The 232,587-nt window shown below is 53.6% G+C and overlaps 2 protein-coding genes across 7 annotated transcripts; both read right to left on the bottom strand.

Moving 5' to 3' along the window:
* Positions 1 to 21,802: 21,802 nt before the first annotated feature.
* On the bottom strand, positions 21,803 to 72,391 carry UCKL1 (uridine-cytidine kinase 1 like 1). 3 transcript variants are annotated; one of them, XM_075901003.1, is made up of 15 exons: positions 72,248 to 72,391; positions 51,716 to 51,909; positions 50,266 to 50,372; positions 48,894 to 49,064; positions 47,927 to 47,998; positions 43,317 to 43,506; positions 42,438 to 42,499; positions 33,225 to 33,244; positions 28,779 to 28,877; positions 28,138 to 28,231; positions 27,017 to 27,079; positions 26,348 to 26,470; positions 24,859 to 24,966; positions 23,484 to 23,640; positions 21,803 to 22,204 (listed from the first exon to the last, which is right to left on the bottom strand). In XM_075901003.1, the coding sequence occupies exons 1-15, from the start codon at positions 72,316 to 72,318 to the stop codon at positions 22,134 to 22,136; spliced, it is 1,602 nt and encodes a 533-aa protein (XP_075757118.1). In that variant the 5' UTR covers positions 72,319 to 72,391; the 3' UTR covers positions 21,803 to 22,133. The 3 variants fall into 3 exon arrangements, with proteins under 3 accessions (XP_075757118.1, XP_075757120.1, XP_075757119.1); XM_075901005.1 differs by lacking the exon at positions 33,225 to 33,244 and adding an exon at positions 40,002 to 40,018; XM_075901004.1 differs by lacking the exon at positions 72,248 to 72,391 and adding an exon at positions 62,492 to 62,976.
* A 21,751-nt stretch (positions 72,392 to 94,142) lies between these two features.
* On the bottom strand, positions 94,143 to 193,517 carry ZNF512B (zinc finger protein 512B). Of its 4 annotated transcripts, XM_075901006.1 has the most exons (18): positions 193,334 to 193,516; positions 178,282 to 178,407; positions 163,796 to 163,875; positions 162,189 to 162,317; positions 154,728 to 154,900; positions 154,286 to 154,533; positions 153,481 to 153,552; positions 149,170 to 149,304; positions 143,329 to 143,453; positions 139,605 to 139,697; positions 138,401 to 138,499; positions 136,978 to 137,148; positions 136,221 to 136,412; positions 125,545 to 125,646; positions 123,354 to 123,416; positions 115,912 to 116,010; positions 104,811 to 113,791; positions 94,143 to 104,461 (listed from the first exon to the last, which is right to left on the bottom strand). In XM_075901006.1, exons 2-17 carry the CDS (start codon positions 178,403 to 178,405, stop codon positions 113,501 to 113,503), a joined length of 2,196 nt encoding a protein of 731 aa, XP_075757121.1. In that variant the 5' UTR covers positions 178,406 to 178,407; positions 193,334 to 193,516; the 3' UTR covers positions 94,143 to 104,461; positions 104,811 to 113,500. The 4 variants fall into 4 exon arrangements, with proteins under 4 accessions (XP_075757121.1, XP_075757122.1, XP_075757124.1 ...); XM_075901007.1 differs by lacking the exon at positions 138,401 to 138,499 and having other exon boundaries at positions 193,334 to 193,517; XM_075901009.1 differs by lacking the exon at positions 162,189 to 162,317 and having other exon boundaries at positions 163,814 to 163,875.
* Positions 193,518 to 232,587: the final 39,070 nt, after the last annotated feature.

The raw sequence follows: 232,587 nt of genomic DNA on the forward strand, positions 1-232,587 counted from the left end.
GTGGCGCTGGGATTGTCCTGCTGTCTTTGTGCCTGGCCAGTGCCTCGCTCTACCATGCTTAGCCCAGGGGGAATGTGGCCATCACAAAGACCCAGCTCAGGCCAGGGTGACAGGATCCTGCATAGTGACCATATAAGGGCAAATCTGGCTTGGAGGCTGGAGCGGGTTCATTGGGTGGCATTCCTGAGTCAGCTTTTCCATGCGCGTCATTGCTCTGAGAGGCGGAGCCATGACTGAGTCAAGAGCGGGGATGCTTCCTCCTCTGTGGAGGTGGCGATGGCGGGCTCCACGTGGCCCCAGCCTGGGCAGCAAGCGCTCGCCGGAGCCCAAGGGCTGCCCCAATGCCTAGCAGGGTGGCATGCGCCAGTCTGGCAAGCGACCGTGCTTTTGCATGGCTCCCTAATATGTCTGTATGTCGCTGGAAAGTACCCCCTGGGCTGTGCTGTCCATGCAGTATTAGTACCCCGGGCATTAGAGGCTATTACCACAGGCTCCTTTACTTCCTGTCTTAATGGGGGCAGCCCCATGGCTGGGTAGCGGCACAGCAACACGGCCTCCCTCTCCTTCATTCCAGCCCAGCACGGATGCTCTGGATCCCAGGGTCTGCCGGAGAGTCGGCTCAGCCGCTCTCAGGGCTGGCGTGCAAGGCCGAGTACTGGAGAGTGGTACTGGAGTGGCGTGAGCTCCAGCAGGGTGTTTGTATGATCACAACTGCAGGCCGGCCAGCACTCTGCCTGCCCGGACACTGGGGATTTTGCTGAACATGTCTGGCTTGGGCCCTCCCCTCTCTGGATGCAAGTGCACCCATGTCCGTACTGGGCAACCTCCCACAGGGGGGACACGGTAACTGCTGAACGTCGAGTGCTTTTGAAAGTGACTTAGGCCAGAGTAAACCTCTTGACTCTTACTCCAGTTTAAGAGTGATTTACTGCGGCTGAGCCTGTTCCCCACGGACTAAAGCTAATCGGAGGAAAGTGGCTTTTAAGCCCAACTCAGTCTCCCCAGAGAGCTGTTGCGCTCAAATGGGTTTAATTTCTGAGCGGAAGTTAAGCCAGATGCAACGGTTCACTATGGCCAATCCCACGCATGGTGCACCCGCCGGCTCCTCTGGGCCTATTGTGCCGACGAGAAACGTGCACAGCCTATGTGCTTGTGTTTGCATCTGCAAAGCTCGGGTCCAGTTAGGGATGACCCACCCGCCTGTGGAGGCTGGGAAGAGGAAGTCTTTGTGACATCCTGCTAACAGCTCCTGCGGATGGGGCATGTGGTTCTGGAACCTTCCCATTAGACGGGCAACAGTGATTCTTGGTGACCGGTGACTTTTAAAGGTATAGCTACGTATATAAGGCGTGCCAATATACCTGTCTTAATGCCATAAACATGCCTTACAGATTTCCAGGGCAAGGTACCGGATTAGAAGTGAGAAACCCGGTGAAGTTTAGGCTAGCAAGCCAGCCCAGGTCGTTCGGGTACATTGGTGTGGCTCGTACATGGCACTCCAAGGCAGGCCACAGAGAGAACAAGCCAGACTTTCCCACCATGTCACAGGAGATGGAGGAATGTGGTTTTTAAAATCCAAAAGGAGGCCAGCAAGGGCTCTGTCCCATTGCCAGATTGACTTGCTGGGCCAGATCTTTCTCGCTACGGCAGGCAGGGCTGGAGGGTAATATGGCGCTATTTGAAGGCAATGGGAGGTTTGCCAACACCATCCGTGGGTGTACGACAGAGCCCCGGTCCCACTGTGGTGGTGGCGTGTGCCTGACTCTTTGAAACTCTGGCCCACGATGTCTCCAGTGTGGTTTTTACTATATATTCACGCCGTGCTTTGTCATGTGGTACGGCTCACATCACAGCGGGAGGATTCCGGCTTACCCTGTTCTCCTGTGCGTGTGTGAGTGACATAGATAGCTATGGCTTGCACTCACGGCTATCTGGCCTAGATATAAGTAGACGCTTCCTTCTATTTCTGGGCCTATCTCTGAATCCACATCGTGAAACCAGGATGCTTATTTCTGCAGATGCAATGTGACGGACAGGGCTGGAGAGCAGCCGTTTACGCGACTGAGTTTTCCCGCCAGCTAGCGTGCACGGGCCCACCAAAGTCAAACAGGACTGTTTACACTCTCATGCTTAAAGTGAAGCAAGGTCTTTGGTAGATCACAGCTGGAGAGCCTCCTCTGCCCCCCCTCCCACACACATACACATACACTTTGCAGGGCTGAGCCAGTAATTGCAGCCTTTGGTTTGTTGCTCAAGCGTGTGCAGCATTGAGCATGGATAAAGGAGCAGAATTTGGGGGGTTCCTTATCACATATTTACCAGCATAGCAGTGGTCAAAAGCACCACAGTATCCCTTCTGTAACTCATAGGCTTTGGGGGTGCTTCTGCTGTGGGTTTCCTTCCAAAAGGGTTCCCTGGATTTCAGAATTCAACCGCACAAAAGCTCCTGTTTATTTAGGAAGAGAGTCACTCATCCCTTCCCCGACGTGCTTTCAAAAAGGCTCTTTTAATTTCTTACTTATGTAGAGCCCTGAGTTATACCCAGACTGGTACATAGATATGCTCACGTTGCTTAGGGTTTTTTTATAGTCTAATTGAAGGGAGCTTTTTCAGAATTGGGGGTCATACTTAGTTAAGCAGCATACTTAAGTTAAGCGGCATATTTACAAATGCATTATTTGAAACATTTGAGAAGAAACCTTTTTTCTTTTGCTTGGCTGATCATGCTTCATCATGAACCCCCCCCCCCCCCATACGTCCAGTAACTCATTAGAAGAACGCAGCATGGCAGCCTGTCTAGACTCAATTGCTTAATTTGATTGACCCGTAAGCTTCCTAGCTCCTCTTTGGAACCAAATTCTCCTCTCCGCTAACCCCATGTGAATCCCCAACCACAAGTCTGATTTCAGGGGAGTTACTCAGGATTCATACCAACATACATGAAAGCCAAACGTGGCTCTCTGGGGTGAGGAGAACTATGACATTGTCAGATGCTTATCTCGATGGGTGCCCCTACTTTTTATTTCAAATCGGTGATCAGCTGTTTTTTAAGCACCTGCCCCACCATCAACGGAGGGAGCTCCCATGCCCTGGTTTGCGAAGGGAAAACTGGCACATGAGTTCGACTGGGTCCTGTGCCTTTCTCTCCCATAGCTCTGCAGCAGCGCTTTGAGGCGTTCCTGTCGTTCTAAAGCATGGATGAAACACTTGCACATCCCTAACTGCCTTCCCGCTCAGCAATACATATGGTTTGACATTTAAATACATTGTAAGACTTCAAAGGATACCTAGAAATTACCCCTGCAAAAGGGGGTGGGGAGGATAGAAAATGCAGAGCAGCCGTTGCCTTACCTGTGAAATTGTGGCTTCTTCTGCGAGGAGAGTTGATGGTGTCTAGTCTCTCTTCCCTGGCCCCAGACTCAGTCCCCCGCCTCTCACAGTCACTCCTCCACAGCCTCACCCACTCCTGCTTTTATGGCCCCACCTCGGCACTAGGCTGCCTTGAGCCAGCTAGTAGCAAATTGCCACACATTCACCGGGTTTCCTGTTTGTTCACTGCGTACGTCTGTGGTAAAATTTCCATTACACCACTGGACAGATGAGGCGGCAAAAGAACTAGAAGAAGAAGAAGAAAAAAAGGCTTCCAATGAAGAGGCTCTTTAAACGTACTATGAAATAGGGAAATGACTATTTTCAAGCTTTTCAACTCGACTTAAAAGAGGGTTTCCTTAGTGACAAGGTCATAGGTCGAGTCCCCCCGGGGGGACAGGGCAAAACCGGGTTCGCCTCCTGGGTTCATTGCAGCATGGCGTGGCGTCCCTGGGACGCGCGTTAGAATGGAAACTGCCGCCCTTAGAAGAGACTCTGAAAACGGCACGAGGCGGTTCTCTGTACCTCACCACTCAAAGAGCCCGGGTAAAGTTGGCTCGGTTTCAAAAAGCATTTTTCTACTCGCCAGCTCTGCACACACAGTCTGAAAGTCAAGGTTGCTCCGGCATCTGCTCCCCGTTGGGGTTTGGTTCCAATGGATTTGGGAGGGACCAACTCGCTCGCTTGCAAGGGCCCAAGACTCGGCACATGGGACGTAGCTAATTATCCGCCTGACAATGTACGAGCTCGATGAGACCCCCGTGCCTTCTGCCAGGGCTGTCTGGACTCTGCGGGGCAGAGAAGAACCCCAGGGTTGCACGTGCTTAGCTTCGTGACTAAGGGCCGTCGCTCTGACCAGGCCATGCCCCAAGAACAGGCTGTGCGAGGATTTGTACACCACCGCTAACTCAGAAGAGCCTCTGCCGGGTGGAAGAAGCAAATACATTTGGGCAGTGGAAAGGCAGGCCTTTCAAAGCAAAGGCAGACAGGCGGAGGTGAAAAACGGGCCGTAGCAGGAAATGCTGCAAATCGAGAGGGTTCTGTACATATCAGTCATGAGCTCCCATGGCGCACTGTACAACAGCAGGTGTGAAAGCCTGCTACCAAGTTGCCTATCGTTAGCCCCAGAGAAAAGACGAGGACGCCGTGGACCAGAGACGCTCCATGGCGTGCCCGTGGGCGGAGAGATGGCTTGATGTCGCCCTGCACACGTTTGATCACGTTGCTTCCCGGAGCACATTGGCTCCCAGACCATCCCTCTGGTTGCCCCTTGGCTAACGTGTGTTTTCATGCCTGTGCCATGTTCTGGTGGGTGGGATGCATAGCTGTGTGCGGGCAAACATGGGTGGGACGGTTGGGTGGAGGGGAGGTTCCGGCTCCTGTGAAACCTGATGGAAATGCTGCTTTGCAAATTCTCTGTGGTAGATGCTGGAGAAGGACACAGGGTGGCCCAGGAGTAGGGATGTGAGGGACACGTGTTAATGGGCAAGAGAAGTGACCTTGTGAGTCAAGGTAACTGGTGTGCTCTTCCTGAATCTACCCCAGACACCCTGGAGAAGGCACCTCTCCCTGCCTCAACTTCCCTGTCTTTAGAATGGGGATAATACTCACCAGGCAGGGAGAAAGCTGCTGGAGCCTTAACCCTTGTCTGCACTGGTGCCAGGAGCGGCCCTAGACGAGCTGCTGGCAACTTGCGCCCTAGGCGAAAGGCTCAATCGGCGCACAATCAGCGCCCCTGCCTCCAAAGCCCTCAACGGCCGTTTATCTTGGCACCCTAGGTGACCACCTAGATCACCTATATTGACGGGCCACCACTGACTGGTGCTCTTACTACAGGCTGAACCTCTCTAGTCCAGAACTCTCTGGACCGGAAACATCAGCCTGGCTCTCAGGGGTCTGTGCTGTTATTTAGCTCTAATTTATCACTAAATATCCTTTAACAGCCCAGGAAGCAGTGGAAGTGTTGGTCATGCTGCTAGAAAATATTGACCTCCCATGGTCCAGAAAATTCTCTGGTTTGGAACCGGTCAGGCCCTGAGGATTCCGGACTAGAGAGGTCCAAGCTGTACCTCAATTGCATGCACCTTTCAAAGTGGAGTTGGCAGCATCAATGCAACCTGCACACTGAGGGTTTGCAAATATCGCAGAATGGACAGGCCCTGTTTGCTAAAACCCTTTGCAACGGGCTTTGAGACCTTGGATTCCAGGTACAAGGGCTGCAGGCCTCATGCTTTTTCTTTCCGAGCCCCCCCCTTATAAAAATGTCCACAGCCCACCTGCACCACAAGCCCTGCTTTTCTGCCTATAAAAGCCAGAGCCAGTGTGAGGGGGTCGCAAGCAGGGCAATTACCTGGGGTCCCATGTCACACGGGGCCCCCCCAAATCTAAGTTGCCCCAAAATCAGCATCAGCCCCAGGTGGCAGGACTTGGGGATCCCAGTCTTCAGCACCACACGTGGCTTTAGACTTTCTGCCTGGGACCCCGTGTCTAACACACTCTGAAACCTGCTTGTGTCCCCTCCCTCCCCCCCCCCACTGGGGGCCCCGACCCTCTGATTGTGAGTCATTGCACTAGAGAAGTGCACAGTGCTATCCGCGAGGAATGCTCACAGTGCGGGCTGGGGGAGGGGACCTGCTTTGCACACCAGGTGATTTTTGCAACTTGCTGAGAGAGGGTGTGTGTGTGTGTGTGTGTGTATCGGGGTGAGGGGGGCTCCTCACAACAGGGACACAGGTGCACTGCGCCACTCATTTTGTAGGGTACAGTCACACCGTTTCCCACCCCCAACATAAGCTAAAAGCTGGCCCAGAATATTCAGGATTGTGTCAATGTCTAACGTGCCTCCTGCCAGCGCTTTACCTACTTAGCGCATGCCGAAGAGGAGCGCTTCCAAACCGTCCTTTGGCTCGGGGGTGCACAAGACTGTGTAAGCATTCCGGGTGAAGTGCCTTGCAGACGTTAAATTAATAAGAACCCCCCCGCCCCTTAAACCTGTAACCCCCCTGCGAGAGGCCTAGCGCTGTCACCGCCAACGTCCCAGGTCTGCAAACGACAGCATGCCATTTTTCTTTCATGCCAGATTGCTTGCCACTCGCTCCAGGGGTATTTGTGGGGGCCGCAGAAATGAAGCATTAGTTATACTCAAGGCCAGCTTAGAGTGGGCTGTTTGTTTTTGCAAAAGCATCTGTATGTATGTTCTTGTCTATTAGTGACACCGGCACGGCTGGCTTCACGGGGCTGTTTGGTAATCTTAGGTGTTCAGTGTTTCCACCTTCCATTTCATGCTAAATTCCCGGTTTGGAGCAGTAATTACAGAGGTAAGGAGCTGAAGAAAGGGCTGGGAAATAATATATTGGGTGCCTTTTTTCCTTCAAAGACAGAAAAAATATAGTAATTTAGTAGTTAGTAGTCACAGATTTACCCGGAGCTGCCTGGTAGTGCCAACACAGAGCACACCTCCAAATTTCTGTGTTGTCTGTAAGGTGTATTGGGAAGCAATCCTATTGCAGGGTCATCCCGTTCTTTTGGCTCATCTTAGTTCGGTCTCTTTCCACGTTTGCTCAGTTAGGTCAGTTGTGAGGACTGTACTTGCGTTGGTGAGTCTGTCTTGTTTCTTTTTGGGTGTATGAGAAACAATCCCATTCCGGGCACAACCCATTTGCCTGGCACAACCAAACCTTTACGCTGCTTTTTAAGTGATGATCAGAGGAAGCCACATGCGAGATCTGGTGCTCCGAGCTCTTACTGTTTAGGAGGAGTTCTTGAACAGACAGGCAGGCAGGCAGACAAATAGTAGATTTGTAGCTTTCTCCTGCCAGTTTGAACTCACCTGATTTTGCCTCTGGATCCTTCTTTACATTACAGTATATAAAATTCAAAGCACTATTATTTCTATCTCAAAGCCATTACGATCTCCACTCCTACAGCAGACAGATCATGGACACAACATGCCATAAAGACCCATATTGTTTTCACGGGCTAGCATGTACTAAGAGTATGTCTTACACTCCAGTGGGAGGTGTTATTGCAGCTGGGGAAGGCATATCTGATCTAGTTTGACTCTAGCTAGCTCACGGAGCAATAGTAAAGGTGCGGCAGCCTAGGATGTTTGAACCTACCTGAAACCCTGGATAATTATGCAGATGGGCCTATCTAATAACATTAACCAACTTATTTCTCTCTCTGTGTGTGTATGTGTGTGTGTGTGTGTTTCAAGACACTGTATGGACTAAGACTCGGCAGATAGGCCTATCTAATAACGTTAGCCAACTTATTTCTGTGTGTGTGTGTGTGTGTGTGTGTGTTTCAAGACACTGTATGGACTAAGACTCGGCAAAATGGGCCTATTAAAATAATTTTATATTGTGAAGTTTTTTTAAAAAAAATCCTAACTTAGAATTTGGACTGGACAGTCTCTACAGGAAAGAATTAATGGACACAAATCAGCTCTCCAAAAAGGCAACACACAGAAACCTGTTAGAGAACACTTTAACCTGTCCGGGGAACTCATTAATGGATCTCCAAGTCACCGTGTTGTTTCAGGCCAATTCCACAAGCCAAGTACACAGGGAAGGGTTGGAATTTAACTTTGTTTAAAAATGTGATTCTTATTAGAGAGGAATGAATAAGGATATCAGTTGGCTGGCACGTTACCTTCCACATCCTAATGACTTAACCAACCAACCTAACAATGGGTATTTATAGAGGTGCAAATTGTTCTTATTGGCCTCTTGTAACTTTAACAATCCAATTCACTATTTTTTCTCTTCTTCTTCTCTTTTTTTCTCTCCCCCTCCCCTCCTCTTATTTATTCTTGGATCTGGAGGTCTAATACTCCAGTCATCTGAAGAAGTGGGTGGTACCCATGAAAGCTCATGCTACCATCTACATGTTTTGTTAGTCTTTAAGGTGCTGCTAGACTATTCATTGTTTTTTAGAATTTGAAAACTGCTTTTATTTGCCAGCTATCTTTTTATTGTTGTTACTGAAGCAAACAAAACCCAGCACTCGGAAGAGGGTGGAGGGGAGGGGAAAATGTGGTAAAATCTTAATATGCATCAACATGTCATGGGTTAATGAGCTTTACAAACCGCTAAACAATAAAGTCCAGCAAGGAACCTTCTTGAGTGTGAGCTGGCTGTACAATTAGTAAATATATTAAATGGGGCATATACTAATATAGGTAATTGCGTTAACTAAATTCCTGCACTTCCCATAATGTAAATGTCTCTTTGACCCTTCATCCTGTGTGGACCAATAGGGGATTGTTTTAATAGAATAATTCTAACACAGAATTGGAACTATGCAGTTTGATGGTAAAAATGTGTGATCTTCACCGACACAAAGAATTCATTAACATTTAGACACTTTAAAGGGTTTTTTTCCAATCCAGCCCAAGTATTGAGAAGATTGCCTTATATCCTGAAAGATCCCAAAGCAACCGTCTTACAAAGTGACAGCCTGAAACAGTTCTTTGCTGATTGTAGTCCTCTCTGGGGCGACACATGACAACTGTTGGTTCTTTTATTGAATTCTTTTACACTCGCTTTAGTCTTCTAATTGTAAATGTCTTTCAGGTCTCCTGGGATAATAATGCCACAGCAAGAACAAACTTTTGCAACTTTCTTTGGCTTATGTAGACGTCTCCCAGGTGAGCGATCCCGACCCAGGGAATAGTCTAAGTGACAGACCGAATGGATTTATTTCATTTTAGGTATCGGCCAATCATAGTTTCCAGTAGTTCTGTATCTTGGGGCTTGTCTAACCTTGCTGTATATGTAAACATATCACACACAAATCGCTAACCTCCTCCCCCCACCTCCTGCCTAAGACAACATTTTAAAAATACCCCCGCATTTTCCACAACAAATTTATAGCGACGTCTAAAGACCCGTCACTGCTTGGTGACGGTTTTTACTGCAGATCAGTTCGGTGGCTGCTTCAGGCACATTTCACCGTGGATGGTAAGCAGGACAGGGGTGGTCATTTTAATTGGCCAAGCTGGCAACCGGTGAAATGGTGGGCCAGCCGATTCCAGGGTCAGGTCACCTTTGCCATGTCATACTGTGTCAAATCCAGGCATCCAAGGGGCTCAAACTGAAGGATTTGGTCTGGTTCCGCCGAATCACCCCGTTTTGCAGAGAATTGTCTAAGTTCTCAGAGGAATACACGATAGAATCGTCATGTTTTCGGCTGGACGTGCCTCTTTCTCTAGAAAAGGGGTGGGGAACGTCAGCCCCGGGGGCCGGATGCAGCATTGGGGAACCCACACTGGTGCTTCAGTCCCCCCCCCACCCCCCCCCCCCCCGCGAGGCTGGAGCAAACAAAATCTACTAGGCTGGGCCCCTCTAGGCTCTGGTGTGTGAGGAGAATGTGGGGAGGGGGCCTTGCTCCTCAGGCAGGGGCCACATCCGTGAGACTTTAGTTTTGGCCAAAAAAGCTTCTCGCTTGTGTGTGGCCCCCACCCGAAAAAGGCTCCCGCCCCTGCTCTGGAAGGAAACACACAGTCTGCAAAATGAATGGACTGCTCTGAGCTTATTAAAAAAATCCCTGTGCCCCAGCTGAGCCTCTAGCCACGTCCACGTGCAGAGCCTGGCAGATGCCTCTGCATGGCTCCAACCGTACGCGCCCAAAGGAGCACTGCCCATGTATAAGCGGGTCCCGTCTCCGGCTCTGCAGCCCGAGACAGGAGCAGCTGAAAGCCCTGCTCTCCAACGTGCGGGGCTCGAAATGAGTGAGCCGCTTTGTCTTTCAGATGCAACCCGATATTGTTCTCAGATTCAATGAACTGCTCTCGTCTATTTTTAGGTGCGAGGGGCCCAGGTTCTCAGCTCCCTGTGTTGCTGGTCAGGCTACTTGTGGTTTGGTTGGGTCCTAGTGTCAGGCAGGAAGCCAGACAAAAAGTTCCAGGCTAAGTTTGCAGAAGCTACTGAGGAGAGTTTCATACTCAGGACCATTCGGCCCAGAGCAGAAGCATTATCCTGAACCCTGCTGGATGGGTTTTTTATAGTAGATACTGGGAATATATCAAGGATTTTGAAGGTGCCTTGGATTAATTTATTTAATGTGTGGAAGGTAAAAAACGGGTTGGCGGAGAACTAAAAGCAATAGTGTAAGATTTCCTCAGTGCTTAAGAAGAGTAATAGCTGGAGTTTGGCAAATTCTTTTCTCATTACCTGGAACATCCCAGTTTTTTATTGGGATTATTTTTGCAGCCCCTTTATTTAATATAATAAATAGCAGAATGGGAGTGATGTCTTGGCCTGCAGTAATCACAGACCAAGTAGTTGCTGGGCCACTGGAGACTACTGCCTGACAATCATTTTCATTGTCATATTTTATTTACCTGCAGCGTGCGTGTCAGCCACTAGATGTCTCTGTGTGCTTTTTCAGTCCCGAATGGGCGGGGTCCCTGGTAAACAAGGAAAACAAAGCTGGAACAGGAGCCATGTGGAAGCCTATTTGACACTGCACCTGGTTTCTTAAATAATGACTTTTCAGATTTAGGTGGAATGCTGATTCAGCATATCTTGATATCTTTCATCACCAGTTCAGGCAATGCCCACTACTCCAAAAAAGTGCCAGCCCCAGCTTTTCAAATTCCATCCCTCCATCTCAACATGGCAGCTTTCATCCTGCAGCCGTGGGGCAGAGCAGCCTTCCCCTCCCAAATAAGGACAGGTTGCACTGTACAGTCATAGGTGCAAGGGCTTTGTCTTTCGGGTTGGCTGCAGCTTGCCTAGCACACTTTGCGGCACTGTCATTCTAGTTATTTCCGATTCCTTATGCCCAATTGTGCCATAGCCAGTGCTGACCATCGAGGGTTAGGGAAAGACAATGCAGAGCTTTTTCCTTGGCAGAGTGCATCATGCATTAAATGGGAACCCCAGCCTCAACCAGCTGCTGCTTCCATGAGAAGAGGGAGGGGGATATTTACTCCCTTCAGACTATTGGCTTTAAGCGTATTTGCCCAGGGTGCGGTTTTGCATGACTCAAGAAGGGGCAGCAAGAGTTAAACGCAATTATCACCGGCGTTTTCTAGGGGACCAATGGGCTGTGGGCAAATTGACCACCGAGGCGACTAGGTTTCAGGTCAGAAAGGGGCCATTTCTCCCCACGCTCTCAAGGTTGTGGGAGAAATCTTTCTGGGGCTGGCAGGCAAAGGTCAGCGAGAACATTCAAATCTTCAGCGCCTAAAAGAATGGCCCGGCACCCGCCCCAACTGTCTTGCAACATGCTCCCCCGCTGTTAAAATACGTTCATTTGACACAGCGCTTTCTCAAAGGCTATTTAAGGAAGCAACGGGTCCGTGGGGCTCTCTCAGATCGGTATCTCAGCACAGCCGTGTTGCTGTTGGGTGTTGTTTTTTGCTGCTTTAGCCTGACAGTGTCTCAGCCTTTCTGGTCACTGCTCTGTGTGTGTGTGTGTGTGTGTGCGTGTGTATGCACGCGCCTTGCTGTCTGGCCAGCACACACAGAGAGAGGGTTAAAACAGCCTCCCACGCAGTTTTTCCGATGTGGTGGCTTTGCCGCCCAAAGTTTGCTGTAAACAATAGAAAGTTGCTGGCGACACGCTGAAGAAAGGAAGGGTGGGGAGGTGCACAATGAAAAGGCTCTTGGCAGCAATGGGTGGAGGGAGGTCTGGCCACCCTGCCAGCACCGGGCCTGCACATGAACCGAACCGCGTGGCCGGCCCTTTGCCTGGAGACACTGGGCTGGCGTGTGGCCGGCGGGCAACGAGAGGGAAACAGGCCAGCGTGCCCTGAAGGTCTCTGCCTAGCTGAGGGGCCGTAGGGCGGCCATGCTCTGGGCTGCTGGACGGAAGGGGGAAGGTCGTCACCGGCTGACGGGGGAGGGCCCCCCTCAGTGGCCGTGGCCGATGAAGTAACCCAGACTCCTCATGGCGATCGCCTCAGGCTGGGGGATGGGAGGGGACTATTGGCAGACGCTCCCCTTGAGCTCAGTTTCCTGCGGGTGACAGGCCGCTTCGGGTTGGGACGGCGCAGCGCGTTCTGCACGAGGGAGAGGGTATGGGCGGGGGAGGGGTGTCTCTGCGGGGGACTATGATGCTCTGCCGCTGCAAGGGGGGGCTGTTAGCCAGGCTGGGTGGGGATGGGGTCCTTAGCCTGTTTGTGGCAGCCTGGGAATGGGCGACAGGGGAATGAGCACGTGAGGATTCCCTGTTGTGTTCCCTCCTTCTGGGGCACCTGGCGTTGGCCACTGTGGGCAGACAGGATACTGGGCTGGTCGGACCTTGGGTTGGACCCAGTCTGGCCATTCGTCTGTGCTTGTGCTCGGTGGCTCGGTGTCCTTTGCTGCCTCATCCCTGCTCCTCGCCCCGGGTTGGACGCTTCCGTTTGCGTTGCTAAGAGGCAGTCGGCCATAGGGGCACCAGTTTAACAGTACAGCATAGCACCTAGGGAGGGACCTGGGTAAAGGGTTTTCCATGGAGCTTAAGGGAGTGAGGTGCCTCTACCCAGTAGGAGACAGGCAGCTGCCTCCCTGCATCACCTTTGGAAACGCCAGTCTAAAACTCAGCAAGCCACCTCCTCGTGAAATGCCCCCAGCCCTGCCAAGCCGTCCCTTCCTCCCCTGGAATCACTGGCGCCCTATCCATATTGGTCCAGGAGCCATTCCCCTTGGTAAGGCCATGAGGAAGGGAGGGTACGTTTACATTGCAAGGCACGCCCAGGGGTAGTGGATGCGAGTCAGCTGACCTATGTTAGGCACATAAGAACGGCCATACTGGGTCAGACCAATGGTCCATCCAGCCCAGTATCCTGTCTGCCGACAGTGGCCAATATCAGATGCCCCAGAGGGAGGGAACGCAACAAGTAATCCTCACGTGATCCTGCCCCTGGCACCCATCTCCCGACAAACATCATTCCTAACCTCCATGAATCTAGCTCTTTTTTGAACCCTGTTAAAGTCCTAGCATTCACCACCTCCTCTGGCGAGGAGTTCCACAGGTTGGCTATGCGCTGAATGAAGAAAAACTTCCTTTTGTTTGTTTTGAACCTGCTGCCTATTAATTTCATTTGGTGACCCCTAGTTCTTATATTATGGGAACAAGTAAATAACGTATTCACGTTTTCCACACCAGTCATGATTGTATAGACCTCTCTCATATCCCCCTCTTACTCTCCTCGTTTCTAAGCATCCTGGGCTTGAGTGGCCACACGGTTCAGACTTTTCTAACCTGTGCTCAGACCCAGGACTCTGGTGTCCACACTGTGGTGCCAGATCAGATCCTGGAGTCCCTGGTGGCTCTCATTGGAAATGTGGCCAGTGTAGACCCACTCCTGTGGTGCACCACGGGCTAACAGTGCTGCCTTCCCTGCATGTTACCAGGAAGCAGTTGGCTTTGGAACAAAGGCTGGATGGGTTGCAAACCCAGGATGCTCTCTGACGGCCATCAGAAGAGAATGGGTTTATGCGGACGCGAGCGGCTGCCGTTTGGAAAAGGGCTGGCTGGCTTCCTTTTCCAGCAGCGTGGATTGCAGCTGGTTGGGACAGAGAGGACTAAATGAATTGTCCCCATGAAATCATGGGATGCTTCTGGCTCAAGCCCTGCCCCCAAGACAAGCTGGGCCGTGTCTACACTGCAAAGCAACAGGGCTTGGACACCAGCTTCTAGTTTAACTGCCATTGAGATCCTCCAGACCTGGAGCGTCCTGAGACCCTAACGTCGAGCACTGCACAGTTGCAGTGTAGACACAAGAAGGGGTTAGGCTCAAGCCTGGGGTTACATCGCAGTGTAGACTTACCGAGCCAGTCACACAGCTGCAGAAGCCAGAATCATAGCATCCTAGAACTAGACAGGACCTTGCGAGGTCAGCAGGGCCAGTCCCCTGCCTTCATGGCAGGACCAAGCACCGTCTAGATCATCCCCGATAGATGTCTGCCTAACCTGCTCTTCAATATCTCCAGAGATGAGGTTTCCACAACCTCCCTGGGCAATTTATCCCAGTGTTTGACCACCCTGACAGTTTGGAACTTTTTCCTAATGTCCAACCTAACCCTCCCTTGCTGCAATTTAAGCCCATTGCTTCTTGTCCTGTCCCGAGGCCAAGGAGAACAATTTTTCTCCCTCCTCCTTGTAACACCTTTTTAGGTACTTGAAAACTGTCATGATGTCCCCTTTCATGCGGCTCTTCTCCAAACTAAACAAATCCAATTGAATCTTCCCTCCTAGCTCATTTTTCCTAGACTTTTCATCATCGTTGTTCTTCTCCACATCTTTCCTGAAATGCGGTGCCCAGAACTGGACACAATACTCCAGTTGAGGCCCAATCAGCGCAGAGCAAAGCAGAGCAGAAGAATGACTCCTCGGCTATGTCTACACTGGCGGGTTCTTGTACAACAACGGCCGTTCTGCAGAGCGTCCACACTGCCTGCCCACTCTTGCGCAAGAAGATTTACAGTATGGCGTAGTAAGAGAGGGCTTCTTAGAATCATAGAATCATAGAATAATAGGACTGGAAGGGACCTCAAGAGGTCATCGAGTCCAGCCTCCCGCCCTCAAGGCAGGACCAAGCTCCGTCTACACCATCCCTGACAGATGTCTATCTAACCTGTTCTTAAATATCTCCAGAGCGGGAGATTCCACCACCTCCCTTGGCAATTTATTCCAATATTTGACCACCCTGACAGTTAGGAATTTTTTCCTAATGTCCAAGCTAAACCTCCCCTGCTGCACTTTAAGCCCATTACTCCTTGTCCTGTCCTCAGAAACCAAGAGGAACAAATTTTCTCCTTCCTCCTTGTGACACCCTTTTAGATATTTGAAAACCGCTATCATGTCCCCCCCTTAATCTTCTTTTTTCCAAACTAAACAAGCCCAGTTCATGAAGCCTGGCTTCATAGGTCATGTTCTCTAGACCTTTAATCATTCTTGTCGCTCTTCTCTGTACCCTTTCCAATTTCTCCACATCTTTCTTGAAATGTGGCGCCCAGAACTGGACACAGTACTCCAGCTGAGGCCTAACTAGTGCAGAGTAGAGCGGCAGAATGACTTCACGAGTTTTGCTTACAACACACCTGTTGATACAACCTAGAATCATATTTGCTTTTTTTGCAACAGCATCACACTGTTGACTCATATTCAACTTGTGGTCCCCTATGACTCCTAGATCCCTTTCCGCCATGCTCCTTCCTACGCTCTTTTCTAACAGGTGTAAGCGCTCTTGCACAGGAGCTCTTGCGCACGAGGGTAGTGTGGACGTGGGGTAGGGGTTTCTTGCACAAGAAAACCCTCTGGCTAAAATGGCCATCAGAGCTTTCTTGCACAAGAGAGCGTCCACACTGCCATGGATGCTCTGGCGCAAAAACACATCTCGCACCCGGCAGTGTGGACGCTCTCTTGCGCAAGACTTCTTGCACAAGAACCGTTGCACAAGATATTCTTGTGCAAGAAGCTGCCAGTGTAGACAGAGCCCTCGTGTCTTGCTCACAACACTCCAATTAAGGCCTCCCAGACTCGTGTTTGCTTTTTTTGCACCAGTGTCACGCTGTTGACGCATTCAGACCCCTAGATCCGTGGTACTGACCCCTGGTCACAAAAAAAAAGTGGTTCCAGCACCGAGGGGCCACCTCACATAACGTATAAAGGAAGCCAAGGTAGCTCCCGCTTTGGCTCTGTGTTTTCTGGAGTGTGGTATATTCACGCTCACGTGCACCCTCCTAAGGGCGGGTCTTCCCTGGGGTGCAGCCCTGCTTTTTGGCCGGCCTCGCGGGATTGCTGTTATATTGGGCTCAAGGCACTTTACGCCAGAGCGCTACCTCTGCCGCCAAACAGCAGCATAACGCCCTTGCGCCCAGCTCCAGCTATGGGCACGCAAGGGGCTGTACCAGGGCACCCGTTCGGCCTGTGAAACGTTTTGAGGGAAGAGCAGGCTGGTCTCGAGACTGTGTCAGCCCTCTGTTACGTGCAGCGCGCCACATGCAGGCCACGTGACTGGCTTCTCTGGTAACTAAATGTGCGATTCCCCTATAAACGTGGGAAGAAGGGGGAATGGTAAACTGAGCAAAGGCTGTCACAAAACCTGCAGCCAGCCCCATCGCACCAGCTCCTTAATGGCAGGCAGGTGCCAAGTTCCCATGGCTTTCACTGAGTGTTAGGAGCCCTGAATAGCTTCGAGAGGCCAGGCGCTGACGCTCTGGAGAAGGGTGGCCCACCTTGCCCGGGGAAATTGGAACAGCTCCTGGGCCCAACGCCGGCAAAGGAGACAATGCCAAAAGACTGCCTAGAAGATGAACGTTTCTGGTCCTTTCCCACCTTGGCAGCTCTGGTGGTCTGGTTAACACTTCACGATGCAGCAGCGTTTCCTGGGCGTGCCCTGCCTGGGTTCAGCTGGCCTGGCGGCTGTTCTCACGGGACAAATTCCTTTTGCCCATCAATGCTGTGGCAGGGTGAGTCAGAGACCTGCGCAATGATGCAGTCAAGGGGTCTGCTAGGGCAGGTCGCTCTGTACCGGACAGCCAGCAACAATCTGGGGCCAGAAATATGGTGATTAAAAATGCCTTCCCCTTGAATTTGGGAAGATGCAGTGGGGGAGATTGAGGTTGGATATTAGGAAAAACTATTTCCCTAAGAGCAGGGTAAAGCGCTGGGATGGGCTTTCTAGGGAGGGGGTGGAATCTCCAGCCCTAGAGGTTTTTTTTAAGTCCCGGCTTGATGAAGCCCTGGCTGGGATTTAGTTGAGGTTGGTCCTGCTTTTGGTAGGGGGTTGGCCCCAGTGGCTACGTCTAGACAGGCATGATTTTCCGGAAATGCTTTTAACGGAAAAGTTTTCCGTTAAAAGCATTTTCAGAACAGAGCGTCTAGATTGGCACGGATGCTTTTCCGCAAAAGCACTTTTTGAAGAAAAGCGTCCGTGCCACTCTAGATGCGCTTTTGCGTAAAAAAGCTCCGATCGCTATTTTCGCGATCGGGGCTTTTTTGCGCAAAACAAATCTGAGCTGTCTACACTGGCCCTTTTGCGCAAAAGAGACTTTTGTCCGAATGGGAGCAGCATAGTATTTCCGCAAGAAGCACTGATTTCTTACAGTAGGAAGTCCTTGCTTTTGCGGAAATTCAAGCAGCCAGTGTAGACAGCTGGCAAGTTTTTCCGGAAAAGCGGCTGATTTTCTGGAAAAACTGGCCAGTTTAGACGCAGCCAATGACTCCTGAGGTCTCGTGCAGCCTGAGGAGTCTATGATGCTGTGGCTAGGCCATCAGGAACCTGTAATGTTTGGCCTTCCTAGATCTCCACACCATTTCCAAGCACAATTCCAGCCACTTCCCTGAGTAGCTCTGGCAAACACATGCCAAACTCCTATGCCATAAAAGCTTGCTCCTGCTGTACTTCTGTTTATCCTCCCTGCTTTTGGTGGGTCCCTCATCCTGCCTTCCTCATGTGCGCGCCAGCTCCATCCCCGGGTGTCTGTGTTGGCTGTCTGGCCGCTCCCAGGGTGGGCAGGCCTTGAGCCCACCAACCTATTCTCCCCAGAAACACCCTCATGTGAGTTGTTTTATCCATCATATCTATCTGCCCCAGCTGAGTTCAGTTCCTGCCCGTGTGATCGTGGGCAGGTTGGATAAATGCACGGTAGCATTTTTGCCACGTCCAGCAACTTTGTCGCCTGTATGATGAACTTCCAGGCAACACTGTGGAGTCTGACGTGCCAGCAGAGGGTGGGCTGTGTAGTGACGCCCCAGCGACAAACCCTTGCAGCACACTTGCGTGACTGGAGCTCCAGCTGTGAGAGCCTGCACTGCGCTGAGCCCCAGGCAGCACTGGCTATGCAAGGATGTGGGTGCATTGCAGCTGGGGGTCGCTAAGCATCCTACCTGCTCAATTGCAGGAGCCGCAACCAGGCCTGTCAGCTGCATACTCAGCCTCCTGCCCCTTTTATTTTAAATGCACAACTGGCCAGGGAACAGCTGCCAGCTGGAGTGCTGGGGGTAGGTCCGCCTAAGCCAGAACACTCCAAACTTGGGGCCCCTTGGGCTGAGGCTGACATCTCTTACTAAGGAAGGGCATGGCTGCCGAGCACCTGTGAGCTGCCTCCATCCCGGTCCCAAAAGCACCCCAGGGTACGACTCTGCAAGGAAAACCCCCATGGCGCCGCGTCTCAGCGCCTGGTACCACTGACTCGGGCTCCCAGCGCAGGGCTAAAAAGGCAGCAACGTTCCTGCATGGGTGAGAGACGAGGCTCCTGGCTCCACGCTGGTGTCCGGAGCCCAGCTGGAAACATCTGTGTGGCGATCTTATAAGCCCGAGTCACCTGAGCTGCTGGGCTATGGGAGTCTTTGTGCAGTGCAGGCCTATCCTTCAAGGCCGTCGTCTCGCGGAAAGGTCAACGTGTCTGTGGCGTGCGTGGTGCTTGCCCCAAGTCGCTGTGGCTAAGTAGCTGGAAAGTGGGGAAACTGAGGCACAGCGGTGCACCGTGGGTGGCGAAGTACCTGCTAGAGCAGGGCATGGAGCCCAGCTTGCCTTGTGCCCGAGTGCAGTTCAACATCCAGTGGACCACCCCTAACTGTTGTTAGCTCCATTCACCCTCCTCCGCGGCGCCCGCTGCGCTGCTCATTGGTATAATGCCAAGGCTGCTGCTGCCTCGGGGCTGGAGGCCCCGGCGGACGTGCCAGGGAACAGGATGGAGTTTTGTAAAACGTGCCCCGAGCGGCTGCTGGCTGCTGCGTCCCCCAGGAGAGCAACCCAGGCCCGCCCGACGCGGCCCACCACGCTGCACTTGGCTGCCAGGCAACCTGGGGGTAACGAGGCAGGAGACGAGCTGCTTTCCAGCTTCCTAATCTGGGGAAGGTGCAGCCGGCGGGCTCCTAGGGCGGGTTGGTTGGGGTGACTCTGTCAGCGAACCCCCAGCCTACCCACCCGTGTCCTCCTCCACCACCGCCACTGCCGGCCTTGTAGGCTATGGGCCGCCATCTTGTTCGGGGGGGGGGGGGGGGGGCAGGGTGCCAGTGCTCTTGAGCCAGCCCTTTGTCAGGGACTCCAGGCGCACAGGGCCGCGTCGTGGGCCGCAGGGGCAGAGGCGGCTGCTCCCAGCCCGTGGGGGAAGGCGGCTGCTGGTTCCATCACACCTGCTGCACGGGGCTGGGCCGGGCACCCCAGCAGCCGAGGGGCCTCGGGTTCCCTGTCGAAGGGGAGCCCGGCTTGCCTACGGATGGAGCCAGCCCTGCAGGGGCATCACAGGCGTGGGAGGGCTCTGCCCTTCACTGCTGTCGGGGGCACGGGGGGCAAGGGGCACTTCCCCCCCACCCCTGGGGCCTGCAGCGCGGCAGGGACGTGCCTACACCCCCACCCATCCCTGGAGTTAAGCCACCGACCCGCAGCCCTGGGGGTCAGCTGCGCCCCCTAGACCTCCCCCCATCGGCCGTTCCACAGGCACCGACTTCCTCCGGAGCCAGGGGGGGCCCGACCCCTGACTCCACCCCTAGCCCCTCCCCCACATCTCCACCCCCATCCTGCCTCTCCCCCACCTCCCTCCAACACACCCTGTCCCTGATCTTTCCCCTCCCCCCACCTCAAAACAGCTGAGTGCAGTGAGGGGGTGGAGGTGCTAGGAGGGGGGAGGGGGGGGAGAAGACGATCCGGTGGGCCAGCCAGCAAACAGGAGGCCCTGGGGGTGGGTGGAAGGTGCTGGCCGCTGGTGGGTACTAAGCACCCATGAATTATTTCCCATGGGTGCTCCTGCCCTAGCGTGGGTGCCCATAAGCTTGCTCAGCAGCACGCAGGAGGCCCGGGGGGCAGAGCAGGGGCTGGGAAGAGGCAGCATGGGGCTCGGGGAGAACGGGGTGGCCTATGGCAGAGCTGGGGTCGAGCCCCCTCTCCTTCCCCTGGGAACCCAGCACCTTCGCGAGGCTGCCCTGCATTTTAGGTGTCGGCCAGGCTCTGGCTGGGGTGGGGGCAGAGCCTCGCTGTTTGGCCTTGCTGCTGCCCAGGCACCATGGCTGAGCCTTTGTGCTTGCAGCTCTCCGGCCACCTACGCCCGAGATATTTTTAGTGCGAGCTTATCAGGTGTCAGCCCTGCCTCTCAGCACAGCTTTCAAGGGTGGGGATCCTGCCCTCACCGCCCGCCCGAGGTGCTTTTAACCAGTGCAGTGTTAGCGCAAGCAGGTGTCATTATTTTGAACCCAAAGCCCGGCCTGATTTCCCCTGGGGTGCCTGCTTCCGCTGTCTCCCTGCCTTCCGCTGCCTGCAGCCCTTTGCCAAGCCCGTCCCATGAGTTTATTCCAGCCTCAGCTCCACCCCACATCCCTGCCAGCCGGGGAACTGGCCCGACTGAATCGCCAGTGACACGAACGTGGCCAGGAAATATCAGAGACTGCTCTGAAATCTTACAGGACGGTGGCACCGGAGGCTCAGCAAGGTAGGTTTTCCGTCACAACCCATGGAACTGGGCATGAACCCCTGCCTGGGAGGAGGACGAACCACAAACCGCTTCCTGCAGACAGACCCCGACCCCTGAGTCAGCAGGACAAGCCCGAGGAAGGGAACCAGAGGGCAGGCCCTGTCCAGGAGCCGTCATCCCAGTGCAGTGGTTGTATATCCTAGCACAAACAATCCCCCAAAGCAGTAATGGGACAAGACACCTCCTGCTCTGGAGAAGTTTCCAAGTTCTGTAGAGGGGAAGGATGGTCCAATAGTTAGAGTAACACTCTAGGATTTGGATGCGGGGGAAATCAAGTCACTTCTCTGCCACAGGCTTTCTACAAGACCATGGGCATGTCATTTAGCCTGTCTGTGCCTCAGGCCCCCATCTATACACTGGGGATAACAGCATAGCTCTGTCTCACAGGGTATTCTGAAGATAAATACATGAATGGCTGATGGTGATGGGCTGAAAGATCAAAAGATCAAAAGCCAGAGGAGCCGGCGTGTCTGCACTCGGCTGCTCTCAGCCTGGCTGTAAGACGCACCAAGTTCTCCTTCGTGCGCCGGGCTCCGTGTTCCCACGGTGAGGTTGTGCCTTGAGCCCTCCTGCTCTTGTCTGCACCGATGGAAAGAGGCAGCCCCCGGAGTCAGGAGTCCGGAAGAGCGAGCCCTTCAGCAGACAGACGTCCCCACCTTTGAGCCATGCCACAGCGAGCTCCCGCCTTCCCCCAGTTCTGCCTCTCCCTGCCACCAGGTCTCCCCCAAAGAGGTACAATCGTTCGGCTGCCAGCGAACTCGGCCCTCGCCTTTCAGCGTGCAGCAGGATGGCCGCTTTCTCCCCCGCCCTCCAGAAGGGTTGTTCCCACCAGGCGGCCGTATCGTGCATCCCAGGACAGAGAGGGGAGAAAGGATTGGACCGTTTCCCGCCTGGGTGCCAGGTTCACGGAGATAAACCTCATATTCCCAGCTCCTCAAGGGCTTACTACACCGGGATCAGACCCTGTCCCTTGATCTGCAGCCAGGCCCGGGGCTAATCACCCACAGCACCGCCGCAAGAAACCTGGCGAAAAAAACCCTTTATTTTGTTCTTTATAAAATCTCTGACATAAGTTACATAGGCAAATCTTTAAATTAAAATAAATTAACTCCGCTCTCAAGCAGGACACGCGCCTGTGCACATCCAGGCAGCTCGGATTGACGTCTCTTCCTTTTGAAAAAATAGGCCCTCGCCTCCAAACGCAAGAGCTGAAAAAATATCTATGCCCGGGGGAAATCTCTCTGGAAATATACAATAGAAGAATAAGGTGCGATGCGAAAGCTGCCTCGTCTCCGGGGAGGGGAGGGGGGGGAGGGATCTCGTCTTCTGACCCAAGGCAGGTGGGGGTGTCTGCTAAGTGTCCAGGGTGTCCTCGCTCCAGTCAGGGGGGGCGTCGGTCCCGAAGTAGCGATCTCCAAAATTCCCTGTGGCAGGGGAGCGAGGGGCGGGGAGAGACACAGGCAGACGGCATCAGTGCGACGGGACACACGGAGATCGGTGCTGCAGGGATGCCCTTACGCCACCCGGGGGGGGACTACACCCGCTTCCCAAAGAGCACGGATGCCGGCTCTGGTTTCCCGTGGGAGAGCCCCTGGGACTAGCGAGTCAGAACAGGGATGCTGCGGGGCTGCTCACACACTCAGCTCGCCCACGTGGCCACGGGCAGGGGGCATCAGCTTCCCCGACTTGCGCACTGAAGGTGGAGAAATGCTGAATGAGGTGGCAAGGGTGGGAGCGATGTGGGTGGGCCCTGCGCTTTCCGGCGGATGGCTTGCCTCAAATTAGGCACCGCACTGAGGGCATCGGCTTGCTGTGTGTTGAGCTAACTCGTCACTGGCCAGCATAAGGTATAAAGGGCAACGAAACTCCACAGTCTTGGTGGATCCCCCAATGATACCAGGCTGGGTGACCCCCTCCCCCGTCTTTTCCCTCTAATGGAGATGGGAAGTGGGTGTTTTGGGACCTCAGACCCACCCGCTGCTCCGGGTTCCCGCCCACGCCTTGTAATAGCAGCTTCCTACAAGCGTCTCCAACACTTGCTGCAAGACAGCTACGAAACTCCTGGGTTACTTCCCCAGCACCTTCTCCCATGTCAGGCTCTTCCTCCTAGTATCCACGGGGCTTGCTCCTCCTAACCTCCCAGCAGAGCTCCCTCCGTCCTCTCAGCTCCTCGCCGGCTAGCTGCAGGGAAGCTCTTTTTATAACCAGCCTCAGCTGGCTCTTTAATTGGCGTTCCCATTAGCTTCGGCTCAGGGGACGCGACAAGCCCACTTCATCAGTGCCAAGTGCTTAATGGCTCTGAGCGATTCTGGCAAGTTGTCGCTGGTTCTGGATGAGCCCCTGCCAGTTTATCCCGGGAACGGAGATTTGCTCAGGCGGGACCAGGGATCAGCCACTCCCTGTTTCGGCTCGGCAGCAGCATCCCTGTGTTCCCCTCCTTACCCCCAAGGCTACGCAAACGGGACCGACTCACACTATCCCTGCTGTCTCTTCCTAGCAGCCTTTGCCCACGTTGGGCTGTGGAGGGCTGCTGCTCCCACGGGCTGTCTGGGGAAGGAGGAGCGCTTGCTTTTGATTGAAGGCTACATGCCTCTGTAGCAAGGTGGTGGAGAGCAGGGCGAGGTCCCCAAGGCCGGCCAGGCCCTCTCGTCCAGCCAAGCCACCCCCGCCGGCACCACAGCCTTCTCCCCGACAGGGACTCACCGATGCCGGGGATGATGCGGAAAAGGTTGTTCACCTTCTTGTCCACGGCCGTTGTGATGATCTTCACCTGGGGGAAGGCGTAGGCCACCGAGTGGACGCCCATCTCTGCCATCAGCAGAGAGAGGAGGAAGATTTTGTCTTCGGGGACGTCGTGATCCTATGAGAGAGGGAGGGAGGGAAGGTAGGAGAGGAGCCATGTCCCTGCTCTGGAGACTCGATCCTCGTTATCCACAGACCAAGGGTCTATGTTCCCTGCCTCCCCCGGCCCCAGTGTGCCTCAGCCCTGAATTTAAGAGAGGCTACCTCAGCTTCCAGGCCAGCTCAGACTCATGGATTCCCACCCCAAAGTGCCAATCTGGAGATCCAGCTTCTGCCCTCGGATCAGCCGCCTTCTTCATTTCCTCCTCCGAACCTCGCCTCCCTACACCCTGAGTCGATCTCAGCTGGGCTGGGGGTACGGGGAACCCTGTCTCGCACTGGATGCTAATTCAATTCCTGCTGGGCTCAGCCCCCATGCTGCCCTGGGGGAAGACAACCCTGGCATCATGGGATAAGAGGGAAGGGTCTTGTTTTAAGATGTGGTCGCCTCATCTCACAAAAGAAATCCCGGCAAGATTCCGAAAAGGGCAACAAAAACGAGGAGGGGTTTGGAATGGCTGAGAGATTAAAAAGACTGGGACGTTTCAGCTTAGAAAGGAGGAGACTAAGAGGGGATAGGATAGAGGTCTATAAAATGATGACAGGTGTGGAGAAAGTGAATAAGGAAAAGTTATTTACCCTTAAGAACTAAGGGTCACCAAATGAAATTAACAGGTAGCAGGTTTAAAACAAACAAAAGGGAGTTTTTCTTCACGCAGCGCAGTGTCAACCTGTGGAACTCCTCGCCAGAGGATGTTGTGAAGACCAGGACTTTAACAGGGTTCAAGAAAGAATTGGATACATTCATGGAGGTTAGGTCCATCAGTACTTAGCCAGGGTGGGCAGGAAAGGTGTCCCTGGCCTCTGTTTGTCAGAGGCTGGGAATGGGTGACGGGAGGGATCATGTGATGGATTCCCTGTTCAGTTCACTCCCTCTGGGGCACCTGGCATTGGCCACTGTCGGCAGACAGGATCCTGGGCTAGATGGAGCTTTGGTCTGACCTGGTCTGTCCGTTCTCACAACACTGTACTTTGCACCCTGCCAGCCGGCCTCCTTCCTCTTCTCAGCGCAGGGCCCTGCCTTAGGGTACGGCCGTTAGCTTAGCTGCATTGGACTCTGGGATCCTGCATCAGAGACCTGAGCTGGACCTGTCCCTCTCCACAACCCCAGCATCCCCCAGGCAGCTCCTGAGTTTTCCTTTCTGAACGCCCCGGCCCCATGCCCCTCCTTCCTTACCAGCAGCACTCTCACTGCCATCATGGCCGCCGCGCCCGTGGAGACGGTGCAGTCCATCAGGATCACGTGATCCTCACTAATGTCCTTCGGCAACCGCAGGTAGTGGAGCTGGGCAAGGGACAGGCCAGAGAGAGATTTGGGAAAGTGCCCTCAGGAAAAGCTCTGCTCACTTCTCCCTGAGTTGGGCAGGGGTTGGGCCCGCTGGACTCACAGGCGGGGCACCATTACCTTCCTGCCACGCCCAGCTGTGGCCAGCGTGCACGTGCAAGGGACGCGGCATCTAGCCAGTTGTGCACATGCACGTTTGCACCGATGCATTCAAAGCCTTCCAGACGACAGGACATGCCCTATGGCTTTGTTCGTAGCCAGCCCCTTTGGGCCGCAGGGACTGGGGCCCTACCAAATTCACAGTCTGTTTGGGGCAATTTCACGGTTTTTAAAAAAACGGTAAATGTCACGATGTCCGCTCTTGAAATCTGAAATGTCACGGTGCTGTAATTGGAAGCGTCCTGACCCAAAAAGGAAGAGAGTGTGTGTGTGTGTGTGTGTAGCACAAGGGGTGTGTGTGTGTGTGTGTGTAGCACAAGGTGTGTGTGTGTGTAGCACAAGGGGTGTGTGTGTGTGTGTAGCACAAGGTGACTACTGTATGTAGCACAAGGGGTGTGTGTGTGTGTGTGTGTAGCACAAGGTGTGTGTGTGTAGCACATGGGGTGTGTGTGTGTGTGTGTGTGTGTGTAGCACAAGGTGTGTGTGTGTGTAGCACAAGGGGTGTGTGTGTGTGTGTGTGTGTGTGTGTGTGTAGAGCACAAGGTGACTACTGTATGGGAGTTGCAGTGCTACTACCCTTACTTCTGCACAGCTGCTAGCAGCAATGTTGTCTTCAGAGCTGGGCACCTGGAGAGCAGCAGCTGCTGACCAGGAATCCATCTCTGAAGGCAGCGCTGCCAACACCAGCAGCAGCACAGAAGTCAGGATGACATGGGTATGGTATTGCCACCCTGACTTCTGCCCTGCTTCTGGCCGGTGCTGCCTTCAGAGCTGAGCACCCAACTAACATTACAACCACCGTTCTCCAGCTGCCCAGCTCCGAAGGGAGCACAGAAGTCAGGGTGACAATACTGTGACCCTCCTCAAATAACCTTCTAAGCTCCCTGAAACTCCCTTTTGGGTCAGGACCCCCAATTTGAGAAACACTGGTCTCCCCTGCGAAATCTGCACAGTACAGGGTAAAAGCCCCCAAAGGCCAGCTGTCACGGGAGCACCCCAGATCCCATGGTCCGTGACATGTCTCACGGCAGTGAATTTGGAAGGGCCCTACCAATGACTGACGAAGGCCCCTTCAATACAAAAGCCAGCGCCAGCCAGTCACCTCCTGACGATTCCAGGTATGAACGAACTGATGGCAGCCACTGTGCCCGCGGCCACGCTAGGGATCCGTGTGATCCCGTCAGCTGCTGCGAATGCTCCCGGGTCACCAGGGGCCCGTTACCTCTGGCTCTCCGGTGTTGCTGTTGGTCTGGATGAGGATGGTGCCGATTCGGACGTCTTTGCACACAGCCCGGAGGGCCGGCTCCATGGTCTCTCCCGCTCTCAGGATGGACACGCCGGTGATCTGCAAGAGAGCGCGGGGATGAAGCGGCCATATGGGAGCCCTCCCGTGGCCCTGGGCCACCATTCTCTGGTCCCCAAAGTCACTAGACCTAGCTTGGACCTAGAGCCACTTTGGATCCAGGGGCCTCCAGGCATTTCACAGCCACAGGCAAGATCATTGGGGTCCTGGGCCCTCCTGAGGTCAGCTGAGGAATCCAGCCTCCAGGCCTTGTGTGATCCAATCTCCTCCAGCAGTGACAGGGTTAAGCAGTGAGCTCCACCCAGATGCTCAATGGAAGGATGAGCAGAGGAGAGATTCTTCACCTGCCATTTGGAGCACCCTCAGGCACCCCCCCCCAATTAGTGCCACTAAAGCTAATGAGTCACTGCTGTTAATTAAGCTGCAGGATGCCCGGTCTCTACAGCCCAGCCATCCCCAGGGAGCAGCCCGAGCTATTCCAGACGCTGAGGAGGGGCCAGATCCAAAGCCCATGAAGTCAGGGGAGTTCCCCGTTGACTTCAATGGACCCGGGCTCTGATTGCAGTTGGTGCGATTGAATCCCCTTACCTGCTTGCCGCTGTAGGATCTCCCTTCGTAGTCCTCTCCCTGCGGGGTCTGGACAGTGCAGCTCTGCAAAGAGCACAGCGTAAGCGTTACCACGGGCTCAGGCCAGACTGTCAAGCACACCGGAGCCATGGTACAAAAGCGACAGGCTGCTGCAGCATAGCCACTGTCCCGGAGCCAGATCTGGGCTCCGAGCAGGGCAAGCCCAAGAAGGCCCCTTACTCAAGCACACAGGGTTTACCACCTTAGGCCACGCCTCTACTTGCAGCAATTTCGATATTGTGGTGATCGATCTTCCGGCGTTCGATTTAGCAGGTCTAGTAAAGACCTGCTAAATCGAATGCTGAGGGTGCCCCCCATCGATTACTCCTCGGAGTTGTGAGGAGTAAGGGAAGTCAATGGGAGCGTTTCTCCTGTTGACCTCCTTTTGTGGGAACGGTGCCAAAGGTACATCGACTCCCGCGATGTTATTCACGTTGTTGAAACTGCGTATTTTACACCGACCTTCCCCTGTTGTATAGGCCTGGCCTTAGAAACACGGCTGCGTCTGCCGCCCTGCGATCTCTGCTCCCAAAACCGAACCAGGGGCGCTCCACTGTGCTGTACAATTACCCGCCCCACGGCAGCAGGAATGTGGAGATGCAGCTTTGGGGCGGGGGTGGGGAAGGCAGCTCAAGGTGCAGAATGAACCCCCAGAAACAAAGGACCATCTTCCCCCTGCCCACCTTTTGCTCCAAAGGCCAGCCACGTTTCTTTGATCTGCCTTCTGTACCTGCGTGTGCATGTGTATGTAAATCACACACGCATTGCCAAGACATACCAGGCCCTTGCCTACCCTTCCCCTCCAGAAGAGGAGCTGAGAATAGGTGACAGACGTTAGTCACACTGCACCCTGCCCTGGGAGATGTGCAGAACCCGTGGGGATGTTATAAGAACAGACGAGGGGACCTCTGCTGTGTGATGTAGGAAAATATATATATATTTTTTTTGGCTGTTTCCACCAGAGGGCAAGTCACCGAGCATTCGGGGAGGCTCCAGAGGTCAACGCAAACCTGCCCCCCGACCCCGCCCAACGTGGATCTCTCTCCCCTCCGTCCCGACAGGCCCCAGTCCCCGGTACGCACCCGGAACGGCAGCAGCGACAGCGCGTGCTCAATCAGCAGCCGCATCAGCCTCTTGGAGTAGAAAATGAACTCGTCTCGGCTGGTCTCCTTGTCTCTGATGGGGAGGGGAGAAAGGCAGGCCCATCAACAGGACCCTCGCCAGCAGAGGCTGCCTGGCGGGGAGAGGCTGCCTGAGAGGCGGGATGGAGCCGTGTGGACAGGAAAAGGAGGGCCCAGTATGAGGGGTATGTGGGGCACAGGCAGGTTGCCCGGCAGCCGATACCATCACAAGCCTTCCACCGGAGAGAGGAAATCCCGTCCAGGATCCTGAACCTCACTGGGTCCAGGCCCCTTTCCAGGCACTGTGCTCAATTGTGTCATCCTGTCCCGCCCCAGGATTTTTGGTGGGATCTGGGCCCTTTGGCGCAGTCGCAGTGGCCCTGGGTTCTAATCCTAACTCTGCCGCCGTCTTGCCGCGGGGCTTTGGGTAGGCGCCTCCCTCTCCGAGTCGGTAGCTGGCTCCCGGGGTGGGGGTAGGCACAGCCGGGCATGGCTGTCCAGGGCACCGTGCAGCGCTAGGGACTGGCACGATCCTGTTTAAACGGCGGACCCTAGGATCTACGCCCGCTTTGCCTTTCCCAAATGGGAGGCGGCGCGCTTACCGGATGATGGTGTGCATGCCGCGCACTTGAGGGGTGTTCTTCAGCACGCTGAGGGTCCGAGGAAGGGGATGGCACTGGTGCGCAGAAGCCAGCGCTGCCCTGGAGACCAACCCAAAACCACAGCGAGGTGAGCGCTCGCTCCTGCACCTAAACACTCAACCCCCAGGGCTCACGGCAGCACCAAGAGCTGCAGCCCGGGTGGAGGACGGCACCTCAAGGCAACAAGGGGTTAACAACACTAATGAGCAGCCATGTCCAGAATCAGGGGAGCCTTCACATCCCACCGGCCCCCAAGACAGCTGGCAGGTGAAGGCTCCATCCAGCTTGGACCAGTGACTGTCGCGAAGCCAGGAGAGAGACAGCTTCTCCATCAAACAGGTCCCACTACTGCTGCTTGGAGCTCTCCTTTGCTTTCTTTGCTCTAAGGCCCTGGATGGATCCTTTGGTCAATGAATGAGGAAGGGACAGCTTTGGCTACCACCCAGGAGTGAAATACAGGTTGAACCTCTCTAATGGGGCACCCTCAGGACCTGACTGGTGCAGAACCACAGAATTTGCCGGACCACAGGAGGTCAATATTGTCTAGCAGCATCATCAACACTGCCACGGCTGACTGGGCTCCGAGAAGACGCAGAGGGGTCAATTAGAGCTAATTAACAGCACAGAACACCGAGAGCCAGGACTGGTGGCTGTAAACAAACTTCATGGGACTGCGGGAAACTTGGCCACACCCATGATAAGTGGACAACTAAAATCATGCCGGATCACGGATGTTGCCGGATCACGGAAGTTGCTGGATCACGGAGGTTCAACCTGTATCTCAAGTCTGATCCCTCTCAAAACAAATATTTGCTGGTCCTGGACTTCATCAGAGACAGGGTCTTTGGTCAGGGCGTCATGGCTTTGATGAGATTAAGTTCACTTCTTAGGAAGGGGTTAGCATGAGTGTTCTGGTCCATTCAGGGACAGCTGCGTCATTCCCAAACTAGGAATAGGCTCAAGAGCCTTTGTAGCTGGACCGGGCTGGTGGCTGGAATGACTCATCTCTGGATGACAAATCAGTTAACGAGGCCTATTCCTGGATCAAGGCACTACCATTTATAATGGGTTCCCAAGAGCCCATCTCTCTCGGTTTGAAAGACGTCAACGGCTGGAACAGACCAACCAGTCAGCCTTGCACGGGAGGAAGGCTGGACGCAGAGACAGCTCGGAGAGCCCACCCCAAAATGCTCGCAACTGGTTGGGGAATATATTGGAAGAAGGAAAGAAAAGAGAAAAGCACCAGCCAGGTAAAGGTTTAGTAGAGAACCACCCTGGTTAATTAAGGACACACACACAAGCAAGCCAGGGGGAGGAAGATGACGAGGCAGGCACCGAGGAAGGGGTAGATGGTGATCAGAAGCCTCTACCTGCCCAGTCATCCTCTCGCCGCGGCTGAACGAAAGCAAATCCAGACGCAGGCAAAGCCCGCCGAGCGTTTGAGGGGTTCGGGCTTATTCCGCCAGCTCCCGTTCTGACGGTGAAAAGCCAGAGGGAGGCTTCCTTACGGGAGTAGGAGCATAATTTATGTTCCTACGTACTCCCCAGAGCAGGTGGAAATTTCCGTGGCAGGCGCCAAGCGGAGAAAGGGCATTTGAGAAATACTTTCAAGGGGAAATAGGACCCCCCCCACCAGGGGCGCTACTGTCTCCATGCTGAAGGGCAGCAAGACCAGCACACAGGAAACCCCAGTTTGTGTCCGCTGGAGGGGGGGGCTTTGTAAAAAGCGTTAGCCAAAGGGCTGCCCCGGTATCGCCTGTGCTTTGAAATAAGACGAACCCCTCAAAGGCTCAAGGGTGAGCAGCGAGCAAAACAAGCTGCACTTGGTGAGTGAGGAAGGACCCCTCGTTAGTCTCCCTAGCCCCCCCCCCCCCCCCATGGCACCGCTTTGCTAGTGCTCCTGCAGGTCCCCTCCTGCTGCCGCTGCTCCAGGCTTTGGCAGGGTGATCGGGGGAGGGGTGTGTGTGTGTGGGGGGGGGGGGTCACGTCCCAGCCTGCGCTCTTCATAAGGGCCTGATCCTGCACCCACTTTACATGCGAATGGCTACAGGATCAGGCCCACAAACAGGTTTGGCTTTGGCCCACACCGGCCTGAAAGAAGAAGTGTGTGTGTGTGTGTGTGTGTGTGTGTGTGTGTGTGTGTGTGTGTGTGCGTGCGCGTGCGGTTGGGGAGAGGGGGGAATTTAAAACAAAAGAAAAAAAAAAGAATGTAAGAACAGCCAGACTGGGTCAGACCAAAGGTCCATCTCGCCCTGTGTCCTGTCTGCTGACCATGGCCAGTGCCAGGTGCCCCAGAGGGGTGAGCAGAGCAGGGAATCAACACGTGATCCCTCCCGTCACCCATTTCCAAACAAACAGAGGCCAGGGACACCATTCCTACCCATCCTGGCTAATAGCTATTGATGGACCTAACCTCCATGAATCTATCTAGCTCTTCTTTGAACTCTGTTAAAGTCCTACTCTTCACAACATCCTCTGGCGAGGAGTTCCACAGGTTGACAGTGCGCTGCACGAAGAACAACTTCCTTTTGTTTTAAACCTGCTACCTATTCATTTCCTTGGGTGACCCCTAGTTCTTGTGTTATGGGACCAAGTAAATAACTGTTTCTTATTCACTTCCTCCACACCTGTCATGATTTTATAGACCTCTATCATCTCCCCCCTTATAATCATAGTAGGTAGAGCCAACCTTCTGGGTCACAAAACAAGAGTAATGGGGTGGGGGCATCTCCAGCATGCCCCTGTCCTGGGAGAGCAGTACTGTGGGGGCAGGGAAAACAGTGTCCTGCCTTTACACAGCCCCTGGATCCGAACGTGCTTCATAGCCTGACCCGAAACACAGGATCAATGCCCCCAAAGAGCTGTCGGGTGCTGGTGGGACTCTGCAGCAGCAGAGAAGGGTGGAAGATCTAATTGCAGGGCACCTTCATAGATGGAAAGTTCCTAGAGGTGGGATTTGAACACGCCACTAGGAGAAGCGGCCCCGATACTTGAGGAAAGTGCCACGGGCCCTTCTGAGAACTGCCCCGGGGTCGGGACCTCAGCGTTACCCCTGCGCTGAAAGACCCGTGCTGGCAACGGCTGGCCAACCCGCTGGACATGAGCAAGCGGTACCTGCTCCTAGGCAGAGCAGCTCACTTTGCTGGGTAAGCCTGGCAGAGGGGTTGCCAAGACGCCTGCCGCTTAGAGGGCCTTTTGCTCCCACGAGCCAGGGGGCTCAGGCGCTGTCCCCCGAGGCTGGCCTCAACTCCTCAACTCGGGCAGACTGGTTGGTGCCCACGCTGGAGGGCGCTTTTCTTAGTGATGTTGCTGACAGGGCCGAGTGTGGCCAGCACCCTGAGAAGCCACAAACTGAACAGCCCTGTGGTTTGCAAACCCCTCCGGTCATGGCTCTCTCGCCTTCCTCAGCCCTTGTAGCCGATCCAAGTCAACACAGCTCTCCTGCTTCCCCCCGTCCCCGCAACGTTCTCTGTGGTACATCGCTGTGCGCCACACCAGAGAGCATCGGCCCATGTCTTCTCCAGCACCTACACAAAATACCAAGACACGGGCCTCCGATGCCACAACGAGGCATAATGCAACCCGGAGCACCACTCCTACACCACCGAGCTGTGAACGGGCCCAGAGGAAGTGCTGCTATTTCAGGTTTCCATGGGTTCCTGAAAGGCTTGCACTTTGCTTTCCAGGCTGTGACAGCAGAGGAACACCGGGGGCGGGGGCTACACCTCTCTGTGGACTGATGGACCAAAGATTAGTAGCTGTAGAGCCCATGTACCTCCTGCACTGGAGAATTCTTCAGATTCAGCAGAGGGGTAGGATGGTTCAGTGGTTAGAGCAGAACTCTAGGACGGGTGTGTATGTGTGAAAAATCCTTGCTCTGTCGCAGGCTTTCTACAAGACCATGGGATGGTCCAGTTGTTAGCGCAAAATCCTAGGATTTGGATGGAGAGAGGTGTGTGTGTGTGTGTGTGTGTGTGTATATATATATATATATATATATAAGCCCTGCTCTGCCACAGGCTTTCTACAAAACCATAGGCACATCACTTAGCCTCTCTGTGCCTCAGGACTCCATCTGTACAATGGAGAGAACAGCACCACCCTGTCTCACAGGGGTGTCCTGAAGATAAATTCATTAATGGCTATGAGGAGCCCAGATACTATGGTGATGGGCCCATATAGGCATCCAAGCCAGATCGCTCCATTCCCTAATTCTTGGGAGGATTGGCTCCGGGGATGAGGTACTGGAGAGTTTTCCCCTTTAGGTTTGGCTGAAAGCCATGTAGGAATCCGCAGGTGCTTCCTCCCTGTGCGCCCCATGTTCAGCATGCAGCCCCGGCTAATCACCCATCACCCCGCAGCTCCCACGATTAGTATCAAAATCCAAACACCGCAAGCGCTCCTCACATATCCCAACGCAGCTTCCTCTGTTCACCCGATGAGAGGGACGTTCAGGGAGAGACAAAGCCGGAAATACAACAAAGGATTCAAAGGGGAGGGAGAAAAACAAACAAACAGGAGAAAGCACTTTAATTAGTCAAAGGATGGGGGAGGAGGGAGGCCATGATCAATATCAGCTCTAAACAGTAACAGGTGGGTTTGATCAACACCCGAGAGGTCCCTCGCAGTGGTGTTGCTTTCTGAACCTGTGTTTGCTTAAAGGAGCGTCCGAGACCTGCCTCCCTCTGCTGGGTGGTCTGTAAGGATATGTCTAGACTGCGGTGCTATTTTGGGATATGTCTGGTTTCCCAAAATAGCGTTTTTTCACGTCTTTACAGCATGCCCATTATTTAGAAATGCAATCGAAATAACGGGCGTGCTATTCCGACGTCCCGATAAACCTCGTTCCACGAGGATGAAGGGACATGTCGGAAGAGCGGTCGATTTTGGAATTTGGTGTTGTCTACCCAGCGCCAACTTTCGAAATAGACTCTCTGGAAATAAGCTCAAAATACGCCCCGCGACTTGCGCAGTTCCAACGGTGTTGCTTATTTCGAGCTAACGCCGCAGTGCAGATGCACCCTAAGGGTTCCACATTGCACGCCTGCTAACCTCGTGCTGGGGACAGCCTTATGTCCTCGTGCATTCCCCGAAGTCCCAGGCCAGAGAAGCATGACACTGCAAATGCCGGAGCGGCAGGAGTCTTTCTGCCTGTGGGAATTGGCAGGGCTCCGTTCCCTGACTCCTCCACACGGAGGGGAGACCAGGGTCCTCAAACAGGGCTCAGCACCTTCCCACACTGAGGGTATGTCTACACTACCCCGCTAGTTCGAACTAGCGGGGTAATGTATGCATACCGCACTTGCTAATGAAGCCCGGGATTTGAATTTCCCGGGCTTCATTAGCATAAGCGGGGAGCCGCCATTTTTAAATCCCCACTGCTTCGAACCCCGTGCAGCGCGGCTACACGGGGCTCGAACTAGGTAGTTCGGACTAGGTGCCTATTCCGAACTACCGTTACTCCTCGTAGTGTAGACATACCCTGAGAGAGGAGTCTTCACTTACTCCAAGCGCCCAGGAACCAGGAAAACAGGGGAAGGATACGGACCGAAGGCCACGCCTGCAGGTGGGCCTCAAAAATTGCCCGTTGGCACGTACCAACAGGCACCAGATGCGCTTGGCACGCACAAGGCCCAGATGGGGACACGAGCACATGCATTAGCCAGGCAGGCGCCACTTGATAATGGCCCAGTTACAGATGTGGCCTGGAACGGACAAGAACATCTTGTGCAGAAATGGCCCAGAAGCGGCTGCCTGACTTCATAGAATCCCAGGGCTGGAAGAGAGGGCCAGACGGGGTCAGACCAAAGGTCCATCTAGCCCAGTGTCCTGTCTGCCAACAGTGGCCAGTGCCAGGCACCCCAGAGGGGGTGGACCAAAGACACGATCATCTCCAGCCTTTGACAAACAGAGGCCAGGGACACCGTTCCTTACTCCCTAGCTAATAGCCTTTTATGGACCTAACCTCCATGAACTTATCTAGCTCTTTTTTAAACTCTGTTATAGTCCTAGCCTTCACAGCCTCCTTTGGCAAGGAGTTCCACAGGTTGACTGTGCACTGTGTGAAGAAGAACTTTCTTTTAAAAGTTAAAACCTCTAGGGATGGAGATTCCACCTCCCTCCCTAGGGAACCTCCCAGTCCTTCCCCCCTCCTATGGAAATAGTTTTTCCTAATATCTACCCTAGACCTCCCCCGCTGCAACTTTGGGAGAGTCCGAGCTCTGAATGCAAATCCACAGCCCAGGCGCCTCGCTCAGCGGAACGGGAGCTCAGGCAGGTCCTCCCCCCCCACACACACGCACACAGCGAGCTCCCTTCCCATTCCCCTGCAAGGCCTGCATGCTCGGAGCAGACCTTGGCGTAGGCGAGACGAGGCGATGGCCCAGGGGGCCGTGAGAACAGCCTGAACCCGAGCACTTACGTGCTCTCTCGAGACCCTGCGCTCGAGACCGTTGGCCGGGCTGGGCGGCATGCAGGAGTTTATCCCGCCTTGCAGCCTCGGCGCTCAGCCATCCTGTGGGTTAGGCAGGTGAGCTACGCTTCCTCCCCCCTCCTGCGCTGTGGCCGGCCGGCGATGGAACATTCAGCCAGGCAGCCGCGAGCAGGTTGCGAAAAGGTCTCACTTTGGAAACTTATTTTCCCCCCACGAAACAAAAGCTTCAAAGGCGGGGGAGGGGGAAGAAATGAAAGCAAAAGAAATATGGGGGTGACCGTCTCTCCGACAGGCAGAGTGAACACCACCCGCGCTTTGTTGTACATGCAATCAGACAGGAAGCAGACAAGAGGCAGCCAGCTACAAAGAGGCTAATTCAGTCAAGGCGTTTCAAACACATACGGCAGCCGGCTTTTAACGGCTGACATTTCACGCCAGGGCAACTGCCCCGTGCCACAGTCGGATATTTAAAGACACAATTAGCAGAGGGCACAGGGAGGTGAGCTAGACCTCGGGGCAGGAAGCATCAACGGGCTATGGGGAATTCATCTTCTAGAGACCCGTTTGTGGAAGCAAGTCCAGTTCGCAACCAGCATGGCAGAAGGGGGGGGGGAGGAAGGTACGAAGGAGAGCATCACACGTTGACACACACACGCAGGCTCCGGGTTCTGCTCGGCCAACGAAACATACGTGTCTCTTCCTGCTGCTGCTAATGGGCCCACCGCGTGGGTGTGCAGCGCCTGCACACGGACGGCTCAGCGCGTTGCAGTTTCAGACTGGAAACGACTCAAAAGTCGCATGTCCAGCGATTGTTACAATTCTTTAAACAAAAGAATTTGGAAGCCTCCCCAACAGACCCTGTTAGCATCCAGTTCCATGCACCATTCATCTTGATAACTGACTCGGTCATTACACGCTGGGCTTAGAATTAGCTCGTCTCCAAACTACTTACAAAGTTCCACTGACGAAGGGCTAGGGAGGGACCAAAGTGATGGAGTTTGGATCCGGGCTCCAACCTGAATTTACCCAGAGTTTGCGGGGAAGGTAGGTTAGCCAGGGCACAGATATGACACCTGGGTTTTTCCCCATCACTTACAGATTATGCATTGCTTCAACAACACTGCACTTGAAAGGCACCAACCTCAGAATGGGCGATTCATTTGCCATTCATTATAAATCATTAAGAAATGAGGCTGGGGAGTTCGGTTAGTCAAAAAGCCCAATTTTTTTCAGGCATGTTTCATTTTTCCACATCCCCATCTAACATCCCTGAACCGCTGCCTAATATGGAGCTGCCCCTGGGTGAATCATAGAATGCTAGGACTGGAAGGGACCTCGAGAGGTCATCGAGTCAAGTCCCCTGCCCTCATGGCAGGACCATCTAAACCAGGGGTTCCCAACCTGGGGTACACGTACCCTGAGGGGGTACGAGAAGCTTGTCAAGGGGGCACGGAGAATATTTGGTAAATAACTAGATTATCCTAATTGAAATATTCCAAAAGTAGTAGTGTTAGTGAAAAAAGTTGTGGATTCTAGAGTCTAGAATTTATTTCCTTTCATATGGAATAGGGGGTACAGGAAGGTTTACTAAAAGCCAAGGGGGTACAGGGACCGAAAAAGGTTGGGAACCTTTGGTCTAGACCATCCCTGATAGACATTTATCTAACCTACTCTTAAATATCTCCAGAGATGCGGATTCCACAACCTCCCTGGGCAATTTATTCCAGTGTTTGACTCCCCTGACAGTTAGAAAGTTTTTCCTAGTGTCCAACCTAAACCTCCCTTGCTGCAGTTTAAGCCCATTGCTTCTTGTTCTATCCTCAGAGGCCACCAAGATGAACAAGTTTTCTCCCTCCTCCTTCTGACACCCTTTTAGACACTTGAGTGCTGGTGACATCTGATGTGGTAAAAACCTTTGGGCTCCATGATTTTAACCCAAGATTTGCAGGCATGGTCCAGCGCCTCACCTTCATTTTTCAGACTTTTACCAGAAAGGAAGCCTTGATCAAAATGCACGATAAGAATGCTGAGGTTACCCAAGCGTTGTGGTTGTCGTTATTTGTGCAATTAAAGGGATACAGCACTAAACTCGCTGTTACAAAAAATCAACACCATTTTATTAAGTGGTTGATTTTCAAGATGCATGAAAAAAAAAAAATCAAAATCCAGACCATGAGGGGTCCTTTTTGGATTGCAGAAAAATATCAGCGTGGGGAGGGAGGGGAGGGACATCAACTTGTTACAAATGTTATGTTTGTAACAGAAAAATTGTCATGAAATGCCACCCTCCACCCCGAACCTCCAAATGCTTACGTACATGAGTACAGTTACCCGTAGGAGTAAAGTTACTCACATGTATAGATGTTTGCCACATTAAGCTGAAATAGTTAAAGGTGAAGAGATTTTAACTATCCAACTTACTTTCTTGAAAATAACTAGCTGCAGGGGGAGAGGGGGGGAATGAGACCAGAAGCTCTTCTATTCATCTGAGGGTTTGTAAAAGCTTTTTATTCCAAATGTAAACTTCAGGCCTACCTGAATTACGTGTCTCTTTAGATAAAGCTATACATCTAAGTGGAAATGCATTTTTAGAAATACATCTTTTTGCCTCCCACAAAAATCTTAGCTGTATGCCTAATGGAAGTGAAAAAGCATAAGCACCATCTATCACGGATATTGTAATACGTGTCTAATCCGCATATATACTTGCAACTACTTGGCAATCGTATCGCTACATTGTTTAGTGAGTTCCAGAATTGTTTCCATAGAACTTGTCTCCTGGAACAAAGTGGCTGTGTCTACACTGGGCCACTTATTCCGGAAAATCAGCCGCTTTTCCGGAATAAGCTGCGAGCTGTCTACACTGGCCCTTGAATTTCCGGAAAAGCAACGACGCTCTACTGTACAAAATCAGCCGCTATTCCGGAAAAACTATTCTGCTCCCGCTCGGGCATAAGTCCTTATTCCAGAACACTGTTCCGGAAAAGGGCCAGTGTAGACAGCCCAGTAGTCTTTTCCGGAAAAAAGCCCCGATCGTGAAAATGGCAATCGGGGCTCTTTTCCAGAAAAGCGCGTCTACATTGGCCACAGACGCTTTTCCGGAAAAAGGGCTTTTCCGGAAAAGCAGCCTGCCAATGTAGACGCTCCTTTTCTGGAAAAACTGAAAACGGAATAGTATTCCGTTTTAAGCCTTTCTGGAAATTCATGCCAGTGTAGACGTAGCTAGTATGTATGTTACCCTTCTGAATCAGTCAAGATCCCCTTGGATGCTGTTCTGGGCTGTGTGAATTCTCAAGAACAGTCCTGTGGCATCTGACGGTGTGTCTACACTGCACCTGTAGCTTGAAATAAGCTGCATAGCTTATTTCGAGGTAATTTCGAAATTGCTTTATTTTGAAATTTGGCGCTGTGTAGACTGGGCCAAATTTTGAAATAAAGCACTAATCCGAAACGTCCCTTAACTCTCATGCAATAAAGTTTACAGGGACATCAGAATAGCGAGCCTGTTATTTCGATATAACGGGCTTGCTCTTAAGACACAGAATAGCTATTTCGGGATACCAGAGGTAACCCAAGATAGCTCTGCAGTGCAGAGGTAGCCGTAGAGACTAACAAAACTATATATAGTATCATGAGCCTTCGTGGTCAAAGCCCACTTCCTCAGATGGGCTGAAGGCTGGAGTGGAAGTGACAGGAACCCAGAATTTATAATTTGAATTCTCAAGGGACTTGCTTCTGGTCGAGGCTTAGGAACACAAGGCCTCGGTTCTCCTATGTGTTTTCCAGCAGCCACTGCTCAGATGAAGCGCTTTCCAAATCACCAAGTTCTGGTGAAAAATACCAAACTCTCTTACATTCTGCAAGTCAGTAGCCTCGTGAATCTCTCCGATTCACCAAAGAACAAGCCTCGGGGGGAGGGGAGGGGGGGGAAGAGGGGGGAGGTCGTCGTGTTCGTCTGTAGCTACAAAAAACAATGAAGAGTCCCATGGTACCTTAAAGATTAACAGATTTCTACAGGCACAAGCTTTCGTGGGTATAACCCACTTCATCAGATGCCAGGAATCTGACACAGTGTTTTTTACCCAGGAAAGCTTGTGCCCAAATACAAGTACAGTAAAACTCCAAAAGTCCAGCATCCAATAGTCCGGCACTCCTGATAGTCCGGCATCAAAATGGCAAGAGCCTAGTGAGCGAGCTTTGGCAAAAAATGAGTCACAAGGTAACAGAGGCAGCAGCTGAACTGAGCGAAAATGGTAAAAAAGGGTTAAAAAAACCTAAAACATTACAGTATACTGTATACAGTATGTACAATAAAATGGGTTAAGAACACTTTATATCCAGTATATACATAACCATCTTATAGTTCCTCCTGATACTCCGGCATAGCCGATAATCCGGCACCACCTAGGTCCCATAGGTTCCGGATTATCGGAAGTCTACTGTATTCATCTTGAAGGTGCCACAGGACAACCAAAGAACCGGTTAAGCTTGGAGCCAACGTCAATAGGAGTTGGATTGAGTAGGTAGTCAGGTAGATGCTGGCCATATAAACTGCAGGTACCTTCACTTACTATAGTGTAAAGTATCGGCCTCCTGGCAGTCCGTGAGTATAAAGGGCGAGATGAGCTTTACTGGTAGGAACTCTGTGAGGGGGTCACTAAATTCTAATCAGAGACCAAGCAGCCCAAGCCAGGCCTGGCCCTGGAAATGCCTCAGGTTACACAGACAGGACAGAGTTATGAGGGTCTTACCTGACACTGAGTTCACGCTGCAGCAGTAACACAAAGACACAACGCAACCGGCATTAAGCATTGTCAAGCCCACGGGTGTTTAGAGACAAAAAAAGGGAAAAATAGGAATATTTTCCTGCATTCATTTAGACTTTCTCCCTCATACCCGCCCCCCCCCCCCCATAAACCCCTCCCGGTCTTCAAAATTCAGCATCTCCAGGGTCTCTCGAGACAGCAGTCTGGGAAGGACCCCCATTTCTCAGCCCCCGGGAGGTTTATCTGAAAGCAAGTTGGGCTTTCATTGGCTTTTCCTGAGGCCCGTTCCTGGAAACGGTGGCCTTCTCATCTCCATGGAAACCGGCCAGGTCTCGGACCCCAGCAATGAGTCAGTTCAGAGACTGCAAAACCAATTTCCAGCTTGCTTGAGGTAGCAGCTATTCTTCTGAAATTACATCAGCATTTCACACTTGCACAAGAAAACAGCTCCTCTGGCCAGACAGCAAGGTGAAACCTGGATTGTGCAACCTCTGGACCTGCCATTTTCCAACTCTAGAAATTGGACTGTTTGCAGGAAAATAGAGGAACCCATATTTTAGCTAGGAGAGGAGAGGGTTTTGGAGAGGCACACGCTAAGCAAGGGTTAACATGTAGGAACAGCGCCTCTTTTACGGACTTGCTGGCCGGTGTAGCATTGCACGCAGATTCATGCATTGGGCTTTCAGGCAGCTGTAGCTGGGTAGGAGCTTAGAAAAGCCACTTGGAGCGGCAAATTTAATTTCCAAGCGCATCTGATTTCTGGGCCCATGCGCCCTTCCACAACTCTGCCTTGAGCAGAAGGGGAGTGGCGCTATCTTGGAGAGCAGATTCCAGGGCCAAAATCAAAGTACAAAGACTGAACCCCTCCCCCACACCCCCAGCATATGCATGAGTTAACATACAAAAGTTATAAGAACCTAAGTGTGGTGGCACGGAAATCACCAGGCTGCCCGTCATCTTCCCCGGGCAGCTAGGAATTGCGGCACACAGCACGGGGTGCGCAACCTCATCCACAGCTCTGGCACCCCCTGAGCCCCCCGGCACAACCCGCCATCCACAGCGTTCCCGGGGATGTGAAAGCTAGAGGTGGCCGAGGGTGTGGAGGTCGGAGTCTGGATTTGAACTGGCCCGTTCTGAGAGTTGTTCAGAGCGGCTGCCGGTGGCTGGAGGGTAGGAACTGGAGAGGGAAGTCAGGGCACTGTTTGCCCCCTTTGCCCTCCCCCTTGGTGGGCCTGCAATTTCCCCAAAGGACCTGGGGCCCTGGCCACTGTTACTATAGCAGCAGCCAACGCCCCGGGCCCTTTAAATTCCTGCTGGAGCATTGCGGCCGCGTGCTCCAGGCAGATGTGAGGGCTGTTGAGGGGAGGGGCAGCACTGCACTGAGGCCCCGCCCCTTCTTTCTGAGGCCCCACCCCTTCCAGGAGCATGGAATCTGCCCTCCCCGACACTTTACCCTGGGCCCGGCGAGGCTGTCAGCCCCATGGCCTGTGTGCAATGAACTCCCCGGGGCTGCGGCGTTTCCCGGGCCTGCGGCGTGGAATTCTGCACCTGGGAGGAGGCAGGGACAGCTGATCTCGCCCACCAGCAAACCCGGGGCTCCCAGCAAGAAGCTGCTGTTATCCAAGAGCCCCCCCAGTAAGGGTCAGGCAGGTTCTTAGGGCTGCAAGCGAGGAAGGGAGCCCCGAGTCCTGTACCAGGGCAGGTGCAGCCCAGAGAACGCAGGAAGAAGGGCCAGGCTGCAGCTCTCAGCCTTCCGCCTCCCCTCCCTCCCAGCCTGCGGCGCTGGGACTCCAGCAGGGGCTCCCCACTCCGCTTCCCCTGGTGCGGGCAGCGGGTTCCCCTGGTGCGGGAAGACAGGTCCCAGCACTTCCTCCCCTGGCCGCAGCCCAGCAAACCTGGACTTTTCTGCAAGTGCCAGCGGTTCCCAGGCGGCCTGCCGGCTGCCAGATCCCACCAGCCTCCGAGCTAACGGGATCAGCTGCGGCGCACGGCCACTCCTCAGCCAAAGGCATTAATATCGGGGGGATTCGTGAGTGGCAGCCCCAGTGCAGGCGGGCGGGGGTGCATTGGAGAGGTGGCTTGGAGTGGGGGGGGGGTGTTCATTCATCCCCAGCCTAACTCTGCCTGCCAGAGACCCCCACCTGCCTCGCTCCCTGGCTGGGGAAGACACATGCCACTCTAGAGAGGCGGGCCTGGGGGCAGGGGGCACGTGGGGGCGTGGCTTGCCTTGCCCAGTGGCAGTGCTACGGGTGGGGCGTGCAGGGGGACACGCCCGGCTGAGAAGAGGGAGACTGGAGTTGACTTGGGAGGCCAGGAATCTGCCCATCAATCCCCGCGACAGGCCCCTCTCCATGCAGGCCATAAGCGCCCGCATCGCCTGCGGCCAGGCTCCGCCCTGACGCTTCCCAGCACAACCCTTACCTCTTCCAGCTGGCTGTGGACGTGCTGGACAATTAGATCAATGGCCACGGTGTTCCCGCTACCTGCAGGGTGCCGGAGCACGAGAGAGACCACGTGAGCCACGGGGACTCTGCGCCACGCCGGCACCACGCTCTCCACCGCCCGCAATCCAAACCACGATCCACAGAATGGTGACGGCTCCCTGCCGGAGCCAGGGTGAGGAACCTTAATAAGGCCTGGGGGCCGGACGTGGCCCCTGGCTTGCCTGGATCCAGTCCCCAAGGTTCAGGGTTCTCCCCTCCCCCAGCACTGGGGAGTCCACGCTGGTGCTGCAGCCCCACCCGGCCTTCCCTGTGGGGCTGGAGCACAAGAAATCTAGCCTGGGCCTCCCAGGCTCCGGTGTGTGAGTGGCATGTGGGGGACGGCCCTTCTCCTCGGCCAGGGGCCTCGTCAGTGAGAGATTTTTGTTTTGCATCTCACTTGTCTGCCGCCCGACTGATTTTTCTGTGGGTCAGCAGCCCCCGACCCCAAAATGCCCCCCCCCCGCTCTAGAAGCGGGGCCAGGGAGCCATGAACGGAGGCAGACCCTGAGGTAACCCCAAACCACCCAACCCAAGGACAGCCCTGGCAATGGCTGGGGAGCCAGAAAGGGCAGGGGGCTGTAAGGCCGGGCATGGCAGGGCCATTCAGCGCCCTAGCGGTCTGCCGCCCAGCAGTGCGCGGTTGGCCTCGATGCCAGCCGCAGGGCAGAAGGGAACAGGCGAAGGCTAGAGCAGAGGGGAGGAGCGGAGGGAGCTGGGATCCGTTCTGTGCCGCCGCGAGACAAGCAGCCCCAGGATCTCTCAGCAAGCCCACGTGACAAGCCAGGAAGGGTTGGCCGAGAGCGAGCCGGGCAGGTACCTCGGGGCACGACGATGTCGGCCAGCCGCATGGTGGGCTGGATGTACTGGTCGAAGGCGGGCTTGACAAATTTGTTGTACTGCTTGATGACCCCCTCGATGTCCCGGCCGCGCTCGCCGATGTCCCTGCGCAGGCGGCGCACCAGCCGGATGTCCGAGTCCGTGTCGACAAATATCTTCATGTCAAGGAGCTGAAACGAGGCAGAAGGGGGACGTGTGGGTGGAGCTTCGCTCAAGCCACGCCCCTCCCGCCGCAGTGCCTGGACGGAAGCAGGAGGGGGCGCTCTCACTGCACCTGCGATCAGGGAGGGGAAGCCGTGGGCGGAGCCCTGCCCAGCCAAAGGTGGGTGGTTTGGGGTTCTCTCTCTGCGGTCGGCAGCTCCCCGTACCCCACTGGGGTTCGCCAGGGCAGCGTGCCTGGAGTCCTGCTGCGTGGACCTGCACCATCGTGACGGGGAACAGTCCCGACTCCAACCACCCCTGACAGGAGGGAATCCCTCCTGATCTCCAACTGTAGTGTGCATTTCCCCACAGCTCAACGGGACCCTCAACGGGAGATTGTAATTTACCTGGAAACGAGGTTCTGCCCCTAGTAAGGGGACCATACAGCCAGTGCCGGTAACAGACACAGGCACAAGAAGTTTGGTTCAAAGATGCATCAGTGAGGAAGAGAAATTTTACACCTATTGTCGTCCTTCTTTTGAGACCTGCGCCACCCCTTTGTTGAGCAATAGCAGAGGTCAGGGTGTTGCAGGTCACCTTCCCACTGGAGGCAAAGACTGAGTATGTGCTATCCATAATTTACACGCACAGATCAGTTCTGGAACAGAGGTGGTCAACTAGCATGCAGGGAGCAACTCTGCCTCAAGAGCTGATCTCATCTCCCTCTCCAAGGATCGCTTCCCCTGTGTAACAAAACCAACACCACAATCGATCTCTCCAAGGCTGAACAGTTGCTTGCACACCAAGAAAATATCTTGGAAGACCATGTGTCACCTGGGGACACCTGCTCTACTAGCATTAAAAATATTTAGGCTTGGTAGAATTTGATTTTGTTTATATAATTTTGACAGATAGTATTGTGCTTACTTTTAATTTTTTAAATTTTTTTAATCTATTTAAACTTTCACAGTTGTGGGAACATAAGGAGGGGTCAGATTAAGTATTTAAAGACAACAGATGTCGAGATTCAAAACATTAAAGCTTTGTAACTATTAAACACAAACTGTCAGCGTCACGTGTCAACACATACGAGGTAAATATCCTTCAATCAAACTCTCGTATGTTCTCAGGCAGCATTTTTCTTACTTTGCCTAGCTGTGAATGTCAAATGATTGTCGCTGGGAATATTTATTCATTGGCTTGTGGGTGTGTATGGTGAAATTAACATTTATTGATAAAAATCTAATCCTTCCAGGCCTCGATCTAGCCCTAACCCAATGGAATAAAAGAGCAACATCCTCTACATTGTGAAATCTGCATATAGCCCTCACATCCATGCATCTTCAGAGACACCCATGAGGCAACCAGAAATCCGGATCAACTGGGACACTGGAGTTCCCAAGCCTGGAGGCCAATTATGAGGGGTCAACTTTTCATTCTCCAGGCAAAGTCCAGTCCACAGTGTACTGGTGGAACTCACTGCCACAAGAAGTCAGTGTTCAATATAGCAGCTGATTCTTTTTAAAAGGGCTGAATACACTTGTGCCCAATATCAGGATCAATAAGGTGGGGGGAAGGGGCAATCCAAGCTAAATTTCAGGCATCTACTGTTTGTCATGGGTTAAGAGGGAATTTTGTCTATCTAGATTCTTATTGGATCCTATCAACATAACCAGTGAGTGTCTCCCCCATCTCCTCCGCACACAGCACTGCACGACTCCCTAGGGCTCCTTCACCGTCCTGTCCAGGGTCAGGGATTGGCCATTTCCAGAGACAGGATCCCAGGGCTTTATGGGCCTTTGTTCTGAACTGTTGCATCAAATCCAACAGAGCTTTAATTAGCCACCTCCTGTACTTCAGCAGGTGCAATTCAACAATCCATTCTCATACCCATGCGACCCATTCTGTTCTAAAACTTACGCTAATCGATCCCGTAAGGCCTTCCTCTGCAGCCAGACTGAGACCTTGTCTCCACATACCAGAGGAGCGACACCTTGGTGATCAATCTTCCAGGGTTCAATTAATGGGGTCTAGTAAAGACCCACTAAATCAAATGCTGAGGGTACCCCCATCGATTGTGGTAAAGCCTTGCTGTCGTGAGGAGTAATGGAAGTTGAAGGGAAGTTGAATCTCCCGCTGTGGGGCTGCCCCAGAAAATTGATGCAAAGTTACGTTGACTCCAGCTACACCATTCACGTAGCTGGAGTTGCTTATCTTGCATCAATTTTCTCTGCCAGTGGCCTGAAAGAGTAGCAGCCATTAGCTGAAAAGCAGGGAATCACATACATGCCATCTAAATTGCATTAAATTAGTGTCGCACCAGGCGGTTCAGAAGGAGATCCGGACCTAATGGCAACCAATTTCACTAGATAAAAAGATAGCTCTGGAGAAGATTAAAGACAACGTAGTTGGAGAGCATTTCGTCTGGCAAGAAACTCCTCATCAATAGTTGGGGTTGCAAAATCCTTATTCTAGGATTATAGTCCTCCCTTTCTGATTGTTGGTCTGTGTGATCTCAGTCTGGTTTTTAATTGGTTCGGTCTGCTGAATAATTAATTTTGCGAGATGTAAACCAATTAAGGAATGGGATATAATTGGTTAGGGAATTATGTTACAATATGTTAGGGTTGGTTAGTAAATAATTGGTTATGGTCTAGATATGCAATTTCACTATATACACTGGGGTCCACGAAGGAGACCCGCAAGGAAGGAAAAAAAGGGAACAGAAAGGAGAAGAAAGTGCCTGGAAAAAGAACTCACCTCCAAGACCCACCTAATATCAGAGCTGCCAAGATTCCTCTGCATGACCATGAGGTGCAGCAACCTGAGTCCAGATGAAACTGACCTTGCCTGGCCAAGAGGGGAAGTTTGCCTGCTTCCATCAGGATGGGTGAGCATGGCCCTGTGTGCTTAGCATACGTGTTCTGCTTACTTGGTACTTGTTAATCAATAGAGGGCAAGGATATTACTCGGTAAGGCTCTTTCACTGGTAAATGGTCCTGCAAACCTGCAGGAAGTTACACCCTGAGCCCCGAGCATTGCATAAGGGGGAGAGGATGGAACTTAAATTAGCAGGGTTACTAGGAACAGGGCAAAGGTGTGTGCCCCTAGAGGGTGGGAGTGATAGAGAATTTGGTGCAGGTAACGCTCCCCCTCTTTCGGCTGGGCCCTATTTCCCAAGCTAAAATGTAACAGGGCGGGGAAGAGATGTGCCGTGGCTAGCTCCTGTGCTAAAAACAGTAGCATAACCACGTGCATGAGCAGTGTCATGGACTTGCCACGTGAGGCACGACGCTGCCCATACACCGCTCTCCAGGGCTTGTTCTGCTCCAGCGACACGATCTGCAGCCCGTGAACTTGCTGAGCGCTAGTGCAAGTATGACTCGGTAAGCGGGGCGTTGCCTCCCTAGCTCCAAGTGAAATTCACCCAGCTGACCACTGGATGTCATGATTGCTCCAGACGAGCAGAACATGGAAGTGCACGTAGCAATAAAGCAAAGCTCCTCCGGACGTTTGGGTTTGTACATTGCTTGGTCTCTCGCGGTGCATTTTTCCTGTCTTGCGTTAATGCTCATAAAAAGTAAGGAACTCACAGTGCGGGCAAGGCTCAGATAAGCTTGCAGTAGCCGGGCCAGCTCATCCTAGCAATGTTACAATGTGTACGTCCAGCACCCTTTGCTCTTCGAGACCAGCAGAGACTCTGAGTGCGGAATTGTGCCACCATAGGGGTGATTCTGGGCCATGGGGAATCGCCAGCAGGAATTAGATTGTAACGACTAACCGAAGTCATTACACCTGCGACCACATCACCAGGCTCAACAGATGAGGGCAAGCATTAGCCCGTGTGTCTCCCAACATCCTTCAACTTGGCTTTGGAATCGTTAGCAGCTGACACCTCCTGAGACTGCAGATAAATTACCACAGCAACCAACAATGCAGGTTGAACCTCTCTAGTCCGGCACTTTCTGGTCCAGCAACCTCCGTGGTCCGGCATGATTTTCGTTAGCTGGATGTCCACGTATCATGAGAGTGGCCAAGTTTCCGGGGGGTCCCACGAAGTTAGTTTATAGCCACCAGTCCTGGCTCGCGGTGTTCTGTGCTGTTATTTAGCTCTAATTTACCCCTAAAAGTCCTCTCAGAGCTCAGTAAGCGTGGCAGCCTTGGTAATGCCGCTAGACAATATTGACTTCCTGTGGTCCAGCAAATTCCTTGGTTCAGCACCAGTCAGATCCCAAGGGTACTGGACTATAGAGGTCCCACCTGGACATCAAAGACCATTAGGGGAAAGATTCCACTTTCCCTTTCTCCCCATGCTGTACATGTGGATGGACAGCAGGCATAGGACAAGGAATACTCTTCTGCAATGCTTACTTCCCCAGTGAGGACGTGAGAGGAAGCAGCGAGACCCCCCCCTTCATTTTGCCTCTGTAGCCCATCCCCCGTCCTCACCTTCAGGAGCTCCTTGTCCGCAAAAGCCATGATGCCTTCAAAGATAATCACGTTGGCGCCGTACAGAGTTTTCTGGGAGGAAACAGAAGGAAACCGGTCAAACCCAATGCCGGTCGAAAGAGAACGAGAGGAGAAAAACGCTCTAGAGGAGGGAGCGACATTAAAGGTGCATGAAGCTCAGTGAAACAGGAAGGAACTGGGAACATCTCTCACAGCCGCAGAGCCTGTCCATGCAAAATCTGCCCCCCCCCCCCCCCCAGGACCGTATGTTGCAATGCCATCCTCTCTGCAAGGAGGCCTGGCTCGAACTGCCTTCAGACCTTCTCCATGCTATTCCTTACAGCAACAGCCGGACTCGGCACTGCATGATCAGCGGCTCTCCCTGCTGCAGCGGTTCTCAAACTTTTTGGCCCACAGCCCACCCCGCTCAACATAAACCTTCCTGCGGCCCACCAGGGAACCACTCATCAGGACAAAATGGGTGCAGGAGGAGGTGAGGGTGAGGCTGGGAGGTTGGGTGCAGGGTCTGCTGATCTGGGCACAAACCCCTGCTCCTAACCCGGGACGAGAGACCTGGTCAGCTCCAGAGCCACTGGCTTCTTCCACTTGAGCTAGAGGGGAACTCCCTTTGCGGGCAGCAGTAGTAGAGCCTTTATCTTGGGTTTGCCAGCCACTGGATGACAGCATCACTCCCTCCCTTATGCACACCAAGCCAGCCCATTATGCTGCCCCTGCTGGGTTCCTGCCACGCCAGGGAGTAACACAATCCGCACCAGAAATATACATCCAATTCCCCTGAACGTGAGCTCCTAGGCTGGGCTCTTGGGTTTTCCATCTGTGGAGTCTGACGGGCATGGGACTTTTGGTCGGAAGAGGCAGGTGCATTACCCCTTCTTCGCATCCCAGCATCGCCTCATCCCCACGTGTCACACCCCCCCCCCCCCCGGCAGTCCCTGTGCCCCCCTACCCATTCCTTCTTCCGGCTGTGGGTGGTGAAGTCGTAGATGGGGACCTTCACGCTCTTGCCTTGCTTGAGCTTCTTCAGGGTGGCGATGATCAAGTCGAAGTCAAAGGCATCGGGGTGGTCAAAGTTGAAGTCGTTGCTGGCTGCCTGCTCCTGCTGCTGTTTGGTCAACACCTGCCGGAGACAGAAGGGGGCGCTGCAGGGCTCAGTGCCGCCCCCTTCAGCAGACAGCAGGGCGGTGCGAGGGACCGTGGGAATGCACCCCCCATCCCGTACACTGTGGAGCAGCGCCAGGGGGCAGATCTGCCCTACCGGGCGGGATTCCAGGAATCTCCTACCCCTGCAGGCAGAAGCAGCCGTGCTCCCTGGCCCGTGTCCTGGAGAAGGGGCTGCTACTGGTGACACCGTAGCAAGAGGAAGGAGGGACAGTGGTGAGGACAGCGCCCCAGGGCCGGCCGAAGGGAACCTGGGCCAACGTGTGTTTTGGTGCCCTTTCTTTGAGTCGGGTGGACAGGTGTGGGGGCAGCTCCCTGTACAGTGACCCCCCCATCTGCAGATAGGAATCAATGGCAGCAGGAAGGGGGGGGGGCGAGTGGAGCTTCCCTGCAGCGGAGGGTAGGTCTGATCTGGCCCAGGCAGGGGAAAAGGAAGTCCTATTTCCTCTCCAGCCCAGCTGAGACTAGCGGCTGGAGGCCTCACCTGGGGCATCCCCAGCCCTGCCCCTCTCCGGCTCTGGGCCCAGTGCTCGGAGGCTAAAGGGGCCTTGGGCAGGTTGCACGTATGGAGAGGATTGACCCACCTGTCAGGCCGGTCCTGGGTTCAAATCCTTGCTCCGCCACAGCCCTCTGTGATGGAGGAGAGAGGCACAGACAGAGAGAGTGCCTGACGCACTCCTCAGCCAAGGGCACATTTCTCCGTGCCTCAGTTTCCCAACGGGGGTGACCGCATTTCCCTGCCTCATGGGGCTTTATGAATCTTTACTGCGTGAAGGATGGAGAGAGGCTTGGGTCCTACAGTCATGGGGAGGGCGTCAAGAGAAACTAGACATTTAATTGATGGTGGAGCATGTGTGTGTCCCTCAGCTAATACAGCTCAGTCCCGACCGGGCTATTCCAGACCTGGTCCTCTGGTCCCCGAGACTGAGGCCGAACACTGGCAGGATTTGAGCAAGCGCCATGGCAGAGCTCTGCCAGTCCTGACCAAGGCCATGGACACACACTCGAAAGAGATGCTGGTCTTTCCCTGGCCAGCTTGTGCTGTTCTGCTTCGGCAGGCCGAGAGAGGACCCGGGAGGGCAGAGGGTGGAGGGGGATAAATGCACCTGAGCCATCAGTAATGGGGAGGAGCAGCCTGCTAAGATCCGGCAGCAGCTCACCTTGTAGAACGAGTCCATGGAGAGCAGAACCACCCAGGGGACATCTAAGGCTTCGATGATCATCCTGGCCACCGTGGTCTTCCCAGAGGCGCTGCCGCCTCCCAGCCCTGCCGGGGGAGAGAGAGACTAGCTCGCGGCAGCCTCGCCGGCAGCCCGCCCTTCTGGCCTCCCCGGAGCCGGCAGATCCCGCCTGGCTGCCCCGAAGGCGGGAGGGACCTTTGGAAACAGCGAGCACGTTCCTTGCAGTTCCTGTGATTGAACGTGCTGCGACGCCGAACGAATGGCGCTGTAATTTGCGAGGGACGGCCCAGGCTCTTCAGCCTTTCCTAGGAGAATCCTCAGGCTAGGAGGGGAGCCGGCGTTCGAACCAGCCCAGGGCCAATGCTGGTGCTGGACACACCCAGTACAATGAAACTGCTCTGTAACTGTGACCCTTATGTGGAGCGAAGGGAGAGGGGGGATCGCTCACCCTGGATTAGAGGGAAAGGCCACCCCACTCCTCCTCTGTCCCGGCTCCGCGGAGCGTCAGCTCACTGGGGCCGGGGCACGGCTCGCTACATGCCCACAGAGCAGCTGGTGGCATGGGACCCTGGTCACAGTGAGGTCTCTGGGTGCCACCTCAATGCCAACACAGCCAATGCACCCGCCTCGGTCACTCTGTAATGGACCGCGGGGGGGGGGGGGGGGGCGCATGCTGGGGGCTCCCTCTGTGACCATGGCCAGTGGTGGGACAGCAGACACGCCCCACTCCCTTGTGGGCTTCTCTGGGTGGATCCCCAGGCCAAAAGGGACATTGTGTGACCTAGCGCAGGGATTTCAAACTTCTTTTCTCGTGGCCTCGTTGGAGAAAATGACCCAACATCATGTGACTGGAGTGTGGGCTCCGGGGAGGGGCTGAGGAGGAGCTTTGGAGTGTAGGAGGGGGGGCTGGCTTTGGGGGGGGGCAGGGCTGGGGCAGGAGGGGCTCACCTTGAGCAGCTCCTGGTCAGTGGCGCAGTGGGGGGGCTAAGGCAGCTTCCTGCCTCTCCTGGCACCGCAGACCAGGCTGCGCACAGAAGCAGCCGGCAGCATGTTCCCAGCTAATGGGAGTGCAGGGCTAGTGCTCGGGGCAGTGCGTGGAGTCCAGTGCGTGCCCCCCTCCCCTCACCTTGGAGCTGGGCCTATTGCCGGCCACTTCTGGGGCCCAGCACAGTCTGCAGTACCGGGACAGGCAGGGAAGCCACCTCACCCCCCTGCAGCACCGAGACCCAGCGCCCGACATTAGTGCTGGGCCGTGACCCGGTGTTTGAAAAATCGCTGGCCTTAGTCTAACGCCCCGTAGACCACGGGCCAGAGAATAATTCTTCGGCACCGCAGCGCTCGGCGGCCCAAGGAGAAGGAGGCCGTCCCCAGGGAGCAGCCGTTTACACTACACTGACCAGAGGGGCGCACGCCCCAGACACTCCCATACCGATGACAAAGGCCTCTTTGGACTGTGTCCCGTGCTCGTTGTACCAGGGCGGCCGCCCGGCCGTGTAGATCGTCCTTTTGCTCGTGCGCAGCAGGGGCGGCTCTGATTTGCACTGGCTGGTGGTCCGTTTCCGGGGCGGCCTCGGAGCTCCCACTGCGGGGTACAGCCGGTCCAAGGATTCCGCACCGCTGGCGCTAGGAGACGGGAGGAGGAAGAAACCCGGTCACCAGGGCAACCTCCGTCCCTCCCCCCTCACCTGTGGGGACTTCCTCCCCTCCCCGAGAGCTGTCCAGAGAGGTGGAAACAGACACACTGATCAGAAAAGAGACCAGAAGGATTAACAATAAACCGTGTTCTCCTGAACTCGCCCAGGGGGACGACAAAACCTCCTCCTGCATAAGAACGGCCATATTGATCAGACCAAAGGTCCATCTAGCCCTGTGGCCAATGCCAGGTGCCCCAGAGGGAGTGAACAGAACAGGGAATCAACAAGTGATCCCTCCCCTGTCAGCCACTCTCAGCTTCTGGCAATCAGAGGCCAGGGTCACCATTCCTGCCCATCCCGACTAATAAGTATTGAAGGACCTAACCTCCATGAATCTATCTAGCTCTTTTTTGAACTCCATTAAAATCCTGGCCTTCACAACATCCTCTGGCGAGGAGTTCCACAGGTTGACTCTGCGCTGCATGAAGAAAAAACTTCCTTTTGTTTTGGGAAAAACTTTCCACTTCATGTGGTGACCCTTAGTTCCCAGCCACTGTGAGATCTCCACAGCGGATCTGCAGGAGTGTGTTTCAGCACCAGTGGGAGAGAACAGACCCCAGGGAGGAGGCCAGAGGAGGGTCCTGCCCAAACCACTGCTTTAACCCTGGGTTGGACAGGCCTGGAAACAGTTGCTTTAAGTTCCGGCTCTAAGTTGCTGTTCAGCGCAAGGGTCTCTAGTGGACAGAGAGGCCTGGGGCGCAAGATCCCGGGCTCTCTTCCTGGCTGAGCCAGGCTTCTTGTGGGGCCTCCGGCCAATCACGCAACCATTCCGTGCCTCAGTTTACCCATGTGTAAAATAACTTGCCTGCTAGTACCTCGCCCAGAGTGCAGGGAGAGGGGCACGTTTGCTGGTGAACACTTCTGAGACTCACCCCAGGGAGGGGGGTTTCCAGGCACACAGCACAGGTAAGGGCTGGGACGGAGACATTCCCCCACAGAAAGCTCTCAGCAAACAGGGAATTCTGGGCTCTCCACGGGCCAGGGTGAGAGCATCTGTTCTCGAGGGTCCTGGCCGGAAGCAGCCCAGCCATGTTTGCACGACGGTAGAGAACACACAAGTGTGTATTAGGCCACACGCCCCCACTTCCTAACCCTCACCTCCTCAGGCAATCTCGCCCTCCCCCCCGGCCCTGTGCCCACGTCCCCTCTGAGCCTCCTCTCACTTGGGAACAAAGACAAATCACCTCTATGACGGGATCTAAACCAGCCAGGAGAGCCCCTGCCCTGTCCCTCCATAGCAGGGCACGAGACAGGTTGTATTTTTAACCCCCCCCCCCCCCCCGCCACTGTGTTCCCAGCCCTTCTGGTGCCCCAGCATGCGGGGGATGTGGGCCTCTGTGGTCCAACCACATGGGCAGCGTCCTCGTTATCTCACCAGCTGTTACAGCACAAGGGGGGGGAAGCCCTTTCGTGCTTGGCAGCCACGTGGGAGGGGCTCGGCGTGGCGCACGGTGGCCCCAAGCCAGGAGCGAAGCTGCAGCCGGCGCTGCCAGGGACAGAGCCGATTATTTATATCTGAGCCTTCCGACTGCGGCCTCCCTGCTCCTCCCACCCTCAACACACGGGGGGGGGGGGGGGATTTTTCCTCCGTCTTAAGGGGATAACAACAATCCCAGGCGCTGCCTGGGCGGGGAAGCCGGCTTAGCATCACCTGCCCCATCTCCTGGGAGCCAGGGGAGGAAGACCAGAGCTGGTGTGGGAGCCGTAGGAAGGGGGGCCGCTTCTCTCTGCTCTCCGACCTAGGGTCCAAGCTCCTCCCGAGACCCCTGGGACTGGAATAATCCGGGGGACGTCCCATGGCCAGTGTTATCCAGAGGGCCAGGCAGGATGGTCACAACGATAAGGGAGGCATCCATGGATGGACGTTTACAGGGGCCACACCGCTTCCTTTTGATCTCAGAACACGGCCCCGTGCAGAGCAAGCCCGCCATGGGGCCGCCCACGTGTCTTAGCAGGTCACAGGAGGAACCGAAGACAACAAGGTGCCTTGGACATCACCCCTACTTGCCTACCAATGTTCCCTCATTCCCCCCACCCCCACCCGTGTGCGGAATACATTTTGTTCTGTGCACCAACGTGCACGCAGAAGTGCACTCCCGTAGAAACACATGCTGCCGACGGTGGAAGGCTACGGGCGCTCTGCTAATCAGCTGGGCAGCATTTGAATTTCTCTTGGGCCGCTGCCCCTGGTGTGGCGCCGTCCCGCTCTCCCCTGCCCTCCGTTGGAATGCCCCGACCCCCGCTGAAGCCTTTAGCAACAACCAACACCACCGGGAGAAAACAGTCCTGCCACCAAAGGCAGGCGGAAGAAACCACCCTGCGCAGGCCAGGAAATCTGGGTTCCCCCCCACGTTACATTCACTGTGCGGGGGGAACCACCCGCCACATGATTTCAACACCATCCCCTTTCTGTGCTGCTCCTCCTGCAGCCAGGAGCCGGCGGTGGCGGACAAGAGGATCTGTGAGTGTGTTCGGAGAGGCAGTGGGGAGTCACGCAGGCCGATTGGAGCCCAGGCTCGGACAGCTCCCAGCCATCTCCAGACTCCCTCCAAATCTTTCTGGACTCTGACCAGCTCCTCCCGTAACCTTTTCCAGCCCTGCCGGAGAGGCTCAGCTGCAGCAGAGACAGGCAACCGGCCAAGGGATTAGTGAGATGTACCCGGGGTTGGCATGTAACACCACCCCCGCCTCCACCTCCCAGCGACACACTCCTGGCTGCAGAGGAGAGGCGCACACAGTGTCCGTCGGCATTCACCAGTCCCACAGCGGGCAAGCGCCCACTGCCCACACAGCGACAGCTAGGGCAAGGTTTTCCTTCCCTATCGGCTGGGCCTGTTGGGTTCAGGCGGACAGGACACAGTAGCCCCTGCAGATCTAACATGAGGAACACGAGCCTTTGAGTCTAACACCCTGGGTCTGGCCTGGGTTGTTTTTTTTATCTTGCTGGGACACCCAATGGTAAGATTATGGGGGAGTTAAAGTTTTCTCTCTCATCCTGCTTATTTTAAATCTGGTCTGAGAATCCCTCAGCAAAACTCCATGTGAACGTTTAAATGCTAAAAGCACCAGCTGCAGCGATGCCTAGTAAACGGTAAAGAGGCATAAATCTTAGCGTCTTAGCTTGCAGGAGAACGGACTGGTGGGTAAGGCAAAGGGCTGGGAATCACGTCTCAGCTCTGACACAGATTCCCCGCATAACCTTGGGTGACTCACTTAACCTTCCTGGGCCCCTGATAACCGTTGTGCTTCTTTTTCTCTGTTTCCTCTATTTAGGCCTACCAGGGAAGGACATAGACAGCCCGTCTCTCCTTTACTTTCTGTGGAGTTCCATCCAGGAGCAGGGGGTTGCGGGCACGGTTCTCTTTGCCGGGTGATGGCCGTAGGCTCTGGCAGAGGGACTGTCTGCTACAGTGCATACACTGCGCCTAGCACAGCGGCACCCCCAGAAATGCAGAATTAAAACTCCTGAGCACAAACAGCTGAGGCCAACAGGGAAAGCCCCCGGCCTGTATCCACTAACCCCGAGCAAAAGGACTCCTTCCAGCACAGAAAACATGGGAAAAGCACTGCCTGCCAGCTGGGGGGTTTTGTTTTGCTCCCCCCAGAGGGCTTGGCGGTAGCAATTAACTAACACCTGCAATTCCCAAGCGGGGCAGAGGCCCAGGGAGGATGCTGGTGTGTACACAAAGACGCTCCAGCTCGATACAAGCAAAGATGCGATTGTTATTTAGCAGGGAGAGAATGTGCGTTTCAACCACCTTCCAAACTCAGCTCTCTGCGTAGGGGGCTGATATTACGCTAAAGCCTCCAAGTGAGTTTTACCAATGGAGCACAAAGGAGACCTGCCTACTTGAGCCTCTCTCGGGGGGAGTTTTCTTTGCTGTGTTGGCGATACCACTGAGAGCCATGGACAGGCTCACAGTTGGGCTCTGGGCAGGGGTGGGGCTCTACTCTTGGGCTGTCTTTGCAGGAAGGGATTTTTAGGCAGTAAGCTCAGCAGGGCAGGAATTGTCTCACCTGTGGAACTCCTTGCCGGAGGAGGCTGTGAAGGCTAGAACTATAACAGACTTTGAAGAGAAGCTAGATAAATTCATGGAGGTTAGGTCCATAAAGGGCTATTAGCCAGGGGGTAGGAATGGTGTCCCTGGCCTCTGTTTGTCAGAAGCTGGAGATGGATGGCACGAGACAAATCGCTTGATCATTGTCTTCGGTCCACCTCCTGCAGGGCACCTGGTGTTGGCCACTGTCGGCAGACAGGCTACTGGGCTAGATGGACCTTTGGTGTGACCCAGTGACCACGCGTGTACAGCGTGGGTGAGATCACGCTGAGCTGAGGACCCCGTTCTTAGCCCCGGCCGGCACCGTGGATAACAGAGCAGCTGATACCCCCCCACACACAGGTCAGATCTAGCTTTCAGGGGGCCTTTCGCTGCCTTGGGACCCCTGTAATTGCGTAACACCACAACTGCTCCTCCTCTTTGGAACCCCCGAGAGCCCCGCACCACGGTTCCCCTCGCCTGGACTGGAATCTCTCAGCACCCCCCTCTGACAAACATGAATCTGCACCCAGGGCTGGACTGAGCCATTCCGGCGCCCCGGGCAGACAGTTGAATTGAGCCGTGGGTTGGGGGAGGGCGCACGCACAGCCCCGCCCCCACCCAGCGCATGGGGGAGGGTGTGCGGAGCTGACGGCGGCAGGATGCACATGCCCGGCCCGGCCCAACCCAGCTATGGCTGCTGGTGCACAGCCCAGGGCCGGCCGAGCCTGGCCGTGCAGGGCCCCGTGGCTGCAGTGGGAAGGGCACTGCTGGCCGGCGCTGCAGGGGTTAACGCGTCCCCCGCCCCGGGCGGTTGCTGCAGGGTGGCCGCTGGAAGCTGCTGCAGCCCACGATCCGATCCGTGCAGAGCCCCTTACAGCCGCCATCAGGCGCCCTGGGCAGCTGCCCGGCTAGCCCATGCCTTAATCCGGCCCTGCCTGGACCAGGAGCCAGGATCTCTCGCCTTCTACTTCGCCTTTGGATCAGCCAGCTGCAGCGGGGCCAGATGTTTCAGAGTGGCCTCTAATTTTGAACATCCAACACCAGACACCAAGTCCTGCCCATTTCAGGTGGTGTTGCCTGTACTTGGCTCCTCTGAAAATCGGACCCCACGTGTCTGCCCAGAATTAGAGGCTTCCCTTGAAAACCTCAACCTGTTTGCTTGTGTTTCTTGCTCCTCACGTACAACACACTCGGCCACGTCCTAGGGATGTTAAATATCGGTTCATTGAATAGTCGATTAACCGCATGAAGTCTTATTGGTTACTCGACTATTCTATAGTCCCCAGGGGCGGGGCCAGCAGCCAGTGTGCTCCAGCCCCAGTCCCAAGGAGTCTCCTGCCACTCCACGCTGCTGCCTCTGATACAGAGGCAGCAGCATGGGGTGCCAGGCAGGAGCTGGTCCACAAGGGGAGGCAGTTTAAAAACCAGCTCCCCTTCTGGACCGGCTGCCTGTCTCCCCACGCAGCTGCCTGATACAGAGGCAACAGCGCGGGTTGGCAGCAGCCCCTGTCCAGGATGGGGACTGAGCTCCTGGACCTGGCGTGAGCAGGAATTGAATTGGGCTGCCTGCTTTAAATGCTTTAAATGCAGAGCCGCAGCGGGGGTAGGTCCCAGACCTGGTGTGAACCAGAACTGAGCTGAGCTGCTGGCCAGCCTGCTAAAAAATGTACCGGCAATGTCTATAGCATTAATCAAGATGCTTTTGCATATTGGTTAATCGACTACACGGTTACATCCCTACCACGCACCCAGCTTCCAGCACGTTGTGCCGATGAACATTGGTATGGCCCTAGAGCTTGTGAAGCAGGTAGCAATCCCATTGGTTGCTTAGCTGTGGTGTTTCACCATCCACGGACCGCCGGGACCTTTCCTAACTGCCGTCACCATGGGATGCATAAAAGTGTGCAAGGGAAACCGATGACTCAGACATTTCCGATCACGAGAAGCTGAAACCTCCTTGTGGAGGGCCCTGTGGGAGAACCCTTCTTCGATCCAGCAGAGAATTTTCATCCAAGAGTTCATTTGTTATTCGCTAGATAGTTTTGCCTCTTGTAGTTTAACACAAACCCATAATCCATGCATTACGTGAACATTTGCTTATTTGTTTCAGCTAGTTTGGAGACCAATAAAGATTACAGACCAGAAACTAATGTCATGCTTCATTTTTTTTTTTTATACTGCTCAATTGTATTGTTGAACTTTCCGACTGCACCAGAATTCAACCAGCATATTGGCAATTCCAAGATACACTTTCTGGAAAGATTTTTTTTTTTTTTGGCTCCAATTTCTTTTTTAGTTCATGATCTCAACAATCCCCTCTTACAATGCAATCTTGCCACCTTCGATTGCAAGGGCTTTGCAAAAGGGTCAGTCTGACTATGCGTGTATTGCCTTTAAACAGAAACACAATTCTTTGTTCTGCGGCCGCGGCTAGGACCCTATGCCTGGAACAGAGCCACACCGTGCTAGGTGCTATCCAAACACTGAGCAAAAGATGGCTCCCTGCCTCAAAGAGGAATAATCTAAGCGGAGCCCTGATCTCAGCCGGCTGCAACAGCAACAAGCATGAGCAGTTAGCACATACAACCCTGCTCTCTTAAGCAAGGGGGCTCAAGTCAGTTCTGCAGCAGGGATGTAAAAAAATGAATTCAAATATTAACCGGGTAACTGGTCAGAATTCTATTGGTTACGTGGTTACCCGCAGGGCTGCTGGGCCATGCAGGGCGTAACCGTTAACGGTAACCGATAAGCATGAGCGAACCGGTTAAACCCTTACATGCCTATTCTGTAGTAATGGCCCAAGGCTGTATGGCTAGGTCGTTTTAAAAAGGAATTCTGTATTTTGTACTAGGAGCCGGGAGGCACTGGGCCTTGAGGTGCCTGGAGAGATTGCAAAGAATTGGACTCAGAAAGTTTGGCCCTGCTGGCCTCACACTGCTTGGAGTTGGAATCACAAGGAGGCCATGCTGAGGGATGGCTGGGTCAGCGGGTTTCAAGGGCGCACGCTAGCCTGGCCCCGGGGGCTTTGTGGTCTTCAGATTAGACCCCAAAGAAGAGCCCCGATGCATGAAGGAGACCCCCCTTCCGTGGCTCCCCAGCGTGGCCTTCTCACTACTCCTCCCAAAGGAGGGGGGTGGAGACACACCAGGAGCAAGTAACCCCTCCTCTTCCCCAGCTGGTCCCTAAGGTACAGCCATGGTGGGGTACGCCCCCTCTGCCGGAGCTAATTTCCAGTGATGTCGAGCCCAGGGTGGCCAGGTGTTCGGTTTTGAACCGGACCGTCCAGTATTTGAGCTTTCTGTTCGGGAAACAAATTGAGGAACTAGAAATGTCCGGTATTCTCTAAATCAGATGGAATGTCGACTGGGAGGTGATGTCAAGTGTGTCTGGTATTTTTGTCGAAACCATCTGATAACCCTAGTCAGGTAGGGTCGCCAGGTGTCTGGTATTCTACCGGACAGTCCGGTATTTGCGCTCTTTGTCCAGTAAAAAAAAAAATCAGGGAATACCGGACACGTGCAATGTCCAGTATTCTCTGATTTTTCCGGCTGCGCACCGGATGGAAGCCTGGCGTGGGCGGGGGGAGCAGCTGGAAGGCAGGGCCACGATCGGTGCTGGGAGCCTGTAATTGCGCAGAAGTCTTGTGGGGACGGATTCCCAGCCACTCCCCCTGCCAGGCTTCTGCGCAATCACAGGCTTCCAGAGCCGATGGCGGCCCCGCCTCCCAGTCGGGGAGTCCCAGCCGGTAGGCGGGGCCACGATCGCTGCTCTGGGTGCTTCAGAAGCCTAGCCGGGGTGGGGGGCGTGGCTGGGAGTCCCAACTGCGATCGCCTGTGTTCCTTTCTTTTTTTTTTTGCTTGACCAAAAAATACCGGGCGTCTGGTATTTTTTGGGAGACCATCTGGCAACCCTATAGTCAGGCCAGGAAGCCCTAGGGGAACGACATATCCACCCATGCTATGTTGGACTGGGTGGGGCAGGCAGACCGAATTTCCAGTTCAGAACAGGGATATTAGCGTGGAGTTAACACGAGTAACCAATATGCCTGGGCTTATCGGTTCAGCCTAACGATTACACACACCTCACCCCCTGCTGCCTCTGTATCAGGTGGCTCTGTGGGAGCTGGTGCTTGTGGCTCCCACCTGCCCCCTGCGCTGCTGCTTCTGTGGGAGCAGCGGGGTGGCGGGGGGAGGTGGCTCGAGTTTGATGGGAAGGAGGCAGCCGGGCGCCTCCCATATGGATTTTGGTACGGCGCCGTGTGGACGTGCGGCTCATTGCTGAACAGGGACCTAAGGGATCCGTGTTCTCTTCCCAGCTTACACGCCCCCCCTCACACTGCCCATCTGTAAAATGGGGAGAACCATTCTCGCCCCACCCCCGCCGCCAAATGCTTTACAACCTGTTACGAGAAGAGCTGGGTATTAAAAGTGTGACATTAGGTGTTGCTGGGAAGCCAGAAGTTACCTCTCCTTTCTTGCTGCTCTCTGCCCCAACCTCTCCCACTCCGAGACAAAGTGATTCTGGATATGCCGCAGGCGTATTATTTCAGCTATTCTCATTAAACTGGGCCATAAGAACACAAGAATGGCCAGACTGGGTCAGACCAAAGCTCCATGTAGCCCAGTGTCCTGTCTGCCCACAGGGGCCAATGCCAGATGTCCCAGAGGGAGTGAACAGAACAGGGAATCATTACATGATCTTTCCCCTGTCACCCATTCCCAGCCTCTGACAAACAGAGGCTAGAGACACCATTCGACAAATTATACAATCTACTTGCCCATGGCGAGTAGATTGTAACCTGGAAGAGCCGGGTTCTGGCGATCTGCGTATGCGTAGATCGCCGGACAGCGTGGCTGGCGAGCGGGGCTCGCCACAGTTCAGCGAGCTCTGCTAATAAGTATTGATGAACCCATCCTCCATGAATGTATCTAGTTCTTTTTTGAATCCTGTTAAAGTGCTGGTCTTCACAACATCCTGTGGCAAGGAGTTCCACAGGTTGACTGTGCGCTGCATGAAGAAAAAACGTCCTTTTGTTTGTTTGTTTTAAACCTGCTACCTAGTCATTTCATTTGGTGACCCCTAGTTCTTGTGTTCTGGGAGCAAGCAAATAACTTTTCCTCATTCACTTTCTCCACACCAGTCATGATTTTATAGACCTATATCCTATCCCCTCCCTTAGTCTCCTCTTTTCTAAGCTGAAAGTCACAGTCTTTTTCATCTCGCTTCGTATCTGGAGGGATAGACACACACTCTGGCTACACAGTCCTCGAGGCTCATCACAACACTCCTGCCTCTGCAGATTCCTCCTGATTCTCAGTCACATCCCCTGCTCCAAAAAGGACTGCAGAGTAAACCCTGCCCACATAATACCACTGGCCTTGACTGGGTGAGTGTGGGGGGTCAAGCCCCAGTGATAATGCCAGTGCCTTTCCTAGTGTGAACCACCACAGTGCACCACCACAGTGCAATCCGTTCAGCAGCGTCCCACAAAGCCGTCTGCTAATCTCTGCGAGTAAATCAACCACGCTCCTACTGGCGATTGACGTGTGAGCCCCAGTCTCTGCTGCAAGACAGGAAGGGGTTGTACAGATTCGTTCTGGCGCAAATTACTGCAGCTTTTCTTCATCACCCAATTGACCCATCATGCAGGGAGAGAGGAGAAGGATGCTTCTCATTTTAGTTCAGACTTTGTCCCTCGTGCAGTTCCCTCTAATTTTTCCCATCCATGTGCGGAATAATTGTAGGTGCACCGAGGTACGTGCACCACAATTAATCAAAAAGCCCAACCATGAGCACTCTCCTAATCACCTGGGCGGCATTTGAATTTCTCCTGAGTGGCCACACAAGCGCCCAGCTTACAGGGAACACTGCTGGGGCTGTCCCCTTTAAAAGTTTAGTTCCTTCTATCTCAATGCATTCTGTGTTCCCAACGGCCATCAAGTAGCTTCACGACCAAAGGGTGTTGTGGACAGGACCAGATGGGTTGAGAGGCTAAAGAGAAGACCCTCCCCAACAGTCATTTAAAGAGGCAGCAGGTTTCAGTAGGAAAAGAAGTTCACACACTCCCAACCCTGAGGAAAAAAACTAATCAAAACTCTGAAAGAGCCAGGAACGGGAAAGCACCTGATCTTGGATCCCAGGCCAGTAAATTAAAGGGCATCCCACCCCTCCCAGACCCAGTCTCCGTTTGCAATACTCCAGCCCTAACTATTGAGCCAGACTCTCTGCCCCGCGACTCCCCTCCCTCCACCCACAGCCACCCCCACTCCTGCTGCAAGAGGAGCTGTTTGGCACAGGCTTCCTCCCGGGTCCTGGACAAAGCTGATCCGTCTCCCAGCTGCCGCCTCCAATTCCCCAACCCTCTGACAAACAGCCCCGGTGCTGTCGGGTCCGGTGGCGCGACGAATCCGTTCCCAGGCAAACAGGGATTAAAACCAAACCAAACCCAAGCAAGCTATTGACAAGACTCACCTGCCGTCTGCCCCGAGGGCCCAGCAGCCAGAGATCCCGACGTCCACATACATAGGGGGGCTGCTCATTCCACCCAGTTGCAGCAGGATCAGGCTGGGGGGGGGGGGGTGTGGGGGGGGGGCAGGAGTTTAGAGAGTGTGTATGGGGGTGGATTTGGATTTTGGGGCTTCCTGTCACATCCCCGCCTGGACGGCTCTACCACGGTAACCGGGCTGCCGTGGGAACGAAGCGCTCCGGAGACACCATGCCGACGTGGGGCCGTTCCCCTGCCACCAGGGCGCCCCGCGGGGCGGGAGGAAGGGGTTCAGACCCCCGGCCGGGCTGCCAGGGGGCTGGCGTGCGGGTGAAGGGCTGGGCAAGGCAGCCGGAGCGAGGCAAGAACAAGCAAGCGGCGGCGCCCTGGCGTGACCAAGGCGCCCAGGAAGAGGAGAGCTTATCCCAGAGATTATGTTCATTACCTGATATTAATAGCACTGACTTTGTTAAAAAAAAAAAAAAAAAAGGAGGCGGGAACAGCCGCGCCCCCCCCCCCCCCCGTGTCCTCCCCAGCCAGGGCTTGCTCCCCGGCTGCTGCCATACAGAGCTGCAGGGGGCACAGAGGGGGCCAGTCTCACTGCCCCCCCCCCCTTCCAAGCACTCATCTGGAGAAAGAGACCTGAGGCTGGGGGGGCGCCGGAGTCCTTAGGACTGGACCAGAGGGAGCCGATTAGCAGGCCCAGCCCCCCGGTGAGGGCAGACAGTCTGCCCCGGGGGGGTCGTATCTGTCCGATACCCACACAAGAGCCAGTGGGGGCAGAAGAGACTCTCTCGGTCCTAAGCAGCCCATTGGCAGAAGCTGAGGCAGGGTATTAATATTGCCCTGGTGTTCCTGGGCAGCCCCTCTGCAGGGGAGGGAGCCTACTCCCCCTCCCCCGGCTCCCGGCTCCCAGCTTTGGGCAATAAACTCAAATTCCCTCCAAGCAGGGCAGTTCTGAGGAGCTCCCGTGCAGGCTGCAGCTGCGCCCGCCTCGTATCCCCGGAGCTGCCTCCAGCCTCGGCATAAACAAGCCTGTGAAACCCAACACCCCCGGCCCTGCGCTGCCACGCAAATCGCTCCGGCACGAGGCCTCTGCTTTCTGCCCGCTCAGCCGTCCGGCTGCCAGGTGCTTTCCGCCCGCCCTGCCACTTCGACAGCAATTTTCCACCCGCTGCTCCTCGCCCTGCCTCCCAGAGAGAAGGACAAGGGAGGGAGCGTGGCCCGGCTGCGTGGCTCGGTCCGGGGAAATCCCCGACTGCCGGCTGGTGCCGAGGGGCAGCCGAGGCCTGAAGGAGCGGCAGAGGTAGAGGAAGCCGGGGAACTGGCAAAGTGAACGCAGGGAAGGAGGGAAAAGCCTGAAGAGGGCAGGACCGCGGATGGGCGGGCACAGCAGAGCTGAACAGAGACTAGGGAGCATCAGGATATGAGGTACGGCCATTAAGCAGTAGGTGTGTGAGGCAGCACGTGGGCCGATTAAAACCCAGCTGTATGTCACGTCCCATGGCTCACGAGGGCCTGCCAGGCTGGGCCCCACACCACCGGCCACACGCTGTGGTCCCCACTGTCTGTAAGGCTGATGTGCCCCCAAAGCACAAGGGGTGTTACTCCAACACAGAGAAAAAAAGACAAGAACGGGGTAACCCCTCACCAGTGGCTCCCACCCCGTACGTGGGCAGGGATTACGATCCAGAGGACGACTATTAAATAAGCTGCCCCACAGCCCACGTTGATCAGAACGGGGTCCCTGCACCTCCTGCTTTGCTCCCTGGAGCGAGGGGCCCCGCTCCCCAGCACAGAATTTCCGGTGAATTTTTTCCGTTTGTTTTGCCTGTGTCGGCAGCCTTCAGCCAGCCCTTTCGAGGAACCGTGCGTTTCACTTTTGGCAACCGACCTGCTTTGGAAATGGAGCTGCCAGGCTTGGGGCGGGGGAAGGAGAAACAGGCCAAGAGGTGTGTTTGGAGGGGGATTTAGATAATGGCAGAGAGAGTTCATGTATTAAGTTTGCAGATGATACCAAGCTGGGAGGGGTGGCAACTGCTTTGGAGGAGGGGGTCCTAATTCAAACTCATCTGGGCAAACGGGAGGAATGGTCTGAAGTACATAGGATGAAGTTTAATAAGGACAAATGCAAAGTGCTCCACTTAGGGAGGAACAAACTGTTTCACACACACAGAATGGGAAGCGACTGTCTAGGAAGGATACTGCAGAAAGAGATCAAGGGATCATAGTGGACCACAAGATAAATATGAGCCAACAGTGTGACGCTGTTGCAAAAAAAGCAAACACGATTCTGGGATGCATTAATAGTGAACAAGACACGAGAAGTCATTCTTCCGCTCTACTCTGTGCTGATTACACCTCAGTTGGAGTATTGTGTCCAGTTCTGGGCACCACATTTCAGGAAAGAAGTGGAGAAACTGGAGAAGGTCCAGAGAAGAGCAACAAAAATGATGAAAGGTCTAGAGAACATGAGCTATGAGGGAAGACTGAAAGAACTGAGGTTTTTTAGTTTGGAAAAGAGAAGACCGAGAGGGGACATGAGAGCAGCTTTCAAGTACCTAAAAGGGTGTTACAAGGAGGAGGGAGAAAAATTGTTCTCCTTAAGTTCTGGTGATAGGTCTAGAAGCAATGGGCTTAAACTGCAGCAAGGGAGGTTTAGGTTGGACATTAGGAAAAAACTTCCTACCTGTCAGGGGGGTTAAACACTGGAATAAATTGCCTAAGGGGCTTCTGGAATCTCCATCACAGGAGATATTTAAGAGCAGGTTGGACAGACACCTGGCAGGGATGATCTGGCGCTGAGTCCTGCCATGAGGGCAGGGGACTGGACTTGATGATCTCCAAGTCCAAGTGTGCTATGGTGCGGGGTAAGCCAAAAAAAGGCCTAGCAGAGGGGCTATTCGGTACATCTGTGGGACAGGCATTCTTGCTGCAAGCATGCCAGGAATGTGGACTTTAAAGACACGGCAGCCCTGTCCAGCACAAAGGGGTCTGAATGGTGTCTGTGACCCTCCCGAGACCAGGGCAGTACCGACAAATTCAGCGAGTGACCTTTGCCGGCAGCAACCCCCTGCGCTGGGTTGGTTTCCTTTCCCGAGACAGGCCTGACACCGGAGGGATCTGATTTTCTCAAATCAACGCCAACCGTCTCTGTTATTTAGACACGATGCAGCCGACCGCACGGCCCAGGTCTGAAATAAAGAGGGTTGCTCTCGTGAGGAGGCGACTGGAAGTTCAGGGCACAGGATTCCTGGGCTACGAGGCGCACGCAGAACATCCGCCCGGATGCCCCACAGCAAGATGACCACAGAAGAGCGTCACAGTGACGCACGCCGCCAACGCTCGGACCCCGGCGCCGCGCAATGAGGACGTGTAAAGAAACAGAGGAAAGGACACTGCCCCCCACGCCCGGGCGAAACAGCAGCACGACTGCGACACGCGGCCGCGGGGACGGGAATTCAAAGGGAACGTGGACAATGCGGCCTCGAGAAAAGCCATTCAGCCGAGCCCCGCCCCCTCAGTAACGAGGCCAATTGCACGGCGGAGTGGGTGAGCTTCAAAGGGAGAGCTTTTTCCACGCTGCAGTTTGATTTCAGACTCCCCCGGTGTCTGGCAAGCCCTTTCAGAAGTTTAAAAATAAAAATCTTTCCCCAGCGCGTTCGCGTCCTGCCTCGTGAAAGAAGACGTCAGTCGTCGGAGCCCTCCCCGCCGATGCTCCATTGTTCTGTACCGCGCTCGGCCGGAGAGCCCTTGGCCCATCTTGGTTTCCATGTCTGAACGTCGGGGCTTTCACCTATTCGCCTGACCGAGCCTAATCTAGCAAGGGGCCGGTTAAACCTCCTTTCTTTGCAGGGATGTGAACGGTTCACTGGTTACCCTCACCCTTCAGGGGTGAAGCTAACTGGTTCTGGTTAACCAGAGGGACTTCTGCAGCTCCCTACCTGCCCTGGGAAGGGGGCCGCTCCAGCCCCATGGGGCCCACCGCAGGCAGGGGTTGCTTCAACCGGAGCAGCCCTTGTCCGCAGTGTGGGGCCCAGCTCCCCCCCTTTAATCGGTTAACCAATTAAACAGGATTTTACCTCCCTATTTTTTTGTTCTACGTCGGTTGTTGTTTTTTTTTTTTAATTGTGACATTAACAACATTTTCCATCTTTGCCCGTCGGCCCGGAGGCTGAGCAAAGGCGCCGAGGCTGTACCCGGGAGTCCCTCAGCTCCAATCCAATCCAGTCCGAAGGCGGCTCTGAGGACGGCCCTTTCCGGAAGCACCGGCTGCCTTGCAAAGAGCACGCTCACATTCAAGCAAGAGAGTCTGAAACGAACAAGCAACAGCGCTGGCCGCCCTCCTGCACCCCTCCCAGGAGACTTTGCCTGCAGCCCGTACTGATATCCCCGGCGACAAAGAGCTCCTAGTGTTGACATGACCCAGGCTGGGTCAGGCCAAAGGCTTATCTAGCCCAGTGTCCTGTCTTCCGACAGTGGCCCCAGAGGGAGCGAACAGAGCAGGGAATCATCATCAAGCGATCCCTCTCTCGTCATCCATTCCAAGCCTGTGACAAACAGAGGCTAGGGACACCATTCCTACCCATCCTGGCTAATAGCCACTGATGGACCTAACCTCCTTCCGTTTTCCAAAGCAACGCAAGCTGAGATTCTCAAGGACCAAGACCCTGGACTTGGAATCCCCCCTCCCCCCAAATATAGTGACACAATAAAATCATCCGAGCTGGAACCTGCACCCGAAGCCCCTTCCTTCCCTCCAGCTGATCCACCCAGCGTGAGCCACGGGTTAGTTGTGCAAATCAAAGCAGGTAGATTTTAAAAGTGTTCTTGACACTGGCCCTCTTGTTAATTTCACCGCCCCCCCCCCCGCCCCTTTCCCCCCCCCACACACACTGCGCCTGAGTCCTCTTTAAACAATCCCCTGGCCTCTGCAGCAGACGTCTCTTTCAGCTGCTGGCGAACGACCCATCCGGACCCCTGCCCCTTCCCTTGTCAGTGGCTTAGAGGGAGGGGAGCGCGGGATCTCTGCTCTTCGCCGGCCTCCCAAGCAGGGTCCGAGTGTAGGATACCGGCCATCATTTCTATGTGACATCAGTTCTATGACCGGGACCCCTAGCCCCCGTGTGACCCTTACTGGCCCTTGGGCGAAAGGCCGGTGAGGAGGAAGGTGCTTGGTGCTGCACACGAATGATTAAAATGGCCCAGAGAGCGTTATAATAGGACATGGTCTAAATATAAAGGATAGAGCCTCAGCTTCCCGCTTTGCTGTCATTCCATGCAGATTTGGGGGAAAAGCTGATGATTTAATCTTTCCTTTAGTGTTAGGGTGACTCTGATATTAACTGGGGTGCACCCTGTGTGGGTCACGGTGACGCCCCCTTACAACTGGATCCACAAGGACCCTCGCATCCACCCCCCGAGTTCCAATGTTGGGTCCGGGGGGGAGACCTGTTTTATTGGGCCCTGCCAGGAACCTAGCGTTGGCTCACGCTGCCGGAGGGGCAGGACACATGAACAAACCCCGCCTGCTCGCTTATTTCTTTCACCGAGCCTCTGTGCCAGGGAGGTGGATTTCCCACTGCACAGGGAGAGAGAGGTGGGATCGGCAGGTGCTGATCTAGGGCTTGCTTCCAAAAGAGCCGCTGAAATGAGACGGATGGAAGGGCCAGGACGGGAGCCACCAGACATCTCGCGGCCCGGCCACCTGCTCGGACTCCTGGGCTGTGTCACCATTAAGGAAGGAGCCACCTTGCACCCTGCCTGTCCCACCCAGCGCTCTCTGGGACAGGCTGCAACAATCTTGCTGCTGGACAGGCCTGCACAAGGCACCATGGGCTTCCCGCCCTTAGCGGGGGGCACCCCTTTTTGTCTCTGCACACAAGGGCCTCCGCCCCAGGGGCGTGCAGAGGAGAGGCAATAAGGCACCGAATGCAGGGGCAAGGAACCATTTTTCGGGTGGGGGGGTCGCTGATCCACAGAAAAAAATCAGTCGGGAGCCACACACAACTTTGAGAAGCAAAAACAAACACCCCCCCCCCAAAAAAGAACCATGGCCCCCGACTGAGAAAATCACTCCCCACATTCCCCCCGCACACCAGAGTCTGGGGAGGGCCCAGCCTGGGAGATTCTGTGTGCTGCAGACCCGCGGGAAAGCAGTGGGGGCAGGGCTGGAGCGCCAGAGCAGGGAATCATCATCAAGCGATCCCTCTCTCGTCATCCATGCTGCGGGGGGGCGCCTGGAGCCTCGGGGACCAGATCCAAGGAAGCCGGGGGCTCCAGGTTCCCCACCCCTGATGTACAGGATGCATGGGAGGCCTTGACTTCTCTCAGGCAGGTGCTCGATAAGGCTCAGGCCTTATCTACAGCAGAGAAATGTTGCCCGTGTTGGCGGCGGGGTGCAAACGCCTCACACAGAGGCAGGGAGCGAGTACAAAGCAGGGTTTATCCCCGCACGTGTCACTGCCCAAAGTAAATCCCAAAGTAAACGTGAGACAGACAAGGCCCAAGCCCTAAGCCCCGCAGCCCTGCCCTGCTCAGTTGCGGGGGAAAGGCAGGAGCCACGTGTGCCCGGCTCAGGGACAGAGGCCGCTTTCCCCTCCTCATCGATCCTTGAGCCCTGGGCTGCACTGAGCTTGTACCCAGACTTGCTGTTGTCTGTGGCAGCAGCAACGCTGGGTGTTTCGGGGGCGTCCTCAGCTCTGTTTAGTCCCACCCAGACCGCAGCATGTTCAGCAGGTCAGGGGAACCAGCTTCTCCAGGGGAACACAGGCCTGGCCCAGGGCCTGTCGAGCTGCCGGTCGGGTCTCGTCCTCACGAGGATTCAGGGACTCAGAACAGCTCTTTGCAGAGCCTGGCCATAAGCTGAGCCCTGGCAGTGGCGTGACAGGGACAGATGCTCCTCGCTTCACTGTGTCTCCTCTAACAAGGAACGGGTAGCGGTGAGGCTTCTCCCAGCCCTAGCGGGGCCCCCATCAGCTCATCAGATCAGCCGCTTCAGAGCAGCCCCCTTTGCACCCTCCCACCGTCCCGACTGCCAGGACGGGATCCAGGGCTTGGTGCATGGGATATGGTCCCATTGACCTAGGGAGAGGCAGGACCCACCTCTGGACACAGGCAGAGCTGCTAAGGCAGCCAGTCCAGATCCCCAGCCGCACAGGATAAAAACACTCTAGAGTGTGAAGAGTTAAAAAGTTTCCACTCTGGGATAGAACAACCAGCAGCACCTTAAACTGCAGCCAGGGACAAGTTTAAAGGGATGATAGTGGCACCCCCTAGTGGCGAATGCCCAATTATTCAACTCTCACTCGAGAGATTAAGAAACTTCATGGGGTAGCCGAGTTAGTCATTACAGGATAAATTTAAAAAAACAACCAATAGTCTGGTAGCACTTTAAGGACTAACAAAACATGTAGATTAACACGGCCACTGCTTCCTTCTATGGCAACACCAGTCTACAAGGATTAAGCATCTTGAATGCAAAATTCAGGCCATGTGTGTGAATGCAGAGTCACTCCAGCGAGCTGAGAAGCAAGCTCACGCCTGGGCTGAAAGGAGCGTTTATAGATGGCAAATCACTTAAAAATCACTTAAAAATCACGGGCCTGCCTCTCCCTAAACATACACCTAGTTGACACTGGAGTGACTCTCTTGAGCGTGATGGAATTATTGTTCCCCTTAGACCTGTCATGAGGGCAGGGGACTGGACTAGATGACCTCTCAAGTAAGTACATTTTCCTTCCTTCCTTCCACACTTTTTTATCTTCTGTTAACAACGTTGATTATTAAAGCTAAAGGAAGTTTTAAGAGAATGCACCAATTCTCACCACTGTTCCTGATTTGTTCACTTTTGCATTTCTGACAGCTTGGACAGAGAAAGCATGAGGGCAGTGTGACTCCTCGTCCACTACCTGCTTAAAACTGCCACTGTTACACAACCCAGCGACTCCTCAGCCACTCTAGCTATTACTCAGTAATGCTCTTCCTTCCTCTGGTAAGCTCATTGTTTTCAAAGGCCCGGTTTGACAGTTGATGACATTGAAGCACTGAAAGGTCGAGGACAACATATTCAAATGCAGTTGCCTGACTCTTTTCCCCCCCTGCAAGTGGTCAGTTTGTCGCTGACTCAATTGGAAATCAGCATGTTAAGCATTTCTGGAAAACCTAAGAACCCAAGTTTAAAAGGTCTGGCCTTAGTGATTTTCCCACGGTCTCATGTCATGTCACATCTATTTTGGAACAGACCACATGGGGACTCTGGACTTCCAGCTGTTTGCTCCAGCCACTAGACTGTGCTGTCACAGGCCCACAGCATTTGAGAAAGTACTACTTTGCAGTATTTATTATAAATATCTTTGAAGACACTCAGAGCTCTGAACAGTTCACCTCTTGAGCCGATATATTCCATGCATGGTGTCAACCCACATCAATTTTTGTTTACATTTTTTTGAGGGAAATCCCCACCCATTTTTTGGTTATGTGAGTGGAGAAAAAAATATTTAAGTTTCTTCCAACATGACAGATTTTAAGACCCCTTTTTCTTTTTGCAGTGCACAATATCAGGAAGGGGTAAGTGCACATATGCAAAAGCACAAGTGATGCACAAACGTTCATATTTTCAAACCTTAATACTTTCCAGACGGCTAATCCTCACTGCTGTTCAATCTGGTGACCATTTTAGAAAGCAACAAGTGACTAATTCCTTGGTTTTGGGTAATCACGCTACTATCCTCTGCTAATGTTGAGATGTGTGAAACTAACACCCCCACCTAGACTCTTTCCCCACTGAAGGAGTCCAGCCCAGAGCTGGTTTTTGCAGTTTTAAAGATAGTAAGAGATAAAGATTTCACAAGTGCAGAAAGGTTCCTGTTGTGTTTCTAAATATTAGGTGAACTCATGACCGCTCGGAAGTCAATGGGCACTTTGCCATTGACTTCAAAGTGGGGCCAGAATTCACCCCAGAAGAACAATTGGCACATGTTATAAGCCTTGCGAGAGCACTTTGAGATGCTTACACTGGTCACCCCTAAATATTTAGGGTTGAGCGTTGCAAAAGTAATTAAGGGCACCTTGCTATTCCCTAATGAGCACAGGGCATCTCATGCTACCATTTACAATGGGAATCTGCACAGCGATGACCTCTGCACACAGCACGAGGCCCATCTAGGACCCCAGAGTTACTGCTGGGCTCCGTAGGGTCCTTTGGAGCTTCATGCGGAGAGCAGGGTTGGCTCTCACATCTCCTGTGCTGGCCCCCGATACTTGAGTTTAAGAAGAATGGCTGAATGCTGGGCAAGTCTGAGTCAACCCCCTCCAGGGAAGAGGAAACAGAAACACTTCCTGTCTCTCCATACCGCCCCAGTGAAATGCAGCCAGCTCTGGGGAGGAGGGTGCCTATCAGGTGCACAGATCCTTGCAAGACAGAGAAGCAAGAGAAAGTTTGGACAAGCACCCTGGGCCAAAGCCTGCCCCTGGGGAGATGCATGCAGGAGAGAGCGATCCACTGCAGCCAGTCCCTCAGAGAGCTCCCCCCACCCCCCAAACTGCAGGGGGGGAGGGGATGCATCTTGAAGGCAGCCCCTTGGAGAGCCTAGGAGAGCTTGCCCTGCTCTGCCTGCGGGCTCCCGTCCTACCCCCCTGCCCTGGCAACCGATCCAGGCACAAAGATTCCCAGAAACACCCCCCTCCTGCACCCCCAAAAGCCCCCCAGGGCAGCTCCCTAGCTCCCCAGTGCGCCCTGTTACCTGCCATCTCCAGGCGCCCCCGTCTCCTCATTTACTCCCTCTCCCCCACCATCACCAGCGGCTGCAGCCATTGCATCTCTCGATCAGCTGTTGGGAGAGCGGCCGGGAGGGACGCCCTCTGCGCCCGGGGCTTCATGGGAGTTGTAGTTCAGAACATGTGGAACGCCCTAGACCCCAAGGCGAGGAAACCCCCTGGGTGAACTACAACGGGGCGGAAGGCTGGGGAGCCCTTTGCATCATGGGTGTTGTAGTTTTTTTTTCCCCTGCAGGAGAGGCACGACGGTGCAAGGAAATGAAAGTGAAAGGGCGGGTTGGAGGTCCCAAGGTGGGGGTGCAGAGCAAGGATGTGGGTGCATGGGCCACGGATCATAAGCTCGGCTGGTCACACACGCCTCCTGGTTGGTTTAAACATAACAAGAGCTTGCAAAAGACCAGTGCCAGGCACTAGCCCGCTTGCAAAATGCCAGAGCCCCATGCCTGCACAGTGTTAGAGCGAAAGCACAGGACTACATTGTCCTGCATTTTGCAAAATACCACTGCATTTTAAAGTGCTACATTGTCCTGCATTTTGCAAAATACCAGAGCAACTTCACAGCCAGGCCTGCAATGTGGTGGGCCTGCGAAACACCAAAGCTAGAGAACTTTACGCCACGTTCTAAACCCACGGGCAGGCCCTGATGGACGTGGGGAGGGGAGAGCTTGGGAACAGGGAGCTCTCCCAAGAGTTGGGTTGGCGGCAGGCTGCACATTCCTTCTCTGCTGAGAGAGCCTTTAAAAACAGCTCCAACTGGGATCAGCAATAGACTTGGCAGGTCGGAGCAGCCTGTCCTAAAAGGAAGTTAAGTCATGTGAGCTGGGTATATTCTTAGACTATTGTGTGTGACAGGGTGGGGTAACAGCCAAGGGTTACTGGATTAATAAGCCTCGGAACCGGGGTTCTGTTCTGAATCACCGTAGCCTTTTTTTGAAAAAAAAAAAAAAAAAAAAAAAGCCAGAAGGGCCCATTGTGATGATCTTGTCTGAGCTCAAGTCATAGCATTGCACCCAGGAATTCCTCCTTCAAGCCTGCGTCCGATCTCAGCACCCTTCAGGCATAATTTATTGATTAGCCCCGGGAGAAATGATGCCCGCACTAGTGATTGTAACATGAAATAGCAGATAATGTGGCTGATGATTGTCTGGAAGCTTTGATCCAGGGCCTAACAGTTCCTTAACAGTCTACCCTTGAAGACACAGCGGTGTAGCACTAAGCATGGGCCTTTGTGGGATCAGAGCATTAGATTTCTCTGTCCGAGTCCAGAGGTTGTAACTTACAGGAATGCTCCCCCCCTCACTCCCCAAACTGTTATAAAACTGAATGAACACGACTCGATACTCGAGCCAGGAGAAAACACTGCAAGAGGGGAGAATGCAAAAGGGTAAAATGTCTCTTTGACAGCAACATGGCTGTGTCACGCAGGGCCTCCTTATGGGGGGGAAGGGAATAGGGATGTAATAGTGTAGTCGATTAACTGATTAACCGATAAGCAAAAGCTCATAGGTTAATACTGTAGACTACACAAATTTTCCCCCCTCCCAACCAGTACATTTTTTAGCAGGGTGGCCAACAGCCTGGATCAGTCCTGGCAAGCCACACCCTTCCCCCACCCAGACAGGAGCTACTGCCACCCCACACTTCTACCTCTTTACAGGGGCGGACTGGCAATCAAAATAGGCCTGGGAAATGGGTTGAGAACGGCTCTTCCCATGATGTCACCCCTGCGTGCCCCTCCCCCTTTTTGACATCACCTCTGCGTGCCCCTCCCCCTTTCCCTGTGTCCAGGACCACTAGGATTTTTGCCACCCCAAGCAAAAAATTTTTTGCCCCCCCCGCCTCCTTTTTGTCCGGGGAGGGTGCATGCACAAATGCTGCTTGTGCAGCTTCCTGGGGTGTGGGGTGCCCACTCCCAGGGTAGCCCAAACCCTGGGGCATTTTCATCTCCTAGCACAAGCCCCTTCCTCTCCCACCGCTTCCCCCTATTTTTCCCCCTTCCCCTCCCCTACCTGGCTTCTGCCTTCTTATTTGCGGGACTAGAGTCTGTGATGAGGCCCCAGCTGCTTCCGGGGCTGCAGACCAGACCACATGCTGGACCTGGAGCTGGGCTGCGCGGTGCAACGCTGGGCCGTGCGGTTTTAAAATTCCAGACCGTGACGTCACACCACGCCCGGGCGTCTCCCCTCTCACCTGTTGTTTGGGCACGCCGCGCATGTGTTCCCTCAGCCCCACAGTGCTCTGTACATGGCTGGCACACGGCGCCGGGGAATTTAAAGTGCGGGGCTGCAGCGCCCCATCACAAATCCCCCTCCTCCTCCAGCAGCCGCCAGCCGGCCCTTAGGACGACGACCCACTGGGAAATTCCCGGTATCCCGCCGGGCCAGTCCACCCCTGCCTCTGTATCAGAGGCAGCAGCACAGGGCGACAGGCAGCTGGTCCATGAGAGGAGCTGGTTTTTAAACTGGCCCCCCTCACAGACCAGCTCCCGCCTACAACCCTGAGGCAGGAGCAGCAGCGCAGAGTGGCAGGAGGTTCCTGGGGGGGTGAGGCCAGAGCGCACTGGCTGACGGCCCCCTGCCCTCCCATCGACTAACTGATAATTAATGAGGTTACTCGACTCTTCAATTAACATCCCTAGATGGTCCACTGTATTGGGGCCCAGAGGCCTGCGGGGCTTGGCCCAGGCTGCAAAATTTGGAGGGAGCTCGGGTTAGAAGTTTGTACTGGGCCCGAAAAAATTACACTTAGGCTTTGGTGCCACCCACACGGCAAAGATCACTTTTTCCTCTGGGACTGGGCAGATCCTACCAAAAGCCACTCGCCTGCTGGCCTAATGCAGGAGCCCGAAAACCCTTAAAGAGCAAACAGGGATTAGAACATCCCCAGCCCCCGAAACACCAACACCCTTGGCCAAGGCTGAGAGGACAGAGAAGGGCACTTGCTCCCCCCACCCCACCCCACACACACACTTCTCAACAGCAGGTGGAGCAGCTGTTGGCTGAGTCATTAATAGCTTCAGTCCCAGAGAGGGTGGAGGGGAGGCGTGTGCAAACAATGCCAAGTTCAGACAGGAAGGGGCTCCAGTAATGCAAACTTCCCTGGCAGGTGGGGGGATAGGGAAGATGGCGGATCCGGACCCAGGGTCACAGCCTCATGCACATCCTTGGCATTCTTGTGCTGCCTCAGCCCCTCCAGCTGGAAGTGAACGATGGATCCTGCCCAGGTAGGGCTGCCAGATACTTTCACAAACAATCCCGAACACGGTGGGGAAAAAAATTGGTTGTGGAAAAAAAAAAAAAAAAAAAAGAGTTGCTGCACCTTTAAATTCCCACGCTCCCTGCTCCCTTTGCTCCTCCTGCCCCCACGGCAGGGGAAAAATGTCCCCGCTGGCCCTCCGTCCGAGAAAACCAGAAAATACCAGACATGTTGCTTTTTTAACCAGACAGAAGATGCAAATACCGGACTGTCCAGGCAAAAACCAGACACCTGGCAACCTATCCTCAGGGTGCGCTGGAACCTGGCACAATGTCCATCTTCTTAGCACCAAATCCACCCCAGGGACATCCCCGTTGAATCAGGGGGTGGGGGGGTAGGGTTGCACCCGATGTGATTCAGTTTGGCTTACATTTTGGAGGGGGCAGCGGGTGTGGAAAATCCCCCAGCTCTCCCAAGAGTTGGGTTGGCGGCAGGCTGCACATTCCTTCTCGTGACATGTTCCTAATCTCCCAGTCCCAAGAGCCTTTGCCTCATTTTGGTAGGATCTGACGAACTTGCAGATGTGTCGGCAGACGGCTGCGCTCAGGGAGAGGGGGCTAGATCTGCCGCGTGTCTGGTGAGCTGCCCAACGAGGCGTTAGAAAATGGACGTGACCTTTCTCATCCCGCTGAACCTGATCCTACAGGCCGGTTTTGTTCTTGCCAGGTGCCCTGGACCATAGTTGACCCCTGGTAGTACTCAGGACGTGCCTCAATCACCCCATACCCCCACCAAAACTGTAATTGCTCAATGGGGTCCCCCCATGTGCCCTCTCCTTGTCCCTCTGCATGGCCCTCCCTTGCTTCTCCCGCAGGCACCAGGAGCCTGTGCCCCCGACTGCTGTGCACACTTCAGCAAGGACGTTGCCAGGGCCAGGTAACGCCAGGCACCTGGAACTGAAATAGGAGTGGTGGAAATTGCTTTAGACCTGGGTGGGCAATAATTTTTGCAGGGGGGCCACTTAATGAATTTTGGTGGTCACAGGCCGGCTCCACCCCAGAAGGGGCGGGGCCTAAGGCAGAAGGGGCGGGGCCTGGGGACTAGCCTCCCCACTTCCAGAGTTGTCTGGGGCTGGAGGCTTTGAATTAAAAAACACAGCAAAGGGCGCGTAGCTCCTGGCCCCACGACGGCGTTGGTTGGCAGCCGCCCGGAATTGCTGCTGCTATTTAAAGGGCTCCGGGTTCCGCTCCCTTCCTGTTCATTTACATAAGAAATTCGGTGGCATGGGCAGCGGGACATAAATAGAAAGAGGCCAGACGCCGTCTGTGGGCCAGTTCAAAGTGGTAGGTGGCCGGATCCTGCTCAGTTCTGCTTTCGACTGGCAAATTAACAGGGCAGGTCGGAGATGGGCCCTCGTCACAAGATTCCAAAGCAGCCAGCTGTCTCAGCCTTGCCCTGGCCTGTCATCTCTGGAGATCTGAGCTCAGCTCCTGGCACAGGGGACGAGTCCAAATGCCTTTGAGTCTCCTTGTGGCTCCCAGAGGTGCCCATCACACCACATGGGTGAGCCCAGCTGGCTGCTTCTGCTCTACAGAGGCTGGGACCGGACAGGGTAAAGCCAGTGGTGCTGCAAGCCAGAGTTAGGGGGCAGGGGCAAAGCTACATGGAGGGAGCTTGCCCAGAGCCTGCCACAGCTGGGCCTGCTGCTAAATAAGCTCATGCCAATGTCGGTCCATCTCCTGCAATGGGTCCTTGCAATGGACTCTTGCAAACTCACAGCTGACGTTACAAGTGGAGTGATCATTAAATGGTGGCAAACCAACGCAAATCAGGAGTCACAACCATCTAGCCAGGCAACCAGCCCTGAATTTTACTCAGGAGTGAGCTGAAGCTTGGGGGAAAAGAGGGAGGACAGGGGGTTCACTATTCGAGAGTTCATCTGATTTTGCGGAAAAACTTGCCAGCTGTCTACACTGGCCGCTTGAATTTCTGCAAGAGCTCTGACGATCTCATGTAAGATTGTCAGTGTTGCGGAAATACTATGCTGCTCCCGTTCGGGCAAAAGTCTTTTTCTGAAAGACTTTTGCGCAAAAGGGCCAGTGTAGACAGCACAGTACTGTTTTCCGCAAAAAAGCCCCGATGGCGAAAATGGCGATCGGGGCTTTTTTGCAGAAAACCGCGTCTAGATTGGCCACGGACGCTTTTCCACAAAAAGTGCTTTTGCGGAAAAGCATCCTGCCAATCTAGACGTGCTTTTCCGAAAATGCTTTTAACGGAAAACTTTTCCGTTAAAAGCATTTTCGGAAAACCATGCCAGTGTAGCCGTAGCCTAGAACTGGAAGAGACTTAGGGAGATCGGGTCCAATTCCCTGCCCTCACATCAGGACCAAGCACCAGCCAGACCATCCCTGATAGATGCCTGTCTAACCTGCTCTTCAATATCTCCAGTGATGGAGATTCTAAAGCCACCCTAGGCAATTTATTCCAGTGTTTAACCACCCTGACAGGCAGGAAGTTTTTCCTAATGTGCAACCTAAACCTCCCTTGCTGCAATTTCAGCCCATTGCTTCTTGTTCTGTCCTCAGAGGCCAAGAACAATTTTTCTCCCACCTCCTTGTAACACCCTTTTACCCTTTCAGGTACGTGCCATGTGACTGCCTTTCCTCTTGCTGTTGGCTCGTCGCTCTGGCCCAACCACAAGGGACTACAGGAAAGCTGCCTGGCTCTGGAAACCATCCACTGTTCTGCCTGGGCTGCTGGCTCACAGGGAGGTGGGCATCGTCCATGAAACATGATGCCACCATATTTGGCTCCAGCCTGAATCACTCCCACGTTTTTATTTGAATGATTCCCATGTCCCCTGAGCGGGGAGGGGGCATTTCCCAAGCTCTGAATGGTCCATTTGTATGTTGCATCGGAGCAGCCGAGGTAGCATCACGCCGTGCCCGAGGGGTGAAGGAATGAGGAGAGGTTTTTTAGAACAGCCCCATGCAGTGCAGGCAAGGATCTGCCTGTTCCCTGGAGATTTGCAGCAAAGACCCTCCCCACCCTTCTAGGAGTGTGACGAAACAGGCCAGGAGCCCACTGGGTGAAGATTAGATGCATCTCCCCCAGACTGGACCTCAAGCAGCTAAAAGCCATGGATGGGGTAGAGGCAGGAGGTTTGGGCTGTGAGCTAGGGCAGGAGGGGGTTGCGACTTGGGGCCTGAGGGGGTGCAGGGATTTGGGTTGTGACCTGGTTCAGGGGGCTGGGGGGCAGAGGGTTTGGGTTACATGGGATAGAAGGCAGGAGTGGGGGGGCAGAGGGTGGGGGTGGGTGGGACAGGAGGGCCAGAGGCAGGCTCTGGCTGGGAGACTTACCTGGCAACTGCTGGGCTGCAGGGTTTATCAGGCAGGCTACCCTGTCCCACCCCAACACCAGCTGCAGGGGCAATATGGGTCTGTGACTAGCTGTGAGCCTGAGGGGAGGGGAGAGGGAGCTTGGCAGCTTCAAACAGGCAGCTCCCATTGGCTGGGAACTGGCCAATGGGATTGTGCTGGGGGCGGGGGCAGCGTGCGAAGCCTCTCCCTCCTCCATTGGGCTTGCAGCTGTTCAAAGGCAAACAATGCCCCCAATGGCGCTTTTCTGAGCAGCCTGCAGGGGGCGGGGCAGGAGGGAGTCTGCCTGAGGCGCTCCGCTATGTCCGCAGGCATATTTTGTCCAGCCCCGTTCCAGATATTTGAGGAAAGGGGCCTCTAGTCTTACGCAGAGGCCGGCCCCTGCTCTTAGGCCCAGGGCAGCTGCTGCTGGACCAATCTCTCCTGCAGCCAGGACCCCTGCTGCACCTTCTCCAGCATCTCCCCGGCCAGTCTCTGGTTCTGTCTCACCCCCTTCAGAGCTGTCTGGCTCTGGGAGCTGGTACATCCCCTGGACACACAAATCCCGGGGAGGTGGGAGGAGCAGGGGCGGGGGTGGTGTTGGCCCCAGCTCACTCCGCTCAGTGGGGCTGTCAGTTCACGCCTCGTGCCCAGGAATCTGGGAATCCACTGTGTGCTCAGGCCCGTCAGGCCAGGGAGAGACAGCCAGGGACCAGCCCCACCGCAAGGGGCAGCCTGCTGATTTGAGTTCCTTTCTCCTGCCGGCTCACTCCTTTTTGGCAGCCCCGCCAGTCTGCTTCCCAGCCCTTTGGGCCTCCCTGCTGCCCTGCCTGGATTAACCCTTTGGTTTCTGAGCTAGCGGGTGGCCATGTACGCCCCAGGGCAGGCTCCCTTTGAAACTCTTCCCCCAGCTAGAGCAGGTTCTGCAAGGGCAGGATCCCAGTGGCACAGGCCTGCTTCCTAACCCCTCCTGGCTCAGTGGGGGGCTCCACAGCCTACCAGAGGCACCCTAAAATGGGCAGCCCCTGCAGAGCCTCGGGCACCTGCTGACAGGATGAGATGGAGCAGAGCTGGCACATCACTGGGGCCCTGACGTCCTCCTGTCTCACGAGAACAAGGGCGGGTCAGAGACTTGGATGCCCCCAGGAACCAGGGAGGATTAAAGGAAACTGGTACCTTGGGGTGGATTCGTCTTCCTCTCTAGTAACCTCCAGTGCCAGACCCCCCCCCACCTCACTGTAGGAGGAGCCCCTGCCTCCATCTCCCTATGACACCTGTTCCTTACCAGCTTCTCACTGTCCAATTGCTCGGTCCGGTGTTGGTGGCCGTGTTCTTCCACTCCCATTGGGGTGCATCCCTGGCCCCACAGAGTAGCAGGGCTCCCTAGGGTGGGTGGAGTGTCCTTGGTGCCTGGGGAGGGGGGTTGATCCTAAATGGAGCAGGGGGAGAAGGAGAGAGACAGACTCATCTTCCAGCTGGGGCCAATCTCAGAGGATTTGGTGAGTCTCAAGAGGGCTCCCATCACCCAATGGGGGACAGTCTCAGAGGGGAGGTGGATCGTCCCATTGCCTGGTTTCTGTCAGTGTCACTTTTCTACTGGGGCCCATGTCCCTGGGGGTTTCCTTACCTCTGGCAGAGCAGCTGTTTGTAGAGCCGGTAGATCCCCTCCCTGCCGGCCGGTGTCCATGGCTGGGTCGCTGATGGACAGTCGCAGTGAAGCCACCGAGCTCCCTAGTTTGGGGAACGGTGCTGAGCTCTAATGGAAGGGAAGGAGAGCCCCCTCCTCCATCAGCATCCTACTGTCAGACTCCTGGTCCAGGGGAGATTGGGAGCTTTCTCCCCCAAGTCCATCTGCTGGAGACACTGAGGGGAGAGGAGCTAGAACTAGACCCCAAGCTCCTTCTGCCCCCAGGGATCCTGGAGCACAGGGATGTGAGCAGGGCCCTCCAGGAGGACTTGCTCCCCCAGCTGCCCCAGGAGAGACCCAAGGCAAGGCAGGAACCTGGCTGGAGCAGGGTTGGAACATGGTCCCCTGAAAGTCTCAGGATCTCCACCAAACCAGAAGATGAACTTGGCTCACATCCGTCTCCTGCCCTGCTCCGACTCTGCCTGCCCAAGGCGACCCTCCACCTACGGCCCCTGCAGCTGCAGGTCCCACAGCCTGTCGGAGCCACCTGCCTCTGCAGAGGTCAGGGGTCACTTCCGTCTAATTCAGGGCGGGGGACGGTGAATCCGAACAGGGCTCTGCTGCTCCCTCCGGCCTGGGCTCTCTCCTGGGACACTGGCCCTGCTGCAGGAGTTGACGCTGCGGGGGAAGGAGGCAGGTCAGGATCAATAGGCTGGTGCCCAAGTTGTGCGAACGAGTCCACCCCCATCCCCGGGGCTGAGCCAGGGGCTCAGGGTGGAATGTCCAATTCATGGAGCTTGAGAAGGGGATTGTCACAATGTGTCTGTGTCTCCCCAGATGGGGGCACTGCTCAGTGTCTGGGCTGGTCCCGTCCTTTCTGGACTCCTGGTTAATGGACAGATCACAAGATGGACACAGACCATTGCTCCTCACTTGCTCGAAAGCCCTTCGTATAAGGACAATCCCGCCCCTGCTGACTCTCATTACCAGTAGGAGAGAAGCGTGATTCTCTTTGGACCCACCTGGTTCTCTAGTCTGTCTCCCGGATGGCATGGCAGGAGAAGGGGAGGTTGGGCTGGGGACGAGGGATTTGAGGTTCTCACTCCCAAAGCCCAGCCAGGGCCCTGACTTGAAGTTCCATCTCCTTCCCCTGTCCCAGAAGGAGGAAGAGCCCAGCATGGTCTGCCGGACCACGGCTGGCCCACTGGGGAGCAGTCTAGGATGACAGAGTGGAAAATGGATTTCCAGTCTCCCCAGCATTAAGGTAAAACTGCCCCCTGCCTCTCCTGACCATGCTTACTTCCAAGATGTAGCAGCGCCTGTGTCTGGGGACTCTGCCAACAGGTGCCCCAGCCTGGCCTGCTTGAGGTCAGACAAGGCCTTGTGCAGAGCCCACAAAGGCAGGAACAGCCATGACTCTCAGTTGGGAAACTGGGAAAAAACTTTTCCTCCCTGTCAATAGCCCCCTGATCTGCCCATCAGCATCAACACTCTCAGAAGTGGGAACAGACGTCCCAAAGGATGGCCCAGGTCACCACCTGAGGGGATCAGTCTCAGAGCAGTTCCAGCCCCATCTCTTTGGGGCCGCCTCCCACGAAGCCTTAAGGGGGGGTGTCTCTGAAGTTGCCCACACCTGGCACCTCTGTCCTGCCTGACGTCGGGGTCTCTGTGAGGTCACCACCTCCCCGCCACTGTCCTCCAATTGGCTGAGGTCCCGCAACAGGCCTTTGTGATGTCACTGCCACACCCACCCCTCCCCAGCAAGGCTGATGTCCTGCCCCTAGCCAGCCCCTTGGGACTCACTGACCCATCAGAATACAGGAGAACCCCTCCATGGGTGTGTAGCGCCCCCTCTCCACCTGGTTACCTTCTTTTAAAGCCAATCTCCTTTCAGGTTCGGATGGATAAGTCTGGGTTCTTCTGGATCCCGCCACCTACTCAATTTTATTCTTTCTGATTGATGTACTTGGCGGTGCCTCCACCCCCCTCACTCCTTCCTAGCAGGGTCACCAGGGCAGCTTGGAAAATTCTAGCCCAGGATAATCCCCACGTATTTGCCAGATAGTTGGAGACTCCCAGAAAATAACACAAACACAAACACAATTATATTAAACAGGAGACAATTATAACAGAACAGGGTAAAACACTATTTTTAGGGTCACCGGTACCCAGCAACTGTGAGGTTAGTGTCCCGTTGGTACGCGGACTTTGTTGGGGCCTTTGATGACTGTTGACCACACAATCCTTCTCTGCAGTGGTTTAGCAGTGGAGCTGACTAGGCCCAGTACAGCCCAAAGGACTCACAAATGGGAGAAGGCAGTACATCCCTCCACAGTTTAATATGCTGCAGGTAATAAAATCCCCCAACAAATTCCCTGACTTACTGACTCACACACTCCACGACTGAGCCTCAGGTTGAGAGATGACTCAGTCTCTGCAAAGGGCTGCTCTCTTCTCACAGGGGTCCTCTTCAAGCAGGAATCAGGCTGCTTCGGTCCCAGAATTTCCCCTCCCCGCGAAGGGGTGCAGGGCTCAAGATGCAGACCACACAACTGCACCAAAATTCAAAACTACAGCCTCCCAGCCCAGCATTCAGACCCACAGAGCAGGCAGCAGCCCTGAACTTGCTGCTAGACCCGAGCTGACCATGCGGTGACTCTCTCACCCAGGGAGCTGGAGACAACTCAGCCTGGCTGGGGAAGCCTCCCAGCAAACTCCACAACTGGGAATCAACAGTGGAGACATAAACCCAGCTGAGGGATCCTGCCTTCAGGTCCCTAGAGGCTAGTTCTCAGGGGGAACCTGCATGCAGGCCTGGGGCTTACTAGCTCCCACACAGCCAGTCCTCCCCTTGCCCTGGCTGGCTCCAGACTCCTCAAACGATCCCCCTGGGAGGGGCATCTCACTCCCCATGGGTTGCTGGGCAGTCTCTGGCCCTGGTAGGGAGGGGGAGCCAAGGCAAACTCAGAGCCTCTCCCTGAGCTGCCAGCAGACAAGGCCCCGGGAATCCAAGCAATCTCCTTGGGGGTTACAGGTGGAATCGCTTTTCGCGATGTTGTGTATTCAGAGCCCCTGTCTGCCACTGCCCTGCTTTCTCCCCGCCATGGCACCCCAAGCCCTAGCCTGGCGGGGAGGGGCCCAGCCACGGGGGCCCTGTCGTGGGGCAGCAGCGGTGAGCACTCCTCCCACCCCCCACTTGCTGCAGGAACCACAGGGAACACGCCGCGGGGGCCAGGAGCCACAGGGAAATGGAGCACTCACTCTGCTCCCCCCGCCCCTAGTATTCGTGGGTTTCGCCATCCGCGGTGGAGTCAGGACCGTAGCCACCGTGAATGGGGGGTTTCTGATACAGTGCTCTCACACGGGCTTCAGATCAACAACTGCTCCGAGGGGATATTCAGCACGCCTTGGAGAAGAACTGGCAACATAGGGAGAATCAGGAACTGCACAGAGACAATAATGGCAGAGAAGCAGCCCGATCAATCAAGCTCGTGATCGCTTGCGGCTTATTCGTTTGGTCTTAAAGAGACTGGAGTCTTCCCTGTCAGTAGCCACCTGCCCGGCCAATCAGCATCAATGCTCTCAGAAGCGGGAGCAGAGGTCCAAATGGATGGCCCAGGTCACCACCGGAGGAGATCAGTCTCCGAGCACTTCCAGCCCCACCTCTCAGTGACGGCCTCCCACACAGCAAACCCCCGACACACACACCAGTCCTCAGTGGAGGTAGGGAGGAATGGAGGGGGGGGGGGGAAGCAGCAAGAGAAGAGGAGAAAGGGAGGGAAGGAGGAAAAGGGAAACCTAAACAAACCCCCCATGTCCCCAGTGATTCTCCTGGATAAAGTCCTTAGGAAATCAAATCACCTTAATGGATTTCTATGCCTAGAGTTCAGCTGGCAGCAGGTGGATCAGACTGAACAGGTTCCAACCCCCTGAGGCTCTGATCTTCTACACAGGGGCCACAAAATCAGCATCAGGAAAGGAGCAAACTCCCACGCGGTTCCTCCTCATGCTCACGTACATGGGCTCTAATTCTCTCTCCGTGCCCAAGGCTGGACCTTGAGAAGAAGCCTTCTTGCTGCAAAGCCGCACGAGTCTGAGGTTGCCCCTGCCTGGCGCCTCTCTCCTGCCTGGCTGGTGTCATGGTCTCTCTATGAGGTCACCACCGCTGTCCCCCAATCAGCTGAGGGCCTGCAACAGGCCTTTGTGATGTCACTGCCACACCCATCCCTCCCTTGGAAGGCTGGTGTCCCAGTCTCGTCAGCCTATCTGGATGTTTGAGCGGCTTCCCCTGGATCATCCCACTTCACGACAGCTGAGTCTGGGTGTCAAGGGCCACCTTGTTCGCCTGCCAGAGAGGGCAGCAAAAGGCTGCTGCAGCCCCTCAGACTCCTGTTCGAGATAGGGTGGCCTATCAGCCACCAAACCTATGTACTGCACCCTGCATCCAGGGCAGTACCGCCTAGTGGCCATGGAGTTACTATGCAATCCCCCGGTGTTCAGGGTAGTACAGCCCAGCAGCCCCAGAGCATGTCTACACTGCAGCGTTATTTCAAAATAACTCATGTTATTGCAAAACCATAAAATGAGCATCCACACGGCAAGCCCGTTACTTCAAAATACCAGGCTTCTTATTCCAGAATAATAAACCCTCATTTCACGAGGAACGACGCCTGTTTCAAAATAGCCGTCATGCAGACGCTCCACTGCTGCTATTTCAAAATAGCGCCTCCCCGGGGCCATTCAAAGTAATGACTCCACAGTGCCCCCTGGGGCTCTAGATCGAGGAAGCGGGTCTGCATTAGGGGAGCCTGCCTCAGACTCATTTCAAGGCTTCCCTGTAGCATGGAGGTGCTATTTCTAAATAGTTATTATTCCAAAATAACTTATTTCAAAACACCCTTGTAGTGTAGACAGACCCTCAGTCTACACACAGTCCCCTCTGGGGTCAGGGTAATATGGCCCAGCAGCCACCATGTCCATATGCCACATGGAGCTGAGGGGGACTGATCCAGGCCCTCCCTCTCCACCACATCCCAGCCCAGGGCCCTGGTAGGCTATGTCTAGACAACGCTCTATTTTTGAAAGAGGATATTCAAATTCAGCGGGAATTTGCATATCTTCTGCCAATCTCACTTTCGAAAGTGGATCTTTTGAAAGTGAAAGTAGTTCGGACACATTTTTTTTTTTTTTTTTTTTAGAAAAAAAAAACTTTTTTGAAACCCCCCTCCAAAAAAAACCCCACTCTTCCTTAAAGGAGGCTTATGGCTGTTTTTTTTCTTTCAAAAAAGGGTTTTTTACCAAAAAAACACATCCAGATGACTTTCACTTTCAAAATATCCGCTTTCAAAAGTGAGATCGGAAGAAGATATGCAATTCCCACAGAATTTGCATATCCTCTTTCAAAGATAGAACCTAGTTTAGACGTACGTAGAGTGGCACAGGCCACTGCTAGCTCAGCAGGGAATCCCATTGCAGCACACCAAGCTCTCAGGGAGCAACTCCCGCCCTGGGCTACTTCCTACCCAGTTCTTGTAACCATCTTCACCGGGCCCAGAGGCATCTCCTGCAGTCCCTATAGCCCGGCTGCCACTGTTGGGTCCAGCTGTGCATCCAACCCTGGAGCTCCTACAGCACCTCCTTCCCCTTCAGCAGCTAACCCTGTCTGAGCAGCTCCAGAGGCCTTTATAGCTAGCCTCTGGCTGGAGCATGCCCAGTAGCACTGTGGGGGTGGGGCTTGCTCATCCAGCTGGGCCAGGTTAACCCCTTCGGCCCCAGTGCGGGGTTGACACACCCCAGCACACTAGGGGATCAAGCTGGCTGCACAGGAATGCCCCAGAGGCTACATTAATTAGCAGACTTTAGAATCGTAGAATCCCAGGGCTGGAAGAGACCTCAGGAGTCATCAAGTCCGGCCCCCTGCTCAAAGCAGGACCAACCCCAACTCAATTATCCCAGCCAGGGCTTTGACAAAATGGGACTTAAAAACCACTAGGGATGGCGATTCCACCCCCTCCCTAGGGATCCTATTCCAGTACTTCCCCACCCTGCTAAGGAAATAGTTTTTCCTAATATCCAGCCTAGACCTCCCCCACTGTAACCTAAAACCATCGCTCCTTGTTCTGCCATCTGTCACCACTGAGAACAGCCTCTCTGGAACGCCCCTGCAAGGAGCTGAAGGCTGCTATGAAATCCCCCTTCTCTCTGTTCTTCTGCAGACTAAATAAGCCCAAATCGCTCAGCCTCTCTTCATAGGTCATGTGCTCCAACCCCCTCATCATTTTGGTTTTCCTCCGCGGGACTTTCTCCAATGCGTCCACTTTAAGGCCAGAAGGGACCATTAGAGCATCAAATCTGACTCCTGCATATCCCAGCCCTCCTGTAGATCAAAGTAGCGGAATTTTGATCCAAGCACACTCCAGAAAGGCATCTCGTCTTCATTAGGAGACACCAAGAAAAGGAGAATCCGTCAGTTGCTTTGGTCGTTTGTTCCAATGGGAATCATCTTTCCAGGGAAATATTTCTGCCTTATTTCTAATATCAATGTGTCTGTTTTCACCTTCCTGCCACTAAGCTTGTGCGGCCCTTTTCTGCAACATTACACAGCCCGTTAGTACCTGACATTTTCTCTCCGGGGAGGCACTTACACATGTCAATGAAGTCACCTCTCAGCCTTCCGAGGTAGAAGCTAAACGGACGGGGCTCCTCTCGACAGCTCACAAGAAGGCGTTTTTCCTCAGACCTCACCCCACTGGGCTCTTTGCTGCCCCATCTCCAATTTTTAAAATGTGGCCCCTAGAGCAGGCTGCAGGGTCCAGTCTCAGTCTCCCGGATGCTGTGTCACCTGCCTGCCCTGCTCCCTCCTCTGCTCATGTGACTAGTGATGGCTGTAGTCGTATTCACCACAGCATCACCCTAGGGCCGTTGAGCGGCTTGTCCAGCATGACCCTAAATCCTTCTCAGAGTCCCTGCTTGCCTGGGGACAGTTCCCCCTCCCAGGGGTGTGGCCTGCAGGCTTTGGGGCTAGGATAGGACCCTGCATTTGGCTCTGGGAAAACCTATTTTGTTCGCATGGGCCCAGCTTCCCAAGGGACCCAGCTCGCTCCACGTCACTGCCCTGGCCTCAGCCTTGTTTCCTACTCGGCTGGAAGTTTGTCACCCACACGGGTAACCAACAGGGATTCCGTATTTTCTTCCTGTTCATTGATAAGGCTTTAAACAATTAGGCCCTCAGAGCCTCTTTAGACCCCAAGTTGCAAGTCTCCCTGCCTTGCTCTGAATCTTTTCCAGTTCCACTGTCTGCTCTTTGAGACGTGTCACCCACAGCAGGACAGAGCATTGCGGGTGCAGGCGTTCTGTGGATTCAGATAGTGGCACGATGGGATTTTCCATCTTATTTTCGATCCCTTTCCTAACGGTCCCTAACGCAGCGATAGCCTTTGGGATTGCTGCTGCGCAGGGAGTAGACGCGTTCAGAGAATTACCCCCAGTGACTCCGAGGTTGCTGGCTGGCGCGGTAACAGCTAATGTAGAGCCCAGCATTGTCTATGCACAGCGGGAATCGCTTTTCCAATGAGCATGGCTTTGCACTTCTCAATGGTGAATTTCATCAGCCATTTTGGTGCCCAGTTACCCAGGTTTGTGAGATCCCAGTCGCAGTCGGCTTTGGACTTACCATTCTTGAGTGTCCTTCTATCAGCTGCAAACTGGGCCACGTCCCTGTTCACCTCCCTTTCTAGATTATACGCTGCAGAGTGCATGTCCCAGCACCAGAGCTGTCCCGTCCATAGGATGGGTCAGGGTAGCTACTCTAGGCCCCGGGCTTTGAGGGCTCCATAGCGGCCACCCCAAACGTCCTTTGGTCCTGCATATGGCGGTGAGGCCGCAGGGGCCAGAGTGATCTGGGGGATTGCCTGGGAGGCCTGGGGCCAGCAGCAGGGGTCACGTTCCCGGGCACTCGCTGCTACAGTGGAAGCCATGGGAAGTGGGGGGGTTCATGCCACCGCCATCCCCCAGCTGGGTCGCTCCACTTCACCGTGGCAGTGGGAAGCGGGGGGACCCGGCCCCAGCCAACACGGGCTCCGAGGAGCAGATTGCAACTGGCTTCTGGGTCACTCTGGCTCCGCCACCCAAGGGAGTGCAGGAGCCCAACCCCTGCAATACCCCTGTACCAGGGCCCTGCTAATTCCTTGGGTCATGTCATTTTGGGCAGGGGGCTTTGGGGAAGGAGTGCAATGGGGGTGGGAGAGGGCAGAACAGGGATGGAAACAGGGTGGGGGAGGAGCGGGTCTTGGGGAAGGGTAGCGTGGGGTGCAGGAGGGGACTGCCAGGGAGTGGGATAGGGATGTGGGTGCATGAGGGGGTGAGTGTGTGTGTGTGGGGGGGTCTGGGTGGGAGGTAGAGTGCTGGACTGGGTTAGAAGTGTGGGGGGTCTAGCTGGGAGTTTGGGTGCAGGAGGGAGTGAGGGTACGAGGTCCTGGCCGGGGGGAGGTGCAGGAGCAGACGGGGGACAGGGTGTCTGGCCGGGGGGAGGTGCAGGAGCAGACTGGGGACAGGGTGTCTGGCCGGGGGGAGGTGCAGGAGCAGACGGGGGACAGGGTGTCTGGCCGGGGGGAGGTGCAGGAGCAGACTGGGGACAGGGTGTCTGGCCGGGGGGAGGTGCAGGAGCAGACGGGGGACAGGGTGTCTGGCTGGGGGGGAGGTGCAAGAGCAGACGGGGGACAGGGTGTCTGGCCGGGGGGGAGGTGCAGGAGCAGACGGGGGACAGGGTGTCTAGCCGGGGGAGGGGGTGCAGGAGCAGACGGGGGACAGGGTGTCTGGCCGGGGGGAGGTGCAGGAGCAGACGGGGGACAGGGTGTCTGGCCGGGGGGAGGTGCAGGAGCAGACGGGGGACAGGGTGTCTGGCCGGGGGGAGGTGCAGGAGCAGACGGGGGACAGGGTGTCTGGCCGGGGGGAGGTGCAGGAGCAGACGGGGGACAGGGTGTCTGGCCGGGGGGAGGTGCAGGAGTAGACGGGGGACAGGGTGTCTGGCCAGGGGGAGGTGCAGGAGCAGACGGGGGACAGGGTGTCTAGTGGGGGGGGGGAGGTGCAGGAGCAGACGGGGGACAGGGTGTCTGGCCAGGGGGAGGTGCAGGAGCAGACGGGGGACAGGGTGTCTGGCCGGGGGGGAGGTGCAGGAGCAGACTGGGGACAGGGTGTCTGGCCAGGGGGGAGGTGCAGGAGCAGACTGGGGACAGGGTGTCTGGCCAGGGGGGGAGGTGCAGGAGCAGACGGGGGACAGGGTGTCTGGCCGGGGGGAGGTGCAGGAGCAGACGGGGGACAGGGTGTCTGGCCGGGGGGAGGTGCAGGAGCAGACGGGGGACAGGGTGTCTGGCCGGGGGGGGGGGTGCAGGAGCAGACGGGGGACAGGGTGTCTGGCCGGGGGGAGGTGCAGGAGCAGACGGGGGACAGGGTGTCTGTCTGGGGGGGTGCAGGAGCAAGGGAAGGGGCAGGAGTAGGCTGCGGTTGTGGGGTTTGGGCAGGAGAGGGATGGGGGGTGCTTACCTGGCTTCACATCCCCTTGGCTCCCAGACACCACTCCCAGGCCCTGTGTCCTGCTGCTCCCATTGGCCAGAACCGTGGTCAATGGGAGCAGTGGGGGGAAATGCAGCGGGGAAAGCCTCCAGGCAGCACGGCCATGCGCTGCCATTGCCCCAGCCAGGGGGAGGGGAAGTGGCAGCACACGGAGCCGCTTGCTCCCCCACTGAGCCAGATCCAGCAGGGAGGCTCAGGGCTCCCCCCCCAGGTGGGAAGCCGGCACGGGCACTCCAACCTCGCGGGAGGGAGCAGTGGGCTTGGAGCGCCAGCGTGGGCTCCCTGCGGCAGGGGAAACCGGGACGGGAGGGAGGGGCTGAGCCTCGCGCTGCAGCCCACTAGTGGGCTGTGGAGCGGATTTGAGAATCGCTGGGTTAGAGGGGCCAGTGGCGCAGCCCAGACCTCAGCGTTCAGGAGACCACCCTCCCAGAGGCACCCGTCATGCTTAGCACCCTCGGCACACCTGCCCTAGGTCCTGCCCCAGGGCGAGGGGGGATGCTGTGGGCCCTAGGCCCCTGCCCCGGCTGAGCCTCATCTCTGGCTGTGTTGGCTGAAGCCCCTGCAGTCAGGTTCTCTGGGCCCTGGTGCGCAAGGCACCCTTAGGCCTTAACCCCTTCCTGCCCGCACTGTAGCTGGAGGCAGCTGGGTTATGTCGGTGGCCAGCAGCAGCTTGGAGGTGGTAGCTGCCTTTTGCCTCTGTGCAGGTGGGAAGGGGCAAGTTGCTGCCAGCCACAGAGCAGTGGGATGGGAGGGAAGAGCTGACCTCTGGAAAACCACAGGCCAGGTCACCCCTCATTCCCCTGGAAGCAGCTTCCTTCCCCTCCCTCCCGCTGAGAGGCTGCTGCTGGCCGTGCTCTGCTGTGAACCCCGGCAGCAATCTGGGGAGGGGTCATGTGACCCTGCATGCCCCCCACATGTTGCCTTCAGAAGATGCAGGACCGGGTACCAGGAGAGGCAGGGCCCACCCCATGGGGGGCAGAGAGCACTGGGCAGGGAAGGCTGGGTCAGGTCGGTCAGTCACCCCCATTCCTGGGGGAGAGAGGTATATGGGGCTGGGGGTGTCACCTAGAAGATAAGATGGTAAATGGAATGACTCCAGCGAGGCAGCATTTCTTTCTAGCGGACTCAGTCAGCATGGTGTTAATCTGAACGTGTGTATTGCCTAGCTCCGACTGACTGTACCGCACTCACGTGAATACGGGTAGCGGACCAGGTGTCCCGTATCCAGCATAGGAAGATCGATAGAGCCCTGCATGGATACACAATTTTGCATCTGCATCTGCCTTTGCCAAAAATGAGCAGCTGCCTTCCGGCTCCATAGCCGCCGGTGCGGGTACCAAAGCAGTTCTCCGTGGATTTGCAGGGCTCTTCCAACACAGCCATTTGCTGCATGATGCTCATTGGCTCAGGACAGCTTTTGGGTTGGACAGTGGAGGCACGGGGACAGCTGTCAAGCCAGGCGTGGAACAGCCGGAAAACGCGCGTCACGTCGTCTCTCAAGGGCTGTTCATTATTCTGCCCACACTGCGCACACACAGAGGGGGCTAAAAAAAAAGCGTTTTCAAAACGGGAGACGAAGCCAGCAGGTTGGGCCAGCTGCCACCCACTGTGTTGCTGAGGGGCTGCATCTCTGGGTGGGAAACTACCCAGTATGCAGTGCGCCACAAGCAGGCTTAGCTCTCTAGGCGTACGGGGTCTCGGCCCAGTTGTGTAAGTGCAGAGAAGACTGCATGTGGCAAGCTGCTATCTCCAAAGCAGGGTCGGGAACCTAAGGCTGGGGGGCCGGATGCAGCCCGTGGCACGCCAGGATCCTGTCCCTGAGGCTCAGGACTCCCCCCAGCATTGGGGAGCCTGCACTGGTGATCCAGCCCTAAACCCACAAAATCTACCAGCCTGGGCTCTCTAGGGTCTGGTGTGAGAGGGGAATGCGGGGGAGGGTCTTTCTGCTTCTCAGTCCGGGTTGGGTTTTCCTTCTTTTGCTTCTCACTTGTGTGCGGCCCACGACTGATTTTCCTGTGGGTCAGCAGCCCCTGACCCCAAAAAGGTTCCCTGCCCCAGGACTCCCCTTTAACCGCTCAGGCAGGAAACCTGGGGCTGCCTTGTGAATGTCTCCCTCGGGGCTTGCTGCCTGGAGGAGCACAGGAACACCTCCGAAGTCTCCAGCCCCTGCCCGTGGACTTTCCTAGTCTCTTCCGAAGACGTGGGTCCTAGGAAGAGCTAGGCAGGGGTGCAGTGTAGCCTGTGGGTTCCATCCATGTGGAGGCTGGACTGTTGAGAGGCTCCGTCTGAAAACTTGCTTTGCCCTTAACACACCAGGCCGCAGAGACCCAACTCCGGCAGGAGGCGGCTGATGGAGGAGACATGGGACCATTTGGACTCAGAACAGACAGGGGAGGGGGCTCGCTCAGTGGGCATCTCCAGTTGATCGGGCAAGGGGAAGCGCTCATCCCTCTGCTGGACATGCAGGGGGAGGTGGGAGTTAGCGCCTCCCGCTAGCCAAGTGAATGCATCACCCCCCTTCCCCCCCGCCCTACCTCTTGGCTTGCTTGGAACCCTCCTCCTGGGGCGGTGAGAGTCCCTGGTGCTGCGAGCGCTGGGCTGGGAGGAGAGGCCGTGCCGCCAGCACGACTGGACATTCAAAGAGAAAGCTAGTCCCTGCTAACGCAAGGACTGAAGCTGAGTGCCTGCCAGATGGAGCCACGGGTGCTCAAGAATCAGCTGCTTAATAATCACCTCGCACACGGCCTCAGCAGAGCTCCATGCATGTGACACAGGTCAACAGCAACACCCACATTTTACAGATGGGGAAACTGAGGCACAGCCTGGTGCAGTGACTGGCCTCACCCACCAGCGGCAGAGCAGGTACCTGAAGTGGGGTCTCGTGAGTCCCTGTCCAGTGTCCTACACCCACGGCCAGACGTCATAGAATCATAGAATACTAGGACTGGAAGGGACCTCGATAGGTCATCGAGTCCAGTCCCCTGCCCTCATGGCAGGACCAAGTACTGTCTAGACCATCTCTGATAGACATTTATCTAACCTACCCTTAAGTATCTCCAGAGATGGGGATTCCACAACCTCCCTGGGCAATTTATTCCAGTGTTTGACCACCCTGACAGTTAGGAACTTTTTCCTAATGTCCAATCTAAACCTCCCTTGCTGCAGTTTAAGCCCATTGCTTCTTGCCCTATCCTCAGAGGCCAGGATGAACAAGTTTTCTCCCTCCTCCTTATGACTCCCTTTTAGATACCTGAAAACGGCTCTCATGTCCCCCCTCAATCTTCTCTTTTCTAAACTAAACAAACCCAATTCCTTCAGCCTTCCCTCATAGGTCATGTTCTCTAGACCTTTAATCATTCTCGTTGCTCTTCTCTGGACCCTCTCCAATTTCTCCACATCTTTCTTGAAATGTGGTGCCCAGAACTGGACACAATACTCCAACTGAGGCCTAACCAGCACAGAGTAGAGCGGAAGAATGACTCCTCGTGTCTTGCTCACAACACACCTGTTAATACATCCCAGAATCATGTTTGCTTTCTTTGCAACAGCATCACACTGCTGACTCATATTTAACTTGTGGTCCACTATAACCCCTAGATCCCTTTCTGCCGTACTCCTTCCCAGACTGTTGCTTCCCATTCTGTATGTGTGAACCTGATTGTTCCTTCCTAAGTGGAGCACTTTGCATTTGTCTTTATTAAACTTCATCCTGTTGACCTCAGACCATTTCTCAAATTTGTCCAGGTCATTTTGAATTATGTCCCTATCTTCCAGATTAGTCGCAACCCCTCCCAGCTTGGTATCATCTGCAAACTTAATAAGCGTACTTTCTATACCAATATCTAAATCGTTGATGAAGATATTGAACAGAGCCGGTCCCAGAACAGATACATGTTCACTTAAGAAGTCTTAAGTGAAGTGGTTCAGTCTCAACCCCAGCCAGACGGCCTCAGCCCGGTGACGCTAATTTTCTTTGCTGGGGGAAAAAGTTCCTTTTCACCACCTAAGGACCATTCCTGCAAGGACCTGACGGCAAAGGAGAGAGGACACAAGATGCTGATTGGAGGATAACCCTTATCTTTCCGTGAACAAACTCACACGCAACAAACTACCAAAAAAAAAAAATCAATAAACATTTATTTGATACAGCTTTTTTTTTAAATATATACAGTACACAGATATAACCCTTCTAGGTGTTCAGTGGTGCCGTTGTTAATAATTATGTCTTACAGTACTCTCAAGCGGAGGCTTTGTCTATGATTAACAAAAGAACAGATCGTCACAAATTGGGATTTTAGTATAAGATAGTTGACCTTTAAAACTTTTTTTTATTATTTTTTGCAAATAAACACTTTTTAATATATATATATTTATATTTATATTTATATTTATATATATGGTTACACGTGATAAATTGAAAATCTTTCCCCCCCCCCAAAATGCACTTATGCACTAATAACTGGCACTGACAAGAAACATTCGGACGTGTCATGGGATGGGGGCTACAAAGAGAAAGAAAAGAAAAAAAATAGATATCCCGAATGGTCTGTGTTGATGGGCACCAGTCTATTGGGATGAAAGCAATTCCTGCACCCATTTCGGCTGGATCGTCCTCAGAGGGGACTCCAACCGTGTACAACTACAATAACCAGAATCTGACCAGAGATGGATTTTGTCCACATACGGAACCATGATATTTGCTGTCACTGCGCGGAAAGGTTTCCCTGACTCTTTACACTCTCATTTTCACTTCACGGCTCCTTGCAAGGAAGAGGAGATTTGAGATCAAGGCTGGAGTTGATGTTTCAGGTAGCAGTTTGGGCTTGATCCTTCCCCGCAGGCTGTGACATGTGCGGCTGTGGAACTCGAGTGCACAGCCCACTGTGTGGGGGGACTGAATTGTGGTTTCGAAATGTTAGCCCTTTAATCTGTGATTTGCAGACACATGTAGAGCCAGATTTTCACCCACGCGAGATGCACTCCTGCCTGTGCAAAATGGGCGCGTAATTTGCGGGTGCAGCGGCCGTGACGGCGCGCAAAAGAATCTGCGGCATTACCTGATTTGTGGGCGCACTTGGGGTCACTGCAGCTCTGAAAGTCTGGCTCTTCATTTGGATTTAAGACGACAAAGTCTGCAACAGACTTTCCTCCATGACACAGTGATTAAACCCTGAAACGTTTCTGGGATTTACTTACCATGTGATACCTGCCTTATTAAATCTAAGTTAGATGGGTGTTTAGAAGCCTTCATTTAAACCATTCTGGCGTTATGCAAGGAAAGCAATAACCCAAAGAGTGTGTGGATGTCTTCAGTCCCTCCTGAAACACGGGACCACAGCATGGCTGCCCCGTTGCAATACTTTTTATAAACTAGCTCGACTCATCTGATGAAGTGGGTTTGACCCACAAAAGCTCACGATCTAAAATATTTGATAGTCTCTAAGTCCTGTCCACACTAGGGAGTTATTTTGAAATAACCCCCTTATTTCAAAAATAATAAACGCTTATTTCGAAAATTATTTTGAAATAGCGGTTGCGTGGACGCTCTGGTGCGGTTTTTTCAAAAAAACTACTGCCCAGAGTCATTCAAAGTAATTACTCCCCAGTGCTTCCTGGGGCTCTAGGTCAAGGTAGGGCGGCCACAAAAACGGAGCCTACCTCGGACTAATTTCGAGGCTGCCCTGTAGTGGGGACACGTGATTTCGATTTTGTTATTTTGGGAATTATTATTTTGAATGTAGTCATTTCGAAATAATTTCCTAGTGTGGATCTGCCCTACGGTGCCACAGGACTGCTCATGGTTTTTAAAGTTACACACTAACACGGCTCCCCCTCTGAGACAATCAGTTTGGTTTTTCAGAGCATGTCTTCGGACCCCTTTCCTTGCTTGTCACGGGCCTTTGTCAACTAAAGCTGAATGGAGCGGGTCGAGTGAGCCCCGCAGCACAAATGGGCCCACCCACACGGCTGAATGGAGGTCGTGTGAACTCCACGGCTTGGGTCGAGCCCTTTTAGAAGCGTTTGGGAAGGGCTCGCTGCGAAGAGTCCGAACTCCGGGTTTGTCAGTTTCATTCAAGGAGGGTTGGCTTCGAGAATGGAGCCAAAAGGCTTTGCGGCGTCTCCTTGGGGGGGACACCCTATGGCTTAGGTGCTGAGGGCATAGTTATTGCACAGACCAGAATAAGAGGTGCCACAGAGGACGCCGGATTTGACCCTAGTCATCTGCCGCGCTCCTGGCGCTGATTCGGAGTCAGCCTTTCCCATGGAGACAAGGGAGTTCCCCACATTCCATCCCCGACGGGAGAAATTCCTTAAGTCAAAAATACAGAAGAGGCAGGTGGTCGCTGCACGAAGTAGCAGTGGGTCTGCACCTGGATTCGTTTCCTTCAGCAGCCCAAGCGAGGCCAAAGCCTCGTAAGGAGGGAGGTACTCTGGGTAAGGACTCAGAGAATTCAGTAAGACCAGCATGTGAGTAAGTGACAGAGGTATCAAATACCAGTCAAATCCAGTGTCCTCTGTAGCCTGATGAGCATGGGCCCAGTCACAAATTCCTTCCCCCTATCGGCTTTACACCTGTGAGGAGTGAAGGACTGGTCCGTAAACTATTCAATTCCTATGCCTGTGCGATCGTCAATAAAACCAGCATCCGAGGTACGTAGACTAGGAGGAGATCCCAAACCAGCAAGCTCTGGGACCTTCAGAACCACAGAGCAACCCTGACACCAGCTCAGCTAGACCGGAAGCCGATACAGTCAGAGAAACAAGTTTGGCTCCTGGCTCTCCGCTTCCTTGTAAACCCAACGGAAACGGCTGTATGCTCATGTCGCGTGCATATCCGGGTACACGGGTGGAATGAAAATGGAAACATCAAATTAGCCGCCGTCTAGTAGTGATAAAGGCGTCTGACACTTGCGTGGCGGGATCGCATCCTGTCCACAGGGGTCAATGCATGGTTCCCCAGGCCAGCCTGATCGCTGGCAAATGTTTTCTCTTGGAATGGCAGGTTTCCTATAAAGTGCAGCCATCCCCTGCCCAAAATTGCCGCCAAGCTTCCTTTTACGATGGACAACCCACAACACGAGCAAGCCAGCGATGGCCAAAGATAGTGGGACAGTCTCCCGCCGAACCCCTCTTAGAACCCTGTGTTCAGAACAATGTATGGATGGGATGGACCAGAAGTGATGTCCAGGGTATTTCTAGCATGGCTTTTGAGATCGACTTCCAGGATGGCCTCCGCTTTCTTTGGGGAATAAGAGGAATAAAGAGGTCAAGGGTTTGACTTGCATCCAAGATCAACTTAATTCTCTCAGTCTGGGGGAAAAGAGCCCTGCTCATCTTCAACCTTCCCATCGATTGAATTTTTAAAAGGTCTCCACAATCCCTACTGAAATGGGTCCATTGCTCTAGCTCACACCCTGGGTTTCTTGCCTCTCCCTGTACAGAGCACTTCTTTGTGGGAAAACACAACAAAACGTGTCAAAACATCTGAGCACGGAGGCCGGGAAGAGAACTCCAAGGCAAGAGAGTGCCTTGGTTACCTCGCAACTGCGCTGTGTGGGCCGTGCATTGCTGGGAAGGAAAACTTCCTCAAGCCTACAAAGAAGTGTCAGTTTTATTGTGGATTCAAACGGGCTCTGTTGTGTTTCTGCAATGAAGTTCCCTAAGGTGATACAACATGGATCCATCTTGCCGACAGCTAGTGAAATGTCTGAATTTTGAAAAGCAGCCGGCACTCATCTCACCTGGCTCCTGGTGACGTTCGTGGTTAAAAAAGGCTGCAAAACCCCCCACAGAATCCTTCAGTCTCTCCCTAAATGGATCTGGGATCAGCTCTGGAGAGGCCTTCGCTGTGGTGCACTTTGCAAGGTTGGCCATGGTTTCCTATGCCCGGCTGAGCATCCAGAACGCAGCCTGTTAGCCATTCAGCATCGTGTCTAGGACTCAACTCGTGCAGGTTGGCATTTGAGGTCCCACTCCCGCAACCTCTGTACGCAAAGACTCCCTTTCACATTGGTGGGAGTCACGTTTGTATAGGTAGAGCCCTGTCAATCCACCAATATCCACGGGTATCTGCATCTGCAGATGTCGGTATCCCCAGCTCATTTTGGCAGATACGGATACGGGTACAAATTTTGTATCTAGATCCCGCAAATCGGATGACATCCTCTTTATATCTGCGGGTATCTGCACCTCGGGAAGCGGAGATCTGTGCCTCATTTTTGCGCATATGGACATGGATACAAATGTTGTATCCACGCAGGACCCTGTGTGTAAAAACAGAGTCTAGTGACAACTGTTCCTGCTATAGGCCAACGTTCCCTTTGGATCTGCTCTGAAGTCGGTGATACAAAAAGCCCAAATGGAGGGTACGGTGAATGATCAGAGTCTTCTGTCCGGTATCCTGTTGTATCTGGTTGGCCAGGAGCCCGAGGACAGAGCTAACAGATCACATGCTTCGGAGTTGAAAAAGACCCATTAATTTATCCTCAGGACCAGTGCTGGAAGGAGAATGCAAAGGAGGTGGAGAAGTATAGAGGCTATCCACCACCTTTGTGCTCCCCCGATCCTTGGGGCTGATTTGGCTCCAGCACAATTTAGAGCAGCCACAAGGTTGCTCTAACTTGCACCAGCTTCTAAGTGCCATCACAGACTGATATACCAGCAGGAACACAGCCATGCCACCCTCCCTTAGCTGAGGACGAGAGGGGACAATTAAGGACTGACATAGAGATGGGTCTGCCAGCCAGGAATTTTCCCCATGCCAGGGGAAATCCTCAGCTGCCGTATTATGGAAGCTTGGCAGACCCTTTGCAACACTAGTACAGCACAAAGAAGCCAGAGTAGGGCCCGTCCTCAGTGAAAGTGAACTGGAGTTAATTCAGATTTGCGCCAATGTAAACAAGACCAGGATTTGGCTCACGCTCTCCAGCTAAAAGAGCTATTATAGAGTGAACTGATACTGTATTTTACCTTGGCCATGCCTCAGAAATAATTGCAGGCTCTTTTCTATTGAAACTCTCGCTCTACATCTAAGCCCTGATCTTCACAGTAGGGTGCATTTTATGGTATTTTAATATCCTCCCACCTATGTCAAGCTGACTCCCTCGGCCGGGAAGCGCTAGCTGATCTGAGCAGATCTTCCTCCTGGAGCAGAGTAAAGCCCCAAAATAACAACCCCAGCTTTCCATGGACCCGGAAGCAAAAACCACCAGTTAGTGGAACTGGCGTATCCGGCACTGCCACTGGGGACACACTTTTAGCCGTGGCCTATAAAACTGTGGCCTTGAGCTGTGATGGCATTTGGAGTTCAGAGCCTGTAAAGAGCCAACGTTTCGGGCAGGAGTTGGGCACAGCCCGGGGAAATGGAGGGCCTTGAGACAGACGTGGGAGGATGCAGAGGTTGGAGCTACCCCCCGCCCCTGCAGCAGGGGATGTACTGGGAGCCCGTCCGTGCCGCCCCGCCCCGCTGAAGAACGAGGCAGCCAGAGTGCTGCAGCTGAGCACAGGGATAGAGGCCCTGCTGGCATGGAACGGCCTATCAGTGCCTGCCGGAAGGGGTGGAGGGATCACTCCTAGGCCTGCATGGAGGCCAGAGCTGCAGGGAGCTATGAGCGCAATGCCTGCTGCTTTAGCCCACTTCAATCAACTTCCCATGGCCATTCTGCCTCCCTCGAAAGTCCCCCCAGGCTGGCACCGGGCCTCCAGCTACAGCTTCCCCGCCCTGTCCTGGGAGACCTACAGCTAACAGGCAGCCTGTCCTGAGGGGCACCAAGACCCCCTTGGCCTTCATGAGCACGCTCTCTGCACCCAGGGCAGGGCTGCCTGGGAAAGGCTGGTTATTTGCCACTAAAGGAGTCTGAAAAAAACCCAACACTTTTTTCAATCCGTTTCATTTTTTTGTGTGTGACTCTTAAAAAAACCCAAACCAAAACAACCCCCCCCCCAAACACGTGTGCCCCCTGATTTATGACAACTGAACACCAATCCCCTCGCAGGTTTTTTTTATAAAAACACACAACGCCCCGCTGAAACCAGACATTCGCTCACACAGATTTTCCCTTCCTTTAAAAAGCCGTTTAAAAAAAAAAAGTGTTGATGACACATTAGGAATCAGCTGAGCTAGATGGAGAACCTCAAACAGGGCTCCCGCAGACGAGGGCTTCTGGGGCCGGAAGTATTACAACTCTGACCTCCTGGTTACACCTTCCCCCGGGCCCTGCTGGTAGGATTATTTCTCCGCCACTCTGCAGCCTACCAGTTCTATGCCTGTATCTACAAGTTGAACCTCTCTAGTCCGGCAACATCCATGGCTCAGTAGGATTTTAATTCGCCAGATGTCCGCTTATCATGGGTGTGGCCAAGTTTCCCACAGTCCTATAAAGCCTGTTTACAGTCACCAGTCCTGGCTCCCAGTGTTCTGTGCTTTATTTAGTTTTAATTAACCCCAAAATGTCTTCTCAGAGCCCAGCAAGCCGTGCAAGTGTTGGTGATGCTGCTAGACCATACTGACCTCCTGTGGTCCGGCAATTCCTCTGGTTCCCAAGGGTGCCGGACTAGAGAGGTTCAACCTGGACATGCTCACGTTGCACAGACAGACGCAGGCTCAGCGTGTCTCCCTGCAGGAGGGATTCAGACTTTAGATTAGGTATTAGGATTTTAGGATGTGAATGCGATGGGGCAGCTCAAAGAACCCCAGCTCCTTCCACTCTAAAGCACCAGCAACCCCTGGGCTGGTATAAATCGGCACCATCAGGCTGTGTCTACACCCCCAGGTTATTTCGAAATACTAACTCCCGCAATAACTATTTTGAAATCAGCTTAGTCCTCTTCACAAGCAGGAGTTAGGATTTCGAAATAATGGGCTTGGGAGCGTGGGCGCTCGTCTTGTTATTTTGAAAGGGGGGTTGTTTTGAAATAACTCCCCTGTGGAGACATGCCCTTAGAGAGTACAGATTGGGGGGCAGGCCCGCTGGCCCAGACCCTCAAAGATATTTAGGCACTTAGCTGCCAGTGAAAGCAAAGTTCCTAAGAAGTAAGTTTGTTTCCCAGTTTCCATGCTGGCTGAGCACCCGGTCTGACATCTGTAAACTTCAATGGTGTTGGATTAGACCTTACCATAGCAGGGTCGCAAAGGCAGAACATGCACTTGCACTGCTCTGTGTGTCCAGCACAGATACAGCCATCCTGAAGGCTGGCTCCAGCCCAGGAAACAGCAAACCCACGCAGAAAAGCAATCTGCACCCTGACGAGTGCAGGAATGATTGGTTCTGCCGACAGCCGGACAGCCGTGGCTGGCTGAAAGAGGCCCACAATGGTCCAGTGTCACGACTAACCCTGCGCCACTCCGTGAACGACCCTCCCTTTGAACTCCGTGAAGCCTCCCTCGCTGCGGAATGAGCCCCCGTCTGCTTCCTTTTTCACGAGAATGGACTTTTAATGAGGGGAACCTGGATGTGATTTCCCGCCTGGCAGGAAAGCCAAAGGCAGCGTTCCCCCTGGCTTCACCAGAAGCAGGCTGGGGCCCAGCGTCATGGACTCGCGCCACCTTTACGGGATGTTCTTCCATCTACTTTCTGAATGTCTTCCAGCAAAAACACAGTGCCCCGCAGCGAGTGGAGGGACCCACGCAGACTTCCGCCCCGGGGGAAAAAGCTCAACACCGCCGATAAACCGAGATCTCGCAACCAACAGTAAAACCTTTCTGCTCCGTTAAAGGCACAGAGAGAATTAAATCCCAGGATGGAAAGCCTTAGTGCCAAAGAGTCCAGTATTTACGAGAATCAAGAGGATCACGAGGCTATGAAATAGGGTAGAGTTAGTCACAAGTATTGGAAAGATCAGCTAGCAAAGACACGGGCATCAGGATGGTGCAGAGCAAAACGCCCATGATCTGGTGCAGTTTGTGAAGCGCTGAAAAAACAGCCGTGATAAACGCTCTGGAGGAAACCCTATTACAACGTGTGCTTCTCCGCTGTAGATCTCAAAGCGCTTTAGAAATGGAGGTATTACCATCACCCCCCAGATAGAAAGGGGGCATACATTTAAAGCTATGCTTAGACTGCAGGCTTCTTGCGCAAGAAGCTTTTTTTTTTTTTTTTTTAAGAGAACTTCCGCAAAAACTTCTTGTGCAAGAGCACGTCCACACTGCAAAAGCACATTGAAAAAGTAATCTGCTATTTCGAAAGAGAGCGTCCACACTGAGGGTGTGTCTAGACTACAGGGTCTATACCTGCGTCCACACTACCACTGAGTTCTGTCGCCATAACGTTGACAGAACTCAGCAGTTTTGTCGACGCTGGTAAACCTCATTTTACGAGGCATAACGCCTTCTGTCGACAGAGTTTCTGTCGACAGAAGGTGTTATTGCATGTAAACTGTCCTTTGCGTCTACACTACCATGTCGACAAAGCAGCTTGCTTTGTCGACAGAACTCAATGTAGTCTAGACGCTCTTTGTCGACAGAAGTTTTGTTGACAGTATCTGTCGACAAAACTTCTGTCAACAGAAGCCTGTAGTCTAGACGTACCCTGAATGGATCATATCTCACACTTAAGCAGGGATTGCTATGGACGGAGTGGCCTCCGGGTCACCTGTGCTTTCTCTTTCACTTTTTCTTTCTTTTGCTCTTTCACAAAAAGGCTTCTTCCTTGTAGAATGAGGATTTCCAATGCCGGAGAAACCCCTCTGTTCTTTCGATTTACTGTCGAAAAAACGCGCTTGCAGTGTGGATACAACTCAAGTTTTGATGGAAAAACAACTGTTTTTCCAGCAAAACTCTGTAGTCTAGACATAGACTAACTGGGAAAAGCCCCCCCCCCCCCAGCAAAATTTGCAAGTGTCAGCTGAACCCCATCAGAGGAGAGTAGTTAGGGAAGGCTCCAGGAGCGGCAAGGCGGCGGGAGGAGGGCTGGAGGTGGCACGAGGGAGCAACAACCCACCAAACAGCCACATAGAACGGCAGCTCCGCTCTTCAGCCAGCCGATACTGGCATAGCTGCATTGGCGTCAACGGAGCTCTAGGGATAGACACTAGGGCTGTGTCCAGACTCAGGGGTTTTTTTCGAAAAAAGTAGCCTTTTTTCGAAAAAACTTCACCTGCGTCTAGACTGCAGCCGCGTTCTTTCAAAATTAAATCGAAAGAATGCGGCTTTTCTTTCTACGGTGGTAAACCTAATTCCACGAGGAAGAACGCCTTCTTTCGAAAGTGCTCTTTCGAAAGAAGGCGTTCTTGAAAGCAAACAGGCTTTTTAGAAAGAGAGCATCCAGACTCACTGGGTGCTTTCTTTCGAAAAAGCGGCTTGCTTTTTCGAAATTCTGCGTGCAGTCTAGACGCTCTCTTTCGAAAGAGGCTCTTTCGAAAGTATCTTTCGAAAGAGCCTCTTTCGAAAGAGGCTTGCAGTCTAGACATAGCCTAGGTGAGGATCTAACCCTTTGTTTGGGCCATTTCCAGTTCCTGCTCCTACCCTCTTTCTCTAACTCTTTCCATTAGCTCATCGTCGCTCCAGAACAGGTACGAGCTGCCACACTCCCTAGCTCGTGAAGATAAGTCACAATGACACCCTGCCACCTTGTGCTCTTCACAGAAATGGCACATGAAACGTAGAAATGAATGGTCAACAGAAAGGACGCAGCCTGCTCCCTCCAGCTCTGTAGCGTATCAGCCTTTGATTGCGACCATCGGCGGCGGGTCTCAGAGGCAGGGGAAGGCGTTGCCTTCCCAAACTGTCCAGTGTGGCCCCGCCCACACTCCGCCCCCTGCTTCAGCATGACTCCTGGGCTGCCCCCGGGCTTCAGCCACGCTGCGTGCCACCTGCCCTCCCTGTGCTGAGGGACTGGAGACTGGCCCCTGCAATGGGGGGGGGGGGGGAAGGTGGGGAGGAGGAGAGCTGGAGGCCTGTGGTGGGAGGGGCTTGTCTCCCAAAGGGGGCGGGGCCTCAGGTGGAAGAGGCGGGACTGGGGACTTGCCTCCCTCAGCTCTAGGTTCACCCACCGCCCAAGCAGTGAGGTAAAGGGAATATTTCAAAACCGGCTTTTGCAGTTAACACCAGGGGTGCAGTGGAAGTAGCGAAGGAGCCAAGCCCGATCTCCAATCAAATGGCATGTCACGAAGGGCAAGTCGCCATGAGGAGGAGATGCCTGCCTAGCTCAGAGGGCAGAATCGGGCCCAAATGCCAGTTCCCAAAGCTGCCTGGTATTCAGTAGATGTGCTGCCAAGCTGTTGTAGCTGGAGCAATGGCCAGCACGCTGCTGGCTTTGCTACCCCGCTGGAGTCCAGTTGAAGACAGCATCTGGGACCACGGGGGTGCTGATCTCAAAAAGTCTGATTATCATTTGCACGGAAGCTCCCGTGTACAAGGACCGAGTGGGAGAAAGGGGCCCTCGTGGTCATCAGCATCAGGGCCAAAACGTTTCACCCCCAGGGTATGTCTACACTACCCCCCTAGTTCGAACTAGGGGGGTAATGTATGCATACCGAACTTGCTAATGAAGCCCAGGATTTGAATTTCCCGGGCTTCATTAGCATAAAGCCGGCTCCGCCATTTTTAAAAGCCGGCTTGTTCGAACCCCGTGCCGCGCGGCTACACGTGGCACGGGCTAGATAGTTCGAACTATGTAGTTATTCCGAACTATCTGTACGCCTCGTGGAACAAGCCGGCTTTTAAAAATGGTGGAGCCGGCTTTATGCTAATGAAGCCCGGGAAATTCAAATCCCGGGCTTCATTAGCAAGTTCGGTATGCATACATTACCCCCCTAGTTCGAACTAGGGGGGTAGTGTAGACATACCCTCACAGGGAGACAATGTGGCCTTCGAGGCAACATTTTTTCAAACAACGCGGCCCAGGTCACGTAGGTCCTGGCGCCGGCCCTCACAACCCACCGCTGGGAAAAACACGCGTTCCTACGCACGCACACTGCCTGTGCGCACAGTTACTCAGTTTGGGGGGGTGAATGCACGGACCAGCCGCTCAGTTGGTGTGTCCAAGGGCCGTGCCACCAGAAAACGCAAACCAATGTGATCGGAGCCACCCTGCACACTGCACGCACCTCACCCACGCGTTCCACACACGCGGGAACGAACTGCGCAATCACGGAAACTGCATGCACAAGTGACCGATCTGGTGAATTTGCACGGACAGTGATCCAACATGTGCACCCAGCTGCGGTACCAGTGCATGCAAATTAGACATGCCCTTGCACACGCCTAACTCATTTGAAAGGCTGGCTCCAAATCTGTAGCTCACATTCATTTTACTGATGTGCATTTTCATAGGCTTTGTCCGGGGCTCGGTCCTTTGTTCGGCAGCTGCGGGTGCTGTGAAAACAGAAAGGCAATGAAAAGCTATTTTTAAGGAAAGTCTCAGCACGGCTGAGAAGAATAGAGCTGCAGCTGCTTAGGCACTCTGATAACTGGAGCGGGGCCTGGGAAATTATTCCGAAACCAGAGCAATTACAGCCACATTCCTCGTGGGAAGCAGGACTTACAAAGAAAGGGAACTGAGTCCTGCCTTCAACAAGCTCTGTTGGAGGAAGGAGCTACTCTGCGCCTTCCCTTCTGCTGGGCTCAGGACACTCAGATAATTTGTAGCCTTTCCATCCTCTACAGCCGCAGCCTGAACGCGAGCTACACTGATTCAGAGCCCATTTCGAATGTGTTTGGCGTGTGCAAGTGCACGTCTAATTTGCATGCCCGGTTACCACAATTGTGCACACACATTGGATCACTGCCCGTGCAAATTCCCCAGATCGGCCCCTTGTGCATACAGTTTCCATGACTGCACATGCAGCAGCAGGGACAGGTTATATTTGGGACTTGCCTTTCCTTTCCCATTACTGGTGGCGAGACTGCGGCATAACAAAGAGAAGGGCAAAGTGACGTGGCCTGGCTCAGGAAGGCAGCGTCACAAGACTTTGTATTAAAGGTGGACAGAGGAGGCTTCAAGCGGTCCGATTGGGCAGCCTGAATGTAACCCGTGGGATTGTGGATGGAGATGAGGGAGGTCAAACGCCACCGACTGGAATCACAGGACTGGAAGGGACCTCGAGAGGTCATCGAGTCCACCCCCCCGCCCTCAAGGCAGGACCAAGCTCCGTCTACACCATCCCTGACAGATGTCTATCTAACCTGTTCTTAAATATCTCCAGAGAGGGAGATTCCACCACCTCCCTTGGCAATTTATTCCAATATTTGACCACCCTGACAGTTAGGAATTTTTTCCTAATGTCCAATCTAAACCTCCCCTGCTGCACTTTAAGCCCATTACTCCTTGTCCTGTCCTCAGAAACCAAGAGGAACAAATTTTCTCCTTCCTCCTTGTGACACCCTTTTAGATATTTGAAAACTGACGCAGCTGTGACCAGGATGGAAATGAACGGGAGGTTGACTTGCTCTTCTTACATACACAGGTGACCCCAGAACTCCCCCCTTGCTTGTCCCCACTGTGAACAAACATACACCAGCATCAGCACCATCAGCAGGACGTGCAACGTTGCAAAGTGCTCAGAACTGGGATCGGACCACAGCAGCTCACGGAGTAGGAGCACCAAGTCCTTCAGAGCCCAGCCTCGGGGAGGGCACTCTTAGCCACGTCCCGTTTTACGCCTCGCCTGCCGGCTCACAAGGAAGCCAATGCTTAAGGGTGCACCGTGGATTTGGGCTTCACGCACAGCTAGCTCTTCAGAGCAGGGTCCTCTGTGTTTTGGACATGATAAGTGCAGGGCACGGGGCCAGGCCTTCTTTATCCTGTGCCTGCCGAATAGGGCCCCGATCCTGGGCCCCCGATCCTGACCAAGGCATCTGGTGGCTATTGTAACATAAATCGTATTTAACAGCCCCGTGGAAACTATCTGTGTGACTCGCGGCCCAGTCCCGGCGCGTGGGTACAAACCGACCGGGGCACCGTTCCGCTCTGCGTTACGGATTGATTTTCTAGCGCCGAGCCGATTTTCAGAGGTGCTGGGCAGCTGTAGGTCCTGAAAGCTTCCATGCAATCAGCACCTGTGGCACCCAGACCGCTTGTGGGGCAGATCTGTGGGAAAGGTGACTCTCCCAGCAGGGATCCCGAGTGTACCGTATTCCCTCCCGAGGGGGCTGGTACGGCCTGGCCAGCACACAGCTGTGCGGGAAGATGGCGTAGGGAGCGTTTCTTACCCCCCAGAACTTCAGGCCCTGAGCGGATAAGTTCAGGCTGTTCTTTCCCACCCTGCCCTGGGTAGAGAGAGCTGAGCCGTACAGACAAACGTCGCCTCCTACAGGCCCATTCAGCTTCCAGATGTTCTCCCGCTCGGCCCTTACAGAGGTGCTACCAACCATCACTCCGCATGCCTGCGCTCTCAAACCCCAGCCCGTGTGCTCACCCCGGGCGAGGCAACCGGAGAGCTGAACTGGAGAAACGCAGCACCCAGGGCTGCGGCTCAACCATTCAGTGAAGGGAGAAGCACAGACGTGTGTCACTTCACCGGCTCCCGGCCATAGAAGAGAAGAGCCTTGAGTGCCCGTGAGCTAGCACAAAGAACACTAGAACTGGCGAGGCCTCGAGACATCATCGAGTCCAGTCCCCTGCCCTCACGGCAGGACCAAGCACCGTCTAGATCCTCCCTGACAGGCGTCTGTCCAACCTGCTCTTCAATATCTCCAGAGATGGAGATTCCACAACCTCTCTAAGCAACTTATTCCAGTGCGTAGCCACCCTGAGAGTTAGGAAGTTTTTCCTGATGTCCAACCTAAACCTCTTTGGCTGCAGTTTAAGCCCATTGCTTCTTGTCCTATCCCCAGAGGCCAAGGAGAACGATTTTTCTCCCTCCGCCTTGTCACACCCTTTTAGGTCCTTAAAAACCGCTCTCAGTCTGACTGAGAGGGGGACATGAGAGCAGCTTTCAAGCACCTAAACACACAGCTACCCCCCCACAGCATGAACCTGGCCCACTGTGCTCTAGCAGGCTCACACACGCCGGCATCAGACAACACGCCACATGCTGCGCTGAACCACAGAGTAGTTGCCGGTGAGTGGAATCCCTTTTGGGATTTGAGCCGAGTGAGGAATGAGAGCTCTAAAGGCAGCAGCTGCTGCTGCTTTCACATTTGAGCTTAAGACTCCCCCCCTCCACCCTCCCCATCAGCTGCCACCAAGAGCATTTTCTGGCCTTGGCCGGGGGAGGCTTACACAGCTGGGGCGAATGTACGTCAGCAATCATAGACCGTGCCATCCAACACAGGCCAGAAGCCAAAACGTTGAGCCCAACAGCCTCCAAACTTTTGGAAAGTTCCAAATTGGAACTACATTTCCACGCCGTGTCTCAGACCAGATGGGAAGCCCGACTCCCAAGTATCCCCCAGCTACAGAAGTCTCGGAGACCTGGCTTCAGATCCAGATGGTGTGGCTCAGGCCCATGTCATACCTGCCCGTGTAATAGACACACAGACAACTGCAATGCCCCGTCTATTCCCCGCCCGTTTTGAAGGGCGCGGAGCTGGGGGAGATTCCCGAGGGATTTTCTGCTGGATTTTCTGCTCGTCGTGCGAGTCTCTGACAAAGCGGCTTTCAATTGGGGATCTGGGAAGTCGCAAAACCAGGGGGTGGCCTCCTGCGAGTCTAAGAAAGAGTGTGCAACTACCCTTGAAGATTGAGGTCCACATGTTTCCAGTAGTGAGCAGCCAGTCCTGCCGCCACTTCCACGGAGGAAGAAGGGATCCACCATGGGAACCCCTGCGTGCTGCAGAGCCTGGATCTGCGAGGTCTCCTTGGAGAGCAGGAGACAGTGGATTGGGCACCAGGATTCATTAGCCTGGGGGAGCTGCGCTGGGACGAGGACTCTTCCTTGCAGAGTCTCCTGTGCCTGGTCTGTTTACTGGGCGGGGAAGGGGGGAGGGGAAGATTTGGGGCCTATGGGCTCAGGTTTTAAAGGAGGTAGCTGTGGGTGTCCCTGCAAAAGGCCGTGGACCGCTGCAGTCCAAAGTGCACACTCACACCTGCGGGGCTTGAGGGGGCAGTAGGTGTGTCCTGGGGCTCACGCTTTCCAAGGCCTGGCCCTAAACAATACCTACGGCATCTCCGTGCCTTCTTGCTATTTGCACTGTACATGCCGCCTCCTCCCTTGCCTCTGCTCCTTTGAGCCCTGCTTGCTGCTTGTCAGGATCCTTATCTGAACAGCTAGCCCTTGACCAGCTGGTGTTTCATGCGGAGCTATTCGCACAGCTCTCACTGAGATCATGAACATAAGAACGGCCAGACTGGGTGAGACCAAAGGCCCATCTAGCCCAGTGGCCTGTCTACCAACAGAGGCCAATGCCAGGTGCCCCAGAGGGAATGAACAGAACAGGTGATCGCCAAGTGATCCCTCCCCTGTCGCCCATTCCCTGCTTCTGACAAACAGAGGCTAGGGACACCATTCCTACCCACCCTGGTTAAGAGCCACTGATGGATCTATCCTCCAAGAATTTATCTAGCTGTTTTTGGAACCCTGATAAAGTCTTGGCCTTCACAACATCCTCCGGCAAGGAGTTCCACAGGTTGACGGTGCCCTGAAGTCGAGCTTCTAACATCCAGATTTAGGCTCCTAAATAAAACTGACTTGGTTTCTTAAAAGTGCTGAGCACCCAGTAGTAACCCCTGGTGTTAATGGGAGTTGGGGGCTCAGCTCTTTTGCTTAGAAGTCCACCTATGGATTTAGGAGCATTCCTGCAAGGGCCCAGCAGAACGCTGCCGCCAACCTGGGGGCTTTTAGCAAGTGGCAACAATAGCACGGAACAATGGCAGGATAGCACCTCTCTAGAGCATCGGCGGGGTATCTCTTAGCAGCGCTTTCCCACCCTGGGAATAACAACCCTCTGTGCAAATGGCTTCCCAGTAATGATTGCTTTGACGACGCCGTTTGAAAAAGGCAGCCCCACTGTTGAGCTCTGCCCGGCTAGAATATCGCCAAGACGCTCACACCGTTGCAGCTGCAACCCACCGCTTCTGCAATGCCCTGGCACGGTGCGAGGAAAGCTAGCCTTAGCAGCATTCCCTTCCCCTGTGGGATGAGATCTGGGTTTTGCACTGCCGACAACCAGACACACAACTGAGCAGATGACACCCAAAAGGCAAACAGGACCAGATGTGCCGGCTAATTAAATTTGTTCACTAACTGCTTTGAAACACGGCCTGGCTAAGTGTTCCGGAAACAATGGCCAAACGGAAGGCGGGGGTTCAGTCCCAATCAAACCTGAGGCCATGGTGTTCAGAAGCAAGTGGTGGAGGTTTTAGCCACACTTTCTTAGCTGTGCTACCAGGGGAAATGCACACGTTTTAATTCAGCTGTCAAGATATATGGCGGGCGCTTAAGCAATGACTCCCTAGAGGAGTTGACTTGACATCAGGAGGAGACGGCTCTATCTCAGAGGCAGTAATAACGTGTCACCGGAGACGGACGTTAATTATTACTGAATGGTTCCTCGGAGCATGAAAAAACACCAAGAATCGAGGGGATCGAGGACAGGCTGTGCAACGCAATGAAGCAAAGAGAAGGTCAAGGTTTTCGTTGACTAAACAAACACAATTTCTCCCTCCTGAATGTAACCCTCCGAAATCGCTAATTGAAAGTGAACGAGGGGAAAAACTCCTTGGGTTTTGTTTCACTGGCAAGCGAAAAATGTGCCACAAAAATGCGCCACGAAGCCCCCTTGTGATGTTTGAACTGCAGCAAGCTCCAGGGAACGAGGTAGCCTGGTTTTTATCTAGAAGCAGATCAGCTTTAGTCTGGACTCTGGAGAAGTTTCTCTTCCAGCCCAGGGGTTCTGAGAATTCCAGCTCAGGGACACATGAACGCAAGACAAGCGTGTTTGTTAACAAGGAAGCGTCCCTTTAAGGGATGCCTGGTAAAAGCGAAATTGGGAATATGAATGAGGTCAGTAAGAGTTTCAAAGGATCAGCGTTTGCTTCCCTGGGCTGCAGCATGTTCCTCCGAAAGGGAAGGAGGCGAGAAGTCAAGAGAAGAGTACATCCAACAAGCCACAGGGGTGTGACTATGAAACATGGCCCATGATTGTCGCTTGGTGCCAATCCAGTGCACCAAATTCAAGCTGGAGAGATCTCCCGGGCGTAGAGAACAGAACTGGGTGACTAATTCACACACCACTGGGTTGAATTTTGCCTCTCTCTGCCCAGGAACAGCTTGCAATGTTCCCAAATGGATTCTTTGTCAGAAGTTCTTCACTCTCTTGGGTCTGTAGCAGCTTTTTGTGCATCTTCACTATGCAAAAGTGGAGTTCATTTGACTGGGCACGGAGCCTTATTCTTAGACTCAGCTGCCTAGGGTGAAGGCTCTCGGTCGTGGCTTTGAACGTCTTTTTCCACCAATGCTCCACAGCGTTTGCTCTTGTAGCGAACTTTCCTGCCAGCAGAAAGTGAGCAAAGAAACGTCCATGCTTATTTTCTGCCGCATTCACCCAGCTCTATTGCTAAGGGGCGACGTGTACCGATAGCTCAGTATCAATTTGATACAAGTATTTTATACTGACATCCATTAAAAAAAAAGCCTGGAAAAGTTCTCTCAAACTTCAGAGTGATTTTTTTCTCCCCTACAATCTGGCAAGTGAGCTCCAAGGAGCTCCAATCATTTTACAACTGCCCGGCCTTTAGTTACAAATAAAAACCATCCTGCTCCCGCCCACAGAACAATCCCTTCCCCGGGACTGGTCTCATTGAGCCAGCTTGCCAGAGGCGCTAAGCACCTGCAGCTCCAGTGGCCTTTCGCTGGAGTCATGCGCGCTCAGCACCTCTGAGGAGGGATGTTAAATTTAGATTAAATTAGCTAATCGAAAAGTCGATGCAATTTGCACTGACTATTCGATTAGTCAATAGGGCACCTCTGCCTTTGAAGTGTAGCAACAGCCCCAGGGCTGCAGGGAGCACGGGGCCAACGGGGGATTCTGAGTCCCCAGCTGACCCCCGGCTCCCTGTGGCATTGCCACTTTGAAACACTGTAGGGAGACTGGCATCAGGCTGCACATGGCATTTCAAAGCAGCACTGCCGCATGGAGTCCAGGGTCAGTGGGGGACTCCCCTGCTGGCCCTGGGCTGCACGTGGCATTTCAAAGCGGCAGTGTCGCATGGAGCCCAGGGTCAGTGGGGGACTCCCCTGGAGGCCCCGGGCTGCACGGAGCATTTCAAAGCGGCAGTGTTGAATGGAACCCAGGGTCAGTGGGGGACTCCCCTGCTGGCCCTGGGCTGCACGTGGCATTTCAAAGTGGCAGTGCGGCGTGGAGCCCAGGGTGTGATCCCGGGTTCCATGCGGCACTGCCACTTTGAAGCACCCGCTCCTCCCCCTTCCCGCCTCTTTCTGATAAGAGGCAGCAAAGGGAGGGGGGGAAATGACTCATTGACTCGTCTAGTTGTTCACATCCCTACCTCTGACGGTCATGATCTTTTTCTCATGCCCCACCAGCATGCGCCTTGCCTCACTGAGCAGTCTTTGCTGCTTGTGAACGACCCCAGCAAAACTGACAACGATATCCTCCTAACTCCTTGTGCTACGGCGAACGCGTCGCTACCCGCGGTCCCCACACCTGAGGGGGGGAAGAAACCACTGGCTGGGCCACAAAACCAACGGAACACGGCTACACGCTGGGACCCCCACCATCTTTCGAAATCGACAGGTGGCTTCCGAGGGACAGCTCTTCCTTAGGGAGCCCAGCACAAGCGCCATTGACAGAATCACACTGCCCCTTGCCGTGGCTCTCCCAGGCGAGTGCCACGAGGTGCCGACTTGCCGTACACACCTGAAATCTCTCTTACCGGCGTTATGCTTTGGATCCCCATGCTCTGCGTCCGACTTTGGGGCTGGCATTTCTACCTCACCAGCTTGCAACAGGTAGGCAAAGCCTATTCCTTGGGAACTCCTCTTCATCACCACGCCTTGTTCTTCTCGGCAAGCAAGCCCCCAGCTGTAGGACCCACTGTGGGGTGAGGTACCGACAGCCTCATTTTCCTCCCTCCCCTACTCCACCCCCAAAAGAAACCCATCCGGTTCCTGGGCTGGCACTGCAATCCGACAAGCAAGCCTGCGTTTTTACGCCTCCCGTCTCTATTGCACGTTCCTTTTGCTCAAGCATCGCCCGTGCTGCGCACAGAATTCGAAGGAAACGGTCCGTGCGGGGCGGCGGTGGGGGGAGGGTCCCTGCTTCGCAGGCGGTTGGCTGCCTTACCTGACACAGCAGCGGAAGAGCCGTGCAGCCCGTGTGTGCGCACAAGCGCGTGCGTGTGTCGGGGAGGCGAGGGGCCCGGGCGTGGGCACGGGGGTGGCGGATGGACAATCGCACGGTCTTTTTCTTTTTTTTCTTCCAGTGTGAAACAAGGTCCATGATTTTCTTAAAGTGGTTTTTTGTTTAAAAAAGAAAAACTGGGTGAGCAGGCAGCGGGGGAGAGGAAACCAGGAGGGGCCCCACCCTGTTACCCTGGGCTGTAAACTAATCCTCAGTAAGTCTCTGGCCCCCTTATTTCTCAGGCATCTTACTGGCACCACCTTTCCTGTTGGTGGGCAGCTTGGCGCCTTTCTCTCTCCCTTCGGGACTGCCGTTGGATCCTTCCCAGTGCTCCGGGGCCTTCTTATGATTAGTCTTTGCTGTGCTCTCTCTGTCTTTCGGAGACGTTTCCGGGGGCCTTTCCTTGGGTTTCCTCCCTCTTTTCTTCCCATTTGTGCTTTTCTTTTTCTCCTCCTGGCTGGAGGAAATCTGGTCCCTGCTTTTTTTTTTCCGGGCTGCCTCTGAAGAGGTTCGGAACCAGTTCTGTGTCCAAAGGGGGAAAAGAACGAGACAGGCGGTTAGTGATCCTCTCAGGCCAGCGAGCGCTGCCCCACCTCCCCCCACCTCCTTGTATAAACCCCCCCGTTTTCCCTCCTAGCCTCACTCTCACTGGGAAAAACTCCAGTGTCCCCCACACACCTGGGAAAGCCTCTTGAGTTCCCTCCCTCACTTCTCACTGGCAAATCCCCTGTTCCCCCCATTGACATCCTCTGCCGCAGCCTGAATGCTTCCCTGAGCCTCTGCCCACGGAGGCGCTGACAGATAAGTGGAAGCGGGAGGGGGGCATCTTTGTGGACGCTTACGTTTCGCAAATCCCACAAACTCGTTTTGAATTCTGACGCCCAGCCTAGTGCCTGCCCACTAGACCACACTGCCTCCTAACAGAGCCCTCAGCACCAAACCTTTTTCTCCTATTTTCTATATAAAAGACGGGGAGATCTGTGCGGTGTATGAAGGACAGAGGCAAAGGTGCACTCTGTGGGTACGTCTAGACTACAGGCTTTTGTCGACAGAGGCTTTGTTGACAGATACTGTTGACAAAGCCTCTGTCGACAACGAGGGTGTGTCTAGACTACATGCCTCCGTCGACGGAGGCATGTAGTCTAGACAGATCGGCAGAGGGAAATGAAGCCGCGATTTAAATAATCGCGGCTTCATTTAAATTTAAATGGCTGCCCCGCTCTGCCGATCAGCTGTTTGTCGGTAGATCGGGGCAGTCTGGACGCGCCGCTGTCGACAAGGAAGGCTTTGTCGATCGGCGCAGGTAAACCTGGTTTCACGAGGCATATCTGCACCGATCGACAAAGGCTTCCTTGTCGACAGCGGCACGTCCAGACTGCCCCGATCTGCCGACAAACAGCTGATCGGCAGAGCGGGGCAGCCATTTAAATTTAAATGAAGCCGCGATTATTTAAATCGCGGCTTCATTTCCCTCTGCCGATCTGTCTAATCTACATGTTTCCGTCGACGGAGGCATGTAGTCTAGACACACCCTGAGTGTCTAGACTGCATCCAGTTCTGTCGACAAAGCAAGCCGTTTTGTCGACATGAGAGTGTGGACGCAAAGGACAGTGTGGATGCAGTAACACCTTCTGTCAACAGAACTCTGTCAACAAAAGGCGCTATTCCTTGTAGAATGAGGTTTACCGCCGTCGACAAAACTGCCAAGTTCTGTTGATGTTATATCGACAGAACTCAGAGGTAGTGTAGACGCAGGTATAGTTTTGTCAACAAAAGTGAACTTTTGTCGACAAAACCCTGTAGTCTAGACACACCCTGTATGTGCTACACAGGTGTGGACTGTATCTCTCTTCACTTTACAATGTCTCTCTCCTCTTCACCACTCCCCCAGTTTCTCTTTATTTCCCCTCACCTCCCAGGCTCTGCTCCACTTTTCACCCTGTGTTTTCATTTCTCTCTCTTCCCTTTCTGTCTCCCCTCACCAGAACAGGAACCCAACAACCTCCAAAGCAGAGTCAAGCTTTTCAGCCTGTGGGTGGGGTAGGAAATTGGGCTGAATGAGTTTGCCCATCCTTAATGCAAAGTGTGCAAAATAAGCCCAAGGCAACATCATGTCTCTGGATGTTCCACAGGCTAAACCAGGTGCTCCGGGGCCTCTGATGAAAGTCAATCAGGTGAGACAATGAGAGACAGCCAGAAAAACCAAGGGACATGTGTGGTGGGTGAAGATAGGATTGGGGGAGACAAGCCCCCAGCCCATCAGCCCAGGCCCTGCCCCTCACGGGAGCCAAGCTGCCCCCCCAGCACCACAGAGAGGTGAGGTGGTGCGCTGCCCCAGCCTCCCCGGCCCCAGAGCATGGGGAGGGTGGACGCCGGGGGGCAGCAACACTCTGCCCCCAGTTCGCATACAGTAGTTGTTTGGGGGGGCGGAGTCTGGGTGGGGTCAATCTAGCGGGTTGGGAAGGCAACACCTTCCCCTGCCTATGATACTGACCACGCATGACGTAAGCTCCCCCCTGCCTCCGTCCCAAGGGAAAGAAACTCTGCTAGTTCCCGGAGGGCTTCTAGAGGACTCAAATGAACCCGAGCAGGAAACAACCTCAACTAGGCCCCACCCCCTTGTGCCCCGCCCACTTCCTTACCTCAGCGTGAGTCTTGAGGATGTGGTACTTGACTCCGCTTTCTGAGCTGAACTCCTTCTGGCAGAGAAGGCACCGGTACTTCCCAACCGAGTGGTCCCCCTGAAAGGCAGAGAGCAGCCTCCTGTTTTCTAAAGCAGGTTCAAACGTGAGCCTCTCCCTCCCACCTTGCAACCCAGAAGCCCATGGGAAGTCTCTAGTTGTCTACACTACAGAGAAGATCGACCTCTGGAGATCGATCTTCTAGCATTTGATTTAGAGGGTCTAGTGCAGACCCCTAAATCGAACGCTGAGGGCAGCCCCTGCTGGCGTCCGGTACTCCTCCTCCTGCCAGCAGTAAGGGAAGCCGGCGGGAGCATGTGCTCCCATCAGCCTCTCGCAGCATGGACAGGGATGTTAGGTACGTTGACTCCAGATACACAATTAACGTAGCTGGATTTGCATATCGTACACTCACCTTCCCCTCTGGTGTAGACCAGGCCTCAGCTTGTTGCTTGGGCCCACGATGATGGATCCAGGGACATTCAAAGACCACAAATGGCCCCTTGTCATCAAGAGCTCAAAGACTTTGTCTTCAAGGTAAGAGTGTCGATGTATTCCTGAAATACTGCATCTGTGACGACAGGGACACGGCGGTGCCCCGGGAGCCATAGGCCAGGAACTTTCTCTGTAATCTCTTATCTGCTACAGTGAGAGGGCTACTTCTCCTCAGAAAAATCCGACAGGAAGAGAAACGTCCTGTGACAGAAGGTGGGTACGTGCGCATTCGCCTATCGGACTTGCATGAGCAACGACTGCAAGAGGGCACGTCACACGGTAATTCTGCACATGGTGTCCTGCTCACTGAGGCCTCCGTGCTTGCACCTTCTCAGACAACACGTGCCAGGCAGGTGCCCGGCTGCCCGCGCGCACCTGAAAACCTGGGCCTCGTTCCCTAGAACACGCATGAAAAACACCAGGGAACGGGATGCCTCAGACTTAATCCCCGGGGATGCAAAGGAGAGAGAGGCGCTCTCACGCAGCAACAGAGAGAGCCCCATTTTCCTCCACAATGGTGTGAATTTTAATTGCCTCGAATGCTTCCGGGAAAGGCAAAGCTCCGGTTCCCACGGCAACTGTAATTGCATCTGTGTATCAAGGCATAAAAGTAGCTCCTTGTCCAATAACACAAAAATACCACATATGCATCCCAAGGGGAATGAGGGATGGTTTCTGTGGGAGCAAAAATGTGAACTTCCTGGTGTTTGTGCATTTAAAAATCTCGACTGTAATATTACACGAACAGACTTTCTTCTCCATTTAATATGGCTAGCTGCACACCGCCCTTACTCTCAGCAAATTCAGTGATCGTTAAGAACACCTACCGGGAGTGCAACTTCTAATTTATGATCAATGGGTCTTTCCTAATTTTGCCTTTATACTCTCGAACAGGCCATTACATTGTTGGATTTTCATTATTAGAGGCCTCATGAAAATGAATGATTTCTCGACTCGGCCTCGGTCCACCGCCACCGAGGAGGTAATGCGTTCTCTATTGACCAGGGAATTATATATTAGGTTCTCTGGGCGATGTATGGGCTCTGTGGGAATTTCTTCATAATTGGGTTCATGCTGTAAATTTTATGGCAGCTGAGTCTTTCATTTCCTAGCTGTGTCGGCAGGCAGGCAGGCCTGGCCAGCCCAGAGTCCCACTTAACGCCTAATCCAGAAATGATCGTGCAAAATCACGTGATCATTGATCCATATTGACCCCAGTGCAGGGAGCAGCTGGGATTGGTGCTGCTTTTAGCCGGGGGTTGGACACGATGCCTTGCTGAGGTCTCTTCCAGCCTGAAGATTCTAGGATTCTGCATCAGTTCTCCCCTTCTGGATGAATACACGTATTCGGGACACTCCATTGGGATTTCATGAAAAAACAGAATTCAGTCCAGCTCCTGAGGTTTCTTAGGAATTACCGGATGGTGCTCCTCAACTCCCCCGCTTAGTGGAGAGGGTTATTGTAGGTTTAAATCCTTCAATCTTTGTTCCAGCAAAACTCCCTCTGAAGTAAGAGATGAGGCACAGTTCCCCTTGTAGCTCCGACAGGCGGAACTGAACCTGAGACCTCGAGAGCGGAGTGCATGAGCCTCCGCATGAGCTAAAAGCCTGCTGGCTCTCAGCTCAGGCTGTAGAGCAGACTCATGATTGTCTCTGTAAGGGTCTTGGTACCAGGTGGAGGGACAGTACCACACCCAGGAGGTTGTGGGTGACTTTCTCACTAGCATGATCTGTGCTAAGGGCCCTACAGCAGCCACGGAGCATAGTATCCTCCAACAAGGCTCCTCCATGATATCCACGATAGCAGGGGTGGGCAATAAATGGCCCGCAGGCTGGACACGGTTTGCGAGGGTTCGCCTCTGCCAGGCCGTTGGTGCTTTATTTACAGTGTGCCCACAGGCACCGGCGATCGCAGCTCCCATTGGCCAGGGATCACCATTTCCAGCCAATGGGAGCTGCAGGAAGCGGCGCGGACTGGGACACCATTCCCTGCAGTTCCCATTGGCTGAGAATGGCGATCCGTGGCCAATGGGAGCTGCAAGTGGCCGTACCTGCGGAGGCACAGGTAAATAAAGTGCCAGCAGCCCGCCAGGGGCTAACCCCGGTGAGTTGTGTGTGGCCCATGAACTGCTTATTACCCATCCCTGCTCCAGAGTGTCCTCCAACTACCCTCCAAAGCCCTCCTATGGCCACTAGTCTGTGTGTGGGCTCTACACACCCAGAGTCACGGATTCTCCTGTCCCCCTGCCTATCCCACATCGGGCTCCTGAACGACAGCTCCACACAACGGTAGGCGACACCGGCAGGCGGCCTGTGTGGGAATTTGGCTCTCCCCACGCCGCACAACTGCACCGAGTCCACACGAGATCTGCACAAGCGGGAGAGCAGGGGTGGCTCCCGTGTCAGGACTCCAGGATCGGTGCCATGGATGCTGGAGGCAAGCCCGGAGCTTGCTGGGGAGCCTAGTCTCCATTTGGCAGAACAAGGGCCATGAATTTGTGCATTCCAAAAAATGCCTTGGCGGTTGATTTGAGGTGCAGTTGCCCCAGCTGTGCACACAAACGACTAGTGAGGGACACAATGGCTCATGTGTGCCCTGGTTTCTGGGCACTGCCCTGCTAAGTCCATCTCCAAGTAAGGGTGCAACCACATGCATATTTTTTGTAAGCACAGGCCTGCTTGGTCTTGATAGGCTGTGCTATGGAGGGGCCTCTTTTTGCTGGCAAACAGAGTGAGTTTGCAACCCACCCGAATAACCAGTCAAATCTCCTGCAGACACTATTTTATTAGATGAAAATTCTGTGGTCTGGGCAGGATTTCTGCCTCTGATTTTCTCCATCCTCTCATTCGGGGTCAATGTTCTAGTTAAGGCTGGAGGAGAAAGAGCTGCGTATGTTTCCAATAACCAGAGGGCATGCACTTGGCCCACAAGGACTGAGGAGGTGCTGTCGGGAAGCGGCAGCCAAGGTGATTTCGAGCTGGGAGTATTTCAAGCGACAGAGTTTTACAAGTTCTTTCTCTGTTCCGATCCAACGGTGCTGCACTGAGGGGGCCCTTTCTTGCCGCGGGCCAATGTTCCTGGAGTTAATTTCAACTGGAAGCTCCGTTACTGTATCGATCCCGGCACGGCGGTGGAGGTCATGTACGTACCTAGATAGATAGCATGACTATGTGGCTGTGTCCAGGCCTGTGGTTCTACTCTTTCTAGGACACAGCATATTGATACAGGCTGAGATTTCCAAAGGAGAGGAGTGGAGTTAAATGCCTGAGTCAATAGGAGTTAGGCGCCTAATTCCTTTAGGCACCTTCCTCTTTGGCACCGAACTGTGGGTTGTTTTGTATTTACTCTACGGTGTGCGAAATCATCCTGCAAGATCATCAGGATGGGAATCACTCCGTGTAAGGAGGAGTCTAAGCAAGGATGCCAGAGGCATTTATGCCCATTGCTGGACAACTGCTGGGTAGGCTAACGGCCTAGGCATTTCTCACTGGTCTGGTTATTAAGCCACGTAAGTGCCAGGCTGCTCCCATCGAGCAGTGTCTAACATCAGACTGCAACCGGCTCGGTATTAACCGGTGCGGACGGTACATCAAGCGAATGGAGGCTCTCAGACGCTTGAGCGGCATCGTAGGATGCTCCAAAGATGCGGCTATGCTTCCGGCAGCAGCTCCTGCCAAGTTTCTGGTCTTTGAGCAGCCTCCGTGGGGACCTCGTGAGGTCCCGTCAGCTGCGGGACTGCAGTTCTACAGGCCACGGAGATAGCAGCTCAGTTGCAGGGGCGTGAAACATGGGTGCGGAGGGAAGCGGAACACAGCGTTTGATTTCAAGTGGAGCGCCCCAAGGATCGGCTCTAGGGCTGGTTTTGTTCAACATCTATATTAATGACCTGGATGAGAGGATAGATTGCACCCTCAGCAAGTTTGCAGACGACACTGAGCTAGGGAGAGAGGTAGATACGTTGGAGGGCAGGGATAGGGTCCAGAGTGACCTAGACAAATTGGAGGATTGAGCCAAAAGAAATCTGATGAGATTAAAGAAGGACAAGTGCAGAGTCCTGCACTTGCGATGGAAGAATCCCAAGCATTGTCACAGACTGGGGACACAGTGGCTAAGCAGCTGTTTGGCAGAAAAGGGCCTGGGGATGACAATGGATGAGAAACTTGCTAGGAGTCAACAAGGTGCCCTTGTAGCCAAGAAAGCTGTGCATATTAGGGTGCATTAGGAGGAGCATTGCCAGCACATCTAGAGAAGTGATTATTCCCCTTTAGTCATCAGTGGTGAGACCACAGCTGGAGTATTGCATCTAGGTCTGGGCCCCCCTCTACAGAAAGGTTGTGGACACATTGGAGAGACTCCAGCAGAGGGCAACCAAAATGATGAGGGGGCTGGAGCACATGACCTAGGAGGAGAGGCTGAGGGAGTTGGGCTTATTTAGTCTGTAGAAGAGAAGAGTGAGGGGGGATTTGAGAGCAGCCTTCAACTGCCTGAAGGGAGGTTTCAAAGAGGATGGAGCGAGGCTGTTCACAGTAGTGACGGATGGCAGAACGAGGAGCAATACAGCCTGTCTCCGACTTACGAACCGGTTACGGACCAAGCAATTGGTCAGAACTCGGTTTGTTCGTAAGTCAGGCCCCATCAACTTACACGTAACCGCGCTGTTTGTAAGTGCGGATCGCGTTTGTAACTCGGGGTCCAGCATTTACGACATTTTTGGTCGTTACTGCGAACAGTCCTAAGTCGACTGTTTGCAACTCGGGGACCGGCTGTAGTCTCAAATTACAATGGGGGAGGTCTAGGTTGGCTATTAGGAAAAACTATTTCCCTAGGAGGGTGGGGAAGCACTGGGATGGGTTCCCTAGGCAGGGGGTGGACTCTCCATCCCTAGATGTTTTGGGGGTCCCAGCTTGACAAAGTCCTGGCTGGGTTGATTATGTGGGGTTGGTCCTGCTTTGGGCAGGGGGCTGGACTCGGTGACTCCTGAGGTCTCTTCCAGTCCTGGGATTCTAGGATTCTCTGATTCTTGGCCTCTTGGTCGGCGGCTGCACATCAAATGGCAGGACCAGGCCAGGCAGCTCTATTGGAAGGCGAACCCAGCAACTGCCTCCCTCAGCAGGGCTGGGTTTTGGCAGCTTGCCTGGTAGGGATGAATTCTTCCAATGGAAGACCGATGAATTCCAAGGGGCGCCCAACCAGCAATCACAGGGGCCACCAAAGCTTTGGTGGCACGACAGGACTGCCAGGGAGGGGCACAAACTGAAGAGACGACCAGACCGCTGAACGCCCTGGGCCAAAGCTTGAGCGAGGCAATGCTCCCTCTGCACGGAGGCCACGTCTCTTTGGGACTGGCCATGATGTTGATGACATCGTATCAGGCTAGAGGAAGGATCGTGGCTGCATGACTTCAGTGGCCAGGCAGGAATACCTGGAGCAGTGGTGAGGCACCTGTGGCCCACTGGGGTTCTCTGTGCGGCCCACGAGACATTTTGTTCACTGTTGCCCATGCCAGAGTCTGCTGGTTTTCATCCACATAGTTGTGTTCCCGCCGGTCTTACTACTGTGGCACCCACGTAAAGCCAGGACACATGCCATGAGGTGGGCGCTGCCTGCACACAGTGTTGGGAGAGCCGGGTGCTCCCTCTGCGGCCCGTCACGGCGCTACCACAGTTCAATCGGCACAGCCCACAAATCCTAGGTACGCAAGTGCACTTAGCAAAACTGCCTTGTCCCGGGATCTTGGTTACGACCATCTTGCAGCCCACTGAGGGTACGTCTAGACTACAGGCTTTGTCGACAGATACTGTTGAAAAGGAGCGTCTAGACTACAGCCAGTTATGTCGACAAAGCAAGCCGCTTTTTCGACGGAGAGTGTAGATGCTCTCTTATGAAAAAGCACAGTGTGAATGCAATAGCGCCTTTTTTCAAATGAGGTTTACCCCCGTCGACAAAAATGCTGCGTTCTGTCGACTTACTGTCGGTGGAATGCGGCGGTAGCGTAGACGCAGGGATAGTTTTCTCAACAAGAGTCCACTTTTGTCGACAAAACCCTGTAGACTAGACACGCCCTGAGATGAAGAAGGGCCACTCGCGCGACCCACTCACTCGCCTAGGTTGCCCCTCGCTACCTGAAGCAAGCAGCCAGCCAGGTCTTGCGTGCGAGTACATCCCTGAGGCGGGAGGCGGGCCACGCCGGTCCCAACTCCGGGGGTGGACTTTGGCTCCCCATCCCCAGCACACTGGCGTGAAAGGGTTAATGAGTCGGCTGCCACCATCCCCGGTTCAGGGGACTTGGTCTAAGTGAGATGTGGAGACTTTTACTTCCCGTTCCAACCTGGCGGCGGGGGCCAAGAGTGCTAGCACCACAAGGCGGCCTGTGAGAAGGGCTGGTGCGCTCCCTCCAGCTCACAGAGGTCAGGTGACAACGTAGGAACTAGCTGCGAGGAATGGGTACAATTCCCCCTGCGCTGGTCCTGTACAAGGACCGTGGGCTCCTTCGGGGTTCGGGGAGCGCCTGGCCTCCTGCCGGATCACTTTGTGGGATGGTTTTCATCCATCCGGCTCTACCAGGTATCACGTCTCTGGTTTCAGTCAGCGTGAGGCGGGCACCCCTCTCCTCACCTCCACGGGGGCCCTCGGGGGCTGTGCTAAAGCGAGCGAGCGGGGCGGTGCTGGAAAGCGTTCGTCAGCATGGCTGGCATGGTAGAGGAGCAGAGGATTTGGCTCCCCGTGGCATCAGCCTGTCCCAAGGACCTAACGCAAGAAATAGCTCAAAAAAACCCTCTGAATTACTTCTTATCGTGGGCCATTTCCCCCTAACGTGCGGGAGAACGAGAGAAAAGACCCCCCCCACCCCAAACAGATATACTAGCCAAAGGGCAGAGATCCTAGACCCTTTTTCAGGCAAACCTACCTTGTTGCAGTTAGCCAGGTGGGCTTTCAGGCCAGAAACGCTGGAATAGATGGCTTCACAGCTCTGCCGAGAGAAAGAAAGAGGCAGAGAGGGTAGCAACTTGCTCCCGGGCTTTTTAGATTTCATGGACTGCCGCCCACCATCCCCAGGAGGTCGCTTTTGATTGCCGGCCCTGGATAATCAACGGGAGGTTAATTTTCTGGGTGATACATGGGGATGAAGCCGCACGTTTCCTATTAGTGCTAATGGGAGTCATGTGGTTCAGTCCTTCTGCCCCAGGGCTGAAAAACGTATCCCTAAACGTCTCCGTGAAAAATGTACGTTCTCTAGGGCTTGGGAGGCCCGGCTGAGCTCCCGGAGTTCTGGCTGCAGCCGCAGAAGCTCCAAGCAGAGAGGCTAATTATCCAGGCAGTTGCATAATCAGCTTCTGAGCAACATCTCTTCTAAGTGCATGTCTCTGACACTAATTAGCTAACATGTCTCACCCTGCTGACGCCCTAGTTTTAAGAGCCCCATTAGCAAGCCTTCGTTCCGGGTGATAAATCAATGGCTCAGGAAGAAGGGCGCAGTTTCTCATCCAGAGGAAAGTTAGGCAAATCCTGAGTTTCAAAAGAGGTTAGTGCATGCCCAGAATGCACGCCCCTCATCTGCGGGGCTTTTCCTGTGCGCCCAACTGGGCATCTGTGCGTGCCAACGGCTAACCTTTGTTAGCTGCACACTCTGTTATCGGAGCTGCAAAATCAGTGACTGTAGTCACCGCCAGCTAAGAGATTTAAAACTCAAGACCTGACTTCCTCTAATAAGAGACAGTCTGGGAAACATGGGCCCTGGCTGAAAAGAGACTTTCTAGTAGGGATGTTAACAAGCAGTTAATTAGCTAACTGTGTTACCTGTCACCAATTTTGTGGTTCCACGCTGCGGGCTCTGCAGTATAAAGCTTATACCGAAGGGCCCACAACGCAGGGAGGCAGCCAGCTCCCTGGGAGCTGGTGCATGCTGGAAACTGGCTTTTAAGCTGGCTCCCGACATGCACCGGCTCCTGCCTGCTCTCCACTCCCAGGGAGCTGGCTGCTGCCCCACGCTGCTGCCTTTCTATCAAAGGCAGCAGCATGGGGTGGCAGCCGGCTTTCCTGGGAGCCAGTGTGTGCCGGGAGCTGGCTTTTAAGCTCCCATCTGCTGCCCAGCTGCTGAGGAGCTGGCTGTTTCCTCATGCTGCTGTCTCTGATACAGAGGCAGCAGTGCGGGGTGGCAGCCCGCTCCCAGGGAGCTGGCTGCTGCTCTGAGCCACAGGAGTGGGGCTGGGAGCTGGTGTGTAACCGTTACAGTAACCGATAAGCATGCGCTTAACTGCTTACACGGTGACACTCTTACATCCCTGCAGCCTTTATTCAGGCAAAACTCCCCAGGACTTCAAAAAGCAGCTCCCAGAACCCAAACCCTGAAATCCTTAGGAAGCTCCCTCTGCACCGCGGCTTTAGCTTATTCACAGATCTCTCCCCTTGGAACAACGAGCCAGCGAGTCCCAGTTCCACTCTCTAGCCCAGGGCCGGGGAACCTTTTTTGGGTTGGGGGCTACTGACCCCCAGAAAAATCAGTCGGGGGCCGCACACAAGTGAGAAGCAAAAAAAACCAAACAAAAAACCCCAGACGTGGCCCTGGACTAAGAAGGAGAACGACACTCCCCACATTCCCCTTGCACACCAGCCTTGGGGGGCCAGGCTAGTAGATTTTGTGTGCTCCAGCCCTGTGGGTGGGCGGGCGGCTGAGCATTGGAGTTTCCCAATGCTGACCCTCAGGGGATGGATCCAGGCAAGCTGGGGGCCGGATGTGGCCCCCTGGCCTGCGCTTTCCCACCCCTGCACTAGCCTCTCCCTAGCCATTATGTCCAGCAGTATGATCACATCATCGAACGGCACAGTGACTGGGCGCGCTTCAAACAGTCATCAAGGCAACTAAAAAGAAAACTAGAAAAAATCTCTCTGCAGGCCAGACCCTGAGGCCTTTACTCGGGCTGCACGTCAATCCCGTCCCCGGGAGTTTTGCCTAAGTACAGACTGAACAGAAACAAGAGCCAAACGGCAGCATTCAGTTCAGAGGTTTCCCCATGGAGAAGTCCCTCCGCCCGAACGTTCCAGCTGGGGGGGTATCCTTGGAAAATCCCGCCCGTTATATGCAGAGAGAACGTCCTTACGTTATTGGGGCAGCTGATGTGTCCTTTCTCCTTCACCTCATTCTTCCAGGTTTCCAAGAGCCCCGGATTCAAGTTCGGAAGCCCCGGCCGGGTGTAATTGAGCTGCCAAACAATAGAACGTGATTAGCACCAGCCCTCCGTGCCTTTGAACGGGTTCCACCCCCTGCAGAGGTGAATCAGGGCTGAAAAACTAGTTTGGAGGTTTCAGCCAAGTCCTTACTACACACGTCACCCACCCCACGGAGCATGCTGACCGCAATCCACCGGGAGAGGGGGTCTCTGCTCTGGCGTGGCCAGGGATTAGGAATGAAAGGGAGGCTAGCAAAGGAATATGACAGACTAGTGTGGGAGAAATTGACAATGCTACAGCCAGTGCCAACCAGCCCGATTGGAAACAGCTGTTTTCCAAAGACAAAGTTAGCTGGCCTGGAGTCGGATCTCCCATTGACTTTGGTGGGGGCTGTCCTGGGACCAACATTTCCACTGTGTGGTGCCAGAGATGCCCCTATGGCATTGCTGCACTTCCCAACCAATGAATAAACAACCCTCTATCCTTGGGACGGGCTGTGAGGTCGAACTTTCAACAGCCTCCATGGCTTCCATCCACTGATCAACAGGACTATTCCACTAAACAATGAAAGACTTTGTCTCGGTCTGCTTTTTCTGGCGTGGCCTCTTGTTCCAAGTGCTTTTCATTACAGCTTTATTAGTAACTTTGGGGCCTAACATAATGGGCCAGCTCTTCACTGCAGACCCAATCACGGCCACGGGCAGTTTCTGTGCTGTGCTCTCGCGTGTGCATATGTTGGCTTCCGTTTGCAGGGAAATGGCCACACTACGGCATGCTTCCTTAGCGCGCTGTGCTGTGGCCGTGGCTTGCAGCCACGAGCCTGTGCATACCGTAACGGGCTAGCCACACGTGCAGTCGCTGCGACTGTTGCAATTGTGCACGCACTTTTGTGTGAGGAACTGCAGTCCGGTTCATGAAACCGTGGACCGGTGGATTCCGGCTCTGTGAATTCTGCCAGCTGAGCTCGCAAGCGCTAATGCACAAATAAACTGAGGCTGCATAAGAACAGGCCAAGTTTGGAAAGTGTTCCCCAAAGGAATTCCGGCTCACGCTTTCTAACAGAATTGGGAGTTGACCGTCCACATTTCTTTCCCGTCTGGGAATTGTCGGAACATGCTGAGTTTGCTTTCTTCCACCTGGGACGAGTGGCTCTGAAACACGGGATGCTGAGAAAAGGGATGCCCGTCTACTACCCAAGTTCTGTCCTCAAACTCAGGCCTTTCCCTGCCAATCAAAGCTAATTGAAAAACAAAACGAGTCGCCCTGTGGCGCCCGAGAGACTAACAAATCTATACAGAGGAGCGTGAGCTTTCGTGGGCAAAACCCACTTCTTCGGTTGCGTGCGAAGCAGGTTCTGCCCACGAAAGCTCACAATGCTGGAGATATATTTGTGTTCATCTCTAAGGTGCCACAGGACCACCCCTTGTTTTGAAAGTTACAGACCCACACGGCTCCCCCGCTGAGACTGAAAAATGAAGCCACATCTCAGAGCAGACCATTTAAAGGCCACCGAGAGAAACGTGGGGCTCTGTAAAAGGCCACAACCAGGCCTGCTGACAGCAGGACAGAGAGGGAAATTGCCCTGGGGTCGGGCAATTCAAAGGGCCCGAGGCTCCTGGCCACCGTTGCTACTTGCTGCTGGAGCACTGCATGATCGGGACGGCGCTCAGGGCTGGGAGGGGGGAGCACCGTGCTCTGTGCAGCTCTGAAGATGGCGGGGGGCCAGTGCGGCGCGCTCCAGGCAGAGGGCTGGCTGCCCCGCCCCAAGGCCCCTCCCTCAATAAACAGCACACACGAACCCTAATAGCAACTGGGTATGGAGCCAGCGGCTGCCTGTCCCCACAGCCTCACAAGGGGGGCTGAGAGTCAGACCTCTCTCCCCTATTGCTCCAGCTTCTCAGCTCTTGAGAGAATTCAGCGCTACACCAACTTGCAAAGCCCACGTTTCCCTTCCCCCCGCCCTCCCCAGAGCACTGCGGTTCCAGAAACATCAGAATCATCTTTATGTCTCTATTAAAAAGCAGCCTCGGGCCTGGAATATTTTATGTCCCCCCCCCCCATTTCTTTTCTCAAACGGCCTGTACGTAAAAATCGTCCTGGCCAAATCATTAAACAGTTACAACTGTATTTGGCTAAAGCCCATCATCATTTCAGGGAGTGGGGTGGGAAGGCTTTTTGACGGACGGTTGTATTTAATTAGCTTTCCTACTTCAGCCCTCTGCCTCTAGACAGCTCTCCTTCCCTGAAATACACCAGAACAAATCAAACCCACGCTGACTACCCAAGCCAGCACCAGCAAACTGCAAATCCATTGAGCTTTATGAGTCAGAGAGGTAAGACACGGTTCTTTAATCACATACTGTCTTTGTAGAGCAAAACCTCAGAGAAAGACAGAGTGACGAGGTAATTCGCCTTTGGAGATGTAGGTCCAGAGCTAGTTTGAGTTACAAGCATAAGAAGTTTGAGTCTCAGCTTAATTCCTTAAATCGGCTTTTGTGCACAACCCCTGTTATTTGGGAGAGGCTGGTACCAGCATAAGAATGGCCAGACTGGGTCAGACCAAAAGTCCATCTAGCCCAGTGTCCTGTCTGCTGACCGCGGCCAATGCCAGATGTCCCAGAGGGAGTGAACAGAACAGGGAATCATCCAGTGATCCCTCCCGTCAGCCATTCCAAGCCTCTGACAAACAGAGGCTAGGGACACCATTCCTGCCTATCCTAGCTCATACGTATTGATGGGCCTAACCTCCATTAATTTATCTAATTCTTTTTTGAACCCTGTTAAAATCCTGGTTTCACAACATCCTCTGGCAAGGAGTTCCACAGGTTGACTGTGCACTGCATGAAGAAAAACTTCCTTCCGTTTGTTCTAAACCTGCTACCTATTAAGGACACTTGCATCCTGTGTCCTAAACTCATTCCTGGGTTTGTTGGAAAATCCAAACCCAGATTTGAATTTTGTCCCTTGGCTTTATAATAGGCCAAGGCAAATGGCCGTTTCTACACAGGCCTGGATTTCAGAGTAAGTCCAGGTCTGAACTTGTCATAATGCTTCTTTCAGTCAAAGGCGAGAAGTAGAAGTTTGTTGCTACCTATCAACGGATGCACTGAGGGGGCCTGAGGCGTTTCCTCCTTGCTGATGCATTTCAGCCTTGATTGGTGCAAGAACATCACCCCTCCGTCCTCCAAAGAGATAGCCACTGGTCAGTGGTGCGCACAGATACTCACAAGAGGCTAGGGGAAGACCAACCAATTCACTGTAACTAGGATTTGAACCTCTAGTTCCAGGGGTGAACGGGGCTTGTTCACTAAATCCAGCATTGCCAATGCTCCAGGATTGTCCAGGAGTCTCTAGCACTTAAAGACTAAACTTTAATTAAAGATGATGTCATGTGAGGAAACGGCCAGGAAAACCCTAATATGGGCAACCCGAGGTAGGCCACCCTCCCCAGCCGAAAAGCCGCAATGTTTACAGCAAGTTTTCATCACGGCGTTGAGGAAGCCAGGGAACACGGTGCAAGAACAGGTCAGAAGCATTCTTGGCAGGCGCATCCAGCAACGCCACATAAGTGAGTCCCAGTTTAGCTCCCTAAAGACCAGAACTGACACCAGAGAGGAACAGAGCTAGGGTGGCGGAGTCCCTGGCTGAGGTAAGGTGCATTAAATCTACAGGTTGGACCTCCCTGGTCTGGAACCGTTGGGACCTGAGTGGTCCTAAATGAGAGATTTTGCTGGACCAGGGAAGGTCCTTTCTGGCTCCCTTGTTATTGGCTCCCCAGCCCGGCCTGGCCTCCCAGCTGGCTCTCCACCTGCTACCAGCCCCACTGCCCTGCCATGGCAGCCTGTGGTTCCGCCACTGGGGCTCCTAGAAGCACCCACATTGGCCCCACTAGCCTGTGGTCCCACCACCAGGACTCCTGGTCCTGCCACGACAGACCACTGCTCAGCCACTGGGGCTCTCGGCCCTTCCCACCCTGCTGTGGCTGCCCGTGGCCCTGCCACAGGGGCTCCTGGCTCCACAAAAGCAGACCACTGCCTTACCTGGGCCCATTGGTGTTCCAGCCACCCTGCCACTGGCTTAGCCGGACTCCTGCTGTAGGGCTTCTGGTCACTGACCCCGCTGCAGTCTGGATGGCCGGGTTCCCAGCCCCTGCCTCTGGTCTTCCACCAGGATTCTCTGGTCCAGTAACATCCGTGGCCTGCATGTTGCCAGACCAGAGAGTCCTGGTTGAGGGAGGTTCAACTTGTACAACAGGGGAGTTGCTTTGGGCTGGCTGTACGGGGAACTGCTCTTCTGAGTAACACCGGTCCACTGAGGGGAGGCACCAAACCATGAAACAGATCCGCTATCACCTTGCCTCTTGTTCCTTCTGCTCCAGAGAGGCAGCCTGGCGCGATTTCGTCCCTCCCCAGCACGAAGGCAAGGGCAAGCCTCACTCCGGAGCCTGGAGCGGGAGCGAATGAAGTCCACGTCTGCACAGTAGTGAAGTGATGTGTGACGGCGCATTGGGGTTTTCCCGTCTCCTGCACCCCCGTAATGGCACGAACAGACTCCACCAGCCAGTAGAATGGAGGGAGTTTATTGCTTCTCCAGGATACAGCACAGCACAGGTGTAATCTGGTTACAGGGCAGGACTAGGATGCCTCAGCCCCCTTTGAGATGGGGGAGACTAGGCCCCTAAATTCCAGCCCCTTCCCCTAGGCTGTCTCCTCCATGCTCCCAGACAGAAAGTAACCCACTCACTTCCAGCCCTGCCCCCATCCAGGGCTCCACTCCCCTTCTTCCCATTGTTCCGCTCCCTCAGAGATAACTGGTCAGACAAGTTCGAAGCCCCCTTGCATAATGACTCATCCCTTGCCCGGCTGGGCCGTGCTGCAGCCAGCAGCCAGTGGAGGTCACTCACAACCCACTGCCTAGCATAGCAACCAGCAAGGTACCCCCACTACGTCACATGATGCCCCTTCCTGGCTGCGTTAGGCTTCTTACGGCCCACCAGTGTCGGAGGAAGGTTCAAGGAGAAATCTGTACAACGTCTTCCTAGAGCTTCCCGAGAACGGCCTTCCAAGCGTGAGGTATCCGGCAGCCGCCTTGTGCGGAACACGGCGTCTCGTGCAGCTTATCAAGACTGTGGGTGAGAAAACAGGGCTCCGGTCGATATTGAGGGCTTGCTTCACGTTGAAGTGCGGCATGGGATCCTTGGCGGGATGGTTTTTCTTTAGTGCCATCGCTTTGGTTAGAAGGAGCTTGTTAAATTGCCTCAGAGCCATTATAACCAGCCCCACCTGCAGGATTTGAACGTAGGTTCTCAGCTCTAGAGCAGCCCGTTACTACAGGCGCTACGGGGGAACGTCAGTCAGCCGGGAGCGGTAGATGTTTGTTACCTCCTGGGTGGGCTCGCCCCAAGAAGGGAACGTGACTCATACTGAGCACGCAATACACCTGGGTTACAAATACGTCCACTTCCACTGGGGCTTGAAGCTTGTGGAGCATCAGGCAGGGGACCTGAGAGACCTGAACGGTTCTTCTAAGAGATAAAAGGTTGGCGGTGAGTCATTCTGCAACTGGGACACATCCACCTTCTCTTGGGATTTAAACTTGGCTCCCAACACTGTCAGACGCCGCCCTCAAAGGGGGAGAGGTGGGAGATGTTGCCTTTTTCAAGGGCACTTTCCCTCCCAATGCTGCGGAAGTGGTGGGTAACATCCTGGGAATTCTGAAGGGGCAGGGATGGAGGGGGACAAGTTCTCCAGAAAAGGGCAAAGATCTGGCACTGACCTTTATGAAGGGGCATAAGGCCTTAGACGCCCAAAACCGGGGGCATCTAATGCCCTTATGACCCTTGAAAATGGCAGCCCGTCTAGACTAGAGAGCATTTATTGCTATGGCTGTGCTGCAATTTTCCCGCCAGTGGAAATGCAGCTGATCCGCAGTACGGCCCAGACCGCTGCACCAAACAAAATAAGCGACGTACAAAAGGGCTTTTTTGCCATACGAATGTGTCTACCTACACTTGGGCTTTAGCCGGCAGTGCTGTCAGTTACAGGAGGGATTCCTTCACCCTCCTGACTTAACAATGCCAACAAAACTTAAGGGTAGACCGGGCCTGCGTGAAGTGAGCCAGTTTGGTGGGGGAAAAGGTAATTAAGAACATAAGAACGGCCATACTGGGTCAGACCAAAGGTCCTTCCAGCCCAGTACCCTGTCTGCCCACAGTGGCCAATGCCAGGTGTCCCAGAGGGAGTGAATCGAACAGATAATGATCAAGCGATCTCTCTCCTGCTATCCGTCTCCACCCTCTGACAAACAGAGGCTAGGGACACTATTCCTTACCCATCCTGGCTAATAGCCATTAATGGACTTAACCTCCAGGAATTTATCTAGTTCTCTTTTAAACCCTGTTATAGTCCTAGCCTTCACAACCTCCTTAGGCAAGGAGTTCCACAGATTGACTATGCGCTGTGTGAAGAAGAATTTCCTTTTATTTGTTTTAAACCTGCTGCCCATTAGTTTCATTTGGTGGCCCCTAGTTCTTATATTATGGGAACAAATAAATAACGTTTCCTTATTCACTTTCTCCTCACCACTCATGATTTTATAGACCTCTATCATATCCCCCCTCAGTCTCCTCTTTTTCAAGCTAAAAAGTCCTAGTCTCTTTAATCTCTCCTTATATGGGACCTGTTCCAAACCCCTAATCATTTTAGTTGCCCTTCTCTAAACTTTTCTAATGCCAGTATATCTTTTTAGTGATGAGGCGACCACATCTGTACGCAGTATTCAAGATGTGGGTGTACCATGGATTTATATAAGGGCAATAAGATATTCTCTGTGGGTATGTCTACACTACCCTCCTAATTCGAACTAGGAGGGTAATGTAGGCATACCGCACTTGCAAATGAAGCCCGGGATTTGAATTTCCCGGGCTTCATTTGCATAAGCCGGGAGCCGCCATTTTTAAATCCCGGCTGGTTCGAACCCTGTGCCGCGCGGCTACCCGTGGCACGAACTAGGTAGTTCGGACTCGGCTTCCTAGTTCGAACTACCGTTAATCCTCATTCCACGAGGAGTAACGGTAGTTCAAACTAGGAAGCCGAGTCCGAACTACCTAGTTCATGCCGCGTGTAGCCGCGCGGCACGGGGTTTGTACCAGCCGGGATTTAAAAATGGCGGCGCCCGTCTTATGCAAATGAAGCCCGGGAAATTCAAATCCCGGGCTTCATTTGCAAGTGTGGTATGCCTACATTACCCCGCTAGTTCGAACTAGCGGGGTAGTGTAGACATACCCTGTCTTATTCTCTAAGGGTATGTCTACACTACCCCGCTAGTTCGAACTAGCGGGGGTAATGTAGTCATCCGCAGTTGCAAATGAAGCCCGGGATTTGAATTTCTCGTGCTTCATTTGCATGAAGACGGCCGGCGCCATTTTTAAATGCCGGCTAGTTCGAACCCTGTGCCGCGTGGCTACACGCGGCACCGAGTAGCTAGTTCGGATTAGGCTTCTAATCCAAACTAGCTGTACTCCTCGTGGAAGCCTAATCCGAACTAGCTACTCCGTGCCGCGTGTAGCCGCATGGCACGGGGTTCGAACTAGCCGGCATTTAAAAATGGCGCCGGCCGGCTTCATGCAAATGAAGCCCGGGAAATTCAAATCCCAGGCTTCATTTGCAACTGCGAATGACTACATTACCCCCGCTAGTTTGAACTAGCGGGGTAGTGTAGACTTACCCTCTCCCTTTTTTAATGATTCCTAACATCCTGTTCGTTTTTTTGACTGCCGCTGTGCACTGAGTGGATGTCTTCAGAGAACTATCCACGATGACTCTGGAAGGAAAAATAAAAAGCGAAACCAGGTAGAGCCTTGCGGGGTATTTTAAAGTCAGTCAAACTCTATCGGCAGCCTGATGAGGAACCTCCTGCCTCTTTTGCAGCTCTTCATTTTGCCAGCGGATAGGGCGTATGAATTTACTTTTGTGAAAAGACGAGTTGTTGAGGCAACAGGGCCCTTTTGGCAACACACTCCGGGCTTTCTGAGGAAAAAAATTCATCTTTTGTCATCTTGACCCTACCTCAAAGTCAAGGAGTGAGTTGCCCATAATAACAACCGCCTGGATACGTCAGCTTGCAGTCAGACCTCTCGAGTTCACTGACCCTTCTTTGGAGCCTTGAATCTGGATTAAAACCTATGTTCAGGCAAAGGATTAACGAGAAGTGACTTTCCCACAAGGGGCTGACATCAGGGTTTTGGCTAAGAACATGGGGGAGGATGTTATGACTCTTTATGCAGTGTACTCAGCGTTCGTACAGTCCTGCGAATGACCTTTATTTCAGAAATCATAGCACTTGGGGACCGAGTTCAGAGCAATCAGAAAAGAATTTCACAGCCCTGTAGCCTGGTTAAAGGCCCGGGTACCCCCCCTCCCCCCTCCTGCCCCGCCATGCCCCAAACAAAAAATGCCAAAGCAGGAACTAGACTCTGGTGGAGAGGGGCCAATGGAGCACCTTAAGAACTCAAATGCAGATCTGAATTCTACAGCTGGCCTCCGGACTCTATGGTGAACTGCCCTCAAACCCTGCTCCCCAAACCCTGGGAAAGCCTGGATCCAGATTCAAACCCAGTTCTAGTGGAACAGGGATCTGACCATCCCAGTAGCTGAGCACCGCCTGTGTGGCAGGAGGCACCGTTGCTTCCCCCGGACGTCGAAGGGAGGTGGGGCGCTCAGCATTTCACAGGAGGGGGTGCCAGCTGCAGCTTGAAATGTCCCCATAAATGCCCGCTCCCCTTCAAGGCCCCTTGAAAAATTCGTTTTGTCCCTTAATAGAGGGCTGTAGCTCCTGTCCCTGTTATTCAGATGTGGGAAAGTATTAATCTCTCTCGGTATAAAAAAATGTTTTCCCTGTGGGACGACAGAGTGATGTCATCACGTCAATCTGTGTCCTGCCTGCCCCCTCCCTCCCCCTTTCCCCCTCCCCTTTCCCCAGCGCTCAGCAACCGGGTCCTGCCCGATGGCTGGGAGGAAGGGCGGAGGAGAGCAAGGGCTGGGCTGACATCGGCCCAGCGCCTGGGGGACGAGGGGGCAGGCCAGGGCTGCTACACTTGGCCTGGCCCTCCTGGTAGCTGGAGGGAAAGCCAGGGCTGTCTACCCCCAGAGAGAGGGGGGTTGGTGGGTGTAGGAAGCAGGGGCACAGCCCCCTAGGAAACTCTAAAAATGAAAATGCCTTAAATAAAAAAGGAACATTATTTCTAGGGGTATGTCTACACTACCACCCTAGTTCGAACTAGGGTGGTAATGTAGGCAACCGGAGTTGCAAATGAAGCCCGGGATTTGAATTTCCCGGGCTTCATTTGCATAAAGCCGGGCGCCGCCATTTGTAAATGTCCGCTAGTGCCGACTCCGTGCCGTGCGGCTACACGCGGCACGGACTAGGTAGTTCGGACTAGGAAGCCTTGACCCTACCTCATGAACCTAGGAAGCCTAGTCCGAACTACCTAGTCCGTGCCGCGTGTAGCCGCGTGGCACGGAGTCCGCACTAGCGGACATTTAAAAATGGCGGCACCCGGATTTATGCAAATGAAGCCCGGGAAATTCAAATCCCGGGCTTCATTTGCAACTCCGGTTGCCTACATTACCACCCTAGTTCGAACTAGGGTGGTAGTGTAGACATACCCTAGGGGAAGTTACTCCCCTTCTTAATATGGGTTTGTACAGCACCTAGCACCCTGAGGTTTCGGTTCATGATTGGGCCCTTCCGAGGTGATATGCCAACACAAATCACCATCACCAGCGTACCCCGTAAGCTGAGAGCTTAGGTGGCCGCTCAGGAGAGACTTAAATGCCTCCCAGCTGATTGGCAGCACGGCCACAGTCTCCCACAGCTGGCAGCATCCGCATATGCCTTGGTGCACAAAACAAAATGTATTCCACACATGGATGGAAAAAATTTGAGAGAATATTAAGAGTTCAAGCAGAGAAATACAGGGAGAGAAGGGAAACTTGGCTGGGTGGCAGGAACAAGAAAGCCTAAGACAGAGTAGTGAAAGACAGTGAGCTGAATGCTTCTCGCACCCGCTCGCTCAGCAACAGTCTGAAAAGCATCTGGCAAAAAAAAAAAAATCCACTTTCAAGGTCAGCGAAAAAGTTCAATTGTTCAGTAAAAATATTCAAACCCAAACAAAACTTTTATTCCAATTGTTTTTGCCTTTTGCTGAAAAATCTAATGGATGCTGGCAAAACTAAACGTTTCAACCACACAAGATTTCAGCCGCCTCTCGCAATCAAACTTCCAGGCTTACGGCTCAGCTCAAACACCGAGTATAAAACCGAATGGCCCAGGGTGCCTTCCAGCGAATCCCAGTTGGCCTCTACAGGAATCCTAGAACACTAGATCTGGAAGGGACTTAGAGAAATCATCAAGTCCAGGCCCCTGCCCTCACGGCAGGACCAAGCACCCTACATCCCTGACAGGTGTCTGTCCAACCTGCTCTCAAATATCTCCAGTGGCCACCCCAGCTATCAGGCCGGTTCCCTGACACATCCAGGTGTGTACAACACCCCAGTGTCTCCCCTCCCCCCTCGCATAACGACAGGAAAAAATCCGGAGTTCTTACGCGCTTCGTTTCAGGTACCAGGTCGTCCTTCATCCGTCGTTTGGTCCAGTCTTTGGCCAGCTCATCCTCAGCGATCTCCTGCAGGTGGAAGACGGCTACTTGGGCTGACGTGCGCCGGATTCTGCCACTAGGAGTCCTTTCAAAATCTTCTACGGGGCTGGCCTCCGGCTTGACCTCTGGCTCTTCCAGCGGCTGAAATATAGAAATGGCGAAGAAAGAGAATGGCTAACGGCTGGAGCGCAGCTAGAGCGCACTCCCTCCCACTAGAGCGCAGCTCCCTCCGCAACAGTGCTCGCAGTCTTAACTTCCGGGGGAGCTGGTCTTTTAACCCAAGCCCTGTCCCCACATATGTCAGCGTCTCAGGCTGTGTTTAGACTACATCCTTCCTTCGAAAGAGGGATGTATACGAGCCCGATCGAAAGTGCAAATGAAGCACAGATTTAAATATCCTGCACTTCATTTGCATATTCACGTCCAATCTCCGTTTCAAAAAGGGTATTTCAAAAGTGAAACCGTGGTCTAGACATGCTTCTTTCAACTCGGGAACTTTTCCCACCTCTCCAGCCTAAGTTTCAAGAAGTCAGGGATGGTTTGGGCTTCAATGAGACAACAGTTTCCTGCTGCCCTCTGAACATAACACAGGTGAGGGAGAGTGTGCGTGGGGGTGTGTGCGCGCATGCGTGCACACTGATCATGTTGTCTGTGAATGTGATCAAAGATGCAGGCTTTCACCCTCAGCCTCGTGCGTGGGTCTCACCGTAGACGTGTGCTCCGACCGCACGTGGTAGTCATGTCCCGCCTTGGATTTGTACTTCTTCCCGCAGTGTGGGCAGCTGAATATGGGCTTCTCCACTTCAGAGGGCTGCTTCCCACACCGTTTCTGGTGGTACTGGTACCCCATCAGGCTGGAGAAGTTGGCCGTGCAGCCCTTTGGTGGTGGGAACAAGAGGGTTAAGGTGAGGCGTTCACTGCCCACGGATGCGCACAGGTTGAAAGGGTCATAGGATCATCACACCAACATTTCAAGGAGGCATCATCCACCGGGCTGTTCTGCACCTCCATGGCATGGACCCTGAACATCCTCCTTTAACTCACAGGGGAGATGAGAACCACAGGGCAGCTGCACCAGGCCCACAACCTCTCCCCAGAGAGTCTAGGAGGTTTCTTACCATGCCCTTCATTTTGCACAAGGATTCTGTGCCCCAAACGCATTCTGCTCACGGCCCTGGAATGGAGCAGACATTCCTCGCTTTCTGGGGAATCCATCCTAGTTTCTGGGGGCACTGGTACCCCATCCGGCTGGATATGTTGGCCATGCAGCCAACTTCCCCAAGACCTCAGCTCTGCTAGCTGGCGCGCTCTCCCTCCCACGCCATTTGGTACCATGTGCCAAACCTGCCCAGGAATAATTCTGAGACTGGGGTTCAGAGAAACCGGGGTTCTCCAGTTGTTTACTGCACACACAATTAACGGTGCCTGCCCAATGGACGCCTTCACTCCAGAACATCCTCCAGACATCACATTTAACCTCAGACAAGCAGAAATAGAGGGGAGGAGGCTAGTTTGGGCTTGACTGGGCCACCTGTAGCACTTTGGCACTCAAAGGCGAGGACTCTCAGAACCAAGTATGACAGACCAAGTGAAACGTGTCCTCTGGGGGTGGAGAGAACAGCTGCTCATGGGAGCCAACCAGCAGAATTGGGCAAACCATTCATGGCCCGTTACTTTGGCCCTTTACCTGCTCCCAACGTGCTTGTAAATGGCTCCCTGTCCCTGTCACTTGCAGCAAGTCACTGAAGAACTTCAGGGACTCGTCACTCTTGCCCTGGAGTTTGCTCCAGCTTCCCCCGGGACTGATTAGATACGACTGGGCGCGTCGGCCCACGTGCGTTACATTTCTGGTCCCCGATGGGAGGAGACTCCTCCCTCTGGGCAGATACTTGAGTATTCCAGCTGGGATTTCTCTTTCTGTGAATATTCCTCCACCTCCCCCGCTTCCATGGTCATTCTGCCAGGAACCGTCTCGGAGGGCTCACGCTCCAAGGGGGAGCTGAGCGGAGCTGCAGCAAATTCATTTTAAACTCAGAGATGCTGCGCTACAGTCTCTGTCCATCTCCAGATCTGGGCTCTTTATTCCTTTCATCCCTTTGCAGAGCCATAGACAGGAATTGTGCTTGTACCTCATTGGGGCATTTCAGCTTCCCCATCTGCTTTAGCACTTTCCTCAGCCTTTCCCGCTCTTCCGGCTCCCCAACTCCAGCGGCTTCCTCAGGACTGGGCTGGAAACAAGGGAGGAACGGAAGCGACAGAGTCAGCCATTCACTCGTGTCCTCTGTGCCCTGAGAATGGCCACAAACTTCGGCCCCCAGGGAGTTCCCTCCCCGTCAACTCCTAGAGGAGCGTCTCGGGTTGGAAATTGTGAGCTGGCTTTTCCATCGTTTCAAGGCACACAAATGCCCTGGGAGTCCCTTGCCTAAGTTGTCTATACAGTGTTTGCAAGCCAACGGCGAATCTGAAAATCCACACGCAACTCGTAAGTGAAAACACCCTGCTCCGAAAACAGAGCACAGGAGACTCATTCACCACAAAAAGGCAAGTTGGACTTGATAAACTCGGGCTATGAAGAAAATACGATGAGGCCTTGTCCTGGCCTCTCAGACATGTACACGACCAGATTTTTAAGATGGTATCATGAGCTTTCGTGGGCACAGACCACTTCTTCAGATGACTCTGGTCATCTGAAGTGGGCTGTGCCCACGAAAGCTCATGATCCCATCTACATGTTTTGTTCGTCTAGACCGTGCTACCAGCCAGACTAACTCGGCTACCTGCTGAGGTTTCCAGATTTTTAAGAATGGCCTAAAAAAGGGGGCACCCGCCAGCTTTGGGGTGCACACATACGTTCAACGGCAAACCGCCTCGCTGCATGCACTGGCTAGACTTTGTGGGAGGTTAAACGTGATTCCTGAAACTGCAAGCCCAATTTTGGAGTCAGAGTTTAGGCGCTTTGGAAAATTTGGCTCATTGAGTGTTCCTCCATTGTGTAATGTTAGTCTTTGCTGGCCATGCCCTGACTCACTGAGTCCAGTGGGTGTCCTTCCTGTGCACGTGGATAGAGGCTGTGTGTTAAGGACTGGTAGTCTTTGCCCAGGGGAGGGCCAGGGCAGGAGAAGGAGGGTGCATTGCCAGTCTGGATTGAGGTACATGGTAGGTGCTGTATGTGGGATGCTGGAAAGCCAAAGCTTCGGGTCCCTTGTTTTCATCCGCATCAAATGTCCCATTTCCAAAAAACCCCAAACTGTTTATCCATCTTCTTCCCTGCCTCTCCCGGCGCAAGCCGCCGAGCAGAAGCTGGAGACCGGCGCGCACTCTGGGAACTCTTACCTTGTTGACGTGCTCAGCCATGGTGTGGTAGTTGAGCCCAGCTTTGGACTTGAACTGCTTTTTGCAGCGCTGACATTTCAAGGCATCCTGCAGCTGAACAAAGTAAAGGGGAGTCACCACGCCGGCCTGTTCATGTTCCTTTTCCCAGGGTGCCTTCTGTCTCAACCAGCACTCGTCGGGCCCACGGAAGTGTAGGTGCGGGGAGAGGGTTTGGGAAGCTGCAGCACCCCTGGGTTTTGCACCTGGCTTCTCCACACCTTGGGCCCGGCCCTGCTGCCAGCAACTCCCGCCCTGAGTCTCAGCCTTTGAGCAGCCCCTGCAGGGTCCTGCCAGCCCCACACACTTTGCTGGCCTCTTGGGGTCCTGCCAGCCCTGACGGCACTCCGGGTCTCGCTACTCATTGGCTCTGTCATGGACAATCACCCTTGGACCCCGTGGGCTCTACCGATCCCACCAGCCCCAGGGTTCTGCTGCTGGCCCAGCTGTGGGTTGCAGCCACGGAGTCTGGTCTGCCTAGTCCAGGAGAGTTGGCAACTTGATTTCAACAGGGCTAAGCAGGGGAGGGAGGATGATGAAGCTCAACATCCCCATCCCAAAAATAGTTCCAGCTACCACTGCTGTGAAAGCTGATGAATGGACCTGAACCAGAACCTCAGATCAGAACCCATGGGATGAGGTTTACCGGGGAGGTCAACAAATGCCTTTGATGTCGACTGCGGAGTGTCCAGACTACCACGCTGTTCCGCCAAACAGCTGATCAGCACAGCGCAGCAGCCATTTTAATTTAAATGTACCGGCGATTATTTAAATCTCCACTTCATTTCCCTTTGCCGAGTAAACAAATCTACATGGCTCTGTCGACGGAGCCATGTAGTCTAGACATGCCCTCTCTGAATTAGATTTAGTGGGTCTTCACTAGACCTGCTAAATCAAACCCCGGAAGATCAACAGCGGCGATCTTCTGTCTGGTGTAGACATAATCTTAGAGCTTGTACGCGGCAAATATCTGTAATCAGGAATGTGGAATGCAGATATCTGTAATCAGTTACAGAAATGTCACGGAGATTTCATCACCAGACCAGCTTCCTGCAACAGGGCCTGTTTAAAAAGGCATTGAAAAGGAGCTATGCGCATTGTAACAGCTAACCTGCAGATGGACAAGCAGAATTTGCAAGTGATCAAGCACATATTGATGGCCACTGAGGTGAATATCGAGATGCATTGACCCCAGAGGCAAATATGCACCGCAGTGAACCCTGAGACAACAAATCCAGATAGCCACCAAAACAAGAAGTCAATGCATGTCGTCGTTCCAGTCATTCCAACAGCTAACCCAGTGGTTCTCAAACTTTTTGGCCCGTGGCCCATCTCTCTCAATGCAAACCTTTTCATGGACCACGAGTCAACCATCCATGATGCCAAAATGGGTGCAGAAGGGGATTGGGGTGTGAGGTGTGGGAGGGAGGGTGCAGAAGCAGGCTGAGAGCGGGGGTCTTGGTGGGACGGAGGGTGCAGGAGTGGGTTGGGGGTGTGAGAGGAAGGGAGGGGTGCAGGAGCTGGGTGGGGGTGTGGCGTCTCGGTGGGATGGTGTGTGTGAGGGGTATAGGGGTAGAATCTAGGCATGAGAGAGATGGGAGGTGGTTACCTGGCTAGGTGCCCCCTGCTGCTCCCATTGGCCATGATTCTGGCCAATGGGAGCAGTGGGGAAAGCCCTTGTGGCTACAGGAAATGGGTTTGACTCAGAGCAGGCCCAGTCTCCACCAGGGACTAGCGAGCTAGGGTTAGGGGAGCAGAAAGCAGCTTTTGCCCCTCTATCGTGAGCTGAGCTCCTCGGCCACGGCTGAAGATCTGGGTCTATAATCCCAGTGGGGCAGGTTTTGCTCACAGTGGAAATAGGGTTGCCAACTCTCCCAGACTGCACACCATTGCCACGAAGGGCGTCCGGTCCGTCGCTGGGCAACCCTGCGTGGAAAGCATGGAGAAGCTTTGTAAGCTCCAAGCTGATCTCTTCCACCAAAAGAAGCTGGTCTAATAAAAGATATTGCCCCGTGATATTACTCCCCTCACCCGTGTCTCTAAAATATCCTGGGACAATGCGTAAGGTCTCCTATGGCAGCAATATCTCATATAAAAAGAGTCCTATCAGTGAGGTACAGGGGAGGGATATTTAAAACGGTTGATAATGTAACCGTGTAACCGTTAAAAACCCGTCTCAGTGGTTTCACTTTGCAGGCTCTGCAGAATAAGGCTCATACTGCAGAGCCCGCAGCAGAGCTGGCTCCCCGGGAGCAGGGCCAGTAGTCAGTGAGTGCTGAGAGCTGGCTCCTTGCTGCCGGCCCCACTCCCAGGGAGCTGGCTGCACGGGGAACAGCCAGCTTCCCAGGAGCAGGGTTGGCCACCGGAGCCAGTGCATGGGTGGAGTCAGCTTAGTAGTGCATCAGCTGCCAGCCCCACTCCTGGGGAGTTGGCTGCCACTCTGCTCTGTAGACTCTGCTACAGAGCCAGCAGCATGGGGCGGCAGCCAGCTTCCCAGGAACCGGCTTATAAGATGGCTCCCAGTGCACACTGGCTCCTGGTGAGCCAGCTGCTGCCCCAGGCTGCAGGCTTGGATACAAAGCCAGCAGCACGGGATGGCAGCTGGCTCCCCGGAAGTGGGCCCGGGAATTGGCGTGTAACCGTTTTGGAAACCTGTAAGCTCATGCTTATCCATTAACTGTTTAAACAGAATGGGTGCGTCTACACTGCGCCCTTAGCTGGAAATAAGTTAAGCAAACTGAGCTATGCAAACTGCATAGCTTATTTTGCATTAATTTCGAAATAGAGCATTATTCCGAAACATCCTTTAATCCTTGTGGAATGAGGTTTACAGGACGTCGGAATAGCACGCTATTTCAAAAGCTATTTCTAAATAACTGGTGCGCTGTCAAGACACGGAAAATGCTATTTAGGGATTCTGGAAGTATCCCGAAATAGAGCCACTGTCTAGATGCTCCCTTAAACTCCGACATCCCTTGTCCAGAGTGTATGTTTACCTATTTTTTAAAATACAATTTCAGTCGAGACGGGATATTTTCTGAGTGATGTGCGTGACCACAACCACAATTTCTTGGGCTCAGTGCATGAATGTTCCACTGAGAAACGCTCCGGGCGGGCGGTATTATGGGCAGGCAGTCAGATCTGATGATCACATTGGGCACGTATGGCTTTACAAATCTATAAATTTAGCCTCTGGAAATAAAAGACGGAGAAGCCAGCCTGAAGCACCTTGCCACCTCTGTGGAGACAACCAGCAGGGGCTCCCCATCCCACAGCTTGAGTTTTTGCAAGCACCAATATCAGTTAGGGAAGACTCATTATTAATTAAGACATGGGAGGAAGGATGGTCCAGTGGCTAAGCACCAGCCTAAGACTGGAGAGCCTCATATTCAATTCACGCCCTGCCACAGACTGCGTATGTGAGACCACCGGCAAGTCCCTAGGCCTCTCTGTGCCTCAGTTTCCCCATCCCCGTGCAATGGGGACAATGCCATCGCTCTGTCTCATAGGGGTATTGTGAGGGTTAATCCATTAATGACCGTGAAGCGCTCTGATGGCTACGGATGGAAAGAGCTGCAAAAAAGCTTGGTAATCATTATTATGGTTAATAATAATTTAATTCTAGGATGTGCACATTTCTTCTCCGGCAGAATAAATCAGCTACACTTGAACAGTGCGAAGTGCCTACTTTTTGACAGACGTCCATGTGCTTTCTGAGCCCAACAATGGTTTTCCGGGTTATAACGCCACATGTAGGACAGGCAATTTCTCCTTTCTCGTTGATCTCCCGCTGCCACTGATCCTCTGGGTTTGCTAGAGGCGGAAGAAAGGCAAAACAAGGAAAGGGTTGGTACTAGAGGGACAAATATTGTTTTCCCCCCGAGGAAAGCCCTTTCCAGGATTCAGGAGCAGGAGAAATATCGAGGTTCAACAGGTTGGAAATCACTGACATTGCCAAATGCAACAAATCATTCAGAGAAAAAAAAACCATCCAAATTGCAAACCACATTTCCCAAATTATAGGTTCAAAAATCCATGTGCAGTCGGGTGACTAATTTGCACAAATCATGATTGCAATGCCTCAGGCCAAGTGGGCGCTTGCACACCGTCATTTGATGACTATTTTTGTGCTCTGGGAGGTGGTGGCAGGGGGTGGGGGTGGGGTGGGGAACGCATTTCCAATAGCCAGCTCTGTTGGGACATTTCTGCACTTGGAAAGTTCACGTGCCAGAATGTCCCTGTGTCATGCGTGGAGTCAGGTTGCCAAGCAGGGGGGCCCACAGACTTCCCAGGCCCCTGGACAAGGTGTGTGTGTGGTCTGGCTCTGTGCTCCTAAAAGAGGAGGAGCTTTGGCCAGCCCATAGCCCCGCCCAGCCAATAGCCCCGCCCAGCCCCTCCCCACAGGCAGCCTTCAGAACTGCCCAGAACACCCTGCTCCAGAGGGAATTTCAGAAGGGCCCGGGGCCTCTGGCCACCACTGCGCCAGGCTCCGGGGCAACCACCCTCTTTGCCCCCCACTCCCATGATTGCAATGGGGTTTACACCCTGCATGCGGAGCATGGGCAGAAGGGGGAAGAGATCAGATGCCAGACTTGCCAATCATGGAGACCCATAAGGAAAACAAGCCCAGCTCTACAGGAAGCAGAATAGGAAGATGAGGATCGGAGGGGGCGGGGGAGGTCACAAAAAGCCTGGGAAAGCACCATGAAAAGCCTGGGATAGCTCCAGGCTGCCTCTAAGAACCGGAGAGGGAGACAAATTAAAACTGTAAGCCCTGGAATTTAAGAGCTGACTTGTTTTGGGTTACATTGGGAGACTACTATCATGTCCCCCAGAGGCAGACCAGCTACAGAGCTTGTGTAACTGCCACAAGGTGGATATGAACCTAGGCCCTCTGGAGCTTAGTGTAGGAGCCTCTACAGCTTGCGCTATAAAGCCAGCTGCTTCTCAGCTTAGGCTGTAGCGCTCCCTTGTTCTTCTCTCTCGCTGTGAGCGGTCTAAGTGCTTGGTGTGTGGGTTACACTTGCTCAGGTGTACCAGGCGTGATCCTCACCAGACCCTTGTCATGCGCTGCCAGGAATGGCTGAGGCTTGGTTAAATGAGGTATTTTCCACCCAGCCCTACTCTGGGTATGTCTAGACTGCACTCTAAAATCGAAATAAGATATGCAATTTGTGCTATGCAAATTGGTTACCTCATTTTGATTTTACTGCGAAATAGGCTATTTTTAAAGGTGGTGAGTCTACATGGCACCAAATTTCAAAATAAAGCACTGTTTCGAGACATTGCTTATTCCTCGTGGAACGAGGTTTACAGGGATGCTGAAATAGTGCATCCTTTATTTTTAAAATTATTTTGAAACAGTGGACGCATTCTTGGATGCGGGGTAGCTATTTTGAGATACCAGAGGTATCCCGAAATAGACTTGCAGTCTAGACGTGTCCCTAATGGCTGAACAGTATAATACAGGGTAGCATTTCACTACCTCTACCCCGTCTGTCCTACCATTTCCCATTGTGATCCTAGCCTGCTGCCTTTGAAGTTCAGTATGGCTCAGTCCATTGCATGTTGCAGAATCATCCTGGTTTTCGAATTACATGACCCAAAAGGGTAAGCACTTGTTCATCTGGCTGTCCATTCTTCTGGTTCTGCATCTGCCGTCTCTCCGTCTGCATTGCTGCTCTGCGCTGTTCTTTCCAAGGAGCAAACCACAGACATCAATGGTTTCTGTCAACTCTTCACTGCTGGTCTTCATCCCATATGATCGAAGGTTTTCTTGGAGACCTCCAGAGTTGCCCAACCTTTTCCAACATCCAATTCAACACGAACCCAGCTATCGGGTTCTAGATGTGCCATTCACTGAGTGACATCCACTGTAGAAGTGGTCATAAGCTTTTATCCGATTTGGTTACTTTCTTCGGCTGTGTCTACACTGGGCCACTTATTCCGGAAAAGCAGCCGCTTTTCCGGAATAACTTGCCAGCTGTTTACACTGCCCGCTTGCTTTTCTGGAAAAGCAATGACAATCTACTGTAAAATTGTCAGTGTTTTTCCGGAAAAACTATCCTGCTCCCATTCGGGCAAAAGTCCTTTTCCGGAAAAACTGTTCCGGAAAAGGGCCAGTGTAGACAGCACAGTAGTCTTTTCCGCAAAAAAGCCCCGATCGCGAAAATGACGATCCAGGCTTTTTTCCGGAAAAGCGCGTCTACATTGGCCACGGACGCTTTTCCGGAAAAAATGCTTTTCCGGAAAAGCATCTTGCCAATGTAGACGCGCTTTTCCCGGAAATACTTATAACGGAAAACTGTTCCGTTTTAAGCATTTCCAGAAAAGGTTACCAGTGTAGACGTAGCCTTCATGTCTGGCCACTTTGGAGATAGGTTCCCCACCCCAAAGTTGGAAGACTACTTCTGTGAAGCCTTCCTGTTGTATGGACTAGATCCAGTAGCTGCTAGCCGCATTGATCTAGGACTCAGAAGAGCAAGAATGCGTCTTCCTGTACAGCTCTCACACATCTCCACTTGGGGGTTATATCAGCTGCCACTAATAGTATCAAAATCATATGTTGTTTGGGATGTCTTAAATTCTGCTGCTGTGCACTGTGATCCACTGTCTGTCATTGGTTACTCTGGAATTCGGACGTGAACAAAAGGGCACTCCTGTTTCTCGATGACAGAGTAACATTATGTCTTTCCAGTACATTATTTCGTTAGATCTGAGAAAAAAGCCCACAAGCACCAGCTAAATATGTCCTCTGAATCCACATAAATCTGCAGCGAGGTCTCTCAGGTAAAGGAGTCTGTTCACAGTACGGCTCAGGATCGTCTCATGTTCATTTTGTACTGGATCTCCTTTCAGAAGGCCAGGACCAACACACGCTCCGTAGAGTCCTTCCCTGAGGCTCATCATGGCCGCTACGCTTCGGCTGAGGCGGTTGTTGGCCTTTGACCCCCCACACACTCTGAAGGCAAAGTGTTTGTAAATGATTTCTCTGATGAACTTGCCTCTGCAGGTCAGAATCCCCGCAGGGCTAGCTGGAGCTGAGCCAGGCCATTTCAGGCTGAAGGTGATTGTAGCTCCTTTCTGAGGAGACTGTAACATCAGCTCCCGAGTTCATGTGAATGTCGATTGTTCTGCTGTGACTATTCTGACCGTTTTGTTATCTGAATAGCTGAGGTGAAGTTTAACTCTCTCTTCAACTGTAGCTGCTGTGAAAGGTTTTTCCCCGTTAACCCAATAATCGGTTAGTGAGTGAGTGGCTGCCCCATTCTGGCTAGAAAGGGTTAAAAGAGGTCGGAGGGAGCCCATGCAGAGTTCCAGCCTATCAGGCAGGGGCTTATAAGAAGCCAATCAGAGAGTGGCTTGCTAGAGCAGCCCTGTTTATAAGGAGCTGCTCAGCAGAGCAGTGAGGAGTTGGGTCCTGACCAGGGAGGGGGCAGGTTTGGTTCCCCTGAGAGAAAGCTCCTTGCACAGAGCAGTGCTGGGCAGGCTCAGGGGATAAGGAACAGCTCCGGCCTGATACCCGTGGTTTTGATACAAGGGCTGAGAAGGTGCAAGGGGTCCTGGGCAAGTGGGAGGCAGTAAAGGGAGGAGGAGGGCAGGACAAGGCTGCCACCAGATGGTCCTTGGGACAGAGTAGTGGGCAGGCCTGGGTCCCCCTTCCCTTTTTGCACTGCACCTAGCCACCCTGAAGAGTGGCCTTTATGGACTGTGGCTGCCCTGGAGGTGAGGGGCAAGACTGAGGCTGCAGCTGACCACCGTGGCTGGCATGAGACTGAGGATGCTGATACCCCCGGAAGGGGGACGAGAGACCAGTGTGGTGGACGCGGCTGGAGGGCAGAGTCCTGAAGAGGACGCTGTGATCCTGGGAGTCACGTGGGTCCAGAAGCAGAGGGTGGAGAGAGCATAGAGCAATGACAGGTGAGAATGGGGCACCCTGCTGAGGACTGAGCTAATTCCCAGAGCAACCAGCAGGAGGTGCCATGGTGGCAAGTCTTGACTCCGTTACAGCCTCTTTCTGGGTATGTCTACACTGCCACCCTAGTGGAATGAGTAGTACAGCTAGTTCGGATTAGGAAGCCTAATCCGAACTAGCTACTCCGTGCTGCGTGTAGCCGCGTGGCACGGGGTTCGAACTAGTCGGGATTTAAAAATGGCGGCTCCCGGTTTATGCAAATGAAGCCCGGGAAATTCAAATCCCGGGCTTCATTTGCAAGTGCGGTATGCCTGCATTACCCTCCTACTTCGAAATAGGAGGGTAGTGTAGACATCCCCCGACTGCCTCCCTCTGGGTGTGAGGGGGAGCAGGAACTGGTGCTGGGAGGGAGGTGGCTTAAAGGCCAGTTCCCTCCCAGCACCATCTCTGTGGGAGGGCGGGCAGGGGAGGCAAAGGCGTAGCAGCGGACAGAGCACAAGTCAGGAATCAGCAGATTCCCGGCTCACGCCCAGTCTCCCCTGCTGCGCTTCAGCCTTTTAAATGTATTAAGAGCCTAGTGGAGTGCAGCCCCTGGCTGGGGGGCAGGGCTGGAAGTTGGGCAGTTTCTGTCTGGTATCATGGAGGAAGCAGCCTAAGCAAGGGGCTGGGATTTAGGGGCCCAGTCTCCCTCATCTCAAGGGGGGCTGAGGCATCCTAGGCCTGCCCTGTAACCAGATTACATCTGTGCTGTATCCTGGAGAAGCAAACTCCCTCTATTCTACTGGCTGGTGGAGTCTGCCATTACAGGGGTGCAGGAGTCGGGGGAACCCCGATGCGCCGTCATAAACATCCCTAGTGGGTGACCCCCACCACTGATTTTTCCGTGGGTCCGTGGCCCCTGCTCTAGGGCCACATGCGGCCGGGGTAACCAAATCGTCATGGGGAACGGAAAGAGCAGCATAACCTTCTCAGCCCCCCAGTGCTGAGCTCTGCCCCCCACTTCTCAGCTGGGGCTTGCCACCTGGGGCTTCATGTCACTAAGCCACACTGAGAACTGAGCCTGTAGTAGGGATGTGAAAGTGTAACCGGGCACACGCTTAACCAAAGAGCCTGGGCTCATCCATTAGCCTTCATGGTTACACGTTGGTCCCCAAGGAGCTGCCTGCCCCCAACACCCCCCTCCCCGCTGCTTCTGTATCAGAGACAGCAGGGCAGTGGGGGCAGACAGGACCCGGTATATGTGGGAGCTGGCTTAAAAACCGGCTCCCTGTGCACACCGGCTCCCGGGGAGCCGACCGGCTCCAGCATGTAACCACTGACATTTTCAGCCCTTACACGATTACTTAATGAAACGCATTTCAACATCCCGAGTCAATCCTGAATTGGACGGCTCAGAAATAAGCTACTGCTGAGTGCTCCGAGCACCGGGACGAGTGGAGAAACATTTCCTTAAGCACGCCGCATTCCTCACTCCGGCAGAACGACTCCTGGGAGAATCCGGTCTGAGTCGAGCCAGGCCTACTATTACCCATGCTCCATTATCCTCCCGTCCTCCCTGGAGGTCACCACCCAGGGACTCAATTCTCAGCCGGCAGAGGAATCTCGAGGCCTCACCTGATGATAGATGCGTGATGGCCTCCCTTTTCCCACCAGCTCCCGGAGGCTTCTTTTTTAGCTCATCCTTGCTGCTGGAGCCCTCGAGTTTCTTGGCTCGATGGGCCTTTGCTTTGTCCTCCGCTTTTGCCAGGCCTGTAGAAGGAGAGGGGCCTTTATTAAAGACGCACCCTATAAACAGAGGCCTTAGAACATAAGATCAGCCAGACTGGGTCAGACCAAAGCCCCATGTCCTCTCTGCCCACAGTGGCCAATGCCAGGTGCACCAGAGGGAGTGAACACAACAGGGAATCCTCACATACTCCCTCCCGTCGCCCATTCCCAGCCGCTGACAAACAGAGTCTAGGGACACCATCCCTGCCCACCCTTAAGACAATGATTTGATGGATGCTCTTCCGGTGAGTGTTAACTAACTGATAACCAGCGACTAGGCAAAACTCCTGCAGTTCTTCGGCACGATGGCTCCTGAAATCAACAGCCGACTTGCCGAAGCCACAACCGCAGGGTTTGACCCAGGACGATGCTACGCAGAATCCCAGATGCACCCAGGGGTTTGCCAACAGAAAGACCGACCCTTTTTCCTGCCCTGCGCTGTTTACAGCTTGAGAAATTCCACGCCAAGCCAGAGCTCAGGACAACACTCCAGCTAAGGGAAGCAGAAGATTTCCGCGGGATGCCTGATGGTGGAATTTCAGAGAGGTTTTGCTCCTGAGACCTGGGCAGGGCTGTTTCCGCTAAGAGACGCGTGCAGTTCACAGCTTTTGGGAGCGGCTCGAATGAGAATCCAGGGTTCCTACTATTAAATAGCGGTTCTGGGATCTCATGCGGGACCTTTCCTTCCCGTAGCCTTAAAACACTTGCCGCTGTGAATCCCGAGACTCCACTGAACACGCGGTGGTGTCAGATTGCACATCACTGCCTGGGGACAGGAGAGCAGAGGGGAGGGCTCTGTCAGCATGAGTGCCAGGCACACACGGGGAGAGAAACCCCTGGGGAAAGCAGGCTGCTGCCGCCTGCACTGCCAAGCGCGCTGCCACGTTGCTAAGTCTGACTGCAACGGCAAACCAATTAGTTCTTGGTGGAAAAGGGATTAGCAGGGAGAATTATACACACGCAGCATGACCGGCACGCCGTCTGGCTTCCCTCCCAAGTAGGGCTTTGCGTCTGCTCTCCCACCTAGAATCACAGAACTGGAAGAGACCTCAGAAGGTCATCAAGTCCAGCCCCCTGCCTAAGGTAGGACCAATCCCAACTAAATCAACCCGGCCAGGGCTTTGTTAAGCTGGGACTTAAACACCTCTAGGGATGGAGACTCCACTACTTCCCTAGGGAACCCATCCCAGTGTTTCACCACCCTCCTAGTGAAACAGTTTTCCCTACTATCCAACCTGGACCTCTCCCACCACAACTCGAGACCATTGTTCCTTGTTCTGCTATCTGTCACTACCGAAAACAGCCTCTCTCCATCCTCTTTGGAACCTCCCTTCAGGAAGTTGAAGGCTGTTCTCAAATCCCCCCTCACTCTTCTCTTCTGCAGACTAAATAGACCCAACTCCCTCAGCCTCTCCTCGTAGGTCATATGCTCCAGTCCCTTCATCATTTTGGTTGCCCTCCGCTGGACCCTCTCCAATGCATCCACATCATTCCTGTAATTGGGGGCCCAGAACTGGACACAATCCTCCAGATGTGGCCTCACCAGAGCTGAGTAAAGAAGAATAATCACATCTCTGGATCAACTAGCAATGCTCCTCTTAATGCGACCTAGTATGCCATTAGCTTTCTTGGCTACAGGGGCACACTGTTGACTCATATCCAGCTTCTCATCCACTGTAACCCCGAGGTCCTTTTCTGCAGAACTGCTACTTAACCGGTTGGTCCCCAGCCTGTAACAATGCTTGGGATTCTTCCGTCCCAAGTGCAGGACTCTACACTTGTCCTTGTTGAACCTCATCAGATTTCTTGTGGTCCAATCCTCCAATTTGTCTAAGTCATTCTGGACTCTATCCCTTCTCTACAGTGTGTCTACCTCTCCCCCTAGCTTAGTGTCAGCTGCAAACTTGCTGAAGGGTGCAATTCATCCCTTCATCCAGGTCATTAATAAAGATGTTGAACAAAACTGGTCCCAGAACCGAACCTTGGGGCGCTCCTCATCTGTGCATCTTGCTCCATGCTTGGAACACGCGGTTACTCGCACTTCACTCTGGATCCCCAAGACATCCTTTTTATGGGATTCTTTTTTACCATGATCAACCAAGGAAAGGGGCCAGGATCACAGCTCCCCCTATGTACCGTACAGTGCCAGAGGAACACGCAGAAGGCCAGCAAATAAATTGTAAGAGTAGCAGCCCTGAGGCCTCTCTGCTCTGCACAGGCAAAAACCCCACACTGGGTACGGGCAGTTAACAAGCAGGCTACCCACCGGTTCAGGTGAGAGATGGAAGCTACAGTTTTAAAGACCAACAAAGAGTCCAGTGGCACCTTAAACACCAAGGGTATGTCCACACTACCACCCTAGTTTGAACTAGGGTGGCTAATGTAGGCATTCGAAGTTGCAAATGAAGCCCAGGATTTAAATATCCCGGGCTTCATTTGCATCTTGCCGGGCGCCGCCGTTTTTAAATCCTCTTTAGTGCGGACTCCGTGCCCACGGCTACACGCGGCACGGAGTTGGTAGTTCAAATTAGGCTTTCTAATTCCATGAGGAGTAACGGTAGTTCGAATTAGAAAGCCTAATTCGAACTACCTACTCCGTGCCGCGTGTAGCTGCAGGCACAGAGTCCGCACTAACGGGGCTTTAAAAATGGCGGCGCCCGGCAAGATGCAAATGAAGCCCGGGATATTTAAATCCTGGGCTTCATTTGCAACTTCGATTGACTACATTAACCACCCTAGTTCGAACTAGGGTGGCAGTGTAGACATACCCCAACAGATTTATGTGGGCATCAGCTTTCGGGGGTCAAAACCACTTGGTCAGATGCATCTGAAAGAGTGGGTTTTCCCCATGAACGCGGATGCCCCCAGAAATCTGTTGGTCTTTAAGGCGCCGCAGGGGTGTGCGGATACAGACTCACACAGCGACCCCATCTGCAGTCAGATGTGACTCTCAGCCGGCGGGGAGAACAGAGGTTTAGGAATCGACAGGGACACAACATAGAACAGTCGTGTCAGTGCAAAAACGAGAAGCAGGCAGCACCATCCCTCTCTGGGACACACGAGCTCAGATCTAGGGCACTAGCCCTTCCCCTGCATCTCCAGCCAGCTGAGACTAACCCACGTGCCTAGCAGCCTGGTCCTCGCCTGACAGCCAGCTCCCTCCTCTGGCCTGCTTCCCAGGCAAAAGGTGCCCCCGGCCGCACCTTCTCCTGGGCTCAGCTTACAAAGGGCATCAGCCATTATGTTCATGCAGGCAGCTGGGGGAGCCACCATCTGTGGGAGCTGCACCTGAAATTCCCATCACTGCCTGGGCTTAGAAAAGAGGAGACTAAGAGGGGACAGGACAGAGGTCTATAAAATAATGACTGTTGTGGAAAAGGTGAATAAGGAAAAGTTATGTACTTATTTCCATAATATAAGAACTAGGGATCACCCAATGAAATGAATAGGCAGGAGGTTTAAAACAAACAAAAGCAAGTTTTCCTTCATGCAGCGCACAGTCAACCTGTGGAACTCCTTGCCAGAGGATGTGGCCAAGGCTAGGACTTTAACAGGGTTCAAAAAAGAGCTAGATAGATTCATGGAGGTTAGGTCCAGCAATACTTATTGTCCAGGATGGGTAGGAATGGAGTTCCTGGCCTCTGTTTGTCTAGAAATGGGTGACAGGGGAGGGATCACGTGAGGATTCCCTGTTGTGTTCCCTCCCTCTGGGGCACCTGGCACTGGCCACTGTCAGCACACAGGATATTGGGCTGGATGGACCTTTGGGCTGACCCAGTCGGGCTGCTTTTATGTTCTTTCTGTAGTCAGCCATCTCCCCTTACTTTTCTGCCCCACTTTTATGGCCCTGTGGGTTGCTAGGCAGTTGCTGTCTGACCCAGTCTGGCTGTTCTTATGAAACTGAGGCTCACACATTAGGTTACTATAGGACAGTAGAACTCCCATGCAACATAACAAGGGGAATAAAATCCCCACTTCATCGCAGTGCCACGCGTACACAAATGATGCCTCTGGACAAATGGTGCCCCAGGTAAAGGAAGGCGCCCAGAGATCTGCTTTCATAGGACCCTGCTGCGAGATGAACCACAGGAGCAGGCAGGTGGGCAGAGCAGGAAGCTTTAGGCTCTGGAATTGCAACTGGGCTGCCCCGCACGTTACCTTTCAGTCCAAAGGTCCCCGAGATGGATGGCTGCTCCCCAGTAAATTTCTTAGGCGTTTTCTGTTTCCTTCCTGACTCGAGAGAGAGAAAACAAGAGATAAAAACGTGGTCAAATAACTGCGCTGCGAGTGAGGATTTCAGTACGCAGGGGGCAAAAGGAACCTGGGTGAACTCCGGCTCGGGAGCTGAGCAGTAAGGGAACCGACCTCCTTTTACCCTGCAAAACACCCCTTCGGGGCCGTGAGGGCCCTGAAATGAAGCCCTTACGGATGGGCCCCTCAAGGTGCCCGCCGCCTCGTCTAGCACTAGCACTGCGTCAGAGATACTGTCCTTTCCAGATTCCACAGCAGCCAAAACGCCTGCCACGCCACCCTGGTGTTACGCCTCATCCGCGGGGGGCAGAGCCGAGTGCTGAAGGCGGTGGAACAATCTAGCACCCACCCACAGTTTCTTGGCAGGGATGGTCTCTTTGTCCCATGGCTCAGGAATGACTCCACAGAGCAGGAACGGGTCTCCACTTTCCACCCCCCCTGCGGTCACTACCCAGATCAGCCTCACGCACTCTCCCTCGGACCGCCCGCTCTGTGGGCATGGCTTGGATTTCTGACCGTGGCGGAGGCCGGCAGGGGGCTGTGCAACGTGGCTGTGTCCTGCAGGCCACAGGCGCGAGTGTGAATGGAGAGCGATGCATTTGCATTTAATGGCACCTCGCGGTACTGGAAACCAAGGGTTGCTCTACTCTCTGTTCTGCGACACCCCTGCTCCAGCCTCTGGAGCCAACCCAGCCCCGGGCTCTACGCTTACTGTGCTTCATCCTCTCTGGGTCCTCCTCCTGGTGGGGAGCCTGCGTGCCCCCTTGCGGCTTGGGAACCTTGCCGCTCGAAGACTTGGCCGGCGGGGTAGCTGCTGCCACCGCCGCCGCGAGCTGGAACCCTTTGTTCTCCCGGCTCCTCGCCAGGCACTCTCCGTTCTCGGGGAGCTCCCGGCCAGCTGTCTTCTCCACCTTTGCCTGTTTGGGATGGATGGTGTGGGAGTCTGAACTCTCAGCAACTCTAGGGCAAAGCATAGAGGACTCGTTGAACGCAGAGTCAAGAACCCAACGCCGTGACGCCTCTTCCAACCCGGGGCCCCACAAGGGCGGCCCAAGAGTGGCCGCTGGGAAGGGAATTGGGGGGGGGGGTCCCCTCCTTTCTTCCCGGCCTTCCCCGGCCCGCTGGCGAGCAGCGAAACCACGCGCTGCTGGTACCTTTTCTTGCCGCTGGCCTTGCCAATGCGTTTCTGCCCTTTGTGTTCTGCTTTGCTGGTGGGCAGCGGCCTGTCCAAGTGGTTCCAGAGCCGGTGCTTTTCCAGTTGGGTTTTGGATGTGAAGGCCGCTTCGCAGTAGGGGCAAGGGTAAGTCAGCTTCTCCGAGATGGCCCCCTGCAAGAGAGCAGAGACATGGGAGGGGGAAAAGACCTGCTCTTCCCCTGCACGTGCAGGGTCCTGCCTGCAAATCCGCATGGCCAAGACTGGTCAGGAGAAAGATCCCTCTCCACGTGCGAACGCCACCAGCCACACGCCACGGCAGCGGCGCTTTTCTAAAGCGCAGAAGGGCGGCAGGTTGCTCCCCGTGGATTTTCAATGGGAACTGAAGGCTTATTAGGAAATTCCAGCCGGCATTTTCAGCTGAGCGGCCCCTCCCCCGGTGCGTCCAAAGGGAAATCGAGCCGATCCAGCGTGGGGAGGAAAACGGAACCACGCCTTTCATTTAAGAACGGCGCGACCGAGAGCCGACTGCTGCAAGCACAGATCCGGCATCTGCCCATGCACGGGCTACTGCACAGCTGGAGTTCTGCGCCCAATCCAGAGGGCAGCTTTTTGAGGGGCGGGGGATGGGGGAGGAGCTTATTTTGAGTTGCAGCTTTGAAGGGGAGGCGAATCCTGCTGGGTGATTTCCTTCCCCGTTCGGTTTTCCCTCCCTCGGTACATGCAATCCGGGCTCCCCGTCGATGGACTATTTAGGCAAAGCCCTGCCGAGGAGCCGGCGCGCTCTGCCTTGCTTTGGCGTTTGGATGGGGACCAGGAGATGTGGGGCGTGGATGGTTTTCCGAGGGAAAAGCCTGAAGTTCTCAGTCAGTCCTTCCCGGGGCGATGGGAATCCAGAGGACGAGGGGCAGGGCTGCCGGAGGAAGGATTTGGCTGGGCTAAGGACAGAGCTGCCCACAGCTCTGGGATGACACAGAGCTGTCAAGGGGCAACTGCCCTAGGGCCTGTCTAGTCAAAGCAGCTTGGGGCTCCTGGCTACCATTGCTGTTACTACGACAACAGGCACCCCGGGCCTTTTAAATCGCCACCGGAGCCCTGCACCGTGTGCTCTGGGCAGCTCTGGAGGCTGGGGGAGGGGTGCTGCAGCCTCCGAGCGCGGAGGGCTGGCTGCCTCTGGCCCCACCCCTTCCACCTGAGGCCCCACCCCTTGCAGGGGTACAGAACTGCCCCCCTCCCCTTTGCCCTGGAGCCCGCGGAAGCTGTCAGCAGTCCTGGCTGCCCCTCTGCACTGCGAGACCTAGGCGGACAAGGGGCATGTCAGCGGATGCAGCATGAATCCGGCCTGCAGGATAGGAGGGGTTGGAGTTTCCATTAAAGAGACTGTGGGGCGAACCCCCCAGGCCCTGTTGAAAGCACTGACAAAACTCCCAGTGATCCCAGCAGAGGCAGGATTTCACCCCCCAGATCCACCAGGCAGTGCCAAGACACGCAGACTTAGATCTGCCTCTTTATACACAAAGGTCCGTCCTAGTCCAGAGCAGTCAGAACCCAGGGCACTGCCTCCCGATTCCTCAGTCGGACAGTCACACAGGGCAGCAGAGGGCTCCGGCCTGGCCCCTGCATCCCATCTCCCACCTCCATGAGCCACAGAGGGCCTCAGGTTGAGCAGAACCTGGGCACAGGTGGGGGAAGGCAGCACGCCAGGGCTCCTTGTGCCCCAGCAGAGATGCACTGAGGGCTCAGGCGCGAATGCACAGCACCCCAGATCCACAGGCCAGCAGTGCAGCGGCCTAAGGAGTTTCTGGAGCCCTCGGGCAGGAATACCAGCCACAGAGCGGCTGCCTTCCCTCACACGGCCCCAGCACACGGTCCAGTCACTGGGGCTAAGTTCCCTGCCGACGGGCACTTATCCAAAGCCTTGCACATGATCACGCAAAATTCCTCCACTCGCACAATCTGACCTGAAGAGAGCTGGAGGGGCCAATACATTCAACAACCCCATTTCAGGGAGTGTGTATCCCCTACTTCAAAAAGCTCTCGGCACGTCTTTGGAGCTACCCACGCCGTGGCAGGAAAAACAAACCTACCCCCCCACGTACGGCCCACGCCACCTCTTAATGAACGACAGACCAGCAGCTATTAGAGACTGAAATAAACAGCAACTGCCTAGCAACCCACAGGGCCATAGAAGGGGGGCAGAAAAGTAAGGGGAGATGGCTGACTACAGAAAGAACATAAAAGCAGCCCGACTGGGTCAGCCCAAAGGGCCATCAAGCCCAGTGTCCTGTCTGCCCACAGTGGCCAGTGACAGGTGCCCCAGAGGGAGAGAACACAGCAGAAAATCATCGAGTGATCCCTCCCCTGTGACCCATTCCCAGCCCCTGACAAGCAGAGGCTAGGGACACCATCCCTGCCCTTCCTGGTTAAAAGCCATTGATGGACCTATCCGGTAGTTCTTTTTTGAATCCTGTTAAAGTCCTGACCTTCACAACAGCCTCTGGCGAGGAGTTCCACAGATCGACTGTGCGCTGCATGAAGAAAAACTTCTTTTTGGTTGTTTTAAACCTGCTGCCTATTAATTTCATTTGGTGAGCTCTACTTCTTATGTTATGGGACAATAACTTTTCGTTATTCACTTTCTCCAGACCTGTCATGATTTTATAGACCTCTATCCTATCCCCCCTTAAACTCCTCTTTTCTAAGCTGAAAAGTCACAAGTCTTTTTAATCTCTCTTCATATGAGACCCGTTCCAAACCCCTCATCATTTTTGTTGCCTTTTCCTGACTCTTCTCCAATGCCAAGATATCTTTTTGGAGATGAAGCGACCACACCTGTACAGAGTATTCAAGATGCGGGTGTACCATGAATTTATACAAAGGCATACGAACATAAGAACAGCCAGACTGGGTCAGACCAAAGGTCCATCCAGCCCAGTACCCTGTCTGCCGACAGTGGCCAGCACCAGGTGCCCCAGAGGGAGTGAATCGAACAGGTAATGATCAAACGATCTCTCTCCTGCTATCCGTCTCCACCCTCTGACAAACAGAGGCTAGGGACACCATTCCTTATCAATTCTGGCTAATAGCCATTAATGGACATAACCTCCAGGAATTTATTTAGTTCTCTTTTAAACCCTGTTATAGTCCAACTCTTCACAACCTCCTCAGGCAAGGAGTTCCACAGATTGACTATGCGCTGTATGAAGAAGAATTTCCTTTTATTTGTTTTAAACCTGTTGCCCACTGGTTTCATTTGGTGGCCCCTAATTCTTATATTATGGGACCAAGTAAATAACTTTTCCTTATTCACTTTCTCCACACCACTCATTATCTTATAGACCTCTATCATATCCCCCCTCAGTCTCCTCTTTTCTAAACTGAAAGTCCCCGTTGCTTTAGCCTCTCTTCATATGGGACCCATTCCAAACCCCTAATCATTTTAGTTGCCCTTCTCTGAACCTTTTCTAATGCCAGTATATCTTTTTTGAGATGAGGAGACCACATGCAGTATTCCAGATGTGGGTGTACCATGGATTTATATAAGGGCAATAAGATATTCTCCATCTTATTTTCTATCCCTTTTTAAATTATCCCTAACATTCTGTTCGCTTTTTTGACTGCTGCTGCACACTGCGTGGACGTCTTCAGAGAACTATCCATGATGGCTCCAAGATCTCTTTCCTGATTAGTTGTAGCTAAATTAGCCCCCATCATATTATATATATAGTTGGGGTTATTTTTTCCAATGTGCATTACTTTACATTTATCCACATTAAATTTCATTTGCCATTTTGTTGCCCTATCACTTAGTTTGGTGAGATCTTTTTGAAGTTCTTCACAGTCTGCTTTGGTCTTAACTACCTTGAGCAGTTTAGTATCATCTGCAAACCACCTCCCTGTTTACCCCGTTCTCCAGATCATTTATGAATAAGTTAAATAGGATTGGTCCTAGGACTGACCCTTGGGGAATACCACTAGTTATCCCCTCTCCATTCTGAAAATTTACCTTACCCTTTGTTTCCTCTATTTTAACCAGTTCTCAGTCCATGAAAGGATCTTCCCTCTTATCCCATGACAACTTAATTTACCTAAGAGCCTTTGGTGAGGGACCTTATCAAAGGCTTTCTGGAAACCTAAGTACACTATATCTACTGGATCCCCCATCTCCACGTTTGTTGACCCTTTCAAAGAACTCTAATCGATTAGTAAGACATGATTTCCCTTTACAGAAACCATGTTGACTTTTGCCTAAAAAATTATGTTCTTCTATGTGTCTGACAATTTTATTCTTTACTATTGTTTCAGCTAATGTGCCCGGTACTGATGTTAGACTTACCGGTCTGTAATTGCTGGAATCACCTCTAGAGCACCACGCAGGGAGGGGAAGGGGGCGGGGCTGGCTGGAAGCGGGGTGGAAAGCAGAGCCTGGGGGAGATTGGGGGCTGTGGGCCTAGAGGGGAGGATGGGGGGTGGAGAAAGGGGAGAGGGAAGCCGTGCTGGTGGGCGGGGGGCGTCCGGGGGCCCTGCAGCCGCTTGCCACCACGGAGCGAGGGGAAGGAGGGCGGGGCGCTGACGTACACGGCCAGGGAGCATGGCCATGTACATCAGCATTACAGACGCACAGACACTAGGCTACTATATATATGATTTTTACACTTTTTTTTTTTACACTTAATTTGTAAAATTAAGGCAATAAGAGAGTCTCCGTCCCTTTTTTTCTGCAGAGACATCACGGCTCAGTTTTTGCTGCCTTTGAATCTCAATAAATTAGCCTGTTTGGGGCCAGCCCACAAATTCCGCACAATCCCAAGTGCTTAGAAAAAAATGCGGAGAGGGGAGGAACACTCTGGCAAAGGTGGGGTTTGAATAATTAACAAAGGAAAAGACACAACCATGTTTCCTCCTCTAGCCTTTTTCAGGTGGTGAGGCTGCCCAGGGCAGGGGAATTTGCCTCCTTGTTTGCAAAGTGCCTGGAACAAACGGAGTTCTACTGTCACATACTGATCCAGAGATGTCATTATTCCCCTTTATTTGGCTTTGGTGAGGCCACATCTGGAGTTTTGTGTCCAGTTCTGGGCCCCCCACTACAAAAAGGATGTGGACACATTGGAGAGGGTCCAGCAGAGGGCAACCAAAATGATTAGGGGGCTGGAGCATATGACCTATGAGGAGAGGCAGAGGGACTTGGGTCTGTTTAGTTTGCAGAAGCGAAGAGTGAGGGGGGATTTGATAGCAGCCTTCAACTTCCTGAAGGGGGGTTCCAAAGAGGATGGAGAGAGGCTGTTCTCAGTAGTGACAGATGGCAGAACAAGGAGCAATGGGCTCAAGTTGTGGTGGGAGAGGTCCAGGTTGGATAGTAGGAAAAACTATTTCACTAGGAGGGTGGTGAAGCACTGGAATGGGTTACCTAGGGGAGTAGTGGAGTCTCCATCCCTAGAGGTGTTTAAGTCTTGGCTTGACAAAGCCCTGGACGGATTGATTTAGTTGGGATTGGTCCTGCCTAGAGCAGGGGGCTGGACTTCTGAGGTCTCTTCCGGTTCTATGATTCTATGATAAACAACTAATAACCCCCCATCTATCATCTGCAAGGAACCACCTTCATATCGCACAGGTGCTATCCATACTCAGGAGATTCCCTCTCACACACTGCCCCAAAAGCACATTCACTTTGCCCTCTGTCCCCCCTCCCTCCTGGGGTGCCTGTGGGTAACCTGATTTTCTTTTTAGGGGGGAGGTCGCATAAGCCGGGTGAGCCATTTCCTTTTGCAATATGGTAACTCAACCTGGAGTTCTGTACAGGCACAACCGTATGGGGTGTCCCGGAGAGTCGCACACAGACAGCCTGCACAAAAAGACAACTGCAGACAAAATTAGCACCTTCCTGGATAAGGAAGAGCCAAATTAAATGGAGTTTGTGTTTCCTTTTTAAACAGCTTAGTCGCTTGAACGAAGTAGAAGTGGGTGTTGATATCTCCCCTCCCTCCCCCAAGCTCACCCAGTGGTTCCACTGGGACGTTTTGCTTTTTGTAATTGTTTAAAAGCTCCAGCCTGTTTCGACTGTCAATGCTGGATGGTCATGTCACTGCCTGCCTTGAGCGCAGGGGACTGGAGTAGATAAACAGCTAAGGTCCCATCCAGTTCTGCATGTCTATGATGGACACGAACCCCACTAGGCATTTTGTGACCTCTCCATTGATTCTCCAGGAATATTCAAAGGAGTCAATATTGTGAGGTGCAAGGGAGGAAGGGAAAGGGGTTGAGTGTGGGTCAGGCTTAGCCAACATGTGCTAACCTTGCCAGAATGGGAGGGTTTTTTCTAGTGACGATGCAAGGGCAGAGGTGCTAGAACAATTCACATAGTGGGGCTGCTGAAAGCCACTAAACTAAACTATAAACCAGGGGTCTCAAACTCTCGGCCGGAGCAATTGTGCAACCTAGCTCAGGAATCCATCGGGGGGAGGGGCTTTCTGTTCCCGTCCCCCAAGCCCCGCCCCTTCCCATTACCACTTTCTCCCTCCCATGGCACCCTGTCCCCTGAAGACAAGGCTTTGGGAATTTCCGGGCGGGGAGGCAGCAACGCTCAGTCCCTCCCCCCTTCCCCTCCCCATTCCCTGCAGCAGTGGGAGCCGTGGGGAAGCAGAATGAAGTGAAGCGAGTGCGGTACGGGGGAGGGGAGAGCTGATTGCTGCTGCTGTCCCGTACCTCAGCGCTGGCGGGCAGTAGGGAGGGGAAGAGGCGTTTCAAAATGGAACCGCGTCACCGCTAACGATCCTGGCGGCGACATGGTTCCACGCACTGCGGGCTCTGCAGCATGAAACTGAAATAAGCACCTGGGGAGGAGGCTTTGCAGCGGGCTCTGTAGCCAGCTCCCTGGGAGCGGGGCTGGCAGCCCCTGTCAGCCTTACTCCCAGGGAGCCAACATGTAACCTGTGGGGGGAGCAGCCCCTACCTATGGTGGGCCCTGCAGGGATAGAGCAGCCCCCTGCCCAGGGCGGACAGGGACGATGCTCCAGCCCCTACCAGTTAGCCAATTAACCGGTTAACCATTATCATCGCTAGTGGGCATGAAAGCACCAGCATATGGGACGTCATGTCACCACATGGAAAGCAACTGGGGGAAATCCATTGCCAGAGCTGAGGGAGCCTGTGTTGGCGGGGGGAGGGGAGAGGTGCAGTAGGTCCACAGAAGTATTGAGAGATGGGGCCGGCAGGGCAGCTCCACACCCTTGCAGCCAGCGGCCCGATGTCAGGATGGCACTGCCCACGAGGGGGCGGTGATAGAAATGATGCGGATAAGACACTGACTCAGTGGGAAGGTGCCTGCAGTACCCAGGAAGAGCCAGGCGGTTTAGCTCTCGTGCTGAGAAATCCTCCATACGCAGGGAGCGAAGGGGCGCCCCGACCATTCGACACACACACGACCCGACCACTGCAACGAACCACAACCCGCAGTTCTCCTTACCCCTCGGCAGCGCTGAAAATGGTACTTCAGGCCATAAATACTGGGGAACTCCAGCCAGCAGCCTGAGTTGGGGCACTTCACCCTGGAGTGGGCCTTGAATTCATCTTTCCACCGGTTCATCAGGGGAAGCTGAGAAAGGGAGACACGGTGGCAAGCGGCTGAACAAACACCTTCCCGCAGCCCGCGAACGCGACGCACTGGGGCAAGGATTTCAGAAGGGCCGGGACAACGTTTGCAGTCTCAGAGTGGAGTCAACATGCGTGCGCCTGCAAAATGAACTACAGGAGCCGACGCTCGCAACTAGCTCTGTCACAACATGCTTTCTACCCTCCGTCGGGCACACCTCCTCAGACGGGTGCACCTGCTTTCACAGGGAAGCCATCCTGCAGTCCCAAACTGCACCCGCACGAGGGAATCAGCCCCGCTCACACTGGGGTTCCCTGGTGACTAACATGCACGCTAACTCAGCCCCATCAATCATAACAAAAGTCACCGCCGTGATTTAACTACCCCATATTGCACAGGCTGCTCCATGTACCATCCAGGCCAGAAAGCTGAAGTTCAACAGTACAATTCCCCAGGGAAGAACTCCCACCTTCCTAGGTGCCGTCCGATAATTAAACCCGCCCCGACACACCCACGGTGAATAAACCACATCTCTCATCCACCTCATGGAAAACACTAGCTTGACACGTAAAAGTGACTTGTGAGGCTGAGCGTCCAGCTGGAGGCACCACGCAGAAGCCACAGAGAAAGCGCAGAGTACCTGCCCGCTGAAAAGCAGGGGTCTCAACCCGCCCATCACGTCTGGGAGTCTGGGCTACATTTATTTTTCATGTTATGCCAATGGACAATTCCAGCCCCATCCAACCAAGGCCTGTCCCCATTGGCCGCTCGAGTGAAGAAACTTCATGATGGACCATGCCAGTTAGCCATACTTTATACATAATGCCCATACCCAATCCACAGCCCACATCATCCAATAGCCCATGGCGCTCTCCTAAGCGCATCACGCTTTGCCTCCCAGACGTGCATGCAGTCCCAGCTTCATTAGCACAAGCAACAGCAGGTCGAGCCTGAGCAAAACCACTTCCATGAGGGCAGCTTGAGGGCTGACCTCTGTGTGCGTCTATATCCCTTTTGCCCAGGCAATTGCACGCACAGACACAGGCGTTTTTGAAGTCAGCATCCCGGGGACCTGCTCCAGAGGGGTGCTGAGCCCAAAGGGCACTTGGACTCACCGGGCACTGTCCACGGTCAAAGCGCGTTAGCGACTTCCCACCTAGCTCGGCGGGTTGCTGGAAGGACTTGGCCTGGTGCTAACCCAGGCAGCAAAGCAGCCATTGGAAGGGAGTGCTGTTTGGGATGCGGCTGGTTGTAGTAGCTCCCTGTCTCTCCGGCAGACGCCCACTGGCTGGTACAGCAGCGCCCTCAAATTCCATCACATTAACGGAATTAACACCCACCGGGGCCTACCCCATCTCAGAGCACGGGGGGTTGGGTTTTTTTACTAGCTCCTTAGCAGAGGAGCTGAGCGGCATGAGGAAGGAGAGAATTGCAGAGAGAGACGGGGAGAAGTCAAGGCACAGATGGATTTGGATTCTTACAGGAATGTCTTTCAGCACCTGGTTTTCCGCCTTGGGCCGCCCTTTCTTCTTGCCTTCTGCTTTGTCGCTGGTTGCGTTTCCTGCAAACAAACACAGAACATAAGGCCTGCAGCTCTCCAGCTAGCACTCGGAAACCTTGATTTCTGACCTTGCACTGCAGTCCTCCTGCCTATTATCCAGCAGGGATAGCCCAGCCTCTCCCAAACCTCCTCCCACCCTGTGCCGTGACTGTCCCAAATTCTTGCCACCACAATTCAGCAGGGTTAGAGTCAAACTCCGAGCAGGCCAGCAGCCAATCCCCAGGGAACTTCAAAATGCTTAGCTGGGCTAGATCTGCTCCGATTTAACCCAGAGGTGGGGAACCTTATTTAGGTCAGGGGCCACTGACGCACAGAAAATCAGTGGGGGAGGCCGCACAAAAATGAGAAAAAGAAAAAAAAAAGCCAAATAACCCTCACTGACATTGCCTCTGGGCTAGTAGATTTTGTGGGTCCCGCTACCCTCTGGGATGGGGGCAAAAATGAGGGTTCAGTGCATGGGAGAGGGCTGCCGGGAAGCAGGCTTGGGGTGCAGGATGTGGGAGGGAGGGTGCAGGATCAGGTTGGGGGGCTCTGGTTCCCTGATGCTGGGGAGGAAGCCCCATGCCTCAGGGGCCAGATCCAGGCAAGCTGGGGCCACATCTGGTCCCCCGGCCACAGATTCCCTACCCCTGTGTTTAACCCATCGGCTTCCGCAGGAGCAGAACGCGGCCAAAGCCGGGCGCTCCAGACATCCAGGCCCAACTCGTCCTTTTCTCTTTGTCTTCAACAACAAACAGGCGTGGGCTGGAAAAAGGAAACAAACCCTGATGCCCAGTGAAGGCAACCATGAGCAAAGATCCCGCCACAATGGTCTCCTAGCAACGGGCAGCCATGGGCCCATGGCGGATGTGCTTAAAATGGAAGCGTTGCGGCCGAGAGCTAGGCGTCGATGGCATGGTTGGAGGAGATTGAGGACTTATGGCCATGGAGCTGGTCGTGAGGGGCTGCAGCGACTGGAGGGGAGCCAGGAAGGAAGAAGAGATGGTGGAGAAAAAGGGTGGGGCCTAATGAGAGGTCTTCATCCATCTTTGTGAAGTGGCTTGTGGGAGAAGTTCACCCCTGTGCCGAGGGGCCAATGTGCCCTGCGAGGGCCTTGGCCTGGCTGACCCTCGGCCTACGCTCAAGCCGTAGCAGTTTTGAGCCTCGTGCCCCTGGGTTCTCCCCATGCCTGGGCCATTGCTCGAACCACACGACAGCCACCCCTGCTGTTCCTGGCAGGAGTTCAGCTCACTCATGGGATCTTTTCAGAGCCCTATTTACAGTGACCTCGCCTCTAGCTTCCCAGGAGCCACGGCGGGTCCCTGAGTAGAAGCTTTCGCTCACGTCCAGCAAGTAGCAGGAGTCTGCCTCCAATGATGGAGGGGAGGCTGGCAAGAAAAGACTAGCAACTGCCTCAGGCTGAGCTCTCCTTGTTGTAGGAGCTCGCTAGCTGTGTCTGTTCCTGGGGAAACACCCCACTTTCTGTGGCCAGCCTCCCCCCTTTCAGCGCCACTTCCCTAAGGAGGGGCATATGGGTGTGTTTCATAGGCCCTGCCTGGGTGCAGGCCCGCGCAGCGTTCCACCAGACACCCCACACAGGTCTCTATGGTACTTTTGTGATGTCTAGCTTGTGTTCTGGCTCCACTGTCCAGGGAAGGATTGCACCGGAGCTGAATGAATAATGGAGGGTTTGGTTCTGTTAACCCAAAACAATCCCCCCCCCCCGATTTTTTTTTTAGTAAGGCTGTCACTTTTAGTTCCCCTGTTTTCGTTTTTTAAAAACAAATCCAGCTCCGTTTCTAAATGAAACGCCGTTCTGGGAGGAAAAGCTGACTTTGTCCTTTTGAAAATAGTCCAATGAAAAGTTGAAACATTTGTGACGGGTTGGATCACAGAAATCAGAGGTGGGGTTACAGCCCCTCCCCAGCACAGCAACATAGACTCTACAGTAGCTCAGATCTGGGAGGGCTACAAGGGCTCAGCACGCAGGAAATCAACCCCCAAAAGGGATCAAAACCCCAAATAAATCCATTTTACTCTAAGGTTGTGTCTACATTGGCCCCTATTCCGTATAAGGGATGCAAATGTAGCACTTTGGAATAGGCAAATCCGCGGGGGATTTAAATATCCCCCGCGGCATTTGCATTAACATGGCTGCCGCTTTTTTCCGGCTTGTAGATAAGCCGGAGAAAAGCGCCAGTCTGGACGCGATCCTCCGGAAAATAAGTTCTTTTCTGGAGGATCTCTTATTGAAAGTAGGAATAAGAGATCCTCCGGAAAAGAGCTTATTTTCCGGAGGATCGCGTCCAGACTGGCGCTTTTCTCCGGCTTATCCACAAGCCGGAAAAAAGCGGCAGCCATGTTAATGCAAATGCCGCGGGGGATATTTAAATCCCCCGCGGATTTGCCTATTCCAAAGTGCTACATTTGCATCCCTTATACGGAATAGGGGCCAATGTAGACACAGCCTAAGGGTGCGTCTACCCAGCAGGGCTAAACTCAAAAAAAGCTATGCAAATTGAGCTATGTCAACTGCGCAGCTTATTTTGAAATAGCTTATTTCGAAATGGGGAGCGGCTACACAGCACTTATTTTGAAACAGGGCACTCTTCTGCCGACTTCCCTTACTCCTCGTACATTATTTCAAAATAACTGCCTGGTGTGTAGACACGGACTAAGTTACTTCGAAATAACGCTAGTTATTTCAAAATAATGTTGCTGTGTAGATGTACCCTAAAAGTTTAACACAGAGAAAGCTCATTAGGTCCACCCACTTTATCATTATGCACAATGATTGCTCCGCTCCAAGTAACAATTATTTACAATGGGCTTGATAATAAACAAAAGTGTTTTCATTAAGTATAAAAAGTAGGATGTATGTGGTTGCAAGTGAAAATAGTCAGATCAAAATAAGTTGAAAAGGTAAAATAAACAAAAAAAAAAAATCAGCTAATTCTAATCTATTAAGCATTTCCGGAAAAGGGTGCCAGTGTAGACGTAGCTGTCATGTGCAAATTCTTACCCTACACAGTTATTCTGGCCTGAGTCTACAGCTTTTTTCAGAGTTCTTTCGAGTTTTTTGTTGCCAAGTTTCTTCACCTGTATCCTCTTACGGTGGGTGAGGCAGTTTCAAAGGCCAGCTGAAGACAAAGCCCTGATTACTTTCCATCCCTTAAATAGACTTTCCCCAAGAGTGGGAACCCTTTGTTTAGACCAGTGTTTCTCAACCAGTGGTACGAGTACCCTTAGGGGTACTTGAGAGAAGTCTGGGGGGGGGGGTACGTCAACAGTACTGAAATGTGGAGAAAAACTAAATTTTTGTTTTAAGTTTTGTAGCACTTTATTATTTTTACACTTTTTACACCCAAAAATGTCATTGCCCACCCGGCTATGATTAAGTTGTTTAAACAAATGTGTAGCAATGGTAGAAAAAAATTGTGTGTCTGAAAACTAGGTACTAGGGGTATTTATACTTTTTTTTGAAAAAGGGGTACTTTATAAAAAAAAGGTTGAGAAACAGTAGTTTAGACTACCCATCCCCATGGAAAAGTGTTAGATTCAAGATGGACTCCAGTACCAGGCAGCATGGTCACATGACTTTCTAGGAACCACCACTGTTCAGGCTTACAGAAAAAATCAACAGGTCGTTGGCTTGAGTACTGAGTCATTAAGTTCCTAAAGTATCACTCATAGCCCTCATTAGCACATTTAAAGCCAGAGTCACACTTCATATGTCTAACTGCACATACAAGAATGATACATACACAAAAATAGATTACACAGATTCAGCAGATTGTAACTTTAAAATTGATATGTTCCATGATGCATTTTGCATAATACAGCTTCAAGTTATACATATTCATAAAGCACAAGAGGGGCAGTGACAACATGAAAAAAGGCATTTTCCCCAGCCAAAACTATTCACCAAATTCAACCCAAATTCAGGAATAGTTTTGGTCCGCGTGAAACAGCATTTTAAAAAATCAAATCAACTATTTGTCTGAAAAATGTTACCTAGTTCTAACCCTCACTCTATGTGTGAGCTTGGATTATCAGTTTTTGGGCTATCAAACTTGCTGAATCCATCAAAGCAGCAAGGTACCTACTCAAATGACTCTGGTTTGCAGAGTCCATCTGCCAAGCTGAGGTCCCACAGGGCTGTATTTTCATAAGACTTCCACTAGCATCCTGCATTACAGCCAACATAATGGAACCTTAAATATACTCTAAGTCAGCAAGGCTAATCCACTGAACATCCACTAAGTTGAGCTCCATTGGTATTCAGTGACCTAGGTTCTGTCAACTCTTGCACCAGTGTCTCCTTGTAACTTTAGCCAGGTCTACACTAGACCTAAAAGGTTGGGTTAAGGTTCACAACTTCAGCTACGTAACATACGTAACTGGCTTACCTTAAACCGAACTTGGTGCTGTCTACTTAGAGGGAGGCTGACAGAAGCAAACACTCCTGTCAGCGTCCCTTACTCCTCATGACTGCTAAGAGTACCAGCTCCGACCGAGGCCACCCTTGGTGTTCGATTTAGCGGGTCTTACCTAGACCCACTAAATCAAACGCCAGAAGATTGATCTCCGGTGTGGCGAGCAAAGACATGGCCTCTCTCTCATTTCAAGCCGGACAGACACTATCCTGTCTAATTTCACAGAACCCTCCTTGGAAACAAAAGCAGAGATAAAGCCCCAGTTTGGTCTAACCCTGCTCAGTTTTCATTATTGTCATGAGCCTACCAGAGCCAGCAGAGAACCCCTCTGAACAGTCAAGGGATGGCAACTAGCACTTACAAATCCCAGTGCGGGGCGTTAGATGAATGCTGACATCATAACATTGCGGTCTCCAGCCTACAGCCAGGAGGCCTACTCAGCAATACTCCAGTTTTGCACTGAAATCTATGGAGCTACTCTAGAATAAGACAGGATCCGAGTACCAGAGAAACCAGATAATCAGCATCACCAAAGCAACATGGAACTTCACTCTTCCTCTTCCACTACAGATAGTCAATGTCCCAGGTGGGTTTTTGGTGAAAAGATTTTTCAGGGGTCTATTCCACTCCCCATGAATGGGGCCATGGGCAACCAATAACGTAGGTAAGAGAAGGCACAGCCTTTCCAAATTGCCTAGATGCTCTTCCCATCAGGAAGGGCCGGGGCCGAGGCTGCTGCATGGCAACCCCAGCCCTCCAGATGGCCTGGAAGGTTCAGGCTGGAAGTGGGCGGGGCTTGGCTCCAGGGGCGGGGCCTCAAGTGGAAGGGGCGGGGGTAGAGCTTGCCTTCCCCAGCGGGGCCTTCACCCATCACCCATGGAAGAGGCAATTACATATTTAAATTCCACACAAAACAGGCAGAGGAAAAGATTGCCCCTGTGCTGTTCTGGCCTACCGCCTCAGTTAACAGCTCAGATTCGAGTTCCTTACAAGAGGAGGGAGGCAGTTTCCTTCTCCTCCCCATCCATCTCGGGAGATGCTGGGCTCCTTCACACCAGACAGGTCAGAAACACTCTCTTCGGATGAAGAGGCCTGGCCCTGCGAAAGTCGAGCCTTGTCGAAAGCAGACTGCAAAGGCGACAGGTTTGCTGACATCCTTCCCATCTGCGGACAGTGCTGTTTATTTTGCAAACAGAGGATTTTGGGATTCAGCTGAAGTATTTACTTACTGGCAAGGGATCAGAAAAGCAGCCAGACGCACTTTCAAGCCACGGTTGAGTTTCCCTTGCTTCGTTACAGAACAGGCTGGCTGAATTAGGGAAAGAGTGGGCTATAATTTCCGGAGGGAGGCATAGGCATCGGGTGAAAGCCCAGCTGGGGAAGGGAAGCCCCAGCCCCACCCCTTTCTGCCCGAGGCCCCACCCCTTTCTGCCCGAGGCCACGCCCACTACCAGCCCGATCTTCCAGGCCATACTGAGCGCCGTGGCTGCCATGCTGCAGCTCCGGCCCGGCTCTCCTTGGTTACCGGGGAAAGCCAGGCTGCCGCGCAGGGGCGGGCGGGGAACAGCAGGCTGCCTTCCCTAGCAGTGGCCCCAGCCTTAGGTGGTCATTTATGTAGGCAATTTTGGGAAGGCTTTGCCTTCCTTCAACTACATTGCCAACTGCCCATGAATTTTGGTATGGGGTCTTGGGAAGGGAAGGAGTGGGGCTAGAGGCAGAAGGGGGCGGGGCCTGGGGATTAGCCTACTGTCAAGAGTTCTCTAAGGCTGGAGGCTTTGAATTGAAAGCATAGCAAAGGACTCCCAGCCTTGCCACTATGGTGTTGCCTGGCAGCTGTCTGGGGTTGCTGTGCTATTTAAAGGGCTCTTGACTCCGGCCCCTGCCAGGATAGTACCACCACCATGAGCCAGTTAAATAGGATCCTGCTGCATGGGCCATCACCTAGAATTCGGTGGCATGGGTCGCAGGATCTAAATAGAAAGAAGCCAGATGCAGTCCGCGGGCCGGATCAAACTTTTGCTCTTTAAATGAAAACTGCAATTCTCATTTCAGAACATGCCTCCAACAGCCAGGGCGCTAAGAAAAATACAGTAAGAGTGGTGCTAATATGATCCTAGCGGCCTTTGCTCAGCACATGTTTATACACCAATGCAGGTGCTCAGCACTTCTGAAAAGCCAGCCTCCAGGTTTTTAAAAATGTGGCCACCTCAACTGGAAACATCCAAAATGGGGTGCCACTTTTGAAAAACGCAGGCCCTGGTGTCCCGCCAAACAAGCGTGAATCGTGGAAACAAATCCTTAGCATTTTCTGTAATTAAATTAGACCTTCTTTGCAGCTGTAACTATGCAAATATCTGCAATCGTGATGTAAAAACTTAAGACTTCGGAACCGAATTGTCAAAACAAGGCCTCCTTGTGTGCATGCACAACTTTGCCTGGACAACTATTTGCATGCACAGTTTTTGGCACACGGCTGGTAAGCTAAGAACAGTGACAGATACCAATCCCAAGCCAAACACAAATAGGTTCTGAGCGTGTGAATCTCATCCTTTGTACAAGCTAATAGGAGGAGAAGGACCTCGGAGTCCTGGTTGATTATAGGATGACTATGAGCCGCCATTGTGACATGGCCGTGAAAGAAAGTGCACCTGCTCCAAGAAGTGAAACCCTCGTCCCCCCACCCAGAGGGCCAAGGCAAAGTCTGTCCGATGTAAGCATTTCTTTGAGGGCTTAATTATAACTTAAGTGGTGCACAGAGTGAATTAAACCCAAAGGCATTGGAAGAGATGTCCCTTGGCAAAAACTGGAGTAGGCCAGCAGAAAAATGAAGGTTCAGGTTTAGATGGGGAGGGTTTAATTAAAAGGGGTGGGGACCACTTGTGAGGGAGTGAGAGGAGGGCCTGGCAGAGCAGGGGCTAACCAAAGCCTTTTTGCCCAACTAGCCAGGGCTGGAGGGAGAATAAAAGAGGAACCTGGCTCAGTTAGGGGCTGACCATAGACGAGACGGGAGCTGGTTCTGCCCTCTGCAGGACCTGAACCAGAGCCGTCTACTGGATCAGCCACAGAAGCACGTAAGCCTCCAACCCCTCCCCCTGGTGCCAAGGGGGCACGCCATGCCCCAAACTTACCAGACTCGGATAAGAGGCTGGAATTCCTAAGCCCGGGGCCTCAGAGGCAGGGGCCTACACCCCGTGCCACCAGCTAACTCCGGGCCCTAACCATTAGGCCACCCAGCTGCCCGGGAGACCTGGCCACACCACTGTTTGCTAGTAAATGCTCCATCTGCAGAGGAAACAAAGCCACCATGTGGGGAACAATCTACAAAAAAAAAACCACCACCAGAAAAATCAAACAAAGAACAACCCAAGAACAAAATCTGCAAAGTCGCATGCTGCAGTGCCCAAGAATTCAATTCCGGCTCACAATCTGGCTCTAATTTAGAAGATAGCTCTGTGTTGTAACATTTGCTCCAAAAAAAGGGGAAAAAACAAACAAGAAGTTACATGAAAGGCTACTTGGCTACCGACAAAAAACATTTTCCCTGAATAAGCTGACTTTCAAGGGTTTTTTATTTTTTTGTTATACACTCTAAATATGCTGAGCAAAGAGGCATCTAGAAAAGAAGACGGTTTAGGATTTTATTTTCTAGTTCCTTAAAATCGTAGCGGCTGCTCTGCTCGGTTTTGGTAGCCAGAGACCCATCACTCCACTGACTGTGGCACAGTTATAGCCCTTATGGAATATAAAATAACTGCTGGACGGTAGGCCCTCTGCCATCCAAAGCCACAACCCTGACTCCCCTGAAAGGTTTTAGCACCATACTCACAGCTGTCAATACGGCAGAATGATACATTCTAGTGGTCTGAGCAACCAGGAGCCAGCTGGCGTGACACTGGAGACAGGAGCCCATGAAAGCAGGTTACTTCACAGCTGTGTATCTGCTGCTCTTTCTGCCATTCAGCCCCAAACTTTACAGCCTCACAAAACTCATGAAAACACACCAACGCAGATGGAAACTTTGCTTGCCCTTCTCCTGCCAGGATCATTGAGCAGAATGAAAAAAACAAAACAAAACAAAACAAAAAAACCCTGAATGCTATGCACTTGCCCATCAAAAACAATCACTAGCCCTGGTTTAGCAGGTGAACAGAATTGTGCATAGTTTGAAATCATATTAGTTCTGGCGTAAGGTTTGCAGGTTCCCTTTTAAACTCCTCACCGAAGTTCTCAGTTTTCCTAGAGTTTGTGGGTGATACGTTTTTCTTTGCCTCCTGGACGCTGAGACGATGAGGGGCACCCAGGTCGTATTTTCAAGCTATTCTGTGCAACTGCAAGGGCTAGAAACTTTACTGTAAGTGAAGTTCAGAGTCTCACCTAATCCCAGGACTCCAGGAGCTGGGACTTTCGGACCAACACCCAACACGGCAAGACGCACAGCAAGAGTTCGCAACCCTGCAACTTCCCTGTTCAGAAGGGGCAGTCTGTTTTGAAACACATCTGTCATTTTTCCACTTTGTCCCTCCTAAATGCAATGCCGAGAGGCAGAACCGAACCTGCGACTTCTGGAGCTTAGTGCATGCGCCTCCACCGCTTGAGCTAAAAGCCAGCAGGCTCTCAATTAAAGCCGTAGAGCAGACTCATTCTCTCTCACTGTAAGGTTTCTAAGTGCCACTACACAGGACAGGTGTGGTGGGTGGGTTACACTAACACGCAGGAGCTGCCCGAGGCCGGCTGCAGCAGCTGGCGCCCTAGGCGGGGTGGCACAATCAGCACCCCTGCCTGCATGGCCATCAATGGCAGTGACATCATCATCGAGCGCCCGGGCTAGCGGCACCCTAGGCAGCTGCCTAGCTCGCCTAGGCTCACGGGCCGCTCCTGCTAACACGCTGACAGTTCAGAATTCTCCAAAGCAATTGGAACAGCCTGTCCCCATCTTTCTAGGTAGTTCCCCGAGCCCTGGCCTGCACTAGGGAGTTATTTCGAAATAACCCCCCCTTATTTTGAAATAATAAGCGGCGTGTCCACGCTACCAAGCCCGTTACTTCGAAATAATGGGCAGGTTATTTCGAAATTTGTGCTCCTGCTTTCCTCAGGGAATAACGCTTATTTTAAAATAACGGTAACATGGATGCTCCGGTGCCGCTATTTGAAATAACTACTCCCCAGAGTAACTCAAAATAATTACTCCCCAGTGCTTCCTGGGGCTCTAAGTCGAGGTACTGTGTCCACAATAACGGAGCCTGCTCCGGGCTCATTTCAAGGCTACCCCGTACATTTTTTTTTAAAGACTTTAAAACTCCTGTTTTGAAATGTAAATCTGGGTTCATCCATTTGCAGTGCTGACAGAGATGCAAACAGCTTTTTTATCCAGGATGAAGAAAGGGGGGGCGTTTGGAAGCCCGGTCCAGAGAAACAGAAACGATATCGCTGATTCCCCCCAACATCGGGGCTCACAGTTGCCCGTCTGTGCCACCTGCCAGCCCTATGGCCCAGCTGCAGGGAAGGCAGCTGTGGGTAGTGTGGCAGGATTACGTACTGCGCTGGCAATGTGATGCACAGCCCAGCGCTCCTGGTGTTAAGCTCAGAGTGATTATAGTCATGCACAAAGGAGGCTGCTACAAGCCTGCGTGATATGGCAAGTGTTTTGCTCCTCCTATCCCGCAGCTGCAGAGAGAAATGCAAAAGTGTCCATCTTTTTCTACAGGAGCTTGAGAGATGGGGTCAGGTGCTGTACCTTTAAGATCCATGGGAGTCTGTGCAAATTCACTAGGGATCCAAAGCCCCTTGCTGTCAAGATCAAAGACACAGCACGAAAGCCACGCTGTCCTTGAAATGGATCTCAGATCATACAGGTCTGGGGCTTTGATACTACTGCAAGACAGCGAAGGCTAGCAAAGCTACAGGCTGAATCTCTCTAGTCCGGAACCCTCAGAGACTTTGCCGGACCACAGAGATCAAAATTATCTAGCAGAATTACCCACACTTCCATTGCTTGCTGGGCTCTTAGAAGACATATGGGGTCAACTGGAGCTAAATAACAGCACAGAACAGAGCCAGGACTGGCGGCTGTAAACAAACTTTATGGAACTGCAGCAAACTTGGCCACACCCATGGTAAGTGGACATCGGCTAACAAAAATCATGCCGGACCAGGGATGTTGCCAGACCAGAGAGTGCCACACTACAGAGGTTCAACCTGTAGTACTGAAGAGGCCCCTTCGTCCTGCATGCAGCTCAATTTCACATCTGTGACGTTAACTTGGCCAGGCGCTAACACCCCACCGAACGCTCCCACCAGGGGGAATAATTAAAAGTTTTTGCTTCATCACATTCATTTAAACCAGAAAGTGGAAGGATTAAAAATGGAGAGTTGTTTTTTTTTAATTGTAAAGACATTGACAAGAGCTGATACAGCAAAAACCAGAAAAGCCCTTCGATAGATTTAGTTCATTCTACTTAGCTCTGAGTAACACCACTGGGAGAGCAATTACATGCCCATAATTAATTATTTTCTACCTCGCTGGCGCTACAAGCCCTTGTGAACACTCAGACAATTGGGCCGCTCATCAGCGTGTCTCTGATGCCTAATTTTGGGGTGGGAGGGGTGCTGACCTGTGAAATGGAATGTCTCATTCTTTACCCCAAGGGGGCCTTTAATCTCAGTTTAAGAAAAGTTCTTAAAAACTTTTTCAGGGTCTGGACCGCTGTTTAACCCAAGAGTGTCTCGTGAGCACGCCCTGGCATGTGCATGGTCAGGAGAGCCGCTGTCTGTCCTACCAGCAACTGAATAACGGCAATTGCCTACATAGAAAAAACAACACACAGGCTGTGTCTACATTGGCACCCTTTTCCGGAAAAGGAATGCTAATGAGACAAGTCGGAATTGCAAATGCTGCGGGGGATATTCCTGATTTTAAGAGGAATAAGGGATCTTCTGGAAAAGGCTTTATTTTCCAAAAGATCCCGTCTAGACTGGCGCTTTTCTCCGGCAAAGCTCCGAGCCAGAAAAAAGCGGCAGCCATGTTCATGCAAATGCCGCGGGGGATATTTAAATCCCCCTCGGCATTTGCAATTCCGACTTGTCTCATTAGCATCCCTTTTCCGGAAAAGGGTGCCAATGTAGACACAGCCTTAGGGCAAGATTTTACCAGGTGTCCATTGATTTCAGGGGCCTCTCTTGAGATGTTTCATAATGTGCACATCACCTATCATAGGCTGTGTCTAGACTACATGCCTCTGTCGGCAGAGGCATGTAGATTAGACAGATCAGCAAAGGCAAATGAAGCCGCGATTTAAATGATCGCGGCTTCATTTACATTTACATGGCTGCCGCGCTGAGCCGACAAACAGCTGATCAGCTGTTTGTCGGCTCGCGCGCTAGTCTGGATGTTCCCCCTGTCGACATCAAAGCCCTTTGTCGGCAGCCCCGTTATTCCTCGTGGAATGAGGTTTACCGGGGCTGCCGACAAAGGGCTTTGATGTCGACAGGGGGAACGTCCAGACTAGCGCGCGAGCCGACAAACAGCTGATCAGCTGTTTGTCGGCTCAGCGCAGCAGCCATGTAAATGTAAATGAAGCCGCGATCATTTAAATCGCGGCTTCATTTGCCTTTGCTGAACAAACAAATCTACATGCCTCTGCCGACAGAGGCATGTAGTTTAGACGTACCCATAGAGTCCTTCACAGCAGAGTGAGGAACCTTTTTTGACTCGGGGGCCACTGACCCACAGAAAAATCAGTCAGGGGCCACACACAAATGAGAAGCAAAAATAAAAATACCCACAAAACACCTCACTGATGTAGCCCCCAACTGAGAAAGACACTCCCCCACTCCCCTCGCATACCAGAGCCTAGCGAGGCCTTCCCTAGCCTAGTAGATTTGTGTGCCCTCGCTGGGGCAGCAGCATGGGCTCCCCTATCCTGGGGGGAGCCCTGAGCCTTGGGGGACACATCCAGGCAAGTAGGGGGCCACATCCGGCCCCCAAGCCTGAGGTTCCGCATCCCTGCTTTAAAGTGTCTCCAAATCATTCACAGCTTCCTGTAAACAGCCAGTTCTCCCACATAAGAACAGCCAGACCGGGTCAGACCAAAGGTCCATCCAGCCCAGTATCCTGTCTGCCGACAGTGACCAATGCCAAATGCTTCAGAGGGAATGTCCCCTAAGTGGGTTTTTGTCATTGCCACATGATTCATGTGGCATCCGCCATCCATCAGCATAAGCCGAGTCTCTATTCTGTGCCTAGCCACCAAGGCCCGCGGGCCAAAGTCAGATTAGCCAACGCCGACTTCCAAGAGCACAAGAGCCGTCTTCGGGGGCCTGCCATCTTAAAATGGAGCGTAGAGCACCAGGAAGCGTCAGACCAGTAGATCACCCAGTTGGCCGACCACTCGAATACCATGTCAGCGAAGGCTCCACCCCATTCTGCCAGCTGGGGGAGGAGCGTTTTGGGTCTTCTGTGGACATTGTGAACTGGCACCAACTATCCACAGAATCATAGAACACTAGAACTGGAAGGGACCTCGAGAGGTCATCAAGTCCAGTCCCCTGCCCTCACTGCAGGACCAAGCACCAGCAAGACCATCCCTGATAGATGTCTGTCCAACCTGCTCTTCAATATCTCCAGTGACGGAGATTCCACAACCTCCCCGGGCAATTTATTCCAGTGTTTAACCACCTGGACAATAAGGAAGTTTTTCTTAATGTCCAACCTAAACCTCCCTTGCTGCAGTTTAAGCCCATTGCCCATGTGACGAATCCCGTTACACATGAATCAATAATCACAAACAGAATGACCACGCCATCCGGGCCAAGAGTTCCCAAAAAACGAGAGCGCCCCGGGGCGTGGTACTGGGCGTCTGAATGAGCTGCACTGTGAGGAGGCGGGAGCCTTGAGGGATGGTGAAGATCATGTGAGTCACATGGCGGCCACAAAAGGTCTCTCCATGGGGAGGCGAAGCTTCCCAACGGGCTCTTGCACAGCCAGGGCATTGGTTCCACGCAAAGTAACTCAACCAGAGCCCTGGATAGACAAATCAGTGTTGACCAGAATGGCCACCTTTAGCGCCCGAATCCTACTGGCCTCAGGCAGTCACCGAGCCACCGTCCTGGGGTGTGCGCGTGTGACAAACGAGATGCCAGGCGCGACAGTCTAGACAGGCAGCAGTCCGGAGTTCTGCTCCCGTTTCATGCCACGCCACGGGCTTCCGTCCACGTTCCAGTCCAGTCTAGGGGCACAGACACGCTCTGGAAGGCGGGTGTAAGAGCTTGTCTGCAGAAAATGCTTCTCTGCGTCAGAGGCAGCAGTGTGGGGCGGCAGGCGGGAGCTGGTCTGTGCGGGAAGCCAGATTTTCATCGTGCAACCTCTGATACAGAGGCAGCAGCGCAGGGGGCTCCCCGGGAGTGGGGCTGGGAGTGCACTAGCTACCGGCCCCGCCCCCGGGGACTATCCAACAATCGTGTAACCCAGGGGCGGGGAACCATTTTTGGATCAGGGTCTGGAAACCCACAGAAAAATCAGTCAAGGGCCACACCCAAGTGAAAAGCACAACCAAAACCCCAAGCCCCTCTATGACATGGCCCCCGACTGAGAAGCAGAAAAAACACTCCCCACATTCCCCTCGCACACCAGAGCCTACGGGGCCAGGCTAGTAGATTTTGTGTGCTCCAGCCCCATGGGGGGGACGGGGACTGGAGCCCTGATCTTCAGGGGCTGGATCCAGGCAAACTAGGGACCAAATCTGGCCCCCCGGGCCTTAGGTGCTCCACTCCGGGTGTAACCGATAAGATTTGGAGCAGTTACATGATGATTCAATTACACGAAATCTAACATCCCTAATGCCAGTCTGGGTCTTGCCCTCACACACGGGCTTTGGCAGGCTGAGAGTTATATCTTCATGCTCTTGGTTTGGAAGGCGGCAGTTCCAAAACCCTACCGCCTGCCCCATCTCCTCCACCTCTGTGGTTTTGAGAAAAGAAAACCCCAATTCCTTACCCAGCTTTGGGGACTCAGGCGTCAGATTTACCCTCATCTCTGTCCTGCTGCGTTCTTTGCTTACACGGCTTTTGCTGGATCCTGCACCCTTTCTTCCACCTCTGAAGGAATACGAATCTGCCATCTCTAGAACAAGCAGAGGACACATGTTAAAACCACACAAAAGCCTCCACCACAGAGAAAGCACATGCTGCAAGCAAGAACGGCAACCAGGGTGGAAAAAATATTAAACAGGACTAAATGTTCCCATAAACACAAAAGAAACAGGGTCCTTCTTATCTTTTCCATCCACATGCAGAATAATTTTATGTGCACTGAGGCATGTGCGGATGTGCACCACCAACAGAAACACAAAACCTAGCTGTGAGTGCTCTAATAATCAGCTGGGCACGTTTTAATTTCACCTGAGTGGCTGCACCAGCGCACAACTTCCAGAGAACCCTGGCAGGATGCATTTTTATTGGTTTTATGGTTGAAGGATATTACAGACGTGGGTGAGAAGTGGTTTTCATTATAAGCCTGTTTTCGCTACACATTCAAGAGAAAAGCCTTTATTAGAAATGATGGGCCAGATTCACACACAGAAATAACGAAGAAACAGCTTTTCCTCTTCGTTTATTTCTCTGCTTTCATTGGAAGACAGCAAAAGAAGTGAGTTTTAATGAACAGATCCCATGATAAATTTCCAATTTTCGCTCTTCGTGGCAAACTGAGAATTGTGAATGTTATCTGCATCCCCGGACTAATCATTCAGTTTAGTTTCTCTGTCACTAACGAGCCACCAAAACAGTCACGAGAAGCTGATCTCACTTCCCATGGAAGCCCACAGCAAAACTCCATCTGCCTCCATGATGGCAGGATTAGTGCTTGGAATTGCTGGTGGTTACAATTCCAGCCCGAGTGGGTTTCGAGTATTTTCAGACACCTGAAAAACGTCACAGTCCAAGGAACAGAAGAAGGGAGGTTAGGCTAAAACACGTGGTGCGAATCCACGGGATAGACGCCTGTCCTCTAGGCCACCCACGCAGCGGCAGAACCGACGGGGTCCTTGGGAGGTTGCTAGCTGCAGAAATCTGCATTGCTTTTGAAGCCTGGAAGCTCTTAAAGTATGTAACGAATCTACCAGTGCTGAGTAACTAGTCAATTCAGGGCAGCAGGGGGCAGGGGTATGTAAAGGCTGGGTAGAGAAGTGAACAGCATCTCTATAATTAGATGCAAGGTGGAGACCAAGTAGACGGGAGTCAATTGAAGCTTAGCTCTTTCCCATTAGCCCTGCCTCTGGTGTAAAGGATGATTAAACAGAATGTGCCCAGTCCATCCCTGAGGTCATTCAGAGAAGATCAATGGGGCTGAACGAGGGGCAAATTGGGCTCACCTGTTTGCACTGGCACAAGTGCACAAGTCGATTTCAGACTGAGGTCTAAGGGAGAACGCCGGATTAATCTCACTGGGCACATGTAGGCTCGAACCTGCCTTTTTTAGTCCAGTGAATAAAGGTGGCAGGATGAGTCCTCAGTACAACCCAAGGGGCTGGGCAGGGTTTAAACAGCAGTTCCGTAACGCACGGACAGGCTAAGGCATGGTTACTCAGCGACTCTCAGCCGTCCCAGACTCCGGGACCCCTTTCAGGAGTCTGATTTGTCTCACATACTCCCAAGTTCCCCCTCACTTCCAAACAACTTGCTTATAAAATCAGACACAAAAATCCAAACGTATCCCAGCCCACTAGAACTGAAAAGCTGCTCTCTTGCTTTTACCGTACAATTATAACATCTCTCAGTCGGAATATTAATGTTGTACTTACATTGTACTCGTTACATTGCAGACAACTTTTAAAAGCAACGAGTAGCCCTGTGGCACCTTAGAGACGAACAAATATAGATCTGTATCCATCATGAGCTTTTGTGGGTACAAACCCACCTCTTCAGAAAAGATGATCTTCATCTAGAGAGCCGTACACACGAGCCAGTGTTTGTATGAAACTGTGGTTTACACTGACTTTGCTTGCACTTTTTATGTTGCCAGTTGTAAAACTAGGTCAATATCTAGATAAGCTGATGTACCCCGGGAAAGACCTCTGCCTACCTCCAGGGATACACGTACCGCGGCTGGGAACGAAGGCTGTAACTCACACCCGGTGAGGAACAGGCATCCAGACACAATGCCTTGTGGAGTCAATAGACCACGTCAATGTGTGCACGGTTGTCTCCGTCTCTCTTCCTTTCTGTTTCCCAAGTCACCTATCTAGATGATGCTCTTTGAGTGTCCCTAGTCCTGTCCTTTGAGGCGCTCTAAACATTGAAGTGACAGTGCGTAGCCTGGCAATTGTGCAGCCAGGGGAGGGGGAAGAGGAGCAGTTGGTCAGCCAGCTGAGGGGAGTAATGAATTGTCCTGCACTGGGCATTTGAAAAAGGTGAGAACTCTGACTCCAGGGAGGCAAAGGGGGAGCCAGTCACTTTACTGTACCTTGCAAATGATGCAGCGTTGTTAGTAGGGATGCGAACGACTAGTTGAGTTGTCGCTTTTCCCCCCCTTGCTGCCTCTATCAGAAAGAGGCAGGAGGGGGCACAAGAGGAGGGGGTGTTTCAAAGCGACAGCACCACGTGGAGCCTGGGGTCAGCTGGGGACTCCCCCAGGCTCTATGCAGCGCTGCCCTTTGAAATGCCGCGGGGAGCACGGGGACAGCGGGGGACAGCTTGAATCCCCTGCTGGCCCCGGACTCCCCTCAGCGCTTTCGCCTTTGAACTATAACAACAGCCCTGGGGCTTTTGCTCCACTTCAAAGGCGGAGGCATCCTTATCGACTAATCGAATAGTCGATGCAAATTGCATCGACTATTCGATTAGCCAATGAATCTAAATTTAACATCCTTCGTTTCAGCTTCCCTTCTGCAATCAGGCAGAATAGCAGGAGAACTCATGAGTACGAGGAGTCTGGCAAAGGTAATGTGTGTAGAGTCCAGAAGTCTCAGAGTTTAAAACACCTTGAGATCTGATCTAAGCAGCGTCTCCCCATACTGTCCTCCGACCCCGGTTCTATTCCCCATCCGGGGGCCAGTCTTGTGGGACTACAGAGGCAGCCCGTGTGGTTTGTGAGGGATGCCTGTGTCCCAGTCTACTCCTGCTCCATTTCAATAGGGAGAATCCCCCCAAACACTAGCAGGAAGGGTTCTGAAGGGTCCCAGTTATTTACTTTTCTTGGCTGGAACGTTTGTATGTAGGGGAAAAATAGTCCAGTGGACAGAGACCAATGTGCCTGGCTCTGGGGCTGATTCACCCCTGCAATGTGGCCACAGGAAAGTCATTTAACCTCTCGCTTTCTCCAGCCCCAGGGCAATGATACCAATATTTACACATCAACCGGGGGCAAAGGGAGAATTCATTAGCTAACGTGTATGAGAGAGAACCCCCCCCCCCCAAAAACAGCCCATCCTCAGGTCTGAGCAAGGTCTGGGAACTTCTTCCCAAAATGACTGTGCTTCTAATGGGGATCATCACATGGGCACAGATCCTTGAAGAGCATATCAGTTAACGGCTGCATCTCAACAGCTTCCTGCCTGACACACATACACCCCGCCCTGTTGCTCCCAGCTACGCAAACAATTAACAGACACAGAGGCAAAGCACAGAAGGACATGAATGGACACTGTGATTCTGTGCAATCAGCTAGCGGGAAAACATTTTGTTCTCATGGCTGGATATCACGCACCGAACATTTCCTGGTTTGTGTTGTTTTTCGGCGGATTGCTCATTTATATTCACTGACTAGTTACTTATGCTTCTGGGTTTGCTTTGCTCTTGGGTGCACATGGGAAAGCTGTCCCTTGGCCTGCACTGGGCCCAATTCCGCAGTCACACACGTCTACAGCAGAAGTCCACTGGAGTGATACCCGAATCAGACCTGATATGCACATTGCGGCTTTGTAAATACCACCAAGCTTTAATCCTCAATAGATCTCAAAGCTCTTTACATACGAGGCGTCATCAGCCCCGTTTTACAGAGGGGGGAAACTGAGGCATGGAGGGCCGAGGTGATTTGCCGGTTACAAAGCCAGAACTAGAACACACCGCATGCCCGAGTCTCGGGCCAGTGTTCTACCCACTAGGCCACACTTTTGCCTCGAGCTCTTTAACTACCAGCCCCTCAGAATTCAGATGTGCTCTGTGCGGTTATTCATATTCTCCAAGGCCGCGTGACTGCTAGATTAAACTGCTGTAAATGCTGGACACACGCAATGCTGGTCTCTTTCTGAGGCCCCCTTCCGGTGGCAGGGAGATGTTCCACGCTCCAAAGGCTCAGCGCTACCCAATGTGGGGGAAACCCCCTGGCTCTGAGAACAGAAGCCCCCAACCTGAGTCCACCTCTCCCCTCCCAATGCAGCCTTGGGGCTCCACACACCAGAAGTTTCCACAGAGCTGCAGGCGGGAGGCTGCCAGGTAGGCGGATGGGCTCCGTTGTTCCCTCAGAGAGCCCACGTAGCCAGGATGCTGTTTCCCGTCCTCTAAGGCAGGGGTTCTCAAACCTTTTACCCGTGGCCCGCCCGGCTCGACGCAAACCTTTCCGCGGGCCACCCGCTGCTAGGGGAACGCATCGTTCATTGTATAAATTACGCCCGAGCTGCCGCTAGGGAGAACGGTTTCGTGCAACCAGCGAGAAAGGAAATAGTAATCGAAATTATTCAACGGGTTAAGTCATTTAAACTCTCTCATGTTAGTTTATCACAACTCCATTTTAAATAAAGTACTGTCTTAATGTCTGGCCAACACAAAAGGTTTCCACATGGTCTTCATTTACGGCCGGGGTGAGGAACTTCCTTTGGGTCGGGGGCCAATGACCCGTGGAACAATCAGTTGGGGACCATACAAGTGAGAAGCAAAATAAACCCCACCCAAAAAAAACCCCAACCCTCACTGATGTGGCCCCCAACTGAGACAGCTCACTCCTCTGGCGCGCTCCAGCCCCATCGTGGAGGAGAGAAACGGGGAGACAGAGGGTCAGGGCTTCCCACAGCCCAGATGAAGTCTTCTGGGGTTTGTGGGTTTTCCGGACTCCTCCTCGGCTCTGGGGTGGGAACAAAAATGAGGGGTTCAGCGTGTGGGACAGGGCTGCCAGCAAGTGTGATAGGGAAGGGGGTGCAGGATCCGGGTGGGAGGTGGGGTGCAGGAGCAGGCTGGGGGTGTAGGGTCTGGGCATGAAGGTAAGGGGAGGGCTCTTACCTGCCTCCACGCCCCGCGCTGCTCCCAGCCCTGTGTCCCAGGCCACTGGCCAGATCCCAGCCAACGGGAGCAGTGGGGAAAGCGTCCGGGCAGCACGCCTGCATGCTGCTCTTTCCCCAGCCAGGGGAGGGGGAGCCGCTGTGCACGGAGCTGCTTCTGGCTCCTCTTCTTCCCCGTGAGCCGTATCCAGCGGGGAGGCTCGGGACTATCCCCTCCCACACGGGATGCCGGTGCTGGCGCACTAACCTCGCGAGATGGGGGGGGGGGAGAGGACGCGAGGCTGGAACACCAGCATGGGTTCCCCGTTGCAAGAGGTGCTCGAGCCACCCCAGATTGAGAACCCCGGCTCTACAGGATTCCTCTCTGAGCAGGACGTGGCTGTGAGTTCAGGCCAAGTCCCACATCTTCAGCAGCAGCCTCCCAACGAGACCCTGCTTCCCTTCCTTCGCAGAGCTGAACAGCCAGGGCTGGCTCTTTCGCCCCGGGTGCCGCTCCTGGAGGCCTGGGGGGAACAAGCCGGCCTGGGGCCGGTAGGAGGTCAGACTTGGGGACAGTCATGGTCCCCCTGGGCCTTGAGACCGAGGAATCGATGCCCGTGCACATGTTAAAAGTGCAGCTCAGTATTCCCAGCCATTCAGTCCCACAGCAGAGGGAAGGAACCGCATCATCAGTCCTCCACGAAAACCCCAAACCATTTAAACCCCGAGGAGCTGGGTCACCTCCCAACCACCGACACAATCCCTTGTTTTGCAACAGTTTGCAAAGCCACCTGCTCCCGCAAGCTCTCCAGCCACAGCCTTGCTGTGGGAGCCCAGGTAAGGGCCATGCGCAGAGAGGTCGTGCAGGGACCCACCGAATTTGAAGAGGCTGCAACACGACTCGCCTGCGGCTCCCAGGGCAGGGCAGGGCGACGTAAGAACACGCCGAGGCTCTCCCATGAGCAGCGATCAGGGATGGCAGCTGGTCGTGAGCAGAGACACTGGGGTAACCAGCCTCCAGATGAACGGAGGAATTACAGCCGCGACTCTCTGCATTCTCCAGCACTTGCAGCTGAACAGCGGGTGTCACCAGGCCAGCCCAGGTAGCCTCTCTGTCGGTCTGAGGTTGGGATGTTACATTTCGTTGAATCAACTAATTGACTCGTCATCGGATTTTCCATCGACTAGTCCTTAAGCGGGGGAGCCGCAGCAGGGTTAGCGCCTGGCTCCGGCCCCGGAGCTAACCCTGCCATAGCTCTGCCTTTCAAATGTATTAAGAGCCTGCCAGCTCTTAATACATTGAAAAGCGGGTGCACAGCAGGGGGACCTGGCGCAAGTTGGGACAGCTGATTCCCAGCTTGCATTCAGTCCCGCCTGTGCTTCTGCTTTTTAAATGCTCTGACTCCTACTCCCCCCCCTCTTGCTGCCTCTGATGGAGGCAGCAAGCGGAGGGGAAGAAGCGACTAGTCGAGGGACTCGTTGACTATCGATTGAGCTTTTGCTTAGCGGAGAGTCGACAAGTCACTTACATCTCGGCTACGTCTACACTGGCATGATTTTCCGAAAATGCTTTTAACGGAAAACTTTTCCGTTAAAAGCATTTTCGGAAAAGCGCGTCTAGATTGGCAGGATGCTTTTCTGCGTCCGTGGCCAATCTAGACGCGCTTTTCCGCAAAAAAGCCCCGATCACCATTTTCGCGATCGGGGCTTTTTTGCAGAAAAAAGTACTATGCTGTCTACACTGGCCCTTTTGCGCAAAAGTCTTTCGGAAAAAGACTTTTGCCCGAACGGGAGCAGCATTGTATTTCTGGAAAAGCACTGATGATTTTACATGAGATCGTCAGTGCTTTTCCGGAAATTCAAGCGGCCAGTGTAGACAGCTGGCAAGTTTTTCCGGAAAAGCTGCTGATTTTCCGGAAAAACTTGCCAGTCTAGACACAGCCCTCTAGTTTGAGGTGTATTTCATTAACTGTTCTGTGTAGCCCAGCAGTGTCTGGAGGCCCCAGCCAACATCAGGGCCTTATTGCGCTAGGCGCTGCGCACACGGTATGTGACAGTCCTTGCCCCAAAGATCAGACAGTCCCAACAGACGAGACTGACAAACGGTGGGAGAAAGGAAACGCTGTTCGCTTTGTTTTGCAGAGGAGAAAATGAGGCACTAGGAATGACTGTGGCAGAGATGGGAATCTAACCGACGGGGAGGGGGGTGGCTATTGTGCTGGGATCCAGAGCTGTGGGAGGGGATATGCCGAGATCCAGGCAGCGCTGAGGACTGACTGCCCTCGGCCCCGCCCCTCCCGTGGAGGCCCCGCCCCTTCCGGGGCACGGAGCTGGGTCCCCCACACCCGCGATGGCTGTCGGCCCTGCTGCCAGTACCTTAGTCAAAGAGCACCCTTGCCTTGGGAGTCTGAAACGCGAGGGTTACAAGAGAGAATTATTCACAGCCATTTCATGCATAATGGATCCCACCAAGTAGCCCCAGCACCTTCCAGCGCGCCGTGCGTTCCATTGTCTGCACACGGGCCGCGTCAATTAGCTCTGAGGGGGCCCATCGGTCACACGGTATCGTTTCCATTCCCTGGCAGGACGAGCCCAACAGCTGGGATCCCCTGTCGAGAGCAACTGCTCACATTCATAATTTAAAAGTTCCATTTCTGCTAATATCGGCGAGTCTTCCCCGGACAATTCCAGCCAGCGGAGCCATTTGCAGGCCACAAAAAGGAAGAGATTTCAAAACACTCTGGCTGTGTCTAGACTGCATCCCTTTTTCGTAAAAGGGATGCAAATTAGACACATCGCAATTGCAAATGAAGCGGGGATTTAAATCTCCCCCGCTTCATTAGCATAAAAATGGCTGCTGCTTTTTTCCAGCTTGGAGCTTTGCCAGAAAAAAGCGCCAGTCTAGACACAGATCTTTTGGAAAATAAAGCCTAAGAGGGATAAGGGATCTTTCGGAAAAGGCTTTATTTTCCGAAAGATCAGCGTCTAGACTGGCGCTTTTTTCCGGCAAAGCGCAGAGCCGGAAAAAGCGGCAGCCATTTTTATGCTAATGAAGCGGGGAGATTTAAATCCCCGCTTCATTTGCAATTGTGATATGTCTAATTTGCATCCCTTTTACGAAAAAAGGGATGCAGTCTAGACACAGCCTCTGGTATTTAGCTAATCCAGCACAGGTTCAGCTCAAACCTGGGATATTGTCTATTTACAACAGCTTTGTGATTGTCTCGATTTTTGTCTGCACCGTCATACACGCGCTCCCAAAGCCCTCTGTTGTATCTGTACAGCTCCGAGCACAGCTGAGTCCTGGTCCACAGCAATACAAAACAGTCAGTACTATTACTCCTAAAGATACCAACAAAGATCCAGCAGAAGACAACTTGACACAGCTATGCTAACACCGTATGCCAAGAGCAGGGAACCTTTTTCAGGACGGGAGCCACTGACCCACAGAAAAATCAGCCGAGGGGGCTGCACACAAAAAACTTGCACTGACGTGGCGCCCAGTTGAGAAGCAGAAAGACCCTCCCCACATTCCCCTCGCACACCAGAGCCTCGGGGGGTCCAGGCTAGTAGATGGTGTGTGCTCCAGCACCCTGGTGGAGCAGCGGTGTGGGAGGGGGCTGGAGAACCAGCACAGGCTCCCCAATGCGGGGGAGGGGGAGGCAGGCCTGAGCCTTGGGGGCTGGATCCAGGCAAGCTGGAGGCCACACATGGCCCCCGAGCCTGAGATGCCCCACCCTTGCAATATACCATAAAAATGCACATTCCTTACTGGACCAGGATAGCTCGGGTAGACCATGCTATTGAGCATGTCTAGTGTTTTAATTAGACATGCAATGGACGAGGGGGGAGCAATAATTTTTGCCCTGGGGCCATCCCGGGAGGGGCGTGGTCTAAACAGGAAGAGGAGGGGCTACTCCACCCCCAGACCATGATTGGTCTGGGGGGTGGGAGAGCCCCTTTGCCCACCCTTCCCACTAGGCGCCCATGCCCTGGAAGAGGCTTGGCACGCTCCCCCACCCCCAGGACAATGTGAAGTGTCGCAGGCTACTCACAGGGCCGGGTCAGGGTGAAGGAAGCGTCACATAGCTCGCCTGCCCCCAGGCCCTGATTGGCTGGGGGAGCGCACGAAGCCTCCTCCGCTCTCCCTCCTCCCCACCCTGCAAGTAGCACGCAGTACTTCAAAGCACCACATGCTCCTGGCAGGGTGGGATGAGGTTTCCTCACCCCCAGCCAAGTAAGGCCTGGGGGCAGGGTTCTGGGTTCGAGCCCTGCCCACCCAGGGAGCATCACCATGGCCAGCACCAGCTTCCCTGAAGGCAGGGAGGTGAGGCAGGTTCTTGAGTGGCCTAGGGGTCAGGGCATTGGTTTTGGGACCCTAGGGTTGTAGGTTCAAGCCTCACCCACCCAGAAGGGGCAGAACAGAGAAGGCTTCAGGCACTCCCAGGCCCCAATTGGCCAGGGAGCAGGGTCTCTGCAGGCTGTATCCATGGGCCAGATCTAGCCCACAGAACGCCCCCTTGCCCACCCCTGCAATAGACGATACTATTTGCACTTGTCACCAGCATTCCCTCTAAGATTTTCCAACCATGAGCAGAGTGAGTTTGGGCTTGTGCACCAATATTGAGGTCACGTGCACTGGTCTGGATGTGTGCCACTGTGGCACCCAATTTATTCTCTCACATGTTGGAGCAGAACCCGCCCCCCCCCCCCCCCACTCCCCTGCCATGCAGCATGTCCGGTTCCCAGCCGCCAGAGCAGACCCTGCCCTCTGCAGCCATGTGGCACGTCCCCATCCTCTCTTCCCCCCCTCCCCCTATGTCTGGGGGAGCAGACTCTCTCCCCCCCTCCCCCTATGTCTGGGGGAGCAGACTCTCTCCCCCCCTCCCCCTATGTCTGGGGGAGCAGACTCTCTTCCCCCCCCCCCCATGTGGCAGGTCCCATTTCCGGCCCCGGACATTGGAACAGGCCTCCCCTAACCCCCCACCCCAGCAGCTCCCTCACCACACCGTCTCAGCTGGCCCTGCCCACCACAGCAGCCGCCTGCCACGCGAGTGCTGCTGCACAGCTCTCCAGAGGAGGTGGGTGGGGCAGGAATTTTGTGTGTGCAGCTGCACACTTTAGTGGGAACACTGCTTGTCACATCCATCCAGTACACTACAGCCTTTGACAATTTGTAATGAAGAGTCTGTTATTGACCTGACAGATGGTGACGTTTCCTTCAAAACCATTACATGGGAGACAGTGTGATCTAGTGGTTAGACTGGGAGTCAGGACTCCTGGGTCCTCTTCTCTGATCTCCTACTGTGTGAACTTTGTTACCTCGAAGGACAGAGAAGCTACAGACCCTAACCCTTCAGGCATTTGGGGCAGTTAAGATGAAGAGCCCCTATGAACTCCCATTGACTCCAATAGGAATTCTAGGCGCTAAGCACCTTTGAAAATTAGGTGCTTTAAACAATACCTAATAATAAAAATAATAATGATAAAATCAGTTAAACCAGGTGAGCCTGGAGAAGTTTAAGCCTTGTAGCCTCAAAAAATGTCACTTCCAAAAATTAAACCACAGGTTTTAAACAAAAAATTAACCCTTCTCACCAACCAGCTGCTTTGCTCACGCCATATAATGCACACAATTCCCTTAGAAAAGCTGGTGGGGGACAACTTAGAAACTCACCAATGTATTTTATGTTCTACCCACTTGCTTTTTGAAACATGTCCTCCTTTTAATGTAGCCTAAAACAACAACAAACCATTTATTCTTATAAACAATGCTCAAATCTGGTGCAACTTGGTGGACTTAGTGGAGTCAGACCAGAACCACAGAGCAGAAATCAACCCATGATATTTTAACCAGACTTCTTGCTCTTTATGACACATGCCGGAACCAGGTGAGCAATTACTTCTAACCTTTTTCCACCCTTTCTTTAACTTTTCCTTGCAACCCTGTGGCAGTTGACAATGCGGGGAGGGGAGATCGACAGACCTGAAACATAGCAGCAAGAGGAGATGTGATATTTATGACACTGGAATCAAGACTTTGATTAAAATTAAATGAATGGAAATTGCCTATCTCCTAGAACTGGAAGGGACCTTGAAAGGTCATTGAGTCTAGTCCCCTTGCCTTTGCAGCAGGACAAAGTACCATCATGACAAATTTTTGCCCCAAATCCCTAAATGGCCTCCACAAGGATTGAACACACAGCCTTGGGTTTAATAGGCCAATGCTCAAACCATTGAGCTATCCCTCCCCCACTGTGGGCAGTATAGAAGAGATGAAGCAGCCTGGTGACTTAGAGCTCTCACACTGAACTGCTACCCAGGGAATCCGAGGTCAAGTTTCTGAGGTCAAGTTTCTAGCTCTCTCCTGAGTAGCTTGAGCCTGGAGTTGCCAGGGCTTTAAAAGCAGCACATTCTACCCTGGAGAAAGCAAAGACTTTCGCCCAGACAAATCACTTCTCACTGACAAACAGTCAGATGAGATGGAACAAGAGGGGAGCAAAGACCTTTAAAAAGCTCAGTTGAGCGGGGAGACCAAGGATGCACGTGAGGAGAAAGCAAGGAAGAGAGGGATTTAGGGAAGGCTCTGAAAAATCTAATCCCACAAGACAACAGCTACATAGATTTTTCAAACTTGCTTTCATGCAAAAATGTCCAGCTAGCATGGTGCTTCCCTAGCCCCACTTGACAGCATGAAGTGGGGCTTGGATAGCATATCACACTCTAAAGCAAGCTGTACTCAGCCCTGTAGAAGCCGGCACGAGTCCTATCCAAGTCCGTCGTGTTTTACACAGGTAAATCTTCTGTCACGGTTATTGAACTTTTCAGGCAATCTTTTCTGTCTTGTTATCTGATCTGGGGTAGAGGGCCAGAGGGGTCCCTGCGCTCTGGGGGACCGGTGTGGATCTACGGATATTGGCATTTTAAGACAGCGGTTAGGAAGCTGGCATGTTGCTCCCAGAAAACCTCTGGCTATTTGAGTTAATGTGACACTCGCCATAAGAAGGAAAACAGTGCTGTCATCAAACCCATCCATTTCTGCTCACCGCTAATGTAAACGCTGGGTCAAGTTAATGCAGTTGTGTCCACTGCCACCTGAATTTGGCCCTTACTACCTAAGCTGGCATTTCTTGGCTCGACACCCACTCGCAGCTCTGATCTAACAAGCCCCAGTAGATCCTCATGCCAATGGCCAGTAGTAAATCCTCCTCTCCTACCAGCACCTTCTCAGGTAATAGGTAGCAGGTTTAAAACAAATGGCAATTTTTCTTCATGCAATGCATAGTCAACCTGTGGAACTCCTTGCCAGAGGATGTTGTGAAAACAAGGACTTTTAACAGAGTTTAAAAAAAACAACCCCCCCCCCCCCCCAAAAAAAAACCCCAAGATAAATTCATGGAGGTTAGGTCCATCAATATTTTTAGCCAGGATGGGTAGGAATGGTGTCCCTAGCCTCTGTTTGTCAGAGGCTGGGAATGGGGGATAGGAATATAAAAGAATAGTTGAATACCAGCTAATCCGGTAGTTGAGTTGACTACTTGCATTCTCCTCCCTTGTCTGCTTCTATATCAGAGGCAGTGGGGGAGGGGGGAGAAGGGGGCAGGAGCCGGTGCTGGGGGGGAGCCGGCTTAAAAGCCAGCTCTTCCCAGCACCATCTCTACAGTGCGGCGGCGGGGAGGGGACAGGGAAGGCAGAGGTTCCCCACTGCACCTCCCCCCCTTATCAACTAACCAACCAATTAATGGAAATTCCATCGATTACTCGATTAGCTGATTAATCAAAATCTGAGATTCCTAATAGGAAAGGGATCCCTTGATGAGTCCCTGTTCTGTTCATTCTCTCTGGGACACCTGGCATTGGCCGCTGTCGGAAGACAGGACACTGGCCTAGATGGACCTTTGGTCTGACCCAGCCTGGCCGATCTCACATTCTTAAAGTCCTAACCCTGTGCCAAAGGGCTACGCCTGATGCGCAGCAGGCCGATATCCGCTTGCTTTCTCCATTAATAATTTATAAACTGCTGCACTCGTTCGCAGCGTGGCTCGGTGGGCAGACAGTGCAGCAAAGGTCACAGGTCCCTGCCCTGGCGAACGCAGACGCTAACGGCACAAGGAGAGGCTCTGAAATAAAACGGCGGGCAGAAACCAACGTGCTGTCGGGTTGTTGATTGTTCTCCCAAGTTTCTAACCCATCACTTTCACTCAGGCTGGACTATTGTTGCTTTGGCTTTAGACGAGGGCAGCGCCCTGACGAATGGACTGAGCAGTTCTGTAGTTTGACTGCAGTTTCTGCGGGTCTCTCTCCAAATTACATCCTCTCTGGTAACTTTCTTACAGTCTGTGTTGGACACAGAGACCCCCATGCGTTCTACAGGCCCTTGGGGGACTAACGCCCTTCCTTCTTGAGCAGGGCAGGCACAGTACAGCCACACAGAAGCGGCGCTAACATTAAGGGCTGGTAGTTTCTACGTTTATATCCCTGAGTATTGCTGCTGGGAAGGACAGAGCTAAAACGAGGTTAGAACGTGCCAGAGGGCTGAAAGTTTCTGTTTCAAGCAGCGAAGCTCCTCGCTCGTACCCTATCTCCAAAGCAAATGGCAAAGCTTGACGCCTAGCAGACATGAAACAGAATTAGCCTCCTCTGAGCCAGGGGACTCTCAGCCCTCTCGGGGCTGCCCCACTGACTGCCCACCTGCCATAAAAGTCGTGCGAGTGCTCATGCCACGCTACGGTCCCTGATCCGACCTCGCCTGCCCATGCCAATGACAACCTGGAGAGATTGTCCCTCGGCTGGCTCTGTATAAGGGACAACGGAGCCGTCGCATCTCGGACCCAGCCTGGCCTAGGAAAACGTCCAGCCAGCTGCCATGGCCTTGCTAGACGTGCTCAGCTGACGGAAAGGCCTCTCCTTTGCTCAGCCCACCTGATTATAAACTCTCTGGTCTGGCCCACAGGAGTGCCCACCTGCATATACTGTCTCTGATCTGCTCCTTCCTTATGGGGGCCCAGCCAGCTGTCATGTGCCTGTCCGGCCATGTCATTACCTGCCTGCAGGCTTTGCCCTTAGCCGGACCTGCTGCTCCTAGGGCCCATCTGGCTGCACCCCTCTGGGCTGCCCCTGGAGCAGCCACAAGGCTCACATGACCTTGGCCTGCCCTGCCCGGCCCCGCACCTCCCAGGGCCCAACGGGCTGCCCAGGTGTGAGCTCACCAGCCTGCACCTCGCGCTCCGGAGCTCACCTGGCCGCAAGAAACCTCCCCTGCAGCCCCTCCCCCAGGCCAAGCTGCGGGCAGCGGGGGCAGCCCCACGTGGATGTCACCTGTCAGCGCGTGGGGCAAGGGAGCAGCGTAGCCGCAGCCCCGGTGGGGGGGGAGGCCGCAAGGAGACGCAACTTGCACCCCCCCCCCCTTTTTGAAGTGCCGACGCTGCAAAAAAAGACCCACCTGGCCTTCCCAGCCCCCCCTGCACTCCCAGATCGCCTCGTCCGCCGCTGGTTTCATTGCCCACTCTCCACTATAAAAAGAAGGGGGGTGGGATTTTTTTTTTTTTTTGCAAAAGGGAGGGGCGCGAAACTATTTTTATTTCTTGTGCACGGGGGGGGGGGGGAATCCTTCAGGGGAGGAGGAAAAGGCAGTGAAGCAAAATGGCGACTTTTTTATGGAGAAGGAGGAGAGAGGGAGAGGGGGGGGGGGGGAGGAATCCCAGGCGCGCCGCGAAAGGAAGCGGCGAAACCCTCGGGAGGGGGTGACCGGGCCCGGGGAGGGGGCGACCGGGCGGAGTAAAAGCAGGGCCAAGGGTGGCAAAGGGCCTGGAGGGGCGGGGGCGGGGAGGAGGGTTGCCAAGGGGGGGGGCTCCTTACCTCGCTGCTTGTGGCGAGCTCTCCAGGGCCCCCGCGCACACACACACACGCGCGCTGGAGCGGGCGAGGCGGCGAGGGCTCATGCGCGCTCCCCGCCAGCGGCACCCCCCCTTCCCGGCCACCTTTGACAGTTTTACGGTCGGGGAAGAGGGAAGCAACTTGCAACTCTCGCGTTATTATTTTAATACTGCAACAAGCCGCCGCTCGGAGCTAGTGGGCTCGCTCCCCCCCCCCTCCCTGGGCGCCTGGGTGGGGACGGTTGCGGGGGCTTGGAGAGGTTTGCGCCCAGGGCGCAGCAGGCAGGTGCGCCCGGCAGCCGCCCGCTTGGGAAGGTGGGGAGCGTGGGCAGCGCTCAGGGCCCGCCTCTTGCCCATGGGGCCGGGGCAAGAAGCCAGGCCGGGGGCAGCGGCACCCGCTGCCTGCGCCCCGAGGGCTCAGGGGTCGGAGCTGGCCGGCTGAGCGGTGCTCTGTGCAGGCCCCCTGGGATCAAAGGCTATTCCGGCCTCCAGCCCGTGCCCACAGCGGAGGGGACTCTCCAAAGCACTGACCCAGCCCTCTGGAGGTGTAATGTACAAGTGGGGGCGGCTGGGCAGGCTCCCAGGGGGCTCTCCGTAGGTTTTCACGCCACTGAGGCTGGACTTACAAGGACTGTGCCTGTCCCCGGGGTTAATTCTAGGGATGTTCCTGGCAGGGCTGCTGAACAAGGTGGGAGTGTTGAGAGCTGTTGAACCAACCTGTGACCCCTGTATTTAATAGGACCCCCCCAAGCCAGGGGCTGCCCCATTCCGGCACCAGCAGCCCCTCTTCGGTGGACATAGACTTCCTGGCACAGAGCAGAGTTCGTCATCCCCTAGCAATCAAGGGGTACCCCCTCCCCCTCAATTCCTCTGGCACAGGAATAAAAAAAAACCAGCCCCCTGCCCATAGTGCCTCCAACAGCCCTGTGGCATGTAGGTGGGAAGCGAAGCAGGTGGTGGATAAGTAATGGCAGGAGCAGGGCCTGTTTGCACACGGTGCTTGGCAAGCTTGTAAGACAATTGTTCACTATCAGGGTGCTTGCGTCATACTGCCCTGGGGCAAGGGAGTGCCGCTGATACAACCCAATCAAAAGGGTAAAGCTTCATGGCTGTGGGCACTAAGCAGTGGAGAACCAAAGAGCCAAAGCAGCAGGGGGCAACCTGCAGCCCACTGGGGCTCCATCAGCAGCCTGTGGCTCCCCCCGGCCACCCCTTTCCTCATGTGCCTCTCGTAGGTGGAGCACTGGAGCCCCACACGTCCTGTTCCTTGCCCCTGCCTCCCAGCGCTTTTGGAGGAGCAGCGCCTGATTCAAACTCCGTCCCCCTTCGTGCCCCTCCCTCCTAGAGCTGAAACACCTGGGCTGCGTCTAGACTGGCATGATTTTGCGGAAATACTTTTAACGGAAAAACTTTTCCGTTAAAAGTATTTCTGCAAAAGAGCGTCTAGATTGGCACAGATGCTTTTGTGCAAAAGTATCTGTGCCCAGTATAGACACATTTTTGTGCAAGAAAGCTCCGCTGGCCATTTTAGCGGCTTTCTTGCGCAAAAAATTAAGGTGCCTGTCTACACTGGCCCTCTTGTGCAAGTATTCTTGCACAAGAGGGCTTATCCCTGAGCGGGCACGTCAAAGTATTTGCACAAGAAGCACTGAATTCTTACATTAGAACGTCAGTGCTCTTGTGCAAATTCAAGCGGCCAGTCTAGACAGCGGGCAAGTTTTTGCGCAAAAGCACTTGCTTTTGCACAAAATCTTGCCAGTCTAGACGCACCCCCGCTTGAGTCAGCTGGTCCTGATGTTTCCGCTCTGGGAGGGAGACAAGGAGCGGGGATGGAACATGAATCAAGTGACTGGCACACTCCAAAAGTGCTGGAGCGGGTAGGAGTAAAGCCCCAGTACCTGAGAGGTGTATGCAGGAGTGGAGCAGACAGTGGGGCCACAGGGGGAATCCCAGTGAGTCACAGGCTACTGTGGCCCACTGAGGTGGAAGAGGGCCACCCACCATTCCTGGCTCAAAGTCAAAGGGCCTCATTGACTTCAACTGGAGTAGAGGGGGAGGGTTTTGCAGGATTACGCCCTCCAGAGGCAGATCACTCACAAGCAGATCCCCGGAGCGGACTGGAGGCGAGGGTGGGCAAAGGCGGCAGTGAAAATATGAGCAGGAGAAGGAACCATGCCAGCCCACCCTTGGTATGGAGGATGGTTATTGCTATTGCAAATGCACCCCAGGCTAAATCTAGCTCAGCTGTTGGTATCAACATTATTTTCTGCGAGGTCACCTCTCTCTCCAAAGGGTCAAGGGCTAGAGTGAGAAAAAGTCACCCCCAGCTGGAGTTCATTGGAAGGGAGTCGAAATATTGCTTGGAAGATCAGGCCCCTGCCTCCTCTTCCGTAACAGGGTGGAAGGGTTGAGTGGTTAGAGCACAGGGAAGGGCTACCTTGTTATGCCTTGATTTCCCCATCTATCTAGCAAGGGGGATACCAGGTGGTGTGTAAGTGCCACAGGCTGCTGCCGTAAGGATAATGAATAGAAATTACAGCTGTACCCAGAGTTCAAGAGCTGTCAAGTTAAGAGTCCTGAGTCAAGGGCCTCCTTAGGACTCATGCCCTTGGCTTTCTTGACTGGCATTGAAGACAAAAGCCCTCTCCCCAGCTGGCAGATTTGCCCGGCCTCGATCCTTTAAGTACCTTTTGTCATAGACCATATAGGAAGCCTGACCCCACCTCCCCCACCTGCTTTTATACAGCAACTGGCATCCCTGGCTCTCAATGGCTATGTCTAAACTGTCACGATTTTCCGTAAATGCTTTTAACAGAAAAGTTTTCCGTTAAAAGCATTTGCGGAAAAGAGCATCTAGATTGGCAGGATGCTTTTCCGCAAAAGCACTTTTTGCAGAAAAGCGTCCATGCCAATCTAAACGCGGTTTTGCTCAAGAAAGCCCCGATCGCCATTTTCGCCATCGGGGCTTTTTTGCGCAAAACAATACCGTGTTGTCTACACTGGCCCTCTTGCACAAAAGCATTTGCGCTAGAGGGCTTTTGCCCGAACGGGAGCAGCATAGCATTTCCGCAAGAAGCACTGATTTCAGACAGTAGGAAGTCAGTGTTCTTGTGGAAAGTCAAGCAGCCAGTGTAGACAGCTGGCAAGTTTTTCTGCAAAAGCAGCTGCTTTTGCGGAAAAACTTGCCAGTCTAGACGCAGCCAATGTGATTTAGAAACATTGGTGGATTACAAGCCGCATGCCACCTCTGAGGGCAGTCGGTGTGATCATCCCATGTTATGGAGGGGGAATCGAGGCACAGAGCTGTGAGATGAAATAGAGCCCCGGCCTGCAAGTGCTTACAGGGACTAGGTAAAACTGTGGGTATGCACGCAAGAACCTCTCCAAGCCAAGGTCAGCAAAGCCAGTAAGAGACCCAGGAGTCGGGGGCCTGTGTTCGATCACCAATCGACGCTTTGGGAGGACTTTTCCTCTACTTCATGTGGCAAGCAGCATGCACCGGCAAGGGGGTCCAGATTCCGCAGTGTCGGCTGCAAAGAACCGTGGAAGTAGAGAAGCCTCAGCAAAGTTTCTGTGGGGTTCATGGGCCTGACAAGCTTGCCCAGGATCAGCTTACAGCCTGGAGTGAACCTGGGATTTCGTTCACTGGGGCCACGCAGACAAATCGCTAACCCACCCAGCTCTGTGATGGCAGCAGTGGAAATTAACAACCGAGAGTTGGAAGAGCATGGGCAGTGGGCGAAGGTAGGACTGAGGGAGGTAAGCCCCCAGCCCTGCCCCTTCTGCCCAGGCCCTACCCCCGGGAACCAAGCTGCTCCCCCCAGCACTATGGGGAGGGAGGAAAGTGCATGGCTCCAGCCCCCCCTCCCAGGAGTGTGGGCAGGACAGGCCCTGGCGACAGTAACACTCTGCCCCCAGTATGCCTACAGCAGGCATTCTGGGGGCAGAGTCTGGATGGGGCGAGGCTGGTAGTTCGGGAAGGCAACACCTTCCCCCACCTATGATACCCACTGCCCCTGCGGAAAAGCCTTCTGAGATCTCAGACAACACCATGCAGCCGTGTGTTAAAACGCAGGCCCAGATCCATCCCTGGCACCGACTCCATTGATGCCTGGATGGAGGGGGTGGGGAAGAGAGTTATGTCAGAGATCAAGTGGCCTGTTAGTGACACATCTTCTGCTAGGAAGCTAACACAGCTTCACTCACCCACTTCATGGGGAAGTCAGATGTCCAAGCTGAGCCCTTGCAACTTTCCAAGCAAGGTCACAGACGGGGTCAGAGATGGCCGTCAAGGATGTACACGCAGATGCCAGCATAGTGACTAGACCCCCATCATGGGGCGGGACTCACCACCACGCCACCGCCTGCTGGTAGCTCCAGGGAATTAGTTCTTTAGTCAGCAGGGCGCCTCCTTCTGGCTGGCGTCTTCCCCCTCCTCACTCCTGTTCCGGACCCGCATCGCTCCCCGACCACAGCGTCCTCTGCAGGGCAGTGCCCACAAACGTGGTCTCTCCTCCCCCATCCGGGGGTTCATCAGCAGTCCTGTGGCTCTGCTGCCACTGGGACTGACGGTGGCCTCCAAGCTCAGCCACAATCTGCATGGGCCACACCTTGGTGGCAAGGTGTGATGGGCAAAGGGGTCACCCAGGCCCACTTGCTACTCTGGGTCCCAACACAGGGACTCTCTGGTGGCAGCCTTGTCCTGCCTCCTCTGCTCCCCTTTACTGCCTCTTGGTCCCTGGGCCACTTCCCTTGCACTCTCTTAACCCTTATATCAAGGTCACAGCCTGGCAGGCATCAGACTGGAGCCTCCCTCTCTGCTCCCATGAGCCCGCCCTGCACTGCTCTCCCAAAGGTGCTACTCCCTCACTACAGGCAACCCTTCCCTCTTGCTGGTCAGGACCTAACTGACCTGCTCTGCTCCTTATATATAGGGCTGCCCCAGTAAACTGCCTTCTGATTGGCTCCTTAAAAGTCAATCCCTCATTGGCCAGGGCTCTGCACAGGCTCCTTAAAAGGCACCATGATACTCTCTGATTTGTTAATGGTTTTTTTTTGGGGGGGGGCAAGACCACTGGAGAGGGGCTATGGATCATCCCGAGCATGTTCAGAGACTTCTCCTCAGGACAAAGCTGCCAGCTGAGTGCAGGTGCCTTCCTAAAAGCTCTCCTGCAATGTTCCCCATACTCCCTTCCTTACCACGCCCGCCCTGAGAAACACATGCCCCCATGCACAACACACTGGGCTGCAGAGCAGGAGCCTGGAGGTCTGAAAGAAACAGAATGAGGTGCCATGAAATTTACTCCCTGCCTTTTCTGTGGAGGATCAAGGCGTGCAAGCTAGCCTGGCCACCCGGAACAGCACGCGGAGCCTCAGCAAGCAGCCAACAACAGGTTTGAGTGGGGTAGCCAACTCTTAAATAGTAAGTGGGGGGGACTATTTTCAGGACCAGAGGTGGGAGGGCAAGACATGAACGAGGAAAAAAAAAACTCTGCCGGGAAGCTGTTTGCAGGCAGAGAATTGTAACCATGTGCAATAGCTTGCAAGGAGGGGCGGCAGAGAGGAGGAAACCTGGGAGGGCCGATACGGAGCACTTAGGCGGTGCCGATGGAACGCCAGAGGTCAGGAAGGAGGGACCGAGCCACAAGGAACTGCTGAACTTCCCCTTCTTGGATGCGGAAAAGCGACATACGAAACCGAGCCACACAGCACGGGGGAGGCGTGGGCGCTTTGCAGCTTCGTTGTTAGGGATCAGCTGTGAGAGACACGGCCCCGCATCTGACCGATGGCATTGGTTGGAGGTGATGCCACGGATAGCAACAGCGACTCTGGATTGACACCGGTCCGATTAAGATCAGAGTCTCGCACCGCCTGTTCTTATTTACATTCTGGCAGTGCCTAGGAGTCCAGATCCAGAAGAAAAGAAGACAGCCACTCTGGCTCTAGTTTTACACACCCAATTTGAATTTGTGTAAAACGAGGGTAAGACAGGGGGACACGTCAGGCCCGTACCAGAGAGGGTTTGATTCTTCAGTGCCGTGCACTTTTTGTCCGCATTTACGCAGCATGCCGAGGGGGTGTGAAATCCAACCCATTTCGGAAAGTGGCGATTTGCACCTATGCAGAAGTAACTGACGACCCCAGGCGCAAAGCAGCAAGGATGAAGCAATCGGCGCTGGCAAGGACGTAGACTCGATTGCTTCGCAGACTCTGCGACGAGGAAAGAGGAAAGCAGTGGCGTGGTCAGGATCAGACAAATATTTGCACAGAGGCCATCTTGCCGCGCTCTCGGGTTAAGCCTTTTCGTTTCTGCACATCCTTTTCCGTCCTAAAATACACTGCGGTTCCCTCTCGCTGTGGCTCTCCCACTTTGCCAGGTGGGAACGAAGCAGTGATGATCTTGAAGGGGGAAAACCAAGGGTGTTAAAGGCGGCAAAACAAACAGCCACGCCTCCAGAGGCAAAGGAAAAGTAAAGTGATCTTAAAGATAGTCTTTGCCGGCAGCTAGTAACCCTGCTGTTCCATAGACTCCTCATTCATTAACTGTTGGCAAGGGAGGGTGTTGCTCAGAACTAAAGCTGTGTGACCTGAGAGGGCATCCTATGGGACACCTGCCTCTTCACACCCACGCCCCTGAATGCTTTCCTCACGCCTGGTTAGTCCCAGACGAGGGATCGCCAAGGCTCAGAAGGACGGTCTCAGTCTAAAGTCTTGCATGGCGTTGAGCACTCTGTCGGAACTGAGGGTGCTCGTTATCCCACCTCAATGCTCAGCACCTCCCTGGTTCAAGTCCAACCTCTCTGCCAGCACTGGAGGCAACCTGTGGAACTCCTTGCCAAAGGATGTTGTAAAGACTAGGACTTTAACAGGGTTCAAAAAAGAGCTAGATAGATTCATGGGGGTTAGGTTCATCAATGGCTATTAGCCAAGATGGGTAGGAACAGTGTCCCTAGCCTCTGTCTGGAAATGGATGACAGAGGAGGGATCACGTGATGCGTCCCTGTTCTGTTCACTCCCTCTGGGGCACATGTCATTGGCCACTGTTGGCAGACAGGACACTGGGTTAGATGGACCTTTGGTCTGACCTAGTCTGGCTGGTCTTATGAAGTCCTTTCTAGCCTTCAAGCATCAAGGAGCTTGGTGGTCTCGGACCAGTGCTTTCTGCTCCCCCCGTCCCCCCCAAAAAACCACCCCGCAAGACTTGGCAAGGGGCAGCCAGCCATGGCGTTGAGCACAAGCTGTTCCCACCTGGTGGCCTGTGCAGTATAGGTCTAAGCGTCTCAGCCCACGACCGCATCCCACCGCTACCACCAGCTCTCCTTTGCCCCCTGCTTGGTTGTCGTAGGGAGGGCCAAGGACTGAGAGGAGCATGGAGACTGGACTCCCTGCTCCAGGCAGGGTCAGGAGTGAAGCGCAGCGGCAGAGCAGGGCGTGGAAGCTTGCCCTGCCGCTGCCTGGCTCGTCCCTGGGCACACAGAGGACTCCAGGCTCCGGGGCTGCCACGCCGGAGCCTTTCGCCAACAGGAGATTCAAGCTGTACAAATATGGGCCGAATCCTGCACTGCTTCTGAAAAACCACCAATCCGAGGGAGCACCCCAAGTGGGCTCTCACACCACGGCACCCCTGTTTTCACCACTCCGTCGAGTCGGTGACGCTGATTTACACCCACTGGGACCTGGCCCTACTTTTGTTCATTTACAAAGAGATTCACCCGGCGTCGCTCGGGCCCTTGGCTCGTTTTTTTGGTTTGGTGAGATGTGAAATGACACTGCCCAGGCTTCACCGAAATGGTGGCTCTGGGGCTGGGGAGGAGGGGTTCGGTACACAGGCTGCCCCAGGCCTTTCCCGCCGCAGCAGCTTGGGGCAGGGGTGATGTGCGGGTGCATAGGGGGCCACAGTCCCCCCCCCCCCCCAGCTGGGAGGGGTTGGGGCTGGCAGCAGCGGTCTGCGTTGTGCTGTGCCGCATTCCAGCCCTCCCCCCATGCGCCAGCAGCGGTGGCAGGGCGGACGCAGGTCGGCAGGCGGCGCTGCTGTGGGAAGCCAGGGAGCGCTGGGAGGGGTGGAGCACGGGGTTGGGGGAGGCGGGGCTAGTGCCCTTCTGCTTCCTCCGCTGCCAGTGACCGCTCCATGGCCACTGCAGCACCAGTGGGCACAGCCAGGGGAGGGGGGCATGTCCCCTAGCTGGGGCAGGTCCAGGTTCGTTTGCCCCTGTGTCCCCCAGCCAGAGTGAGGAATGCAGCAAACTGGGCACTTTCCCCTCACTCCCTGATGAAGGGGAACAGCCGGCAATGTTCCGGTACGAAGCAGGGGCAAGGGGAAGTTCAACCCCCCCCCCAGCCTTCCTGAAGGGTGTCTGAGGGGGAAGGCTCAGGGCTGAGGTAGTCCTGGATGTGGGGGAGGGGTGCAGCCCAAGCCAGCCCCTTGCACCTGTCCGATAATTCTGTCTGGTTTGCTGAGAAACAGTCCCATTCCAGGGACGGTCCATTGTCGTGGCCCAACCAAACCCCGACCTGGCTTTAAGCTATGACAAGAGGATGCTGCCTACTGAATTTGGCAGTCCTAGCTCTTACCGTTTAGGAGGAATTCTTGAATACACCGATAGAGGTTCAGACAGACAAACTCTCTCAACTACATAGTAGATTTTGTAAAGAGCCATTGAGTTTGCTAGTTGAAGTAACAAGTAACTTTACAGTCCAGACTCTAGATCCGCAGCTGGAGTAAGCGGGTGCTGTAGCGGAGTGGACTTCAAGGGAGCGAGCGCCTCTGGATTGCCGCTGCCGAGGGTTTGCCCAACGGGTCGCACACTCTGGATGCCGAATCCAGGAGTGCCCATGTCTGCCCAGGCAAACCGGAAACCTGCACCTGCCAACCAGGAAGTAGCTGACGTTGCAAAAAGCCAGAAGCCCCCGATTTGCATGCGGCTTCAGATTCGCCTCACGAATGGGTTTTTTTTTTTTGCGTGCGTTCCCTCAGAATTCCTGCTGGAGCTTTTGGGAAATGTGTCGGGGGGGGGGGAGGGAGCTTTATGCATCTTGAAAATAATTTGTTTTTCTTAGCAAAACTTATTTACAATGACTTAGGCGCAAAGCGCACCTGGCAAACCGATCTTCAAGGAACCGCCAGAAACCAGTCAGAGCAGCAGCACGGAGGTAGCAAGGCCCCTGTGTTTGTGCGTACTTCCAAACTATGGTTATTTGGGAGGGGAGGGAAAGGCGCGTGTTATGCATATTGTTTTGTTGTTCAAACAGCAAGAGCTCTAACACCTACACCCTAAAGAAAAATTTCATTCATAGGGCACGCTCCAGATGCTGAAGTGACTCACAACAACGGGCCCCCAATGTCACTTGAGACAAAACCCGCCATGATAGGGAGAAGGAAGAACAAAGTCCCTTCTCCCCCCCGCCTTTAGCTGTAACTTCAGATTTCTCTCGTTTTAGTGTTTCCCAATTTTATTTGGCCACGGAACCATTTTAAACTGGAAAGAATTTTGCAGAACCTCTAATAAGTCTCATATATGGAGCTGAAAAAGTAGACAAATAAGTAAGGATAATAATAAACAAATGCTAAACAAGGTTATGAGATCAACATTTAGTTTAATTGCACATATCTAAAAACAAAATGTACAGTGACACAATTATTTTTAAATAATAAAATGTAACAGAATTCTCTCGCGGAACCCTTATTTTCACTTCACGGAACCCCAGTGTTCCAGGGAACACCATTTGGGAAACACAGCTCTAGTGAGTTCAAGAATGGCTTGGCCAGTTGCCTGAGTGAGAGTGAAAAACCAACTAAAGCTCTTTCCTACCCTAGTCTGAGACGTGACCCAGTGGCGCAGAACTAGATTTCCTAACAGGGAGCGATGGCTCTTTTTAAAGGCCAAGTCTCCTCACGCACAAGCCGGTCTTACGACAGTTTTGGAAGGTGTATTAGTTCTTTGTTAAACGGGAACGGTTTTCTTTTCCCCACCACAGGCCTCTCCTGTAAGTCGGTAGTTACCCAGTGAATCATTTTCCAAGACGTTAATACCCAATGGGCTGTAACAGCTTCTTTCAGACCCATTACATCTGTGAGAATCAAATCGAATGTAGATTTATGGCGCATCCTTCATACCCTAGCACTCCCAAGGAATTTTACAAAGTAACATTAACTCCTAGGGGAGCCGGAACTATACTGGCAAGAAGTGGCCGTGACGTGCACATGCACCATTGACGATTGTGAGTGGCCATCTGTTCCCAGGAGCCCCATGGGGCAAGCTGTTGCCTCGTTGCATAGCACAGAAGCAGCAAAAGGCCCCTTTGCACTTTCTGAGGAGAACAGAGTCAGGTCCTACCTGCTGGGTTAAAGCACACCGCTGGAATGTCAGCTTTTGGAGCGGGGTGGGCAATACGTTTCACAGGGGGCCACTGAATGAATTTTGGTACAGTCACGGGCCGGCTCAACCTGCCCCGGAAGGGGCAGGGCCTGGAGTGGAAGAGGTGGAACTGGGAACCAGCCTCCTCCCCACAGTTGCCTGGGGCCGGAGACTCTGAATTAAAAACACAGCATAGGGTTTGCAGCCCCCAGCCCTGCTGCTGCTGCTGCATTGCCTGGCAGCCGCTCCAGGTTGCTGTGGCTATTGAAAAGGCTCACGGCTCTGGCCCTGCTGGGGTAGCGGTGCAACCGTGAGCCATTTAAATAGGATCCTGCTGCCTTCGTCACCACCTGGATGTTTGTGGGCACGGGCAGCAAGAGCTACGGCCACTCCCCGACTTACGAACACACTGATTTATGACCATCCGTCCTTCCGACCAACCTCCCATTAACCCCATAATAATATTTGAGTTGAGAACCACGTATATCAAGTTTTTCAAACAGCGTGTTTAAGGGTATTTCCGACTTACAACCAAATTGAGTTACAACCAGGTGTTCAGAATGTAACCCCTTCATAAGTCGGGGACTGCCTGTAAATAGAAAGCGGCCAGATGCAGTCTGTGGACTGGATCAAAGCGGTAGGCAGGCCAGATCTGGCCCCTGGGCCGCATCTTGCCCTGCCCTGGGAGCTGCAGTGGAGAGCAGTAGTGTCCACAGAGGGGACCTAGGTTTAATGGGTCGTTCAAGGAAGGGCACCACTAGCAGCATCATGGATCCTGTGGGGTGCTGCGTGTTCTGACTGCTTCCCAGCCTCTCCTGTGTGCAGATCAGAGGGCCAGGGCTCACGGTAGCTGCCCATCCCAGGCCAGGCCAGGCCATGGCCATGCAAGGACTCTCAGCTAGCTCAGACACGTCAGAATCTCGCTTGGTTGCTGTAAGGCCGTGGTACTCAAAGCATGGCCTGCAGACCCATCCCCCCCTTGCAAGGTTGGAGTGCCAGTGCCAACTTCCCGCTGCGGGGAAGCCCCAAGCCTCACGGGCTGGATCCAGCTTGCAAGGAGAAGCGACTCCATGCTTTATTGCTGCCGCTACCCCAGCAGTGCAGGGAACTGCTCACCTAGAGGCTTTCCCCGCTGCTCCCATTGGCTGGAATCCCAGCCAATGGGAGCAGGAGGGACCGTAGAGCCAGGTAAGCACCCCCCATCCTGCTCACATACACCCCTCCCGCCCCCATTCCGCCATCCACTCCTGCACTCAAGGTCCCACCAAACTCTCCGCCCATAACTCAACCTTCTGGCCAGATCCCCACCCCAGCTGGCTTCTGCCCCCTCCCTCCTGCCCACCCCCTCCTGCACCCATTTTGTCATCATGGATGGTTGGCTGGTGCTTCCCCGAAAGGTTTGCATTAAGTGGGGTGGGCCAGGGGCCAAAAAGTTTGAGAACCACTGCTGTAAGGAGTTTGCTGTTTCCTGCACACCACAGCCCAGTTCACAGGCATTGTAGAGACTGGTAGCAAGTGATCAAATAGATTGACTCTGCAATTGCTCTTAAATAAAATTTTAAAAAAAATTCTTAAAAGCCACTTGATGCAGCTTGGCAGGTTCAAAGCTGCAGCTCTGAAGTGTTTTAGGCTGCTGGCTGTTGGAGGGGTGGGGGAGGAAAGAGAGGAGGCAATCCAGTAACAGAACAAAGAGAGACTCGTTAATGGTTTGTGAAACAGCACGGAGCTCCCTTCGGCCCTCCTTATGAAATGCACTTCTTGCGCAGCGCGGGCCTTTGATTGCAAACTGACGCCCAGACGATTGTGTGGTATGAATTATGCTGATGTTCTCTTGTGCGTGTAAGCAAAAAAAAAAAAAAAAAAATCCCAACCCCAACCAGATTTAATTTTAGATAGAGTAAGGAAGCAAAATGGCCGTGGTGTAAGCAGAGAAATGAAAAGAGGGGGAAGGTTAATGGAGAATGAGCCTCCCTGTAGAGAAATGAGCCTCCAGAAACCATACTGATATTTATTATTTCTGTGGCATTATCAGGACATTGTATGATAAGTGAATAAGCCATTCATAGAAACCCTTGCCCCCAAGACACCACCGTCTAAAAGCTTGGGGATGTCTACGTTGCACAGTTATTTCAAAATAAGCTGACCAGTTCTTGTTTTATTCCGGAATAGTTATTCCGGAATAGCTTGTCTACACTGCAGAGAAGCCTCAAAATTAGTCCGAGGCAGGTTTCCCTAATGGAGACCTGCTTCCCTAACGTAGACCTGCTATCTCGATTTAGAGCCCATGGGGGGACAACTTAGCCTCTCACCAGGGCCGTTCTATTTCGAAATAGCAGCAGTGGAGAGTCTAAACACGCCTTATTTCGAAATAGCTATTTCAGAATAAGCATTATTCTTCGTAGAATGAGGTTTACATAAGTCGGAATAAGCTGTCTTATTTCAAAAGTTTCAAAATAACGGAGTTGCTATGTAGATCCTTACATAGCCGTTATTCCGGAATAACTGTTATTCCGAAATAACTTTGCTGTTAAGACACACCCGGGCTACGTCTAGATTGCATCCCTTGTTTGTAAAAGGGATGCAAATTAGACATATCGCAATTGCTAATGAAGCGGGGTTTTAAATCTCCCCCGCTTCATTAGCATAAAAATGGCTGCCGCATTTTTTCGGCACAGAGCTTTGCCGGAAAAAAGCACCAGTCTAGACGCAGATCTTTCAGAAAATAGCCCACACACCTAGGCTAGGCTAGGTCTACACTTGTGGCTTCTTGCACGAGTAATATGCAAATGAGGCTAAGCGTGGAATATTGCCAAGCCTCATTTGCATACATAATGAGCCACTTTTTTTTTTTAAGAAGAGGCTCTTGCACAAGAAGGAGCATCTACACTGGCCCTTCTTGCGCAAGAAAAAAACCCTCTTGCGCAACGGTGTTACACTTATTACTTTTCAGGAAGAACGGCGTTGCGCAAGAGGGTTTTTCTTGAGCAAGAAGGGCCAGTGTAGACACTCCTTCTTGCGCAAGAGCCTCTTCTGAAAAAAATGGTGGCTTATTAGGTATGCAAATGAGGCTTGGCGATATTCCATGCTTTGCCTCATTTGCATATTACTCACACAAGAAGCCGCGAGTGTAGACATAGCCTAGGTGTGTGGGTTACACTTGCGCAAGAGAGTCCACACTGCCATGGATGCTCTTGTGCAAAAGCACATGGCAGCGTGGACGTGTTCTTGCCCAAGAACCCTTGTGCAAGATGTTCTTCCTCAAGAACCTGCTAGTGTAGACGTAGCCTGTGTGTCTGTGAGGGACTTGGGTTTCATGGACTGTGCGGAGCTCAGAATGTGATTCCACTCACAAAACGAGGCTTCTCAGCCAGTGACGTGGCCTCTGGACAACCCAGAAGCATGTTTTGTAACACTTTGGCCTACTCGAGCGTCAGCCAGCATGAATGCGCGGATCGGGGGAGGACGTGTCTTGCAGATGGCTGTCTGGAGGGTTCGCTGGTCCTACCCTTTGCTTGGATAATTGTTTGGAAATGAGCGGCTGTCTCTCTCCAATAAATGACTCAAGCCAAAGCTGTTAGGATAAATTATGTTTGCCCAGCGTGTGCCGGTGAGCCTCCTTCAACAGCTCCCCAGCAGCCACGGTAAATCAAGCACTCGCGGGTCTAAGGAGGTGGGGGAAGCACGGTTGTTTAATCAAGATTTATGAGGCGGTGATCTTTGGCCCGGGCTCATTAAACGCATAATGCACTTCGCCCTGTGCCAGACGCATCCAGCGTCTCTCTTCTCGCCGCCGTGCTTGGAGATGGAAACGCACCGATCTGCTCGCCACCCCTCCTCCAGCACCTTGCCCCTTGGGGTCAGCGCCCCTACTTCCCCCTAGTGCTTTGGCCAGTCTGATTTTGAAAGTCCCAAGCAAGAGGGCTCCTCCCGCTTTCCCTGGAGAAGCTCTTTGTGCTAGGAAGACTCTCAGCCACTAGTCCAAAGCGTTCCCACAAAACTTTTTGCTTCCCATGGAAGATGGCTTTTTGACCAGAATGAAAGTTTGCACACACACAATTTTGGGACTTTTTTTTTTTTTTTTTTAAGAAAGAAAAATGTTGATTCCCCACTCTCCCCGAATGATGGTTTCTCTTGGAAAGTCTAGAAGTGGGTTGTTTTATTTCCTTTAACCATCTCCCTCTTCTGAAGGAGGAATTTGAAAAAAGTGAAAGTGAGCAGCTTTGGGTTTTTTTTTTAAACCCCCTCCTCAACTGAAATAAAATGAAATATTTCCTCAAGAAATCCTCTCAAGGACAATAGGGAAATACGTCCTATAAACATTTGAACAAATGTATTTGCTACCCCCCTCCCTCCCAAATGTTCACAGATTGCAGTCACTTTCCCCAGCCCACTCTCGTTTTCACACGCCGGGCCTGTCGGAAGCCGGCGGAGAAGAAAAGTCACGTCAAGCATATTTAGAGGGGGTCTAGAAAGGAAACAGCTCCTGGAGGAGGTTTTATTTCAGACCATGTGAACCAATCAGATGAGAACAGCCACTCTTAGCCAGCTTTTTCTGGGAACTACTCCCCTCAGAGGCCTGGCCCTGTGGGAATCCTGGATCCAAAGTCATTACTGGACTGATAGGAATATGCTAGGTAAGTCTGAACGTCATGGTTTTGCAGTCTTAGAAAGGAAGGAAGAGGCATCCCAGCCGAGCCGACTGTGTGTAGGACAAGGAACGTACTTGCCACCTCCCCATGTCCCACCAACATCAATAACACCTTGCTATTTGCATCAGGAGATCTCATAGCACTTTACACGGGAGGTCAGTATCGTCCCATTTTACAGATGGGAAACCAACGCATGGAGCAAGGAAGAGAGTTACTCAAGGTCATCCAGCAAGTGGCAGACCCAGGAATAGAATCCAGGTCTCCTAAGTCTCAGTACTCTAGCCACTAGGTCCCATTGCCTCCCTATAAGAAGTCTCCCCTTGACATCAGCAAGTGTCCTTATCCTGCACCCCCACCTACCGGCCCCCGGAAACAAGGGAATTTCCATTGAGAATTCACCTGCCAGCATCTGGCTGCTGGCACTCTCGGCTAGGCAGCTCCCTCCCAGGGACGGTGGTTCAGGGGAGAAGATGCACGGACCACTCACAGGCAGGTTGGAGAGAGAGGAGAAGGTTCAAGGCTGGGGGCAGTCCACCAAGAGCTCCTCCTCTGGTAGCAGGATTCCACAGGCCTTGGGGCTGTGTGCATCCAGCCCTAGCACCCCCCCCCCCCCCAAGTCTACAAACTTCCCCTTCACATTCAGAGTCTTCCAAAGCCTCCTCTAATGTGGTTTCCAGCCCTGGCCTCCTGGCAGCGTAGACTCTCCCTCCAGTTTCAAGGTTCCACAGTTCTTCCCAGGGCTGAGTTCTTCTGCAGCTTCTCCCTTGACTAAGCTTAGGGTCGCCTTTTGAGTACCTTGTCCAGTCATGATCCTCTCCAGGTGGGGCCAAATAACCCCAAGGGCCTGTTGGTGGAGGCTAGGTGAGGGGAATCTTGCCCCATCTACTCCTGGCCCAAGGCCCTTCAGGGAACACCAGTCTGGGACGGCCCTAACCTTCCCCATCCCAAACACTAGGGCCATCTGCTCTTCCAGCGACTGGGTCAGTTATTTTCCTGGCCTTTGTCTGTAGGGCTGCCAGGTGTCCGGTTTTCGCCCAGACAGTCCGGTATTCGTGGCCCTGTCTGGTACAAAAAACCCCAGAAAATACCAGACACATACAATGTCCGGAATGTTCTGCTTTTTCCGGACGGAAGGCCGGCAGGGACGTTCTTTCCCTGCCGCATCTGTCAGAGGCGGGAGGGAAGTACAGTAAAACTCCATTAGTCCACCATCCAATGCTCCAGGACTCCTGATGGTCCGGCACCATCAGGAACCCGGAAGTGCTGGGGCAGCCGGACAGGCTTCCCACATTCAGCTGCTGCTGAAACTGACCAGCAGCTGAATCGGGGAAGCCGGGAGCAGAGCAGCTGAGGTGCTGCCAGGTTGGTCCCGTAGCACTGCCCCTCGGGGCTGCAGGACCAACCCGGCAGCAACCCAGCTGCTCTTGGGGATGCCTGGGGCAGAGCAGCTGGAGTGCTGCCGGGTTGGTCCCGCAGCGCCAAAGGACAGCGCTGCGGGACCAACCCGGCAGGGTCCCAGCTGCTCTGCCCCAGGTGTCCCCGATTCAGCCGCTGCTGAAACAGATCAGCGGCTGATTCCAGGAAGCCCAGGGCAGAGCTGTTCTGCCCCGGGCCTCCTGGAATCAGCCGCTGATCTGTTTCAGCAGCGGCTGACTTGGGGACCCCTGGGGCAGAGCAGCTGGGGTGCTGCTGGGTTGGTCCCGCAGCCCCGAGGGGCAGCGCTACGGGACCAACTGGGCAGTACCCCAGCTGCTCTGCCCAGGCGTCCCCAAGAGCAGCTGGAGTGCTGCTGGGTTGGTGCCGTAGCGCTGCCCCTCGGCGCTGCGGGACCAACCCGGCAGCACCCCAGCTGCTCTATTGCAGGCATCCCCGATTCAGCTGCTGCTGAAAAACTGACCAGCAGCGGCTGAATCAGGGACGCCTGGGGCAGAGCCGGATTATAGTAAGGGGGGGGCTATGAGGGGTTTTGGGTGGCATCCCCTCCCATCCTACTCCAGACCCCTCATAGCCCCCCCTTCTGATAGTCTGGCATATCTGATAATCCGGCACCCCCTGGGTCCTAAAGGTGCCGTATTATCGGAAGTTTACTGTATGTTGATTTAAAGGTGCAGTCACTGTTTTTTTTTTTTTTTTTTTGCTCAATTTATTCTCTTTCCCACCATGTTCAGGATTTTTTGTGGAAGTATCTAGCAGCCCTATTTGTCTGCCTTCCCTGGCTACATGGACCAGGGTAAAGGGCTCTCACACAATCGCCTCTGGCACTAACAGCCCCATTACCACTGCGCTTCTACCTCACAGTATCAAGACCGCTTCTGACCGGGTGAAATGCGCCTTATAGCAGACAAGGCTACGGACCAGGGCCCACATTATATTCCGTGGATTCTTGTAGCACAGGAGCTCACTACCACAGGCACCTCCTGCTGGATGCTCTGGGAAGTCGTTTTTCCAGCTCAGAGGCGCCCCCTTTCCGCTGGTGTCTCACCCGCTGTTACCGGTTTTTCCTCCGCCTCTGTGTTAGCACCCACATCCCTCCCAGACCGTGGCATCCTCCCCCCAGGTACTGCCCTGCCACAGGGCCCCCACACACTCAGAGAACTAGAGAAGGGGTTATGCACCCAGGGGCAAAGGAAAAATTTGCACACACCGCCCGCCACCAAGCAGCAGGGCCCTAAACCTGGCACACAGCTGAGCCCAACTCTGGGAGGGAAGCTTGTACCACATCTGCCCCCACCCCCCTCCAGTTTGGGGCCGGGGCCCCCCCCCCACACACACACTAACCCACTTCTGGAGATGGAGGTCTGGCTGGGTGCGGGGAGGAGGCTTCAAATGGGAATCAGCTGGCAGAGAAGGAGAAGCAGGCAAGCTGAGGGATGGCACGGAGAGTGGAGGGGGACCCCCCCTCCCCACTACACCATTGCCCACACTCAGGGGCTGTGTCTAGACTGGCAAGTTTTTCCGCAAAAGCACTTGCTTTTGCGGAAAAACTTGCCAGCTGTCTACACTGGCCACTCGAATTTCCGCAAGAACACTGCCGATCTCATGTCAGAAATCAGTGCTTCTTGCAGAAATACTATGCTGCTCCCGTTCAGGCAAAAGTCCTTTTGTGCAAAAGGGCCAGTGTAGACAGCTCAGATTTGTTTGGCGCAAAAGCGCGTCTAGATTGGCACGGACACTTTTCCGCAAAAAAGTGCTTTTGCGGAAAAGCGTCCGTGCCAATCTAGACGCGCTTTTCCACACATGCTGTTAACAGAAAACTTTTCCGTTAAAAGCAGTTGCGGAAAATCATGCCAGTCTAGACGTAGCCAGGGGCTCCCAGAGGGGCAGGCCCCCAAACCTTGCTTCAGAGACCCACTGCCAGTTGTCATCTAGCCTCTTACCTCAGGGGCAATTGCAGTCTGACACGGCCATGCATCACTGCTGCCTTTACCTTCCCTGGCTGCCTCCCTGCAGCCCTAGTACTCTCAGGCCTGGCTTTGGACCCTGCAGCCTGGGAGCTTGCCTGGCCCGAGCTCAGCTCCTAGCAGCTCAATCTCTCCTGCTCCACAGCTGGAACAAGAGCAAACTACCCACCCCCTGCCCAAGCCCTTATTTATACAGCCCCAGTTGGGCCCTAATTGGCTGTATTTGCCTCATCTACTGGATACACTGCTCTGGGCCTCTCCCAGGGCTGGGTTTTAACCCTTAAAGGGCCATGCACGTCACAATTCTATCTAATAATCTTACAAGCAACACAGATATGAACGGGTGCCTGTCAAGTAGCTTGTGCAGGTTGGAGGTGCTGGGCAGGTCTCTTCTCTTCTGCCTTTTCTTTGTCCTCCCTGGAGAGCCATTGACGTAGTTATTACAGAGTGACCCTACATCACAGACAGCTGTTAACACCCGACACGTTCAGCCCAGCCCCCTTCCTGCTGCCAGACATTAAGGACAGGTGGAGCCTTTGGCTTCTGAGCCAGGTTTAGAATGATTCTAGGCAAACTTGGGTTACTGGCGCACTCTCGTTTTCCTGACGTCATTGTCGTTCCTTCCCTGGGGGCCAACTTCAGGACTCAGCCACCGAGTCAGGAGTATTCCTGTCTCCGGGTGGGGGTGGGGGTGGGGGGAGAATGATGCATGTGAAATTCCTTGCCACCCGCCCAAAAAGTGAGTGAAGCCTCAGGAGACCAGAGGCCTTTGATTCTTTCGCAGGGAACCAGGATGACTCCTTTCAAAGGACAAAATTCATCCCCTCCTGAAGCAAAATACAGGACTATGTAGCACTTTAAAGACTAACTCACGGCTACATTTCTATTACTATCCCCTCCTGAAGGCTTCCTTGGAATTTGAGTGACGGAGGGGCCTTCTCTCTTGCCCCAAGTGAAAGTCCTTCCTAGGCTAAACTGCCACTAGAGCATTTCTTCGTAGCCGGAGGTGCTCCTGCCTCAGTTTCCCTCTCCGCAGGGCGCCTTAAGAACGCCACACAGGCTTTTTCCTGGGCCAGTAATACCAGGGTTGATTATCACAGACCATTCCAAAGAAAGTCTGCAACGTTCATACATTTTGTCCCACCCTACGCCACCCCCATGACCCCCTGCTTGGAGTCTTCCAGGAAGCTCCCAGCCCTGCTTGGCTGACGTCTATTCTCCCATACAGAGGCATCCTGCAGGCCCCTTCTGCGCCTGGCAGTTTCTCGAGCAGCTTTCCCAGAAGTCCGAGGGAGCCTCGTGACTCACTTTCCCCACCTGGGAAGGCAAGTGAGGCACGTCACAGATGGGACTTAGACCGCTCTCCCCTTAAACAGCCATCTCCTTGAATTACTTATTTCAAATCCCTCCTGCTGAACTCCCAGCTCCTATTTTACAGTTGTAAACTAAGTGATTGGGCAACAAAATAGCAAATGAAATGGAATGTGGATAAATGTAAAGTAATGCACATTGGAAAAAATAATCCCAACTCAACATACAATATGATGGGGACTAATTTAGCAACAACTACTCAAGAGAGAGATCTTGGAGTCATTGTGGATAATTCTCTGAAAACATCCACACTGTGTGCAGCGGCAGTCAAAAAAGCAAATAGAATGTTAGGAATCATTAAAAAAGGGATAGAGAATAAGACAGAAAATATCTTATTGCCTCTATATAAAACCATGGTACGCCCACATCTTGAATACTGCCTACAGATGTGGTCGCCTCATCTCAAAAAAAGACAGATTGGCATTGGAAAAGGTTCAGAAAAGGGTAATAAAAATGATGAGGGGTTTGGAATGGGTACCATATGAAGAGAGATTAAAAAGACTTGGACTTTTCAAATTAGAAGGGGGGATATGATAAACATCTATAAAATCATGATTGTGGAAAAAGTGAATAAGGAAAAGTTATTTACTTATTCCCACAATATAAGAACTAGGGGTCACCAAATGAAGTCAATAGGCAGCAGGTTTAAAACAAACAAAAGGAAGTTTTTCTTCACACAGTGCACAGTCAACCTGTGGAACTCCTTGCCAGAGGATGTGGTGAAGACTTAGGACTTCAACAGGTTTCAAAAAAGAGCTAGATAGATTCACAGAGGTTAGGTCCATCAATGGCTATTAGCCAGGATGGGTAGGAATGGTGTCCCTAGCCTCTGTTTGTCTGGAAATGGGTGACAGGGGAGGAATCATGTGAGGCTTACCTGTTCTGTTCACTCCCTCTGCGGCATCTGGTATTGGCCCCTGTCGGCAGACGGGACACTGGGCTGGATGGACTGTTGGTCTGACCCAGTCTGGCCGTTCTCATGTTCTTATGTAAGTGACCATGGCATTTCTCAGAGCAGGTGGTAAATGCCAGATTCCCCTCAGCTGGGCCCAGACTCACCGTAAGCCCATGGAAATCAAGGCTTCCCCGCACGGGCCGGTTTGATTTGTGTGTCGTGGTTATATTTTATCAGGATGGAAATCTCGCTCTAGAATGCCGAACGCTCCTGGTTCCGACCCCCTCTCACGCCTGTTCATACAAACTGTGCTTCATTCGTCAAAGCTGCTGACATTCTGGGAGTCTCGTTAGAATGGTTCGAAGGAGGGTTCTCTCCGCATGGTCAATTAGGAGCTAAAAATGAGAGTTTGCAATGGAAGGAAATCCTTTTTTTAAAGAACCCAGCCTCAATGAAACAATTATCCCTGCTTTGGTGCATTCCAATTAAAGAAACTTTCACCCTTACAAAGGGTCCATTAATTCACCATCCACATCTATGGGAACTTTTATTCCAAAACTAACAGGCTAGCACTGCCCTCTCCCCTCCCAAACTCTGCTCCCTAACTTCTATGAGCTCCTCCTATCTGCCCATGCCCCTTCTGAAAACACCCCCATGGGCTGGTTCCTTGACCCATTCAGCACTGCAAAGGGATTCTTAAACGGGTGTCTGAGAATCCACTGGTGTGGGGTGGAATCCTAATTTGGAGTATTTCATGCTGCTCCTTTGCTCCATGCCCAGTGGGAGGAGATGGAGCCCCTGTGTAGCTCCAGTGATCCTAGGCCAGCAAAACAATCGGAGGGATCATTTCAGCCAGGGGTAGCTAGAGCAGCCCTGAGGCTGCTCTGATTTGTGTTAGGAGCTATTTTGGTTCCTAGCCTGCACAAACTCGCCATTTCCCACCCACTACGCCGCACGGTGCATCGGCTCGGCACAGCAGAGGATGCAGCCCTATGGCTTTAAGACTGGTTCACGTTGGGGGCTCAGGGTAGGCTGTGTGCTGGCTGCTGTTCCCAGGGGCATGGTGGCCCAGGAGGACACGAGGGGTTAGCGTCTGTTGCCCACTCTTACATGGGGCAGTGCAATTTCCCTTCCACACTGGCCCAGTTCTGGCTGGTGAAGGGGTGCCTGGGGACACGGGGGGGGGGGGTTCCCCTGCTCCCACCCTTACGCTAGGGAATCCAGCCCCTGGAGCATAGCTAGAAGGAACTACAGGGCCCCTGATAACGAATCCGCTTTTCATTAATTACAGCTCAGTCCTGGCTCCGCTACATGAGGGGAAAGCCAACACTGCGTTCTACACCGGTCTCAGGAGCAGAGCCCTCCTGTCTGCGGGATGGTTCGGGGGGGCCGCCCCAGGTCTCATGCTTTTGGGGGCCCCCCGGCAGCTGCCCCAACCACCCTATGGATGGAACTGGGGGCAGGGATTTCCCTACACTTCCCCTATAGGGGTGTATACCCCCCTGAATTTCCCCAACACCCCCCAGTTTTGTGAACTATGGTGCCATACAGCCCACCTTCCCCCTCACGGTCTCACCCCTCATCGGCACTGACCCCCCCCCCAATTATAATTCCTGGGGAGGCTACTGCCCAGGGGGGTTACCTGGGTTGGATCGCTCTGCATTGAAGTAATTAGGGCTCCGGGGCTCGGCATGGCAGCAGCTGGGGTCGACCCCGCTCCCTCTATCCCGCCTCCTCTCCTGCTTCGCTCTGTCCCGCCCCTCTCCCGGCCTGCTGCACTTGCTTCTCAGTGGTGGCGGGAAGCAGAGCGTCCCGGCCTAGGGTGCTCCGCTCCCCGCCGCTGCGAAGAAGTGGGGCGCAACGGGCCGGGAGGATGGCGTGGCGGGTGGGGCGGAGCAGAGCAAGCTGCTGGGCCGCTCCGTCTCCCGCCGCTGGGGTGAGCGTGTGCGGGGGAACCTCTGCTGCGGTCACGCCAAGAGCCCCCTCGTAGCCTTAGGTTGTGATGCTCCGGGGTGGGGGTGGAGCAGGGGTTGGCCCAGGCCCCCCTCAGGATGGGCCTGATCATGATTCAGGGGAACCTGCTTTGCCACAGGGCTCCGGCTGCCGGGGTCCCATCGCAGGAGCCGCGCCTGCTCTTGCCTCTTGTCTGTGCATCAGGCGGGCAAGAGCCAAGGTTCTGTACGGCCCGGGTCCCACGCTGCAAAGCAAAGTAGCATTACGGGTGGGACCGCCCGGCACCCTGGGGACCTCGGGCGGTTGGTGAAAGTAGGGCCCAGGCAGGGGCCCAGGCAGGTACTAGGGCTGCAGGGAGGCACCCAGGGCAGGAGAAGGCAGCAGGTCCACACCCCTTGCCCGTGATGAGTGGCCATTTCAGACCGCTGCTTGCCCCTGAGGTCAGGGGCTCGCTGACGACTGGACGGGGGTCACGGAGGCATACAGAGCTGGGGATTCCCGGAGGGGGATGGTCTCAGAGTGTGGGGGCCGTGCGACAGGGCTGTCCCCCGAGGGAAGGGCACCGTGGTCTGTGAGGGACACGGGTCCTCACATAAGTGGCAGAGCCATTAACAGGTAAACAGGCAGTAGCAGGCGAGACACCGGCTGGAAGGGGGCGCTCCAGCGTCAGGCGGAGCTAATTCCCGAGTGACCAGCAGAGGGCGCCAAGGCGGCGGCGAGTCGCACCGTGCAGGCGGGTTCACGGTGCTTTGGTGTATGAAGGGTACAGTCCCCTCCCCCCATCCCCACCCCTGTGAGAAAACCAACCCCTTGGAGGAGGCTCCTAGTTGCTATTGTCTCTGCTGCTCAGACAGGTGGACAAACGTGCCACCACTGGGTGTCCCATTCACAGCAGGGTCTCCCTCTGGCAAGCCTCACCTCTCTTGTATTCTGCAGGGCGGACTCCCCTGCACCAGCTTAATTAACACGGTAAAAAAGAAAGGACCTTTGAGGAAATCTTAATGACGGTATCAATCTCGCCCTGCACGGCATCGGCTCGTTAGCAAGAAATCGAGATTGATTGGGCCTGGAAATGCCAGCAAGGACATTATAAAGTGCAAGGCTTCCGATGAAATCCATTCCAAGGCGTTTCATGTCCCTACAACAGAGATGCCCGTACAATCCCCGCACCTCTATGGGCAGGTCAATCTCCATAATGGGCGTCCAGCATGCCTCTTCACCTTGTGCCCTGAGTAAAGGAGGAGGAATTAGAGCAGGAGAGGGCCGGTAGTGTGGCTTTTCCCCTCAGAAGGTTATTGCAGCTGAATGGATGTGACTGACAGCGTAACCACCACCGGGCAGATTTGAACCTGGGACCTCAGTGATGATGCCTCTACCGCTTAAGCTAAAAGCCAGCTGGCTCCCAGCTTAGGCTGTTGAGCTCCCTGGGTGCGTGGCTCTGCAGGATGCTGGCCCCAGGCTTGCTGCAAATGGGCGGCCCCGCCCGTGGTTACGTGGTGCATAGGGTTGCTGGCCCCAGGCATGTGGCTCATGGGGGTGTGGCGTATGCGCGGCCCCGCCCCCAGGTGCACGAGTGTCTCCGCCCTCTGGCGCCCGGCAGGTGAACGGCCACGCCCCCTGGCGCCCGGCAGCTTCAAAAGGTTGGGGACCACTGCATTAGAAGATATGGGCCATTAGAAGATGACTGCAAGCTCACTTGTTATTCGTGCCGGGAGACCTCACACAATGGGACCAGTCCTTGACTGAGCCCACTCAAGGCTACACTAATACAAATCATAAGGATAAAAACGCGCACAAAAGCATCAATAGGCAATTTGGCCAGACATGCCCACGAGCATTGGACACCAGGCACGTGAAAGCCGGTGTCTTTGCATGCACCTGCTCCGGAGGAAGTGTCTTGCTTTAGCAAAAGGTGTCCTGCTTCTGTCTCCAGTGGTCACGGTCCCAGAGGATAACAGCCTACTACTGCTGCTAGGTAATGGAGATACTCCTTTAGCTCAGACAGTAGAAGACGGAGCAACAGAGCTGATAGTAGCATGTTCGGATCTTGCTGACCGCTCATCCATGAGTCGATAACGGAGCACAGTCCCCAAAGTTGCTCGAATGGCTCAGATGTGGGGTCTGGGAAAGGGGCATGAGCAATTCTGAAGACTGGGAGTTGGGTTTCAAATCCAGCTGCCCCCACTGGGGGCTGTCTCCAAGACAATGTTTTCACATGGTTCTGTCACTGACGTGTCTGGGGCCACTGAGGCTTGGCTATCTAGTGAAATATGGTGGACTCCGCACTTGGCTACACTCTGCTACAATGGCTGGCGAATTCGGGTGACCCCGGACATGCTCATTTTCAGTCATCGGTGTAGAGCAGCGGTTTTCAAACTTCTTTTCTGGCCACCCAATTGAAGAAAACTGTCGATGCCCGTGATCCAACGGAGCTGGGGAGGAGGGGTTTGGGGTGTGGGAGCTGGGCGTGGGGGAGGCAGAGGGTTGAGGGTGTGGGAATGAGGACTGCGGGATGGCTGGGAATGAGAGGACGCCGGGCTAGGGCATGGAGTTGACATGCATGAGGGGTCAGAGATAGGGTTGCCAGGTGACCGATTTTGAACCGGACAGTCCAGTATTTGAGCTTTCTGTTCGGGAAACAAATTGAGACAATAGAAATGAGACAATAGAAATGTCCGGTATTTTCTAAATCAGATGGAATATCGATTGTGATGGAATGTCAAGCGTGTCCGGTGTTTTTGTTGAAACCATCTGGCAACCCTCATCAGGGATGAGGGGTCGGGGTTGTAGATGGGGGCTCTGAGATTGGGGGGACTCAGGGCTGGGGAAGAGGATTAGGGTGTGGGCTTACCTCCGGTGGCTCCCAATCAGTGGTGTAGCGGGGGGGCTAATGCAGCTTCCTGCCTCCCCTGGCACTGCAGACCATGCTGCCCCCAGAAGCGGCCAGCACCAGGTCTGACTCCTAGGGGGAGGCCCACAAGCAGGTCCATGCAGCTCTCTCCTGCTGCCACAGCTCCCATTGGCCAGTTCCTGTCCAATGGAAGTACAGAGCTGGTGACTGGGGTGGGGTAGCATGCTGAGCCCCATGGCCCCCCTGCCTAGGAGCTGAGCTTGCTGCTGGTCACTCCCATGGTGCAGTGCGGAGTCAGAACATACTGGGACTCGCCCAGTGGCTTTCAAGGAGCAGGGCACGACCCAGCTGTAGCCAGGCCACACCGCTGAGGGGACTTTTAATGGGCCGCTTGGCTGTGCTGACCAGAGCTATCAGGGTCCCTGGGACCCTGAGCCAGAAGACCCAGCGCCTGACATTCCACGCTCCAGCACTGGGTCACGACCCGCTGGCGTAAAGGGTACTGCTGTGTTTCAAAGCTGTTGGCAAGCAATGAGGGGGAACCCTGTACTTTTGCCGCCCATGCTACATCTTCTGCAAATACAGTTTGTCTGTCAGAAGAATCAGAGCTTTGCTACGTAACTCGGCGTGGATCACAAGTACAGCCAGAGCTTTTCCACACGCACTCTGTCCGCTCCCCCATCTGTGAGAGGGTGCAAAGGAAGCTCCCACACTTTGTACACTGCTTTGAGATCGGTGGAGGGGTGACAAGCGTTACAGCACACCCGACACTCTGTTCATTGAGACACGCAGCTGTAGCTGTCCTTGCACTGGAGAACACTAAAGAAAACCAATATCCCCAGGCCGTATTTTTATTGGCGACAATGGATTTGCACATGCTCTGTGCATGCTTCTGCCTTTGAGTTTTTTCCCGTGTCTGTGCCATCGGATAAGAAAAAATACCTTTAAATGATTGCGAGTAGGGATTGGCTTTTTCCCCAGATGAGAGTCTCCTTCTACATAAATATGTTTACTGCCAAAGAGCAATACCTCTCTGGCACAGATGTATGCTATGCCTGGAGTGGATTGGAGGGCAGTCTTGTTCTGTTCTGTGATACTGTAATACTGACGACGGGTACTTTATTATTGCTTACCTGTTCTTATATTATTTCCTACTGACTGGCATTCCCCGTTGCTTTTGCTTATGTACAAATTCCATGATTAGATGGAGAAGAGCGATGAAAAGAAAGTGGTATTGTTTAGGTAAAGTATGGGTGTGTCATTTCCTGTCAACACCTGTTTAATTTAAATTTAAGTATTTGACCCTTACATTTGATCTGGTGTCTAATCTCAGGGAATGCCTTGCAGGTACCAACGAATCATGATCCAGCAACGCCTGTAAGTACACACTTATTTCCAGCCCTATTCATCGAATCATGCAGCAGGCTTAAATGCCACCGAAGTGACTGGAACTAAAGCACATGCCTAAAGTTAAGCAGGTACTTAAGCATTTGGCTGACTAGCACGCATTGGCTGAACTGAAGTTATTATCAGTCAGATTGTCAGACAAGTAAAGCATGTAGATTACCCAATTTGCCCAGGCGATCTTGGTAACTATGTCTGCAAATTAAGCATTTCGTTTGCGTCTGCAATGGCATTGCTTTAGTTGCTCAAAACTCCAGTGTGGTAGCTTTACAATGTGTAACGGTGCACAGTCTCCAAGGCTGTTGTTGCTTAGGGGATAGAAAACGATAGTCATTATTTCTGATGCAATGGTGCATTTTCCAGGCTATTATAAAAAATAGCCAAAAGCAGAAAAAGTCAATCCAATACAATGAAAAGTGAAGGAGCCTCCGTATCTTCCATTTCCAGTTCTACTTGCTTTCAGCTGCGCTTTAAATAAATGTTCTGTTTTAAAACAATCTCAGTTCTGTTGCCAAGGTCCTTTTTCTCTCTGCGCAGATTTGATTTTTGTTGCTTTCTGTTTACTTTAGTTGTTGTCTGTTTTTAATCTTGCATGAATTTGAGCCCTATTAATCTGCGTTGCATTGTCGAGCGTGTTTGTTTTGGTGCAGGGCCTGGAATGCAGATAAGCGCTAGATAAATACAAGTCAGGATTATTGCTTTGGAAAATCTGAGAAACGGCAGAGGCGTCATGCCAAAAATATAAAATAAAATAAAAGAATATAGAAGGGTTTAAGGAGTTAGGAGGTGGAGGTAGGAGAGAGGCAGGTGTGTGTGTGCGTGAGTGCACACCTGTTTCATTCACATAGTATTTGCACAAATGGGATTAATGACCTTACCATACAACAGGGTAGAATTTGTCTCTAGGGCTACGTCTACACTGAAGAAGAAATGCAAATGAAGCGCTCATTAGCATTTCTCGTGCTCTCATTTGCATAATCTCTTCCGATCCGTTTTGTGGAAGAGGTTTTTGCGGGAAAAAACGCAGTGTAGACGGGGTCATTTTGTGTAAAACCACCCTTTTACGCAAGATCCCTTATTCCTCAAGAAAGGAGATATTCAGGATCTTGCGCAAAAGGGTTTTTTGCCCCGTCTACACTGCTTTTCTCTCCGCAAAAACCTCTTCTGCAAAACAGATTAGAAGAGATTATGCAAATGAGAGCGCGAGACATGCTAACGAGTGCTTCATTTGCATTTTCTCTTCTGCAAAAATGCTACAGTGTAGACGAAGCCTAAGAAGGTGAGTTCATGATGCTGCTCTAGTGGTTTCACTAGCAGGTGCGGGGTTACATTTGTAATTTCTCCTCAGGTCGCTCTGGTGGTATCTCCGAAGCTCTAAAACAGGCATCAAGGTGGGCAGTGTTTGCCTGAAACATCTCCCTTTGTTCACATAAGAACGGTCAGACTGGGTCAGACCAAACATCCTTCTAGCCCACTGTCCTGTCTGCCAACAGTGACCAATGCCAGGTGACCCAGAAGGAGGGAACAGAACGGGGAAAATCATCCAGTGATCCCTCCTCCGTCATCCATTCCCAGTCTCTCACAAACAGAGGACAGGGACACCACCCTGATTTTATAGACCTCTATCATATCCCCCCTTAGCCATCTCTTTTCTAAGCTGAAAAGTCCCAATTTGCAGTTGTTCCAAAACTGGAATCATTTTTCTTGCCCTTTTCTGAAATTTTTCCAGTGCCAAGATACCTTTTTTGAGATGAGGCGACCACATCTGTACGCAGGATTCAAGATGCGGGTGTACAGAGGCAATAAGATATTCTCTGTGTTATTCTCTATCCTTTTTTAAATGATTCCTAACATTCTGTTTGCTTTTTTGACTGCTGCTGCACATTGAATGGATCTTTTCAGAGAAGTATCCACACTGACTCTTGAGTGCTAAATTACTCCCCATCATTTTATACATACAGCTGGGATTATGTTTTCCAACATGCATTACTTTGCACTGATCAACATTAAAATTCATCTGCCATTTTGTTACCCACGCACTCTGTTTCCAGAGATCTTTTTAAAGCTCTTCACAGTCTGCTTTGGACTTAACTATCTTGAACACAGTTTTGTATCATCTGCACATTTTGCCACCTCACTGTTTACCCCTTTCTCCAGATCATTTATAAATATGTTGAACAGAATTAGTCCCAGTACGGACTCCTAGGGGAGCACCACTAGTTGCCTCTCTCCATTCTGAAAACTGACCATTTATTCCTACCCTTTGTTTCCTCTCTTTTAACCAGTTAGCAATCCACGAAAGGACCTTCCCTCGTATGTCTAGACTGCAGGCTTCTTTTGGAAGAAGCTTTTCTGGAAGAGAGCTTCTTTCAAAAGAGAGCGTCTACACAGCAAAAGCACAACAAAAAAGCGATGTACTTTTTCGAAAGAGTGCGTCCACATTCATTGGACGCTATTTTGCATTTAAGTTCTGATTGCTGTGGATGGCATGGCAACCAGGGCACCTGTGCTTTTTCCTCGAGGCTTCTTCTTTTGAAAAAACCCCTCTTCCCTATCCACACATGCCTTTTCCGAAAGAGCTCTTTCAGGAAAAAGGCTTCTTCCTTGTAGAAAGAGAGTTACTGCTGTCAGAAAAACCCCTGCGTTCTTTCAACTTTCTGTAGAAAGAACGCAATAGCCGTGTGGACATAAGTATAGTTTTTCTGGGAAAACAGCTGTTTTTTCTGGAAAAATTCTGCAGTGTGGACATACCCTGTGGCTGCGTCTAGACTGGCAAGTTTTTCCACAAAAGCAAGTGCTTTTGCACAAAAACTTGCCAGCTGTCTACACTAGCTGCTTGATTTTGCGCAAAAGCACTGAAGTTCTACTGTCCAAAATCAGTGCTTCTTGCGCAAATGCATTGACATTCCTGTTCGGGCAAAAGTCCTTTTCCGGAAATGTTTTTGCGCAAGAGGGCCAGTGTAGACAGCTAAAAACTGTTTTGCGCAAAAACGCCCCAATGGCGAAAATGGCGATCGCGGCTTTCTTGCACAAACTGCAAATGCTTTTAACAGAAAAACTTTTCCATTAAAAGCACTTGCGGAAAATCATGCCAGTCTAGACGTAGCCTGTGTGTCTGACAATTCTGTTCTTTATTATAATGTCAACCAATTTTCCTGATACTGAAGTTAGGTTTTCCAGCCTATACCATACATTGAGTCTACAGGGAAGGGCTAGGAGGGGTCTGCTGACTCATTACCCCTTCAGGAGACAAGAAAGAGGCAGTGTTTTTTCTGGGAGGATATAGAGTGTGGGCTGAGCTGTCCTGATGCCGGATCTCTAGTAGAGTCAGGCAACTGGAAGAGCAGGGCTTGAATGTTGAGGTGAGAGTCATGAGTGACTGGTTCAGTCCACATCCAGGAGGAAAGCACCAAACAGATGGAGAAAACAAACTCTGGGGTCAGCTTCTGCCTGGGAATCCCACCACAGGAGTGGATGCAGGCAGGCCCCTAGCGGGAGACCTTTTTTGAGGTGGATGCCAAATCCCCTCAGTACAGAGAACGGACATGGCCCTGTCAAATCCTCCAGGGCTTTCTGTTTGCCCCCTGGCAGGGCTGAGCTGGGGCAGGAGAGCAGTGGCAGTGCCCGAAGGGAAGACATGCCATTAGGCCGGCACAACACCTGGTGGTTCCCCTGCGTGGCCTTGCAGCGCCCGATGTGCCAGCCTTGTGCAGCGTCCAGGCAATATCCGGAACCACCTCCTGGGAGTCCTGGAGAGCCACGAAGGCAGCCACTGAGCATCGGCTGGCGTCTGACCCACGTTTCGTGGCTGGTAGTGCTATGGGGTCAGTATGGGCCCCTGACCTTTGGCAGTCATGAGGAGATTGCCCACCAGAGGGACCATAGCCGCCCCATATCTGCACCTGAAAGCAACCGGCAAGGGGCCATGGAAACTAGGGGACTCTAGATGGCGCCAGAGCTGTTCCGACCACCGTCACTTCCAGAAAAGGGAGGGGCCTGGCTGATAATGGGGCATCGTTGAGTCAGGATTTCCTCAGCTGGGGGGCAGCCAGCTACTCCTTGGGGTGAGGAGGGGAGGTATTGAGACCCTCCCTCCGGGCCAGACACAGCCCGACGAGGGCTCAGGTAGAGACTCGGCCTGTGCTTCTCCTGCAATGGCGGTTCATTGCTCGGGGCCAATAACTTGGCCGGTTTGTGGGGCCAGAGCTTTAGAACCTGGCCTTGGCCTCTGAAAGGTCTGGGGGCAGCTTGATCTAATTGCGGACAGCAGAGCGGGGCCCAGGGGGCCAGGGCCTGAGCTGGCGAGGGCTGGATAAGGGCATTGGCCCCTTTGCAGGCTGGCCACGGGGGAAGGCTGAGCCCATAGAGGCTGCTAAGGCCGCACGCCCTCAAGGCCACTGTTTTCCAGTTTAGCAATCTACCCACCATAAACCCATGGGTTTTATTTCCACCTGGGACACCCTGGCCCTGAGGGCCCCGCTGCTAGACGCTCAAGTCTCGAAAGAGCAGGGAAATCCCTGGCATCGGGCTCTCTGCTTGCTAGGAAATGTTGCGTCCCACCTCCAGCAGTGACTGGATCGCACTGGGCCCACCTAGCATTGATCTGGGGTTTGGCTGGATCCATGACGTAAGGAGACCCAGCGCACTGTACATCAGCCTGACCCAGAACAAGCCTGCGGTGGTCCCACTCCTCCCCGACCAGGCCGATCCAGCTGCAGTCGGTCTGGACAGGAGAGGAGATTCAAAGTGCTTGGCTGGCGGCAGAACGGTTTCCCCCGGCCCCAGGGAAGAGCGGCACGGCCCTGGACGCTAGCTCCCAAGCATTCCTCCTGTATCCTCCATGCCGGGCCGTCTCCAACCGGCGGAGCAGAGCCGAACTGGTTCAGGGTGTGAGGAGTGCGCCCCCCGCTGTCCCAGCACAGCTCCCGGGGTCACCCCCCTCGCTGGCCCGCTGCACGCTCAGACTGCGCTCGCCAGGCACGGGGTGGCAAGAAACGCCAAGCAACACAAGCACAAAGTGCGTGCTCTCCCATCGCTCCCTGTTAGAGCCCCGGGCTGGCCCTTTGCCATAGGGTGACCAGACACCCTGGGATTAGGGGACTTGTCTTATGTAGGATCCTCTTCCCCCTCTTCCCCAGCCCAGCAGAGCCCGTGCGTATGCGAATAGCTGGAGCGGCAGCGTCCTGCTGCCACCTAGGGGACAGAAGAGAGACGCTGGTCTCGAAATGACCCCCTAGTGGGGCTGAGCCGTTAGCTTTCCAGGGGCCATGAAGCTGAGCCATTGTGGCCTCCCTGCGGCTCCCTACCCCTGTCCAGCCGGCGGGTGTTGACCCCAGGGTCTTTGTACCAAGGTCACTAAGTGAAACAGCCCCGGCCTGGCGGCTGCCCGGGAACAACAGCATTTGGGAACGCACAGCCACCGCCCAGGGGGTGCTCGGAGGCTGACTGGTGGGGACTGCGACTCGCTGGCAGCGTGGCCTGAAGCCGGAGGAGCCCTCAGATCAAGGCCCAGCATCTCCCGCCGGGGGTCTGATGCGTCCGAGCGGCTTTGTTCTGCAGGAGCAGCAGTCATGTCGCCGGCCGGGGGGAGACCCGGAGCGTTAACACTCACGGGAGGGAGGGCGGCAAGTGGGTGAGCCAACACAACAGGAGCCGGCTGGGAACAGCGCGGGCTGATGGACGCACAACAGCCACCGTCTCCCTGCGGCTGCCTGTGTCCACAACACCCAGGCTCCCCAGGTGGGCGTGGGAAGGCGCCAGGAAGCGAGCACAGCCGTGTCTCCTGCCAGCGCGTTCGGGTGCTGGATCCAAGCCCCGAGCCCTCGGAGCAGCCCTGTCCTTGTGGGTGGGGGGGGGGGGGGAAGGGGTGCTCTGATAGGCCGGGTTCCTCTGTAATGATCCAAAAGCTGTGGCTCTAGATTCCTACCTACCTGGGGCTGCTGGAAATGCTGCACCAGGGCCGCTGGTCACAACCCCAGCCCATCTACCCATGCCATCCTCCTGCTGTATTGTGGGGTTTTCCCCCAATTTGCCTCCCTTTCCCCGCTCTTCCAGCGACATCATCCGGGATGCCCCTCTCATTCCCCTCTTCTGCTCCCCTCTCCATGTCGCCTCCGCTGCAGAGCTCCCGGGCCTGGGTCCCAAAAATGCCCCCCCCACCTCGTTCAGATCCTGGCTCATCACTCATCTCTTCCCCCATGCCCGCCCGCGGCACGATGGTAACACCACCAGGCAGGACAAGAAACGAACCCAAAGCCATTAACACCCTGGATTTCCTGGGGCAGCCCCTCGGGGGCAGCAGCTGGTTTTATTTTTGTGTTGCAGCGAGCACCACGCCAGAGCTCAAACAGAGCAGAACGGTCCCAGCACGATGGGGCTGGTGTGGGAATGGCGGAGCTCACTGAGTCTACAGCACCACTGGCCGCCCAGGCTATGTCTAGACTACTTTCTAGTTTCGAAAGAGGCTATGCAAATTCTGCGGGAATTTGCATATCTTCTTCCCGTCTCACTTTCGAAAGCGGCTCTTCCGAAAGTGAAAGTTGTCAGGACACGGCTTTTTTTGTCAGAAAAAAAATCTCCCTTTATGAAAAAACTGCTCTTCCTTAAAACAATGAGGTTTATGGGGTTTTTTTAAAAAAAAGGTGGGGGTTTTCCCCCCAAAAAAACCCGCGTCCGGACTGCTTTCACTTTCGAAAGCTCTGCTTCTGAAAGTGAGATCGGAAGACGATATGCAAATTCCCACAGAATTTGCATATCTTCTTTCGAAAATAGCACATAGTTTAGACGTGGTCTGTCTATTACCCAGGCCGGGGGTGGGGGGGAGGTGAGATCAGAGCCTAGATGACAGCAGACTCCGTGGGTGTGCATGCAAACACACGTGTGCAAGACAGTTCCGAGTGAACCCGTGCGAAGCCATGGGAGCAGAAATCACTTGGCCAGTGGACAAAGCGGGCCCGTTTCCTTATTCCACATGTGCATTTAATGCTGTTGGCAGTTAGGGAACAGGGTTATCTTCCCAAGGAACTTTGCTGCTAAATAGAATGGGGAAACCACGGCTCGGCATGGAGGGGGGAATGCTCGACTGGGAGAAAACACGCCTGTGTGCGTGGGTGCGGGGTACACAAGCGTGTGCCCAGGGGTAGACAGCTTGCGTCACAATAGGCAATGTTTCTAAATACAGCGGGATTGGCAACTTAGCCTGGGATTTGCTTCCTGCTTCCGCTCCTTTGCTCAGCGTATGTATACGCGTGTGGGGCTCTCTGCTAGCAAGCTGTTTCCTTCTATCTCTTTTCAGGATTGCTAGCAAGTTGCCCATCACCCTGGCCTCCAGGCACAGAGAGATGTTGCTGAGCTTTCATGGGGTGCCGATTTTCCAAACGATGAGGAGCCCAAGAAGCTGCTCGCTTTGCTTTTGCTGCTTGCAGGCCACGTGTGCTCATGCAAACACGCTTATAGAAGTTGGACCTCCTTGGTCCAGCACCTTTGGGACCTGAGCTGTTCTGAACCAGGGAGTTTGCCGGATCAGGGGAGGTCAGGTCCCTCTCTGGACTGTGCGGGTCCCTGCTGACCCCATGCCGGCGCTCTGAGGGGTGCGACTCTGCAGCCTACACCAGCCCACTAGGTTTCTGGGCAGGGCCAACCTTCTACCACTGGAGTTCCCTGCTGTGGCCAGGGATTCCTCCCAGCTGCCACTGGGACTGGAGTCCCCACCCACAGCAGGACCAGGCCCCACCAGCCCAGCCAGAACTCCCCAACACCCACGGGATTCCCAGCTGGCTTGTGCTCCTCTCTGGTTCTCAGATGTTGCCGGACCATAGAGTCCCGGATTAGGGAGGTTCAACCTGTATACCCAGAGACTACAACGGGCTGTAACATGCACAACCAGCCTCCCCCTTCCTGGGCACGCGTTGTCCTTTCAAATCAGGTTCCGGGAAACCTCATGGTTGGGCAACACCCGTGAATTTATTCACCCACACTTGTTCCACCACCACCAAGCTACGTAGTCTGCACAGGTTTTCCCCCCTCTGACAGGCAGCCAGTCCTCAGCGAGAAGGCCTCCCCGTTCCCTCCCCGACTGACCTCTCCCTCACTGCCTGCCCTCACTTCTGGCTCCCTCCCAGCCTGCACAGCCCTTGGCTCCTCAGGCTGCTGGTTTGCCAGTCCTCACGCCGGCATCAGGCCTTTTCCTCAATGCCCACCTACTCTCCTTGACTGCAGCTGACAGGGCAGGGGATGATTAGCTGCTCTCGCATCAGCCCCCTGCTACATGGATACTGAGTTCTGCAGCCTCTCTTCAGAATGCTGGCCACCATAGAGCCCTATCTGCCCCGGGCACTCCCTCCTTCTGGAAAACCACTCCGGGCTCCCGGAGGAATTGCATTCGGAACCCCCCGGACTGCCACCCATCCTGAACTCTGAACTGAAACCCGCTCCCCCTCTCCACGCCTTCCCTTCCTGCTCAGTGCCCAGCGCAGACACGTTGTTTAACTTCCCAGAGCTCCGGCCTACACCTTTTCCGTACCCCAAAGCATCAGTGTTGTGCCTAGGGCCGGATTAAGCAGGGGGATAGCCGGGCAGCTGCTCGGGGCACCAGCCTATGGGGGCACCTGAGTGAAGTGGTAAGGGGCATGCACTGCGCGCCCGCTGGCCAGGGCGCAAGTATGGCTTTGAGCCTATGCTTGGAGGACAGAATTGCCCCTTCTGCTGGTAGGGTTGCCAGATGGTTTAACAAAAAAATACCGAACATTTCTCCACACATCCTCCCCCCCCCCCCCCCGGAAAAAAAAAAAGGCACTGTGCCTTTAAATGGCCCCAGGCTCCTCACTCCTCCGCCAGATGCAGCAGGGAAAAATTATCCCGGCCAGGCTTCTGTCCAAGGGAAACAGGAAATACCGGGCATGGGGAACCCAAATAATAGACAGTCTGGGTCAAAACCGGACACCTGGCAACCCTATCTTCTGGAGGCTTTCTTGGGAGGTGGGGGAAAGCTACATTTACAGCAGGAAACTGTGCTGCTAGAGTGGGGGCAGGGAACCTAAGGCCTTGGGGTCGGATGTGGCTCCTGGCCTGCCTGGTCCTGGCCCCCTTGGAGCTCCCCGCCAGCATTGGGGAGCCCACGCCCCTCCCCCCCACTGTGGAGCTGGAGCACACAAAATGTACTAGCCTGGACCCCCTGAAGTGCTGTGCGCGAGAGGAACGTGAGGAGTGTCTTCCTGCTTCTCGGTCGGGGGCCACGTCAGGGCGGGTATGACCAGCCCCCTCTGGGGCGAGGCGATAGGCCTTTAAGGCCCCTCAAAAAGTGCTCCACCCCCTGTGCTTCCCAGGCCCTTCGGCTCTGGGCCAATCACTACACCCCGTCTCCAACAAGGTAGTCCAGCCTAGTGGCCACAGACAATACCACGCCCCTTCTTGAAGGGTAGTGAGACCCAGTGGCCTGAGTCCGTAGTAACAACTCCTGCTCTCAGGGCAATAAGGCCTAGTGGCCAGAGTCATTAATCAGAGCAGTCACTCTCCCAATGGGGGATTATGGGGTTGGGGTACAGGGAGCCAGGCCCTCCCTCTCCCAGGGCCCTGTCAATGGTGGCCTGTCCCACCACTAGCTCAGCAGGGAATCCACCCGCAACACACTGAGATCTCGGGCATCTAACTCCCTGCCCTGGGCTACTTCCTACCCGACTCCTGGGAGTCGCCATCTTCTCCACGTTCTTCCGGACTGGGGGCTTCTCTGGCCGTTCCCTGCTGACTGGGCTCTGCAGTTCGGTCCGTCCATAGCTCTTCCTCCAGAACTCAGGCAGCTGCTCCTCCCTCCACAGCAGTCAGCCTGAGTGAGCCGCTCCACCAGCCTTTATACCTGTCCTCCAGGGAGCATGCCCAGTAGGGCTGTGGGGGCGGGGCTTTCTTGGCCAGGTTGAGTGTGGGGTTGGTAGTACACCCTGACCTGGCCCAGAGGGTATGATTGTGGTTTTCTTTTTTTTTTTTGCATCTCACTTGTGTGTGACCCCCAACTGATTTCCTGTGAGTCAGCGGCCCCTGATCCAAAAAAGCTTCCCTCCCCCCTCCCCCCCCCCCCCGTGCTAGAGGCTGATGCCAGTGGACAAAGTATGGAGCTGGGGCATTTGTCCACAGAATTTCAGTTCCTACGTTTTTATTTAATTTTGATTTTACGCCAGGCACCTCGGTGTCCTCTCTGGAAAATGGGGATAGACTGACTTCTGTGGGTGCTGCCTGCTACATCCGGATGCCTCAAGCAACAAAAATATCCGCCCGGCCGCGTGTTAATAAACACACTTCCCGCAGCTGCGAGAGGCCCTGCTGAGCTCTTCGGGGTCCGCCCAGCGTGAAGCGCTGGCGTCTGGTGACGTGCTAGAGAGATGGCAGGAGACAGGATCGGCCGCCCGTCTGAAAAGGTCAAAAGCAAGCCAAGAAGGAAATTCAGACTGCAGCTTGGTTTTGCCAACAGACAGGCAGAAAAGCCATTCCATGCACACGCAGGCTGGCGGCTTCCTCCCTGTCCATCCATCCCAGGTGATCATAAACACATGGAAATTAACTCCGCCCTGGGATGGGACCAGGAGCCAACCAACATTTGGAGAAAGAGGGAGGGCTGGGGGTGGTGTTTTGGTTTGGATCAGCCTCCAAATTTCCCTATGTTGGTCTGAGCTTCAACTTGTCCCTGGGGCAGCCTCAGACCATTTACTCGGGGGTCAAAGAAACGTAAATTTTTTACAGGTCCTGTCCTATCACAACCTGGGGCCCTGCCAGCTCTTTCAGTAGCTCCCTGATGGCTTTTGCCGCAGCTCAGCCCGCTCTTGCCGGAGCTACGCTGGGCGCACCTCTTCCTTTCCCCTCCGCGCTGAAGGATAGACGCCATACTTCACTGACTACAGTGATAAACACTGCTGGCTGACAGCAGCATAATACAGAGATCACTGGAATTACCCAGGAGGAACTAGGAGCAGAATTTGGCCTCTTAGATCCATGCACCGTCTGGCAAAACAATGAGCCACATCAAAGCCGTTGGCGTTAAGGACCAGTTTTTATTCCTGATCGCCAGGCCAGGCACCAGAAGAAGCATTTCAGCCATTGCCCATCTCTTGGTCTAACTCCCTGCTGAAACCCAAACCCAATTAACTACCCCCTTCCCCAGCGTTCAAAGCCCAGGAGAGGGATCAGAGGCAACGGAGCACGAGAAGAAACTCGCAGACACCCTGTCTCTCCCCAGCTCCTCTGAGCCATATTAAATATACTTAGCCAAACCCACGATTGCCATGACATCCTGGGCAGCGTTTAGGAGACAGCCGGGGTTAGGGCCACGGGGTGCAGCAAAGAGCATAGGAGATGCTCTCCCTACGCCTGCCTCTCTCTGTGGAAACCTCTCCTGTCCTCTGCTGTGGGACACAAGCTGCTGCAAGCCAGAGGACTCCTCCGTTCGTGTGCCGAGTGGGTCTCCCCAGAACTTTCTGGCTACGCCTACACTGGCGCGTTCTCATGCAAGAACTCTTCCAGAAGAGAGCGTCTACACTGGCAGGTGCCTTTGCGCAAGAGATGTGCTTTTGCACAAGAACATCCGTGCCAGTGTAGACACTCTCTTGTGCAAGAAAACTCTGATGGCCATTTTAACCATAGGGCTTTCTTGTGCGAGAAATTCATGTCGCCTGTCTACACTGGCCTCTTGCGCAAGAACAGTTGCACAAGAGGGCTTCTTCCTGAGCAGGAGCATCATAATTCTTGCGCAAGAAGCCCTGATTTTATACAGTAGAGCGTCAGTGTACTTGCACAAGAACACACGGCCAGTGTAGACAGGCAGCAAGTTTTTGCGCAAGATCGCGCCAGCGTAGACACAGCCTCCTTCTTTTAGAACATGCCCCTTCTCAGTCAACAGCTGGACTCAAGGAGGGGGAAAGGGGGCAGTTGTCCTGGGTCTCGGTGATTCCAAGAGGCCCAGAGCTCCTGTTGCTGTTACCGTGGCCATGGCAGCTGGAACCCCGGGCCCTTTAAATCACCTCTGGAGACCTGCACCATGCACTGTAGGCAGCGCTAAGGGCGGGGGGAATATGGTGACACTGAAGGCTGCTTGGGAGCCAGCAGGATGCACTCCAGACGGCACTCTGAGCTGGCTGACCCTTGCCCGCCCCTTCCACCTGAGGTCCCGCCCCATCCAGGAGCATACCGCCAGCCCCTCCCCACACCTTCCTCAGGAGCCTGTGGAGGCTATTGGAGCCCCTGCACCTGGGAGTTGGAGGAACAGCTGTAGGGACCCCCAGAGCTGGAGGGATGGCACCAGGCCCCCATGCACATGGAGCCATGCAGGTAGCTCCCTTCATTTGAAACACCGTAGCAGGCGGAGGGGGACCACGGT

Source organism: Pelodiscus sinensis, chromosome 18 (assembly GCF_049634645.1).
Source record: "Pelodiscus sinensis isolate JC-2024 chromosome 18, ASM4963464v1, whole genome shotgun sequence".
NCBI lineage: Eukaryota > Metazoa > Chordata > Testudines > Trionychidae > Pelodiscus > Pelodiscus sinensis.

Bases quoted from the DNA above. Each gene is read 5' to 3' on its own strand.
- UCKL1 (XM_075901003.1), bottom strand. From the start codon at position 72,318: ATGGCTGCAGCCGCTGGTGATGGTGGGGGAGAGGGAGTAAATGAGGAG. The intron at 50,373-51,715 runs GTATGGGAGTGT...CTCCCCCGGCAG, and splicing joins CAAAGAGGCCTTTGTCATCG to GGCTGGGAGGCGGCAGCGCC. The intron at 47,999-48,893 runs GTAGGGGGGCAC...GTTTCCTCCCAG, and splicing joins ACAGCCGGAAGAAGGAATGG to AAAACTCTGTACGGCGCCAA.
- ZNF512B (XM_075901006.1), bottom strand. From the start codon at position 178,405: ATGGCAGATTCGTATTCCTTCAGAGGTGGAAGAAAGGGTGCAGGATCC. The intron at 163,876-178,281 runs GTAAGGAATTGG...GTTTGTTTGCAG, and splicing joins GCCTGAGTCCCCAAAGCTGG to GAAACGCAACCAGCGACAAA. The intron at 149,305-153,480 runs GTAACGTGCGGG...CTCCTTCTACAG, and splicing joins GGGGACCTTTGGACTGAAAG to GCCTGGCAAAAGCGGAGGAC.